General features: G+C 39.7%; 2 protein-coding genes across 6 annotated transcripts; one reads left to right on the forward strand and one right to left on the reverse strand.

Annotated features, from left to right (window-relative positions):
• Positions 1–26,671: 26,671 nt before the first annotated feature.
• LOC124805244 (putative neutral sphingomyelinase) lies at positions 26,672–141,750 on the reverse strand. Its single transcript, XM_047265755.1, has 8 exons — positions 141,436–141,750; positions 123,967–124,140; positions 104,684–104,867; positions 79,661–79,873; positions 75,443–75,571; positions 64,000–64,132; positions 42,036–42,356; positions 26,672–28,673 (listed from the first exon to the last, which is right to left on the reverse strand). Exons 1-8 carry the CDS (start codon positions 141,480–141,482, stop codon positions 28,300–28,302), a joined length of 1,575 nt encoding a protein of 524 aa, XP_047121711.1. The 5' UTR covers positions 141,483–141,750; the 3' UTR covers positions 26,672–28,299.
• Positions 141,747–215,110, forward strand: LOC124805242 (calnexin-like). 5 transcript variants are annotated; one of them, XM_047265752.1, is made up of 11 exons: positions 141,747–141,836; positions 146,357–146,499; positions 167,482–167,644; positions 171,176–171,471; positions 171,564–171,731; positions 176,364–176,623; positions 178,400–178,631; positions 178,763–178,903; positions 188,377–188,502; positions 208,983–209,279; positions 214,188–215,110. In XM_047265752.1, the coding sequence occupies exons 2-11, from the start codon at positions 146,368–146,370 to the stop codon at positions 214,290–214,292; spliced, it is 1,920 nt and encodes a 639-aa protein (XP_047121708.1). In that variant the 5' UTR covers positions 141,747–141,836; positions 146,357–146,367; the 3' UTR covers positions 214,293–215,110. The 5 variants fall into 5 exon arrangements, with proteins under 5 accessions (XP_047121708.1, XP_047121707.1, XP_047121706.1 ...); XM_047265751.1 differs by lacking the exons at positions 141,747–141,836; positions 188,377–188,502 and adding exons at positions 141,863–142,193; positions 187,794–187,919; XM_047265750.1 differs by lacking the exon at positions 141,747–141,836 and adding an exon at positions 141,867–142,193.
• Positions 215,111–288,358: the final 73,248 nt, after the last annotated feature.

A 288,358-nucleotide genomic window follows, 5' to 3' on the forward strand; every position in this document is an offset into this window, starting at 1 on the left:
TTTTCTAAATCCAGAAATTTAATAGTTGCTGGTGACTTAAATGTCAACTTCTTGCCTGGTAGTAACAATAGGATTGACACGGTACATTTAATGAATTCTTACAACTTATGGCTAACTTCCCCACTAGTCACAGAAAATCGCAAAAAATTTTCATTGACAAGAACAGAATCAACAATGCAAGTATAAGGCAAGTCATAAATGGCCTTTCTGATCATGATGGCCAACTGCTCAGGGTTAATAAAATCAGTTTGTACAGCAAAATCTTCCACACCTACCAATCCTTTAGATGTATAAGCATCGAAACTCTTTCTGACTTTAATTACCATCTATCACAAATAGATTGAGACCCAGTTTATAGGAAAAGTGATGTCAATGATATATTTAACATTTTGTTAAATGAATTTATCTCCCTGTTTGAAATATCTTTTCCAAAAAGAACTGTCGGAAAGAACACTGAGGCTTCTTCTGATAAACCATGGATTACATAAGAAATTAAAATTTCTTGCAGGACTAAGAGGGAATTACGTGCCTCATCAATACTGTCAAATGATCCCTTTAAAAGATCGTATTATAAATTGTAGTATAAAGTTTTAAAAGTGGTGATAAACAAATCGAAAAACCTTAAATATTAAATCTGAAATTGATAACTCTACAAACAAAATTAAAACCATTTGGAATGTCATAAAGAGAGAGTCTGACATAAAAAATAAGGAAGATAACACCATAGAGATAAGCCATAATGACAAGGTGATACATAATCCTGAAGCAATTTCTAACTTATTTAACAATCATTTCTTAGCTGCAGCAGATCATGTTAATTGTAACGGTTCATTAGATATGGTCATTAATTTATTACAAAGAGCTGACCACACATATATGACATAATTTGAACAGCTCCAGTCACCGCTAGTGCAGTCATATAATCAAATCCTTAAAAAACAAAAACTCCACAGGTATTGACAACATTTCATCGAAAGTTGTAAAGCACTGTAGTGATTATATATGTCAAGTCCTGTGCCATATCTTTAATGAATCTTTACAGCAAGGTACTGTCCCAGAGTGATTGAAGACTGTTATTGTGAAACCAAATTTTAAGAAGGGTGGAAAAACTAATTTGACCAACTACTATCGAATATCTCTGTTAAATTGCTTCTAAAAAATATTAGAGAAAGCAGAGTACAAAAGAATTGTAGAGCACCTCACCATACACAACTTCCCCAACAAAAATCAATTTTGTTTCTAAATGAATAAATCAACAGAGCAGGCTATTTTCTCTCTCACAAATGAAATTATTGAGTCACTAAATAATAAAATGTCACCTATTGGGATTTTCTGTTACTTGTCAAAGGCCTTTGACTGTGTTGACCACAATATTTTCTTAAAGAAGACCAATTTTTATGGTCTGAATCGTAGTACTGGTAGATGGATTGAATCATTTCTACACAATAGTAAGTAGACTGGGGCAGATTAAAGTGCCACAAGGATCCATTTTGGGGCCTTTATTGTTTCTTATCTTTGTCAATAATCTACCACTCTGTACAAACACTGAGGGCAAATTTACTCTTTTTGCTGATGACACTAGTATTATGCTTGAAAGTCAACTAACAGGTAAATGTATCGCTGTAGTTGATGTCCTACTCTGGTTTAAGTCTAATGAATTAACACAAAACATATTCAATTTCATGCACCACTGCAAGAAAATGAAGCAATCAACTTATACTGTGGCAGTCAAAATATATTATAGTGTGCCAGCTTTAAGTTTCTGGGAATTATAATTGATGACACATTAAACTGGTCCGGGCATATTTTAGATCTTCATAAAAGACCAAGTGTAGCAACTTATGTCCTGCGTATAATTACCCCTGTTGGTGATACGAGTGCTATCAAAGCAGCTTACTTTGGCTATTTTCACTCCGTCATGTCATATGGTATAATTTTTTGGGGTAATCAATCTTTAGCTGAAAAGATCTTTACTCCACAAAAGAGAGCAATTAGAATCATGAGTAGTGTTCATCCAAGATATTCTTGCAGAATTTCTTGTTGTAAATATTTTTGGTCAAACCATATGTTTTTTCCATTTTGTTAATTCTTACATCTATTGCAGATTTTTCTAGTCCATTCTGTTGTATAGTTTCTCCAAGATATTTAAATTTAATTACTCAATCTATTTTACCTATTTGTGTTTCTATGAATTTTGGTGCATTTCGTGTATTTGTCATGAATTTTGTTTTTTCAGCTGAAATTTTGAGACCAGTTCTGTTTGCTAATTTTTCCAGAATGTTTATTTGAGTAACTGCTTCTGTCAGGTTTTCTGAAAGTATTGCGAAATCATCCACAAAAGCCAAGCAGTTTACCTTAATTCCATTTGATTTCCTCCCCAGAGTTATTGGTTCAGTTTTGTGATTTTTTTAGCTCCGAATTCCAGATCCTTACAATTTTTTGTAGAACACAGTTAAACAGTAAAGGTGATAAACTGCCACCTTGTCTAACACCAGTTTTTATTTCAAAAGGCTGAGATAATTCTCCCATAAATTTGACTTTAGATACTGTACCTGTTGGTGTTTCACGAATTATGTTTGCTAGTTTTAATTTAACACCAGATTCTTTAATGACCTTATCTATCGTTTCTCTGTATATACAGTCAAATGCTTTCTTGAAATCTATAAATGACACTAGTATTGGTTTGCTGGTTAACATTCTATGGCGAATTATTGACTTTAAGTTAAAAATTTGTTCTGCATAGGATCTTCCCTTTCGAAAACCACCCTGATATTCTCCTAGTTGTTTGTCTAAAGTATCTACCACTCTGTTGAGGAGAATTTTTGATAATATTTTGTATGCCACTGGCAGAAGTGACACTCCTCTGTAATTACTGACATTTTGTTTGTCTCCCTTTTTATGTAGCGGGTGGATTAATGCTGTTTTCCATTCAACTGGAATATTTTCAGTTTTCCAAATGTTCTCAAAAAGCAGCTGTAGATCCTTTATGATTTTTGGTTCTGACCACTTCAATAATTCTGCTGTAATGGAGTCTTCACCACTTGCTTTATTGTTTTTGAGTGTTTTGATGGCTTCATGAATTTCTAGCTCTGTTGGCGGGAAATCTTCTTCTAGATTTTGAGGTGTCACTGGAAATTCTAATTTATCTGTTGGAACGGGAGAGCTTAACATCTTTTCAAAAAAATTTGCGAAAATTTCACAATTTTCTTTATTATTTCATCCTATTTTGCCATTTTCATCTTTGAAACAAATACTTGGTGCCTGATATCCTTTAAGTATGTGTTTAAAGGTTTGGTTAAAATTTCTAGCATTATTTTTGGTGAAATTTTCTACTTCAATAAGCTGACAATTTTCAAAGTTCCTTTTGATTTTCCGGATTATTTTTGATGTTTCTTTCTTTGTTGTCTGAATTGTTCAAGGTCTTCCTCTTTTTTCAATCATTTCCATTTTTTAGCTCTTTGTATTAGTGCTTCTTCACACTCCTCATTCCACCATGTCTTCTTTTTATTCTTGGCTAATCCTAAAGTATTCTCTGCTGTTTGAGTTATTTTCAAATGGAGTTCACGCCAATCACCTTCTTTACTTGTCTCAGTTTCTTCTCTAAATTTTTCTATATTTTCTTTTGTAATATTAGCTGTAGTGGTGTTGTATCTGATCACTTTCTTGGTCGCCTTTTTTGGTTTAGATGGGAGAAATTTTATTTGAATTTATTTACTTTCTCCAGATTTCTTCTGTTGTCAGCATTTATAGGTGCGTGACAGTTTATGAGGGTGTAACGTTTACTCTTGCACTTCATTGTTAACATGGATATCCTTCCTGAATTCGATCTAAATTCTGTTACACTATCTACGATTTTTTTGTTTACATAAAATGCTGTTCCAAACATCAGTATGTTTTCCATTATTCTCACTGCTGGTTTCCCTTTATAAATTCTATAATGTTGTGTATCAACTACATCCGCATCTAAGAATCGTGTTTCCTGAACTGCTATAATCTGTATATCGTTCTTCTGCAGAAATAATTCTAATTCCTTTTGTTTCCCAGTTTTCAGAAGAGAATTTACATTTAAGGTCCAAATTAGTAGTTCTTCCTGAACTGAAACTTTGAAGGCTTTTCTATATATTTCATCTTTTCTTCATCGCAAATGTTGGGACTCCCCAGAATCCTAGGTCCCATTGCATTACATGATGTAATGGTGGATTCCTCATCAGAGTTGCCACCTGGGGTAGAGCATCCATTGTGCGAACTTTCCATATTGTGACTTGAAGCTGTAATCTGTTATTGTATTTCCTATTTATATTCTAGTCTCTGTTTATATTATGTTAGCTGTAATTCATCTTCGCTGTCTGAGATGATCAGTGTATGAATTTTCTTGTTTCTGTACTAAAAGTTATTTTCAGTTGTTTACTTCATGTTTATTTAATTTTAGTTCACCCTTTAAGCTTATGTCACTAGATAGCTACATTCTTGTCATTTCTACTAATGGTTGTTGTATGTCTATAAAGATGTAAACCTGACTCATTCCACATCCTTGTGATTCATCACTATATGGATTCATGGGATTTGAAATAAATAAATAAAATAAAATAAATTAGACAGGTACAAATAGTTGCAATATTCCTCGATTTCCAAAAAGCATTCAGCTCAATACCACAGCTACACTTACTATCAAAAGTATGATCATATAGGGCATCAAGTGAAATTTGTGCCTGGACTGAGGATTTTTTTGGTAGGGAGGATGGAGTAAGTTATCTTGGATGAAGAACCATCGACACATATAGAAGTAACATTGGGTGTGACACAGGGAAGTGTGTTGGGACATTTGATACTTCCTATATTAATGACCTTGCAGACAATACTAATAGTGACCTTAGACGTTTTGCAGATTATGTAGTTTTCCTGTAACAAAATACTGTCAGAAAGGAGCTGCACAAATATTTAGTCAGATCTCGATAAGATTTCAAAGTGGTGCAAATAATGACAACTTGCTTTAAATGTTCATAAATGTAAAACTATACACTAAACAGAATGGGGAGGGAAAAAAAAACAGATAGTATTCTATGACGATTTTCACTGAGTCACAGTTGGAATCAGTCAAATCATACAAATATCTGAACATACCAATTTGTAGGGATATGTAATGGAATGATAATATTGGCTCAGTCACAGACTGCAGCTCATTTGGAGAATACTACAGAAATGCGCTCAGTCTGCAAAGGACACTGCATATAAAACACTTGTTTGACCGTTTTAGAGTATTGCCCATGTGTGTAGGACCTGTAACAAACAGGACTGGCAGTAGATACTGAACAGATAAAAAGCAGGGCAGCACAAGTGGTCACAAATTCATTTTCAACCCTTGTAAGAGTGTCATAAATGAGCTGAAAGAACTGAACTGGCAGGTGCTTGAAGATAGATGCCTATTGGTTGTATGCAAAGAGTATTAGTGGCACCAAAGTTAGTGTTCAGTCCCTAGCAAATGAGACAGGAACTGAAATTATGGGTAGCAAAGCAGAAGCTGAAACATTTAACTCACTTTTCAAATGTTACTTTACAAAGGGAAACCCAGGAGAACTGCCAAAATTTAATCATCACACCACTGTATAGATGAATGAAATAAGTATTAGCGTTAGTGTTGTTGAGAAACAGCTGAACAAAGTTTCAGGGCCTGATAGAATCCCTGTCAGATTCTGTACTGAATATGTGGTTGTTAGTCCCTTTTCAGCTATAATATACTGTAGATCCCTTGAACAAACCATGTCCAGTTCTTGGAAAACAGCACAGGTCACACCCGTTATCAAGAAAGGTAGCAGAAGTGATCCACAAAACTATTGTCCAACAACCTTGACATCAATTTGTTGTAGAATCTTAGAAATCTGAGCTCAAACATAGTGCAGTATCTTGAACAGAATGGCCTCCTCAATGCCACTCAGCATGCATTCTGAAAACATCGATCATGTGAAACTCTCACTTTTCTCACATGACATGCTGAAAGGTTTCGATCAAGGCAATCAGGCAGATGCAGCATTTCTTGATTTCCAAAAAGCATTTGACTCAGTACCACACCTACACTTACTGCCAAAGTGACTGGATTGAGAATCTTTTGGTGGGAAGGACACAGTACCTTAGCTGGAGAGTCGTTGTCAGATGTAGAAGTAGCTTCAGGTGTGCCCCAGGAAAGTCTGTTGGGACCCTTGCTGTGCATGTTGTATGTTAATAATCTTGCTGGCAATGTTAATAGTAACCTAACGCTTTTTGGAGATAATGTAGTTATCTGTGATGAAGTACTGTTTGGAAAAAAGTGCGTAAATATTCAGCCAGATCTTCATAAGATTTCAACATGGTGCAAAGATTGGCAACTTGCTTTAAATGTTCAGAAATGTAAAATTGTGCACTTCACAAAATGAAAAAAAAAAAAAAATTACTATCCTGTGACTGTGATATCAATGAGTCACTGTTGGAATCGGTCAATTTGTATGAATACCTGGGTGTATGAATACCTCGGTGCAATACTTTGTAGGGATGTGAAATGGAATGATCACATTGTCTCAGACATGGATAATAGAGGTGATGAACTTCGCTTTATTGGTAGAATACTGAGGAAGTGCAATGAGTCTACAAAGGAGATTGATTACAAATCACTCATGTGACTGGTTCTAGAATATTGCTGGATTATGTGGGACCCATACCAAATAGAACTAACAGGGGAACTGAATGTACACAGAGAAGGGCAGGATGAATGGTCACAGATTTATTTAATCTGTGGGAGAGTATCACAGTGATACAAAGGAACTGAAATGGCAGACTCTTGAAGACAGACGTAATCTATCCTCAGGAAGCCTATTAACGAAGTTTCAAGAACCAGCTTTAAACAATGACTATAAATATAGCCCCCTATGTATCAGTCACATAGGGATCATGAGGATAAGATTAGAGTATTTACTGCACACACAGAGACATTCATACACTCATTCTTCCCACATTCCATATGTGAATGGCACAGGAAGAAACCCAGATAACTGGTACAGTGGGACGTACCCTCTGCCATGCACCTGAAGGTGGTTTGTAGAGTATAGATGTAGATGTGGAAGAAGAGATACTTTACATATCAGTCAAGGTTCAGCATATTCCATCTTACACGACAGGCTAAATTTTAAGAAAGGGTGTGTAAGATGGGTACCAAAAGGATTGTCAGTGCAGCATTAGGTGCAAAGGAAGGACATGTTGCATACACATCACAAGGGAGATGGATTTTTACAGCAAATCATTACTGTAGACAAAATGTGGATGCATTATCATAAACTGGAAAGTAATGCTGTGAGCAGGATTGGCAAACACACATAATCACCAGAAGTTGAAGAATTTAAATTATAACCATCAGTTGGTAAGATTATGATTCTGGTACATGGAAGGTGTAGTACCCATTCATTTCACCCCAAGAGGCAAAACTGTAAACAGTGAAAACTATTGCCGTGTGTTATGAACTAAACTGTAACCTACGATCAGATCAAAATGTCACAGGAAACTGTGAACAGGTGTTATCCTGCAGCAAAAGAATGATTGGCCACATTCTGACAAACAGATGGCTGAAACTATAAAAGAGTTAGGATTCAAATTGCTGGAACACCTGCCATACAGTCCAGACCTGGCTCCAAGCAAACTCCATATGTTTTGACCATTCAGGGAAGAACTTAGGTGAAGAAGATTTGCAACTGATGCAGAATTCATTGATGTGGTGCAATATTGGTTCCAGGTACAACCAAAAAACTTTTATCTGACAGAATCAAAAAACTTGTGAAATGTTGGACAAAGTGTGTTGAAGTGCAGGGAGGTTACGTAGAAAAATAATGTATGTTTCAGTTTTATATCATTAGAACAAATATTCCTTTCCTCAAAAGTCCCTTTACTTCTTGACTTCCTCTTGCAGAAATGTGATTTAATAATTTGTTTCCATTTATATATTTTGTGTTCTGGTGACCCATGCTGTGAGTATATACCATATGTGGAATGTGTCAGTTTTATATCACCATCAACAGTGTCACATGCCCTTGCTTCATGAGACACTGCAGAGAGGTTTGGTATTTAAACCAGGATTTTGGCACAAAGTCTGGTGATCAGGACATTTATGCCATCACCTCTCTTCCCCTTGCTGGCCAAATACTGGCAGTGAACATTTTTTCCCCTTCCAGGACTTAAACTGGCTTAACCCCAGGTCGAGTTGCACCATAGCTATATGAGATCACCTAGTTTTTAACCTGTTTCTTCAATTTTGGAGATTGTGAAACTGAATTAACTTTTAATTAACTTTTCATAACTGGGATTCACAGTCATGTAGAATTTTTTGAAAGACATCATGTTCACGCCAGTGACTGTTAAACTTTTTATTTCCACTATTGCAATTTCGGCCTTAGGTAATTATCAAATGCAGATGTTTTGGCTTTAAGCCATGTCAACTTTATACATGCTAACACATTTATATGTCATTGTCATTTGCTGTTATACACATTCGTAACGCTGCTGAGTAGCGCGAGCACATATGTCCATACATCGTAAAACAGCACAGTCTGTACATACACATACTTGTTCCATCATCACTAGTAACTTTTGAACTAAACCACAGCAGCGATGATAAAAAGTAACGGTCCCAGAACTGGACTCTGAGGAATTTCACATGTACTGCTACCACATTCTGATAAAGCTGAGACACCTTCTTGATTATCCAGCACAAATTTCTGGTTTGTGTCAGAAGTGTACCAATGAAGCCACTTCACTTCTGTACCATTTATAACCAGGTACACAGCATTGTGTAAAAGTGTTTGGTGATTGACACAATCAAATGTTTTGTTAGAACATGAAATATTACAACCATCTTCATTGTTTTATCGAGAGAAACCAAAACATTGGCAGAAAATGCAAATATTTCATTTTCTGTTGATAATCCTTTCTGATGATACATATTATAGCCATTAAGATGCTTAACAATCTTGGCATGCCTTAGTTTCCCTAAAACCTTGGAAAAAGTTGTGAATAGTGAGACAGGTTGATAGTGATCAGTATCTGAATCATCTCCCTTCTTATATAGTCATTTTATAGCTGCAGACTCAAACCTTTCAAGAACTCTTCCTTACTTGAGTAACATAGCAAAAATGTAGCAAAGTATTTTACTTATTTGTCTGTTGTAGCATTTTAATAACACATATTTTGTCAACTCCGGTAGAGTTTTTACTTTTCAGAGCCTTGATAATTCTTTCAATTTCACTTACAGTGACTACTGTTACTCCAGATCTGTTTTGCATGCTTGGTACTCTGGCTTGCAAATAATTCGTAGTTCATAGCTTGACTTGGAGTCTCATGATCCTATCTGCTCTCCCTCTCAATACCTTTTTAGGAAAGATTTCTTCAAATAGACTTGGAACTTCATTAATAAATATATTAAATTTGGATTTAACATCTACAGGAGCATATACAGGAGACCAGTCAACAAGCTGTAGTTGCTGATAAAAGTTTTACATGGTGTGTTTGTTTATAATCCTCAAGTTTTTCCAAATACAATTTATTTTTCTCTATACGTTTACTGGGTTTGTGGTGAGGGACTGTCTATCATAGAGAAGCCTATTGTTTTTGGCTTTAATCTTGAGTAAAGCAATCATGGTTTGAAGTGTCCACAAGAAACATTTTGCAATACAAATGTATGCACATAAGATTCAGAATGCACACATAGGAACAATAATAAAGAACATAGACAGAGTCAGTGGCAAAAAACATATAGGCCTATATCAACAGAGCATAGATTCTCATCTACAGCATTCCCACTAGATTCAGTGCCTAAAAAAACTTCATACCATCAGTCCACTTTCCTTAATCATTTTGTAATGTCTTGTTCTTGCAAGTGACTTTGCTTACATATCAGTGAGCAACTTCTTTGTAGGAATTTGTTCCACTATAAACTGAGCTGACAAAAGTCTACCTTTCCTCTTACAAAATGACGTCCAATATCAGTATGTTTTGTTCTTCCGCTATAGCCACTTATTATGGATAAGTTATCATGATAATGTTTACTGAGGACACTTTCAGAGCATGAAGAGATTTCTTTTTTCTAACCTTCCTAGCGAGACTACCTTGTGACATGCTCAAGCCAGACCCATGAATTCAGCTTCAATAGTTGATGAAGCTTCTGTGGGCTGTTTCTTGCTGCTCCCGGAAATTACAGCTCCTTGTGATTTAAACAGGAAACCAGTAACTGACTTGCTGTTCCCTTTGTCTCCTGGACATATATAACAAATTGAAACAGTATTAGTTTGTCCAGACACTCTAGTCACTCTTGAAAAATTCTCCATTAAAGTATAATGGGTGCTGTTTCAAGAACTTGTAGCGCTTCGAGAATTTCCGCATAAATTCTGGAACCACTTGGCCTTCCTCCATTTCGAACACAAAATATTTTAAATAGAAGTGTGAGAGAGACAAATCTGACCTACTGTGCATTGCATGTTTGTGTGTGCAGGTCTAAAAACAGTCACGAGGCGGCCGAAAAGTGGCCGACAAGTACCTGCTGTACAATCCATAGAGTTTCAGTGTATGTGTAGAGAAGAACAAGGAGTGTTTATGTATTATTCTGTGCTTTTAGTGTCTGTGATGATTGTTAAGGACAAATAAAGAGATGAGATTAGACTTTCAAGTAATTCATGTGTTGGACTTGCTAGAAGCAAGACATGTTCATATTTAGGAGTGGTTCTTAAACCATCTCGCTCATGAATGTTAATTTAATGCGTTTCTAAAGCTCAAAATATGATTGAAATAATACAGGAAGATGGAGATATTTACATGTGAAATGCAGCAATTTTATTCTGCATAATCCAGTACATCGTTCATTGGTACAAAAAACATAAAGTATGTGTATTTACTCCACACATTCTATCGTCTAAAGTGTTAGAGTATGGTGACCAGTGAAAAGGACTCAAAAAAATGGGAATTTCGAGAAGAAATCAAAGAAGAAGATATGATGTGTTGCATAGCAACCAGATATAACAATACGAGAACTGTTTCATGTAATTGGATTAAGTCCAAAAATCAAGTGGAAAAATTTGTGTATGCAACAAAAGGGAAGATGTAAGGAAGTAATAACAGTAAAAGAACAGAAAGAAAACCTCAACGTATTAGACTAAGAAGAGATACTATGAGAAACTCAACTAAGAAGATGCTATGGGGGAGTATACAATTCACACACATGTCATGGCGACGCTGACGCGGAAACAACATCCAACGCCACCGGCACCAGTTGCAGTTCACTGGTGCTGACCTGCTACCACAGCTGCCTACCAACACCGACGTCGACACCAAAGTCTAATGACACAAGCTTGGTGTTCATTGGTGCTGACTTGCCGTCACATCTGCTTACCTACGTTGCGAGAATACTACGCCGGGTGCCCGTAAAATAGAACTTTAGTACCTTAGCAAGAACAGATACAAACTGTAGTGTGGCTTCAATTGTTGTAGTTATTATACTCAGAGTTGAATTTTTTTTAATGATTACTAGGTCTAAATCTCATAAGAATATGGATCAGGAACAGCAAACTGGAGAAATGTCAGAACCAGGCATGGCTATGAAAGTTAGCAAACAAGGGCCAGACTGGTCTGAATTAGTAAACCTAAGCAAAGCTCAAAATGCTAAATTACAAGCCCAAAGTGCAGATTCAGCAGCTTTGAGAGAGGCATTAAATGCAGCTTTCAATGCTCAAAGTCTTAAGTTAGATTTAGTGAATACTCATTTAAATCATAAATTGGGTGTTCAGAATGAAACTTTAGGATTGTTAAGTGCTAAGGTAGATTCATAAAGTAAAGACTTTAGTAATTTATGTGAAGGTAGGGGAAATTTTAAGACTGAATTCGAGGTTTTAACTGCTAGAGTAGAAAATCTCAAGACAGATTTGAAAAGTGGACTAACTAGTTCTTTAAGTAGTCACATAAATCAACTGTTCACTGACTTTAATCAAAGATAGAACGATCAGCTTCAGAATTTGACAAAGAAGTTAGAATTTGATATTGAAGATAAATGTAATAATGTGGAATCTGAACTCAGTGGAAGGTTAGGATCATTTGAAAATGTGTGTGATGTTAAGTTTGTTGCTGTAAAACAGAGACTGCATACTTTAAAAGGGTGCGTCGAAAAGAATAGCAAATTAATACCAATAATCCAGTCTCAAATTACAGGTGTCAGTACACGAGTGGATAATTTCGATAAATACTTCAAAGAGAATATATCTAACTCTGATATTATGAATGTATGTAATTTGGTGGAACCATTTGAACAAATTATAGATCGAAAAGTTACCGAGAGTATAACCTCTGGAAACATTTCGACTATTGCTTATTCCAAACTTAATGATACTAGCAAAATCATAGATGACACGTGGAAAGAATTCAAGCTTATCCAAAACAAAGTAGAAAAAAGTGTATCATCATCTAATGTTGTGTTACCTAGTGAAGTGGTGATTGTTTTGCAGTGGGGAGACTTTCATACAAAATTTAATGAGAAGTACTGGTCTGCAGTTGCTCAAGTGAAGTTAATATCAGATCCATGGGATCTACCCCCAGCGACATTAACATTCTGTGTTAATGGGCGGAGTGATTAACTGTTGGATCCCGAGTTGTTTTCGGTGTTTCTGCCAAAGTAGTTTCCTGCACCAAATTCCCTTCAAATATTAAACTATTCTGTAATCTATTCGGGAATTCTTAAACTATCCTGTAATTTTAGTACTGAGAAAACTGGATATGACAACAAAATAAATGATTTAAGAGAATCACGGATAAACAGTGATCTCTAAACGTAATTAACAGAATAGAATATTATATTTGTGGAAAAAGGTAATATCATGTAACTAATTGAACAACCATCATACTGTAGTGTATGGATTTTCTATTTTGTATAGAATATTTTATACATTTTACGAGATATGATGTAGACAGGAGGGTTTGTATTGATTTTGAAAGGGGTGGGTAGCGTAAATAAGAGCATGATTTACATCAACAGATAAATCATGGCTAACACAGAACAAACATCACACCTTTCAAACAACCCTCGCAAACAAGTGTGACTGGTTCTTCACCATTTGCCGTTTCCATAGGGTTGCTAAGATTTTCTTCGGGGACCTCAAGGGTGGAGATAGGAATGTCCATTCTGTGTGAGATGATATAACACCATACCTTCTCCAACTTCTCACTCAAGTACTGGTGAGGTAGGAAGGGGGGTGGGAAGGGTTTTCTGTCTTTGGGGCTATCTTCTTTCTCTTCTTCAATCTTAGCAACCAGTTCTATTTTTTTCCTTTCTTACTTCTCTTTTGAGGACCTAACTATTTTTTCCCTCTTTCCATATTCATATACTTCTATCACAGAAGTCCTTCCTAGTCTTCGTGGTTTCCAATAGCCTACAACTTACTTTCACATAAGAAGACCGAAGAATCAGAACACACAAACACACTTACACATACACAAAAAGAAATATGTATACACAAACAATGAAGTCACAGATTAGAAGGATGCAAAAACCGCCAAGAGTTGTAGGAGAGAAGCTATATGTACATCTAGAAAGATGCACACATTGTTTTTATTATGATGGTTCTACATTGCCTGTTTACATGAAAAGCCATCTTATGTATATATATAAGAACAATGAAGATTACATATTGCATATGTACACAAGTATAGAAAAACTATTATGATCTTACAACAACTATACATAAGCAGGAAGCATGAGTAATGAAGGAGAATGCAAGCCAGATTGGAGTAAATTGTGATGCTTATTTAAGAAATGTCAGTGTAGCGAATACTCGGATAAATTGATGAATAGTAGGATAGTGGGGCTTGAAGAAAACAGGTAGACACAGTATCTACCATGAGTTGAATAATATGTGTAGACATAGTATCTACTAAGATTATAGAAGTTGAAAAGTAGAGGAGGACTCTAGGGTATTAAATGAGGTACTAAGAAGTGAGAGTGAAATGTAAAATAGATTTTTATTTTATGAGAAAATATTTAATTATAGTATACATAAAGATGTATACTAGGGCAATGAATCATGAGGTCTATCCATAAAGGATAAGGGGGGCATACCCGGCATTTGCTAAGGATATAGGGCAGGTGTACCTACATGGAGATAGGACGGCCGGCCTGTGGCCTGATGAATAGGGATGTTTTATAAAGGGGCATACCTACCAGAACAGAAGGAGGAAGTGAACTCATAGGGTCAACCCACATGTAAAGTATAGGCACTGACGTAAATTCTAGAACCACTTGGCCTTCCTCCATCTCGAACACACGATATTTTAAATAGAAGTGTGAGAGAGACAAATCTGACATACTGTGCATTGCATGTTTGTGTGTGCAGGTCTAAAAACAGTCACGAGCAAAATGTGGACGCGGCGGCCGAACAGTGGCCGACAAGTACCTGCTGTATGATCCATAGAGTTTCAGTGTATGTGTAGAGAAGAACAAGGAGTGTTTGTGTATTATTATGTGCTTGTAGTGACTGTGATGATGTTAAGGACAAATGAAAAGATGAGATTAGACTTTCAAGTAATTCATGTGTTGGACTTGCTAGAAGCAAGACATGTTCATAAATTATGTGGTTGTTAAACCAACACTATTGTATACATATTTAATTGAGTCTAATGCAAGACAAATTGATTGACTTGCAAACTTTTGAATATTTCTATGAGAAATTGTTCTTTGTGGAAGCTGAAATATACCAAGACTAACTAAAAGTATTCTGCGAGTATCCACTTATTTCAGAGTAGAGAGAGAGAGAGAGAGAGAGAGAGAGAGAGAGAGAGAGACGGGTAAATTCCCTTAACCAGCTTTATTCTTCAGAGAATAAGTTTTTGGGGATCGACGTGGCTGACTATCCAGAGAAGAAGATCGTCTGTGGGTACCAAGTAAGTCAACTGATGTGAGAACAGTGTGAAGTTGGCAAATCAGCTCCACATCGAGTCTTGTCATGTAAAGATTTAGAAACTGTGCAATTTTCCTTTTGAATAATCCTGGTAGCAGACATTGCACTTCTTGAGTTGACAGCCCCCATTTTCTTTTACACTGATCAGGCATAAAAACACAAACTGGCTGAAAATAATCATTATTCCTAATCAGGTGAATATAGGCTCACAGTGCTCCAGTCTTTTGCTTGAAGTAATGATCCTGACAGATTTTTCCATTACCATTAACACATCCTTGAAACATGAAGATTGTCCCCATAACAGCAGGCCGTACTTAATTTGGCTATGAAACAGTACATAATAAGATATTGGTCAGTTTATACATCCTTCAGTCTCCTCAGAAGGTATATTACATGAGACAGGTTTGAGCACACATACACTGTGTGCTCATTCATTGATAATTTGCTATTAATCATTAAACCCAGTATTTTGACAGCCCCCATATTACCTTGGCATTTTGACACAAATCTTCTCTTTCAGATCACCCTGTAAGAATGCTCACGTAGCGTCGATGCATTCTTGACAACATCTAAGTGTTCTGGATACACAAAAGACATCACCACCCCTGAATTTCATTGTATATCAACACAAATAAACATGTGTTTTTGAGAATTTCCAGAAGCTACCATTGTCTTTGCATAATCTACAACAAATTTGTAGTAAATTGGCATTTGTGATTTAGTTACTGTAACAGATATTCTACCTACAAAATGTGTTACATCTAGTTTTCCTTGTTTGCACCTGAATTACCCCTCTTCTAACTATAATTGTCATAGCTCCCTGGAACAAAAAACAATGCCCAATTATTGGGAAAAAACATAGGAAACAATCATCTACAAGATAGGTAGGCAGAAGTGATCCACAAAACTACCATCCAATATCCTTGACATTGATTTGTTGTAGAATCTTAGAACATATTCTGAGCTCAAACACAATGTGGTATCTTGAACAGAATGACATCCTTCATGCCAGCCAGCATGCATTCTGAAAACATTGATCATGTGAAACCCAACTTGCACTTATCTCACATGACATACTGAAAGCTTTAGCTCAATGCAATCAGGTAAATGCAGTATTTCTTGATTTCTGAAAAGTATTTCACTCAGTACCACACCTACCCTTATTGTCAAAAGCACTGTCATATGGCGAATCAAGCGAAATTTGTGACTGTATGGGGACCTTTTGATAGGGAGGATGCAGCATGTTGTCGTAGCTGTAGAGTCATTGTTCGATGTAGAAGTAACTTCAGGAGTGCCCCAGGGAAATGTGTTGGTACCCTTGCTGTTCATGTTCTGTATTGATTACCTTGCAGACAATACTAATAGCAAACCTCAGACTGTTTTGCAGATGATGCAGTTGTCTATAATGAAGTACTATCTGAAAGAAGCTGCATAAATATTCAGTCGGATCTCAATAGGATTTCAAGGTGATTCTAAGATTGGCAACTTGCTTTAAATGTTCAGAAATGTAAAATGGTGCAGTTCATAAAACGGAAAAAAGTGGTATCTTACGACTATAATATCAGTGAGTCACTGTTGGAACTGGCCAACTCATACAAATACCTGGGTATAATACTTTCTAGATGTACGAAATGGAATTATCACATAGGTTCTGTCGTGGGTAAAGCATGTGGTACACTTTGGTTTATTGGCAGGGTACTGGGGAAGTTCATAAAGGAGATTGCTTATAAATCACTTGTCTGTTTCGAGTATTATTCAAGTATGTGGGGCCCATACCAAAGAGAACTAATATGGGATATGAATGAATACAGAGGAGAGCCGCACACATGGTTGCTGGCTTTTTGACCGTTGGGGGAGTGTTACTGTGATGCTGAAGAAACTGAACTAGCAGACTCTTGAAGAAAGAACTGGCTTCCAATGATGACTCTAGGAATATATGAATGGAATGGGTAGCAACCCTTATAACTGGTCTAGTGGGACGTACCTTCTGCCATGCACCACACAGTAGTTTGCCGAGTATAGATGTAGATGTACTTGTAGATGATGAAGTGATCTGTGTCTAGGCCATATTTAATATTTAAACCATAGCTCAACAAATTATAGCAGATCTCTGGGGCACATATCTCTTCATAGTTTAAATTCTTTGGTTGTGTGGATCCTTGAACTAATAGCTGTGTTTTATTTCTAATAAGAAATTGCCCTTGGAGACTCTTTTTGGTTTTAAAAATCCCTGTGGTGTCTATTGGGTATATATCTGAGGATAAATTGCCTTTTGCCACAGCTGATTTTCACTACATGACAGCAGTTGTTCTCGAATTGCCTGAAGCCAATTGTAGCTTTAAGTTATTATAATCAATCGTAATTTTTGGTTACTGTACGTAAAACTATTTTACTATGTTTTATATGAAAGTAAGACACATCTCTTCTCTGTAAGAGAACTGAATATAAACTAATGTATTGCTGTAGAGATGATCTGCTTAGGGTGCAGTCTTGTTGTAAATTGGCAGGTTAATTTTTTTTTTTTGGAGTGGGTGCTGCCACACTTTTTCGTTTTGGGTTATAGTAACTTTTCAGGGACTTCATATAAAGTGTTTGTAATGCTAACACTGTAACTACTGAGCGTAACTCATAACTGTAGTGTTTTCTGTAATTGACATGTCATGACGTAACTATAGCACTTTGGTGTAATTTGACCCACTGAAGAACAATGAATCATCTTAGAAAAAGAATTCTTCACATTGTAGGGTTTTTAAGTCAATATTAAGTTGATGAAAGAAAAAGAATATATTCTTTAGCCAGTAAACATTTTATCTTTGATGTGTATCGTTGTCAGTGGCCTTTAGGGTTTTACTTGGTAACCACTGGTGTCTCAGCATGCCGGTTCTCTAATATCCATCTTATGTGGTCTATTTAATGATGTTGAGTTGGCCACAGCACAATCGCAGGTGCCATATTTCTAGAGAGACAATACTGAAAAACTTGTACTACCGTATGATAAGTGCCTCAATTTGAATGGCGATTATCTAGAAAAATACCTTAAGAGTGTACCTTTAAAATGTATAAAATAAAATTTAGTTTTTATGTACTGTTAATTTTTATATTTCAAAACGTCATTTTACTATCTGGATATCCCTTTTATATTAGAGGAGAAGGTGTAAATATGAGCATCCTCTTTTGTTTTTGGCTTAAAGGTACTGTAGTGATTCGAGAATTTCTGTGTAAATTCTAGCGCCACTCAGCTTTCTACAGTTTTTGAACACACGATATTCTAGATACGAGTGTGGGATGGTAAAATCCTACCTACTGCACGTCACATGTTTGTGTGTGCAGGTTTAAAATCAATCGTGGGAAGAAAGTAGATGCGGCGGCCGAACGGCACCGACAAGTACCTGTCGAGCAATCCATAGATGTGTTAGTGACTGTGTATGGAAGAACCATGGAATCTATATGCAGTTTTGTGCTTACTGTGTCACTGACTATTGTTATATGAAACAAGAGCAGTTGAAAAAGTGCTCAAATAGACTCTTGACTTGGCCTTGTTAGAGGCAAGACATTCTTTCAATCTCCTTTTCTGAAAGTCATGGTGTCTAAGCAGACTTTCTTTCGAATGTAATTCAATTTGTTCCTAACATATAACATATGACTGTACGAGAGACTTACTGAAGTTACATATTATGCTGAAAGTGATAATTTTTATTGTACTTGAAAGTCAAACACATCGTTGATGACGAAATGTAAAGTTTGTATGGCTACTTATTTCACTAGTAGAAAGAGGCTTGAAAGTTACTGTATCTAGCATTATTCAATGGGGAAGAAGTCAAGAGAGTTTCCAGCAGCCGGATATCCGGTAAAGAAGAGTGGCTGCAAACCCCAAGCAAGTCATCTCGTAAAGAAGTGGAACGTGGTTTGGGGAAATAAATCAGTATAACCCAGACCCATACTCACTCCTTAAGTCGTCAAAATGTTAGAGTAGTTCCTTTGGGAAAAATTTCTGATTTTTGACCTTAACAAACAGCCTCCATGATAGGAGGCAAAATGATAATAAATATCAGTGATTTCTATTCAGAAAAGAAGATTCACAAGAAGCTCGTAAAGAGAGCAGTACTAAAAAAATGGCTAGCAAATAGGGGCCCTCCCCAAAAGAATCACAGAAAATTTTTAATTAAACTGGATAAAATGATACAAAATGGTAGACTAGTCCACAAATAATAACTTACGTAATTAAGTATTTTAAATAAGCACCAGAACAAAAATTATGTACATAAATTGCAATTAATGTAAGTGATCCGTTCAATCCCAGTGTTATCTAAGTGTGTTCACATTTGCACATAACACATTTATCCCACACTTTTCACCACGAAAGATGCAACTTATATCGTTCAAGTCTGCTGTAGTCCTATTGTTGATATCCAGGTCATTACTGTTGTCCACAAGGAGAGGGTCACATTTGATTAATTATAAGTCAGATCATTTCATGGGCTGAATTTTCTTTTCTGAAAGCCTTTGGTCTTTCCAACCCAGCTTCCAAGATGGCATTCAAGGTGGGAAAAACTCAATGTCCTCTTCTCAACAGCATTTCTATTCAAGCAACTTTATCAGCTGATTGTTATATGATGTTTCTAGGGACGAGGGTGGCACTTGCTGCTTTGCATCCCCAATTGGTGGTCCTCTTATTAATGTTGGGGGACCGCAGATGTGTCAAACGGAGAAACTGCATTTGAAGTTTTCATGGAATAATGCAGTGTTTAGGTGGGTGTTCCGTATTTACATCAGCACCACCTAAGTAAAATGGCCACTATGACATGTAACTGGAAGACATGGATGCCTAAAGATGTGTTTCTAAAACTAGCTTATGTTTCTTTTTTACAGATATCAATGCAAAATATCTATGAAGTAACCAAAAGGACATGAAACTAAAATGATTTCGCATGCCTGCCAAAGGCTTGCAGTCCAGAACAACACCAAGTTGCACAGTAACTAACATTGCGTCCACACTACTTGAAAGAAAGGGTCCAGCTGCCCACTGCTATCTTCTGTCAACAAGCACCATTTACAGTAATTTCACCATATTTCATACCTTCTAGGGGAGGGTTCCCATATTTACACCTATTACCATTTTTACATCTTCTCCTCTAGTTTCCAAGATCCTCTCTATGTCAATTTTGTGAAGGTGTGTACTCCCACAGTGTACTCTTTTGAGGTAAATTTAAATTTCATGTGCACAACATATGATCTGAGTTGACGTTTGCACCTCGGCAGATTTGTACATCATGAATTTCTTTGTGTGAATGGTATGTGAAGCAACATGATGGATTTGATACTTATCAGGCAATTGTGTGGGTTACCTCCAGGTCTTTTGCTTTCAAAACTATCTTCTCAGGGATGTCAGCATTATTTTCAAATTCTTTTGTTGACACAATGCAATGAATCTAGCCCCATTACTGTTGGTGAATCTATGTGCTGGGAAATTGCTAACAGTTTTGTGGTAATTCAGAAAAACTACATTCAGTTTCTGGAGACTGTGGCTGACTTAATCTAAGGCATTACCTTTTTCTATTTTCGACACTTTTTTATGACACAGTCATAAACAGTTTTGGGCTTGAAAAGCCATCTTCAGGTGTTACGGCTGGAATTTGATGAACAAATGCCGCCTGTAGCATCTGATGATGATTTTTAAAGTCCGAAACCGGTTTTGTGGAATACTTTTTTTCTGCGAAGTTGTGTTGCAAAATCATCTTGTCTTTGTCAACATGGACAACATATGAACACTTGTTCACTGCCCATAACATCTGAAGCACCCATAGCATCTGAAGGTGGCCTTTGAAGGCAGTTTTGTAGTATATTTTCTCTCTTTCAGGTTATGTGAGGAAATCATTTAGCAGAATTCTTATAGTGATTCTTTACCATACATCATATTAAAAACAATGTAGTGTACAGTAGCTCCATAAACAGTACAGTACAATTTTACACTCCTGGAAATGGAAAAAAGAACACATTGACACCGGTGTGTCAGACCCACCATACTTGCTCCGGACACTGTGAGAGGGCTGTACAAGCAATGATCACACGCACGGCACAGCGGACACACCAGGAACCGCGGTGTTGGCCGTCGAATGGCGCTAGCTGCGCAGCATTTGTGCACCGCCGCCGTCAGTGTCAGCCAGTTTGCCGTGGCATACGGAGCTCCATCGCAGTCTTTAACACTGGTAGCATGCCGCGACAGCGTGGACGTGAACCGTACGTGCAGCTGACGGACTTTGAGCGAGGGCGTATAGTGGGCATGCGGGAGGCCGGGTGGACGTACCGCCGAATTGCTCAACACGTGGGGCGTGAGGTCTCCACAGTACATCGGTGTTGTCGCCAGTGGTCGGCGGAAGGTGCACGTGCCCGTCGACCTGGGACCGGACCGCAGCGACGCACGGATGCACGCCAAGACCGTAGGATCCTACGCAGTGCCGCAGGGGACCGCACCGCCACTTCCCAGCAAATTAGGGACACTGTTGCTCCTGGGGTATCGGCGAGGACCATTCGCAACCGTCTCCATGAAGCTGGGCTACGGTCCCGCACACCGTTAGGCCGTCTTCCGCTCACGCCCCAACATCGTGCAGCCCGCCTCCAGTGGTGTCGCGACAGGCGTGAATGGAGGGACGAATGGAGACGTGTCGTCTTCAGCGATGAGAGTCGCTTCTGCCTTGGTGCCAATGATGGTCGTATGCGTGTTTGGCGCCGTGCAGGTGAGCGCCACAATCAGGACTGCATACGACCGAGGCACACAGGGCCAACACCCGGCATCATGGTGTGGGGAGCGATCTCCTGCACTGGCCGTACACCACTGGTGATCGTCGAGGGGACACTGAATAGTGCACGGTACATCCAAACCGTCATCGAACCCATCGTTCTACCATTCCTAGACCGGCAAGGGAACTTGCTGTTCCAACAGGACAATGCACGTCTGCATGTATCCCGTGCCACCCAACGTGCTCTAGAAGGTGTAAGTCAACTACCCTGGCCAGCAAGATCTCCGGATCTGTCCCCCATTGAGCATGTTTGGGACTGGATGAAGCGTCGTCTCACGCGGTCTGCACGTCCAGCACGAACGCTGGTCCAACTGAGGCGCCAGGTGGAAATGGCATGGCAAGCCGTTCCACAGGACTACATCCAGCATCTCTACGATCGTCTCCATGGGAGAATAGCAGCCTGCATTGCTGCGAAAGGTGGATTTACACTGTACTAGTGCCGACATTGTGCATGCTCTGTTGCCTGTGTCTATGTGCCTGTGGTTCTGTCAGTGTGATCATGTGATGTATCTGACCCCAGGAATGTGTCAATAAAGTTTCCCCTTCCTGGGACAATGAATTCACGGTGTTCTTTTTTCAATTTCCAGGAGTGTATATACATAACATACATACTTCATGAAAAAGATATTGTGTAAAAGTTTTTCTTTTTAAATTGGATTCTAACTTTAGGTTGTATTCTATTTTCTTCTTTTATTGAGTTCTGTGTTGTTGTTGCCTGCCACATATTCCTCTTCTGTGCAAACTTCTTTATCTCAGAGTAGTGTAGTGACTACATCCAACGTACTCAATTATTTGTCAGATGTATTCCAATCTCTATCTTTCTGCACAGCTTTCTCTAATATCTTGGAAGTTATTCCCTGATGTCTTAACTCGTGTCGTGTCATTCTGTCCCTTCTTCTTGTCAGTGTTTTCTGTATGTTCCTTTCTTCACCGATTCTGTGGAGAACCATCTCATTCCTTACCTTACCAGTCTACCTAATTTTCCAACATTATTGTGTACCACGCTTTGATTCTCTTTTGTTCCAGTTTTCCCACACTCCATGATTCACTACCAAACAGAACTGTGTTCCAAAGGTACATTCTCAGAAATTTCTTCCTCATATTAAGATCTTGTTTGATACTAATAGACTTAATTTGGCCATGGACATCCTTTTCGTCTAAGCTATTCTGTTTTTTATGTCATCCTTGCTTTGCCTATCATGACATTTTGCTTACTAGACAGCAGAACTCCATATGGCCCGCCACTTCCTTATCACCAATTCTGATGTTAAGCTTCTCCGTATTCTCACTTCTGCTGCTTCTCATTACTTGCATCTTTCTGCTTTCAACCCATATTTTGTACTAATTAGACTGTTAATCACATTGAAAAGATCTTGTAACTCTTCATCTTCACCGAGGATAGCAATGTCATCATCAAATCTTATCACTAATAGCCTTTCACCTTTAATTTTATTCCCACTCTTCAACCTATCTTTTAGTTTCATTATTGATTCTTCTGTGTACAGACTGAACAGTAGGGATAAAATATTGCATCGCCGTTTTACCCTTTTTAATCTAAGCACTTCATTCTTGGTCTTCAGATCGTATTGCCCCTCTTGGTTCTTGTACATTTGGTCTTTTCATACAGTTTACTCATATTTTTCTCAGCATTTTGCACCATTTTACATTGTCATACACTTTTTCTAAGATGTCAAATCCTATGAACATGTGTTGATGTTTCTTCAGTTTTGCTTCCGTTATCAAGTGCAATGTCAAGACTGCCCCTCTGGTGCTTTTACCTTTCCTAAAGCCAAACAGATCATCATCTAAAAGATCCTCAATTTTCTTTTACATTCTTATATACATTGTTATTGTCAGCAATTTGGATGAGTGAGCTGTTAAACTGATTGCGCGATAGATCTTGCACTTATCTTCAGACTTGTATGAATGATATTTTTCTGAAAGTCTGATAGTATGTTGCCTGTCTCAAAAATTCATTAGTCAAGTTGAATAGAATACATTTCTGAATCATTATTTCTTTTTTAATTAATGCTCTATCAATTGATGAAAACTGCATCAGGATTATCATAAGATGTTATTTGTCTGTATTTCATTTTATCATATGTACTGACTATTGGGGGGGGGGGGGGGGGGTGATGGGAGATTTTTTTTTTTTTTTTTTTTTTTTTTTGGGGGGGGGGGGGGGAGAAAGACAGAAAAAACCACTTTGACATATACACTGCATTTACCCTTGTCCTTTGCTCTGGACACATGCTGCCAGAGTCTTGTTCATAATTTGTATAAACAAGACTCGGGGAGAAATGAATGGGGCGGAGGGGTGTGTTACGTTGCAGAACAGGGTAATAACACTGCAATTACCAATACCAAAACTCATGGTCAACATGATCCACTAGTTGCATATTATACAGGTATGCTGTAGGTGGTGGTGGTTAGTGTTTAACGTCCCGTCGACAACGAGGTCATTAGAGACGGAGCGCAAGCTCGGGTTAGGGAAGGATTGGGAAGGAAATCGGCCGTGCCCTTTCAAAGGAACCATCCCGGCATTTGCCTGAAATGATTTAGGGAAATCACGGAAAACCTAAATCAGGATGGCTGGAGACAGGATTGAACCGTCGTCCTCCCGAATATATGCTGTAGGTACTTGCTAATTTGTTCACTCCTGTGTCCGCTTGAATATGATCTTTGTAGATACTGAGTCATGTAGGTATAATTTTGGGTTCCAATTGATTAATTTTAATACAATTCATTTCCATAGAACACTCCAGAAAAATCAGTTTATCATTGGTTCCTGGAATCTGGTATTATTTGTTTATCTCAAAAACATTCAATGAATAATATTCCATGCCACATGCAGAAACTGAGTGAATGTAAGAAGAATGACACCATAAACAAAAAGTCATTAAAAATATTGTAATGTAGTTGTCTGACAATGTTAATTCATTAACTACCATCGTAAAAATGCAATCCTACCAATATTGTAATTATATCAAAAGTTCTCTTCTGTGTTGTAAAATATTATGTTGTAGCACACTTTTCATGAAATATTACCTTTTAACTGTATTATGTAATTTCTCTAAAAGTGTTTAGTAAAATTTTGAGTGTTAAAACATTATATATGGTTGCATGACAGAGACCATGCAGGCAGTTTTTGGTAGAGTGTTCAGAGCACATGAATTCGTTATTACTTAGTATTTGTACACAGTATACAAATGTTGAAATGTTTTTAGAATTTGCAATGTACAATTAGTGAGAATTGAAGAAGGTCATCGAAATATGGTGTTTATCTGAAGCAATAAACAGAAGGTAAAAAGCAATGTGGATTTTAGTTATTAATGATAAAGAACGTACCCAGGCAGCAATTAATTCAACCCCTCAAAAAGTAAACTTCATTAGAAATCAATTTCAATTCTGCGTTTCTGTTCCAGTCACATCACCCACAAATAACAATTTTTTGCTGCTTGCAAAATCTGAATCTTTGACTTCGAATCAAATGGTACTGTAACAAGCTATATAACATATTTTAGTTTTGTATTTCCTTACGGAGGTGAAGGTATTTCCCCAAAGTGCAAGTCACATACCTAATTGCAAACTGTGAGAAGTAATCTGCAAGAGATTACATATCTGTCCCCATATATTACAGACATATTCATAAAACATAAATAAATTAATGAACAATAAAAACTAGAGTCATGCATAATAAATGCAATCTTTACAGGAATTCTATGAAGTTTATTGGTACGTTTTACATTTTTGGCATATTTATAATACTTTAGCATCACAGCGTATCACAATAAGTTTTGTACATATTGATATATATATATAATTTTTTTCCCACAAAAAATCCCTAAAAACTGCATTTAACCTTAATTGGTACATAATAAAAAAGATCCAGCAATAAACGAAATATGAGACAGTCCTTTTCATGATATTGTCATTATTCCATCCTGGATTTTCCACTGTTTGACACGAGACATTTCTGATCTTATAACATGAAATTACTAAGTTCAATTACCCTTAATACAGATTTACACGCATGTTTCAGCATTTTATGTCTTTACACAACAAAATATTACTTGAGAATACAAAAGCTGGAGCACAGCCATTTCATATGAAATAGCACATAGTTTCATGATGAAGACAACAAAGTAAAATATCTAATATTCAGCTCCTACTACTAAAATCCCTTTCTCTCTCTTACTGCACTTCCACTTAAATTCTCTGAAACATAAGCAAGTTTTTCCACTTTTAGTGAAATGATGGCTCCAAACAAGTTGCATTGCATTGCTTGTGGGTGCCCATGTTTTACAGCAGTCCCCATAATGACATGGTGTTCATGGAAGTTAAGAATTTAAATTCATACAGCATGTGTGTTTAAGCAAATATATCACCACCCATACACTGAGTTATTAATGTTTTTAAAAGTCACTGTAAGGTATGAATAAAATAAATGTAAAATTTCAAATACTTCTTACAACATATTACAGTTGTCTTAACATTGAGCACTTTCCTTTAAATAATTATTTACTGAAAAAGTTCTAAATTATAAGCAGAATCACATGCCAATGAATATACTATTATGGGGCAATTTGGATTAATTTTATCACCATTATTTGCTGTCGTTAAATATACACACAGTCCACATTTTTAAAATGAAAACCAATAGACAGTATTCACTTTAGCTTTATCACAGAATGTGCTTCTACTTGCTGTAGTCACAACACTAGATACAGCCAGGAACATTCATTTGTTGTTGGTTATCTTGTGATTTAAATAAATAAATAAATAAATAATACAAAAACACAGTAAAATAATAATGTATATTACACTACAAACAGCAAATCTAAATTGAGGGCTGTGTTGGTAACTGTTTCATGTTTAGTCCACAGTCATAGTCAGCAACTACTGATTGAAAATTAGTGTACATCTTGGTACTGAGTCACACTATTTATTGCATAGTGTACAATACTGGGTACTACATCATACATTTCCCCTTACGAATTTTATGCTGCAAGTTGCAATAAATGGAAGTAATAACACCCAATGTAGCTACAATTGAGAAACTTATTTTCAATTTTAGACCACTGAGTGAGAACCATATTGCATACATGGATAGGAATGTTAAGTGAATAAGATTCTAAACCTAGGAATTCTTACCCAACAAAGAGACAGGGTAACATAATTTGAGCTACCTATTATCAGTCAGCTGCAAATGACAGGTACCGAAATAATAGTGTTATTCACATCATCACTATAAAAATATGTTAACATTACCTTTTTTTTGTTATAAAAGACAGAGTCTAATGATACATTTTAATAACTGAAAAATTCTTGTACAACAAAAACTATGTTTAACAGGTATTCAACAATTATTTATATTCTGCTGCTCTACAGATATTTTTAATGGACGGCTGCACAGTAACTTCTCATAAACAATACGGTCATGACAGCATCCATATTACTGATATGAATATTCAAAAATCATATTTATCCATCTAATACCATGTACAACATAGTTACGAGAAAACAATTTATGCTTCTGATATTAAGAGGAACACTTTGTAACAAATGTTATGCCTTTTTTATGTTTGCCAAAAGCTATATAGAAAAAAATCTTTGCTACAAATAGTGACAGTCCCAAAACAAACAAAAATTCTACCACCACCTGATAACAGGGATTAAGATAGCTAGTCCCTTTTGTAAAAACTATTAAAGACATCCCGTTAAAACATACAAATGTTAAACTTGACCTACTGATTCATTCTACCCATTTAGCAATGTTCATCACAACTGATGAAGGATGAAAGCAAGCTGTAGTACAACTGTAGGGAAAATGTTAGTAGTTATTTGCGCACCACATGGAATGCTCCAGTTTTATTCTATTTCTAATCAGCAGAATACAGATATGTTCAGCAGTATCGAATAAGAAAAATGCCTGTGAGAGAACTTAACCTCCAGCTAGTTTTGTTCCTCAGAAAAGGGGGGGGGGGGGGGGGGGCTAGTACTTGGACTAAAAATGAAAGCCTGCACACACACACACACACACACACACACACACACACACTGAACAATCTCTTTGATAGCCAAAGTGATGCTTTCTTTCTTGTTCTAAAAGTATTGATAATTAGTGACAAACAGAGGTGGATGGTCTGAGATATAGGTGAGCAGCAGATATCACAACCTTACACATTGTATTTGACGCACAGTCATGTGCACAAAATGGTTCAAATGCAAGACTGGAAAGCATAAACACAGAAGATTTTCTTAACAAAAAGTGTTCACTAATGGAAGAACTACAAATTTGTAGAGAAATATTACACAGCTTGGTCCTCCTAAAAAAGATAATAAATGCTAAGTTAATCACATACACAAACTATAAAAATTAACTACACCACAAACACAAGCTGTTGCAGACTTTTAATCAAGTGGCAGTATGGATTAGCACACACATCTGAATAAACTCTGGAATTCTTACTTTATTCATCAGGATGGCTTCTCGAGACTCATTCTTCTGAGCTGCAGGGGCGAGCAGTTATAACTTCTCTGCAACTGGTAACATACTATGATTTTGAATCTGCCCTAAACCAACACTTATGAAGAAATGAAAAATTTGGAATAAGTACTGACTGCCTATGTTCCCCTTGTGAATTATGCCTTGTCTCTTGCAAAAGTGGCTGTCCTGTATGGTTTTCTACTATATCCATTGATTCTGAGAGCAGTAACTGCCTAGAACCCATATCAGTGTCCTTTTTGCTTTCTGACACCAATAAACATTTGCTTTGTCTACTGCTTCTGTTACTAAGGACATCTGACTGATTAGTCATGCTACTCTCACCCTCATCAACTTCAGATGTAAGTGATTGTCTAGTCTGTTTGCTATTTTGGCATCTCTCTCTATGCTCAGCCCCTGCAGCCTCCATCTGAGCCACAAAGCCTGTAGAAGAACAAATCTATGCATTAGCACTTACTGCACATATGGCAGTCACAAGAAGAGCAAGAGAACTAATGGCATTCTTTATTTTAAATGATTACTTCCATATTTTTAGGTGCATTAACTGCACAAAAATATATCTGCAAACATATGAAATGAGGTGCAGCCTAAGTAATAATGATAAGTTATTATGCAACAATATTTTGTGACAAAATGGTAACAAAACCTTTGCTACATTTAAAGTTACGTTGAAACTAACCAATATTTTTAAGAATTTTTTGTTCCATAGGAGCTTTTATAGTTTTAATAACTTCTTGCTTTGCACTTTCACGATTCAGTTACACATAATTGTCCATTACATTTTCATAATATTCCAATAACCTTAGCAATAGGAAAATTTCCTTTTTTGATTTGTAAGAAGCTTTCAGGTGGTTCCCTAAGTTGCTTTCTGCTCAGTGTTGGCAATTGGTTAGTTGAGTCTTCTATGCTGGTTGGAAGATGACGCAACTGTTTTTAGTTGAAGAACTACTGCTGAATATAATAATTAGTGTTTCAGCTATTCATAACAATTCATGTTGTGATGTCCAATTAACATCAGATCCTGTTAAAATCAGTTTCTACATGATGTGATTCAATGTACTTATGACAGTTACAATGAAACTGAGGAAATGTGCCAATTTAATATGAAATTAATCAACTAATTAACAATATTTCTTAATCAACTAATTAACAATATTTCTTGATAAAGTTTCACAAACTCTGCCTGGCTGAGAGAGGAGGAGGACAGGAGTAACACTTCATTAAAAAACTAGGTTCACCTGGCCTGGGTGATGGTACTTGTCAGGGTGGTGATGAAGACCTCAACAGTAATGAAGGTGGATATGCAGATCAGAGGTATGGCAGAACTGGCAGCCCTGCTTTTGGGGATAATATAAAAGCTCAGTATGTGCTGGACCCTTTAGTGGAAACTGAAATTCAGCACCCAGTGGCTATTCTCCAGGTTAGGGGCGGCTGCGAAAGGTGTCTGTACTAAGGTTAAGGGCAGCCTAAACTGAACTCTGGGGCTTACAATCTCAGTTTTAACTCTGAGGAGTGGGCTATGCTCTCCCTCCCAACTATCTTCAACTTAAGGCATGATAAAAACACATGCAGAATGTACGACTCACACAAAAACACCTGCCTGGAATGCTAAACATCAATACACTTCTGACTGGACAACATTGTAAAAAGCAGAACACCTGTATACGGCACTACAAGAGACCAGATACCTGGATAAGAATCCATTTCATTCAGAAGAGTTTATAAAAGGTAAACCTGTGATAAAAATAAGTCCAACATACTGATCCTGGGGACAGCCTTGTAGTCAATAGGAACAAGACTGAATCGAACATCAATTTCACCTCCCCATCGAGAGGATCTCGCTCTTGTCCATTCGATCTGCAAATAAAGCTTACACTTTTATCAATGCACATGCCCCCATAAATGAAGATAACAAGAGAAACCCTGAAAAGGTAGATGACTTCTGGGAAACTCTCGAGGATGCAACTTCCACAATCTCTCAACATCATGTAAAAATCTTGCTTGGAGATTTCAATGCTCAGCTGGGCAGAGAAAATAAATATGGAACAGTTGTGGGAAACAACCTGAAACATAGAAGAACAATTAGAAGCGCTGAAAGCCTTATTGCTTTTTGCAGATAATTCAACCTGAACCTAATGTCCAAGACTTGGGTCTCTCCCAACACGACACTTGGGGAGTGCCAGATCGACTGAGTCGCTATAACAAACCAAATCATAAGGAAATCCTGAACATCACAGTGAGAAAAAGTGACAATATCAAATCAGACCACTACCTTTCAGAGATCAAAGTAAGATTCCAGCCAAACAGACCCATATCGAGAACAAGCAGGAAGCCCACAATCAGTATAGAGACACTGAAGCAGAATCTAGATAAATACCATGAAAACCTTTCTAATATCGATATAAATGGCTGAGAAGAGATCAGAGAATACTTGATCACAGCACCCGAAAGTTTGGGAAACCCTCCAAGAAAAAGGAAGCCCACGTGATGGAATGTAAAATTTGATGAAGCACTTGAATGAAGAGTAAAATCCTGGAAGAGGTGGAATCCCAACAAAACTGAGAAAAACTGGGAAGAATTCAGGAGTGAAAGGAAAGAAGCAGTCAAGATCATAAAACAGCTGAAAAGAGAGGACATGACACATCTAGGGTGGAAAAACTGGATGAACAGTTTATAAATAACAATATCAAGGTGTTTTTATCGAACCAGAATAGGGGAGCTCCAGGGTATCAACTGCCAAATCTATGCTTTAAATGTACAAATGGTAGTATAGTTACTAGCAACAAAGAAAACTGTGAGCTCTTGGTGAACGATTTTAATGTGTCGGTAAACTGCAAAGAACCTTTGGAGAGACAGGATGCCACGAAACTAATCCATGAGAATCCAGATTCTAAACTGACAAGTCTGGAAGAGATCAAACAGATAATCAAAGAGCTCAAAGATAACAAAGCATTAGGGGAAGATGGCTTGTGGCAGAAATGTCGAAAGTCAGAGAAGAGATCACTTCAGAAAAAATCCATCACCTTATAGAAGAAATATGGAACACGTGACAGACCCCAAATGACTGGAAATATATAGAAAAGGTAATTGAACGGATCCAAATAATTACACCACTTTCAACCACTTATAAGATACTCTCTGAAGCTCTACTGAGCAGAGTTGAAGAATAGGCTGATCACCTCACTGGAATATACCAAGCTAGTTTCCAGAAAGGAAGATCGTGTGCCAAACAGATATTCAACATAAAATGCATTCTGTGCACAAGAGCTATGTGGAACCAGAAAATTGTGGTGATCTTTGTCAACTTTAAAAATGCATGCAACTCGACAGATAGACAAACATTATTTAGTACCCTGGAACAGTCTGGGGGAAAAAAATTAGAGAAGTCTCTGAACAAACACTGATAGGAACCATCTCCAAAGTCAAGTTCTTTGGAGAAATTTTTGAAAATTTCTTATCTGTTTGAAGGCCTAGCAGGGGTCAGAGGAGACGTATTACACCAATCCTCTCTCACATCATACTAGAGAAAATAGTGAAAACTTGGAAAGAGGCTCTGAATTTGAAAGGACTAAGAGGAATATGCCTTGGGAGGGAATAACAGAACCTGGACAGCAAGTGTTTAGCTTTTACCGATGGCCTTGCCCTCTTAGCCAACAACCAAGAAGTTGTTCGAAACATGCTTGAGTCTTCCTGAAATCGCAGAACAAATGGGTCTTAAAATCCCCTACGAAAAGATAGAATATAATCTGGAGGAATGGATCCAATGTAACAGACTGGATACAGAGGCAAACAAAGGAAGAGCCAGGAAACTAGACCTGGCCTACAAGCTAACACAGAACAAGTACAACAAACAGGCATTACCCTACAAGGCCACAATCACACACTATAACTCAGTAGTACAACCTAGTACAACCTGAAGGATTGTATGCTTTGGAGTGTCTTATTTCAGATAAGAAAGGGGAGCTACAAGAACTTGAAAAGAAAAAAAGGAAGATTCTGAGAAAAATACTCGGACCACAGAAGACTACTGGTGGGAATTGGAAAATGAGGAAAAACAAGGAACTCTACATACACTGAAAAGACCACAGACACAATGAGGAAACAGAAGTTGAAGTTTTATGGACAACAACTAAGAATAGATGAAATGCAGACTGACCAAAAGTGCCTTCACCCACATCAGGGGGTTAAGAACCACATGTAAATGGCTAGATGAGGTAAACAGGGATGCTGCGGAACTTGGAATTACGCCGCAGTTAGTGGACAATAGAAGACAGTTCAGAAGCAAAGATAATGGTGTAAAATCATTTCAAGACAAACCACCAAACAAGAGGCCCAAACGGATAATTTCCAAGGAGTAAAGAAAAATAAATAAATAAAAATAAAATAAAGAGGTTCTGTAAGCAGAAGTTCTTTGTAGTCCATAGTTGGCGAAGGTCAGAAATTAAAAAAAAAAGTTAAAGCCTTCTAAAAGGCTGCTACACACAAATTTATGCTCTCAAAGCCTAAGCTGTTCATTCATTTAAGAGCAGCATATTAGGCCTAAGTGATAAGTGACAATTACAGGGCACCAGCGTACTGTCAACGCTAATGAGAGTTTATTTGTTTTGGCTATGAAACTACATTTAGTGAACTGAGTCATCAACAGGCCTGATTTATAATCTAAGAGGAAGGAAACAATCACTCTAAGGAATTTTTATACCACTTTACATTTAGTGTGTTTATACCAAGAGGGAAAAACAAGAGTTTATCAATTTATTCTGTGAACATTTGGTTTTAATGATTTTTAGCCATAATACAAGACATATCCCTCTCCTTAGCATTTTGTATCCTGCTGCAAGAGACAAAATCAAGAGCTGTGGAGACAGTTTTTTTGCATTGTCTAATTTCTAATTCTTCAAAAAGAGAAAAATTTAACACTATCTTGACTAAATAACTAAAACAGTGGGCTATGAAAAGTTAGGTATAAGAATATCCCTTAAACCACAACTATAATCTCAAAAACCCATCGTCACAAAAGGATACAAACACCAGCCACCCTGCACTTTTTGGCAGAACTTTTAAGTTTTTATTTGTAGTTTAAAATATCACATTCTTTGCAAGCACACGCTACAAAGTTATACTGCTGTTGGCATAACTGTTAACACAAGTTGTGTAGATTGCCCACACAGCAAAGCCAGACATACACATTTAGTGACATTTGAAGGACAGTTATGAAGAAGTAAAGAAATATTGCACCTGAAAACTTTTTTTGGTAAACAATTAGTGCAGATGGAAGTAATTAAGGAAGACGACAGTTTAAAGTCCCACTGACAAAAAGGTCATTACAGATGGAGCACTAGCTAGGATAGGACAAAGATAGAGAGGGGCACTGGCTATGAAATTTTTTAAAGAAACCATCCTGGCAATTGCCTTAAGTGATTTAGGGAAACCAGAATACCTAATCTGGATAACCAAGCAGGGATTTGACCTTGCTCATCCAGAATGCAAGCCCAATGTGCTAACAACTGCACCATTCTGTTTATTTATTTAGACAAGTTGATTCATGATTATGAACATGAAACTCATACTAAATGTTCTTGGAATAGAAAAGATTGGAAAATATAGCTACAAACGGAAATGCAGCAATATGAAAAAACAACTTAAGTATAAAACACCATAACAAGTAAGTTCCCAGCTTTTGGAAAAGGATGGCTACTGGTAGTGAACTGTAGATCAGGAAAGGCTAATTCGATGAAAATTTACATTAAATTGAGAAAGGCGTAAGTAACCAACAGACAAGACATTACACAAGAAACTCATTTATCTGGCTCTCATTAACCTGGATTTCCAGTTTATCTGGATTTTTTTTTGCTTCCTTTTCCATTTGTTTTAACACAAAAATGTGCAGCATGCAGCAAGCTTCCAGATACGTTACTAGAGTCTGTGTGAATCTATTCCTTACAACGTTAAAAAGCTGTACCAGTATTGTTCTTCTGTTCCCATGTTTGAGTGTCTGTGTGAGTGAAATGGCTTTGAAGCAAACGAAACTGGTTGTGTTTAAGGACAAAAAGTTGTAAGCAGTACACAGAGCAGACAAGGGGAAACTGCTGAAAAATGTAGTAGCAGAATGTGGTATAGGGATATCAACTGTGTCAGAATGGAAGAAGAACTGAAAAGAAACTCACTATTCTGCTTCAAAAGATGACTCAAGGCAGTTTGCCGAATTGTAGTAAAATAAAGAAAGCCAGAAATGAAACACTGGATGAAGCATTACTTGTTTGGTTCAGTGGGAAAGAGAGACCATGGTGTTCTGATATTGGGTCAAATCCTGCCAGAAAAGGCACTAAACTTAAGCAGCAACCTATCCAATGACGATCCTAACTACACACCCAAACAATATTAGTTGGAAAGCTCATCATGGCATACCCCTGCTTTCGGTGAAAGTTTTTTTATGGAATACAACGGCTGTAGAAAACTTCATCAAAGAATTTTAGGGTGTTATTTCCTCCAAAAACTTAACTACACACCAGATTTAAAATGCGGATGAATCTGGACTTTTTTATCGGATGCTACCTAGTAAGATGTTGGCTTCCACATTAGAGCAGAGATGTAACAATAGAGTTAAAGTTATGGTTTGTAGAAATGCGACCAGAATACACAAATTCCATTGCTGTTGATAGGAAAATCAAAACATCTTCATGCATTGAAACATGGTCATCGGTCCTGTTTGTCAACTGTCTAAAAATCATAAAGATATGCAGGGATGAACAGTGGCATTTTAAAAAACTGGTATAATGATGATTTTGTGCCAAGTGTGAGAAAATACTGGTTATTGGCAATGCACTGTCGCACCAGAGAGTGGAGCAGGTTGTCGATGGTGACATCAGTGTGAAGTTCTTCCCTCTTAACATAATGGTCCTTCTACAACCCAAGGATCAAGGCGTACTGGAGTGCATCAAATGGGTATACAGAAGACTGCTACTGTGTAAATTAATTCAAGAAGGGAAAAAGTTGGTGTGTTTTGTGTATTGAAATTGGTAAATATCAAATATATGAATTTTATGGTTGCATCTTCTTGGGATTAAGTTATTGAACTACTGATTCTGAAGTCACGGAAAACAGTATGGCCTGGTATTCGTGATTCAACAGCTGAAATTTGCGAAGTCTGCAACATTCCTGAATTTCTTTAAATGTTATCACACATTCCTGGTTGTTTGGATGCAAGAAATAGTTGCAAAATGGCAGCGAAGCTGGTTACAGCATGATGACTGATGACAAAAGTTGTATTGCTGCCTTTTGTACTACAGAGAAGGGCAGTGTTGATGAGGTGGACAACAAAAGCACCTTTTCAGGGAAAGAAATAATTCCTCATGGGGATGCAGTGGCATAAATGTTAAAACTAGTAGGTAACCTAGAGTGGACAACAACTCCAGCCGATCTGATGTTAGTGAATGGCTTAAAGGATCATGTTGCTCTCAAACACCACACAAGCTTAGAACACAAGAATTTTACACACTATAGCTGTAAATAAACTAGAGTAGACTACAGTAAATATAGAGTTCAAGTGTCAATGAAGCTCTTCTTGTTAGTGGCAAAATAATGGGTTTGTATATTGTCGTACATATCAGTTTTGCATTCAGTAGAATTTTTCCAGAAATCTTGATATTTGTTAATCCAAATTTCATCTGGTCCCACCTAGTTCAGATAGAATGAGGTTCTTGTATATGCAGAAACTAATAGAAGACTTCTAAAAGAGCAAAAACTTCATGACATGAAAATGATGATTAAAAACAGAAAACAAAGACATGAAGTATAAAGTATAAGAAAACAGACAAAAACATGATGAGAAAGAAATGACAAAAATGAGTTGAAGTAATTTAAAAAACTGACAGGGGAAAGTTTACGATTGTCTTCTCTTCAGCAAATTTATCTATGAAGTCTGGTACAAAGACTGCTATCACTTTACTCCAGAGGAAAGTCTGTAGACACTTTAGAAGTGGTATATTCAATGTTTGGTTCATGATTAATAGATGTTAATGGTAAGCCTAGGTGTCTAGATTACAGGGAGCCTTTGATGGCACTTAATGGCTTAGTATTCTCAGATCATTAAAATAATTTCTGTATTCTACCAACTTATACAACTCAGTTAAAATTTATATTTATGAGTGGCATTTTTGTCTGCCAACAATATCAAGACTGACAGGAAAACAACCTAAGGTTCTTGTTGTGGGACAGGATTCTAGAACATATTTTATGTCTGCTTCCTCAAATTACACAAGGCTAACTATTGCTTTTGCTGATGATTTGGTAATATTCCAAAAGGAAACAGTGCCTCACAGTAATGCAAAATGAGCCAAAAATGAAAAAATTCATTCCGATGAGCAAAAGTCCTCTTACTAACAAGAAAAAGAACAGAACATAAGTCTATACCTTCTTGAACAATACTGAAATGATGCAAGTTGACTTACTAAAATTACTTGGAATAATTGTTAATGATAACTTTAGATTCAACAATCACATACAGCATGTCACAGACCATTGTACAGAATAAATACATGTTATCAAAACAGGTCAGATTTAACAGGGAACTTGGCGCCAAGAGTTTACAAATAATCTACAGGAGTGTTATCAACGATCTTATCATACACATCTCCATTATGGATTAACACTTTAATCAGACAGTCCAACTGCAATAAGTAGAAACGAGTACAATGATTAAGTAATATCAAGATTATCAAAGCCTACAAAATAGTATAAAATTAAACACTATGTATTTAGTCAGGTATAGCACCAACAATAATCAAATTTAAAAAAATTCCAATTGAATACAGTTGGAAAAATTAAAAAGAAAGAAAAGTTGGGATGCCATTCACCATAAAAACTGACTTCATATGGCTCCTATAATTCTTCTTAACAAAAGTATTAACATGCAAAGTACTCACTGACAGTATACTACTGTAGAAGGAATAGGAGCAGGAATTGCAATTCTCACCTACAAAATGTCAGTCTCAATAACAAAATGTAAACAGAGCCATGAATACTCAATGAGACAAAACACTTTATTATTGTAAAGGTTCTTGGCAAGCTTAACACATTAGACAGCTTAAAAAACAGCAGTAATAAGACAGAGTGAAGCAACATTATATTCTTGGAGGAATCCAAACCAACACAACAGTCTATTTGAACAAGCATGAAGTAAGACTTGAATGTTGCAAAAGAATAATTAGTTTATAGACTTTACATGGAATGAAGCTCACACATGCATTTATCTACAGAAATGAATTGGCAGACCAACTGACCAAAGAGGCATGCAGGTCACACAACACAAATTCCATGAAACACAGCTCTGGAAGAATAGGGGGCAACAGAAACAAAAGGAATGATTACAAAATAACATTTTTCAAAAGTGCACGAAAGACATGTTTAAATTACGAATGTCTCACAGCAATGCAATGGGACACAGAAAACTTAATGTTACTATCATTGATTCAGAATAACCAATGATGCAATGGTACTGAAGACAATCAAACTGTGGATGAAAATAGCATAGCACAGCAAATACTTGAAACAACAAACAAAAGAAAAGCTGAAGTTGAAAACTGGCCAGTTAGCAAGAGTGAAGTGGTACAACTGTTTTCAAAAATACATATGTAATTACATAATTCAATGGAATTTCCAAAAGTTTGAATCTGAATAAATCACCAATTGCAGCACAAAATCTGAACTAATTTTAAAGCTTAAGAGAAACAATGAAAGACTCAAAATGTCTGTTCTGTATCTACAACAATGATTCTAATTAATGAACCACCAGTAGTATTCCTTTATAAAATAGAGGTTATTAATGAGATTTAGAAAGATGCAATTTTCAACAGCTCATGATGTCGTCATTAAAAAGTACAGTGAATTATAACTACTAAGAACAGGGACACAAGATCAGCGCATTACATAGAAATTGTGAGAATAGCTCTGTAAATTTAAACAAGAGTTGATGAAACCCAAGAACGCAAATCTTATCACTTGTTCTGTATAGCCAAATGCACTCAAAGTGAATGAATATTCATTTGTAACTACATCAAATACATAGAAAACAAACAAATGTAAAGATACTTACATGACACAGTGAAACTGACAGATCAATGTTTATCATTAACTATCCTAAAGGATGTGATAGAATATGGTCAGCTTTCAGTCATCCTAGCTGATCAGCAATATGTGTATCAATGTCAAAATACCAGACCACGCAATTGTGTTTATTATTGTCAAGAACGGCCCTTGAGCTGCACACTGTATAAAGAAGATATGGTGTAATATGCCACCAACATTGTGGTAATTACTGGTGAATCACTAGCTCAGTCAAGGAGAATATGGAAAGGAGTTGGCAATGCCTTGATTTTCACCTTAACTTACTTAGGTAAATTGGGAAAACCTGAATCAAGGTTAGTGGATGGAGATTTGAACCCTTTGCTATCTAGATATAAGTCTAGTCTTTTAATGCTAAATAACTTCACTTGTTATGGGAACAGTTAACTAATTTAGATGGAATTTTCTACTTTGGAAGAACAGTTCAAAGACCTATAAGATAAAACACTGTTTTCATAGTGACATCAAATAAACACTTAATAACTGACCCAAAAAGTCTTCTCAATATGCAATGTCACTAACAGCTGACAATTATCTTAGCTGAGTCAAGGCATCATTCTGCAGCAGGACAACACCTTGACTCGGCTGATAACCTGAGAAAACGTCATCATCGAGATTCACTGTGAAAGTCTGCATTTCCATATAGACAACTATCTTACTGGGTAAGAGTGATGAGCATCACAAACGAAGACCACAGAATTTTTTTATTTCCCTCAGATGCAATCAACAATTTGCAACAATGACACACACACTTTTCCTGTTACTATGATACTTACTCTCTTTCTAAACCTCAATGCTGAAATGGATTACGTATCTGACTTGTACCAGATATTAATATATATATTGAGTCTGAATTTTTCTCCTTTCAAATACTTAAGACCGTTACCTCACGTAAGTTCATGAAAGCTTGCCCTTCTGTCAAAAACTTCCATTAACATATATGCACATTTAGTTATTCTGTTTCAACATCCATTATACACCTTGAAAAATGTTCATCATCCCTCATTTCGACTCCTGACAATTCTCTCTCTTGTTCATATGGACAGACTCCACAATCAACTTCACAACAGGAAGGTAGAACATGGTTCTCTTTGTATAGGAGACTGAAAGGGCAATCCACATCCTTAAAAAGCATAGAATAATAATAAGAAATGTGTCAATGTAGAAGAACAGGGACACAAGATCAGCGCATTACATAGAAATTGTGAGAATAGCTCTGTAAATTTAAACAAGAGTTGATGAAACCCAAGAACGCAAATCTTATCACTTGTTCTGTATAGCCAAATGCACTCAAAGTGAATGAATATTCATTTGTAACTACATCAAATACATAGAAAACAAACAAATGTAAAGATACTTACATGACACAGTGAAACTGACAGATCAATGTTTATCATTAACTATCCTAAAGGATGTGATAGAATATGGTCAGCTTTCAGTCATCCTAGCTGATCAGCAATATGTGTATCAATGTCAAAATACCAGACCACGCAATTGTGTTTATTATTGTCAAGAACGGCCCTTGAGCTGCACACTGTATAAAGAAGATATGGTGTAATATGCCACCAACATTGTGGTAATTACTGGTGAATCACTAGCTCAGTCAAGGAGAATATGGAAAGGAGTTGGCAATGCCTTGATTTTCACCTTAACTTACTTAGGTAAATTGGGAAAACCTGAATCAAGGTTAGTGGATGGAGATTTGAACCCTTTGCTATCTAGATATAAGTCTAGTCTTTTAATGCTAAATAACTTCACTTGTTATGGGAACAGTTAACTAATTTAGATGGAATTTTCTACTTTGGAAGAACAGTTCAAAGACCTATAAGATAAAACACTGTTTTCATAGTGACATCAAATAAACACTTAATAACTGACCCAAAAAGTCTTCTCAATATGCAATGTCACTAACAGCTGACAATTATCTTAGCTGAGTCAAGGCATCATTCTGCAGCAGGACAACACCTTGACTCGGCTGATAACCTGAGAAAACGTCATCATCGAGATTCACTGTGAAAGTCTGCATTTCCATATAGACAACTATCTTACTGGGTAAGAGTGATGAGCATCACAAACGAAGACCACAGAATTTTTTTATTTCCCTCAGATGCAATCAACAATTTGCAACAATGACACACACACTTTTCCTGTTACTATGATACTTACTCTCTTTCTAAACCTCAATGCTGAAATGGATTACGTATCTGACTTGTACCAGATATTAATATATATATTGAGTCTGAATTTTTCTCCTTTCAAATACTTAAGACCGTTACCTCACGTAAGTTCATGAAAGCTTGCCCTTCTGTCAAAAACTTCCATTAACATATATGCACATTTAGTTATTCTGTTTCAACATCCATTATACACCTTGAAAAATGTTCATCATCCCTCATTTCGACTCCTGACAATTCTCTCTCTTGTTCATATGGACAGACTCCACAATCAACTTCACAACAGGAAGGTAGAACATGGTTCTCTTTGTATAGGAGACTGAAAGGGCAATCCACATCCTTAAAAAGCATAGAATAATAATAAGAAATGTGTCAATGTAGAAGAGAAAAAACTAAAATGTTTACTTAGCTGTTGATCCATTTTCGTCCATAAAAAAATTAATGATAATGACAAAAAGAAAACCTATATGTGCAAGTGTAAAGTTATGTACTTAGCACCTGACAGAAAAGAGATGCTCAACTGAATCATTAATAAATCAAGAAATTTATCTATTCATCTGGTCCCAGCATTGAATGAGTAATATTTTGTTACAAACAAGTTTTGTATCACACATCCACACAACAGCACTTCTGTCTACACAATAGTTTCGGTGGTTTCATCTTATGTGCTAGAGCACTCATTCATCACAAGGCAATTCAACTGTACATGTTTTAAAATTGGCTCCTTGATTCTAAAATTCTCGAACTGCAAAAAATATTTGTTCAAGAAACTGAAAGCAAGCATTAAATTTTTTCTGTCACAGGTAGAAAAACTATTTTACATGTAAGTGAAAAGCGAAAGGTAACAAAAGGGGAATAGTTATTCACCTCATGGCAGAAAGAATGATAAAGATAAGGGTCTGTTTGCAGGTAATTCATCATTTGTTCAGCCATAGAGTGAGAGTGTCTTTTTTCTCAGTATGAAAACCAGATTGTCCAGAATTTACAAGAAGATACTGTTCTGTGTAAACGCAGTGATTATAACCACAATTTTTATGAGCTAAATACTGTTCCAATATTTTTTGGTCTTCTTAAATAAACATTTGCAGACCTAGTTCACCTTTTAAAATAAAAAAAAAGTTTTTAGAATTCAATAGAATTTCATATAAAATGTATAAACAGGGGCCTATCTACTACAGTGTTACAGAAAAAACTACAGCTCTGTACGTTTCAGAAGCATGTAGTTTTAAATTGAGCTTTGGTACACCCAAGAATCGAGAGAAAAGCTAAGATATTTATCTCCCAAAATAGTTTAAATTCACATTTAGATCACTGCTGCTTCCCCACATCAAAATGTGGTCCCAAAATAAATGAGCTTTCTGAGTACGGCAGAGTTCTTAAGTCTGCCAGCACTTGCAGAGAAATTGGCAAGATAATTTGTACTGGCAAGCTATAAATGCGAGTAAATTTGAGCATTTGTATAAATGCTTGCACCCCATCTATAAATCTTTACCTGCCAGACGCAGTTCTGCAGCAGCTAATGTCACTTCCATTGCTAACTTTCCAGCTCGTATTGCATTAACTTCTATTGGGTTCCACAAAGAACACATAAAAAGTGTAAAACAAAACAAAATAGAAGCCACAGCAATAACCACATCGAGTATCTTGTCATAAGCTTCTGGCGCATCAAATACTGTTGCACACACAACTACGACGAAGAACAGCACAGAAAACACCCAGTAAATGCGGCGGGATCTTCGAAGCTGGCGAAGTGCGCTGCCACAAACTGCCACTCCCTCAGTCAGAGCGGGTATTGGATCTGGCTTCGGTTCATCTGGGGGGGGAAAAAATTAAATTTATTTGTAAGCATACTCAGCAAAGAGCTGTAAAGGATGTGTGCTTGCAGCAACACAATTCTATAGGAAACAAATTTAGCTTAAGTCTTCATGTGTGGCTCCCACTTGATTATGAGAAGAGAGGCACAAGAGAGAACAGAGAACTAAGGAAGAAACTTGAGAGAAGATGTGGAAGTACAACAGAGTCACAAGATGTACAATGACAGAGGGAATAGGAAATGCAGGAGACAGTTTGTCAGGAGCAGCATATTGCTTAAATGATCAAGGAGTCTTAGTAAATAGTGTAACAAAAAAATTGTGATTTTACCTTTATATCTAAAATTGCTTAAAATTGTGAAATATTTAAGTATTATGGTCCTAATATTAATCAGATTATAACTTAATACATTAATTGTAACTGGTCATGTGTGTGAGATTTGCATTGGTGTGTGTGTGTGTGTGTGTGTGTGTGTGTGTGTGTGTGTGTGTTGACTATTTTCGACAAAGGCTTTACTGGCTGAAAGCTCACTTTCTGACAGTCTTTTTGTTGTGCCTATCAACAAATAAGCATCTCTATTATATGGTGAGTAGCAACTATACTTTTCATAATATTGTTAATTATAACACAAATACACTTCAATGGAGCTGGAGCAGTTGCCCAAAAGAAAATTATTTAATTCTGTCTTAATATCCACCATGCATTACCCACAACACATTTACTATGCTGTGACAGGGCCTTGAATGCTTGTGTACCCACATAGGTGACTCTTTTCACTTCTACCATGGATTGCTATGGAGATACAAATATCTTGTAACTGGGAAAGGGAAATATATCTAATAGCATGAAAGAATAACAGTCAAGTATTATAAAAATTACTGTACTGTATTAAGGAAAGTTATTAGAAGTCCATAAGTATGAGTATTATGTCTGAGATTAGCAACTCCGATAATAAAATTAAAACAATTTGGAATATTGTTGAAACGGAAACAGAGCAACCAAGAGCACAGAAAGACAGTATTACCATCAAACTGAATGAAAAGTTTATTAACAAAAAGTCAGATGTTAAAAATATTTTTAATAATGATTTTCTATATGCTGTCGAGAAAATAGGATCAAGTCCTCAAACTGGAGACATATCAAAAATGGGGTGCCACAAGATTCTATCTTGGGTCCCTTATTGTTCTTAATATAGACTCACATTCAGAAAAAAACAGAACACCTTGAATGACTAGAGGCAGAATGTTCATATTCAGTGGACATGTACATTAGTATGGTCTGCAGGAATGATTAGGATTTCAGTCACCTTGGTTCATCGTGTGTCCTGTTGCCTAGTAGGCGCATGGTCTGCCATGGGCCCTGATAACATGTTCCATGCATAATGGCATCGACGCATATAAGATGCGAATGGGATCCTGTGGTATAGCCATCCATGCTGCAGCCACCTGATTCCAAAGTTCATCTGTGGTGGTTGGCATTTGGCCACAAACACTGCACCTGTCATTTCACCATATCCCAGACATTTTCGACTGATGATAAGTCTGGTGATCTGTCAGGCCAGGGAAAAAGGCTACCATCATGTGACACCAAGATGACGTGTTCATGCAGCAACATGTGGTTGTGTAAATGTCTGGCTGAAAAATGGCATCTGAGGCTTTGTGCACGAATGGTATGGCTACAGGTTGCAGGATGTCATTCACATAGGTCACACTGATCATAGTGCCCTGGGCATGCACCAACTGTGATTTGTGGTTGTACCCAACAGCACCCCACATCATAAGGCCTTGAGCTGGGACTAAGTCTTGTGCCAGTGCAGTCACTGTGATGCCACTCCCTCCGCCTGCGGTGAATCGAAATGTGGCCATCATTGTCAAACAAACAGAATCTGAATTCTTCTGAAAACACTATCTGATGCCTTTCTTGTCACCAGTGATGACGTTCTATACACCAATGCCGTCTAGCATGTTTTTGCATATTCGTCAAAGGAAGACAGAGAAGGGAACGAAGCACACTGAACCCCCTCCATAATAAATGGCGATGGACTATCACCCCTGAAAGTGTATGATGTGTTCCACTAGAGTCGAGGAGGCCACATATCTGTCCTGCAATGATATTGGATGAGACATTGATCTTCTTGGGGTGTGATCTGGCTGACGTGATCTGACCTATCTCGTCGTGTTCTGTGGCCTTACATGAACCATTCTGCACACACCTGTTGCACTGCTGTAGCGCTCTGTCCCACACAAGCAGCAATTTCCCAAATGGATGCACCACATTCTTTCACGCCAACAATGCCCCCTCTTTCAAACTCACTGATTTGATGGTACAGTTTGCTTATGCATCTGCGAGGCCTCCTGCACGTCTGCTCAGGTCACACTGATCCATTCCCTTCGGTTTATAATGACAAGAAGAGCCGCCAGCACATTTTAACAATAGGTGGTGCTGCACAGCGATTTCGATGTTGACTTTGAATCTTCTGTCCGAGATGGTTCAAATGCTTATCATTTCTGAAAAACATACTAATGTACATGTCCTGTGAATATGAACATCCTATCTCTAGCAGTTCAAGGTGTTCTGTTTTTTCTGAACATGAGTGTTTATTAATGACTTGCCACTCTATAACCACGAAGATGAGAAGCTAGTTCTTTTTTCTGATGATAAAAGTATAGTAATTGCAACCAATAAACAAGAATTAGCAAAGAACATTGTAAACAATGTCTTTCAGAAAATTATTAAGTGGTTCTCTGTAAATGGGCTCTCATTAAATTTTGATAAAACACAGTATATGCAGTTCAGTACAGTATATGGCACAACATTATTAATAAATATAGAGCTTGAACAGAAGTCTGTAGCTAAGGTAGAATATTCCAAATTTTTGGATGAGTGCATTGATGAAAGATTGAATTGGAAGAAACACATTGATGATCTGTTGAAATGTTTGAGTTCAGCTACTTATGCTATTAGGTTATTGCAAATTTTGGCAATAAACATATAAGTAAATTAGCTTATTGTGCCTATTTTCATTCACTACTTTCATATGGCATCATATATGGGGGTAATTCATCATTAAGGACAAAAGTAATCATTGCACAAAAGCATGTAATCAGAATAACAGCTGCAGCCCAGCCAAGATCACCTTGCAGACATTTATTTAAAGAACAAGGGATATTCACAATAGCTTCGTAATATGTATATTTACTTATGAAATTTAGCAATGAAAACAATCCACTTTTGACAATAAAATGTAATTGGATAGACAAAAAAATCTACTCACTTAGTGGTGGCAGAAGAATTCTCATCCATCTGGTACATCTACCCTGACCCGCGGCTCTGGGTGACATTTCCAAAATCTACCCCATTCCCTAGACCTCTCTAATCATTTTCTTTCACCCCTTTTCCTACACCTTCAAGCATTCAGCCTAAAGAAGGAGCCACTGACTGAAAGCTGCCTGATTATAACCTCCTTTTACGTGTGTGCTCTGCTGCCACTTGGCGAGTAGATTTTTTTTATCTATCCAATTACTTTTCAGCTATGAAATTTGTTATTTAACCCATCCCAAGTCAAAAGCAACAGTAATGTGCATAGCTTCAACACTAGGAGAAAAGCTGATATTCACTACTTTGGGTTAAATCTTTACTTTGGCACAGAAAGGGGTGAATTATGCTGCCACAAAAATCTTTGGTCGCTTACCAAATTGCATCAAAAGTCTGACAGATACGTATTCATGAGCTATGGGACAAATATTAATCTAATCTAATATGAAACAACTGTGTCATTGCATCACAGTATTACATTAATTCTTTTCCATATTTCTTGAGAAAAACAGAAATATTGGTAATGATCAAGGGCATTAATGATTTATGTAGTGTGGGCACAAGATTGTTAATTTTAGGAATTTTGAAATATAACATTCTTAATTTTAAATCACCTGTCACAGTTTATTCTACAACACAATATTAATACTAATGAAAATTATGGATGTAACACAGGATCCAAAACTGAATTTTTAAGTTAACATGTATAGGACTTCCGGGCCATCAATTTACTCTAGAAAAATATTGACACATAATTGCACTGCTACCTAAAATAAACTATGCAAAACAGTTTCTCATGAATAGCATAGTTAATGTTTTTTTTTCTTTTTTTTAGTTAGAAACTCTTTCTCAATACTATTCACCACAGCAAATCGATATATACAGCCACCTGAACCTGTGTGATGGAGGTAAAGGTAAACCTACATTCTCAGAGCTGTTCACTAGAGCATGCTGTGTCTCCAACAGTGAATATAACAATGCAGCTTGTGTGCACTGTCCAGTCTGTCAACATGCCTCACAGGGAAATTTCAAGCTTAGACTGTGCTTGCATTGTCACTTTACAGCAGGAAGGGTTACCAGCCAAACAGGTGTAAACCACATCAACATCATTCAAACATTCAACCTCTATCATGAGAGACAAAACATTGAACATCTGTCTTTGCAATAGTCACTTGTGGCCAATTACACTAGCTAATGTCTCCTATCTAAATTTACAGTTCATAGTTATCCTGAGGAGAATGCAACACAACACTGGGTTGCCTTTTTAGAAGTATCTGGGAGTGCTGTACCAATCTAGACAGTGCTGTGGTTGAAGAAGATGGGCAAGGGAACACCTGGAATTGAAACTGAATCAATATTGTTGGGTTTGTTTTATAGTCTAGGGCAGGATTTTCCTGATACGTGATGATTGTCTTCCAATTTCAAGGTCCCAGATGCCAGCGCATGTCTCAAGCATCCCGTCATGATTCAACAGGGTGGTCAGTCATACTTAGGCCTGGAATCATGAACTGATGTTAAGATATCTCACTTCACTATCAAGTTCACTTTAAAGGCTGTGCAATACTGGGACAGGATCATTCATCTTATTTTCCAGTCCTATTGTGAACACTTAAGCAACATTTTTATGTTTTGAAGCTTTAATGTGTGAGCATTTTGCACCACCTTCCTCCAGTAGGCAGGAATCCAATGAACTGAATGGACTCTGTATCTGCAGATGTGAACCTGATTAAGTGTGTTTGGGGTCATCTGAAATAAGCACTGCACTTGGAAGCCTCTTCACGCAGTGGATAATGCATGGGTTGGAGAACCACGGTACTGAATGTTACCCAGCAGTAGACTGGCTTCATGGATGTGCTACAATGGGCACTTTCAGACAGACTAGTTTTTTTTTTTTAGCTATTGCTTCGTATTATTATATAATAAGGTTATCACTTTAGTTTCATTAGACTTATTATTTAATTCGCAGCTTCAACTGGGACAAGCATCACCTCAGCTAGCATGGGTGGTGGGTGGAGACATGGACGAGGTAGTGGAAAATGGTAAACAGTTTTGATGTAGGGTCTGGAAACAGGAGACAGGGCAAAAGCAGGTGGATGGCAAGGTGCACAAGGGAATTAATATGCAGGTACAATCCCCAGCTGTTAAACCCAGAATGTTTGAGGTTATAAGAGTGAGTGGTGCAACAGATTGTGAAGAAGAAGTTGAACTGGCTATTCATCTGGCTGGATGATTGGTTCATAGACATACTTACATAGAATGCACTGTAGTGGCTGCAGCGAAGTTGGCAGACAAGACATGAGTTTTCATAAGTGGCCCATCTCTGAACAGTAAATGACAGCAACAGGTTAGGACAGGAGATGGTGGGCAGTTGTTGGATTTGCACATGAATGCCCCATGACCTCTGCGACAGTAATTTGTGAGTAAAATGGACACATGGGTGGCAAAGAATGTTAAGTATCTTGCATGGGTGTTGGAACACCTCTTTGGAAAACTCACGTGTGAAATACCTATCCTTGTTTCAAGGAATGGAATAATGTAGCCAGTTCTGGGTGCTACTGAGCAATGAATGGAATATCCCTTTGTGGCTCCTCATGAGAATGTGCAAGGAGTCCTGGGAGATAAGGTTTGAGACAGCTGCTTCTGGACATGATTTTTGAAGGAAAATAGGGAGGCTCTTCTGTTTGTTACATAAAATAGTTGCTGTTTCTCTCTAAGCAGGTAATTTGCAGGAGGAGTGGCTAATGGCTTGTTAGAGGACTTGGTACCACAGTAGATAAATCTGCTCCGAACCCTACACAAAAAGGCAAAGTCTTCATGTTAAATTATTTTTTGTCTCATATTGAAATTGTGCACATCACACGTCAACTGCAGCTGATTTTTAGTAGGGGCACTGAATACCACTGAAGAGTAAACTTTATGGGGCTTCTAACATTATGGATATTGCATCGGTAGATTCAGCAAAACTTTCTAGTTTATCTTTACAATCTGGTCAAACTGTTCACACAATATTTTTCAATAGATAACATCTGTAGACACCCTGTAAGTCCTATAGATAACAAATATAATACAGATTTTACAGTTTATCAAAAATTATCTTCAATGTTGGCTTACAATCAAATTTGTAACTACACAATTACCAAGAAAACACAAATTTTGAAACAGAAAAATGCTTATTACTTGTAAACAATCCTCTGTCAACTGACATCACAGAAATAGCCATGTTAATGTCAATAACAAACTAAAAGATGAAAATTACAAATTGTGCAATAATGTCAAATTATTAACTAAATTTATCATTTGGAACATTACGTCTCATCTGATAACTTAGGAGACAGAGACACTGAAATGCTTCCTAGTTTTTGTCAGTTCTATCCCAAACAGAAAATAGCCAAATTTAAAATCAGAAAATTGTGTCATTATTTTGAATTCAAAAACATAGTTGGCTCACAAAACAGTTCACACCAAAATTACTTTATTATTTTTAAATCCTAATAGGCAACATAAAACAGATGTAGCCTATTCACAGAAGAACACAAAACAGCAAAACACCTGTTTGACAATCAAACTGGAAAACATTCCCAAATCATATTAAGTATACTATCGTCAACACGAAATAAAATCATATTCCCATAAATAATTACCAATAGCTACCGTAGGTGTTATTTTCAAACTATAGGTTCCACATTTTTGTAGCTTTTGTAACAGTATTAGCATGTGTAAAAAGCGTACATAGAAAAACGAGAACAACAACTCCAACCTGAACGTGAAGATTTTACGAGGTCTTTGGCATATCAATGCAGACGGCACTTGATTGTCGGGGATGCCCAAAAGTGGATGTATGTCAAAGGGTCACTCTATAAATTGTTGTCATCACTCACATATGTGAACGTTGTAACCAGTTGTGAAAGTGTATCAGAACATGCAATTAAACCATCTGGTGGAAAATGACATCATGGCCAAGACTGAAACTTCCTGGCAGATTAAAACTATGTGCTGGACTGAGACTCGAACTCGGGCCAAGACTATTTATTTAAAAGCAAACGTCAATTTAAAACTACTACCAGAACCTATTTTTACAAGCTTGCACAAGAAGAAGAAGCAGCCTTCGAGACACGTCAGAACTTTAACAACATCAAAAAGCTAAGTACAATTAATTCAGCTATGCCTTCTTCGCTCTGTATAAATTTAAGTACTTTAGGTTGAGAACGAGTACCAAATCTGGTCATACTCAAAAAGGTATAAGGACAGATGGATGAATTGATGTTAGAGGCTGTGTGTGTTAGAAACCCAAGTACCATTCTTACTGTTCACTTTTGCTGAATGAAAACTTTATGAAAGGAGAGGTACACAGCAATCACTCGAAATCCCATTAGTTTTTATTACTCTTGCATATCTAGCTTTTGCTATTAATAGCCATCTTCAGTGCATTTGAGTTACAATCAAACAAACTCATGGCAGTACATGTCACCATACGATCTTACTGGTGTATATATTTATAGCCAAAATCTAGATATGTAAGAGTAATGAAAACTAATGGGAATGTGACTAATATAGTCTATGGTAGCTTTGCACAATAGTTCCTTACGGAATAAAAATTGGTAAACACTTTATGCTTTAGGAGCACTTTCCCAGACGATTATTCCAAAAGACAATAGGGAATGAGAACATGCAAAATAAAACAACTCTCTGACTCCATTCTAACTTCTTTCCCTGCTGAACTCCAGGTAAATTTACACTCAGTATTTTATTTCGTATCTTATTTGGTACCTGCAGGTCATTTTTAGTTGTTTGTAATTGCATAGTACAAGGTGTGTTTTTTAAGTAAGTACCATTAAAAAAAAAAAAGACAAGCTAAGATATCTCAATAATTTTATTTTTACATGAAAGCTGTACGTTAATCTATGCACTGATGCCATTGCAGTCTGATTCTTTCTTGTTTACGTAGTGTACTGAGTGTTTAAGATGCCCTCCGATAATCGTGAGTCCCGCTGACAGTGAATTACGGACTGTTATAAGATTTCTTAGTGCTAAAGGCCTAAAAGCGATCGATATTCATAGTGATATCTGTGCAGTTTACCGAGAAAACTTTGGGTGATGGAATGGTAAGAAAGTGGGTGAAAGCATTTAAAAATGACCACACAAATGTGCATGATGAACAACGGAGTGGGCGTCCTTCGGTCATTAATGAAAGTTTGGTGCAGGAAGTGCACAATAAGGTGAGAGAAAACAGACGCTTTACGATTTCCTCCTTGCGGAATGACTTTCCTAATGTTTCTCGTAGTGTTTTGTATGGCATTGTGACCGAGGACTTGAATTACCAAAAATTGTGCGGAAGTTGCATACTGAAAATGTTGATGGATGTGCACAAAACCAAACGTTTAGACAGTGCATTGACTTTCCTTGAGCGGCACCACAATAACAGTGATGATTTCTTAAGCCAAATTGTTACGGGTGATGAAACATGGGTGGCCTATGTCACACCGGAATCAAAGCAACAGTCCATGGAAGTTGAGCAAGGGCATCGTTTTGCTGCAAGACAATGCCCTTCCGCATGTGGTGAATCAGACCAAAGATCTCATCATATCTTTTCGATGGGAAACTCTAGATAATCCTCCGTACAGCCCCGATCTTGCGCCCAGTGACTACCATCTGTTCCTGCACTTGAAGAAACACCTGGGCAGTCAGCATCTTCAAGACGATGACCAAGTCAAAACAGTGGTGATGCAGTGTTTAACAAGTCAGGCGGCAGACTTCTATGAGAAGGGTATTCAAAAACTGGTACAACATTATGACAAGTGCCTCAATATTGATGGAAATTATGTAGAAAAGTAGCTTAAGGCACAGGCTTTCATGTAGAGATAAAATTATTGAGATATCTTAGCACGTCTTTTTTAAATTTAAAAACGGCACTTACTTAAAAAACACACCTCGTATTAGTTTGACTAATCAAATGCCATTCTCAATGTGTACACCCCCCCCCCCCCCCCCCCCCCCCCGGATCAAAATATTTTTAACAGTGAGATGGTGTTCTTCTACAGAAATGGAAAGGTCATTCAATTTTGTGTATAAAAGTTGTAGTACATTTATCCATTAGGGGTGATACGTCAAGTGATGTTGGACAAATAAGACAGCAAATGGTTTTCACACACTTTGGCTCTACTAGCATCTATTTAGATTACAATACATACAGTACTTATACACTGCATAACCTTAGCTCATGTTCATATTAAAAAAAAATTCAATTTAGTAAATATGGGTTGACTCTTACATCAAAAATAAGAGCAACCAGCCACTTTTTACAATACTATTTATTTATTTAAATAGCGCCAATATTGGTTTTTTGTTGTTGTGGTCTTCAGTCCTGAGACTGGTTTGATGCAGCTCTCCATACTACTCTATCCTGTGCAAGCTTCTTCATCTCCCAGTACTTACTGCAACCTACATCCTTCTGAATCTGCTTAGTGTATTCATCTCTTGGTCTCCCTCTACGATTTTTACCCTCCACACTGCCCTCCAATGCTAAATTTGTGATCCCTTGATACCTCAGAACATGTCCTACCAACCGGTCCCCTCTTCTTGTCAAGTTGTGCCACAAAATCCTCTTCTCCCCAATTCTATTCAATATCTCCTCATTAGTTATGTGATCTATCCACCTAATCTTCAGCATTCTTCTGTAGCACCACATTTCGAAAGCTTCTATTTTCTTCTTGTCCAAACTATTTATCGTCCATGTTTCACATCCATACATGGCTACACTCCATACAAATACTTTCAGAAACGACTTCCTGACACTTAAATCTATGCTCGATGTTAACAAATTTCTCTTCTTCAGAAATGCTTTCCTTGCCATTGCCAGTCTACATTTTATATCCTCTCTATTTCGACCATCATCAGTTATCTTGCTCCCCAAACAGCAAAACTCCTTTACTACTTTAAGTGTCTCATTTCCTAACCTAATTCCCTCAGCATCACCCGACTTAATTCAACTACATTCCATTAGCCTCGTTTTGCTTTTGTTGATGTTCATCTTATATCCTCCTTTCAAGACACTGTCCATTCCGTTCAACTGCTCTTCCACGTCCTTTGCTGTCTCTGGCACAATTACAATGTCATCGGTGAACCTCAAAGTTTTTATTTCTTCTCCATGGACTTTAATACCTACTCCAAACTTTTCTTTTGTTTCCTTTACTGCTTGCTCAATATACAGATTGAATAACATCAGGGAGAGCCTACAACCCTGTCTCACTCCATTCCTAACCACTGCTTCCCTTTCATGTCCCTCGACTCTTATGACTGCCATCTGGTTTCTGTACAAATTGTAAATAGCCTTTTGTTCCCTGTATTTTACCCCTGCCACCTTCAGAATTTGAAAGAGAGTATTCCAGACAATATTGTCAAAAGCTTTCTGTAAGTCTACAAATGCTAGAAACGTAGGTTTGCCTTTCCTTAATCTTTCTTCTTTCTTCTAAGATAAGTTGTGGACACTATTCTTATGGAAGATGCAGATGTCCCAGAATTCATGAGTGATGAAGCCCATTTTCATCTGGATGGTTATATTAAGGTGTAGAACTGTCAGTACTGGGCATTGCAGAACCGACATGAACTACACTAAAAACCTCTCCACAGCTCAAAAGTACAGAAGTCGTGAGGTATCTCCAAGATAGGGATTGTTGAATCTCACTTTTTGAAGAGGGAGGAAACAAAGTTACTGTGAAATCAGCACGTTACATCAAAATGTTAAACAACTTCCTTCGTCCAGAACTTGAAAGGCATTGAATAAAATGAGAGGAATGTGATTCCAACAGGATGGTGCCACAGATCACATGGGGAGACCACCCATGGAAGTGGTTCAACAGATGTTCCCAGGACACGTCATCTGATTATATGGTGATGTTCCTTGGCCCCCATGATTACCAGATCTATTGATCTGTGACGTCTTTTTGTGAAGCTACTTGAAATCAAGAATGTACGTGAACAATTGATGACCTCAGGATTTTCATTCATCAGGAAATTGAAGCTCTACCAAATGAAATGTTGGAGAGAGCTACACATTAACTTTCAGGGGAGGATCCAAATTTGTGTCTGGCAAGGACGTCATCTCGACAATGTTACTTTTAAAAACCTATTAAGGTATGTATGTTTCAAAAATTCAGTAAAAGTACTATTACTGAATGCAAGATTAAAAAAAAAAAAAAAAAAGAATAGCACCGAAAAACATGCATTTCCTCTGCTCCATTCTTTCTATCTTTCAAATTAACAGCTTAAGTTCACAAAATCAAGACTAGCAATAAGAAAGTCTATATAATGACTCATTTCAATAACTTACAAGTAACCAAAAACAGTTTGGTTCCTAATAAAGGACAATAACACAAGTTTTGTATAGTGCCTGACTTCGACAATAGTTCCATGCAGTAGTGAAATCTGCATAATCAAGTAAGGAAGCACTGCACACTATTTCCTTTCATGATACAGGGCTACAACACTCACTTGTACACATATATTTACATGTTTGCCATAAGCTTAGTATTAGTTTAAAAATAAAAAATATTTAACTTATCCTACATCCTTCAAGACCACTTCACTTAAGGTCTGTGGAAGGAATTTTGGAATATAAGTTCTTTCATAAATATGTACTGCATATTTTTGTTTTACGACATGCTCCGCATCCTCGAGGTTCTCTTCACTATGGCTACATGGAACAAATAGTGTATCTACCACATTTAATCAATTATAAGATGACTTTTTCCCAAATTAATCATTTGAATAATAATGAGTTGTCTTACATTCACAGACTGAACTATTGCTGTTGACGTCAATATTTGTATAGTATGTAATTGATTAATATAGGAGTTGTCTCATAGTTACAGATGACGTTTTGGCAACTGAGGTCACCTGCATATTTATTTTGGAAAATTTGGGAGTGTGTGTGTGTGTGTGTGGGGGGGGGGGGGGGGGGGGGGCGGGGGGGGGGGGTCAGAGACACCAGCTTGGTTGATAAATAGGACAAATGTGCAGAGGCATGAAGGGACTGGTGAGCGAGCAGCAAATTTTGTCGTGCTGCCACTCATGGCAATGTGCACTATGTACATTGGGTTTTTGTGAACACCTACAGGGTGTATACGTGGACAAGGAAAAAAAAAAAAATATCCCAGATTTTCCAGTTAAAAATACACTTTCTCCCGAGTGAAAACACTTTTTCCATGTTAAGTGACAGTATATTTTCCCTGCAAAACTTAGCAATCCTTTGAATGGTTATGGGTTTATCCACGGGAGTTGAATTTCCCGGCACTTTAGAGAACGAAACTCAGGGAGAAAGACACGTTTTGGAAACATCTATGATGTGCAGCAACATGTATGCTGCATATTTTCGTATTACAAAAGTATACACTGGAATTCCATCAACACTGCATGTTACTGTCCGAATCATTGAAGTCTAGATTGCGATGTGCGTTTGTAAGCCAGTCATAGCTCGTGTCACGTGATCTCGCCAGACGATGACAGCGGATATTCAGAGCATAGGACACGTGATGTAGTCAGGCAACAGCAACATCACTGTTAAGTAGCACGAACAAACAAACAGGGCAAGGTAATAGTTTAAATTAATATACATAGTGTTGCTACAAGAAAAGCAAAGCGTTCACATATAATATTTGTCTTTAAGGTTAATAAGCTACAAGAGAAGCTAAACTTTCACATATAATGTTGATCTTTTTTGCGCGTGTTACACTTTAAGATACATCACACAAATGTGCCAGTAAAATTTTTTATAATGACATAAATGTCAAATCTTCAGGGTTCGATATTCTTCTAAATGACTCATCATCAAAGAGTTTATTTTTAAATAAGAGTCAAATGCTCTGTAATTTAAGAAATTCATGGTACATTTTCGCACATAGTTCAGCTTATGTAAAAGGATGTTTACTTTGAAAGTAACACTTTTCAAACCGCCATTCACAATATTTTCCCACGATGTGTTAGAAATATGTTCTTTTCAGCAGTTGCCAGAGAGCACAGATAACAGGTGACACCGCGCTTGCGCAGCTGCCACTACATAGGAAGCCCATATGTATGTATGTGTAAAACATTGAAAGATCATACATTATGTCATAAAAGAAACAAGACATCAGAGGATACTCCAAGAGCATCGTAATTTCGTGAACCATACTAAAATGTGCACATTTAAAGTGCATACTTAAATTGCACATTCGTATGTCCAGATTCCCAATGAAGCAGACCTCGGCCTGATATTAAGCTTTTCAGTGTGGGTTTCGGCATGTAAATTTTCTTGCAGCACCAGTACTGTATTATATAATGTTTGGTTCTTTATTATGGCACAGTGCCATACGTGCTAGAAGATGAAAACGTGCACTTTAAATGCAGCAAACAGTTAAAACTAGCCAGTACTGTGAAATTACACATTTCATTTCAAATACATTGACTGCCTCTGCCAAAAAGGTTAATAAAAGTCAAATTTCTTTAGCAAACAGACAAAAATAAAATAAAATCTGAAACTAATAACATATTTTAGTCTTCTGTAATTATGTGAATGTATTTTAATGCACTTTATAGCGCCTGGTCACAGATACCCATTTCGTTTTCATTTGACATGAGAGTAAACAAAGGGGAAACAGCAAAACCACTAAAATGTAAACATGGGTCATGTGGAGATTAACCACTATAACTCAGACTGCTCTGCGCATCAGCCCCGGATCTACGATATTTGCTAACCGGGTAGATACTTAAAAATTTGTTCATCTTGTAACGCACATCTTCCTGTAAAGTCTGAAGCATAAAACATATATGTTTGAGGAAATGTAAGACACATTGTTTGGTCTTACGTGTGCCAAAGGGCAGTGCCACGCCTCTTCAGACAGCATTCTTCTATCGCACGTCACTGTATTTCACTCTGTGGTATTGAAACATGTATATTTTGTAATGGATGCCATCAAACTATATTCAGGACAGTAGAAATTGAAATGTACCATAGTGCCTCTCCTGCTCCTAGTCAACCGGTTTGACATCCTGCCCCTCTTTTTTTTTTTCTCTCTAATCTTGCTACAGATTTATATGGCGTGCTTTCCTTTCTGCGAAAGAATCTATTCCCTCATCAAAGTTCGACAAACGTTTCGCTACATGAAAAATCGAAATGTTGTTATCTAATACTGGAAAAGCTGTTGATACAAATAATACCCAAGACTGGTTTGGTTTCTTGATCTGATTACATCTATTTTGTCACTGTCTGTTTGATAAAACAAAATAGGCCTTTCTAATATTGCAGCAATTTTGTAGCACACACCAAATAAACGAGACTGTTTTGGCACAAATGATCATTTTTATAACACAACAGAATATAATTCACTAACAAGGGAACCTCCCCATCGCAGCCCCCTCAGATATGGTTATAAGTTGGCACAGTGGATAGGCCTTGAAGAAGTTGTGTGGAACTATGAAAAAATAAGCAAAATACACAAACTGAGTAGTCCATGTGCAAGATATACAACATCAAGGTTAATCTGAGGTCAGGAGCGCCGTGGTCCTGTGGTTAGCGTGAGCAGATGCGGAACGAGAGGTCCTTGGTTCAAGTCTTCCCTCGAGTAGAAAATTTAATTTTTTATTTTCAGTTTATGTGACAAACTCTCATGTTATCATCACTTTTTTGGGAGTGATTATCACATCCACAAGAAAACCTAAATCGGGGAAGGCAGAAGAATCTTTCTACCCATTCGCCAAGTGTACAAGTTAGGTGGGTCGACAACATATTCCTGTCATGTGACGCACATGCTGTCACCTGTGTCGTATAGAATATATCAGACGTGTCATTTGCGATCAAATGTTTTCGGTTCCCATTGGAGAGGCACGTCCTTTCATCTACTAATCGCACGGTTTTGCGGTGCGGTCACAAAACACAAACACTAAACTTATCACAATGAACAGAGACGTCAATGAACGAACGGACAGATCATAACTTTGCAAAAATAAAGAAAGTAAACTTTTCACTCGAGGGAAGATTTAAACCAAGGACCTCTCCTTCCACAGCTGCTCACGCTAACCACGGGACCACGGCGTTCCTAAACTGACACTCTCCTTGCTATTGCCTATCTTGCGCATGGACTACTCAGTTTGTATATTTTGCTTATTTTTTCATAGTTCCACACAACTTCTTCCTGTTTTCTCGATTGATCTGTGTTCAGTTTTTCAAGGCTTATCCACTGTGCCAACTTATAACTAAATCTGAGGGGGGTGCGATGGGGAGGTTCCCTTGTAAGTACCAATATCAAATACCTATTAGGCCTACTGCAAGCAAAAAGCTTTATGTTAGGAAATAGTTATATAATAATAATAGCTTTATTCAACATCGAATGGCACACTGCACATGTACAAAGAAACAGTAATGATTAAAGTTATTTGTACAATACACAAGACACATTCTTCTGAATACATCATTAATTTACAACAATATTACAATAAGATGTTTACTGATTTCTATTCACATAATTTCACAAAGCATTTGTTGTTCTTCATATAAGTATGGTACTCTTCTAATGAGTAGAAAGGTTGTTTTACTAAAAATTTCTTAAGTTGATGTTTCAGTTTAATTGTAGGAAGAGCCATGACTGCACTAGGCAGTGCATTAGCTAATTTTATACCTGCATACTGAGGCCCCCTTTCGTAAAGTGTTGTTCTGTGACTGCCAGTGTAAAATCTTTCTTTATTTCTAGTATTGTACTGGTGGAAATCTGAATAAGTGTTTGGGTGCAGTCTTTTCGCAAGCAATATGGCTTTTAGAATGTATGTGTTTACAACAGTTAACACCTCTGTTTTTGGAAACAAGTTGCGACAAGATTCCCTATATTTTGCTCCACAGATTATTCTCACACCCCTTTTTTGAAGAATGAGTAGCTTATCTAGATTAGCTTTGGTTGTTGCCCCCCAAATTTCAATACCGTAGTTCAAGTGAGAGGAGAAAAGAGCATGGTATGTAGTCTTTAGGACTACGGTGTCTCTACAGAACTTGCTAATAGTACTGATTGCAAATACATTTTTTGACAACTTAGTTGCTAGGGAGTCAATATGTGTGTCCCATTTCAGGTTGCTTTGGATTGTTATGTCAAGGAATTTTACACTAGACTCTTTCTTTACCAATTCGTTGCCCATGTATAATTTAATTTCATTATTCAAACTACTTTTGTTAAACTCCATCAAACATGTTTTACTGGTGCTTACATGTAAGTGGCTTTCATTAAAAAACTGAACAATTTCTTTTGTCACATTATTGCACTCTGCCTCTAGTTCATTACATGATTCCTTTTTACATACAATGGACGTGGCATCGGCATACAGAACAATTTTGGAATTTATAGTACAGTATTTAATATCATTTACATAGATCAAGAACAGAAGGGGGCCCAACACCGAGCCCTGGGGCACACCATATTTTATGCACGTGATCTCTGATTTGTAGACACCACTTTCCGTTTTAAGTAGAACAAACTGTTTTCTATTGTTTATATAACACTTTATTAGGTCATAAGCAGTGCCTCTAATGCCCATTTTCCATAGCTTGTCTAATAGGATGTCAACGTTCACACAAGCAAAGGCTTTCTCCAGGTCTAGGTATACACCTGCCACATGTTCCTTGCTTTCGATACCCCTTATCACCTCTTCAATTAGTTGAGCAGCTGCAGTGCTAGTTGATTTACCTTTTAGGAATCCATTTTGATTTTCGAACATCAGGTTGTGTTTGTTAAGAAAGTTTATAATCCTGTTGAATATAACTTTCTCAACTATTTTGGAAAGGACAGGAAGGATTGAGACTGGTCTGTAGTTTTCTATTTTGTTGTTGTCACCTTTATTAAAAATGGGTGTTACCTGTGCTATTTTGAGTCTGTCTGCAAAGGTGCCTGATTCTATTATATTGTTGACTGCTGCAGACAGAGGTACAGAGACATTTTGGCTACAGGCTTTTAAAACATTAGTATCTAAGCCATCACGCCCAACTGAATTAGAGGGTTTTAGAAAGCTAATGATGCCCATTATTTCTGCACAGTTTGTGGGGGCTAGATATATACTATGGTCACATGTATTACCTTTAAAACTGTAGTGCATGTTTTTATGTTCGTCATTTCTGGCTTCCCCTACGGAAGAAAAATATTCATTAAAAATATTTGCAATTTCCAGTTGGTCTTTTATGAGCATACCATTGTGGTTAATAGTAAAGTCCATACGGGATTTGTCATTGCAGGTTCTAAAACTGTTTATGACTGCCCAGATGCCAGCAGTTACGTTGTGTGAGTTTTGAAGCTTATTTGCAACATAGTTGCTCCTGGTCTGTGAGAGTAAGTCCTTATAGTGTGCTTGATCTATTTTGAAGGCTTCCTTTACCTCAGGAATCTCTCTATTATTCAGCATTGCACTGTGGAGTAGTTTTAATTTTTCCCTCGCTTCAGTGACATTACTACTTACCCAAATATTTTTGTTTATATTTTTTGTTTGTTTCACATTTCATTCACACGCACCAGTTTCTCAAGCATGAGGTCGAAATGTAGTTGGTTGGTTGGTTGTTTTGGGGAAGGAGACCAGACAGTGAGGTCATCGAAATGTAGTATTACAAAATTTTTATACACTCCTGGAAATGGAAAAAAGAACACAGTGACACTGGTGTATCAGACCCACCATACTTGCTCCGGACACTGCGAGAGGGCTGTACAAGCAATGATCACACGCACGGCACAGCGGACACACCAGGAACCGCGGTGTTGGCCGTCGAATGGCGCTAGCTGCGCAGCATTTGTGCACCGCCGCCGTCAGTGTCAGCCAGTTTGCCGTGGCATACGGACCTCCATCGCAGTCTTTAACACTGGTAGCATGCCGCGACAGCGTGGACGTGAACCGTATGTGCAGTTGACGGACTTTGAGCGAGGGCGTATAGTGGGCATGCGGGAGGCCGGGTGGACGTATCGCCGAATTGCTCAACACGTGGGGCGTTAGGTCTCCACAGTACATCGATGTTGTCGCCAGTGGTCGGCGGAAGGTGCACGTGCCCCTTGACCTGGGACCGGACCGCAGCGACGCACGGATGCACGCCAAGACCGTAGGATCCTACGCAGTGCCGTAGGGGACCGCACCGCCACTTCCCAGCAAATTAGGGACACTGTTGCTCCTGGGGTATCGGCGAGGACCATTCGCAACCGTCTCCATGAAGCTGGGCTACGGTCCCGCACACCGTTAGGCCGTCTTCCGCTCACGCCCCAACATCGTGCAGCCCGCCTCCAGTGGTGTCGCGACAGGCGTGAATGGAGGGACGAATGGAGACGTGTCGTCTTCAGCGATGAGAGTCGCTTCTGCCTTGGTGCCAATGATGGTCGTATGCGTGTTTGGCGCCGTGCAGGTGAGCGCCACAATCAGGACTGCATACGACCGAGGCACACAGGGCCAACACCCAGCATCATGGTGTGGGGAGCGATCTCCTACACTGGCCGTACACCACTGGTGATCGTCGAGGGGACACTGAATAGTGCACGGTACATCCAAACCGTCATCGAACCCATCGTTCTACCATTCCTAGACCGGCAAGGGAACTTGCTGTTCCAACAGGACAATGCACGTCCGCATGTATCCCGTGCCACCCAACGTGCTCTAGAAGGTGTAAGTCAACTACCCTGGCCAGCAAGATCTCCGGATCTGTCCCCCATTGAGCATGTTTGGGACTGGATGAAGCGTCGTCTCACGCGGTCTGCACGTCCAGCACGAACGCTGGTCCAACTGAGGCGCCAGGTGGAAATGGCATGGCAAGTCGTTCCACAGGACTACATCCAGCATCTCTACGATCGTCTCCATGGGAGAATAGCAGCCTGCATTGCTGCGAAAGGTGGATATACACTGTACTAGTGCCGACATTGTGCATGCTCTCTTGCCCGTGTCTATGTGCCTGTGGTTCTGTCAGTGTGATCATGTGATGTATCTGACCCCAGGAATGTGTCAATAAAGTTTCCCCTTCCTGGGACAATGAATTCACGGTGTTCTTATTTCAATTTCCAGGAGTGTATAAATTTGGAATAGTCTTATTCTTCCATAATTTGTGTGATGTCCCCGTTTCTTCTCCTTTCTCATTCTAACAAACGACCTTGTCATCACCAATTCTGTAGCTATTTCTGCCATTGTCAAAATTTGTTCGCCGATTAACTCCACTAACCCTGCCAGGATCACAGGTTTAGTTATCCTGTGATTATTCTCTGGTTAGGCGTTGTTACATGTTCGTACGACGCATTTTCCGCGTTACTTCCGGTACAGAACTTAGGCGGCTGCTAGCCGGGGACTGTACAACTGGTCCTTACTAGTATAGCGATCTGGCCAAAAATTTTCTGTCAAAATTTCATTTTCTTGTATGCACTGAGAAGATAATACGTAATCTTTCCCACCTGTTATTCCTGTTAGTCGTTTATTTTCATTCTGGTAGTCTGAATCTATGGATTTCGCTAGTAACTAACAACGCCGATCATTCGCAAACCCACTCAACCACATAATCAGACGGCGATTGGCATTCATCCGTTCGGCTTTACTCCGCTCAGCTCATATGGCCCCGTCTCCTTTTGTCTGTGGAAAGATTATTTCTAGATGCGACGAGGATTCTCCTAACAGGGGCACCACATACACTATGCACGCATTCAAAAATGAACTTATGATTCATTCAGAAATCAACTTAAAATGTGTTTAAAAATGTTCAAAAACCAACAGTGATGCATTTCAAAATCATATGAATAATCGATAGACCAACGTGCGCTGGATGCTAAGCGCTTTGTGGAACAAGCTTTTTTTCCCCTCAAGAATATGAATTTGGCGCCCCCTTTTCCCGATAGCATCTAGCTGCAGCCAACAGCCACATTCCTGTAGCCAGAAGTGGGAGAATCTACTGCTCAAACGCGGCTCAACTGCGCGTGCGCATGAGCCCGCTCATAACTGCTAACATGAATCTAATGTAAACGGTTGTGACTTCACGCTCATCGGAGGCAATTTGTTGTTATGAAGCATTGCATAGTCTTTCTAAAGCATTTGACACATTTTGCTGTTGGCAGACACTTGCATGAGCACTGTGTGTCGTCGTATATGGCACATTTCCTTTGCAAATTTACGTTATTTTCGTTTTTTTCTCTCGTTTATGTTTTATTGTTGAAGTGTTATTCTGCAGTAGCAGGATACAGTAATATCCTTGTTAGAGTATAAGGTTCTTACCACTCAAAATTACAAAAATTTAACAGAAAACTAAAACACTGAAAAAGTCCTGAAATTCTAAAAAATTCCCAGGATTTTCCCGGTTTTCGCCCGGATGAAAAAATTCCCGGGTTTTTCCCGGATCTCCCAGTTGCCTTGGGTCGTATACACCCTAATCTACAACATGTAAACAATGGTTTGTCTGAATCCATTTGTAGTCAGGATTGGACTGACTTTAAAATTGGACAAATACTCAACAATAGTATGTATTTCTGCAGGAGACAGCAGAAGTCTAGATAGGGACCAGTGACATTCTTATGTGTGTCACGCAGTAATGTTGTCAACACTTACCATGAGGTATTATGGAAATGAAAGTGTGTGATGGGAATGAAAGTGTGTATGTCAGCTGCTGGTAATAAGCAACCAATGAGAGAAGAGTGGACAGATGTTTGGAAGCACAAGATGAAGGAATATTGTTACTTTCTCACATCAATATAGGTGTGAAATCCATTACGCACTAGGAAAAAAACAGTGTTTTCAGATCCCACTGTAACAACCACCTCAGAAGCTGCAACATATTCAGAATAAATAGACAAATATTTGTGACAACCAAGATTATAATTTTCACTGATACCCATTTCATTTAGATAGAGGTAAGCTGTGCTATTAGATCCCACCCTAACCTCCACCTTGGAAATTACAACATATTCTGAAATTATCATCCCACTGGCTATGTGAAACTGATGCCTTGCCAACCTGTGGGCAGTAGAGAAACACTGCCGTGACTGGCATTGGCCCTGAGTCTAGACTTTAGCCAAAAATAGTGATACCATAGACAACTGTCTTAGATAGTAAGCAAAACACGAAATGACAGTAAAAATTAATGGACACCATTTCTTTTCATTTAATTAATTTCTCCTCACATTATCAAAATGTAGACACACAATAAATGGCCTAAGTTTAGAACAGGTACAATATTAACTTCTTTTACTTTATATCACTAAAACAGATTAGTTGTAATACATTAAAAATAAAATTCTTTCAAAGCACTTCTTAAAAAACAGGGAGAGGGCATCGTCTTATACTCGGGTAAATACAGTACTGTAATCTAATGCACTTGCCAATTTGTGGTTGAGCTTCAGGAGACATGACAGATAGCTCCAGTGTCGCTAGGACTGCATCATGATCAGAGTAACTGAAACTGTGTTGTGGAACACGATCTGGTAGTGGATGCTTGTACTGAACACGCTCAACCTGCAAGAAAAGAAATACTAAGTAAGTAAACAAGTTATATCATCTCATAAGATCTGTAATGGTCATGAAAGTTGTTTGTCTAGCAATTGCTTTTTCTTTGATATACTGTGTGGTCACTTCATTTTATTGCATCAAATCTCTTATGGTTAAAACAAGGGGGGAGGGAGAATCTGCTCAGGATGTAATAACACATCTCAATGGCCAAATAAATAAATGCTGAAGAAATTTTGCTTCCTACGTGACGGCAAACAAGCAAAAACAAATGGAGTTACAAATACTACTGTTTAGAATATGAGGTTCTTTGAACTGAGAAATGTCAGAAGAAACTGTTCTGTTTGTGGAATTTCATTTTCACAGGCAGTTTTTCTCTTGCCCAGTCCTCTTGTACCTTCTATAGCCACTTTGTTAGTTGATTCATATTCTATCTTGATTTGATAGCAGTTTAAGTTTGGAGATTCTTTTCTTTATAGACTGTAGAATCAAGTCCCTTTAAAAGAGGTGTCAGTTAAGTGTCTTACTAATGGTCACTGTGAAATCATGCACTGCTGCTCACTATTTTCATTCAACCCTGACATATTTCATACTCTGATGTCTATTTTTAGGTGACTTTGTTTCCATTAACACAGCTGTGTTGCATGAATAGTTTCTACTAAAGCAATAACTGCATGTCCTAAAGAAGTCCAGTGATTTTGCCCTTTCAGCCCAATAAATTATCTTTTATGTATAATTTTTTAAAATATTTTTGTTTGCTATAAAAGTACCGAAGAGCTTAGGAATGCCTCTTGGTCCTAGCTTTTTTATAAGAAAAACTTCGATATTCATCTCCTGATGGTAGAGAGGCGGGTAATACTTGCTCAGCAAGTGGATGGCATATAATATACAGGGATTGAGTAACTCCTCTCCTGAGAACAGGAGGTACCCTTCTACCAATGGCCAAAGGTCTCAGAGTACAGATGAGCGGGTACAAAGTAGTGCACACTTTTGTCCTTGGCAGAGGAAACTGCTGCAAAAGGCACATGAGGTATCCAGCAGAACTGGATGGTTAAATTATACAGATGTAAGATTATCATTCAGGTCTCCAGACAAGGACAAATGCAAAAAAAAAAAAAAAAAAAAAAAAAAAAGTACAATTTCCAAACAATGGGAATGGCTACATGGAATGTTACTTCTCTTCTGCAGTGTAGCAAAATAGAAAAATCTGAAATTAGAAATGAAATGAATGAGTACTGATGTAGTAGGAGTTCCAGAAATTTAATGATCAAATACTGATGATTTCTACATAGATACAGTCATACACAGTGGAATAGCAAAAGACAAGCCTAGGACTGTAGGAATCAGAAATATTCTCAATAGACAAGTGAGACCTAGATTAATTAGAGATTAATTCTTGTTAGAGTTGAGATAAGACCATGTGACACAATTCAGTAAAATTATATGCCAGCAACTAGACACGAATAAGAAGAAATTATGAATTATAAGAGATTATTGGAAGAATCAATGGAAATGAAAACCTTATTTTACTGGGTGACATAAATGCTATGGTTGGAAAGAGGGAGGAAAGAGAGGTAGTCAGAAAATTTGGAAAGGAGTCATGGAATAAAAGTGGAAACAGTCTCATGATATTTTGCCAAAGACATAAACTTTCCATTACAAAAAATCTTTCCTAACCATTACCCAAAAAGAAGTTTTAGGTGGAAAACAAATAGAAATGGTAACACATACCAGATCACGTCACAACTGTTAAACAAAGATATAGAAAATAGGTACAGATAATGTGATGTGGGTAGTGACGACATGCTAATAATGATAAAAAGCATCCTAAAATTCAAGAAAATCATGAAGAGTGACAGATATAAATGGGATTTCACAAAATGTAAAAGCAAAACACTGAAATTGTATGAAAAGTCAACAGACAAGAAAACAAATGCAGGAGACAGTAATGACATCCAAGAAAGTTGGAGAGGTCAATCAAAACTGGTATCTTAGAAGAGACAAGTGAAATAGCACACAAGGGAAACAAAGACAGATAAAAAGGTTGGATTACCACTGATCTTTTCAATATGACAGAACAAAGTAGGACACTAGAGATCTCAAACAATGAGGAAGACCAACAGAAGTACAGAAGCTTGAAAAATTATATCAACAGAGGGGCAAGACAACCAAGAGAAAAATATGTTGAGCGCATCTTCTTGGCAGCAGAAGATGATATGCAAAAGGGAAATGCAGATAGGGTACATGAACTTTTAAAATCTTTATTTTCAGACAGAAGCAATGGAGGTGGAACAGTTATGGATGCAAATGGCATTATATTGGACAACATTACAAGAAAATGGAAACAGTAAGGCCCTCACAGACTAAAATGAAACCGCACAGTGAAGAAAATCTTTCTGAAGGGATTATTAAAAAAGGAAAAGAAGAAGAAGATGCAGACAGCATTGGTAGATGTATCTTAAAAGCAGAATTTGAACTACTTTTGAAAAAGCTGAATACAGGGCATCTTACAGGGTGCCTAAAAACTTTTGTGTCAAATTGGAACACGTGATAGTGGGTCCAAAACCGATTATATTTTGATAGGGAACCAATGGTCAGAAATGCATATTTATTGTTATGGGCATACACAGCGTACACTGCATAACAGTGTAGCTCATAATAATTGTTCAATGTGACAACTGCCGGTCTCAACGCATGCATGGCAATGGGGCATGAAGTTCTGCCACACTCTCACTACGATCTCTGGTATCTGTTGTACCAGGCGACAAGCAGCTCGGACACTAGTAGCAGGTCTTCATCTGTTTCTATAGGTGTTTCATATGCCAATGTCTTGACATAAGCCCCGAAATCCTGAGGTGTGAGATCCGACAACCATGCTCGCCATGGGACAGGACTCCCCCACACAATCCAACAATAAGGGCACGTGTTGTTCAGGTGCTCGTGGAGATTAATATCAAAGTGGGCTGGTACACAATTGTGTTTAAGCCACATCCTTCTGTGGACAACATAGCGGACATTCTCCATGAACTGAAGCAGCACATCTAGCAGGAACAACAGGTAATGTGGACCAGACAAATGGAGAGGCAGCAAATAATTTCCTATTAGTTGAACTTGGACAATGCCTGTTGCTGGTGGTCACCAATGTGGGTGGCATGGGGATTGTCCTCACCCCAGAAATAGCTGTTGTGGCCATTGAAAACACTGTCATGGGTGAATGAGGCCTCATCTGTGAACATTGCAAACTGTGCGAAGTTCAGCACTACAGTACTGTGCTGGATAATCCACTGACAAAAAGTGAATGTGAGGCTCAAAATCCATTGGTCCCAGTGCTTGCAAACGTTCTTTATGATAGGGGTGTAACACCTATGCACCAGTACTCCCCATGCTATATCCTTCAAAGTGTGTGTTTCATGGGCAAGTTGATGGCTACTTATTGCTGGGTGGTTGACCATATGATCCAACGCCATCTCCTCAAAGTATGGTGCTCACACGTCTTTGGTGGGAACCTTGCCCAGTTCTCTGTGGCATGAATGACTGTATCTCTCATAAGTTGGCATCCACAGAGATAAACTTCTTCCAATTAGGAAGACATCTGAAACTTCCTGGCAGATTAAAACTGTGTGCCAGATCGAGACTCGAACTCGGGACCTTTGCCTTTCGCGGGCAAGTGCTCTACCAACTGAGCTACCAAAGCGCGACTCACACCCCGTTCTCACAGCTTTACTTCTGCCAGTACCTCGTCTCCTACCTTCCAAACTTTACAGAAGCTCTCCTGAAGTTCGCAGGAGAGCTTAATTTATTGACAAATAGCTAACATGGACTCAGAAAATACCACTCTTTATTCTCACAAAGTAATGAGTTGCTATCAACAGGGGGTGTCAAATTGATTCCATATTTTTAGATTTTCCAAAGGCTTTTGACACCATTCCTCACCAGCAACTTCTAATCAAATTGCATGCCTATGGAGTATCGTCACAGTTGTGTGGCTGAATTTGTGATTTAGTGTCAGAAAGGTCACCATTTATAGTACCTGGTGGATTATCAAGTGAAACAGATGTAATATCTGGCATTCCCCAAGAAAGTGTTATAGGACCTATGCCGTTCATGATCTACATAAACTAACCCAGAGATAAATTCTGCCGAAATTTTTACAAAGGTACAGACGGTGTTTAGAAAGAATAGATTGCATGCAACCGGTGGTGGAGTGTTCGTCGCTGTTAGTAGTAGTTTATCCTGTAGTGAAGTAGAAGTGGATAGTTCCTGTGAATTATTATGGGTGGAGGTTACACTCAACAACCGAACTAGGTTAATAATTGGCTCCTTTTACCGACCTCCCGACTCAGCAGCATTAGTGGCAGAACAACTGAGAGAAAATTTGGAATACATTTCACATAAATTTTCTCAGCATGTTATAGTCTTAGGTGGAGTTTTCAATTTACCAGATATAGACTGGGACACTCAGATGTTTAGGACGGGTGGTAGGGACAGAGCATCGAGTGACATTATACTGAGTGCACTATCCGAAAATTACCTCGAGCAATTAAACAGAGAACCGACTCGTGGAGATAACATCTTGGACCTACTGATAACAAACAGACCCGAACTTTTCGACTCTGTATGTACAGAACAGGGAATCAGTGATCATAAGGCCGTTGCAGCATCCCTGAATATGGAAGTTAATAGGAATATAAAAAAAGGGAGGAAGGTTTATCTGTTTAGCAAGAGTAATAGAAGGCAGATTTCAGACTACCTAACAGATCAAAACGAAAATTTCTGTTCCGACACTGACAATGTTGAGTGTTTATGGAAAAAGTTCAAGGCAATCGTAAAATGCGTTTTAGACAGGTACGTGCCGAGTAAAACTGTGAGGGATGGGAAAAACCCACCGTGGTACAACAACAAAGTTAGGAAACTATTGTGAAAGCAAAGAGAGCTCCACTCCAAGTTTAAACGCAGCCAAAACCTCTCAGACAAACAGAAGCTAAACGATGTCAAAGTTAGCGTAAGGAGGGCTATGCGTGAAGCGTTCAGTGAATTCGAAAGTAAAATTCTATGTACCGACTTGACAGAAAATCCTAGGAAGTTCTGGTCTTACGTTAAATCAGTAAGTGGCTCGAAACAGCATATCCAGACACTACGGGATGATGATGGCACTGAAACAGAGGATGACACGCGTAAAGCTGAAATACTAAACACCTTTTTCCAAAGCTGTTTCACAGAGGAAGACCGTACTGCAGTTCCTTCTCTAAATCCTCGCACAAACGAAAAAATGGCTGACATCGAAATAAGTGTCCAAGGAATAGAAAAGCAACTGGAATCACTCAATAGAGGAAAGTCCACTGGACCTGACGGGATACCAATTCGATTCTACACAGAGTACGCGAAAGAACTTGCCCCCCTTCTAACAGCCGTGTACCGCAAGTCTCTAGAGGAACGGAGGGTTCCAAATGATTGGAAAAGAGCACAGATAGTCCCAGTCTTCAAGAAGGGTCGTCGAGCCGATGCGCAAAACTATAGACCTATATCTCTGACGTCGATCTGTTGTAGAATTTTAGAACATGTTTTTTGCTCGAGTATCATGTCGTTTTTGGAAACCCAGAATCTACTATGTAGGAATCAACATGGATTCCGGAAACAGCGATCGTGTGAGACCCAACTCGCTTTATTTGTTCATGAGACCCAGAAAATATTAGATACAGGCTCCCAGGTAGATGCTATTTTTCTTGACTTCCGGAAGGCGTTCGATACAGTTCCGCACTGTCGCCTGATAAACAAAGTAAGAGCCTATGGAATATCAGATCAGCTGTGTGGCTGGATTGAAGAGTTTTTAGCAAACAGAACACAGCATGTTGTTATCAATGGAGAGACGTCTACAGACGTTAAAGTAACCTCTGGCGTGCCACAGGGGAGTGTTATGGGACCATTGCTTTTCACAATATATATAAATGACCTACTAGATAGTGTCGGAAGTTCCATGCGGCTTTTCGCGGATGATGCTGTAGTAGTATACAGAGAAGTTGCAGCATTAGAAAATTGTAGCGAAATGCAGGAAGATCTGCAGCGGATAGGCACTTGGTGCAGGGAGTGGCAACTGACCCTTAACATAGACAAATGTAATGTATTGTGAATACATAGAAAGAAGGATCCTTTATTGTATGATTATATGATAGCGGAACAAACACTGGTAGCAGTTACTTCTGTAAAATATCTGGGAGTATGCGTGCGGAACGACTTGAAGTGGAATGATCATATAAAATTAATTGTTGGTAAGGCGGGTACCAGGTTGAGATTCATTGGGAGAGTGCTTAGAAAATGTAGTCCATCAACAAAGGAGGTGGCTTACAAAACACTCGTTCGACCTATACTTGAGTATTGCTCATCAGTGTGGGATCCGTACCAGACCGGTCTGAGGGAGGAGATAGAGAAGATCCAAAGAAGAGCGGCGCGTTTCGTCACAGGGTTATTTGGTAACCATGATAGCGTTACGGAGCTGTTTAATAAACTCAAGTGGCAGACTCTGCAAGAGAGGCGCTCTGCATCGCGGTGTAGCTTGCTCGCCAGATTTCGAGAGGGTGCGTTTCTGGATGAGGTATCGAATATATTGCTTCCCCCTACTTATACCTCCCGAGGAGATCACGAATGTAAAATTAGAGAGATTAGAGCGCGCACGGAGGCTTTCAGACAGTCGTTCTTCCCGCGAACCATACGCGACTGGAACAGGAAAGGGAGGTAATGACAGTGGCACGTAAAGTGCCCTCCGCCACACACCGTTGGGTGGCTTGCAGAGTATAAATGTAGATGTAGATGTATTTAGGAGAAAATTTGAGCAGCCATCTTAGATTCTTTGTCGATGATGCTGTGATTTACCATTTTGTAAAATCATCAGATGAACAAAACCAATGAATTAGACAAGACATCTTTATGGTGTGAAAAGTGGCATTTGACTCTTAAGTAATGAAAAGTATGAAGTTATCATCATGAATACTAAAAGGAATTACATGATAAATCACACAAATCTAAAGGCTCTAAATTCAACTAAATAGTTGGGGATTACAATTATGAATAACTTAAACTGGAACAACCACACAATAATGTTGTGGGGAAAGCAAATAAAAGGCTGAAATTTATTGGCAGAACACTTAGAAAATGCAACAGGTCTTCTCAAGAAACTGCTTACACTATACTTGTCTGACCGCTTCTGGTGTACTGCTGTGCCATGTGGGATCCACATCAGACAAGAGTGAGGGAGGACATCGAAAAAGTTCAAAGATGAACACCTCATTTTGTATTATCATCAAATAGGGTAGAAATTGCCACAGATGTGATATGCAAAGTGAGGTGCCAATCATTAAAATAAAGACTTTTTTGTTGCGGCAGGATTTCCACATGAAATTTCAGTCACCCGCCTGAATGCAAAAATATTTTGTTGGTGCCCACCCACACTGGGAGAAACAATCATCATAATAAAATAAGTAGCCATTCGCCTTCCAAAATATTAAAAATACTCCATATGCCCAGCTCTAGCCTCTCCACCCCCCCCCCCACCCCCCCAATCCGACTCCACCCTACAAACTACTGTATGGACACCCTTGGTGACATGTACTTAAAACCGAAGAGAACAGATTTGTAAAAACATAATCTGGAGTACAAATTTTCTTTTACTGCATTAAGCTAAAAATCACTTTGAGCCTCTGAGGATGCCAAGGCAGCAATCTGTTCCATCCCTGGCTGCATATTCAGAGTCTCACATCTCCAGATATGTGACACAGACTGGCTTGGTAACATGGGGCTGACTTGCTGAACAGTTACTCCAAGATGAGGTGGGCTGCCCTGCTAAATCTAATCACTGAGGCATTGCTAAGATTTTCAGAGCCTGTCATGGCCAATGTAGACACTGCTATATACAGATTAGTGGTTCACCAGCCTTTGTTTACGGATTCTGGTATGACAGGCTCCAGTTGATGTCCGAATGCCCTTGTGGGGACAGCATTTGACATCTTGAGGTAGGAAGTACCTGTTGATCGGCCGATGGAGACACTGCTATAAACAGATTGGTGGTTCACCAGCCTTTGTGTACGGATTCCGGTCTGACAGGCTCCAGTTGACATCCGAATGCCCTTGTGGGGACAGCATTTGACATCTTGAGGTAGGAAGTACCTGCTGATCCTTAAACTAGAGTACATGGTACCTGTCTTCCCCCAATGTCTTCTGCTGAGGCATTTCAAAATGTCTCTTTGTTTATGGGACTTTCAGCCAGGTTACTTTTGTTTCAAACAGTAGGTCCAAAATGTGCATGTTGCCTTTAAAACTGAAAATATTGCTGTCCGTTATGAACTCTTACTGGTTAAAAGTCTGACAAGCACAGTTACCCAACTGATTCAACTATTCTTGTCCGGTGAGAACCTAAAACTATTTTTACTGGCCCTGATTTCCATTCTCCTCATGAGGAGCTATAGTTGTGTTGATGTCGCTGTAAGATCAAAGGAAGATCCACAAACAAAGGTCAATAGATGGGTCTCTTGAGTACACAGGAGAGGCCATTGATAGTCATTGCAAACAGTGTGTTGCTGAGTACACTGCCCTGGGGGACCCCATTCTCTTGAACACAGCAGCTTGCCAAGATATCATCAATGCAATACTGAAAGCAGCTGTAGTCAAGCAGGGATTGGATAAGAAGTGGCAGATGTCCATATATTCCCTATCCATGAAGTTGGTGAAGGACGTTGCACCTCCAAGTGGTGTCATATACTTCTGAAGGTTAAAAAACACACCGACCAAATGGTTTCAGCACAAAGACTCCCGTATCACCGTCTTCTGTACTACTAAATTGTCAAATGTGGAATGGTAGCATCTGAACCTGTGCTCGAAACAGCACATGTGACCCCAGGATTTGAGGAGTCATATGAGACAGAGATTGACCATGCACTCCAGAGTCTTACCCACACAGCTTGTAAGAGCTACGACACTCCAGTAATTGTTAGGATTGGCATGATCCATGCCTGGTTTCCGTAACATAATTAATATTCCCTCCTCCAAATCAAATCTGATTCAAAAAAGACAGGAGATTTCTTAAGTTCCCGGGCACATGTGATGGAGCATAGCATAATGAATTTGATCTAATTCCGGAGCAGTGTTTCTGGCCGTGGACAGAGATGATTCCAATTCCCAAATGGCGTATGGAAGGATATAGACCTTATAACTACAAAAGAAGATTGTGTGCCTCTTCTCCACAGTCCTATGGAACACCTAGAATGCAAGAGTTTGTCTGGATGATGCAGTGATGGAAAAAAGCATTCAGGTAAAACCTAAGCCACTTCTTTAGGCGCATCCAACAAGACTATTTCTCAACAAGGCCTTAAGACATGTACCACCCTTGTGTAAAATCCGCATTGTAGATTTCCAAACTCATGCATCGGAAATGGAGCGATTAATGGAAGTCGTGAATTCCTTCCCGGAGTTCCTTTTCCATTCTTTTATCACTCACTTTGCTTGAGCTCTCACAGACTGAATATTTTCTACAGTTGGATGTGTTTGAATTTCTGCAAAGCTGTGTAGCTGGCTCTGATAGCCAAGCAACATTCATTGAACCAAGGAACAAGCTGTCTGAGGTGGTTGCTAGACTGGGGAATGGAATTTGCAGCAGCACAGTGGATGATACAGGTGACATGGTCCATCATCTCCTGGAAACACTCCTGTTGTTCAAAGGCATATCAAACCAATTTGCCCTTTGAAGCATCCATCTTAGCAGTCTCCTGTCAATCACTGTCTTAGTCAGCAGGTGGATACACGCCGAAAAGTGGTCACTGGAATGCGAACATGTGGTGACTTGCCACTGAACTGAGTCTACAAGGGATGGGGAGCAAAAACAAAAGCCAATGGCTGAAGCTGTAAAAAAGTATGTCATCCGACCAGAGTTCAAAAGGTAGATACTCTCTAAATGGGCAAGATGCTCAACAGCAGGTGCCCCAGAAGTTGCCGGTTAGAGACTGTTTTACCTCAACAATCATTCATCCCATCACAATGTAGTATACCTTGAGACTGAGGAGTTTTTATACGGAGGTGCGTACCCTCACAGCCCAGGCTGTGCAGCCAAAGCCCCCATTCTCAGAAATGGACAACTTTTCACCGCCACTCCTAACGATTGTCCTTGAAATATGCTCATTGTTTATGGCAGAAAAGGTCTGGAAGATCTAGCCAGTCACCAGCTCGAAAAACCCAGCACTACCATATTCATACTCAATCACTACTGGTGGAGCTCCATGGGGGTGGGGGGTGGGGGTGGAAACGGCCCATCCTTCCCTAAGTTGTGGGACCTTGAGGCGTAGTTCTCAGCATCATCGAGACATGCAAACCCTTTCACCCAACAATGATAGGGTCTATGACAAGATGGAGTACTTGGGAGGATGACAGAGAAGCGGAATTTATGAAACACTATTGGTCTACCATTTTAAGATTCTACATCATTAAATGTAAGCATTATATCAGAAATTCTGTACATTTCATTCAATGGCTGCAAGAACTAAATCTTTGTTATTAGAACCTTATGGTGAAATCTGATGTGGTCGCCCTCTTCACCAGGATGCTGATTTCTGATAACTTCAAACTGATCAGGGAGGACTTTAGTGCCACAATAGCCAATAAATGCATCAGTTATGGTGAAATTATTCATGGAGGATTTCAAAGATGTTCTTTTGAGAGCAGTTACTATCTTCATATATAGTTAAAGGCTACCCGGCCATTCACCATCTGTGTGAATGCCCGAACTTTTATGGGAATCGTCACCTTAGTGTGCGCAAGTGAGTGGATGGGCAAATATCTATTAGGTACATTATGTATGTAGATTGTGGACAGTTGGGAATGTGGGTCTCACGAGAAGCGTGCAAGGGATAAGTCCCTGCAGTCGCGCTATTCATCTGTGGCCTCGGTGGCTCAGATGGATAGAGCATCTGCCACGTAAGCAGGAGATCCCGGGTTCAAGTTCTGGTCGGGGCACACATTTTCAGCTGTCCCCATCGAGGTATATCAACAACACCTGTCAGCAGCTGAGGATTTCAATTAATTATTATTTAACTTGTCACACATATGTACCACCATAAAGGTATTGTACATTAGGTCTAACCAAATGAGGTACTATGTTTATTAAGTCACTTGGTCTCAGATTTAGGAGGGCAGGGGGGAGGGGCAGGGGGGGGGGGGGTGCAGGTTCATGCTGTTTCCAGTTGCCCTGATTTAGGTTTAACCTTGGTTTTCCAAATTCAATTGGGGCAAATGCGAGGAAAGATACAGAAAACTGGAAACAACACATATCAAGATACAAACCTTCACTCTTGATGACGTCCGAAACATTATGTAATCTATTCTTTTACCCTCAGGTTGCTCCCTTGCTACTTTTTTACCAGTATAGCTGTTGGCTGCTGTTTCATTTGTACCAAAATTTTTGTGGGTCTCCTGCACAGACAGAAAGAAAACTGTGACAGTAGAAAATCTTGCACTGTGCAAAAACATTACATGTAAAAACAAAATTCTTGTACATTAAAACAAATCAGATGAATTTAGTTCATTAGCTAATCTATTAGAGATTCTTTAACATTATTATTTATACCTTTAATATCTCATGAGCTGACGACTGCTCTGAACACTACTGTGCTTTACTAGACATGACCCCTTGCAAGTGGTATGCCCTTGCCTTCCTCCAACCTTTGAAGTTGCCTATCCAGCCACAAGAGTGTTAACTTACCTCCATCATATCTATACTACTTTGTAGCTTGGAATTACGCTCTATTTTTACGGGCTGCAAGGTCTCTAGCTTTGAATTCTCAGATTAGATTAGATTAGATTAGATTAATACTAGTTCCATGGATCATGAATACGATATTTCGTAATGATGTGGAACGAGTCGAATTTTCCAATACATGACATAATTAGGTTAATTTAACAACATACTTAAGTTAATATAACAACTTTTTTTTTGTGTTTTTTTTTATTTTTATTTTTTTAATATTTTTTTTCTTAATTTATATCTAAAAATTCCTCTATGGAGTAGGAGGAGTTGTCATTCAGAAATTCTTTTAATTTCTTCTTAAATACTTGTTGGTTATCTGTCAGACTTTTGATACTATTTGGTAAGTGACCAAAGACTTTAGTGCCAGTATAATTCACCCCTTTCTGTGCCAAAGTTAGATTTAATCTTGAATAGTGAAGATCGTCCTTTCGCCTAGTATTGTAGTTATGCACACTGCTATTACTTTTGAATTGGGTTTGGTTGTTAATAACAAATTTCATAAGAGAGTATATATACTGAGAAGCTACTGTGAATATCCCTAGATCCTTAAATAAATGTCTGCAGGATGATCTTGGGTGGACTCCAGCTATTATTCTGATTACACGCTTCTGTGCAATAAATACTTTATTCCTCAGTGATGAATTACCCCAAAATATGATGCCATATGAAAGCAATGAGTGAAAATAGGCGTAGTAAGCTAATTTACTAAGATGTTTATCACCAAAATTTGCAATGACCCTTATTGCATAAGTAGCTGAACTCAAACGTTTCAGCAGATCATCAATGTGTTTCTTCCAATTTAATCTCTCATCAATGGACATACCTAAAAATTTGGAATATTCTACCTTAGCTATATGCTTCTGATTAAGGTCTATATTTATTAATGGCGTCATACCATTCACTGTACGGAACTGTATGTACTGTGTCTTATCAAAATTCAGTGAGAGTCCGTTTACAAGGAACCACTTAGTAATTTTCTGAAAGACAGTATTGACAATTTCATCAGTTAATTCTTGTTTCTCAGGTGTGATTACTATACTTGTATCATCAGCAAAGAGAACTAACTTTGCCTCTTCATGAATATAGAATGGCAAGTCATTAATATATAATAAGAACAACAAAGGACCCAAGACTGACCCTTGTGGAACCCCATTCTTGATAGTTCCCCAGTTTGAGGAATGTGCTGATCTTTGCATGTTACGAGAACTACTTATTTCAACTTTCTGCACTCTTCCAGTTAGGTACGAATTAAACCATTTGTGCACTGTCCCACTCATGCCACAATACTTGAGCTTGTCTAGCAGAATTTCATGATTTACACAATCAAAAGCCTTTGAGAGATCACAAAAAATCCCAATGGGAGGTGTTCGGTTATTCAGATCATTCAAAATTTGACTGGTGAAAGCATATATGGCATTTATCTTTTCAGGGAGGTATGAAACAGCGAGTTCATAGCTCACCTGTTACATCTAAAATGGATCTTATTGCTAATATTGCTGCAGTAGCACTTTAATTCATACCAAAGACTAAATGTGAAATGGTGTCCAATAATGGCACAGTGCCTGCTAGAATCCTACAATATTAGTGCAGAATTTAACAATTTCAACACTCATTTAAAAATATGGCAATTTCTCTGGGTTCAGGGAAAACTGACAGTCAGCAAACGATGCTATTTACATAAAAAGAACTCTTCTAAAAACAAATATATAACAACTGTATTGCTAACACCACTAAATCACAGGATAACATCTTAAGGACTGTCCCTCTTCAATTATCTTCATACTTATAGAATTTTAAGTTCTGTATCTTAACGACCACAAAGTATTTGAAATCTCTCATGTAGTTTTGTTTTCAATAGCTAATGCATAGCGAAAAAGTCTATTAAGTTCCATATTTATTAACAAACAAAGGTGTTAAATGATAAATACTGAATCATAATTCTTAAAATAAAATCGACATCTTTTTATTACTATCTGGATGGAAATGTCAGTCTTCAAGACAAATTAGCATTTGGTGCCAAAATGTGAAATGACAAATAAAAATAAAATATTTTTCATTTTTAGAGATTGAATTGTATAGGTGTATCCACACAAAGACTTTTTACTGTTCAACTTTCCACATGCACTTAAATTTCCAACAGTGCAACTACGTATGCACATTTGTGCATGTGTAATTTCCTCAAAACGGAGGCCATGCGTAACAGCTCATTGCTTCCCGGCATCAGTGGATACCTCTCTTGTTCAGCAGGTGACAGGCAGTTGAGGCCTTTATGTGCTTCATCTTGTAAGGTGTTGAGGTTATGCTTTGCGGTAATTATGTGCAATAATGTCTGTTGACCCCAATGGAAGCATGCTGAAGTTATGTAGATGATTATAGGCATAGAGAAGTCATACGGATTGCCACTTCTAAAGATTACTTGAATAAAAAATTGGGGTGTGACGTCCCAAACATCAAGTATTACATAAAAAGTCTCTGTTTACATCTCTCTAAAAAATGAGCATTTTTCCATGCGGGGAAACAGAGAAAAAGCAAGTTATAAATTTATGAAAACAGCATATGAAATCTGTGGACAAATATTAATGTTATCGCAACTTAGTAGCACAACAACTGAGGAGAAGAAAAGAAAATATGAGCCAGCTGAAGCTCCTCAACAAATTAGCAGAAATTGAAATGAAGGACAGTGATGAAGTAAACAATAAGAAATTGAAAAACACAATCTTCATTCTTGTATATTCTGGGGTCTATGACATTACCAAACTTGTTGAGTACAAGGATACTAATCTACATACAATCACTTTTGACTGAAGTTGTTTAAACAACATTTTATACAATAAAATACAAACAATGTGTTGAAAGCCAATTAACCTTCACAGAATGACTAAAAGTATTTCTTAGTTTCAGGAGTAATCACTGAAATGCTTTGATTTGAGATGAAAATAGCTCAAACTGGTATCCGGTTGCCAGTGCGTTAAAAGTTATTGCCTTATCATTGCAATTCCCTAAGCACAAAATCTTGAATCTCACTGTGACTTTCTTCTGAAATCTGCATACAAAATGTCACTGTCACATTGTATTCCATGTACCTCTGCTATTTAGATACTGTTTTACCGACAGCCGTCCCATGTTCTCTTTTTCTTTCACCTTTTGTCACCACAAATGAAACACAAATTGCTTAACAAAGAAATGGATGCATAGCAGATTGTTTGAACAATAAGGCAACACATGGACCCAAGAACACACATGCTTATGTGCATTCTTCCTACTAATTTTTGTGCATGTACTTTTATTCGTGTGTGTCAGCAATTGCACGCGATGAAAGAGGCATCATGTGGGTATTTCTTACAACCAACTTTCTTTTCATTTAACAATAACACATTTCACATGTCTGCATTAAATTTTAATTTATTTTCGTACGACTAGTAATTGAAAAGATATTACTTGTATTAAAAATTATATTTTAATATTAGTCAGTAATAATATGGGAGTTAAACACAAATGCAACTTGCAAGATCTTAACTAGCAAACATACAATTAATAGATTTTTACATTATGCACTCAGTTACCAAAGATTATGTTAATAATATTTCTTTTTTAATAATTGAGTCAAATTGCTTTAGAAAATTTATTTCTGAGGGTGAGCTGCAGTGCCTATTAGTACGAAGAAAACAGATGAGGGACAGTCCATAAGTTCCCCTTTTCAGACATTTTCATATGAAATTATAGAAGTATTCACCAAACTCTCATAAGATACTTACCATTGGATGAGCCACACAGCAACTGTCTTCTAATTCTGCATATAAGCAAATAATTCTTTGGGCAAGGTCACCAGGCAGTGCATTAAGGTCACCACCCAAGATAGCCACATCGGAGCCTGCTGCTGTTAGCCGTACAAACTGTGCTGCATCCAGTGCTTGAAGTACACGGTGTGCCAAGTACTCATCATTTGATGGATTGTACTCCGCATGCAGCTAGAAAAAAATAAAGTTCGTTATTTCTCAAGAGCTTATACTTACAAATTAGTAGTTTTGTGCTTCTATTGCATGGTTTATCATGTGACAGACAGTACTTGGGAATCTGTAATTGATTAGAGAGAAGATATTATGAACCATTGGCTTTCAAGACACCATTTACAAATACTGAACTGACAACCAGAAAACATCAGTTGTAAAAACATATAAAATTTCTAATTAATTTGTTTTACATTATTGCTTCCTCAAAGCAAAAACAATGAGGTCAGAATTTAAAGTCACTTTTATATCCTCTTCACACAATACGATGCATAAAGATGCAACCAGTCTGGAGTCAAATCCCACAGTTGGGATGTGATACAATCCATATTCTGTCAGAGCCATGTTAATATTACAATCCAAGTATCTTTGATTTTATTTCTATCTTTCTAATAAAATGATACTGATAACAGCATTTATGAAGCACTCAATTTGTTTCCTGAAAAGGTCTCGGAATTAGATCTGGGTGGCAGTGTAGAAATTACTGTAACATTTCAATGAGTGTCATATGCAACATCCCCCCTGCAGCAATGATCCATGATCCATGGACTTTGCCAAGTTGGGGATTGGCTTGAGTGCCTCAGTGATACATATACTGTTGGTGAAAACACAATGGAGTGGTATCTGTGAAGAGGCCAAACATGTTCAAAGCAAGACGAAACTACAACCAAATTTTTCCTGAGGCTCTTCTATATTGTTAAATAGTGATGGCATCCTCTCGGATAAACTATTCTGAGAGTAAACTTGTACCACATTTGGATCTGTGGACGCAGATTACTCAGGAGGACGTTGTAAAAAAAAAAAAAAAAACAAAAAAAAAAAAAAAAACACTCGCATTTTATGGGTTGGACTACGGAGTGTTAGACGTCTTGCTTGGATAGGGAGGGAGGTTACAGAATTTAAAAAGTGAAATTGAAATGGGTAGGTTGAAGTGTACACAGTGGGAATTAGTGAAGGGCAGTGGCAGGAAAAACGGGACTTCTGGTCAAATGAGTATAGGGGTTATAAATATGAAATGAAATAGGCGTAATCCAGGAGTAGGTCTAATAATTAATAAGAAAATAGGAATGCAAATAAATTATGGTGAACAGCATTATCATAGCCAAGACAGACACAAATCCAACATAATCCACTACAGAAGTACAAGTTTATATGTCAACTAGCTCCATGCATTATGAGGAGAATGAAAGAATGTATACTAAGACAAGAGAAATAATTCAAACAGTCAAGGGAGATGAAAATTTAATTGTGACTGGATACTGGAATTCGATATCAAGAACAGGTAGTGAAGGAAAAATAGCAGGAGAATACGAATTGGGAGAAAGCGATGAAAGAGGAATCTGCCTGGTAGATCTTTGCATAGAGCATAATTTAATCATTTCTGATGCACAGTTTAAGAATCACATAAGACGGTTGTATTGTGGAAGAGACCTGGAGACACAGAAGGTTTCAGACTGATTATATAATGGCACAGCCAAGAGATTCAAAACCAGATTTTAAAGCATAAGGGTAGTTTCACACTTGTCTGGCTGTCATGTTAATGGCACCAGATGCATCGCTTCTGGGTAGACACTATTCACATCAACACAGGTGCCATGTAAACAGTGCGGAAGTTTGTGCTGACGGTACCAGACAGTCCATAGCGAAAGCAATACGTCTGACATTCCTAAAGTTTGACTTAGAACTAAACATATGGTTCACAATAAATTACCAGGATGGGGTGATCTTTATAATAGCCCGAAGAACAGAAGAAATAGGAGGTGAAGTTTCACCCTATCAACATGAGAAGATACAACACTGGGGATCTTTATACTTTCTTAGAATTAGAGAGATGACAGTTATAAATTTTTCTGTTATTTAAGGCTGAGTATGTAAACTTTTGATGATCTGCATGTAAGAATAAAGGTTACATTCCAAAGCCGTAACTTATTGTTCAAAGAATGTATAAAACTATACAAATGTTGGCAGTGACAATAAAGGAAAATGAATCATTTTGAATTTTATTGTAATTTCTATTCCTGTTTCCAAGGACTTTCACTTAGTATACAGTATTATTTGGAAGTTATTTAAGACCCAAAGACATATATGTTAAAGTATAATATTGCAATAGGCAAAAATGGCACCAGATGCATCGCTGCTGAGTAGACACCATTCACATCAACACAGGTGCCATGTAAACGGTGGGGTAGGGACCTGTTATGGTGTTGTAATAGGAGGAGAGGTGTACTCCTACGTGGCACGTCCCGTGTGGCAGATGGGGTGGGGGGTCCTCACCAGCTTGCTGGCGGACTTGAGCGCAATAAAATAGCTCCCACGGACCAAACACACATCCCATCAATCTCATTTTTTACCATCCATAATTCACCCATCACCTTTCCAGATCATATCTGAAATTGTAAACCCTGACCTTGGTCAGACACTTGATCATTGATCAGACTATCAAACAAATATGAGGAATCTTCTATTGAAAGAATCCACCGGTTTGGACAGTCACGACTAGATTATCCATGCGAAGACACCATTCGCATACGGTGGGGTGACACACAAGGGACAAAGGTGAGTCGGAGCGCCTAGTGATGCACTGAATGAACAAACAAACATGCAACATATTCCACATAAGAAGGGGCTAAATTTAACAAACCACAAAGATTTTCGTATTTTGCCACTGTAAATATTAATTCTTTAAGGAAAGTTGGTAAATTGAAACATTTAATAAATGTCTTAGATCAACAGAACATAGTTATCACAACGCTTCAAGAGTTATGCAATACTGACTAGGACCCGATCGAATCAGGAAGATATCGACTTTATACGGGACAACCAGGAGAAAGGGTAATAGAAAGTGTTCCCCAATTTGGCGTAGGTTTCTTAGTACATAATAGAATATTAGATTCCATTGAGGATTTTTCATCCAATCCCTCAAGAATGGCATTGTTAACAATTAAGGTGGAAAACAAGAGATGTACACTGATAAATATTCATGCTCCAACTAACGTTAAAAATAGAACTGACATGGATGGAACGGAAAAATTCTGGGATGAACTTTATCAACTAGTAAGGACCATACCGGATACTAACATTAAAATTCTGCTTGGAGACTGTAATGTGAAGATCGTACAAGAGAAGAAATTTCGAGGTGCCGTGGGGCGATGGCCAGCGCATAAACTTACAAACAAGAACACGGAACGGTTTATTGAATTTTGTACTACAAACGGATTGGTTTTGAAGACAACAAGGTTTAAGAGACGACCACGTAAGTTAATGACATGGAAATGCCCTAACGTCAAGCTAGGAAAGTTCCAGATAGATCATGTGGCCATGGATCAGAAATTCCATAAGGAAATATGTAATGTTAAAGTGCTGCGTGGCGTTGGTGTTGATTCAGACCACTACATGACGAAAATTAAAATCAAATGAACACCTAATAGAAAACCTCAAAAGTTAGATATTATTAATAATCAGATATATTATGAGAGATCAAGAATACCTTTAAGTGACAATCTAGAAGCCACTGTCAATCGATTAAAAGTCTTGGCTGAAGAAGTACCTCCTTGCACGGAAACGCAAGATACATGCTTGGGGGAATGAGGAATGTAATGTAGCGTTTCAACAAAGAAATTAGAAGGGACGAAAGGCAATTTCATAAGAATTCGCTAAAATCTATCGAGGATGCTTTCAATTGCCACAAGACAAGAGATTACTATCAGACATTCAAACAGTACCAGTCGAAATACATTCCACCTACTCTTGTGATGAAGGATACAAACAGAAAGATAGCACACAACAATTATGACACTTCAATGATATTGGATAAATATTTAAAACAGTTACTAAATAGTGTGGAACCTTGTGAAGTACCGGGCGAGTTGTGGCGCCCTGGAAATATTCTAAGTTCAGAGTTGGCATGGCCGCACGGGCCACTCGGCAAGCCGGGGCTAGTCAGTGACCGCGTGGTGCCGTACCTTAGCCGGAGCAAGAGGGGTAGCCCCAACGAGTAGCCCAGGCCGACCACGTGGCTGAGAATTCCAGGGAATTCCATGTTAATGCTGTGTCGTGGAACGGGCTTTGTGTCGATGAAGGAGATTTGTATGCCGCGGAGTCCCAAAGATGGCGGACTTTGTGAAATCATAATGGCAGACATTACATAGGTCATGTAGAAATTAATAATAGCCAGAGGAATCGTGATACCTTAAAAATAAACATGTACATTACCAGTATTTGCATGACGATTCTGATGGTGTAACCAGATTTTCAATATCTTTGTTAGTTCAAAGTTTAGTATCTGACAGTAAATTATACAAGTAACACTCAGCAACAAATTTCCAAAATCTAAACGGTTCATCCGATTTTGTTGATCAACGTGTCTTTAGAAAGCTATTAGTGTAAACCTAAATTGGTATGAATTACAGGCGTGTAACTTGGATAGTATGTGAGTTATTGGAGATCAAAGTGGCCGATTACTATTAATCGCATCAGGCCATAAGTACTCCACAGTGACATGAAAAATGGTAGCAGCATGCTTATAAATATATTTATTCATCTATGTCTTTGCTTATATCCGATATATACTATTCATGAAGAAATTGGTCAAATATTTACTGTGTTTTGAAAGCACAGAGACCTTAGGCTACTGACTTACTTCTGTTCTATTCCTGTGATATATGTTTATTTCATTTGTTTATGTATTTAATAATGTGTGTTAGAGTATGTTTATGGTGCAGCCGTAGGAATATTTATTTAATTTCAAGTTATTTAAATGTAAACCCATTATTTCAAATGTGTTTCACTATGTTTGTGAGTGTGCGTTGGCTTGAAGACATGGTGGGAGCGCTCTAGCCAATCACAGCACTCGTGAATGGGGAGACAGAATGAAGTGGGAGAACAGTATGGGAGAGGACGCGGGAGAGTCCTGGACAGTAAGGCGCGATGGACGCACGGTTGCAGGAAAGACTTGGAGAGGAGCAGTTTGCGTGTGGTCATGGGAGATAGAAATATTTCATAGTGCCGACCTGTGCACTTGTGAGATTTCCGTGGCTTCTGCAGTGAAGACGTTGTATGTGTTTAGAAGAGAATATCTCGCGAGCTATGTTGTTGTTCATAACTAATTACGTGACGTAGGAATCTATTCTTTCCCTGTTATTCAACTTATATTTTATTTAATTGCTGGACCATCGACACCAATAAGTGTTTTACAGTAATAAAAGGAATTCTTAAAGGTACTTCTGCTACCGTACTCATCATTTAGAGTCATTAAAATAGTACCTGCAGAATTTATTTAATTGCAATTTTTCATTTATAAATGTCTATATTACGTTCAAAATTCACAATTGCCAAGTGATAGGAACCTTTGACCATTTGATTCATGTGTATACTCATATTGCATACTGTAGACTCACCAGTATTTGGCTTGTAATGTGGCCACTACGTATCCCAGCCCCAAGACAACAAAACCAGCCAAAACTTTTAATATTTCAACTTTGAGCCAGTGGGTACATAGTTGAGGGCCACCACCACATCATTTCATTCTTATTTGAAAGCCCGCAACCTGAACATCATTTGGAATTTGACCCCTATCCAAGAAACAAAATGCTTTTAGAAAGAGTTGTACCATTGTATCCAGATGAAGTACAAGCAGTGATTAACTCACTTCAGAGTTATAAAGCAGCAGGTGATAACCAACTGGTGGCAGAACTTTGGAAATATGCAAATGTACAAACTATTTGGAACTTACACAAACACCTTACTGACATTTGGAATACTGAGATGTTACCAGAGGAATGGAATGTTGCAATAATCCATCCACTACACAAAAAGGGAGATAGATCGGATCCAAATAATTATAGGGGTATATCCCTGCTGGATATTACTTACAAAATTGTTTCCAAGGTTCTGTATTTCAGAATTCATGAGCAGCTTGATGGTGAACTAGGCGAATATCAAGGAGGCTTCGTGCAGGACGAAGCTGTCCTGATCAAATAATTAGTCTCAAATGTATAATGAAACATCAAAAGGTCAGGAACAAGAAGCTAGTGATAATCTTTGTCGATTTTAAAAAAGCCTACGATAGTATCCATTATGAACCTCTAGTGTCAATTCTTAAAGAATTTGGTTTACATCAGAAACTTGTCAACCTTGTTGCAGTCATCCTTCGAAATACCAAAGCTAGAGTAAGGTTCAGAATTGAATTCTCTGAATGTTTTGAGATTCATACTGGCCTTCGACAAGGCGATGGATTGTCTCCATTATGGTTCAATTGTGTCCAGGAGAAAATCATGCGTGAATGGAACAAGATATGCCCACCATCTGTTACGATTGGAAGAAAGAGTCGACTTAATTGCCTTGCATTTGCAGATGATTTGGCCCTGTTAGCAAACAATACTGATGAAGCAAAGATTTTGATAGAATAACTAGAACAATTAGCGGCAAAAGTTGGACTGCACATTTCGTCTGAGAAAACAGAAATAATGCCCAGCTTCCCAGTTGACACATCCCATATCATACTCCATAATGATCAAAAAATTAAAGTAGTAAAAAAGTTTAAATATTTTTGTGAGATTATTACCCAGAATGCTAATGAAAGAGCATTAATACAGAATAGAACATTAAAACTACAGTGAGCACAGAGAACCACATGGCCAACCTAGAAAAAACGATCTCTCTCAATAAATGCTAAATTTTGCCATTACTCCTCTGTTGTTAAACCAGAAGCAACATATGCAAATGAAACACTATTCAAACTAAATACTCAAGCAACAACTGACAAACGGCAGAAAGTTGATAGAAGAATACTCCAAACAATTATCAGTAAAAAACATCAAGTTAATGGGCAATGGAGACTTTTTCCCAATTCAGTATTATATTAAGAAAGTGAATCCAGTATTGATACAATGCGGAAAAAAAGGATTGCATTTTTTGGCCACATATCTCATCTACCAAATACTAGAATCCTGAAGCAAATTTTAACTACTTCTGGAACAGTAAAACCAAAAACGTCTGGTTTAAAGAAGTACAAAGTGATCTGGATGAATCAAACAACACCACACACCAAATTCAACACAGAGAAGAGGAACTACCTCTGAAGAACAAATACACACGGCTGACGGTCAAACCATCAGAACGGAAGAAGTATGTCATATCTGCAGAAGAACGAGCAACCAGAAATTTTGGAAAACAAAGAACTTGCTAAGATCTAAGCTTAATCATTGCAGACTATGTTGTATTATGTTTGATTTTAGTGCTCCAATGTGGGCATAAACTATGTAAATAAATAAATAGACAAAAATCTTAATGAATATTAATTTTATGAAAAAAATTAAATATTTAAAGTAGTAATTGAATTAATTAAGTGATGAGGGATATTCCATGTAAAGTAGGCCACACTTTTGATTTTTAAAAGTTTAAAATTTGGTTCTTTTTATATGTTGTTTGAAAATGCTGGACTTTTTACTGTGTGTCAACAATGGTTTGTGGCCCATTATTGCTTTTCTTCCATTATTTGTAGCCATTTTTATAAGACTATGTTTTTTGTGTGATGGGAGAGTGAATTGTCGGAGATTTTGGACCTTCATTTCAACTAACTGGCGGGCAAGAATTAGTATATAATTATTTATATTACAGTTACATACCTTAATGTATTGCATAAAGAGTGTAAACTGAAGTAGGTAAATTATAGGTCAGGGTAAATAATATAATACAACAGCATCAACTTTCATGTAACATGAGTCACTTTCATGTAATTAAGTTTTTATACCAAGAGAGATATTAGAGATAACCTTACCTTGTTCAGTAATTTACTTCTTTGTGGGAATATGTAACTGACATCACTACCAAAAATTTCTCAACTTCAGCCAAAATTGTAAAAACAAAATTAAATGTTTAGTGTGAGTCACATAATCTGAGTCACAGTTATATATACATATTTTTTTTTAACGTTAAAGAAGAGAATGCCCTTAACAGCAGCACAAAAAAAAAGAAAGTTAAAGAGTGAAGGAAAATATGAAGAATTTAAGAATCATCTGGAAGAAGCTAGAAAAAGCCTGCAGAAGCAGAAACAAAAGTTCCTACAATTGAGTCAACATATGCATCAACTGTTATTGGAAGAAAGAAGAGCTAAAATTAGGGAGAGAACTTGAAAACATAGGCAATGTAAGGTGGAAGATCAGCAACAAAGTAAAGCTGGCTTGTCACCATACAAGTCACACAGGGCACTGGGTAAACCCATGGCTCGAGCCAACTGTTCCTTGCCGTCTTCACCATGACGTAAACTCGCAGTTGTTTGTAAGTTATTCAGGGACTTGTGTGGAAACTCATTATGTGGAAAATTTGAAAAACCCAATCATGGCAGCAGTCCAAAAGTCGCCAATCCAGGCAGGAGGGATACAATAGTAATTACAGAAAATAATGAGAGAAAGACAGTTCATATTCGTCACTTAGTCATGTCCATTATGGAAACATAAGAGGTATTCAAACACTGACACCCCGAAGTTCAGACTGGGAAACCTATCTAAGTTTGCAGAAGTATGGCCACGACACGTTCAATTAAGCAGCAAACTACCTCATAACATGTTTGTGTAAATAATATGACAATTTCATAAATGCTATTAGCCGTCTTCATAAGAAATGTGATAATATTCCAGCTTACTGCCACACATTTGTATCAACCCTCATATGCCAGCCACGCAGTGAGTTTTGTTTGCGCAATGCGTATAGCACATGTCTACGTGATAGAAGTTTTAAAAAAGCCTATAAAATTGACAAGCTGGAAATTGTGAATTTATCATGGTATGTTTGGAAGATGGAAGAAAACTGCTCTAAAATTATTGAAGTCCTAGAACAAGGCTCTACAGCTGATATAGTGAACTTCCTCAGTTTTTTCTTCACTGTAATACAAAGAGAGCTCATTGTGCATCTTATTATCAGCAAAAGGAAATGGTTCTGAGCCAACATTCTAAGGAGTTTGCATTGCTGCATATTGATTTTTCTGAGAAAGACACCTGTGTTTTATCAAGATGAGGCGCAAAGTGCACACTGGACACAATCACAAGTTAGTATTGTCACTGTAGCATTCACTTTCTCACCACCCAAATGTTTTGTTTCAGACAACTTAGCCCATTCCTAGGATACTGTGACTGTGTACATTAGCAAGGCGCTGTCAATTGTACCTGAAAATGTGAAGATAATTTCAATCTGGTCAGATGGACCTGCTTCACAATTTAAAAACAAGTATATTACTGCTACTGTACCTCAATTTCATTCATTCCACAATGTGGAAATCTATTGGAACTTGTAGATGATGCACAAACTTCAGCTCAGGCAGTGCAAGTGCCACAAATATGCAGGTTTTTCACATGCCTACTGATGTAATTCAAGGAATCAATGTGAAACGTAACCTGGCTCAAATATTTTCTTCAGCATCAGTACCAAACATAAAAAGCACTCACTGCTTTCACTACAAGAAAGCAGCACTACAAACATATCTGCTGTCTCCAAAGAATTTCCCTGCTTCAGATCATCATACTGAAGAAACTAAAGAAATTGTGAAAACTGGACACTGGTAAGAAGTAGAATATGACAGTAAATTCAATGCTGGATAAGTAAGCACAATTTTTGTAAATTCTTACTCAATCAGTGCGATGGTGTGTACTGGTCACTATTGGAAATGGCCTGGAAAATGTGATGAAATTCTGTACACACAGTACAAAATTATAAAGAAAATCAATCCGCTTGATGTCATCAACACAAGAGGATATTTTCAGTTCTCTGACTTTTAATTGAATTTACAGTTTGTTTTTCCAGATGTCATGTTCTAGTAATTTTTCAAGACGTTTAAAAAGTGAAATGTTAATGTTAAGTTTATCTTATTTGGTACATAACATGATATCTTCATTTCTCTGTTTGCAGGAAACAGTTTTTACAACAATAAGTAGCACGTAACAGGAGTCACGTAACATTGAGTCGCGCTTTTTTTCAATATATTACAATATTTTACATGGTATAAATATTTTCAGAAATCTCTAACAGTGTCATTTAAATGCCAACCTAACATGCATTTTCTGTGATAAAAACCAGATCCATACTCCTAACAGTTTGAGGAGCACTTTTGACCTAAAATGTACATTAGGAATAGGGTGTCCCAAATTTCTAACATGGCTCACAATATAAATTGCATTCTTGTTCTTTAATTTTAATGCTCTTCCCTGCTTAAATATCAATTCAAGATCTTTGCCTGGATAACACAATATATAATGATGATTTACAAATGAAAATATGGTTTTATAGATTGATAAAAGTCAACATAATACAACATTGATTTCAAAGTGTAACTTGAGTCACCATGGAACATCCCATGAGATTTCAGATTGGTTTGAGACAGCAGGGGATGTGTAAAATATCTCTGCGCAGTCTTGACAGTGGGACTGTAGGATGTGCTAGGCAATGCAGCCACAGTTGCATTTACTAACTTCTTTGAGTTTTTTTTAATTTCAGAAATGAACGGTAACACTCTCAGCTGGAATTTCACTACCTCAATGTCATCAAAACTGTCTACAGATGGAAACGTCCCATTGAAAAATGACATAGGCCAGTCTGGGTTTGCTTCCAGACACCAGTAGGTTCAAGTTCACCTGAGTCTGGTTTGCTTCCTTTTGCTTTAAATAATGTTAGTTTCTAAAATGTTTCAATGTCCATTATAACAAAAACAAATAACAAAAAGTATAATTTCACATGAGAGAACACAAAAGCATTGGAGACTACAATAAAAATGCTAAATACTGCCAGATGTGAACACCAACAATTCCCTGGAGCCCTTATTTCACTGATCATCTTGGTCTGCCATCACCAGCAGTCGGCTGTGACCTTAGGGGTGCCAGCTTCCCACAGCAGCAGGTTGGCAGTCCTTTGCCATTTACCTGGCGCTGGGAAAGTATGAAACATCTTGTACAATAGTGTAGTGGCATCATTTCCATGGCAACTGTACAAGTGTGAAATGACACTTAAGACATTTGCAGGGGCAGAGGTGGACTCTGACCACAATTTACTGGTTATGAAATGCAGATTAAAAATCAAGAAATTGCAAAGAGTATGGAAACAAATGAGATGGGACCTCAATAAGAATGGGGGGGGGGGGGGGGGGCAGACATCACTGAGAGTTTCAGACGGAGCATTAGGTGACAATGGTCTGAAACAGGGAAAGATTAGATTAGTACTTGTTCTGTAGATCATGAATACGACACTTCGTAATGATGTGGAACATGTCAGGTTAATAAAAGGTGTCTATACAAGATATTACATTACACAAAATATTACATGACACTTAACTTTTTTGTGGGGAGGGGGAAACTACCCACTTACTATATCCAAAAATTCGTCTACTGAGTAGGAGTTGCCATTCAGAAATTCTTTTAATTTCCTTTTAAATGCTATATGGCTATCTGTCGGACTTTGATGCTATTAGGTAAGTGACCAAAGACTTTTGTGGCAGCATAATTTACCCCCTTCTGAGCCAAAGTTAGATTTAAACTTGAGTAGTGAAGTTCATCCTTTCTCCTAGTGATGCAGCCATGTACACTGCTATTACTTTTGAATTCGTTCAGATTGTTAATAGCAAATTTCATTTTGTGAGGCTACAGTGAAGATCCTTAGCTCTTCAAATAAGTGTCTGCAGGATGATCTTGCTTGAGCTCCAGCAGTTATTCTGATTACAAGCTTTTGTGCAATGAACACTCTTTTACTCAATGATGAGTTACCCCAGAATATGATGCCATATGAAAGCAGAGAATGAAAATAGGTGTGGTAAGCTAATTTACTGAGATGTATAGGTACATACAGCAAAACATGAATGGGTACCTTTGAGAGATGAAACAGTGAAGTCAGCAGGTGGTCAAATAGGTATAAAGACAAGGCTTAGTAGGAATCCTCTGATATCATAGGAGATACAGAAATTAACCAATGAAAGGAGAAGATGTAAAAGCACAGCAAATGAAGCAGGTGAAAGAGTATACAGATGTGTAAAAAACTAGACAGGCAGAAACAACAAAATTTCTAAGTAGGAATGACTAGAGGACAAATAGAAGGCTGTGGATGCATGTATCAGTAGGGGAAAGATAGACACAATCTGTAGCAATGGTTAAAGAGACATTTGAAAAAAGGAGAAATAACTTATGAATATCAAGAGCTCAGATGGCAAACCATAACTAAACACAGAAGGTAAAGCTGAAAGGTGGAACGGACATATAAAGGAGCTGTACCGAGGAAATTAATTTGAAAACAATATTATAGAAAGGAAAGAGGAAATAGATGAAGATGAGATGATAAGATATGACACTGAGAGAAGAATGTGACAGAGAACTGGCAGATCAAATTTTTAATGAAACTCTTGGAGTACACAACATTCCCTTCAAATTATTTTGATCCTTGGGATAGCCAGACATGACAAAACTATTCCACTTGGTCTGAAATACATATGAGATAGACAAAATACCCTTAGACTTCACAAAGAATGTAATAATTCCAGTTCCAAAGAAAGCACGTGTTAATCAGTGAGAGTATTACTGAACTATCAATTTAAAACTTCATGGCTGAAAAATACCAAATATAAGGCCCTAATACTTATCTTAGATGATAGGTTAAAGAAAGGCAAAATCTACAGTTAGCCTTAGAGAAGCCTTTTCACAATGTTGACTCTGAAATTCTGAAGGTAGCAGAAATAAAATACAAGCAGTGAAAGGTTGTATATAACTTATACAGAAACCAAACTACAATTGTAAGAGTTGAAGAACATGAAAGGGAAGCAGTGCCTCAGTATGGAGAGAAGCACAGTTGTAGCCTAAACCTGATGTTATTCAATCTGTACATTGACCAAGCACTAAAGCAAATGAAGGAGAAATTTGGGAAAGGGATGAAAGTTCAGGGAGAAGAAAGAAAAACTTTGAAGACTGCCAATCTCATTGAACTTCTGCCAGAGATAGCAGAGAAGCTGGAAAAGCAATTGAATGGAATAGATACTGTCTTAGAAAGAGGTTGTAAAATGAGCATCAACAAAAGAAAACAAAGTAATGGAATGCAGTCAAATTAAATCTGTTGGTGCTGCGGGGATTCGATTAAGAAATGGGAAACTAAAAGTAGAAGCTGAGTTTCACTATTTGGACAGCAAAATAACTGTTGATGTTAGGACATAAAATGCAAGCTGGGTACAGCAAGTAAAGCATTTCTGAAAATGAGGAATGTGTTAAGATTGAATATTGAATTGAGCACTGAAAAGTCTTTCCTGAAGGTATATGTCTGCAGCATAGCCTTGTATGGAAGTGAAACATTGATAATGTGCAGTTCAGAGAAGAAGCTTCTGAACTATGGTGGTTTCATCAAATCACTCTTCGGACTGAAGACCAAGACCACACCACCACCACCAACACCACAACCACCACCACCACAACAACATGTCGGAGAGGAGACTTGTTGGTCAGAGTTTCCTGTGATGCAACACTGCAACAAGCGTGGAGGAGAGGCTGTGTGATGTGTGGTGAGGGGCTGGCACCTTGACCAACTTGCCGTGGTCAGCGCCAGGATGCGCGGCACGCTGCAGGCAGCGATCATGACACTGATGTCACCACTGGCCTGGACACATAGTATGTAGCGTGATGTAGCTCTGCAGCTGCAGAGCAGACGTCCCACTGCTATGTTTACCTGACACAGGTCAAGCTGGGAATGCCGTACTCACAGCTGGTTAAAGAACATTCTGCCCACAAACTATGTATCATTTGGCTCTGCCCACCCCCCACCCCCACCACCCACTTGCTCATACACCATTAAAATTGCGAGACCGTACACTTCAGGTACAGTCGGAAACATATTGCTTTCTCTCACATATGTCTGCACAATGACAACAAGAAATACTGAGGTATTAGATCTCAAATAGTGGTAGAGAGGATATAAAATGTAGACTGGCAATGGCAAGGAAAGCGTTTCTGAAGAAGAGAAATTTGTTAACATCGAGTATAGATTTAAATGTCAGGAAGTCGTTTCTGAAAGTATTTGTATGGAGTGTAGCCATGTATGGAAGTGAAACGTGGACTATAAATAGTTTGGACAAGAAGAAAATAGAAGCTTTCGAAATGTGGTGCTACAGAAGAATGCTGAAGATTAGATGGGTAGATCACACAACTAATGAGGAGGTATTGAATAGGACTGGGGAGGAGAGAAGTTTGTTGCACAACTTGACTAGAAGAAGGGATCGGTCGGTAGGACATGTTCTGAGGCGTCAAGGGATCACCAATTTAGTATTGGAGGGCAGCGTGGAGGGTAAAAAGGAGACCAAGAGATGAATATACTAAGCAGATTCAGAAGGATGTAGGCTGCAGTACGTACTGGGAGATGAAGAAGCTTGCACGGGATAGAGTAGCATGGAGAGCTGCATCAAACTATTCTCAGGACTGAAGACCACAACAACAACAACAACAACAACATTCTTCCCACACATTTTTTTGTGAGTGGAACAGCAAAGGGGAGAAATAACAGTGATAGCAGATGCACTCTCAGCCACACAGTGTGTACACTCCTGGAAGAGACAACCAATGTGTTTGTTCTTCCAACATGTGTCTTGCGAAAAGATCATGAAGATAAAATTAGAGAGATTATACCCAACATGGAGGCTTACCGGCAGTCATCATTCTTTCCACGAATTATTCATGACTGGAACAGGGAGAGGGGCAGGTAACACTGGCAGACAAAGTTCCCTCCGCCACACAGCGTGAGGTGACTTGTAGAGTACAGATGTAGATGTAGATGCAGATGCAGGTATAGAAGAATGCTGGAGATTAGATTGTATACCTAATAAGGAGGTACTGAATTGAATTTAGAAGGAAAAAAATAGTTATTGAACAACGTATAAGGAGAGCAAGTTATTAACACTGTACATGGATGTAGATTACAGTAGCTATTTGCAAATGAAGAGGCTTGCACAGGACAGAGCAGCGTGGAGAGCTGCATCAATCCACTCTTCAGACTGAAGACAATAACAACAACAACAAATACAATATCTTTGCCAAATGTTACAATGAATATACCAGATGATGATAGGCATGAAAATAATGTCAAAACATCTTGGAATTCCGTAATGACACTCAGATAGAAATATGAGATGTTTGTATCATCAATATAATCTGGCAAAGACTGCATTCACACTCAATTCTGTACCTACCAAAACTGAACACTTTTACTGCTTTTGGTGAAGCTATTATTTATGGAATAGTCACAAGAATCACAAGCCTCAGCAAATGGTCACATTTCAGAAACTGACAGTAAATAGCGGTATCTAACCTGATCAATTGTGGAATGAATTAAATGCACTGAAATGAAATGGATGGAGTGATAGAGATGAAATGAGTGAAGATGCAATGACATACGATATCAGTATGATATATTCAGATATTCTGAATCTCCAAATAGAGACTGTGTGTGTCAACTGAAAATCTGTACCAGACCAGGATTCGAACCCTTATTTCTTGTTTATCGCAAGCAACCCCTGTAACCATTAGGCAATGTGAGAATGTCTTCGGGGTTGCTCAAACTTTAATTGTCACTGATGTTTCCACTTATGATTTCCAAACACTGCTACAAGTGGTTCTCCCATGAGGTTTGTGGAAACAGCATCACAGGCACAGCATATGCATCTAAACTTTCTGTAGCACAACACTGTATTTACCAAATATCGCACCCTCTCACTTCCACCTTCCCTCAAATAAATTTGTGAGGTTAGATTAGGTGGACAATACATCCATAATAAGAAGATTCTGCAGGGTATAGAACTACATTCAGTGAAGAGGCTATAGCAGCTGTATAAGAGGCTTTGCACACATTTATATTTGTAATTCAAAGATGGAATCTACTCTCTGGAAATATGTTGGGCCAAGTGCACTAACCTAAAAGAAGACCATGTCTACAAATGGAATGCATTTTTACTCGAAACACATTGGAGCCTGCTAGGCTGACAATCTAGACAGAATCAGGAACTTGAGCATTCACTTTTGTTTACATTTTTAAAAACTTTTTTTTTATTTGTACTTCACACTCCACAAATTATATCAGCTTGTTAAAAAGCCTTAAAAAAGTCATAAAACAAGGAGGAGAAGTCCTCCAGAATTACACTCACTCTCTCGCAACCTCACTCACAGTCACCTGCACAATCAAACAATCTAACACCATTCAATATTATGTAAAAGTGGTCAGATGTTCTAAAACAGGTAACTAAAACACAACAGTGTACAAAAAGATAGATTGCTACTTACCGTAAAGAACACACACTGAGTTGTGCACAGGCACAATTAAAAGACACTTACATAAAGCTTTCGGCCACAACCTTCATCAGCAAAATACAAACACACACCAAGCATACACGCAAGCAAGTACACCTCACGCACACTTGGCCACCCACTCCGGCAGATCAGGCTCAGGAGTAGCAATCTATCTTTTTCTACAGTGTTGATATTCCTACCTGGAGTTTTCTATTGTTTAACTAAAACACAAGTAAGACAAGAGAAAAGCTAATATCACTACACAGGGAAACATGACTGACTGATCACTTACAAAAGCATGGATGAGCCAGCAACCCTGATGACACATTAAAAAGTTCTACCTAGAATTTTAACGAATAAGTCGGACATTTCAGAAAACATTAAATGTCATACTTTATTCACCTGATTGTCTATTAAAATATCCAATGGCAATTTTGCTGCTGTCCTCTCTGAATATAAAACACAGTCTACTAAAATGTGGTGCAGTGTGATCTGTACACTACAAGCTCCACACATTGGAGGGCCCTCTCACTGAAGCAAGAAACCATGCATTATATGGCTGTGTCCTGTGCGAAGATGAGTGAGAAGGACCTCATCCCATCTGTGTGGCTGGTAGGATGTATGGCCAGTTTCTTGATGGTAGTAAATGCAGCTTATTGTCTGTCATTCCAGCCACTCTCCTTCCCAGTCACGCATGACTCTGTACCTCCACAATGAGGTGATGGCACATAGGGGGATGGCACACTGAACCATCCAAATACTGTCACACACACTTCCCTTAATACATGTGTGCCATGGCACACAGCACAAAGACAACTTTTTTCCCAGATTTTGTGGAGGGTGGGTGTCCTGGATGTTCTGGACTATTCTATCTGCTGGGTACAAGTGTAGTAAAGAGGTAAGGGCACTCAGGGAGTCAGAAAAGACAAGGAATTCAGGAATCACAACACATCTCTTCTGCTCCAGAGCACTCGAGATCATGTATAATTCAGCATCAATCACGGTGTATTCTTGAGACAATCTAATAAGACACAATCAAGGAAAACAATTGAGCAACAAATGGGTTCTCCGTGTTTAGATCCATCTGTGAATACAGCAATGTAGTTGTAGTACTCTTTTAAAATGTTGTAAAACATGATATGTAAAACAGATGCAGGAGTGCAGCCTTTCCTGTACTGCACAAAATCTAAAATTACAAATTACTCTGGGCCTCTGAAGTACACAACGTTGGCAGCTGGTGAAAACAATGGATTTGGACACATAGTTCCCCCACACCATGTGATTCCAGCACATGGTTCATGCATTTCAAATGGCCTTGTTGCTCATGGACAGTCCAAGAAAATGTGTTCCATATCTGGAAGAGCAACAGCATGGTATAACGGTGATTTGGTAGCAGCTTGGATCTCGATGCATAATGAGCAACCACCACCAAATGGTGAGTAGTGGTTCTTCAGACTCAGCACAGCAATTGGGCATGGGGCTAGTCCTGTAAGCAGATATGGCCAGCCTGTTCCACACATGCTAGATAGTGTTCATGATCTTCAGAGGAAAAAGGTCTTGCTGCTCAGTACTGTGTGTACCTGTTGTCTAGCCACAATCACATGAAAGTCCTATAAAACTGGAACAGGTGCACCCCATCCACAGCCAAAGATCTGTGGATAAGGTACTTTAAGATGTTTAGTGCTTTCTGCATCTCAGCCCACAGACCATTCAGATGTGCTGACCACAACAGTTTGGAATAAAAAATGAAGCCCAGAATCCTCATCAAGTCTTTAAAAAATAAATAGACTGATATCCCTCATTTGTAGGCAAGTAAATTACAAATATACGAGAAAGATTAAATTCAACACACTTGAACTGTCTGCAAAAAGTTGAAGCCTGTCTTTGGAACCCACTCCTCAAACCAATTCACTTTAAGTTGTAACTGATGAGTCATTGCAGCAGAGTTACAGGAGTAACAATAAACTGCAAAACAGTCCACAAATAAGAAACACTGCACAGGACTCCTTACTGTAGACATGATATCATTAATTGCTACGGCACAGAGGATGACACTTAAAACATTTCCATTGGGAGTCATTCTTCTGCTCAAAACTATCTGACAACATTCCACCAACTTGGTACCTAAAAAAGCTTTTCAATAAGAAAGGGTGAATGAATATAGGGAGAGGCCACGAATGCCCTATATGTGAAGCTGACTAAGAATATTACACCTCCAAGTAGTGTTGTATAGCCTACAGTTCAATGCTGTTTCGTAGAAAAGCCTGCTGCACAGTCACCTCTAGCTGGAGCAGATTGTCGACAATGGGTCAGTCTCTCTCAAATCCCTACAGAGAACAGCTACAGAGCTGCCTGGTCTCTAATATCCACACCAGATGATGACCGACTATTCACTCCAAAGTCTTTTCTACACAACTTGTTAAGGCAATGCTCCAGTTAAGTACTAGGACATAAAGTTCATTTCCTTGTTTGAGGAGATGTATCCAAATTGGCCCCCTCCATGGGCGAGGAAACTGCCCTGTAAAATAAAAACTTTCTAAGAGGATTTCCTTCAACAGTGTGTGCAAGTTTTTCAGCATGCTGCATCAGATTTCGTCACGACCAGTCGCAGTATCATAGGCCTCAAAGTGGTGAATCCAGCTCCCACATGAAGAAAGTGCAGTTGTTAGACTCAAAATTGTTGAATCTGACGTCCTATTCTCCCCTCCCCATTGTCACATGGTAGCAGCGGAACACTGAATCCTAGCTGACAGAGGCAGTAGTCACTGCAAAATGTTCAGGCATTGTGTGGGCAATGTCTCCGTGTGTCGTTTGGAGTCACCCCTGTTTCAGCACTGCTACTATAGGCAACTGATTACATCAACCAGAAATTCTCTTGATGGCTTCCCATCAAAGTGAGTGATTGATAAGAGCCCAGGAATGCATGCCACAAAGTTTCCTTGCTTTTCTTCATTATGCATCACACTTTGGGTTGCCTTACTTGAAAGGTGACCCGAGTTGCTGAGCATCAGTTCAACAAAGTACAGGCTGTCATCGAAGATGACGAGATGATTTTAACATGGATAAGTTGGTGGCAAGGTGGATCACACGTGTCCTGGCATCCAAACACACCCAGCTGGCTTAACAGTGCCCTGCCAGCTCTGTTGATCATCCATCAATGTGACTTCCTTCCAAGTATTCACCACCTGGTACCTGGAAAGTGTTCACAGGAATGACGGCCATTAGTACCCTCCACTGAGGAGAATCTGCTAGGGCTGTGGAGCAAAAGAAAGGTCTATGGCTGACGATGACCCAGAAGCAACATTGAAATGAGTGGGAGTGCCTGTGTTGAGGTAGCACAGTTCCTGAGACATTGTGAGGCTCTCTCAAACTCAGCCCCTGGGGCGTATACAGTCGGAGCCCCATAACACTTCGGAGAAGTGGTCAGGAGAGTTGGTCTGTAAGATCTCTGAGAGTCTACATCCACATCTACATCCATACTCCGCAAACCACCCGACGGTGTGTGGCAGAAGGTACCTTGAGTACCTCTATTGGTTCTCCCTTCTATTCCAGTCTCGTATTGTTCGTGGAAAGAAAGATTGTCGGTATGCCTCTATGTGGGCACTAATCTCTCTGATTTTATCCTCTCTCCACAGCAAATACAGAAGACACTGAAAATGAAACCGAAAGAGGCCACAAAGAAAGCAGAAGCAGGTGAAGAAACCTTTAAATCGATGGCCTTCCTGCCATATGTGTGTAACCTCTCATCAAAAATAGGACAGATTCTCAGCAGACACAGAGTTAAAGTGATTTTTCGTCCTCCACCCAAGACAGCTCGTGGGCTCTGTCAAAGATGATTTGCTGCTCCAAAAATCTGGAGTTTACAAAATTCCATGCGCATGTGGCCTTTCTTACATGGGACAAACAACTCGTACTGTCCAAGAAACATGTACAGAACACTGGAGATACACACGACTTTTACAACCTAACAAGTCGGCAGTGGCAGAGCATTGTATTGACACTGGTCACAGTATGTTGTATGACAACGTCGAAATTCTGCCAACTACATCATCTTTTTGGGACTCGATAGTGAAGGAGGCAATTGAGATTCATTTGATGTTGAATTTAATTAATAGAGGTAGTGGTTTCAACCTTGATAAATTATGGAATCTGGCACTTGGTGTGATAAAATCACAAAGACGTCGTCACAGTGCAGCTCACAATGATATACTGATATGCCAACACAGATTGAATGCGGAGTCGTAGATGTAACTCGCGCATTGTACACGTCTCTGCTGCCGACCAACGTTTCTGGCACATTTGCATTTGTGGCCGCATGCGCAGTTGCACGGTACACGAGTATAAAGGGATGAAGCGAGCACTGGAGCGGCAGTCTTGCGGCTCAATCTGAAGATGGCGGAACGTTATACAGCCGAAATATTAGAAGAAGAAGAAGAAGGAGAATTTTTGTGACTGCACACCCAAAACTTAATGGAACAGGAACCACTTTGTTTCTCAGGTCTTGGCAATGGATGGGGTGGTGCAGTTTATAGGCCTTTCATGTGATTGTGGCTAGTCAACGGGTGCACACTGTACTGAGCAGCAGGACCTTTTCCCTCTGGAGATCATTGAGACTATCTACCATGAGTGGAACAGGCTGGCCATGTGTGCTTACAGGACCAGCCCCATACCCAATTGCTGTGCTGCAACGGAGGATCCTGCAACAGATGGAGGTTTAGTCTGGGTGCTAGATGGTTGTCCCAGGCAGACTTTGTATTCCATTGTCATTGAGAACCGTCAGATAGAATTAGACTTACATGATCTAATGGCTTATAACCTGTATTCTTCTGATATTGATGCTCCCCTTTTAGGCTTGGTTGGCAGATGATACTTCAGACCAACATTAACAGCAATGGCAACGTCAATACCATTCTAACTGTTTACTGGAGTCCGACTGCTGAGGTGCTGGAAGCTCTACAATGTCTGCAAATGTAGTCTTTTCTGATGTACTAACATCACCATTGCAACTGCAGTTGCAAACACACTATTAACCTCTGTTTGTGTAGAGGCATTGGCTTTCTGAACAGCCTTTTTGAGATCTCAAGCAAATAAAGTAGTGAAAGTGGGAGCACGCATTGCTTTATACATCTTTTTTGACATGCCATGTGAAATACATTTAGCTGCTTTGAGCCCCTGTACCTGCTTTTCTTCAAGGTAGACAGTACAGTCTCTACTCGTGAGAGGGTGACCTACAGAGCAATTAACACACTTTAGAGAGAAAGAGCAAACAAATCCTCTGTGGGTGGTCATACCAACACTTGCCGAAAGTGGCTTCTCTCCATTACACACTAGAGTGGTGTGCCCAAAGTGTTGGCATTTAAAATGATACACTGAGTTGTGTATATAAGGCCTCACAGTTAAGTGGAGAAAACACACCTTGATGTGCTCCGGAAGTGTTGTGCTACTGAATGTAAGAATATGATCCTGATTTACCCAGCTCACCATCTACCGTTTTCATCACATTTTGCACATCAATCAGACCCTCCTGAGCCACTCATCCTTCAGCTCTTCTTTGGGAATATCAACCATACCTCTGCAAAACACAACACCTTTGCCATAGTTCAAAATATTGTGTAGTTCTGTTTTTATGACATACTTCCCAAGGTGCTTAGCTATATGGAGATTTGTTGCTTGTTGGGATCTAGGAGTTTCAACTATTCCTCAATCACTTTACGGATTTTTCAGGTGCCAGTAATGCCCTCTAATCTCTTTTGTACAAAGAAAAGTAAAACTTTCTCAGAGTTTCCCTCTTTTCTTGTGTAGCAGGTTCCCCAGAGGTTGCCAACTAATAACTGTTCCACCTCCACAGTGCATCTTGGGTTTGAGTTATTTATATTTTACCATCCTTGCAGACTACATAGTTAAGCCAAGATACCCATTCCCTGTGACACACAAAGTTCCACTACCGAGCTGCATGGTGGTCATTGATGTGTACTACCCAGAGTTTATAGAGCACTGGTGGCACTCACCCATCTCCTGCTCATGAAACCTGGGTTTGTCAAGCCTGTATCCAACACATTAATGGTGAGCTCCATGAGGTGCTTGCAATTTAGAATGACTCGGGAAGCACATATGGCCTTATTGAAAATATCACAGATGTGGCAAGTAAAATGGTACAATAGTACAATTTTTTTCCATGTACTTGGAAACACAAAGGCCTATCTTACATGGCCCCCAGAAACAACTTGTCTCTTTTCACATTCCCTTCCTCTAGTTCTTCCTAGAATGACAAATGCATCTAATTGAAACTTGTGCATTTGGTTCTTCATGAAGATTTTCATCTTTTCTATCTGTGTCATGGACTTTACTTACCATCCCTTGTAAATAATCATTGTTTCCAGAAAATTTACAACTACATCAGATAGACAACACAGTTCTGAGCCACACCTACTGAGTTCTTCAATTAAACGAGTGATGTTTATAATCTATATTATCATATATTTACTTATTATACGCTTTTATACAGGTACAAAGACAGTAAGGACACATATAAATATGGCATTGATGCAGAGGGAAACAAATTACAACAATACCGATAGCATAGAGGCAGTTCGTCTAACGCTGGCATGCATGTCACACAAGAATATCAATTAAAGGACTTCAGCAATCTCTAGCCAAGACGGTGCAATTAGGACAATTGAAATATTACCTTTCACAAAATAACAACGTAAAAGATGAATTTAAATGAATACTACATATGTTTGAATTCAAGAACACAACGACATACGTCCTTGGGATTCAAGACAGGAACATATCTAGTATGTCTGTCAGTCCATGTGTAGAAAAAAGGGCATTTTATTGTCAAACTGAAATTTTTCAGCTAACTCTTATAATTTTATACAAAAGTGTAAACAAACAGAAAACTATGTTGTATTATAGAATTCATAAAGTAACACAATTCTTATGTCACACTCAACATTGGATCAGTAACACACTAATAAAAAACCTCCCCATGAAAGAATTATCCAAATAGGATGGAAATCAATAGAGATGTACATGTACAGACAAACAAATGATTACAGTGCCAGAAAAAAACTGGATAATGTTTTCAAGAGAAAGAGCTTCACAAACTGAGCAAGACAATAATATGTCGGTCCACATCTGGCCATTATGCAAGCAATTATTTGCCTTGGCACTTATTGACAGAGTTGTTCAGAGTCCTCCTGAGGGATATCATGCCAAATTCTGTCCAACTTGTGCGTCAAATTGTCAAAATCCCTAACTGGTTCAGGGCCCTGCCCAGAATGTTCCAAATGTTCTCAGGTGGTAGAGAGCTGGTGACTTGCTGATCATGGTAGGGTCTGGCAAACACGAACACAACAGTGGAAACTCTCATCATGTGTAGGCAGACATTATCTTGCTGAAATATAAGTCCACGATGGTTGGCCATGAATGGCAACAAAACAGAGCATAGAATATATAGAATATCATCGACGTACTGCTGTGCCGTAGGGGTGCAGTGGATGACAACTAAAGGGGTCCTACTATGAAATGAAATAGCGTCCCTGAGCATCACTCCTGGCTGTTGGGCCATATGGTGGCCAACAGTAAGGTCGGTGTCCTACCACTGTCTGGGCCATCTCCAGACACGTCTTCATTGGTCATCGGGGCTAAATTTGAAGGGGGACTCATCACTGAAGACAATTCTACTCCAGTCAATGAGATTCCAGGCCTAAAATGTGTCTGTAGATTGTCCACACAACAGTGGGATACCAAACTGACTGTTGCCCGCCATACGGCCCGGCAACCAGGAGTGATAGTCTGGGTGGCGTTTCTTTTCATAGCAAGATCCCTTTGGTTGTCATCTGCGGCACCCTTATAGCACGAAAGTGCACTGACAATACTCTACACACCATTTTGCTGCCCTGCATGACAAGCCATCCTGCGCTTACATTTCAGCAAGATAATGCATGCCTACACACAGCGAGTCTCTACTGCTTGCCCTCACACTTGCCAAACCCTTCTTTGGCCAGCAAGGTTGCGGAATCTCACCCCAACTGAGAACGTCTGGAGCACTCTGTGCAGGGTCCTCCAATGATCTAACATGCCAATAGAACAGAATTTGGAACAGTATCCCTCAGGAGGACATTCAACAACTCTCCCAAATCAGTTCCAAGCTTAAGAACTGCTTGCATAAGGACTAGAGGTGGGTCACTGCATTACTGTCTTCCTCAATTTGTAAAGCTCTTCTCTTGGGGTGGGAAATCCAATTTTTCTGATACACTGAACAGCCAAATATTGCAGCAATGGACCTCTTTAATGTAAAGCTTTAGTATTCTGCAGAAAGTAATATGTAAGCCTCATCAAACAAGTACATTCATTCTGAACTGGACTGTGTGCATCTTCATCATCATACTGCACAGAACACAAAACTTAAATTGAAGTTCTTTTACTCATATTCTCACTGGCCAAAACCAAGAAGTTTTAGCAAGGAAAGTGAACTTACATGAGCAGTATACACATTCACATAAACATCTTCCAGTTGGATACGGCATACACCAATACCTTTACCACCAAACCAGTCTCCATGCTGTAATTTGTGCATATATCCATTCATAGGCCACTGGTGGAAAAAAACGTCTTCTATTGGAAATCGTGAAAGAACACATAGACCGGAGCCCAGCACACCACTGCATAAAAAAAGAAGAAATAAAATCATATACAAATGAAATTAGGAATAAATAATAATCATTTGTTACGGTATAATGATAATTTTTACTTATGGAGCGTCTGACAGCAACTGAATAAAACACAATTTTAGTGCCATACGTGTTTCGCCTTTATTTTCTGCAAGGCATCATCAGGGGCAGGTTGCATGAACAATTTCTTACATTTTACTCTCGTGTTGCATTTTTTTGTGTTGTTCTTCTTCTTATGAATGCCAATTTGCAGTTTTTTCCCCACATTCCACAGCACTATGAACTGAATGCTTGTTTCAATGCAATGTTTTGGTTTGCATTGAAACAAGTGTTCAGTTCATAGTGCTGTGGAATGTGGGGAAAAAACTGCAAATTGGCATTCATAAGATGAAGAAAAACACCAAAAATGCAACAGGAGCGTAATATGTAAGAAATTGTCCACGCAACCTGCCACTGATGATGCCTTGCAGAAAATAAAGGCGAAACGCGTATGCCACTAAAATTGTGTTTTATTCAGTTGCTGTCAGACGGTCCATAAGTAAAAATTATCAATATACCGTAATATTACACACAACTGAGGAAGACAGGACTAAAAAAGTTGAAGATGTCAATAATCAATTGATTAATATTGCATTACACAATACTGTACGTACTGCAAAATGAAGACTATTTGTACAGCATTATGGCAACTGGCAATCACTGAAAGAAGCACCATTAAACTATACAGATGGCAAACAAAAAATGTTGATATGAACCTTAATTTCATAAGGGTAGAAAGTACTAGTAGAGCAGAAAACTTACAGAAAGTCACAGATGTTCCCCACCACTACTAAAGCTAGTGACCCACTGCCCTTGCTTACTTTATTTATTTCAAGCATACCATGCCCAGCTGTTTACATTTGGTCAGTTGAATGATTATTTGCTCATATTATTATGTTTATTAATTAGAAAACTATCTTTTATAGTACCAGCCCAATATGAAACCGGTAATATTTTTCTTATAAATGTTTCAAGTACAGTTTAATACACGTGTGTTCACACAAATGTCACCTTACACCCTAGAAGACAGGGGCTGGTGGACATTCATGGGAGAGATAATTTGTAGGTGTCATCAACACTCTAAAATAACTTCCATCAAAAAATACCATAAAATAGATTTAATTAGCTTCCTGCTGCCTCACTGACTGTAATTGATCCCTCAGTAATAAATACACATTTCAGAATGTTGTCAATAAAACTGTGATATTTTGTTTCAACTAAGATAGCATTTCACAGGTGATTGGAAGTCCTTTAGCAATATGGAGCTTATTCTTCAAAAGCAAATATGCAACCAGTCCATCTCCAGGATGGTATGCAAAACAAAAATAATAATAGGAAGGTTGTTCACAAGAGGAAGAACAACAAGGGAGAGGAAGGGGAAGGGGAAGGGGTAGGGGAAGGGGAAGGGGAAGGGGAAGGGGAGGGGGAAGGGGAGGGGGAGATGGAGGTGGAAAAGGAAGAGGAGGAGGAAAAGACAACTTTTGTATTGATGGCAACTTCACCTTACATAGTGAAAGCCATACATTCACAGTGTACTGATTTTCAATGAACAAATGTAAGTGAGAATTGCCCATGGCTTTTAAGAGTCATGGGCAATGGTCACTTACATTTATACATTAAAAGTCAGTGCAATGTGAATGTATGGTTTAGTAACTCAGTGGGTAAGTACCAGACTACAAATCCAAAGGCCACGGCTAGTGTCCCAAATTTTCCTAGGATTTTTTTGTCATGTATCAGATTTTTCACCTCTGGCAATTACTTTCTCTAGTAAAGTATCCAAACCAATATTTGTGTTGATGACAGCTTCACCTTACATAATGAAATGCAGTTTGCACAAGAAACGTGTATGCTGACACAACCATTTTTTAAAACTGTCAATGCACTTTCATACGTCACATTTTCTCTATGAGCACAACGACCAGCAAATGAGCAGCCAGAATATTGCTTTGAATGCACATTTACTGGAGCTCTGTCAAAGATTTATCAATCAACAGGCTCATCCCTTTTTTGTGTGTAACTAACTCCAAGAGCACATCACTTTTACAGTTATCTTTTAACAAAAGGAAGCTTTCTTACTGTGTGCACTGAAATTAACTGTATACCTTGTTGGAACTCAACATGGGATTTTGTCTTTGGGTTGCAATGCTGTCTTTAAAATGAAAGCCACTAATTACTGCTCTGGAATTAAATGCATATAATTAATCATGTTATGCCAAAACACTCAAACAGAGTAAAAAAAATTGCTCTTACCAGGTCAGAGTCCTTCATGTTACAGCAACTTTAAATCTTGATCTCTGTTCCATAACTGAAGAATTGTTTCAACGCTCTGCCATTTACAAAAATAAGGTTTCTCTGCATATATTAAAACCCCATGTTTGTAAAAGGCAGAGCATCAAAACTGCTGGTGTCATTAGGCCACACATATCATTACACACAGAGAAGCAGGAGAAATTTTCAGAATTGACCAAAGGCATAATAATTGAATAATATAATATTACTTTTGAACATGTGACTAAGGGATATTACCAGCAGCAGCCATACTATAACATCACTTCATACAAAGCATGCAGCTCAGAGTGTACCCAATGGTCTGCCAGTAGTGATGATGGTGGTGGTGACAATTATGATAATAATAATTCTTCTTCTTCTTCTTTGGTTTGAGTCAGCTATGGACTATATTACTACAGCTGTGTCATTCTTTGAGCTGTAGCTTGCATGCAGTACTTTTTCATTTGTTTTTTGTGAGCCTCCTTTCTTTATTCAGCATATATCTTGCCAGTTTTGAACTTTGAATTTTATTGTAAGTACTGGTGTGTTTCAGTTTTCTTCTTGAATAGGTCGCGGTCTTGGATGTCTTCATATGAGAGCCTGACTTCTTGAAGATCCTGCTGAAACTCAGTGAAACATGTGCTAGTATACCTCCCTCTCCCCTTTTTCAGAAAATAAGTAAAAGTCTCCATTGTTTTTTATATTATCCTTTTCCCTATGGCGTCATCTTTGTATGCATATGAGACAGACAGCGAACACATTCTCCTCCTCCGCTCTGTATCAACCTTTTCCTCCCTCTGTTTGTTCACCTCATCCTAGCCCCCTCCATCTGTCTGTCTTCACCTACCCAACCACTCTCTATCTTTATCTCCACCTTCCCCTCTTTTTTGTCCATTTCCTCCCCCTCACCATGAGCATATCTTCCTCCTTCTCCCTGTGACCGTATCTTCTTTTTTCTCTCTCTCTTTCCATCTGTCTCTCCCTCTTCCTTACCCACCTGCCTTCTAACAGTGTACACCTTCCACTTGCCACAAGCATCTCCATCTTCTCCCTGTCTCTGTCTACTTCCTCCTTCCCCTTGCTCTGTCCATAGCTCCTCTATCCATCTCAACCTGTCCCCGGCCATGTTTACTGACACTGCGATACAGTTCAATAAAGCAGGCAATACTACTCCCACAACACGCTTGTCATGTAGGCCAGGCTACACATCAAAGGCTTGAAAATAATTTATTTGCACCTGGCGTACAGCCTGCCAAGCAAAGAAATCTCCCCCCCCCCCCCCCCCCCCCACACACATACTGGAGCTAGGAGGTTATAAACTCCACAGTGCTGATATTCATGAGATGTGTTGTTTCTGTGACTCATGAGAAAATGTCTGTTCACTAGCTGGTTGCATTTTTTTTGTGTGAAAAGTACTGTCATATTTGAATCACTAATAACTACAAATACCTAATGTTTCACCAGTAACGCATCGTGTCCTGCTCCATAAAGTCACAATGGAGTCAGATAGCATCAGGTGTCAACATCGTTCAGAGTTAGGTCCTATATACTCTTTTCATTGTATGTCCTATTGCAAATACCCTATGTAACCTGATGACTTCCGGTTGTCATTAACCCATCCAAAACCCATGTGGTACTGGTTGGTCGTTCTAGGCTCATCAGCCTGAAATATTGGGAATCTCTAGCATCTTTAACTGCAAATACGACACATATCAACTTCTCCCCCTAAGCAAACAACCTAGAAATAATGATAGATGAAAATCTAAATTGGACTGAGCATGTACTACAATGCGCAACAAGGCACCATCATCTCTCAATGCCCTACAAAAATATAACAAGCTCTTCCTTCTCAACCTCAAAAAGAAACTTATACAGACACTTATACCACCAATTATTGATTTACAGTGATGTTATCCTGGAAGGTTACGTATCCCTGTGTTCGTTATATCTGTGATGTTCGAGTCTTTGATCATTATTTCACCATAATATGCACAGCTATCCAGGCTGCGTGCAGACAAGTGCACATACTTCCACATTCTCTGTCTTCTATGCTGTCTTATCAACATACCCTGTCCCTCATCTCTCTTCTTGGCCTTAATGCTCTTGTCTGAACAACGTACCAGAAAAACCCATTCCCATTAGGGCAAAATCCTTTCTGTGCAACTCCGTCTTTCAGCCACCTTCTCAACGTCCCCACAATGGATAGATAACATATATACATGTTTGCCACACAGTGCTTGTTTTGCCAGTGATGCCATTGTACCATGTACTTGATTGTTACAAATTACCTTTGTCTTAATTTATAAATTGGTCTTGTGTGACAACTCATTTAGCAAAGAAATTGATTGAGATATTACTGTGAAGTGTTAGTAGAGGGCATCCCGGAGCCAATGTGAGGCAATGAAAATATTCACCACAATATAATAGAAAATAGGTATTACATTGAAAATTTTAAAAATAATGAAATAACTCATCTCATATGACTCATAAATACATTTGGAATTATAGAAACCAAAAGTTTGCAATGAAAGAAGTTCAAAAAGCATAAAAAGTCCAGTGTCAAGTGAATGTGAAGCTCTGGCAGCATCGATTAGAAAATGAAAAAGGGCACAAAACGATTATTTAGCTGGCCAACTGAACATTCAGTGACCAATGACACTGCAAACTTGTGATTCATCTGTTCTGTAAATGTTGTACTACATTGTAAACATTGTATTAAAGAGATTGAAAATTAATTACATATTAATATGAAACACATGTTATGATTATGTTCCAATGCTTTCACAAAAAATCTACAATGTGTCCCCAAAATTTTCACCCAATGACTGATACCTTTTCCACATGTGATGCAGTTCATTGTAATACCATTTTCTAAACTCCCCTTTCTAATTGGAACTGAGATCTTCCTTAAGATCTCTGTTGCCTTGGTTTCTAACTTTCTGGCGTGATCTTCCTATTCATCATGAAACATTCAATCAGTACTGTGCTTCTAGTTGAATGACTGCACAACTTACATTGCTGCTGTTATTTTTGTAGTTGTTCTTATTGATGATGATTATTAGAATGTGGCACCAGCATTATAATCTTCTCACACACTCTTTGTAAATATAATCTGCTTCTATCAAAACACGGCAGCACTTAAGTATTTCAGAAAATGTTCTACAATGACATGTATGTCAGGCAATTAACTACTCTCCACAGACCACTTTGGCTGCGGGCCAAGGTGAACTTTTCATGGCAGATATGTTGTATAATTCTTTGATGGTAAAAAATATCTATTTTTGCCCTTGTCCTTCAACATCTGAGTTACCTGACCCTCCTTTCTAACTTCCTCTGAACACTGCCTCTTTTTTCCACAAGGAAAGAACTAATAGTTCAAAACGTAGGAGTATACCATCAAAATAAATCAATATTAATTGGCATAAAGGCTGCCACACAAAATAATCTCCCCTCCTATTGGAGCTAGGAGGTTATAAACTCTACAGTGCTGATATTCATGAGGTGTGTTGTTTCTGTAACTCGTGAGAAAATGTCTACTCGCTCGCTGGTTGCATTTTTTTGTGCGAAAAAGTACTGCCACATGTGAATCACTAATAACTACAATGTTTCACCAGCAACACATTGTGTCCTGCACCATAAAGTCACAAAGGAGTCAGATAGCATCAGGTGTTCCCCATAGTTCAATATGACCAATAAAAAATCTACTCACCAAGCGGTGGCAGGAGAAACAAATATAGAAGTTAAGAAAATGTGCAAGCTTTGGGAACCAGTAGCTCCTACTTCTGCCAGAAGAATTGAAGGGGAAGAAGAGAGATGAAGGAAAAGGACTGTCAAGGTGTAGGAAACTGGGAGGGTTATGGAAAAGTCACCCAGAACCCCGGGTCTTTTCTTTTCATCACATCTGGTAAGTCTCCCCTGAATCGAGGTTTTGGGCGACTTTTCTGTAACTCTCCCCTTTTTCTAAACCTCTCTAATACTTTCCCTTCACTCCTATTCCTTCCATTTCAACACTCTGGCCAGATGTAGTTTTATATGTGTTTCCTCCTGCCACCACTTGGTGAGTAGATTTTTAATCTATCCACATGTAGAATTTTTTGTTTTGTAAGGTGATTATTGGCAGTACTGGAACGTTGCCTCATGAAGTACTGGTTACCCATTCTGCCTCTTTGCAATTTTATAGAAATATCTTGTCACTTTTTAATGTATTCGTATGGGAGGCATACTGGACAATTAGTACTGGTGGAACACAAAGCCAAGTGAAAGATCGAAAACAGAAAGCAGACACTGAAAGGTTACATGTTTCTTAGATCATTTGAATAATTCTTTTATCGAAATGACATGTAACAAGTTAGTTTACAGGATAGGTATACATAATTAGTGTTAACACTAATTAACACATTAATTTTTAGTCCAGATTATGCAACTAAACTTTAGGACTACTTTTTAAATATTTCAGGCTACTAGTATTTAAACAGAAATTTGTCCATGGAATATAAGGAGTTGTCCAGGAGAAATGATTTTAGGTTCAATTTAAAACTTGCTTTTCTACCTGTCAGTCATTTTATGTTATCAGGCAAACGAACACCAAGTTTTGCTGCTGCACGGTGCAAGTCTTTCTGAGCCAATTACAGCTTTAATAATGGGTAATAAAAGTCACTTTTTCCTACAGTGTTGTAGCTATGGACATTACCATTCTTCTCAAATTGTCATGGATTATTTGTGATAATATCATTAGTGAATATGCATATTGTAATGATGCAGCTAAAATGCTTAACTCCTTGATGAGATACCTACACGATGACTGCTGGTGAACCCCATATATCATAGTTCTATAAAATTTCAGGAGAACTGCCAGATGTCTGTAACTTGCTGGTACAATATTTCAGTGCAGAGTCTTCAGGCCATCTTCACATAAATATTGATGAGCTATACACTGGGCTCCCCTATTTAAGATTTCACTAGCACATGCGTGGTGTCCTAGTTGCCATTGCGCATGCATTGCTTGAGCATATATGCTTTTGCTGTAAGTCCGTGTGCCACTCTGCGCATCTTTCATGGGGAAATCTCGCCTCTTTTATATCAAAATGATCGTCTTCGCACAGTAAGATAGCAGGATGACACCAATTAGGCAGAGCACAAAGTTTTTCTATAATCGGGTTCCACACAGAATTTAATCGGGAACCACTATCTCGATTCATAAAGGATTCAGTCAGTCGTATTTACACTGATTCATTGATGACAGCTCCAAAAGTTTGACCTATGGGCCACAATTTTTGTTTCATTATATTTCATCGAATGACCAGTGGGAATACAGTGTTTAGTGATAGCAGACTTATTTGCTTGGAGAAGGCACGTATGTCGCTGATGCTCTATAATGCAATCCTGCACAGTGTGTCGTTTACCCTACATAAAATTTGCCGCATTTACACAGACTCCTGTAAACACCTGCTTTGCACAACTGTAAGTTGTCTTTAACAGATCCTGAAAGTGTTGATATTTTGGAAGGAGGTCAGAAGACTATTTTAACTTTATGTCTTCTTAATATTCCACCTATTTCAGCTGAAACATTTCCAATATATGGCAGACAAGCCACCTTCTGAAGGCATTATCCTCTTCCTTGTTCTGTTGTTTGTACATCTGTAGCACTCTGTATTTGTTGAGACGAATATCCATTGTTCAGGAACACAGTTTGCAGGTATTCCTGTTCTGTTTGCAGACAATTGGCATCTAGGATGGCATGGGCTCGGTGGGTCAAGGTGCAGGATGGTGGCAACCAGTGCATTGTAAATGAAGGTCAGTGTGAGCAGCCTTTCGAAGTACTGAATGCTCAACTGTATTGTCACTCTTAATTCGCACCAAGGTGTCAAAAGATGGAAAGCAACCATCTTTCTCCATCTACATGGGAAATTTAATTTTTTCGCATATGGAGTTTAGATGTTGAAGAACTCTTGGAGAATGTACAAATCATAAGGCCAAATTATAAAAGTGTCGTCACCCTATCACCAAAATACTGTTGGTTTTAAAATAGCTGTCTCCTATCATGACCAATCTTTTTATGGAAGTCTCTGAGGAACGAGCACTCGTGATTATAAAAAAACTTGCAAAAGAGCATGCACTCAAGCAATGCTTGTGCAATGTCAACTAGGACACACCACGCATGTGCTGGCAGGATCTTACATAGGGGAGCTCAGTGTACTGCTTGTCAGTATTCAGCTGAAGATGGCCAGAAGACTCTGTGCTGAAATACAGTACCAGCAAGTTACAGACATCCAGCAGTTCTCTCAATGTTTTATAGAACAATCTGCATGTCAGGAAAGTTTTAACTTTCACACCTGATATCATTCTTACTGCTCACTTTTTGCAATCAATACATTCTTTTTAAGTGATGAGTTACCTCATAAAATTATTCCACAAGACATTACTGGGTGAATAGGTTTGTTTGTTTTCTAGACTACCAATTATATGAAGAGCAACAGTAATTGAACTTAACTGTTCAAGGAGTTCTGTAATATGTTTCTCTCAGTTTACATGCTATATCAATTCTTGGTATGGCTCCATCTGTTGAAAAGAACTGAATGAAATATATTTTCTCAAAATTTGGGAAGAGCCCATTTCAGATAATCTTTGAAAAACATGGTTAACAATCTCTTCTGTTGCTTTCTAGTCATTGGGTTTTATTATAACACTTGTATCAGCTGCAGAAAGCATAAATACTGATTGTTAAACCTTAAATGGAAGGCATTCACACAAAGGTATAAGGAACAGGAGTGAACCAAAAATCTGACCCTGAGAGATTCCCTTTGTGATTCTTCTCCAGTCACTACAATTTTCAACCCTTCCAGCATAGTTTGAATCATTCAGCACAATTTTTAGCGTTTTGTTTGTTATGTATGATTCAAACCAGTAATATTTTCATTCGTATAAAACTTAAGTTTTTCTACGAGAGTAACATAATCCACACAATCAACTGCCTTGGAAAGATCACAAAAAGTACCAACTGGCAAAATTTTATTATTTAAAGGAAGTACAAAAGGAGGTGTGAATATCAAATGCCAATTTTTATTTTTTTATGGAAAGTTGTTGTTTGGAGGTTTCTCTTTAATTTGATGTAGGTTTTATTGGTTTTGATCATTTCCAGATTATTTTGAAATAATTTATTGCTCAAGTAATTTATACAGGTTCAGTTAGCACAAAATATTTTGGGAAATGTTTGCTCTGGAAGGCAGTGATTTATGTTCATTTATAGTAAACATCCTGCTGCATAGGCTGGCTATATTGGCTGCTGTGGTATCACTTTCTGTTTTTGATATAACGCATAGTCATCCAAGTTTTGTAAGGTTCATTACACCATTTGTTGTGTATATTTGGACCTGTTGCTCATTGTGTTGTGTTTCTCTCTTTAATATAGCTCCACCAAAGGGAATATTTAAGAAGACGAGAAATAAGAGAAATTGACACTACAGAATACATCTTGTTGGAAGGTCACTCCCAGAAAATGAGATTAGGGCAAGCAACACTCAATAAAGTTCTTCACCACCAAGTGCTTCCCAGAAGAAGCTTGTGAACAGTAATAAAGTGTACAGTGAAACCAGTGCCAGTGATATCAGTTTAATATTAGGTTTAAGTAGTGCTTGATTTCTAAGAACAGTTTCCAGAACTGTCGTCTTCCAAGGTTTGTTTTGAAATTTAGACTTTTTAAAATAATATTTTAACACTTTTCTCATCATTTTAAAATTGTGGATGCAACATTTGTTTTACATCACTTCAACTGCAGTGAAAGCTCTATTGTATTACATCTCAAAACCTGTGGTTCTGATTTTTTTTATGCCAGAGGTACCACAACAGTGTACCAGTGCATACTGTCACAAATGAAGCACTGGATTTAAGTTGACTAAAAACAATGTTTAAACAAACTGCATGTTGTAATTAATCAAACTCTATGTTGTAATTTGTGCGATGGGAGAGAGAATAATTTCTGAAAATGTTTTCAAATGAAATAGTTTATTTCTTAGTTTGGAAGCCTCTTGTTGAAGTTGTGAGAGTAAGAAAGAATTTTAGACACCTCAAAAATGTCAAAATAATAACCTTTTTGAGACAAACATTAGCTATTTCTATGGGTTGGAGATTCACCAGTAAGGCCCTAGGGCTGGAAAAACTTTGTGGGCTTTTCTGAATTTCTCATACCCCCTGACAATGTTTCAAGATACACAGATGCTTTAGGGGAAAAAACTAAAAGTAACTGCAAAAGAATCAATGAAATCTGAAACAGTGGAAGCAGTTGAAGAAATTGATGGTAATGTTGACATTTGCATAGCATTTGACAAATCATGGTAAAAAAAAAAGGTGCCATAAATCTAAAAACTCTTGTACATTTGCTGTAAGTATTGATACAGAGAAGGTGCTTGATGTTGAAATATTGTCAAAATATTGCTATGGATGCACAGAAGTGGGTACCAATAATGAAAAGAAACAACTGCATGAACATAACTGTTGTAAATATGAGGAGGAATGGAAAGTGTATGAGCAGTAACGATCTTTCAGCACTCTCAAGAACAACATGGGGCCTGCTATGTTAAATTCACTGGTGATGGCAATTCAAATTCTTTCATATTAGTAATTGACAGCCAGCTCTATGATGACCAAACACCACAAAAGTTAGAATGTGTCTGTCATTTTCAGAAATGAAAGAGTACTCGTCTGTGTAAAATCAGACAGAACTTTTCTAGCAAAAAGATGGCGAGACTATTAGAGAATGTTTGACTGACGAAACAATAAATCAACTAATTGAATACTATAGCCAAACCATTAGAAAGAACACAAACAACCTGGAAGAAATGAGAAAAGTTGTATGGTCAATGTTTTTCCACAAGACATCTAGTGATGAGAAGCCAGTACACAATTTGTCTTTAAATGACTGGTGTAAATACTGCAAAGCTGAGGTAGCAGGAACCAAATGTATCCATAGGAACACCATCCCTGAAGGTGTTGGAGCAGTAATAAAGCCAGTATACAGAGATCTGGCACATTCACATCTTCCGAAGAAATGCCTCACAGAAAAAACTAAAAATGTAAATGAGCCTTTAGACAATGTTTATGGACCAGGGTGCCCAATAACATACATGTGGGCTTGAAAACAAAGAAAAACATACATGTGGGCTCGGAAACACAGAAGGTTGGGGGCAACGATGCTGTGATCACCTTCAATGATGGAAATGCAGGCAGAATAAAAGGTTCTGAAGCAATTTGGAATTAAGTCTGGCTCCCTAATATAGAAGCAACCCTACAAGAACTGGATGGACAGCGAGTCTTCAAGGCAGAAATTATGCTTGAAAATACAACAGAAGCATCCAGGTCCCTCAGATGGAGGAAGAGACTGCCTCTGGTTGATCCTCCAGATGATGAAGATTACAAGGCTAGAGTGTTTTAGGCTCTCTCTTCATTCAATAGTCAGCTTTCCTTTACTTCAATTTTCAAGTGTGATTTCTGAGAAACTACTTTTCTTGCAAATGTTTCCCATGATCTCAATACCTGCTTAAGCTGAATCTGCGATCTTTTTACTTATTGTTGACAGTGATCTAACATTTATGTGGATCTGCAATGGTAGAGATCACACCCATGGTCTGATCAAAAAAAAAAAAAAAAATATTTTCTAAAAAATTACATACATTTTTAAGACCTTCACTCAAAAATTCATATCTTATTTCCTAACAAAATTATATACTTGATAGTAGATCAGTGAATGTATAAGATTGAGTCTATATCTTGACAAAGTTTTGTTTTGTTACCTTGCATACTTCCAGGGAAAACTGGATATAAATATGTTAAATTTAACTTTCTCTTGATCAGGCACTAATATTCACCTTAAGGCTTGTAATATTTTGTGGATGAATGTACAAACAGAATTCTCAGTTAAGCAAACCTCCTGGAATCCAAACTGTGAAATGCTTAGTAATTTGTTTCGACTTAAATGTGATACTACTCGTGAGCATATTACAACTATGAATATTTTGGAAAATTAAGTCAGTAAAGAAATTAGACGAGAATTATTTAAGCCTCCTTGTCACCATTCTTAGGGACAGGTTTAACAATGACATATTTTAATCTGTCTACAAAAATTCCCCTTGTCAGTGATACATTACATATATCACAAAGGATGTTACTTATTATGTTATAACAACTTCTCAGAATTCTGTTTAAAATTCCATCAATACCACCCAAGTTTGCTTTCTTTCTTTTTTTTACAATTCTATTAATTCAAGGAAGAATATTTTTTCTACTTCTAGTTCCTTATAGTTTTGTGGAACAACATTTTTAATATATTCTCTTGCTTCTTCAACTGAACTAATCCTATTTTTGCTGCTGCTTTTAGAAAGTGATTGTTAAAAGTACTCACAACTCCTGAATCATGAGTAGCAACATTGTCATTTAGTTTAACTGTTACGTTGTCTTGTAAACTGACTGGGTGTCCTGTCTCCCGTTTAGCAACATCCCACAAGGTTTAAATTTTATCATCTGAATTATTAATTTCTGTCAAACTGTGAATACTTCTGGACATTTCTTCCTTAAAATATTACAGTATTTTTTGTAGTATGCAAGTTATGTTGGACCATGACTTGTTCTGGCCTTTATATAATTTACCTCTTCCTCTTACATGAAATTTTAGTTCCTTTAGTTATTCATGGCTTATTTAAATTTTAATCGATTTTTTGATTACTTTTTAGGAAAGCTACTTTCAAATACTGACACAAATTTACTATGGAATAAATTGAATTGGACATAAGCAACTCTTTCGCTATATACCTCACCCCATACCTTACTCTTAAAACACTGTGTCGTGTTCTCATTAACAAGTCTCACTGATTTGTATGAACCTGCCTTGGGGGCGTATATTGTACATTTCCATTAATTGTGCGTCACAATCAGATAGTCCATTAACAACTGGGTGCACATTAATCGTGTCAGCCAGAGCATTGTCTATAAAAATGTTCTCAATCAGGTTCTTACTGTCTTGCTCCACATGAGTTGGAAAATCAACTACTGAAATCAGTTTGAAACACATAATAATGATTCCAGTTCATTTTCCCTTTCTGTATGTTTTATGAAATCTACAGTGAAATTTCCATAAACTACTTTTCTTGTCTGAGAGGTAGCTCAATAATGCATCTAGATTTCTCACAATTAGCTTAAAGTTTCCTAGGGGTCTGTAGATCATTACAATTGCCGGAGAAGCATTCTGCAATAACAACTCACAAGCACATGCTTCTAGTTTTTGATCTACAAAAAAATTGTTTCAATATTTTCAACTTTATAGCCCGACTTATAAATAGCAAATTCTCTTTTTCCATGTTAATTCTACAAAACAATTATGCTGGCATTTATCTTCACCATTCATACCGTTGCTTGGTGTTCAGAGGGGCACAGAACATCTATCACTTCAGAACTATCCACAGTTTCTGGAGATAAAAGAAGTGCATCTCTCTTGTTATTCAGCTCCCTATGTTTTGATGAAAGAAATTAATTCACTTTTCTGGAAACTGTTACATATATTTTTCTTTCAAGGCTGTCTGTCCATAACCTGACTCTAATCTAATGATGTGCCCCTCAGACGCCAATAATCATGTGGATTTTTGCCTTGTACCCCCCCCCCCCTCCACCCCACCCCCCCAACCCCCACACTTTCTGCAGGATGCTCGTTAATCTGTCCTCCCCCATTCCAATCAGTTGCACACTGAGATCTTTGTACCCCCATCTTCAAAAGGCAGCAGCAGGTGCAGCACAGATATGAGACTTTGTTTCGTCAGAAGCAATCCAGTAAGTTGCTAGCCAGGCTGCTTCCTGCTCCTCCTACTTTAAATACCTGATTATCTTCATCAAAATCTCTACACAAATTCCCTATGTTTTCTGTCAGCTGGCTATGACTGGCACTAGGTTCCCCAATGCTTATGCCCATTGACAACTCAATGCCCCAACTATATGACGACTTGTTACTTCTACTCCTTCCATTATTAAAAATTGAGCAAAAACCAATAGGAATAGATGGATAAATCCTAAGACTCAAGTACACTGTGCTATGAAGAGACAACTGTACCAGATTCATAGTGTAAGCTCTGGACCTCACAACTGAAGTCATATTAGAGCTAAACAAGAGAATTTGTCTTGTTGGTATATTCTGTGAGCTCGCCAATGCCTTTAATTGTGCAAACTAGAAAACTCTACTAAAATGTTATGAGATTAGTAGCACCCCTCTTGTACAGGTGGTGTGTTGCTTACAAAAGATAAAATACAGTCACACTGAGAGACTGTCTCATAAAAACAAAATAACAAAACTAAACTCAGAATGGAAAGAAACTACCTGTTGGATCCCTCAAGGATCAGAATTGGGTCCGCTCATCTGCAACCTGCTCAAATGACCTTCAAATGACTTTACAGAATGGCTAAATAACTATATAATATCTAGAGGTTGAAAATACCAGTTTAGCTGTAAATTTCCTTTATTATCACAACTGGTTTAGGGCTCTCAGGCGTCACAGCTGTGCTCTGGCCCCAGAGCGCCAAGGTGGACATGTACTAGGCGCGGTGTGCTACCTATGGGTGCAGAACAGGGAGCCCCCTGTTCTGCGCTTATAGGCAGCACACCGTGCGCCCCCCCCCCCCCCCCCCGCCCCCCGTTTTTTGCTCATAGGTAGCATACCACGTCTAGAACAAGTCCGCCACAGGGCTCGGGGGGCCACGGCACAGCTGCGACACCTGAGTATTTGCTTATGAGAGCCCGAAACCGGTCATGATAATAAAGGAAAATTACAACTGGAGTGGTATTTTCAACCTCTAGTATAATGCTCAGTTGCAGATGTTCTTCCAACAGGATTGTTTGAACATAATATCTGCTGCCGACACAGGGATTCAAAGTCAACTGTACCGGATTCATCTCAGAATACAGCAAACACTTCAAGGGGGTAGTCCTCTTTGCAAATACTGGTATATTTATTTTATTTTATTTTATTTTATTATTATTAAAATGTTCTCTTGGATGTCTATTTTACTGCAGTGTCACCCCAAGTTTGCCAGGAACTCTGTTATTGAGTTACATGATGATTTGTGGAAAGTGTCTCCAAAAACAATTCACTGCAGGAAACAAATAGTTGGCATGTAATTTCAATCACATCCTAACAGGCATTATGAAATTATGAAACTGTTCAAAGCTGAAATTGGATCAGCCTGTTACGGATGAAAAGCGTCTCGGGCAAGCAGAGCACGGACAACAGAAGCTGCCAAAGAGGCCTGCAGGACCACCATGGCCACGAGGAAGATGGAGGAGGATCTGCTTTTGGAACTGGAAGGATAGCTGTATGGTCCAGGGATCATTGACTAGCGGCATGTTTAACTTAACTACAAAAAATGTAACCCAAAACTTTAACTGCATTTTCTTGAAACCATATTTTTCAAATTGGCAGGAAACATAACTGGAGAACTGCACACACGATTCTGATCAGCATTTGATGCTGGAACTCTAAATTGCTTTCTCTATCAAGTAATATAGTCATTTTGCAATATCTTCAAATTTTTGGTACACACTTCTGTCTCAATTTTGTGGGCGAAGAAAACTACATTTATTTCAACACATCCCCATTTTCTTAAAACTTGATATTTTTGGATTATCCAAGGTATGCTGACAGAGAATATATTCAAAATGACTTGCACAAAATTACTATGTTACAGGTCCTATAGGAGTACTTTGGGAATCCCTGCTGGTGATCAAAGTTCTGGCCGCAAGGGGTCCTACCGCCTGGTGCAACGGTTACAGGGAACGTCCAATGTGGACATAAAAAAATCATTTCTTAAAGGCAAAAGTGTAAAGAATAAAACCATATCATCAGCTTTAGCATTACGTTTTAGTTTACTTGACAAAAAAATTATCATTGAAATTACCTACTTTTCATGGGTCCAAAGAGGACTACCCCCCACCCCCAAGTCATTGCTTCAGCTTAAGTCTTTGTCTCACAAAGACACAAATTATGCAATTTCAAAAAAGCAAAAATGACCTTTTGAAATGAATGTGCATACACTACACTGACCACTGGTGTATAAAATTACAAAATTACTTGGGGTCCAGCTGTATAAGTAGAAATGGAATCACCACACCAGTAAACTAGGCAAGAAGCTTAGTGCAGCATCTTCTGTACTTAGAAGTATTATTATGTTGACCTAAAGACAAATAAGTTGTCTTATTTGAGATATTTTTATTCCTTGTTGTCTTATGGAATTCATTTCATGGAAGTGCACCTAAAATAAATAAAGAATTTATTCAGAAGAATCGTACAGCAAGAACAGTGTAAAATATATAACTACAAATTTTACAAGGGCATCTTCATGGAACAGCAAATTTTTATGCTCACTTCCCAATACGTTAATTCCTTAATAGTATTTGCAACTCATAGTAAAAAATTAGTTTATCCTGAACTGTGATATGCACACTCACAATACAAGATTCGAAACTAATTTTCATGTTTACTTTGCCAACAGGTCTAACATTCAGAGTGGAGTTAAATACCGGGGCACAAAGTGCTCCTACAAAATCTCATCTAACGTACAGCACAGAATAGGGAAACACTCCAACTCAAAAGAAAATTGAAAACAAACTACATTAGCCACATCAACAAATTAACTGATCTAGACTCGAGGATTGAAAATTCCTGTTAACTACATGGCAAGTATCAATGTTTATTGTAAAACTGTACCTATTGTAAACAGATCTTTGTTGTTACAGATTTGGCTAATTATTTACTTTCTGATGTATTCAAGCAAATAATTACATACCAACAGGATATAAACAGCAGCTATATAATTTAATATAATTGAGGAAGCAGCAGCATTTTTCCCTTAAAAATAACATTTCACTGCTATTTTGTATTACATTTCACTGCGAAAAGCACAGAAAGTACTAAACAGGATAGTGATAGTTTGTTGTTAACACGCTGTCAGATTGAATTTTACGAACTGGTAGTCTTTTGCTAATGTATACACTTATACATTCCACATCCCTCATGTTTCTCCTTCTTGATGGGATCTATGGAACACAATGAATGAAAGAATGAATTAATGAAAAATATTTGAAATGATAACAACAAGTTCTTTCTTAAGTGACTCTTCGCTCTACTAAATTTAAAATATTTGTGAATTTGGTGTGCGGAAAATGTGAGAGAGTAACACATTGATAGAATTTGCTAAATAGAATGGACCTAACACTTTGGAGGCCAGCCATGTAGAAGAATATTAGGTGTATGAAACCAGCCATTTATGTTTTACTTAAAGTGTTACTAGCACATATGTAATTGGTGTATAATACACACTAAAAATTCTAAGTTTTCATACTGACTTTAGTTCTTTGATAGATTACAAATTTTAAAATAACAATGATAACATGTATAGTGCAACATGAGTTACTTGAGTAACTTCTTTCTATCGAGCTTCCAAAATTTCTTCCTCACTCAACAAATGTGACTTATTTGTGGCAGAATTACAGCAAACTGTGAGACCTAACGACTACGCACACGAAATTACGACAACATGATCATACTGGCTCAGCCACTCACGACAGCAACTGTTACGTTCACTAACTTTTCTTTCAAAATAATTCTAGAAATTGGCAACAGAAGGCAGCACCAGTCAAGGGGCAGGTCATGACACATCAGTACATTATTCTCATGTGAAATGAGTCCAATTTTCAAGCGATAGGTGGCTCGTACATCGAGACAATTGCGGTCCGACCTATGCTCGGGAACGGTCCTTTTAAAACAAAATTGCAACCCAAGCTATGCTCGAGCTTGGTCTTCAAATAATTAAGGAAATATTGCCCAAAATTGCTCTGTGGCCACAGTAGATAACAAAATAAAAGGGGGAGAATTTTTATCGTGGCCTACAGTGCCACCCTTTCATTACTTCCTCCAAGTTCCCGTATTTCATGTTCCTGCTTGCCCCATTTATTTTATATCCTTACTTAATGTCTTCTCTTCTCAATTTTGATATAACTTAGTTTTGTGAGATATGGATGCCATTTGAAAATTCCATTTCTGATTCATGCTATAAATATTACTATTTGTGTATTTCCCTTTCCACTTTTCTGGATGGTTTATCCAACCACTTACTACATTTTTGAGTAACAAGGTATTTTGAAACTTACTTTGCTTTTCCTTGGCCTGGGACAGTGGAAATTTTAGTTCAAAACCTCTAAATCTTGAACACAATGAAAATCTAAGAATTCATGTAATACCTATTTATAACACAAAAGAACGTAATAATCAGTGATATATTGGTGAATAAAATTACTGTACACACATTACACTGATTGCTAAGGAGTAAATACTGATGGAAAGCTGTTACAGTAAATCAACATCCTATTTGTAGATCAGTAATAACACAAATACATCAAAAACAATTATCTCTAAACAATAGAGATTCGTTATTAGTTACATTAACATACTTAAAAAACATTAACTACAGACAAAATTTGATCTAAAGAGAAATACACAATTAATGAAAAATAAAACAAGTAATCTGAGATTAATTTTTTACAATTTTTTGACTCTGTTCAGAGTCTGGGTTTGCTTGCTTTAAAATTAAACAACAATGAAAACTACAAATAGATAAAAACTACTGGCAGAAATATGAAGAAACAAAAGTGTTTTATTACTTCATTATGCAACAAATATTTCAAATGAAAGTAATTAAGCCTTTTGCAAATGATGATTTTTGAAGTATTAAAAATAGGATGGAAGATGCTACATACCTGTGGAAGTAATGTGAATATGGTAAGGAGTCAACAGTTTTTTCCTTAATAAAGTGGTAATCATATTCTGACCATAGTTCCTGTAGGCACACAAAGTCATAGTCACATGTTGCCAAGTGATCTGCCAGGGCAGTAATTCTTTCATGCCGATTCTTGGATACCAGTGGTATTCCCCTACAGACAACATTAAAGATACGATTAATACATTTCAGAAATAAAATGTGTAACTACAAAACTCACAATCATCAGGGATAACTTTTTTCATTGCAGTTGTAAAAGATGCAAATGACAACATTTATTCTAGATCACTACAACCACTGGTTTGCTCGATTAATTATAGTTCAACATGCCTGGGTTAAATATCGTTCTACCATGGATCTTAGTCATTAAACTGTTAAGCTTTGTCAAAAAATCTACCATAAATTCACTTTGTTCCTATGTAAAGACACAAATTAAATCCACACCAAAGTTTCATCCTAAACACATTGTCACTTGTACAGGTGTTTTTGACATTAACAGTACAGCTACAATGGAAGTGATCACTAGTGGCAACTGCGGTGTAGCCTTAACATATGATAGACAGATGCCACCTTATGGTTACATAATACACATGCAGGTGGGTAACACATTTGCTACCATATTATATGCTGAGAATGAAGCATTTTGGCATTTAAATCTATGACAATTAGTGACAAACAGAAAGTACAACTGGTTGGATATAAAAAATATTAAAAAGTGAGATAAATTATTTTTATGCTCCATAGCACAAAATGAATCTCTTCCATCACTGTGGATGCCTTATAATGCAATAGTATGCCCAGAGAAAATGCTGCTCCATGTGGCACATGAAATATACCACAACAAACAGTGTGAACATCCATTTTCTCTTTTTCATTGACTGAGCCACCCTCTGTTTTCTCACGTCTAGCCACCTCTTCTTCAGTCAAATATCCACTACTTCTGTTTCTTCCAGATGGCCTCTGACTCACTTGTTGCCTTATAGAGCAGTACCAGGCCTAAATAGAGGGAGCACACTAGTTGGAAACTCAAACTTACTCACCAGTAAACTGGATTCGCTAACCAACTCAGCCCTCTACATAAACAAATGTAATAATGAAATGATTATATGGCATTACAGCCCAGGAGAGCCCATCTGGGGATGTTCTGCCATCTGGTGCAAGTCTTTCTATTTGACGCCACTTCACCAATTTGCGCATCTTGATGATGAAGGTGAGATGAGATGATCACACCTACACAACACCCAGGCCTCGAGCAAAGATCTCTGACCCAGATGGGAATCGAACACAGAACCTTCCGACTCTGAGGCAGTGACACTACCAATTAGTCCAGAAGTTACGGGCACACAGATGCATAAAAAGGAAGAATGTTCTTTACTTTTTGATTACTCCATTGGTATCGATCACTGGAAATTCAGAAACATAAAATATCTTGGAACAAGACACGAATAAGCATGGTTTTAGAAAACATTGCTCTTATGAAACTCAGCTTGCCCTTTTACACGATATACTGCCAGCTGTGGAAGAAGGGCAACAGAATCTGTGTGTATTGTTGCAAAGTGTTATGAAAATTGTGGTTGGGAAAGCAAATGATCAACTTTGGTTTATTGGGAGAATTCTAGTAAAGTGTGATTCATCGGTACAGGAGAATGCACATAGGGTGCTAGTGCGACCTATTCTTGAGTATGGCTCAAGTGTTGGGGTTCGCATCAGGCTGGATTAAAGAAAGACATCAAAGCTGTTCAGAGGTGCGCTGCTAGTTTTGTTACTGGTAGGTTCGAACAACACCCAAGTGTTACGGAGATGTTTGGGAACTCAAATGGGAATCCATGGGTGGGGGGAGGGGGGGGGGGGGGAGGCAATGTTCTCTTCGAGAAACACTATTCAGAAAATTTAGAGAACTGGCATTTGAAACTGATTGCAGAACAATTCTGTTGCCTCCAACATATATTGTGTATAAAGACCATGACAGAAATTAGTGCTGATATGGAGGCATATAGGCAGTGTTTTCCCTCATTCCATTTGCAAGTGGAAATGACCAGTAGTGGTATGGGGTACCCTCTGCCACATGCCATAAGGTGAAATGGGAAGTTTCGATGTAGATGTAAAACAAGTGACTGAGGCAATTTAACACACAAAAAGCATTAACAACTAGTTGTAGGAGAAGTGGATGCCTGATTAAGAGTTACTGGAATAATCCTAAAGGAGTAATTTATCCCTGGTGGAGATACCTCACAAAACTCTCATCCAACCAATTCTACAACACTGATTATCAGTCTGGGCCCATTACCTGATAGGATTAAGAAAGAAGGTGGAGAAGATTCAAAGAATGGCTCCTTGTTTTGTCAGATGTTCATTTAGCTACTCTCAGAGTGTCCAAGAGATGCTTACCCAGTTTCACTGACAGATGTTATAAGAGAGGTAGTGTGCATTATCAAAATTATCAATAATGCATATCCCAAGAGAGCAATTAGTGGTGAAGCTAGAGAAATTCAATATTATATAAGCTTCTAACTAGTCATTCTTCCTGAATTCAGTTCTGAAATGGAATGGAAGAGGAGAACGGAGGGGCAGGGAGGGGGGGGGGGGGGGGGGAGATAGCAGTAATATGTGATGCACTCACACTATGCAGTCAAGTGACACTCATGTTACAAACCTAAGTGCATACACAACACTCTCACATGTACTGGGAGTAGTGTGATTACTTCTGTTACAGTACAGTGCTGCAGGTATGGGTTTTGGAAGAAACTTGTTCCATTAGCAAATAAATTCCGTCATGTACATTACTAACAGTTTAAATGCGACTAGGAAGGTGTGAAGACTAAATAAATACAGAAGAACAGACAGTAAGTTTCCTTTTGATTTAATTACTCATGTTGTTGTATATGTTTGTGTACCAGATTAGCTACCATGGTCTGTCCAAAGAGTTTTACTTTCCCCAACACCTCACTCCAGCCTGAGACAGGCACTGTTCCAGAGCACTGTTTTAAACTGCCAAGAAGTTTCAAAACAGCACACACTCCACTTCAGAGAGAAAAAATTATACTGCAAACAATCCCCTAGACTGCAGCTAAGACATTTCTCTCCGCAACATTCTTTCATTCAGGAGTGATAGTTCAGCAAGAAATGCAGGAGTAAAATTGTGAGAGAGGGTCATGAATCATGCTTGGATAGCTCAGTCAGTAACTGCACTGCCCACAAAAGACAGAGTTCTCGGTTAATGTCCAGGTCCAGCACACAGTTTTAATCTGCCGGGTAGTGTCAAGACACATTTTCTCTGTAAAAATCATGGCTACAAGCTCGTCATTTACATAACTGTTTGGTTAAATATTAATCTACTATAAAGTTTGATAAGTCACCCAACCAAATACAGATACTACCTATTAAGAAATTCATTTGTGGAGTACAATGAATTATTGTTGTGGCCTTCGGTCCAAAGCCTAGTTTGATGTAGCTTGCCATGCTGTTCTATACTGTGCAAGCCTCATCATCTCCGCGTAACTACTGTAACCTACATCCTTCTTAATCTGCTAACTACATTCATGTCTCATCTCCCTCTACACTTTGTACTGCACACACTCCCCCCCCCCTTTTCCCAGTACTAAACTGGTGATCACTTGATGCCTCAGAACATGTCCTACCAACCGATCCCTTCTTCTAATCAAGTTGTGCAAGAAATTCCTCTTCTCCCCAATTCTTTTCTGTACCTCCTCACTAGTAATGTGTTCTACCCAGCTATTCATCAGTGTTCTCCTGTAGTACCACATTTCAAAAGCTTCTATTCTCTTCTTGTCCACACTGTTTATCAACCATGTTTCACTTCCACACCTGGCTACACTCCTTACGAATACTTTCAGGAAAGACTTCCTGAAAGATTAATCTATATTCACTGTTAACAAAACTCTCTTCTTTCGGAAATGCTTTTCTTGCCACTGCCAGTCTACATTTTTTATCCTCTCTCTTCAATCATCATTAGTTATTTTACTGCCCAAATAGCAAAACTCATCTACTACTTCCACTGTCTCAGTTCCTGATCTAATTCCCTCAGCACCACTTGATTTAATTTGACCACATTCCATTATCCTCATTTAGCTTTGTTGATGTTCATCTTATATCCTCCTTTCAATATACTGTCTATTCCATTATTGAACTGCTCTCATAAATCCCTTGCTGTCTCTGACAGAATTACAATGTCATCAGCAAACCTCAAAGTTCTTATTTATGCCACCTAGACTTTAACCCTACTCTTTTTTTTCCCCCTCAATGTACAGGCTGAATAACGTCAGTGATAGGTGACAGCTCCCTTCTCAACCACTGCTTCCCTTTCATGCCCCTCGACTCTTATAAATGCCGTCTGGTTCCTAAACAAGTTGTAAATAGCCTTTCACTTCCTGTATTTCACCTCTATTACCTTCAGAATTTCAAAGACAGTATTCCAGCCAACACTGTCAAAAGCTTTCTCTAAGTCTACAAACACTACAAAAGCAGGTTTACTTTTCCTTTACCTATCTTCTATGAGAAGTTGTAGGGTCAATATTGTCTCTCAAGTTCCTACATTTCTCCAAAATCGAAACTGTTCTTCCCAGAGGTCAGCTTCTACCAGTTTTTCCATTTTTCTGTAAAGAATTCATGTTAGGATTTTGCAACCATAACTTATTAAAATGATAGTTTGGTAATATTCACACCTGTCAGCACCTGTTTTCTTTGGAATTGGAATTATTATATTCTTCTTGAAGTTTAACAGTTTTCACCTTGCACACCAGATGGAAGAGTTCTGTCATGGCTGGTTCTCACAAGGCTACCAATAGTTCTGATGGGATGTTGCCTACTCCCAGGGCCTTGTATCGACTTAGGTCTTGCAGTACTCTCTTCTGTTTCCATAATACTGCCTGCAAGTTCATCTCCCTTGAATAGACCCTCTATATACTTCTTCCGCCTTTCTGCTTTCTTTCTTAGCTTAGTACTTGTTTTCCATCTGAGCTCTTGATGTTCATACAGCTGCTTCTCTTTTCTCCGAAGGTCTCTTTAATTTCCCCTAGTGATATTTGATTCTAAATCCTTGCACTTGTTCAATAGCCATGCCTGCTTAGCTGTTTAGCATTTCCTGTCAATCTCATTTTTTAGTGTTTGAATCCCATTTCGCCAGCTTCATTTACTGTATATGTATATTTTCTCCTTTCATCAATTAAATTCAATACCTCCTGTGTTCTCCAAGGATTTCTACTTGGTCTTGTCTTTTTACCTACTTGATCCTCTGCTGCTTTCACTATTTCATCTCTCAAAGCTATCCATTCTTCTTCTATTGTATTTATTTCCTCTGTTCTTGTGAATCGTTCCCTAATGCTCTTTCTGAAACACTCTACAACCTCTGGTTCTTTCAGTTTATCCAAGTCTCATCTTCTTAAATTCCTACCTTTTTGCACTTTCTTCAAGTTTTAAACCACAGTTCATAACCAATAAATTGTGGTCAAAAACCACGTCTGGATGTGTCTTACAATTTAAAACCTGGTCTCTATATCTCTGTCTTACTATTACATAACCAATCTGAAACCTTTCGGTATCCTAGAAGTGTCCTCCACATGTACAACCTACTTTCATGATTTTTAAATCAGATGTTAGCGATAATTAAACAGTGCTCTGTGCAAAATTCTACCAGGCAGCTTCCTCTTGCATTCCTTTCCCCCAGTCCACATTCACCTAATTTTTTCTTATCTTCCTTTTCCTACTATCAAATTCTGGCCATCCCTCACCCATCTTATCGTACATTTCTTCAATCTCTACATCATATGCGGGCCTGGTTGGCATATAAACTTGTACTACTGTGGTTCGGTGTGGGCTTTGTGTCTACCTTGGCTACAACAGTGTGTTCACAATGCTGTTCAAGTAGCTTACCCGCATTCCTATTTTCTTATTCATTATCAAACCTACTCCTGCATTTTCCATATTTGATTTTGTATTTATAACTCTGTAGTCACTTGACCAGAAGTTCTGTTCCACCTGCTACCGAACTTCAGTAATTCCCACAATATCTATCTGCAACCTATCTATTTGCCCTTAGAAATTAAGGGATCTCAAGTTCCATGCTCCAGTCCATAATAGCCAATTTTGTTCTTCCAATAACAACATCCTTCTGACCAGTCCTCGCCTGGAGATCACAGTGAGGGACTCATTTACCTACAGAATATTTTACCCAAGATGGTGCCATCATCATTTAACCATATAGTAGAGTTGCATGCCCTCGGGAAAAATTACCGCCGTAGTTTAACCTTGCTTTCAGTTGTTCACAGTATCAGCACAGTATGCTCTTTTTGGTTGCTGTTACAAGGCCAGGTCAGTGAATCATCCAGACTGTTGACTCCGGACAACTACTGGAAAGGCTGCTGCCCCTCTTCAGGAACCATACACTTATCAACTAGAAATTATTTCCATTTCTTTTAAAGCTTTCATTATCTACCAGTACCTTTAACTCACAAGGGTTTTGATCAAATTATATGTTTGGCTGCATATTTTGTTCATTTCTATCCAAGAGCAATGTTAAGCTGTGGATAATAAGGCTATTTTCATTCCTGGTGTTAGACACTATCTGATCAAACGTATTCGAACACCTATTAGTGGACATTAATATTGGGCATGTCCACATTTTGCCATTATGATAGTTTAAACTCTGCAACGGGCAACTTTCAATGAGGTGTCCAAATGTCTGTGGAGCACATTCTTCCTCAAGAGCTGAAACGCGAGATGGTAGTCATGGAGGACACTGGTGTTTGGAGCAAATTTGACATTCTGATTCATCCCAATGTTCCATTGTGTTCAGGTCAGGACTCTGGGCAGGCTAGTCCATTTCACGAATGTTATTGTCCCCAAACCATTGCCTCACAGATGCTGTTTTATAACAGGGAGTATTTTCATGCTGTCCTTCCTTCCACCAACAGCTTCTCTAAGCTATCAAGATGGGAGTTAATCTCATAACATATTCTCAACTCCTGTAATCATCCTGACTTAAATCTCAGGTAACCCACTGACCCTGCACCCCCTATCCAACAGCTTCCCCCTCCTCTGTTCTGTCACACCCTCCCAATTCACGTTCCCAGGTCGATTCCAGTGTGTGACACTCCCCACCGGCTCCTACTAGTGTGCTTTTCATGACTAGCCCATATACCTGCCACCCCTCCTCCTGCATTCCTAGGTAGCAAACCGACTGTTTCCCTACAAGCCACTAGCCACCCACCCTCAGTACCTCTCTACCCCCAATGAAAGCAGTCCACCTGCTGAGAAACGGTCGGCACTACTAGTCCAGCCGGCACCATATTGGGGCAGAGGTGTGTGTGTGTGTGTGTGTGTGTGTGTGTGTGTGTGTGTGTGTTACTCTAGCTCTAGGGGTCTCCTTTAATACAAAAATATTTACATTCTACAAGAATTTTCCTACAAAACAAATTATTATTTCTTTCCTTTTGCCAGATAGGTGACACCATGGACCAGAATCACCCCACACTGCAGCAACTGAGCTATATGCCTTGACAGGGCTTTGAGTATGTATCATCATGCCTGGAAATTAGGGTCATTCCATCTCAGACGCTTCCAACCATTTCTGAAGTGGTATTCTACCACCCACCCAATCTTCACAACATCCCGGTCCCTCCCCAAGTCACTCCAATCCCCAACCTCTTGACATAGGGGTTCTATCTCAGACCCAGGTGCAAGACCTGCCAAATACAAGATCCCAGCACATCCTATGCTGAGTTGTCACAGGGTTACCTTATTACATCAGAAGCAGAGCCCCATGTAAAAGCAGCCATGTAATATACCACCTGCATTGAAATCACTGCACAGCATTTTACATGGGCACGTCCAATCTGCTGTCCACCAGAATGAATGACCACTGCCTAATTGTGGCCAAGAACAAAGTTGGCCTGCCAGTGACACAAAAGACTACTGAGGAAAAGAAGCTTAAGTTCAAGGGCTGTTTGACAACTCATATCATATGGATTGTTCCCCTTCCACACCCACTTTTCTGAACTATGCAGATCAGAGATGTCCATGTTACACATCCTTTGCTCCCATAATCCTCCTGGCCTCTACCTCCACCGACCCATAGCCTCTACCCAACAGTTTCACCCTCTGTCTTATCACCCCATAACAATCCACATCATCTTCATCGTGCATCATACCTCAGTGGCTCTGGTACCTGTGTGTCACATGCCTAGCCTGTACACCAGCCACCATCCTATCCTGCATGCCTCCCGCCTCCCTCTGAGCTGCTAGCTATCTGTCCTCAACCCTCCTCCTGCTTAAAGCCTTTTGCTTCCTCTACTGATCCCAACCTACAAAAGCCCCACCATCAGTCCTCTTGCTGAACAGCAACCTTGGCGTTATGTGTCCAGCTAGTACAATGTACACTATGTGATCAAAAGTATCTGGACACCTGGCTAAAAATGACTTACAAGTTCATGGTGCCCTCCATCTGTAATGTTGGAATTCAATATCATGTTGGCCCACCCTTAGCTTTGATGACAGCTTCAACTCTCACAGGCATACGCCCAATCAGGTGCTGGAAGGTTTCTTGGGGAATGGCAGTCCATTCTTCACGGAGTGCTGCACTGAGGAGAAGTATCGGTGTCGGTCAGTGAGGTCTAGCACAAAGTCGGTGTTCTGAAACTTCCTAAACGTGTTCTATAGGATTCACATCAGGACGCTGTGCAAGCCAGTTCATTACAGGGATGTTATTGTCATGTAACCACTCTGCCACAGGCCGTGCCTTTTGAATATGTGCTCAATCGTGTTGAAAGATGCAATCGCCATCCCCGAATTGCTCTTCAACAGTGGGAAGCAAGAAGGTGCTTAAAACATCAATGTAAGCCCATGCTGTGATAGTGCCATACGAAACAACAAGGATGCAAGGCCCCTCCATTAAAAACAAGACCACACCATAACAGCACCACCTCCAAATTTTACTGTTGCACTACACACATTGGCAGGTGATGTTCACTGGGCATTTGCCATACCCACACCCTGCCATTGGATTGCCGCATTGTGTACCATGATTTGTCACTCCAGACAAAGTTTTTCCACTGTTCAATCAACCCATGTTTACACTCCTTACACCAATCGAAGCGTCATTTAGCATTCACCAGCGTGATGTGTGGCTTATGAGCAGCCGCGCGACCAAGAAATCCAAGTTTTCTTACCTCCCGCCTAACTACTACAGTATTTGCAGCGGATCCTGATGCAGTTTGGAATTCCAGTGTGATGGTCTGGATACATGTGCACTATTACACATTATGACCCTCTTCAACTGTAAGCTGTCCCTGTCAGTCAACAGACAAGGTTGGCCTGTACGCCTTTGTGCTGTTCATGCCCCTTCACATTTCCACTTCACTATCCCATTGGAAACAGTGGACCTAGGGATGTTTAGGAGTGTGTAAATTTCGTGTACAGATGTATGATGCAAGTGACACCCAATCACCTGACCATGTTCAAAGTCCATGAGTTCCGCGGAGCACCCCATTCTGCTCTCTCATGATGTATAATGACTACTGAGGACTACTGAGGTCACTAATATGGCGTACCTGGCAGTAGGTGGCAGCACAATGCACCTAATATGAAAAACATATGTTTTTTGGGGGTGTCCAGATACTTTTGATCACATATTGTAGGTGCACAATTGCGTATAAAATTCATTCTGAACCCTAGAAATGGATGCACAGTTTACATCAAAATGATATTTACTTCTTGTATTATAGTTACGAATTTTTCAGTTTATCCTACATTTACTTTCATTATTAGCATGACATATCATTAGGGAGGAAATTTCAGTTAAATTATCACAATATAAGCCTTAAACATAATTTTCATGAAAACTTTGATCCTTATGTAGGGTTAATAATGGAGTTATGTATCACAGTGGTAAGATATTCAACAAAATAGATATTATATTCAACAAACTCCCATTTAACACTAAGCAAATACATGGGAATCACAAGAAGTTCAAAGTAAACTTAAAAACCTGTCTCACTGGTCACCCTTTCCACAAATTATCTGAATATCCAGACTCAGGGACTGAAAAGTTACGTTAGTTACAGGGTAATTTGAGTACTGGTTGTAAAGTGTCATGAGAAGTGGTAATTTAGTGTAAACAAGGCTAACCATTTACTGTTGTAAGTAAATATTTTCTTCGAACATTATAATCAAGTAATCAGTAACAGATACACTGCAGCCGTATGGTATAACTGAGACGGCAACAACATTTTTCTGAGTAGCACATTTTAATTTATTTGATTAAATATAGCTAACATAAACAGCATTAAATAGTAAAGTGGTAGCTTATTGTACAGTACACACATTAAGTTTCTACGATTTTCTTGTCTTTTGTTAATGTATGTGTTGACAGATTCCACATCCCTGAGGGTTCTCCTTCTCAATGGGATCTATGGAATGAATTGAATGAATGAATGGTCAATAAAATAAATGAGGAGTATGAGGGAAACAGTTCCTCATTGTACATCTATACTCTGCAAACCATCGTGAGGTGCATGGCAGAGGGTACATCCGATTGTACAAGTTATTAGGGTTTCTTTCTGTTCCATTCTCATAATGAGCACAGGAAGAAAGATTGTTTGAATGCCTCTGTGCGTAAGTAATTATTCTACTCTTACTCTTACAATCCCTATGTGAAATTTTTTTAATAGACTTTCTCAGGATACTAGACGTTTATCTTCTAGAGTCTTCCATTTCAGTTCCTTCAGTAACTATGTGATATTCTCCCATGGATTAAATAAACCTGTGACCATTCATGCTGCCCTTCTCTGTAAACATTCAATATCCCCTGTTAGCCCTACTTGGCACTGGTTCCACACACTTCAGCAATATTCTAGGGTAGGTTTCATGAGTAAATTGTAAGCAATCTCCTGTGTAGATTGATTGCACTTGCCCAGAATTCTACCAATAAATGAAAGGCTTCCACCTGCTTTACCCACAACTGAGCCTATGTGATCATTACACCAGATAGTTGTACGAGTTGGCCAATTCCAGCAGTGACTCACTGATATTACAGTCATAGGATACTATGTCTCTTCATTTTGTGAAGTGCACAATTTTAAATTCCTAAACATTTAAAGCAAGCTGCCAATCTCTGCACCACTCTGAAATCTCATTACGTCCAACTGAGTATTTATGCAGCTTCTTTCAGATAATACTTCATTATAGATAAATGCACCATCTGCAAAAAGCCTGATGTTACTATTAACATTGTCTGCAAGGTTATTAATACACAATGTGAACAGCAATGATCCCAACACATTTCCCTTGGGTACGCCCAAGTTACTTCTATATCTGACAATGACTCTCCATCAAAGACAACAAGCTGTGTCCTCCCTACCAGAAAGTCCTCAGCCCAGTCACAAATTTCACTTGATACCACATATGATCAAACTTTTGACAATAAGTGCAGATGTGATACTGAGTCAAATGCTTTTCAGAAATCAAGAAATACTGCATCTACCCTATTTCCTTGAGCCAAAGCTTTCAGTGTATTATGTGAGAAAAGTGCAAATTGGGTTTCACATGATCAATATTTTTTGAATCCATGCTGGTTGGCACAGTTTTTAGGAAATAATCTGACTCTTAGCTACAATAAAACACCATATGTTCAGTTGCATGTATGCAATAATTTTAGAAATGACATTATGATCCTTTATAACAGTGGTGTGGTTGATTAGGTGGAAGACATCACATTTTTGCGATTGAAGATAGGCGAAAAACACTGACGTAAGGTTCAAATTATGATATCCTGTAGAAGCTATGTAAAACTACCACTATAATTAGAATTTTTTTCTATACCAGTGAATACGAGTTGGTTAAGCTTGCTTACCAAACATATTTTCATTCCTTGAAAACAAATGGAACCAAGTTTCAGGGCAAATTCATTCAGACAACAATGGTATTTTCAGTACAAGACATACCATTTTTTAAACCATATTTTAGGTATTATTTATTAACCTATATGCTCTTTCCTGACACTGCAGTACACTTAGAATACAGAGGGACATTCAATACTAGTGACTGGCTTGGATAAGTGATATGGGAAATGTGCACCAAATAGTGTAAACAACATGACAAAAATAACATCACATCAGAGATTTTTTTTTTAATGGGGTAAGTTACAATAAGTCATACTTCAGTCCGTCACCACAACCACGTATTCTGCCTTCACATCCATTGGCTTTGCCAACTCACAACCAAACTGCCACTTTCCAGCCTAAGCTAGATTCTTGGGCTAAGCTACTGCTTAGTCTGCCTTCTTAAAAAAACAAAAAACAAAAAAAAAAAAAAAAAAACAATAGTATCTTATCTTATCTTAGACACACACACACACACACACACACACACACACACACACACACACACAAAGAAGAGATTATGTTACAGCAGCTTTTAAGATTACTTCGCTTGTTGAACCAGAAAGCTAATATAAATATTCCTTTTGATCATAGATTTATTGTAATTGACTATGTACATGAGCACACTTGTAATGGAACCAAAAGACATTTTTTTTGCCGATGGGTTACTTGATTGTGTGGGAATTAAGGAACCGAACAATGAGATCATTAGTCCCTCATTTGCAAAAAAAACAGTCCACTGACTGTGATGCTGCTAATCAGAAGTAAAAGCAGTCTAAGTGTGTTACTATGCTGTATGGAAAATAGTAGGACACAGATATCCATAGCTTTGATAATACTAAGAATTAAAAGCATTTTCTGGTACTGTTACAGTATAAGCATACTCAAAATCAGACCAGAGTGCAGATCTGAGGTAGATGAAGGAATATGTCTTCGCCTATGGCATGAATTACTGCTTAGCATCCATTTTCAATAGGTATCCAAAATAATTAATGATGATTTGCAACAAACTATACAATTCCAAGAATAACTCTACTACTAATCTTTAGAAGATTATAAAAGGTGAAATAAACTGGGGTTGTTACTTAAAAGAATGAAATTTATGGTATAATGTTTTTGTTATGATGGTAAAAGATTGCTATTTGATCTAGTCATCTTTCCTTTCGTTCTTCTCAAGCAGATCATTCAAGATATATCCTCAGCTGGGAAATAAAAACACCTCTTGCCAATAAGTTTCCCATATCTTTAATTTGAAACTAATATGTTATACAGTCACATTATTATTATTACTGCTGTTCATGTTCCTCATAGTGTTGCAGACTTCCTGTGTGAGAAATACAGAAAATAAACAAGAAAACCTGGAAATAAGGTCTAAACTTGGAAGGAATAAGTGGAACACACCTTGGGAAGAAAGAAAACAACTCAAAATCAGGTGTTGACTTTTGCTGATGACTTTACTCTTCTAGTCAGAGACTGGAAGGATGTTCAAAGATTGCTGGAGATCTTGCATGAAATCACTGGAAAATGCTTCTCAAAGTCTCATATGAAAATTCAGAATATATGCAACAAAGACACCAAGGGGAAAAATAATTGGTGGTGAAGAAGTTGGGAAGATTAAAAGGGCAGACAAATTCAAATACTTAGGAAAACAGATGCAAAATAAGAGCCACAAAAATAGGCCTTGCTTACAAATTAACATAGAATAGGTACAACAACAGAGTGATAGGTCTATATTACAAGGCCAAAATCATGCACCATAAATCAGTTATAAAACTAGGATTCTATACTTCAGAGTGTCTCAGTTTGAATAAAAAAAAGGCACATGGAAGAACCTGAAAGAGGGAAAGGAGAATCCTCAGACCAAATTTAGAAGGAGAAAAAAGTCTTCAACAACAATATGTCTTAATTAAGACTGATAGTTTTGATCTGTTCCCGGTACTATATAAACACGCATCCTGCATGATGCATAGTAATGAATGGCAACTTTATGTCACCAAGATTCAATTATACTATGGTCATGGGTTTCATAAAGGAGTCCAACTTCAGATATGTGCAACCTGTCAATAAGCATGGGCTGTTAACAAGTATCATTACTGTTTGTGTTTATTAAAAGAATAGTTGACCATGCACTGGATAGATATAAACCCAGAAGAACAGTTCACAACAGGAGAGAACCTCCATGGTACACAGTCGCTGTAAAGAAACTTCTAAAAAAAAAGATATCACTGCATAATATGCATAAAACAAAGCATAGGGCTATAGACAGACAGATGCTGAATGAAACACATTTGGCTGTCATGAGAGCCATGCCTGATGCTTTCAAGGACTACCATAGCAAAATATTGTCAAACGACATTTCACAAAATCCAAAGAAATTCTGGTTGTATGTAAAGGCAGTTAGTAGCACCAAAGTTAGTGCCCAGACAGGAACTGAAATTGAGGGTAGCAAAATAAAAGCTGAAATGCTTAACTCCATGTTCAAATGTTCGTTTACAAAGGAAAAACTAGAAGAATTTCCCCAATTTAATCCTTGTACCACTGAAAAGATGAATGAAATAAATATTAGTGGCAGTGGTGTTGAGAAACAGCTAAAATCATTAAAATTGAACAAAGCTCCAAACCCTGATGGAAACTCTCACATTCTATACTTAATTTGTGGCCAAGTTAGCCCCTCTTCCAACTACCATCTATTGTACATCCCTGGAACAAAAAACTGAACCCAGTTGTTGGAAAAAAGAGCACAAGTCACACCTGTCTACAAGTTTAGTAGAAGTGATCCAAAAAAAACTACTATCCAACACCCTTGACATCAATTTGTTATGGGGTCTTAGAACACATTCTGAGCTCAAACATAAAGAGGTATCTTGAACAGAATGACCTCCTCAGTGCCACCCACCATGGATTTCGAAAATATTGATTACGTGTGGTCGAACTTTTTCACATGACATACTGAAAGCTTTGGAGCAAGGCAACCAGGAACATGCAGTGTTTCCTGACTTCTCGAAAGCATTTGATGCCATACCACACCTACGCTTTAGCCAAAAGTGCTATTATATGGACTATCAAGTGAAATTTGTGACTAGAATGAGGACTTTTTGGTAGGGAGGACACAGCATGATATCTGGGATGGAGAGTTATCGTCAGATGTTGAAGTAACTTTCGTTGTGCCCCAGGGAAGTGTGTTGCTGTTCATGTTGTGTATTAATGACCTTGCATGCAAAGTTAATAGTAAAATCAGGCTTTTTGCAGATGATGCCGTTATCTACAATGGAGTACACTCTAAAAGGTGCTGTATAAATATTCAGTCAGATCTTGATAAGATTTCAACATGGTGCAGAGACTGACAGCTTGGTATAAATGTTCAGAAATGTAAAATTTTACACTTCATTAAATGAAAAATTTTAGTATCCTATGACTATAATATCAATGAGTCACTGTTGGAATCAGTCAATTCATTCAAATACCTGGATGTAGCACATTATAGGGATACGAAATGGAATGATTACATAGGCTCAGTCGTTGGTAAAGCAGGTGGTAGACTTCAGTTTATTCGTAGAATACTGGGGAAGTTAGTCTACAAAAGAGACTGCTTACAAGTCACTCTTGCGACCAGTTCTACAATACTGCTCAAGTGGTGGGACCGGTACAAGTCAACTGATCAATGGATACAACCAGTCAGCTTTGACTAATGACGTCATAGTTTATTCTTAGATATTAATGCCTTTATTTTCGAGTAATAGATAGTACATCGCTTATATTCCGTTGTGAGGCATCATCATTGTAAATTGAAATAAATGCATGTGTTTTTAAAAGACATGGCTAAACATTGATACGATTTTTGTTGTTTGTATTAATGTAAATCATTTGTTCATTCCAATTCATTTGGCACCTATTTTCATTCTTAGCAAGTTTGAGATATTCTGAAGAACTGGTTTTCATTCTGGACAGTTCTGTAGGTACGGGTTTATCTGTCTTCACTGCAGTACGGGATATAAATTTAACACTTGTCGCTTTTTTCACCTTTATTGGTAATAGTATTACTACGATATTTTTCAGTTGACACTAGTATTATAAATGGCAAAATGAGTACATACGAAAAATTTGTATCCCATACTTCAGCTGATCTATTAGGTCAACTGAAGAAAAGGATACTAGTGCTAGTAAAGAAGAAAAAAGTGACATATGTAACATTGGAATGTTTCGCCTCATTTGATCTACGAAAATAGTATCCTGTTCTTCAGTTGACCTATATACGTATGTCTCTATTTTTTGCCTTCGCTAGAGAAGGCAAAAAGACCAACATACATAATATTTGTATCTCGTACTTCAGGTGAATTATACAGGTCAACTGAAGAATAGGGTGTTAGCAAAGGCAAAAGGCTCCAAATATTTAAAATTTGCATCCCATACTTAAGTGGACATATACAGGCCAACTTAAGAATAGGATACTACTGCTAGAGAAGATGGAAAAACCAATATACGTAACATTGACATCATCTACCGTATCCTTTTCTTCAGTTGAGCTGTATAATTCAACTGAAGAGCAGGATGCTAGTGCTACCGAAGCTGGAAAAAAGCGACATGCGAAAAACTTGTATCCTGTTCTTCAGCTGACCTACATAGTTTAACTGAAGTACAGGATACAAGTTTTTCACCTTCGCTAGCACTAGTATCCTATTCTTCAGATGCTTCTCACCATACAATGGAAATGCTGAGTCACACAAAGGCACAACACAAAAACTGTCAAAGTCAGCTTTCGACCAACAAGGCCTTTGTCAAAAATAGACAACACACACAAAACACACGATCACAGTCTCTGGCAGCTTGAGCCCAGCTCTGCATCTCCACTATATTGTGACGGGGGATATTGAACATATACAGGGAAGGGAAGCAAGAATGGTCACAGGTTTGTTTAATCCGTGGCAGAGTGACTCAGGGATACTGAAGGAACTGGCAGACTCCTGAAGACAGACGTAAATTATCCTAAGAAAGTCCTTTGTAAAGTTTCAAGAACTGGCTTTAAATTATATACTACAAACTCCTACGTATCACTCACGCAGGAATCGTGAGGATAAGATTAGAATAATGGCTGAACGCACAGATGCGTTCAAACAATCATTCTTTCCGCGCTACATACGTGAATGGAACCAGAAGAAACCCTAATAACTGGTACCATGGGTCGTACCCTCTGTCATGTACCTCAGGTGGATTGCAGAGAGTAGATGTAGACAGCACAAATAAACGGCCAAGTGTGTTGAATGCGCACACGACAAAACCTTTATTACAGCAATGTGTTTCACACTCCGCTAAACGTAAAGTGAAATTCTTAAGATGTGCTGTAGACATCAGTTCTGTTCCCACTGCTCGTTTATTGATACTAACATTTTTTTAGATTCTTGAATAATAATACTACTAATATTGAAAAATTTGCGGTCTGTAATGTAGTTGACACTGAATGACATTAACGCTGAAGTTATGTCTGAAGGTTCTCCACCTACGTTTCGATCCTTGTCATAACCTATACTTATGTAGCTATCAGTGTTATGTAAGTTACATACCAGCAATTCATAGTAAATACTTTTAGCAATCTTGTTTCTCCTTGCATAACGAATGTTTTCCGAATTCAGTTACAGCAAATATAGGCCACGCTTGCGTCCTTTAACTGATACATGGAACACAAGTCTAAAAAAGTATCCTGCTGTACGTGTGCCGACGTACTTCGCCACTACTTCGCTATTAGCAGAATGTTTCAATGTTTATCACGTTACATAATACGTAACACCCAATTATTGATTAGTATACTTAAACTTATTTACGTCACTATATTCATCTGTCGCTACTATCAAAACAATATGATCCTTCCCTATTATTGTCATTCTATTACATTATTGTCTCTGGAGTAGAGCCGTCGTATAGATCGCAGGAGATGTTGATTTGTTTATCAGGTGTCGGCTGATTTGTAAGTTGTGGAATAGTGTAATATAATTGCAGTTAATGTAATTAAATGTCATAGGAACAAGTTCTTTTATATAATTATTTATAAAAAAGAAACCACATAAGTCTCGAAGGAAGGAACCTTACATTACGTGGCAGTGTAGCAGTTAAACAACTGTTTGTTGCTGATTGGCTTGGTTCACACCGGTCTTGTGTGGCGTGTAGGGTGCTATAAGCAGGAAATGGTAATAGTTGTTTACGTGATTCCAATTTAGCCACCGCGACATAAACGGATGTTAAATTTGAGACACAGTTTGGATGCATTTGCAGAGATATATGCTCATAATCTTGGCGTGAGGAAGATTATACGGTTAAACGTTAGGTAATGGGATTAAAACTATCACATGATTGAGTGTGTGTGTGTGTTTGTGGACAAAATATAGTTTTACAAAATACATATATCATTTCTTAAGAATTACCCACATTTAACCAAACAATAAATTTTAGCTTTAGTTTTGTTAGAGGATATTTTTTCTGTTTGCAGTAAATCAAAGTTATTACGTAAGGAATGCTGTTGACTGGTTTCGACGGAAAATTCACATGCGTGTGTACTTCTTCAAAAGTGAGCTTGCTTACACCTTGTTATGTTCGTGAATCACTTGTCTGACAACAAAGACATCGAACATGCTCGTTGCCGAGAGTCTGTAAAGCGCAAGTTGAAGTCCGTGTAATCGTCATAGCTCTTGTCTTCTTACCGAATCGGATATACTAAAAATTTCTTTCTTGTTTCCGTCGATGGCGTACCCATAGGTTAGCTAGTTGCAGTCCTGTAAATATTAGCCAATTCTTGCCACATCATTGCAGATATAGGCGTAAATGCGTGGTCAAAACCTGACCAAACGTGCAGTAGGGCAATCACACACTGCAGTTTTCCTCAGTTGGTTGGCAGGCACTGGTAAGAATGTTTCTCAGTACAACACAGTTTGAGTTAAATGTTAGTCTTCTCTAAACAGTGTAGCTCATTTAGCCAGACCTTAATAAGAATTGTTCTACAAAGATTTGTAACTTTCATCAGTGATTCACAAATGAAACTTTTTGGCACTTTACAAAAGCAAAAAAAAAAAAAAAAAAAAAAAAATGTATTCGAGTGCTACAATACGAGTTAGTTACAATTGGAATCAGTGAGCTTGTACAAAGGCCTACATGTAACAATTTGCAGTGTTGTAAAATGGAATTACCATCTAGGCTCAATCACATGTGAAACAGTTGGGAGACTTCAGTTCATTGGTAAGATACTGGTGAAATTTTTACACAGGAGAGTGCTTAGAAAACATTTGGACGTCCTATCCATAATATTGTTTTAAGTGTTTGGGGACCCATTCCAGATGGATGCAGTAGTTGATACTTAAAATAAATGAAGTAGTGACAGAAGGCCCCTGAATGATTACAGATCTGTTTTAATCACAGTAGTGTGTCACTGCAATGCTGAAAAAATTCAGTTGGTAGGTGCTAGAAAATGCCATCTATTTTATGAAAATGTACGTACTTACAATGTTTCGAGGAACAATATTGAGATATCAAGAAACATATGATAACCTTCCCCCCCCACCCCACCCCCCTTTATGTACCACTTCCATAGCAGACAAGATTTCGCTGATTGCATCTTGTGTAGACATTTTTAAGCACTAGCTCTTCCCACACTCCATATTGCTACACAAAGGGGAGTACTCCGTCCTTTGTAGTCTGCAGTAGTGTAGATGTACTTGGAAAAACAGTGAGTACATTGCTGATACCATCTTATTTATGCAGTTATAATGTTCTTCCATCTTCTGGACAGCAAATATTTTGTGTAATTGAGGATTTCACAACATACAAAATTTTCATCCATGTATGGTACCCACCGATATAAACAAGTTGAAGTTCAAACATTATTCCATTTAAAATGTTCACTATTGAAACTCTTCATTGCTACAGATTCCTCAATATCGCAATTCCTTTAACTGCACCTTATCACTAATGACACATAAGAAACATACCAGCAGCATGCAGTCTGGTAAGTGTTTACAAAAAAAGTTTTATTGAAACATTCAGAATGTTTGAACACACAGTGTTGAAATACTATGCACAGATGTATATAACATATATAGGCCTTTGTTTCTACTACATTTTAGAAATGTTGACAAGTGAGATAGTTTGTTGCAGTTCTCAAGGCTGAATTTTACTGTTCCATGGAACTAAATTTGGTAGGTTGTTAGTGCTTGTATTATATATGGTAAATGAAAACCCTGATCAGTTTTTAGCCAAAGATTTCATCTGTATTCTTGATATACTATTGTATGTGCTGTACAGATAACACTAGTCTAATGACCATGGCTTACACTGAATACATTTATTAGTGTCAATATTTTTACATTAAGTACAGTAGGGCATAAGCTCTTAAAGCCATACAGAAGTAAACAAATGTTGAAAATATTTATCACAAATTAATTGTTTGGTCTACTGTGTTAGTTGTGATTGGACAGAACTGGTATCTTTAGTGCAAGACTTTATTGGGTGAGGATGGGGAAGGAAATTGATAATTTTCTTTACAAAAGTGACATCACCATCATTCACATTAAATGGAGTAGGAAAACACAAAAACCCTAACACAGGCTGGTTAGACAGTGATTTGCCTTCTAATTCTAAATGAGAGTGCAGTGTCATAATCACTCAGTAATTTGTGTTTAAAGTCACTGGTCCGCTGTGCGTGGTCTATTAGATTAACACATCCATCCATTTCAATATGGTAGGCTATTCAAAACTTATTTTTTATTGCTTTGTGTAATTATTACTCATTTTGTGTAAAATAAGTAAAATTCAGATTTCGAAAATTTTCATTGTGATTTGAAAGATACGTAATTACAATTGTAGTTTACTTGTGGGAAAACTTTTGGGTTGTGCAGTTTTGAAGAGTCCTTGTACCATTCAATTCTTTTGTCCAGTAAAACAGCTGTAGGGGCTACAGTTTTCCATTGAGCGAAATGGCTCTGTGACTAGACACTGGACTTGGGAGGAGCAGTGCTCAAATTCTTGTTCGGTCATCCAGAATTAGATTTTTCTATAATTTTTGTCTTAATCACTGGAACAGATGCCTGACTGGTTCCTATGAAAGGGACATTGCTGATAGCTTTCCCATACTAGATTGTGCACTGTCAGTAATGACACCAGTGTTGTCAGAACATTAGATCCTAATGTTCCACAAATGTTGTTCTTCTTCAATGACTTGTTTCTCATCTTAGTATAACAACTGCTCTTCTGAAGCATGCTGATTTGGCAATTCAGTTTTATCCTAACTTTTATTTGCTATGTGAGAGATGCACGTCATCCATCTGTAGCACTTTCAAAATGGAAAAAATATCTTACATACTCTATACTAATTAGATTTTAATAACTGCCAGCCCTGGTTTGTCAGTGACTTAATCTAGCAGATTTAAGCTCACGTGGCAGAATGTAGTTGAAGGTTTTGTGAGATATGTATCAGTATAGGCTGGAGCTCTATACACTGATATTTTCATTTCTGTGGAAATCTTAACATTTATCCTTGGACTGAGATCCGTACTGCTAAAGTGTCCAAAAACCCTGTCAACCTCACACCCTTCCCTCCATTCTTTCCTCCAATCTCCCTTAAGTGTACTTCTGTCAACATACTCTTTCTACCCACCATTGGTGTCATCCTCTTCTTGTCAGTTAACCCATTGACTTACCATTGTTTTCCCCCATAGTTGACCCTATATTTTCTATGTAAATTTACAAAAACCAGCATAGTTTATCATACACGCTTTTCTCAAAATTATGTAATTCTTTTGATAGGAATTCTGTGTACGTCTATCCTTACTATTTACTGAAGTGATGAACGAAGCTAATACTGTTTTAAAGTTTTTGTTGATGTGGTATACCTGAAAAAATATGGGCATATGCAACACCACTAGACATTTCTCACTCTCACACTGTGTATGAATTTTCTTGTTTCTTGCTGTGCACACTACACTATTTCTGGTATGTGTTTTCTTGATAGGATTGGGAGGGATAAACCTAACAAAACTGAAAACAATTGTTTATAACTCGCAAAAATTTGAAAGACATTGAGAGTGCATGTATCACTAAACAGGCTGCTTTCTCAGCTTTCCTGAGGTATATAATATGTCATGCCATCTATTAACAGAGAAGAAACACTACTAAGACCGTTTCATAGCAGGCGATGTAATAACAGACTTGAAACCTGTGGCCAGTTGTGAGCAGGCTGTATAAGCCAGTGGGTTAATAAGACAATCACCAATAAGGCGTTAATAATATTTCTGTAATATTCACTCACATTTTCACTGTTTTTTATATTTGACTTATACGTACAGTATTCATTGATTGTGACTGAAATGATAATTTTTCTGCTGTAGTTTTCATAGTAAAATTTTTGACAAGTAGGCCTCCATTTCTTATGTGCAAGTTGCTTATGGTAATTTTTATATTTTAGTAAGTTTATTATTACTTACGTTAGTCATTTGTTTTCAGATAAGTAAACCATGAGGCTTAAACTGTATCACTCTTCTTACATCTACATTTGCGCACTTGTTTTTGTGTGCCTGTGGACACAGTGCAGATTTGAAGACATAGATGATGACGATGCTGTGGTGACCACAGAAGAAATAGTACCGGTAAGTCAGTGGTTTTTTCATATAAACTTAAAATAGTTTATATTAAATTATATTAGTCGTATTCTACAAATGGCAGGAGATTGGTCTTTGGAATATGGGAAAAGTTAAAGGTGTACATTTAAGTGCAGCCATAATCTGTGGATCTGATGATGAGTTTATGTGAAAATATGGTTGAGTGCAAATAAAGTTCTTTAATTCAACCCGGAACTCTACCACATATTATAAGTGATATTTAACATTTGGTGATTGTTGGATACATGTATACCCATGTGTCTGACTCATTCCTGTAATTAGCTAACCCCTTGAAGTCTTTTTAGATGTTGCTTTTTCTGGAATTGACACTGGATATAGTTCTTATATCATGCTTCTATATTCTGAAAATACTGTGTCTGCAAGTTAATTCCCCTCATAAATATCAAAGACAATCCTTTGTCTGGCTGCAATCTTGCTTATACAACAGGAAAACAGAGTTGTCTTCATGGAGGTAGGTGTAATAATAAACTCAGATGGGGGAAATGTAAAATGCAGCATCTCCCAGGGCACGATCCTTTCACCACTGATTTTCTTGCTCTACATAAATGATCAACCAATTACAATGAAGAATAGAGTGAAAATAGTGATATTTGCTGATACAAATATTCTGGTCAAAACACTCAACTCCACAATGCAGGATACTGTTCAGTCAATCACTAACCAAGTATTCAAATGGTTCACAGCAAATAGCCTAACCCATATCTTGAAAACTAGTTTCAGATAGGGAAGCTAAGATGATGGAACAATTGATTTGTGTACCCAGTGACAACAGTGATTTGGTTTCAGTCATGGGAGAAACAAATATTGCATTGTAACATAGTAACAGGTAAATGTGCTTTCTCCCATGACTGAAACCAAATCACTGTTGTCACTGTGTACACAAATCAATTGTTCCATCATCTTAGCTTCCCTATTCATTGACAAAAAGAAGGGACCGATTAGTAGGACATGTTCTGAGGCATCAAGGGATCACAAATTTTGCATTGGAGGGTAAAAATCATAGAGGGAGACCAAGAGATGAATACACTAAGCAGATTCAGAAGGATATGGGTTGCAGTGTGTAGTGGGAGATGATGAAGCTTGCACAGGATAGGGTAGCATGGAGAGCTGCATCAAACCAGTCTCAGGACTGAAGACGACAACAACAACAACAACAACAATAGGTACATGGATAGGTTAAAGTTAGATCTAGTGGGAATTAGTGAAGTTTGGTGGCAGAAGAACCAGTTATAAATACAAAATCAAATAATGGTAATGCAGGCGTAGGTTTAATAATGAATAAAAAAAATAGGGACGAGGATAAGCTACTATGAATAGCATGGTGAACGCATTATTGTAGCCAAGATAGACACGAAGCCCATGCATACCACAGTAGTACAAGTTTGTATGCCAACTGCAGTGGAACTCTGCTTTTACACTTTTCACGGGACTTCAAAAAATTGGTGTAAAATGCAGGAAAATGTAGAATGTGGGAGATAATGTTTTAAACTGTAAAAGTTACATATTGCACTTTATGTATGAAATATGTATATATCAGGCATCGAAAGAGTTGTCAGGGACATGTTTATTATCTAATGAAGGTTTGTTATCTAATAAAAACTGCTGATGTAACTGGAGATGATAACTGTATGGGATATAGGAATGTTTGACTCAATTTCTTATGTCATAATCAATCTTGAAAGCCTGCAGCTATCATTCATTATTTAAATAATGAATTACTGCAGTAGTTACTTATTTTTTATTCTTAACATGACACGTTTCGAGAATTTTTTCTCTTTGTCAAGTACAAAAATGTAAATAAGTATTTTGTGTGGTGTTTGAATATGTGGTGTTCTGCGTGTCTTGCACTGTAGTCATTTTTTTTTTGTTGAGGTTATCAGGTACTGTGCCTCGCAAACTATCACTCACAAAAAATACATACGTAAATACTGCACTTGACAACGAGAATAAGTTTTCGAAACACGTTTTGCTCAACGTGAATGAAATGTGTAACTGGTGCAGTGTTTAAACTTAAAACATTTGAGCAATGCAAAGCGAATGATGGTATGGGAACGTGATGTGTGTAGAGGTATACTGAACAAACTGCCCCACAAATAACTGCACATAAATATATATTTCCACAGTAGTGGTACATATGTACATAGCAAGAGCCATAAATGCAGACTCCTAGAATTACATGGCAGTTCGAATGAACCAATCTCAGTCAAAGATCATGTTGTTCATGGTTGATATGGACGCCCCCCCCCCCCCCCCCCCCCCCCCTCACTGGCAAGACTGGGACCTCCACCTCTACGGGGGCAAGGTGCAGAGGCGGAGCGATAGTAGGTAGGTCCATGTCGGAAGCCAGTGAGGGCGGACGATGCAGTGGCTGGCCTGTGAGCAGGCGGGCGGAACGGCAGATGGCGGGGTGAGGGTGTGGCAAGCCCAGATGCTAAATGAGCCATCCGGCAAGATGAAGACGCGGATTGTCATTGGGTCCCACTCACGAGGGAGGGTGAGGCTATGCGCAACACTTGACGATTAGCTGGTCATTGGGTGGCGAGGTCGCTGTGTCTGTGACTAGAATGAGAATCCGGTCGTCGAGAGTTACAATTGAAATGTCATCCACGTGGTGTGGGGGTACATTGTAGAGCAGGGTGACTGGCAGAGGGGTGTCTCCGTAGTCGGTGAGGTAGCAGCAAAACCCGCACATGGGGTGGTGGTTGATGTATCCGAGAAACCTGTGAATGGCGACAGGGTGGCATCGGGTGAAAAAATCGGCGTGGTGGCCCAAGGAGAAACATTGTCGCACTCCATGACAGGAGAGAGACTGGTGGGAGAGTCGTTAGAAGAATCTGACTGAGCCAGCAGGGGGCATCGGGGTCCATGAATGTTGGTTTTAGTCTGTGTAATGAAACAGTTACAGCTTATGAAATCCGGGGGGGGGGGGGGGGGGGAATCTTCTGGTACCTGAGGCTGAATAAGTTCCCCTGGTAGGACAAGGTTCACCCTGAAAGCAAATTCTGAGATAGTTCCCTGTAAGTCTGGCTTGAAAGTTGAGCGGAGGCAGAGGAGCACCCATGGAAGGGCATCGGACCAGAGGCAGTCATGGCACCTGAGGGCCGTTTTCAGAGTGTGGTGCCACCGTTCTACCAGCCCGTTGCTCTGTGGGTGGAATATTTTTTCCAAACGATACTCTCGGAGATGAGCCATGTAGTGGTGCAGACGCCAGGGTGAGCAAGGTTATGCAGCAAAAGTTCGTTAATTTGCTGCCAGGCCGTGCACGACTTAATAGGGTTGAGGTGTCTAACCTTGTGCCTAATAGGAGGGCCGGCAGTGATAACTATCTTGTGCATCATTCCGTCAGTGACGGAAGAAACTGAGAACTACACATGAGACTGATCATTGCCCTGACGCGAAGTTTTTGGACGAGTAGGGTGCGACAAGGTGTAGCTGTAAGCATGAGTGGGAAAGGGCAGCACGAAAGTCACATGCCTAGTACGTGAGCGCGGTGTGCACTTGTGTGGAGAGGGAGGCTGCGTGCGCAGTGCGGAGTGGGCTAGAACACCTGGTGAGTATCTGCTGTCAACCTTGCACTTGATAACTGCTGCAGGTGAGAGTGGCATTGGCTTAGCACATGGAACACCGATGGCCACCGAGTCACGTGGCTGGCGTGTGAGAGAGTAGGAATGTTTATCAACACACGGGGCGACTGGTTGCGCGGTGTGCATGGTCACATTGCATGTGCAACTGGCAGTAGAAGCACTGTTTGAAACACAAGGCACTAAACGTGGCGAGCGTGTCGGGGGTGTGCAGTCTACTGGACGCGAATCGTAGCAAGGGAGTAATGTGTTAGGACTAACCTGATGAGTGTCCAAGCTGGTGTCAGCCGGAGAAGCTCGAATAGGTGGCGGAACTGTGGACCGCAGTTTTAGCAGCGAGTTACAAGCCACAACGAGCTTGTTGTATGTGTGTACGATGTGTTGTTTCAGCTCGTTGTCATCCCGGCGGAGTTGTGCTGCCGAGTCGTTTTCTTACAGTAGATTAGTTACACAGGTCACAATGTAGCACTCCCGTACTACCTCACATGTCGCGAGAGAAGCATACCTGGGAACATAAGTGCGGGAGCACTGTATCTGAGTGTTAGTGGGATGGTGTAGCACTGAGCCCTGAACTACATTTGGAGAGAGTTTGTAATGGGATAAAAAATCCATACCGAGAATTGGTTCATCAATGTCGGCAATGTAGTAAGTCCACAGAGAACAAGGTAGGTGCACCGTAACTTTGACAGAGTCTGAGGTTTGTAATGTTGATGCGTTGACAGCTTGTAGAAGTGACCTCATTGGTGAAAAAACGGGGGTTGGGGGGAGTCATCGATGTAGGTATGATAGACATGTCAGCACCAGTGTCGACTATGAAAGTGAAAGTGAGCTGTGACAAAATATCAGTCATGTACAAACAACCGCTCAGCAGGACGGACGAGTGGACGGAGTGGAATGTGTGAGGACTCCTGTGAAGTTCCTCGCAAGACTCTGCGTCTTTTAGGTCCTGTGGTCAGCGTTTGGGTGCTGGCAAGGTAAGCAGCACTTCTTAGCATCCTTTGCGAAAACTTTGTGGTACCAGCGGTATGGATGAGCCGGATGTGGTGGTGGTGGTATTGGTGGTGGTGGTGGTGGTGGTGGTGGTGACTGCGGCAGCAGAGGAGGCTCGTCCTCGTTGATTTGTTCTGGCATGTATACTGGCACACATGGTGCATGGGCGATCCTGGAGTGCTCGGACAGAGGAGAGAGCGAGCAGATGCTGCCAGGCGATATAGAAGGCGCGGAGGCGGAGCGAGCCCTGCCTCTGCCAGCAGACGGCCGGTAAGGGGGAGCAGTTGTGGTGAGCTGGCTGGCATTGTCATAGCAACGTATACAGTTTGTCTGCGATGTGGAGATGAGAGCCGATTTACTTGAAGGAGTGTGGTAGCAGGTAGTTCTGTAGGTCATTAGGCTGCTTGGCAGACAACACTGCCCACAGAGTGACATCCAGCATGGTATGCTCACTCACAAGTAACTGAAGGTGGGCCAGAGTTGTGATGAGGTTCGGGCCCCAGGTATTCCTCGTACAAGATCTTGATGATTAATTCTTGTGGTGAGCAGGCGCGTCGTTTAATGATCATCTTCTTCGCGAATTCTTATTTCGGTGGAGGCGGTGGTGAGAGGAGTAGATTGCAAGTTAAGTCTGAATGATCATGGAGGTGCGTGACGAGACACAGGACTTAAGAGTTGTTGTCGAACACGTGATGCAACTCAAAAAGATGCCCGACAAGCGCAGACCATGACCCTGGGTTGTCCTCATATAAAGGTGGCAGCTTCAGCAGATGACTTGGAGGTGGGGGCGAAGGCGGCTTTGGTATCTCTGGGAAAACTATCTGGTCTGTGATGGGTGAGGGTATACAGCAGGCTGGCGAGGTGGGTGTGTTTCTGGCAAAAATGTCTGTAGCAACTGCGGGTTGCATTGTCCTTGATGTGTCGCGAAAACACGACGCAGCTGACATGGTCAGTTCCGTGGGAACGGGTGATTGCTTGATAGGCACTGGGGTCAAGTAAACAGGGCCGTAGGCTACAGGCACTGATTTGAATTAACCCACCTCGGAAATAACCTGGAAGGCCGGTGCGGCAGTCACAGGCGGGGCTGTGGGAGAGGCGAGTGGGTGAGCAGCTGGAACTGGGGCCCCCTGCGATTGTGGTGGGGGGAGGGGATGGGGTTGGTAACTCATATGACAAAAGTTTGAGTTCTCCGAGCACATTGAAGACACGCCCTGTGAGGTCGGACTATAAATGACCAGTGGAACTTGTGGAAAGTCACTTTGGTTTGGTAAGACGCCATTGGAAGGCGAAACACCGAATGATGCACTCAAACCGAAGTGGTCAAAAACTTGCGCACTGAAATGTCCTTGATTAGTTTGCAAATGAGGCAAAACCGGACCAGGTTGCAGTTGATAGTGGTTGGGTACGTTTTGCAGTAATGGCGGCGTTGCACATTGCACCACAGTACTGGCATTGCGGTCCGTTGAGTGTCAAAGTATGTATGCAAATGTAGATTGCTTTGAGCATTATACGATTGATCAATAAGTACGCAGTTCTGAATATTGTTCACTTCAAACTTCACAAGTTGGCGAGCACAGTCCGGCAACACGAAACCTGAGTCCATTGTTTGTGTTAGTGGTGTAGCACTCGACCATTGTAGAGTGACAAAGTTTGAGGTTAACGTGGCTGGAGATAGCGAATCACTGTGAACTAATGTAGAACTGGTCGTTGGCGAAGAAATGAAGAGGTCTGGCGATCGTTGTTGAGCTCCCAAATCTTCGAACGAAGCGTTGGATGAGGCGGCCACGGCCACGTGCACTTAACCTGTTGATGCTACAACACCCAGTGCGGTAGTCACAGAAGACGTGCAGACTTCGAGGTCACCAGTATGGGAACGTGATGTGTGTAGACGTATACTGAACAGACTGTCCCACAAATATCTGCACATAAATATATATTTCCACAGTAGTCGTACACATTTACACAGCAAGAGACATAAATGCAGACTCCTAGAATTACATGGTGGCTCAAATGAACTGACCTCGTGTTAGTCAAAGATCATGTAGTTTATGATCAATATGACCTATCGATGCCACAACAGTGTCAACTAGCGCTCCTAGTGGCCATATGCTGAAACACGCTAAATATGGTTCGACGAAGGTGTCACAATGATCACATCAATGACAAAAATGCATTTGTGCAGTGGAGACAGTTTGAAAATGGTTGTGGTAGGTCATGATATCTTCATTTGAATTAACCTAGTTACACCCATCAGACACCATGCAAAGTAGAGCTTGGCAGTGGCAGGAGATACGGCACAAATTGTTCAAACTTTTACAGGTTTACCAGTTCGAATCTGCTGGGTAGAGGGCCCTGGTGTCAAGAAACTTAATCACGTAATATTTGTAAACACTACTGGATGGCCAATATCATGCCAGCGTCATTTTTTCGTAATGCGTAAATTGCAGGAAAATTATAAATATGTTGACGCAAAATCAGGTGCAAATTAACATTGTGGGCATAGGAAATTTGACAGGACCAATAAAAAATGTCATAAATGGCGGAAAACGTTAATTCAGGGAAAGTATAAGCGGGGCTATACTGTAGCTCCACAGATGAAGAGCTTGAGGAAGTGTATGATGTGATAAAAGAAATTATTCAGATAGTCAAGGGAGATGAAAATTCAATAGTCAGGGGGTCTGGAATTCGACTTTAGGAAAAAGGAAGAGAAAGAAAAGTAGTAGGTGAATATGGACTGGAGATAAGGAATGAAAGGGGAAGCCGCCTGGTAGAATTTTGCACAGAGTATAACTTAATCATCGCTGACACTTGGTTTAAGAATCATGAAAGAAGGATGTATACATGGAAGAGGCCTGGAGACACTGGAAGGTTTCAGATAGATTATATAATGGTAAGACAGAGATTGAGGGACAAGATTTTAAATTGTAAGACATTTCCAGGGGCAGATGTGGACTCTGATCACAATTTATTGGTTATGAACTGTAGATTAAAACCGAAGAAACTGCAAAGAGGTAGGAATTTATGGAGATGGGACCTGGATAAACTGAAAGAACTAGAGGTTGTAGAAGGCAGCAGAGGATCAAGTAGGTAAAAAAATGATGGCTAGTAGAAATCCTTGGGTAACAGAAAAGATATTGAATTTATTTGATGAAAGGAGAAATTATAAAGCTGCGGTAAATGAAACTGATGAAAAAGAATACAAACGTCTCAAAAATGAGATTGACAGGAAGTGCAAAATAGCTAAGCAGGGATGGCTAGAGGACAAATGTAAGGATGTAGAGGTATATAGCACTAGGGGAAGACCTTAGTCAAAACAAGACCCTGGGAGTAGACAACCTTCCATTGGAACTACTGATAGCGTTGGGAGAGCAAGCTGTGACAAAACTCTTCCATCTGATGAGTAAGATGTAAGAGACAGGCAAAATACCCTTAGACTTCAAGAAGAATATAATAATTCAAATCCCAAAGAAAGCAAGTGTTGACAGGTATGAAAATTCCCAAACTATCAGTTTAATAAGTCACGGTTGCAAAATACTAACACAAATTCTTTATAGAAGAATGGAAAAGCGGTAGAAGCTGACCCACAGGGAAGATCAATTTGGATTCCATAGAAATGTTGGAACACGCAAGGCAATACTGACCCTACAACTTATCTTAGAAGATAGGTTAAGGAAAAGCAAACCTGCTTTTGTAGCATTTGTAGACTTAGGGAAAGCTTTTGAAAGTGTTTGGCTGGAATACTCTCCTCAAAATTCTGAAGGAGGCAGGGGTAAAATACAGGGAGTGAAAGGCTATTTACAATTTGTACAGAAACTAGATGGCAGTTATAAGAGTTGAGGGGCATGAAAGGGAAGGAGTTGTTGAGAAGGGAGTGAGACAGGGTTGTAGCATATCCCTGATTTTATTCAGTCTGTATATTAAGCACACAGTAAAGGAAACAAAAGGAAAATTTTAAGTAGGGATTAAAATCCATGGAGAAGAAATAAAAACTTAGGTTTGCCAACGACATTGCTGTTAGACAGCAAAGGACCTGGAAGGGCAGCTGAACGGCATGGACAGTGTCTCTAAAGGAGGATATAAGATAAACATCAACAAAAGCAAAACGAGGATAATGGAGATGTAGTCGAAATCAATCCGGTGATGCTGAGGGTATTAGGTTAGGAAATGAAACACTTAAAGCAGTAAATGGGATTTGCTATTTGGGGTGCAAAATAACTGATGATGATCGAAGTAGAGCGGATATAAAATGTAGACTGCCTATGGTAAGAAAAGCATTTCTGAAGAAGAAGAGAAATTTGTTAATATCAAGTATAGATTAAAGTGTCAAGAGTCTTTCCTGAAAGTATTTTTATGGAGTGTGGCCATGTGTGGAAGTGAAACATGCACAATAAACAGTTTAGACAAGAAGAAAATAGAAGGTTTCGAAATATGGTGCTACAGAAGAATACTGAAGGTTAGATGAATAGATCACGTACCTGATGAGGAGGTACTGAACAGAATTTTGGGAGAAGAGGAATCTGTAGCACAACTTGACTAGACGAAGGGATCAGTTGGTAGGACATGTTCTGAGACATGAAGGGATTACAAGTGTAGTATTGGAGTGAAGCTGGAGGGTAAAAATCATAGAGGGAGACCAAGAGATGAATGCGCTAAGCAGAATCAGAAGGATGTAGGTTGCATTAGTTATTCGGAGATGAAGGGACTTGCACAGGATAGAGTAGCATGGAGAGCTCCATCAAACCAGTCTCTGGACTGAAGATCACAACAACAACAACAACAACAACAACAGCCTTTAGCATGCTATGTATTATAGTACGATGCAATTGAATTCTCCCAGAAAAACCCAGATACTTACAAAAAATTGTAAATAATATAACAGCTGATTTTTATCATTATCATATTTTTGCAGATGTGGCATGAGTATGCAACTTAATGAAAGATTGTTTAATTTTATGCTATATTCATTTTGCTTCCTTTTATTTACAAGACACATGATTGCGTGTCACTGCTGATGCTTTGTCAGAGTGTATACGACCCGGGACAACCGGGAGATCCGGGAAAAACCCGGAAATTTTTTCATTCGGGAGAAATCCGGGAAAAATCTGGGAATTTTTTAGAATTCCGGGAATCTTTTGTTGTTTTAGTTTTCAGTTAAATTTTTGTAATTTTGACTGGTGAGAACCGTTACTCTGACAAAGGATATTACTGTATCCCACTACTGCAGAATAATACTGCAGCATTAAAACATGAATGAGAGAGAAAAACGAAAATAAAATTTAAATTGTAAAGGGAATGCGCCATATAAAATAACACAGTGCTCGTACAAGCGTCTGCCACCAGCAAAATGTGACAAAGGCTTTCGGAAGACTATACAATGCTTCGTAACAACAAATTGCCTTAGATGAGCGTGATGTCACAACTGTTTACATTAGACTCATTTAATCAGTTACGAGCGGGCTCATGCACACGCGCAGTTGAGTCGCTTATGAGTAGTACCTTCTCCCGCCACTGGGTACAGAAATGTGTCTGTTTTCTGTGTAAGCAGCAACCAGCCACATGGTACCCGGAAAAATTTTACTGCCGTGCCCAAGCTGCCAGATTCACACATTTCCAGCAGGCCCAGATCAAGTGGGGAGTGAGTGCAAACAGGGGTATCTGAACCAGGCGGCAATTTCGGGGGGAGGGGGCAAATTCATATTCTTCAGAAAAAAACCTTGTTTCACAAAGCACCTAGCATCCAGCGCATGTCGGTCTATCGATTATTCATATGATTTTGAAACGCACCCCTGCTGGTTTTTGAACACATTCTAAGTTGATTTCTGAATGAATTATGAGTTGATTTTTTAATGCGTGCATAGTGTACGTGATGTCTCTGCCAGGGGAATCCTCGTCTCGTCTAGAAATAAACTTTCCGGCAGACAAAACGGGACGGGGCTATATTAGCTGAGCGGAATAAAGCCGAACTGGTGAATGCCAAGCGCTGCTTGTTTATGTGGTTGATTTGGTTTCGTGACTGTTCAGCATTGTTATAAGTACTAGCGAAATCCATAGATTCAGACTACCAGAGTGGAAATAAACGACTAACAGGTAAGAAAGATTACGTATTATCTTCTCAGTGTATCCAAGAAGTGAAATTTTGACAGAATTCTTTTGGCCCGATCACTACATGAGACAGGACCAGTTGTAGTCCCCAGCTAGCAGCTGGGAGTAGTGTGGAAAATGCATTGTACGAACATGTAATAACGCCTAACCAGAGAATAATCGCTGGATAACTAAACCGGTGATTGTGGCAGGGTTAGTGAAGTTAACTGGAAAATGAGTTTTGACAGTGGTAGGAATAGTTGCAGAATTAGTGATGACAAGACTGTTTGTTAGAACGCGGAAGGAGAAGAAACAGGGACATCACACAAATTATGGAAGAATATGACGATTCCAAATTTATACAAAAATTTCGTTCTACTACTTTTCAGTCTCGTGCGTGAGAAACTGGAGCATATGAATGAAATGTGAAACTATTACCTAACGTAAAGCGTTTTCCTTGTAGTAGGCCAAATAGGTATTTCGTATTGGTACTATGTGAATTATATTCTGATGTATTATAAAAATTACCATTATTGCTAAAACAGTCTCGCTTATTTGGTGTGTGTTACAATTGTTGAAATATTAGAAAGGCCTATTTTGTTTTCTCCAGCACACAGTGACAAAATGGACGTAATCAGATCGAGAAACCACACCAGTCTTGGGTACTACTTGTATCAACAGCTTTTTCAGTAGTAGACAGCGAAATTTCTATTTTTCATGGAGCAAAACGTTTGACGAATTTTGATAAGGTAATAGTCCTTTCGCAGAAAGGAAAGCATGCCATGTAAAGCTGTAGCAAGATTAGAGAGAAAAATCGCTAGGACCTAAGGATTGAAGAAATGTGTACTGTCTTGCCTGTCTATTGTTTTTACTGGTTTTAGGTGTCCTACATTTAATTTTATGTCACACAGAAGAGCTAGTTATTAGCTAATAGAGAGTCCAGTTTTTCTGAAGAGTTCTTGTTCTCCTGGTTACAAATAATCGACATTTTAATTTCCACTGTCCTGAAATAGTTTGATGGCATCCATTACAAAATATACACGTTTGAGTTCCTCAGAGCGAAATACAGTGACGTGCGGTATAACAATGTTGTTTGAAGATGCGTGGCATCTCACTGCACACTTAAGACCAAATAACGTGTCTTACATTTCCTCAAAGATATATCTTTTATGTATCAGACTCTTCAGAAAGATGTGTGCTACAAAATGAACTTTTTTTTTCTGTTTTGTTCTGATGCACAGAGCAGTCTGAGTTATAGTTGGGGGGGGGGGGGTGGGGGGGAGGGGGGAGAGTAGTCTCCACGTGACCTATTTTTACATTTAGTGATTTTTCTGTTTCCTCTTCGTTTACTGCTCTCACGTCAAATGAGAACAAGACAGATTTCTGTGGCTGGGAGCTATCAAGTGGTATTAAAATACATTCACATAATTACAGAAGGGTAAACTATGTTACTAGTTCCAGATTTTATTTTATTTCCACCTTTCTGACAGTCCAGCATTAATCGCCTTGGAGAACAATGAACTTATTTTTGTCTGTTTGATAAATAAATTTGGCCTTTATTAAGCTTTCCTGCTGAGGCAGTTAATGTATTCAACACTATTGGCTAGTATCAACTGTCGCTGCATTTCAGGTGCACATTTTCATCTTCTAGCACGTATGGCTTTATGTCATAATAAAGAACCAAACATGGGATAATACAGTATTGGTACTCCAAGAAAATTTACATCCCGAAAACCACACTGAAAAGCTTCATATATGGTCGAGGCCTACATCATTGAGAATCTGGACATACGAGTGTGCACTGTAAGGCGAACTATGCATTTTAGTATGGTTCACAAAATTCTGACGCTCTTGGAGTATTCTCTGGTGTCTTGTTTCTTTTATGATATAATGTAAAATCTTTTAATGTTTTACACGTACGGACATACGGGCTTCCTACATCACCATAGCTGCCCAAGCGCGGTGACGCCTCTTATCTGGCGCTCCCTGACAACTGCTGAAATGAATCTATTTCTAACAGGTCATGGGAAAATATTGCAAATTGTTGTTTGGAAAGCGTTATTTTCAAAGTAAATTTCCTGTTACGCAAGATGAACTGTATGAGAGAATGTACGATGGATTTCTTAAATCACAGTGTGTTTGGTCTCTTTTAAAAATCAACTCTTTGATGTCGAGCCATTTAGAAGAATTTAGAGCCCAGAAGATCAGAGATTTATGTCAATATTAAAACTTTTGCTGGCGTATTTGTATGATGTATCTTATAGTGTAACATGCGCTTAACAGATCAACATTATAAGTGAAAGCTTAGCTTCTCTTGTAGCTTATTAATCTTAGAGACAAATATTATATGCGAGAGCTTTGCTTTTCTTGTAGTAACACTATGTATATTAATTTAAACCATTAACTTTTCCTGTTGGTGGAATTCGAATTTATACTTCCATAATACGAAAATATGCAGCGTACATGTTGGTGCACATCAAAGATATTTCCAAAACGTGTTTTTTCCCCCTGAGTATTGTTTTCTAAAGTGCCGGGCAATTCTACGCTGCTGTATAAAACCATATCCTATAAGGATAAGTTTTACAGTTCCGAGGGAAAGTATACTGTCACTTAACATGGCAAAAACGTATTTTCACGGGAGAAAATTTATTGTAACGGGGAGGTTCGGGAATTTTTTCTCCTTGTCCGCGTATACACCCTGTTTGTAAATGAAAGAAGTGAAATGTGTGTGGTTTAGAAACAAAGTCTTTTATTTAGTTGTCTAGCTGAACCACATCTCCAAGAACATATTAATAATAATCCTTTTCACTAATTGTGCAGTGATTTTCTTATGGATGACCAGGAGCCTTCAGTACTGTTTATATGTGCATCCATTGGTCCCTGAATGTCACTATGTGGTTCTGTTATATACTTAAATCCTTAGTCATTCAAACACTTAACACGGTTTGAAACAATCAGAAATTACTGTAGTTCGCAAGTGGATATATTGTTTTATGACACTCCAGAAGCACCTTCTAAGTACACCTAGGAACAACTTTTACACTTGTGGGTTCCTTTTTCTATTCATCCAAATACGCAACTTGCCTTCATTTAATCACATCTTGCAAATTTTCTTCTGGTAAACATTGCTTTGTCGATTTCAGCATCATCTTGGCACAAAGTTTTTTGCTTTGTTTCAGACACATTTCCACACAAACTTCTCTACAAAAGCTTTTTCAGTCACATACGCAGCTCGTATGTAGTAAAGTTCCCAACACAATTTAACACTTTGATGCCTTAAATTTTATAAGACTTAATTTGCTTCCCACAAACCAAAAGTTTTTCCTAATGCTGTTGCTGACTTGTTGATCTCCCTTTCTGCAGCTCCAATGCACACCATCAGTACCTTTCTTACAAGCAATAAGGCTCATAGCTCAACCATCAGCTGTTACTATCCCTTTTAATACAAATATCGCACTAGACTACTCCGGGACTTCTCTATTGAATGGGTATGTAAAATTCCGCTTTGAAAATCATTTTATTTGTAATGGGGAAACAAACTGACGCTTTCCTTCAACACTGGGCATTGTGTGTAAAGATGTTACGAGCGCTGTCTGTTTGGGCAGACTCCAGGTAGACAATGCAAAAATGAAGTTGCAGATATTTGCTGAAACACCAGAGAAAAAGTGCCAGACATACATACAAAAAGGACTATCCATACAATGCAAGTAATTCATACCAGTCAGTCACCATCACCAATATTCTGCATTTCAGACCAATTCATTTATAATATGTCACTAGAAAAAGAGTTACATACTTTAAAGATAGAAAGCCAAGATGCTGCAACAGCAGAAAATGGAGAGAGGACCATCCAGAGAATGCAAGTAATTGGTGTGTGTCGGTCACAACAAGCAAATATTGTATTTTCTACAATTCAGTTGTCACCCCTGCAAATATTTATTACATTAGATGTATTCATTGTACAAAAATCATAAGTGCTGCAAAAATTATCTAGAGAAATACCTCGATAAAACAAACACACACACACACACACACACACACACACACAACTGGAAAAATGCTAATTTTGGAGCACAAGAAAGGCAAATATAAAGATGACTTTGACACAAAAGTGGGGAATCATTTGCCACAATCCTCATTTAATGTACCTCACCAAAAATATTCGTGATATTTTAACACGGAACTTTCTAAACCCTTACCCAGTCTCTCTTTGTAGTTAAGCCTTCATACTAAGCACCTTCCTGTCACTGCCACTGTCTATATGTCTCTCTTTCCCACTGTCTCCTCCCCCCCCCCCCCCCCCCCCCCCTCCCCCCATTGATTTACAGTATATCCCACTGCCATTGTCTCCTCTATCACTTACATTGTCTCTTTTTGTCTTTTTTTCTCATTGCTACTGTCTCCATCATACCGTGGCTGCTGAAAAATTCTGTAGGGTTGAACTTATTTTTTTCCCCTGTGCTCAGGTGTGTCAAATTTTGGTCCAAAATGTGCCCTCTCCTATACCTATTTATTAAATTTTGTTGGTCAGGGAGGGGCTGGACTCCTCCCCTTTGACCCTATTTATGGTTTCCACCCATCTGCATTTATCATTTCCACTGCCTCCTCTTTTGCTCTCAATACTTCTATCTCCATTCATCTCTCTTCCTCATTTAATACCACTCTCTTTCACTGACTGTCAATGTATCTTCTCTCTCTTTGGCTCCTACTGCTATTGTCTTCATCCACCTCTCTTTTTCTTCCACTGCTACTTTCTCTCTTCCACCATCACTGTCTCCTCTCTCTTCCACCATCACTGTCTCCTCTCTCTTCCACCATCACTGTCTCCTCTCTCTTCCACAATCACTGTCTCCTCTCTCTTCCACAATCACTGTCTCCTCTCTCTTCCACAATCACTGTCTCTCCGTTACTGTATTTCAGCACTAAAAGACCAAATAAGTTTGCTTGCCAACATTTTTGGTGAGAAATCCAGAACGAGAATTGAGGCATCTGGTCCCCCACTTTTCCGTCAGAGCCTTTTAAAGAGTAACATATTTGCCTTTTCGTGCTCTGACAGGGGCAGTTTTCCACTGGTTCCCTTCTTTTCCATGCTATGGCAGGGAAGCTGCTTACAGAAAATTAATTATATAGGTAAGTAAAGTTTTGGAAGTTTATTTATAGACTTTACATATTTATATAATTTGACATTTATAAACAGCAGATAAGTACACATAATATAAGGTTAACACACAATCATTTGCTTTACATTTTTCTGGATTCATTGCTTGTCAATACCAATTCATCGAAAATGCCCATCTCATGATGTGTTTCTTAAAAGAATAAAAATGTTTGAAATATTTTACTGCATTTGCAGTCTTTCCATTTTTTACATAATTTTTGACAGCCATTTTAAGTTGTTTGCAGGTATGTTAAGACCCATTTTATTCTATTTTTCGTCAGTGCAGTACCACTTTAGTCATACTTGTGCATGAAGTGTCTGTTCTACAGGGGCAGCGAACTATAAAGTTTCATGGATGAAAAAATGCCAACTAAAACTAGTTTGATGACATCAGAACCCTTGCAATTACCATAGAACCCTTGCTATGTGTTCACCACATCAGTTAAAACTACATTTGCTCCTAAGACTGGCTATTATGTGCATAATTTTGGATCTCTGGATCTCGGTAACAGAAAATGATACAGAAAAAAGTTTCAAAGTTCCATGGGACTATCATCTTAAGAACATACGATAAAAATTTCGATGATCTCCCATGAATAGAAATCATAGAAATGGCCATCCCCACAATTGGTACTTCTCGTGCAAAAAACAACCCACCCACGCACCGCCCGGGTTTTCTCAGGAACTGGCCATGAGCAAGTGGTGCTTTTGTAAAGCACCTAAGGTCCACCCTAGGCCACACCTAATGCTAAAGAACCAACCAATTTGTTCAACTTTCCTGGGCTGGAGGAAGTGTGTAATGTTTAAATATTACCCTGTACTATAGGATAGCTGCTTTATGCCTGTTCTTACCATAGCAGTACAAATAGTCACTAGGCCAAAAGCTATCAAAGACACTTGACCCCGTAGCTCTGTGATCGACAGAACTCAATATATGACCCCCTTAAAAATAGCATTTTCTGTCTAACAGCTCGCCATGGGCTGCTGCATAGTATGCTCCAATTGGCTGCCACCAAACTGATAAGAAAATGCACTGCCAGCATCTGCGCTATACCACAGACAAGGTCAGTGCCAGGATGGCCCATAGTAAAGTTTGACTCCGAATGGACAATCAGTTAAGAGAGAATGAGCAAATTGAACAGTTTTTCAAGAAACTAAGCTCATCATACTTTGTAGTGAGAGCCATTTCACACTTTGTTAATGGAGAAATAATGCTGTTATCGTGTTTTACATATATATGTTTTATAATCTCCTTTCGTTTAATATTTTGGGGAAATACAGCAGAGTTGAGAAAGTTTTCAAATGTGAAAAACAAGCATTGAGATTAATATATGGGATCTCTAACAGTACATCGTCCAGGGAGTCTCTTCAAGTGTTTCATGATTTCTTCTTCCTTTGATTATATCACACAAAGTGTTAACTGGGTATACCAATTAAACAGTTGTATTTGCAGCACAAGAAATAAACTCACAGTTTTTGGATGAACACAATAACTAACTTCTGAAGAACAAAAATGACAACTTTCTTGACTGAGTGAACGCTCAAATAATGTGAGTTCTAAAAAGTAACAATGTAGAACGAATCGCTTTAAAGTCTATGGGAGAGAATTTTGTAATACTGACACTGAGTCTAACACTTCCCAAATTAGGAGATATAACAAAACAGAATACCAAGTCCTCTCCGCTTGGCAGCACCCTATTTGGCTGCTCCCACTTCAAGGTAATGGCTAGAAATAGGAGTTGATTGCAGTAGCACACCTTCCAGGAGAGGTCTCCCCAGTGCAGCTGGCTGCACTGGAATGGCTACCATCGTAGCAAGGTCCTAAATAGTCGTCTTGCAGAGTAACACTTCTGTTTGATTGGCACAAACTTAGTTTCACCAGAAATGGGAAATGATTTGGCCTGCGCAAGCTGTTCAGGGCTATGTGCGCGCCTTGTAGCTGCTGCTGGCCCGGTTACTAGTGTTGCCCCCTTTTGATCTGCCAGTAAGCTGGCTGGTTTGAATTTCTACCTTGTGTGAACTGGAGTACTGTTGCTGTGATGTGTGTTGCGCAGATTGCAGTTGGCACCTGTTACATTTGTCGCCGCACCATTTCAGATATTTGCTATTACTGGTCAGTGTGTGTACTGACTGATGATGTTTGTAGCCAGCAACAGGGAATTCTTTCTGACAAATTGCAACATCAGATAGGTAGAAAAATTCCACCAAGGCCCTGCAACTTTCACAAAAGAACATGATGGAGGTACCTACTTTGGTATAAAAGTGTGCTGTAAGCTTCCCATTAGTATAAAAAAAAGGAGATTAATAATGGACGGGTATTCCAAAGGAAACTAAAACCATTTCCCATAGATCACATATTTTATGAAACACCTGAATTCTGAGTTGTAAGGAACCTAATTATTAAAAGAAACACATGATACTTTTAGTTATGATATGAAGGTAAAAGCATTGCATTTTAATTTCAATTATGATGTAAATTTATTTATTTATTATTTATCTGTTAGTAGCACCAGTGTGCACAATTAATTATACTCCGTTGTTAGCATTCATTTAAACTTACACTAGTAAACCACAGGTTGTAATATTATAAGCAACCAAAAGCTCTTAGAAAGTGGGTAAAACACTCTCTCTCTCTCTCTCTCTCTCTCTCTCTCTCTCTCTCTCTCTCTGTGTGTGTGTGTGTGTGTGTGTGTGTGTGTGTGTGTGTGTGTGTGTGTGTGTGTGTGTGTGTGTGACAGACAGAGAGATAGAGAGACTGAAATTATTGTGAACAGAATTAGACAGGGCCAGGAGAGACTCAAGAACACACGGAAACTGGTAGACTGGCCCAGGGCCATTAACAGCAGTCACCGAGAGTGCACAGGATGACAAAATTAAAGGGAAGATGGACAGTGGGAAAGAGACAACAGACTAAAAAGTGTGAAAGATTATCGAAGAGTAAAACTTAAAGCATAGTAAATCCTGAGACCTAGAACAAAGATGTATTGTGACAGCAGTACAAGAGCACAGAGAAATTATGGCTAAAGACTGAGCCGCTGTGCTGCTAGCTTTGAAGGGCAACTGCAAGCACTGATAGGCCAACAAGTTGGGCGTGGCCCTGTGGCCAATGATGCCAGCGGTTGTAGATGTAGCAGTGCTGTCTAACAAGTTCCATGCCCTCCAGAGAGCTTTCAAAATCACTGGATCCCTCCTGTCTGAAATGAGCACATAGAGCTGGAAGTGTCCTGGGTGATGCTTTGGAAGGTGAATATGTGGCACCATTTTCTGAGAGGAACTGGACTTGACTGGCAACGTGCTGAGGTGCTGCACCCTGGATGACATCAGCTGAGGATCCAGCAAGATCTCGTTTTCCATGCCTGCATCCACAGGAATCAGTGTTTGTGGTCTGAGGCGCAAGTTATACCCCATGCGGTTGAGAGGCAGGCAAAGATGAGCTTTTGAGGGCCGACTGAGCCACCGACACTGGTGCAGTCAGTAGGTGAGGACAGAGTTGGTTGTTAAGATGGTGCTCCAAATTCCATACCGCATCAACTATTGCGAGGCACTGTCCACAAGTGGTGGTAACCAGCGTAACTGGCATCCATACGTCTTCTGCTCCCTATGAGCATCCTCTCACTGCTGTGGCCAGTGGATAGGGCCCTACATGGCAGGTCCAGGTTCCTGAAGCTATGGGGGCAACGGTATGGAGTAGAGTATGTGGTTGCTACCCATTGAGGAGGTGCTCTTCTGGGCTACGGTCGTGGACAGGATTGCCCCTGTATGTGCTAAAGAATATTGTGAGCACAGCTATGGTGTCAGAGGTTCCCACTGCTTTTAACATTTGTTATTTAAACGTCTGCGGAAAATTGATTGAAGGCCATCATGAATTTTTGCGCCCTTTGTCTGACACGATGGTGGGGAAGGTATTTCAGCATTTTGGTGTAGCCGGAAGCTCAAAAAAAATTTCAGCATCAGTAAGAATTTGTAGGCATAATAACTTAACTAAACTGAGTAGCAGAGGAATGCTGTTGGGATTGAAACAAGAGTGAGAGTTATGTATAGTTTAATGAGTAGCAGAGATGGAGACTGGGAATTTAGTAGGACTGAAGAACATGTTGGAAGGCAAGTTCCTATGTGGATAACTCAGAGAATGCTGGTGTTGGAGGTGTTGGATAGGATCCAGGCAGGATGTGTTGGCAAACATTGACAGTGGATTGAGTGACATGTTTTACAACTGGATTGTCATACTAGTGCTTGGCTACACTCAGACGAACAAAGGGGGTTTGATGGACTAGTTTTCCAAACAATCTACTGGTAATTAATTTCTGTTGTTGGCAGTTCTTTTAATCTCCTTTTAGCATTATGCATTCTGCACTAATCAATACCACAGACACTCCTTCTCAAATATCCCACTGAACAAGGTGGCACAGTGGTTCAGCCAGTAGATTTGCTGTCAGGAGGAGAGACAGTCCAAATCCCTGTCCAGCCATCCAGTACTGGTTAGCCACAGTAGCCAACTTCCCTCCCCGGCCCAAGATCCTGTTTCTTTGCCAATGACATTGCCATCAGTGGGCTGTTAAATTGAAGTCTTCAGTTTTTTAAATAGCAGTACTATGAAAAGGAAAGTTGCTACTCACCATATAGTGGGGGTGGTGAGTCACGGACAGGCAGAACAAGACTGTCACAACATAAGCTTTCGGCCATCAAGGCCTTTGTCGAAAATACACACACACACACACACACACACACACACACACACACACACACACACACTTGGCTTCAGTTGCCAAAAGGTGCAGTCGTTTGTGTGTGTGTGTGTGTGTGGGGGGGGGGGGGGGGTCTATTTTCAACAAAGGCCTTGATGACCGAAAGCTTATATTGTGACAGTCTTTTTGCGTTCTGCCTATCTGCAACTCAGCATCTCCACTATATGGTGAGTAGCAACTTTTCATAATATTGTTACGCTCCATCCTGGATATTCCAATGTTTCATTTTTCAAATAGTGTTATAGAATTCTCTGTTTGATCAGTAGAATTTATTAGGGTGTTTCTTTTTGCCCTGGTGAACCAAAGGAAGAAGCTAGATCAGTACAGTTTGCTGGGTTTGTTTTCTTAGATATCGTAATTGCGTTTTGATTGATTTGTGCTTACTATGTTGCAGGAAGAGGCAGTTGTAAACGAAGAAATAAATTATGAGAGTCCTAGACCATCTGGAAATGTTTATTTTGCTGAGCATTTTGATGATGTGAATCGATTCAAACAGAGATGGGTTAGTTCTGAAGCAAAGAAAGAAGGCATTGACGAGAACATAGCAAAGTATGATGGTAAGAAATGTACATCCAATGCAATATGAAAATAAAAACGAATTGCAACAATATTCATATTTAGAATAAGTAGCAATCTGTATTTTTCCTACGTTTTTGTTATTCCTACCTGGAGTTTCTATTATTTGATTTTTGTTAATAATTACCGTATTTACTCGAATCTAAGCCACACTTTTTTTTCCGGTTTCTGTAATCCAAAAAACTGCCTGCAGCTTAGAATCGAGTGCAAAGTAAGCGGAAGTTCTGAAAAATGTTGGTAGGTGCCGTCGAATATATGTAGCGCTACACAGGGATGCTTTGCAGGCACAAAGATAAATACTGGCACTAAAACCTTTGCCTCAGAAAAATAAATTAAAAGAGAAGGTAGAAAAACATTATGCTGGGTATTCTTTCATGTTTGCTGCTATCTCATTTAAATCCTGTCTGCTTAATAAACTATGAAACTAGAGTGAGGCAACAGCAAACGCGGAAGAATATACATATCATGTCATGTTTATACTCGTATTATTCTTATGCTGAATAAATACTAACAAAGAGATAGAGGGGCTGGCCAGTACTTACCTCAGCTCAGTACAGCCGATAGATACACATAAAACAGAACTGAAAATTTACATTCCTAGCTTTCGGAACTTTTTTCCTTCATCAGGGAGGAGAGAGGGGAAAAAAGGGAAGAAGGGAAAGTGGATTCAGTTACTCACAACCCAGGTTATGAAGCAACAGGGAAAGGTAAACAGGGAGGGTAGCAAGGATGGAGGCATGGTTGTCAGAGGGAAGCCAAAGATATTCTACTGTAAGTACTGTGCCAGCTTCAAACCAAAGAGGATGCATACAGAAGTAAAGAGGTATATAGTATAAAGATAAACACAACTATGTAGGATGAAAAGATGCGTGAATGGCTAAAGAGGAAAGGGAAAGAGGAGAAGACTGAAGAGTGAATGGGAGTGAGGTGGTTTAACGTAAGTTCAGTCCAGGGGGATGGCGGGATGAAAGGATGTGTTGGAGTGCAAGTTCCCATCTCCGCAGTTCAGAGGGACTGGTGTTGGGTGGGAGAAGCCAAATGGCACATACGGTGTAGCAGGTTCCTAGGTCCCTAGAATTATGCTGGAGGGCATGCTCCGCTACTGGGTATTGGGCATCTCCTAGGCGGACAGTTCGTCTGTGTCCGTTCATGCGCTCAGCCAGTTTGGTTGTTGTCATGCCGATGTAAAAGGCTGTGCAGTGCAGGCATGTCAGTTGATAAATGACATGTGTGGTTTCACACGTAGCCCTGCCTTGAATTGTGTATGTTTTACCAGTAGCGGGGCTGGAGTAGGTGGTTGTGGGGGGATGCATGGGGCAGGTTTTGCAGCGGGGTCGGTTACAGGGGTAGGAACCGCTGGGTAGAGAAGGTAGTCTGGGAATATTGTAGGGTTTAACAAGGATGTTACGGAGGTTAGGGGGGCGACGAAAGGCAACTCTGGGTGGTGTGGGGAGAATTTTGTCAAGGGATGATCTCATTTCAGGGGTTGACTTGAGAAAGTCATATCCCTGGCGGAGTAATTTGTTGATGTTTTCGAGGTCAGGATAATATTGGGTGACAAGGGGGATGCTTCTGTGTGGTCTGGGGGTAGGAACATTGTTGTTGGACGGGGAGGAATGTATTGCTCGGGATATATGTTTGTGGACAAGGTCTGCAGGATAGTTGCGGGAGAGGAAAGCACTGGTCAGGTTATTGGTGTAGTTGTTGAGGGATTCGTCACTGGAGCAGATACGTTTGCCACGAATACCTAGGCTGTAGGGAAGGGAGCGTTTGATGTGGAAAGGATGGCAGCTATCAAAGTGAAGGTACTGTTGTTTGTTTGTGAGTTTGATATGGACAGAGGTGTGGATGTGAGCTTCAACAAGATGAAGGTCAACATCCAGGAAGGTGGCTTGGGTTTTGGAGAAGGACCAGGTGAAATTCAGATTCGAAAAGGAGTTGAGGTTATGGAGGAAATTAAGGAGTGTTTCTTCACCATGAGTCCAGACCACAAAGATGTCATCTATAAACCTATACCAGGCCAGGGGAAGCAGCTGTTGGGTCTTCAGGAAAGCCTCCTCCATGCGGCCCATGAAGAGGTTGGCATAGGAGGGAGCCATCCTGGTTCCCATGGCCGTTCCCCTGATTTGTTTGTAGGTCTGGCCTTCAAAAGTGAAGTAATTATGGGTGAGGATGAAGTTGGTAAGTGCGATAAGGAACGAGGTTTTTGGAAGATCTTCGGGTGGGCGTTGGGAGAGGTAGTGCTCAAGGGCAGAGAGACCATGGGTATGTGGGATGTTTGTGTAAAGGGATGTAGCATCTATGGTCACAAGAAAGGTTTCAGGTGGGAGAGGAGTGGGAATGGATTTGAGGCGTTCTAGGAAGTGGTTTGTGTCTTTGATGCTGAATAGTGATACAGTCAGAAATGAAGCACGGCAACTGACTAAATTTTTAAATCTAAAATGTCTCTAATTTCTGTGCAGAATGTAATGTACTAAAGAGGCGTCTGCAAAGATTTTCAAACAGAGAAAAATGTTCCCTAAACTCTCGTTCAGAACATCTTCTATCACACGCAGTCTATTGCTTTTGTTTCGCGTATGAGAACATTCCTCTCTTTTTTTTTTATTGTAAGCGGCAGTAGCGCGCACAAAAGCGAGCCATGCCGCGAGCGGCTACAGGTCGTAAACACTCATTATCAGAATGCGACAAACAATGCATGACACAGTACAATAATGGATTTTCAGATTAGAGTGACGTAAACACCTATAACAAAGAGTACGGCACTTATCAGATCAAAGCAAAGTAAGCAATCGATTCAAACCAGATGAAGCACTTGAAAAAGGAAGGGTTCCCATATAAATACGGACGGAGCGCCTGACACATAGCAGTGGCTACTTGGTAAATCTTAACTGTTAAGCTTACTACTCGAACCAAACTACTGTAGCTGTATCTTCATCCTTTCGACCTAAATTGTCTCTCATGCTACAATGGACCAACTTTGCTTCGATTTGGAGGTGCTGTCTAAAACTTTTCTCTACCCTTGAATTTTGAGTCTCAAATTTCAGGTGCGGCTTAGATTCGGGACCCCCCTTTTTTTTTCCGTGATTTCGAGTCTCATTTTTCAGGTGCGGCTTAGATTCGAGTAAATACGGTAATGTTTTCAAGTGAACTATACATGCCTTTGACCTAAATTGTAGATGATTCCCACCATGTCTTTTTCATTTTCAAAATTTTTGGATTATATTTTTTCCAGTATATTAGGACATGTTTTTAGAAAACCGATCTGAAAATTGTCATTATAGACAAAAACTGGTAGTCTGATGACATAAAAATTTGTCACCATAGATGTGAAGTAAAGGAGATTTATTCTATTTTTGGGTCACTGTTCAATTTGCGACCATGTTGCAGCTTTTGATATTTTGTTTTGCCTATACATCTTTTGGAGTTTTGTTGGAAGAATTTGTAAATCTAGAATTGACTGCGAAGACATTTATAACATTTTTGTTTTGCTTTTTAAATTTCTGTATCACTAGGTAGGTGGGAAGTCGAACCTCCTGTAAAAGATGGTTTGAAAGGAGACTTGGGATTGGTACTGAAAAGTAAAGCAAAGCACGCAGCAATTTCAGCGCGGCTGGATAAGCCATTTAGCTTTGTAGATAAGCCACTCATTGTTCAGTACGAAGTAGTCCTGCAGGAAGGACAAGAATGCGGTGGTGCGTATCTCAAGCTGCTTTCAGCAGGAAAGGCCACTGCCGATTTGCGCCAATTCCACGATAAAACGCCGTACACCATTATGTTTGGGCCAGACAAGTGTGGTAATGATCATAAGGTGTGTGTCTACGCATATTGTCTCATTTGTTATTGTACTGTTATTTCTGTGTTAAATATTTTATGAGGCCTAACATTGTGTTTCTCATGCAGTTACACTTTATCTTCCGACACAAAAATCCAGTTAATGGAACTTTATCAGAAAAGCATTGCAAGAAACCTAAAGAACGCCTGGAAGAGCCTTTCAAAGACAAACAGCCCCATCTCTACACCCTAGTGGTACGGCCTGACAATTCGTTTACCATTAGCTTAGACAACAAGGTAAGTTGTATCATTTTATAATTTGTGAGACTGAAGAATATATAACAGCAACTAAAGTTAATTTCTTATTGATTTTGCTTGCTAGTCACATTTAATTCCCATGAACTCACATACTCAGCTACATACCATTATTACGACCACATCTGCAGCATGTAACTTATCACTAGAAACAGGAAAAAAATGCTTTATTGTATGACCAGGTATGCTCCTAATTTGTCCACCAATTTGTGTGTGGATTTGCCCCCACCCCCAGTAATAGTATTATTTTTTGATGGCTTACTTTTAAAGTCTCATGTGAACTTTTTATTTTTATCTTATTTCACTGTTTTACAGTGTTATGATGAAAATGAAAATACATACCTCTCAGTTACTTTGTATTTATTGATGTTAACCATCACATTTATTTACATTATTGAAAAAGAGCAACATTTACATTAAATCTATTAAATATAATCAGTTAAAGACAAAAAACACTACAATGATACACTTGAAAGTTTTTCATTAAAAAGCATTGTGATAACTTCAAACTTCACTTTCGATACGTTATGCTGCCGATTTGTCACCACATCTTCAAGCACAGACTGCAAACCACTGTGAAGTGGATGGCAAAAGGTACTTCACGTGTGCCGCTTATTAGGGCTTTTTCTCATTCCATTTGTGTATGGAGTATGAGAAGAATGACCTGATCTTATCTGTAGGTACTTAGGGGATTGATACATAGTCATAGAATATTCATAGATTCATCACTTAAAGTTGGTTGTTGAAACATTTCAAGTAGTCTTTCATGGTTTAATTGGCCCAAGTATCACCTGATAGTTCAGTTTGATACAGTACGGAATTGTTTGCAGTTACCCTGTATACGAATATAGAAGACAATCTGTCTTTAGTAAAACAATGTATACGAACATAGAAGACAATCTGTCTTTAGTAAAACAATGTAAATTTGGTTATGTTCACGTTTTCTGCTAATGAGAAATGTTGCTCTTTGACTATATAATGAGAATAATCATTGCTCCTGAGGCCTCCCATTCCAGGTATACGAAAGATGCTGTATCATGTTGTTGTTATTATAATCCGTCATCTGAGTAGGCGCGCTCTCGATTTACGATTTTGCAAAGCTAAAGTGCCATATTTGGTTGTTTTTGTGTTTGTACTGTTGCATTATGATGCACTACTTTAAAGATCTCTCAAAAACATTCAGTGTTTGTTAGAAGCAGGGTATTTTCAAATGACGTCACTTTTGTAGCATTGGTTTATAACGCTGGAAGTGATGTGTTACATTGAGGTTACACATGATCCTCATGGATTGTAATGACAAGGAAAGTCAAGATCCAGTTTCAGTATTTAATAACTATCAGTTACTAATGTTATTAAACTGGTAGCATCCGATTTACATTTTTCACAGGAGCAAGGAAAATGTCAACTTCCTTGAAATTTGATTATATACACCAGTTTGCATGATGTCGTTAAAAACTGCTGATTTCGTGTTGGCGTTTACATGAAACTTTGTTGTTCTTGTATGTCCTGTATGTGCTTTGGCTGTGTTAAGCTTATAAGAAGACTGACTGCTGTTCATAGGCCTACAAATTTCACTTACAACTGTCGTGAGTAGCTTATGTTGTTCGAATTAGTGAATATTTTGTTAAAATCCTGTAACTATATTTTGCTCTGTTAGTATGTCTTGTGGGGTATTATAGGAAGTATTCATAAATTTAAAATTAGCTGTAAAGAAATTTTTCATCGACAGTATATTACCGAGCATCTGGGAAATGAATCACTTGTCGAATATGATTTGAAGTAGGACTTAAAATTGGTATTGAAAACTAAAGCAAGCTATTCAACAAATGCATGATAACTGAATAAGCTGTTTAGTTTTGTAGATAAGCCAATAGAGGCAATATTTACAAAATACAGAAGTTTGTCAGTTGCCTTTATGTCATAGTACTGTGGTAAATAACAGTTTTAGAAACTATGAAGTTTCAGAGTGCCATGGTGCATGAAGACCAACTGGCATGCACCTGTGGAATAACTCAGCATCCATATGAACCAGGTACCCTCCAGGCTCATCCATAATGGAAGGTGTCTGTAACGGCAATAAGAATGTTACATCCGTAGAAAAGACTCAAATTTACTGAACGTTACTGAGGAAGAACTGTTGGTGACTTATATTAGAAAGACTTCTGCAGGAGTCATACTGTTTTGCCTCATAAGACTTACAAATGGGTTGTGCCTGTTCAAGAACAAAACATATCACTGTGGCGCAGTGGTTAAGATCCTGGACCCACATTTTGGAAAAGTTCTATCGCTTTCCCCAATCTATTCACCTTAAGTTTTGTGTAGTTGCCCTATGTTACATTAAGTAAGCTCTGGAAAGTTTCTGATCTAACTTGATAGTACATTAAACCGTAAAACTAACCATCATCTGTCTTCCTTCCTGCCTTCCTTTCTTCAGAGAATGAAAACTGCAGTGAAATATTCGGAGAATATTTTCATAGCACTCGCTTGGGTTATTGAGTTACGCGTAAGACACTTACTTAGGAATCCATTCTTGGAAATCACGTTAATCTGCACATCATTGTTGTCTTCTCTGCTGAAGATTAATTTTTCATAAATATAATGTGCTCTGACACACAGCTAGGGTGATCAGCATATAAGAAGGCAATAGCATCATTGAAACACCTGTCTCTAGCGACCCCTTTTGGTTGCATATGACAGTTTAGTTGATTTTCTTGTTAGTTTAGGTATGGTGTGGATATTTGTCCATTGTAGTGTTCATAATGGATGCCATAATATAAACACAGGAAGAATTACATTAGGAAGTGTTACTGACAGTTTTCTGAGTATATAAATTTTTCTAGTGAGTTTCAGAAACTGAAGTAGTGTCTCCATGCAGAGCCCCAGCACTTCCAGTTACCAGTGGAAAGTACAGCTGGAGTGTGTTGTTGAAATCCAATAATGTGGAAAGGATAGATTGTTACTCATCACTTAGAGGAGACATTGAGTGGCAGACAGGCAGAATGAAGAGGAATGCTAGAAAGCTAAAAATATTTCAGGTTTTGGACAGAGTCCTTCTTCTGCAGTAGAGAACCACACACACATGGCCACTTATGTCACCAGATCCAAAGGATTGACTACAACTGCATCTGACATGAGCAGCAATTTAGCTGGGCTAGCTATTATGGGTAAGGGGTGGGGATGGGGTGGAATAGCAGGGTAGGGTTGGGGAAAGAATGTAGTGCTGCCAGGGCCAGATAGGGCTGCTAGGTGCAGCATCAGGTGACTGTGCTGGGGGAGGACAGGGGTGAGAATAGAGAAGGCAATAGGACTATGTAGAATGTAGGTGCATAGGCACGAGAGAAGGTGTGTTTGTAGTGTTGTAGTGGGAGTAGGGAAAGAGATAGGCATAGATGGAGGGCAGTAAATAGCTATGGTTGAGACCACAGGAGCTACAGGATTGAAGAGTGTTGTAGGGAGAGTTCCCATCTGTGAAATTCAGGAAAACTGGTGTTGATGGAAAAAATTCAGATAGAACATTTTGTGAAGCAGTCAGCAAAGTGAAACACAGTCTGTTGGATGGAGTGTTGAGCAACTAGGTGGTTCAGCTCTCTCTTGGCCCCAGTTTGATGCTGGTCATTCATGTGAGCAGACAACTTGTTACTTGTCATGCCGGCATAGAAGGTGGTATTGTGGTCCCAGTGAAGTTGGTAGGTCAAATGGTGCTTTTGTACTCCATCGTATAGTGTGTTATTTGACAGAGACAGAGCACACTGGTGACAGTGCAATATACTCCCATTCCCTGCTCCTCCCCCCCCCCTCCTCTCTCTCTCTCTCTCTCTCTCTCTCTCTCTCTCTCTCTCTCTCTCTGTGTGTGTGTGTGTGTGTGTGTGTGTGTGTGTGTGTGTGTGTGTCCTCCCCACAACCTCAACACCTCCTCCCTCCCTCCACTCAGACACCATCACACAGCTGCAATTCTTCATATAACTGAAAGTGTGTATGTTCAAAATTTCATACTAATTCCTGAAGGTGGCACAGTGGTTGACTGGTTTTCTGTCCTGTCCTTGTCCCATCTTACTGGGAATGAAAATTGTCTCTCACCATATAGCGGTAATGCTGAATTGCAGATAGCCACAACAAAGAGACTTTCACAGTTAAAGCTTTAGGCCATTGGCCTTCATCAATGAAAACAAACACACACACACACGCACTCACACTCACACTCACTCAGGCTGTGTGTGTGTGTGTGTGTGTGTGTGTGTGTGTGTGTGTGTGTGTGTGTGTGTTGTTGGTGGTGTTGAAGACCAATGGCTGAAAGCTGTAACTGTGAAAGTCTTTTTGTTGTACCTATCTGCAACTCAGCGTCTTCGCTATATGGTGAGTGGCAACTTTCCTTCTTATAATATTGTTAAGTTTCATCCTGGATTTTCCATTGTTTGATTTGTTTCATCACTTGGAAATTCTTTCATTAATTAGCCTTCCTTGAACTGAATTAGCATCACCTCGAGCCTCGCTGACTTCAAAGTGATTTTTTCTTAAACGGTTGTCAAGCACTAATGTACAATTTACTCGTAGTATGGTTCGATGTGAATACTCACCAAATGTTCATGTCATGAATTTGTTCTTGCTTTTCAACAGGTGATTAATGAAGGAAGTTTATTAGAGGACTTCACTCCTCCTGTTAATCCCCCAAATGAGATTGATGATCCAAATGACAAAAAACCTGACGACTGGGATGAGAAAGAGAAGATACCAGACCCAGATGCTCGAAAACCTGATGACTGGGATGAGAATGCACCTGCTATGATTGTTGATAGCAGTGCAACAAAACCAGAAGGGTGGCTAGAAGATGAACCAGAGATGATACCTGACCCAAATGCTGAGAAACCTGATGATTGGTAAATAATTTAGTGCACTTGTTGTTGTGTTCCCTTTAATGCTAGTGGTAAAATAATTTCTTTGCAATCAGTAACTCTGCTTTTACCTCTAACAGTGCTTTGCAATGCCAACCTTCACTTTGGTTTTGATTCTGTGTTAAACAGTAGATTTCCCACGTGGTAGACAAGTCAGTTCAGTGCAAGGCAGAGCCATACCACCTCTAGTAGTATTATGCCTATTAAATCAGTGTGATGTTGAAACTAGCATTTGATTTGAAGGTTATTGGACTTAATTTTTGTGTATTAATGTTATAAGTTTTGTAAAATTAAAGCAGTCTCTACTCTGATCCCTTTCCTTCTATTTTCATGCTTAATTCAGCTTTTAGCTTTTGGTACCTTCCACTTTACTAATTGCCAGTGATTATTTGCTTTGCACTCTAGATGTTCCTTTGAGGAAATTTAACTTTAATACATTAGTGAAATTTTTACTTTTCACAGCTTGATCTCCAGCACAAATTAATAATTTCTCCATCACACAAATATGGTTTCTTTTTTGTCTTATCATTATTATTGTATACAGCATAGTACTGGAATAAAAAAAGCCACAACTGCCATTATATGCACTTCTATCATATAGTTAGTTGACAGTGTAGGACAAAAGGGCTAGGCTTTTGGTAATCATATCCAGTATAAGACAGTTGCACTTGTACCATGTAGGACCACTAGTTGGTCTCTTCCCAGTAAACATCTTGTGGCAACTTCTGTATCTTGATTTTCTAATGATTATCAATTACCACAGTTGTTCATATATTTTAAAAAATACTAACAATGGAAACTCCAGGTTTGAATATCAACAACATTAGTAAAATTGTAGATTGCTCTTCACTGTAAAATGGACACGTTGAATTGCAGACAGGCACAATGAATAGACTATTACACATGTAGCTTTGACCAAAGCCTTCTTCAGAAAATAAAAGATGCACACACATTAATACAAGCAAGCATTCTTCACACCTGCATGATCACCATCTCTGGCAGCTAAGACCAGACTACAGCTGTCACATTGAATGAAAGTAACAATGTGGAGGAAGGGGGAGGGTTAGGAGGATACGGATGGGGGGAGAGAAGAGTGCTGTCTGGCAGAAAGTGCAGGGACTACATGGAGGCATGACAGGCTTGCTAGGCACAGCTTCAAGAGGCAGGCAGGAAGGGGTGGGGGGAGGGAAAGTAGGGGGAGTGGAAACGGATAAGAGCAGTAAAGGGGGAAGACAGATCGGTGTGTTGACAGAGATCCCAAAATAGCAGTGAATTCTTATGGTATTGCATTCTTAATTGTTAAACAGTCCTGTGGTGAAGTACATGATCTTAATAATCACCAGTGAAAAAAATTCACCCATAATCAAATGAGGTGGCAATATGGGACAGTAAATGTCACTGCATTTGTAGGCCAGATGGATAGGAAACGTTAATAATACCTGCAAGTTGAATGATTTTAATCTTAAATTGAGAGTATAATTGTATCTTCTTTCCCATAAACAAAATAACTTTTTTGACATTGCCTGACGTATTTAATTCCTTGTCATTCAAAATGAGGGTAATTGATCTTGATGTGTGTGAGCTATGTCTACTATAACTTTTTATAATGTGTTTCCAATTTAATTCTGTTCAATGTTAATTATAGAATATGTAAAGCAATCCATTATACTACTGCAGTAGAGAGATCAAATTATATTATTGGATTATGGAGTTAAATCCTTGAATTGTGGAGTTGTATTTACCATACCTCCTTTTTCCTAGGGACACAGACATGGATGGAGATTGGGAGGCTCCATTAATTCCTAATCCTGTATGTGAGAAAGCTCCAGGTTGTGGGCCATGGAAACCACCTATGGTAGCTAATCCTGCATACAAAGGGAAATGGAGAGCACCTCTTATTGATAATCCAAATTATAAGGGCAAATGGAAACCTCGCCGCATTCCAAATCCTGACTTCTTTGAGGACAAGTCACCTTTCAAAATGACAACAGTCGTAAGATTTTGCTTCTTCCTTATTACAGCATGAAGTTGGTTTAGTTATGAAGTAGCTAACACTTGTTTTATATTGTTGGATAATATTTCATGTTATTGAATATAAATGCTTTCACATATCCTTTTTTACAGTCAGCTGTGGGGTTTGAACTTTGGTCAATGTCAAACATGATTTTGTTTGATAATATCATTGTAACTGATGATCCTGCTGTTGCTGAGAGGTGGGCAGCTGAAACCTTTATACTGAAACGCAGAAAAATTGATAAGGATTCTGTAAGTTTATGATGAGTCTGTATGAAGTTGTTATTCTCTCTCTCTCTCTCTCTCTCTCTCTCTCTCTCTCTCTCTCTCTTTTAGTTTAACAGAATGGAATCATTTTTTCAACAGAGCGTTACTAAAAAGTTTTTTCTTATGGCAATTTTTAGTTTGTTTTATTCATATAATATTTTGCAAAACTGTATTACAATAGTGAACTTTGTACCCTGGAAAACTGGAGGCTTTAAGACTAAGAAAGCAGTCAATCGATGGACATTGTTAACAGCCCAGCATATTCATTTACATTTTTTCATGATCTAGATGGTGTGCCCTATGGTTACCAAGCTCCCACACCATGTCAGTACTTGGGAGCTCTTGAATTGCCAACGGATTGTAATCTTGCATTAATGTCAGTTAATTGATAACACATTTGCAGTGTCATAGAGAATGGTATTATTTTAGGTTTCTCTGTTTTTGCAAGCACGACATTCTCCGCATCCATTCATGTTCTATATATTTATTTATATGTACAATAAAACTCCCTTTTTACACTTTCCAGTGGACTGACCCAAAAAAGTGTAAAATGCAGGAAAGTTTAAAATACGGGAAAGTATAGGAAACCCAACAAGCTCTAGATTTCGTGCTTATTGTTCTCTGGTTACGAAGAGTGCCAACTTTGGTCCTTTAACCAATATTGTGTTAAATTTTATTTACCGTGATTTAATAATGATTATCAATAATGAGTTTCGCATTTAGAACACGAATATCGTTTTAATGTGGTTTTGCTAAAGACTTTTGCTTCCATGTTTTAATTATGGTCGGAATGAAGAAGAAAATGCATGTTTATTTGTGTTAGCACTCAGTTCTTGTCTTCGTGATAATCACAAAGGCAGTGGCAGAGTGCTGGGTTTCCCTCTTCGTTCTGATTATTCCCAGAAGTGTAAATAAAACATGGAAATAAAAGTCTATTATGAAACCACATTAGTGTGTTATTCATGTTCTAATGTGAGACTTATAATCGATAATCATTATAAAACTACGGTAACTAAAACTTCTAACACAATGCTGGTTAAACCACTAAAATTGGCAGTCTTTGTAAACCGAAAACAATAGGGAAGAAGTCTACAGCTTGTTGCCGACAAGCAGGTAACTTGGTTTAGGGACATCCTGGATTGAAAGAGGACAGAAATTATCATGTTACAGAGCATATTTAGGATGAATGTTTTCGTCAGGTCATATAAACTGAAGACCGCTCACCTAGTACTAATTAATGTGTTTTATTTAGAGGTGACAATGATTTGTGGAAGCCCATTACAGGCACAGCTGTATTTAAAGGAGGTGTTTATTTGTATAGATGACTGTGAAATTAAATTAAAGCTGTTGTAATACAACACAATGAGTAGAAGGGAAGTTGCTACTAGAGTCACTGTCATCACATTGTGATTATCATGAAGACAGTGATTCAGCACATACTCCCACCCTTCCAAACGCTCTGACCGAGCACTTGGTTAGCACACTGGACTTGCATTCAAGATGATGGTGGTTAAACCTGCATCGGCCATCCTGATTTAGGGTTTCTGTGATTTCCCTAAAACGTTTCAGGCAAATGCCAGCTTGTTTCCTTTGAAAGCGCATTGTCAGATTCCTTCCCCATCCTTCCCTAATCCAAAGTGACCGATGACCTCACTGGTTGTCCGCTGCCCCGAACCAATCAAGCAACCATCCAAACACTGGGAACCTATTATACAGGCGGCCATGACTCAACATTCCGACAATGAAAATTTTGCTTACCGCACTATCCTTATGTTGCCTAACCAATAACTTTGTATGTAGTCTGCTTTTTGTGCCTCGTTCCAAAGCTGAATTTGAGCAGAAATATGATCTATGTTTAAAAATCAATTTTACAGGTTGCGATAACATCAAAGAAAATTCAAAGTGCGGAAAATGTTGTAATTTGAAATCATTATGGACAGGAAAGCATTGTATTGAGAGAACAGAACTCATGTTGGGATTTACGAAAATGAATGTAAAAAAGCAGCAAAAATGCAAGAACGTAAAAATGGGGTTTTAGCGTTTATCACCACCAGTCCATACAACTAATTAAGTTCTCGTGACCCACAAATTGTGCACCCCTTGTGGTTAGGGATGGCAAAGGAAGTAACACTTTTGAATGAATGAACAGTGACAGATAACAGTGTTTCAGTTGGCAAAACTTGTGTGTGTCTCAGACTTCTTTCTTCTTTTCTCCTCACATACATTCCTGTAGTTAAGCCCCTAAGTTAACCTAGGTGCTGCATGATAACTGAGTACTGTTCTGAAGTGTGTGTAGAAGTTGGCTTTCTGAGGTCTGACAATAATCACATATTCCGACAATGGAAAATCCAGGTAGGGATGTCAACAATGTAAGAAAAGATAGATTGCTACTTACTGTAAAGCAGACATGTCAAGTTGCAGACAGGCACAATTAAGACACACATGGCTTTCAGCCTTTGTCAGTAAAACCACACACACACACACACACACACACACACACACACACACGACCGCCAACTCCAGCATCTTGGGCCGAAATGCATCACATGCGATGCAAGCAGCAATGGGGCTGGGGAAGAGGAAGGGAAAGGGATAGTGTACAGATGGGGAGAGAGACAAATGCTGTCTGGTGGAGTGTGCAGGGACTAGACCGGCAACAGGCTCACTATATGGAGGTTTTGGGGCAGGGAGGTGGGGAAAGAAGGAACAAAAACAGAGAGAAGTGGGGAAAGATGGGGGGAATGCGTTGGCAGAGGACTGCAAATAAACAGAGGGTGGGAAACGAGAATGGGGAGGAGATGATAGAACAGAGGGGATGGAAACTGTTGGGTGCATTGTGTGGGGACAGTATGTTTCCGCAGTTTGAGGCCGGGATATTTATGGGAGTGGAGAATTTGTTGTAAGGATAACTCCCATCAGTGCAGTTCAGAAAAGCTGGTGGTGGACGGAAGGATCTAGATTGCTCGGGTAGTAAAGCAGCAATTGAAATCAAGTGTGTTGTGTTCAGCTGCATGTTGTGCCACAGTGTGGTTTACTTTTCTTTTGGCCAAAGGTGGACAGCTGGTTGGTAGTCATACCAATATAAAAACCTGTGCAATGATTGCAGCAGAGCTGGTAAATGACATGGCTGCTTTCAAAGGTGGCTTGGATCCTGATGGAGTAGGATAAACCTGTGACAGAACTGGAGTAGGAAGTGCAGGGTTGGTGAATTGGGCAGGTTTTGCACCTGGGTCTTCCACAAGGGTACAATCCTTGTGGCAAGGGGTTGGGATTGGGAGTGGCATAGGAATGGACTAGGATGTTGCCGAGGTTGGATGGGCGACAGAATACCACTTTAGGAGGCGTGGGACGTATCTCAGGTAGGATGTCCCTCATTCCAGGACATGATTATAGGTAATCAAAGCCCTGGCAAAGGTCAAGATTATAGGTAATCAAAGACCTGGAAAAGGGCATGATTATAGATAAACAAAGTTCTGGCAAAGGATGTGGTTCAGTTGTTCCAGTCCAGGGGTGGCACTAGGTGACCAAGGGGACACTCCTCTTTGTGTCTGATTTCTGGGGATGGTGGGAGGGAAATGGTACGGGAGATCTGTTTGGGGACTAGGTCCAAGGGATAGTGCCTGTCTGTGAAGGCCTTGGTGAGACCCTCAGCATAGTGGGCAAGGGAGTTTCTGTCACTGCAGGTACACTGTCCCTGTTACACTATGTGAGAAGAATTTTTTGGTGTGAAAGGGATGAATCTGTCAAAGTGCAGGTATTGTTGGTGGGTAGTGGGTTTAATGTGGTCAGAGGTGTGGGTGGAACCATCAGAGAAGAGGAGGTCAACATCTACAAAGATGGCATGCTGGGTTGAGGACAATGTGAAGCAGATGGGAGAGAAGGTGTGAAGATGTTGAGGAGTGGAGATAGGGTGTCTTGGCCCTGGGTCCAGATCATTAAGATATCATAAATGAAACTGAAGTAGACGAGGGGTTTGATGCTTTGGGAGGCTAGGAAGGTCTCTTCTATATGGCCCATAAAAAGGTTGACATAGGAGGATGCCATGCGGGTGCCCATGGCTGTGCTGCAGATTTGTTTATATACCTTCCCTTCACATGAGAAGTAGTTGTGGGTTAGGATAAAATTAGTAATATGTAAGAGTAATCACATGGTGGGTTTGGAGTCTGAAGGACATTGGGAAAGACGTTGTTCAATAGTGGTTAGACCATGGGCATCAGGGATGGTGTATAGGGAGGTGGCGTCAACAGTGTATTAACAATCACCAATTTACTGGTGAAGTCTGTAGCTAAAAGCTATATTTAGGTGTCGCTTAATCGTGCCTGTCTGCAACTTGACTTGTCTTCCTTAAGGTAAGTAGCAATCTCTCTTCTTACATTGTTGATAATCACATATTGATGCTTTGGACAGTACCAACAGCCACTGAATAGTTTCAAACCAAGGAAGATAAAAGAACTGATATTGCCACTGTTGCAATTCATCAGTGAAATGAATTAGATGTGTCCACTATTAAAGTCATGAAGGACACTTCGCTCTGAAATTCCAGCAATGAAGTACTATGCAACAGAACCCAACATGTCCTCGACAGCATGTGTTCGTCAGAGACGAGGGTACCATCGGGAGTGCCCCAGGGCAATGTGATAGGACCGCTGGTATTTTCTAAATACATAAATGAACTGGCGGACAAGGTAAGCAGCAGTATGTGTCTGTCTGATGATGATGATGATGTTGTGGTGTATGAGGAGGTGTCATCATTGAGTGACTGTAGAGGCACACAATGTGACTTAGAAAAAATTTCTAGCTCTAAATGTAAGTTAATCTAGACGAGTAGGGAAAACAAACCTATGATATTCAAATACAGAAGTAGTAGTGGTTGGCTTCTCACAGCCACATTAACTAAATATCTGGGCATAACGCTGCAAAGTAAAATGAGATGGAATGAGCATGAAAGAACATGTGAGGGTTGTAGTAGGGAAGGTTAGTGGTAGACTTCGGTTTATTGGGAGAATTTTAGGAAAGTGTTGATCATCTGTAAAGGAGACTGCCTATAGGGCAGTTTTGCGACCTGTTGTTGAATATTGATTGAATTTTCTCATGCTGCTAAATAAGTAGGAGCAATCTGTTTTACTTGGTAAAAACTTTCTAAAGCCGTAATCACATAAATATTTCCTTATTTACAACCATTCATGTTCAGCAGACTGTGCTGCCATCTTCAGGTCATCAGAAATTTTTGTTATAAAATGTATTCACACTACATTTCTCTAGGGCAACACAGCAAATTTGGAGTGGCCAAACACCAGCAAGCCTGTAACAAGGGGAAAAAATTACCTGTGTACTTGCCAAGGAGCCAGATTTGCTAAAACACAAGCTCAGAGAAGCCACTAAAATTCTAAAGCAACCAACATCACAAAAAGAAGGGATGGGCTCGGGCTGGCCCCACCCTGGCTGCCAGCCCTCAGAGTTTATAGGCTGTATCAATAACACGAGACCCGATTGCTCTCGTTGATTAACTTGCTGCATGGCCTGTGTCCAGCAGGAAGAAAACATAAGCACACACCTCATTTGCCAATGACCACCAATTATGACACACAATGCAAGAACCAGTAGTTAACAGCAGATCCCCACTCCCTCCACTATGGTAACCTATTACAATAAAGTTCCCACTCCTTCCACATTAAAAGACCAATTATAACAATCTTTTAAAATTGTGGTGCAATTTCATATTCAGTGAGCAGTAATGATAAAATATAAATGACCCTGCACAGCTAAAACACACCAGTTTCTTTAAACAACTTAACTCTATCCATCCCGATGTAAAATTTATGATGGACTATAAAACGGAGGCCCAACTACCTTCCCTCGGGTTTAGTTGAGGTAAAAGCCGACTGATGTGTTGGCTACAACATCTGTAGAAAAACTACACACACAAGTCTGTATGTCTATGCCTCAAGGCATCATCATCTGTTACAAAGAAATTGTATAATTCCTAGAACTTAACAGTCAGGTAGGCAAAGTGTGTCTCATCTAAGAATGACGAAATTTCGCGGAAAGTGTACCCATATCAACAAATTGAGCAAGCATTGTGGCTGTAACTTGAATAACATAACATAGTGATTGACAGACTACAGTGACATTGGATAGTGTTGTTGGAGTGGAGCCAACCACACTTCACAGCAGTCTGTAGGTGCCTACAAAACAGGCAACACATCGAGAGAATATAGCTATCGTGAAAGAACTGTGATTGGCTGGCAGCTGGCCCCTGTGACTGGACTCTCTAAAACTTCAGTCACAGAGTTATCTTAATTGAAGTACAAAATCATAAATTCCTTGCAGAACGGATTGGAAAAAAAAAGACTGAAAAAAAACTGAGGATAACCCATCAGCCTACTGCATGCCACATCTGGGGAAAAATGGTAAATTTTACAGAAAAGCAGCATTCCGTGGACATGGTGTCCAATGAAGTAAGTCTCTGATTTCAAACTTAAATATATTGAAAACTAAGATCGATAGTAGAGTATAAAAGAAGGTATGTTTATTGGGAAAACTAAAAATTTGGTTTCAGAATAGTTCAAAATCTCCTAACGGACACTGTTGCAAGCTATGTAGCTCGGAAAATATCAGCATGCATAGTTAAAATCGTCCTCTGCAAGCAGTGTTTCTAAATGTTCACCACTTGCAGTTGGGGGTGAGGCAAAGGAACAATGAAATTTGTCATCATTTCCTGTAGTGTGTCAATGGAAATGGATTCAGAAGCCACACAGGTTACCGATTCAAGCTCATCCACTGTGCTGGAATGGTTCTGGTAGACGTTGTTTTTCAGTGTTCTTCACAAAAAGTAGCACAAGACATCAGATCAGATGAATATGCTGGCCAATCCATTCTTGTGCCAGCAAATTTGACATAATCCAATGCAGAAACTCTATTCCCGAAGTGTTCATCAAGAAAGCAAAACACTTGTTCAGTGCGATGTGTTTTGGCACATGCATGAATGAACCGCTAGGTGCTTGGATGATGCGGGGCAGCAAATTGTTCCAAAATTGCAATATAATATACACTGGTGATTGTGATTATTTCTGGCATGGAAAAAGGGCCAATAATGCCTCTGTTGCATACTGTAGCCCAACCAGTAACTTTGGGAGAATATAGTGGTTTTGTGTCACACAAATGGTGATTTTAGAAACCCCAAAATCACCACACCAATTTTGTTTACTCAAGGCTCCACTCAGATGGAAGTGTGCTTAAAGTCTGCTCTCTGTGGTACATCTTATATACAGGCTTTTGAATGGAAACTGTGTAGGCTCTTTCTCAAGATTTTCTACATGCCAGAATGCTTCAAACCAGTCTCTACTGGAATTCTTCATACAGATTTTCTTAGATTTTGTTGAATAATTTCAGAAACAGTGGCAATATTTTCATGAGTAACTGCGGTTTGGCTGGGCTAACGTTCCCCACTAGATCATAGCCAGGCTGCCTGTTTCTTGGAATTTGGTGAAGAGCTTGCAAATAGTTTTGACATCGGGTCCTTAAGAAACATTATACGGTGTTTAAAAAGCGTGCCTTGTTACAGTAGGTCCATTCTATCACCTGTGGTGTGCCAGTACCAGAAAAACACATTGTTCGGTGGAATACATTATTTCAACCTCTTCATTCAGTGCCCTAACCTTCTTTCACGTTTCAGCAGTGGAACTGATTGCTCTGAGGTACACTATGTATAAGCATTACATATTGTGATTATACCATCATCTGTTTGCAGCTTCTTGAACTATTTCAAAATTACTGTGTAATTACTGTATAAAATTCTTACAGCTTTCACAATAAACATACTGTTTGTTGCACTCGTTTATCAATCTTAGTTTTTGAGATATTTAATTTTGAAATCGGACACTCCTTGGCTAGACACCCTGTATTTCACTCCCACCAAGAAGTAATCATAAAGGCTAAGATAGCTGCTGAAAACATGGTATATGCATCATTTTATGCCAATCATATCATGTCATGTCATTTGTGAGTCAGAACAGAAAAGTTGAAGGAAGATGCAAGAAATTTCAGACAGAACAGTGCAGGAGAGGTGGAAGGAAGATTAGTTATACACAAGTCTCAAACAGACAAGCAAATCCCTTCTTCTCGGAGTAACATCACAAAAGACATAAAAGACCAGTCTCATGGTGTAGGCACACAGTTTCTGAAAAACAAAATCAGCTGAAATAATGTTATAAAGAGCAGTAGAGGTTTCAGTTTCAGCAATGTGTAGGATCAGGCATTCAGTTTATTAAACCCTCATTGGCATCTTATCTGTCAAAGCTGAAGAACACAGGAGATACATATTTCATCCAACATTGCGAAACAAATGAGTGACAAAGGGCATAGTGGGATGGTAGGGTAAAAATGCTTTAAACAGAGGCATGATACCAACAGTAATTCAGTCTGGCTCTACTCCAAGTAGCGAATACACGTGAGACCACAGCCCGGAGGCACTCAAAGAAGACAGATTGATCAGTTGTTGAAGTACTGTGTGCAAAATGGAACTGTCAACTCTGCTAGGAATCCATAAGATGCCATAAAAACAGCATACAGTGTTTCTTGTAAGATTACATATACAATCAAATGCCGTTATAGTGATATGATAATACAATCATAATTCATATTGGTTGAAAAGTAGTTCTATGAAATTATTGAGAAATTTTCAGTTGACAAGATGTCAGTCCAAATTTGAAATTTCACATATTACATGTAGTAATCATTTGCAATTTTTACAGAATATGGACTGTGCATCTTATGGTGACATTTTAGGTATTACTTTTAGCTGTTGAAATTTGCAGTGACTAATGTGCTCACTGAATAAATAAAGACATCTCTGCCCTCTCTTTGTATTGAACAGGAAACTTTGTGGGAATCTGCAATGCGTGCAATGAACTACAAGCCTGGTTGGTGGGCACTCTACTTTCTTTATTGCATTGTACCTATTGCAATATATGTGTGGTACCTCTGCAGACGTGTTTCAGAGGTAATACAAGATAACTGGGTTTGGAACAGGTCTCTTCCATACTGTATTGTAGAAACAGATACAGCATAGTGTAGGGCTACTTCTTTGTAGACGAGTGTGAAACAGTTGAAGCAGTATCACTTAAAAACACAAGGAGTAACCACTCTTAATTTCTATTACTAAAGAAGTAAAATCCTTTATAGGCACGCACATACTGTACTACATGCAATTATTAGTGGATGCATTGTGCTAGAATAGGAGACTGTTGAATTTTTATTGGCCTTATGACTTAATTTTATAAATGCAAAGTGCAGTAGCATTAACATGTAGTAAATATGCATCTGTGGCATTTTTGTAAAGTTGTTACACTTGGATAACCTCCGGCATTGGTCTTTAATTGTAAAGCTGCTGCTGTTGTGATTATGCAGCGTGCTTTGTAGTGCTAGACATCCTGTAGTTACTCCTGATTTGCCCACAGGAATCACTCTTCATGCGGCTAGTGAAATACACCAATGAACAGCCATGGCTATGGGCTGTGTATGTAGTAGTGATTGGACTTCCCATAGTTCTGGTGATTGTGTTTTGTTGCGGCTCCTCAAGCAAGGTTGGTATCATATTTTCTTGCTGAGTTGTAGGTTTGTAGATTTTGCAGCAGATAACTAATAACTGTGTGTCTTAGTTTTTATTGAAGTGATTACTAGCATCTTATCTGCATATGTAATGAGCTATAAATGGCAAGTATAATTATCATTTAGTTCTTACTAATTCTGATTATGATGTAAGGAAATCATATGTATTTTGTATTTCCAGAATTTGTAGTATTCAAGCAATCGTAATAATACTGGTGTAGTAGAATGAATGTATTTCTCATATTTCATCTATCATAATTGAAATTTATATAGGCCTATTTCTGTTTTCAATTACTGTATTTACTCGAATCTAAGCCGCACTCGAATCTAAGTCGCACCTAAGAAATGAAACTCGATATCAAGGAAAAAAATTTTCCCGAATCTAAGCCGCACCTGAAATTTGAGACTTGAAATTCAAGGGGAGAGAAAAGTCTTAGGCCGCACCACCAAATCGAAACAAAGTTGGTCCATTGTAATATGAAACACAATTTAGGTAGAATGAATAACGATACAGCTACAGTTGTTTGGTTCGAGTCGTAAGCTTAGCAGTTAGCTTTACCAGGTAGCCATTGCTATGCGTCAGGTGCTCCGTCTGTATTTATACGGGTACCCTTCCTTTTTCGCGTGCTTCGTCTGGTTTGAATTGATTGCTTATTTTTCTTTCATCTGATAAGTGATGTTCTTTTTGTTATAGGTGTTTACGTCACTCTAAGCTAAAAATGCATTACTGTACTGTGTCATGCATTGTTTGTCGCATTCTGATAATGAGTGTTTACGACCTGTCGCCGCTCGCGGCATGGCTTGCTCTTGTACACGCTACTGCCGCTTTTTTTTTTTTTTAAGGAATCATCTTATTGGCGAAACAATGCCAAGAGACTGCTATTTGCTGTTACTTACAATACTGCTTTCTTTGATAATGATCAACAAGAACCAAATAATAGACTGCTTATGATAGATGATGTTCTGAACGAGAGTTTAGCGGAAATTTTTCTCCATTTGAAAATCTTTGCAGACGCCTCTTTAGTACATTAAATTCTGCACAGAACTTAAGAGTCATCTTAGATTTAAAAATCTAGTCAATTGTCGTGCTTCATTTCTGACTGTATCACTATTAGGCATAAGAATAATACGAATATAAACATGACATGATATGTATATTCTTCCGCCTTTGCTGTTGTCTCACTCTAGTTTTGTAGTTTATTAGGCAGACAGGATTTAAATGAGATAGTAGCAAATACGAAAGAATACATGCCAAAATGTTTATATTCGTATTATTCTTATGGTAAAGAGAATACTGCATGTGATTCACAATTCATAATAGTTCCTATTAGCAACCATCTCTTCTCACAGGTAGGAAAAAAATTCAGAAATCAGAATGTAGAGTTGGCCATATTGGCAAACATCCCAAATAGTCTTGCCAGTCAGATTTTCGTAGTACATTGAAATGCTGCTGCATTCGAAGATGAACAAAACGGAATTTGTATTTACTTCGTTAGATAATGTATGAAAATGCAGTGGTCGAAACTCGTGGCGGAGAAAAAAAGGTCGTCTTCCAACTTTTTTTTTTATTTACTGACGCAGAGGTTTTGGCGCCAGTATTTATCTTTGTGCCTGCAAAGCATGCCTGCGTAGCGCTACATATATTCGACAGCAGAAGTTAGTTGTGGCGGCACCTACCAACATTTTTCAGAACTTCCGCTTACTTTGCACTCGATTCTAAGACGCAGGCGGTTTTTTGGATTACAAAAACCGGAAAAAAAGTGCGGCTTAGATTCGAGTAAATACGGTATAAAAGGACTTTGTACATCAAATATTGTTTCTGCATCCTGCATTTAAATTTTCATATGTTTCTTTAAACTTAAAATTTTGATAGCTCTTTGTATGTTTATAAATAAAGAGTAAAAAGGAGAAGCTGACAGGCATACTGTACATTATAACAATGTACGCGTCAGTCTGTGCAATGGTAACAAGTATTTTCCACAGAGATGAGCACAGGCAACACTCATGGGTGTGTGTGTGTGTATATATGTGTGAATGTATGAATGAGTGTGCAAATGTTCTTGAACCATCAAACTGCAAAATTTCAAAATCAATCAGTGCTCCTCATACTTCATCAAGATTGTCAAAATGAGATGCCAGGTAGTGTGGAAATTCATTTTGATATCTCTGCTCTCCTGTTGTTAATTCTGTGGCTCCTTGAATCCACGTTTTGAAAATAGTTAGTCGGAGTAACATTATTCCATGCTTTATCAGCTGATGGTCATCACTGCAAAAATTGTTATGGTGAACCTCTGTGACCACCTTTAATTTTATCCAACACTATTATCACAACTTTTTTCCAGTACAAAGTTTTAAAATTCTGGTCAACCAGTTCAAACTGGTGTGTAAAAGAAAAAATGAAGTTTCACATAAATTATCTGTGAAATTGCCAAGTGGCAACAGAATTCTTCCGTCTATATTTTCATGTGTCTCTCTTAAGATCAGTAGTCACCCCATTGAACAACTCTGTTGACATCCACCCCTTTTCTTGGAGTAATAAAATATACACAAAGAACTGATTCTTTTGAAATATCTGGGGTTAGCATCTTTCACTATCAAAAGAGATATTAGTTTCTGAAACACAGCCACATTTGGTCATCTTCATCTACCATATGGTACATTTTTGGATTTCAATTATTTATTTATTTTTTATTTATTTATTATTATTATTATTGGTGTTTTGCCCTAAAAGAGCGCATTTGGACTAAACTACATGGCCAGTTCCTTTTGCTGCTTTCCTTGCTGCCCAAACTTTCTTCATTCGCTCGCTGTGTTTCTGTTTCCGATCCTCTGTCCATGCTTCTTGTCGGCTTTGTGTCTTCGGCTTCATCTTGATTGCCTTTTTGGTTGCCCATATTTCCTCCATCTTCTGGCTGTGATCTTGCTTGCGTTCTTCGGTCCATTTTATGCCTTGTCACATTGTATCTCATGTAGTTTACTTTTCTTAATGATGTTTCTGAATTTTATTCTGTCGTTTATTGTGTCTGCTGTTATGTTGAGTTGGTTCAGGTCGTTTTCTACCTCTGCCACCCATTTGTTGTTTCTAGTGGTTACCCAGTCAAAGATCTGTTTGGTCAGCCTGTGTGATGGCATTCTGCATAGGTGTCCATAGAATTGTAGTCTGCGTTTTCTAATCTTTTCTGTGATTGTCTCCGTATGTTTGTACAGTTCTTCTGTAGGTTTGTTGATCCATATTCCATTGTTGTTAGTTGCGCCAAATATTTTCCTAAGTATTTTCCGCTCTACTTTTTCTAATTGTCTGATACGTGTATGCCCTAGGATTAGTGTGGTCTCTGCTGCATATAGTGCCTCGGGGAGCACCACCGTGTCGTAATGGCGTAATTTGGCTTTTTGTGAGATAGACTTCTTGTTGTAATGATTCCACACTACTTTGTATGCCTTGTCCTTTCTTCGCTTGAGTCTCTGTTATGTCCACTCATTTGTAGTGTTTCACCGAGGTATTTGAAGTTTGCCATTTTGTAAATCGTGCCATACTTTGTGTTCAGAGATGAGAGTTTCTTTGTGCTCATAAACTGTGTCTTTTCGTAAGAGATCTGTAATCCAGTTTTGGAAGCGATTTCGTGCAGTTTTTCAATAGTGTCTTTTGTTTCCTTTATACCTTCCGTGACAATCGCCAAATCGTCTGCAAAAGCCAGGCATTTAATCTGTAGGTTTCCTAAGGTTATCCCCTGTTGTGATGTTTCCCATTCTTTTATGACCTTATCTAACACCAGATTGAAAAGGAGAGGTGAGAGGCCATCGCCTTGTCGGACACCTGTGCGAATTTCAAAGGGCTCTAATAGTTCCCCACAGAACTTTACTTTGGAGGTCGTGTCGGTTAAAGTTTGCTCTATGATAGCCCATGTTCTGTTGTCTACTTTGTATTCTGCTAGAATTTTGAAGAGAGTTTTCCGGTCGATATTTATTTATTTATTGCACCCTTCTTTTCTTCAGTGAGAGAGAAACAAGTGTACGTCTTTGAAGTCGTAAAAAGTGTTTATACTCCATATTATGTATTGGTGAGTTAACAAAGGAGTGTCACGAACAGTTGACTGAGGAAATAGTTCTAGTTACTGATTGTTAGATAACCACTGACTTCTGTCCATCATGATAACCACTTCAATTTATGGAATTTACCTGAACACACAATTTTGTAGATTTGTTGACTTGACAACTGGTTGAATTTGTGTAGGTTCGAATTTGCAAAAGCCGACTGTCCACATAAGAAAATTGATATAAAATAATTTTGTTCCCTATTGCAGCCCAAGCTCAAACTGTGATGTGCCTACCTTGTAACATGTCATGAAAGCATAACAGTGAATAGTACAGACGAGAAGAGAACAGAAGTTCAGATAACTAATGAAGTAGTACTGAATCAAACTGGGGGGGGGGGGGGGGGGGGAGAATGTGGTACAGCTTGACTGAAATAAGGGATCAGTTGAAACGATTCACACTGAGGCATCAGAGAATAGTGAATTTATCAATGGAGGAAAGTATTGGAGTAAAAATTGTAGAGAAAGATTTGGGCTAGACTACAGTCATCACTTTCAGGTGAAGTGTTTCAGTTTGGCTTGGGCTGCGTGGTGGTTTGTTATACTTCACCTCATGCACCATACACTTAAATAAGTTGCCACCTGAACACTCCTTTTATATAAATGAATGTTGCTTACTGAATATTCGGTCACTGTCAAGTATTTGGATTCCAGATACTCTGTGTTTTGAATCTGTTTGCCTTCTTCCTCCAACTTGGCGCAGATTTTGCCTCCTTACAGGCTGTGGACAAAGCTGCCAAAAATTAACTTCTCGTTCTCATTCACTCCACCATGTAAATAAGAAGTGAGATTCAATTCTTTGTCTTCTGTTACCACAAAAGTCACAACTCAAAGCGTGATAAACGAGGGCAGCTACCAAATCATATACTGCCTCTGTACTACATACATAATATATCATAGTCAACATGATACTTAACAATTACAATACATTTATTATCTTTGACATTTAACATTCTTTGATTTCATGGAGCTCTTTCATCTGTACCACCTGCTCCATGGAACTCCCATCTCCACCGCAGCAGGTAGGGTCATCTGACTGCTATCCACTTACAGCCACAGGGTTGTTAGCTCTGGTATCAGCACATATGATTTAAAACACCTCCCAGCTATGGGGTGCTTACCACTTATCAACTATTGTCGTGAACATCTTTCCTCTGACATATGCTTTTAAGGAAGTGATACCTCTCATTCAAGGAACAGGATGTATCACTATACAGGTAGATGTAGGTTGCAGTAGTTGTAGAGACAGGATAGGCTGCCTGGAACTGCACACCTAACTGATCTTCAGATGACAACAGCAGCAGCAGCAGCAGCATTTGGGAGTAAATTATTGAGTGTTTGGAACACAAGTGCTTCAAATTTTTATTTCTTTATAAGATAAAATCTTGTGTTCCAATGCACTTAACCAAATTTTCCTGTCATTCATGCATGATGAGTCACTTAATCTGATATTTTCTGAAAAACAATGAGATATTGATAGAATAATTTTTACATAATTTGTACAGTTAGCTCAGTGTAAAGTTCCATAGGACAGTTAACATGCAATTTTTACATAAGTATTCCCTTCTATTTTTATTACATGGCAGAAAGTGAAAGTGCTGCCAAAACTATATTTGTCCAGATATCGTAGTAATACTTGTTATGAAAATGTCACTGCTTCGAAACAGATAATCTAATCCAGTGGTCATCAAACTGCAGCCCCAGTCAAGTATTTGTACGACCTGTGGTACTTCTGTATGAAGTAGAGTTGCTGGAGAGCAGCAACTGTTCTTCTGTACATAAAGAAACGAAAGACATACTGAAGGAGTCAGTCCTTTGCTACACTTAATCCGTTTATTGTTCAGAAAGATGTCAATGTGATTGCAGTCCTGTGAAATCCTGCCCTCGCTTACGTGATGGGACTTCGCTTCTGGAGACTAATTGCGATTTTTCAAGCCCAACAACTACTTACAGCTTCGCTCCTCTATGGCTGTCCTGTTCATGTCAAAGCCCATCATATGCTGAACTCTGTGTGTGGTGTTATTTATACTTGGCTCCTTGATAGTCTGACTGAGGGAGCAATCCAAAATTATGTGATATGATCATGGTGTCACTGTGGTCTGTTGGGTAATGAAAAAGGTTATTGCAAGCTTAGTACCTACACACACTCTTTTTATCACATTTGATCGAGTAGTGCCTTCATTGAAGACTAAGGCAGGCTATGAAGTCACCATGGTTAAACTGCACGTTCCAAACTGTATGCATTACTACCAGTGTCGATGTTATAATCACACTCACGTGTCCTGTCAGAACACGGCCAAATGTGATACATGTGGTAGAGATGTTCATGAGGGGTGATGCCCGCCTCCTCCTCCCCACTTGTATAAATTGTAATGGTGATCATGCAACCTCATCCTGTGAGTGACCCATGTATCTTGATGAGCGGGCCATCCAGGAGATCCAGGTGAAGGAAAAGTGCGCTACCCTAGTTTACACGCCGACATTGGGTTGCGCCACTCGTTGCGTGGAATGAGTAGCACGCAAATGGTTTCATATTTGACTGTAGACACGGCAAAACCAGTATATACTTCAGTTTCGTTGTTTTGTGGGTTCCTGAGTCGTGTCTGAAATGAAAGTTTTGGCAGCTGAATGTCGCACAAGTTGTGATGGAGTTAAAACTTGTTGCGTGGAATCGCTACATAAGAAAAAAAATAAGAAACATGTTTAGATTCGTGACTGGATGAAGGAAAGATGCCAGCTCGGTTGCTCAGCATCCTTGCTGAAATAATTTGTAATGGAAGACCCAAGAAGCTCCTTTAATTATCTTTGAATGTCACCAGAACTGCATTTCCTCTAAATAGTTATTTATGCGATAAGGAATAAAGATATTGTAATGCATGAAGCACTGTCGCCAGAACTGAAATTACGTATCACATTGCATTTATTACAATTGAGAACACTTGGCATACTAAAAGATGCGGTTTTAGTTGGTGATGACGCTTTTTCATTAACACCAATAATTATTAACAATAATAATTATTAACAGCAGTAATTATTTGCAGCAGGCCGCATTAAGAAGAGAATGGTTTGCAAACTACTCTCTTGACAGATCTGTACAGAGGCAATATTTCAAAATTCAAACATATGTGAATGGGGTGCACTGTGTGACATTTTAAATAGATGAATATTGAATAAAGAATGTAGCTTCTTGATTTGAGTAGCCTTCCTTCCTGTCAACAATATTCTTGTATATGTGCTTCTAATTCAATAAATTTTGCCCTGCAGCTCAGATATTGTCAAACTATCTATGTTCTGATCGCACGTGAAGGTCTCTGGAGCAGCAATATGTTTGTTATTTTTGTAATCAGCATCACTGAAATCCCACACTCACCTATGCAAAGCATAGATATCCAAAAAGCAAACATTATTCTCCATTCCCCACTTCATATTTCAGTTTGTCTACGCTGTACAAACACACATAACATCAAAACTCTTGCAACTAGTGTTGCCAATGTTGGAACACATCGAAACTGTTCAGTTTCACCAGTGAGTTGCACAGACATGCAGTGTGCATGCACAGTGGCTGGTAGCGCAGTTGCCTGCAATCTGGTGTCGTTATGTAAACTAGGCTTTAGTGTTAGATCCCTGGTCAGTTGTAGGATTTTAATCTGTCATTTATCACTTCGTTCACATCAGGCAGTGTTTATTAATGTGCAAAATCCGAAGTTGTACTGTGGTTCAGGTCCACATAAAACTGTATGTCCCTTGATAAGAGTGGACTAGTGAGTTTGAAGGTCGTTGGAAGGCAACAGCAAACCATAACAAGGACTATGCCTAGTAAAGCACTGTGGTGTTGAAACCGATCTTCTGATTGATAACAGCTTTACTTTGCTAAAATGATACCCTTTTACACTGTGAAGCACAGCGTTATCTCACAGTGTTTATGACTGGTTGATAGGGAACTAAAAAATTCACATTTGCGATAGATGCGAATGATATCTCAAAATGCGAAAATGAGAATTTACCTAATACCTGGTGCTTCATAGCAGTGTGTTTCCAAACGAACTGTTGCATCAAAAATAATTGCAAAATAAAGAGTGCACCAATGCATGAATGCAGACATATCAGTGTGGTCATAATTTGTGCTCTGGTGCCATGGTAGCTGCATCCATTGAATGGCCTATATTAAGATACATGCTACGTATAACTACGTAGGACTCAGCTGTGGGACCTATACCTTGATCATGACAATAAAGTGACTGACCACTAGACATGGAAAAGGGCAATCTTCACGGTTCGTCGTTACCCATTCGCTAAAATAGCCGCAACAGCAGCAGCTGTGCATTTCAGTTCTGTAGTCCATCCATCGTTTCCTGTTGATTTGCAGTAATGAGATTGCCTTGCAGGTTCTTAATACTCTTATCACTTTGCTGCTCAGTTTCAACATAGCTGCATAAATTCTTTTGTGTATTGTAAACAGAATTAGCAAAAAGAAACAAAGCTGGTGATGAAAACTAATAACTACAATTATATAAGTGTCCGTAATTGTCGTCCATACAGTGACAAGACAATGGTGAACAAGCAGGCAATGTGATCAAGCTTGTTCTCTAGTTGGATGTTCAGGGTGTATACGACCCGGGACAACCGGGAGATCCAAGAATTTTTTCATCTGTGACAAAACCTGGAAAAACTCGGGATTTTTTTAGAATTCTGGGAATTTTCCATTGTTTTAGTTTTCAGTTAAATTTTTGTAACATTGACTGGTAAGAACCAATACTCTTAACAAAGGATATTACTGTATTTCACTACTGCAGAATAATACTGCAGCAATAAAACTTGAAAGAGAGGAAAAAACGAAAATAAAACAAAGTTGCCAAGGATATGCGCCATATACAGCAACAAAACACAGTGCTCACACAAGCGTCTGCCAACAGCTAAATTTGTCAATGGCTTTAGGAAGACTATGCAATGCTTCATAACAGCAAATTGCCTCCGATGAGCGTGACGGCACAAGTGCTTAGAGTAGATTCATTTGAGCAGTTGCGAGCGAGCTCACGCACATGCGCAGTTGAGTCGTGTATGAGTAGTACCTTCTCCCTCTTTTTTGCCAGAATGCTACACTGGTAAGGGCCAGTTGTACAGTCCCCAGCTAGCAGCCGCTAGATTTCTATTGTGGGAGCAGTGCGGAAAACGCGTTGTACGAACACATAATAACGCCTAACCGGAGAAAAAACACGGGATAACTAAAATGGTAAGTGTGGCAGGTTTAGTCTAGTTAATAAGTTGTAACCCTGGCAGGAATAGTCACAGAATTAGTGATGACAAGATTGTTAGAATGAGGAAGGAGAAGAAACGGGGACATCACACAAATTACGGAAGAATATGACGACTCCAAATTTATATAAAAATTTCGTACGACTGCTTCAGAAGCTAGAGCGTATGAATGAAACTTTTTGCTTGTAGTAGGCCTAATAGGCATTTGATATTGGTACTTCGTGATTATATTCTGTCGTGTTATAAAAAATGACCCTTTGTGCCAAAACAGTGTCGTTTATTCGGTGTGTGTTACAATTGCTGCAATATTAGGCAGACCTATTTCGTGACAAAATACACATAATCAGATCAAGAAACCACACCAGTCTTGGGTTCTATTCATATTAGTATCATTTTCAGTATTAGACAACATTTGGTTTTTTCGTGTAGCAAAATGTTTGACGAACTTTGATGAGTTAATAGATTCTTACCCAAAAGGAAAGCACGCCATGTAAAGCTGTACTAAGGTTAGTGAGAAAAACAATGCAAGGACTTGAGAATTGAAGAAACGTGTACCGTCTTGTTTGTCTATTGTCTTTACTGGTTTTATGTATTCTATATTTAATTTTATGTCACACAAAACATAAAGTTATTAGCTAACAGGCAATAAAGAGTGCAAATTTTCTGAAGAGTTACTGTTCTCCCAGTTACAAATAATCCCATCCAGTATTTATTGTGAATTTTTTTAAAAACAGGGGCAGGTTTTCAAACCGGCCGATTAGGAGCAGGAGAGGCACCACAGGAAATTTTAATTTCCACTGTCTGAATATAGTTCGATGCCACCCATTACAAAATGTTACATGTTTGAGTTCCACAGAACGAAATACATTGACGTATGATAGAATGCTGTGTGAAGAGGCATGGGACTGCACTTTGGCACATTTAAGACCGAACAATATGTCTTACATTTCCTCAAATACACATATTTTATGTATCAGACTCTTCAGAAACATGTGTGCTACAAAATGGACATTTTTTGAAAAGTCGATTTTTAAAATTTTTGGTGTCCTACCTCTAAAATGCTCGATGGGGGAGGGGGGGGGGGCGGCTTTATCTAGTATTGCCCCGGATCGGAAATATCGTAGATCCGGTGCAAATCTGCAGAGCAGTCTTAAGTTGTAATGGGGAAGCGGTTAGTCTCACGTGACCCGTGTTTACGTTTGGTGATTTTGCTGTTTCCTTTTCGTTTATTGCTCTTAAGTCAAATGAAAACAAAACTGATTTTTGTGACAGGGAGCCATCAAGTGAATTACATAATTACAGAAGGCTAAAATATGTTATTAGTTTCAGATTTTATTTTATTTCCCCTTTCTGACAGTCAAGCATTAAATCACATTGCAGAACAATGAAGTTACTTCTGTCGATTTACTAAAGAAATTTGGTTTTTATTAATCTTTTCCGCTGAACCAGCCAATTTATTTGAAATCGAGTGTTTAATTCCATACTATTGGCTAGTTTCAACTGTTCGCTGCATTTCAGGTGCATTTTTTCATCTTCTAGAATGCATGGCATTATGCCATAATAAAGAACCAAACATGAGATAATACAGTACTGGTACTCCAAGAATCTGGACATACGAATGTGCACTTTAAGGCGAATTATCCATTTCAGTTTGGTTCACGAAATACCCGTGCTCTTAGAGTATCCTCTAATCTCTTGTTTCTTTTATGACATTATGTAAGATGCTTGTTATCAGGCGCTTTCTGGCAATTGCTGAAACGAACCTATTTCTAACAGGTCGCTGGAAAATATTGCGAATGGTGGTTTGGAAAGCGTTACTTTCAAAGTAAATTTCCTTTTACGCAAGATGAACCGTGTGTCAGAATGTAAGATGAATTTCATAAATCCCAGAGCTTTTGACTCTTAATTTAAAAATCAACTCTTTGAGTACGATGATTTAGAATAATTTCGAGCCCAGAAGATCTAGCAATTATGTAGTTCTTAAACATTTTACTGGCACATTTGTGTCGTGTATCTTAAAGTGTAACACGCGTAAAAAGGGGCAACATTATATGTGAAAACTTTTCTTTTCTTGTAGCAGCACTACGTATATTAATTTAAACCATTAACTTTCCCTATTTGTGTGTTCGTGTTACCTAAAAGTGATGTTGCATTTGGCCGACTACATCACGTGTTCTATGTTCTGAATATCTACTGTCATCAGCTGGCGAGATCACGTGATGTGAGCTATGACTGGCTTACAAAAGCGCATCGCAATCACGATTTCAGTGCTTTGGAAAGTAACATGCGGTGTTTGGTGGAATTCGAATTTATACTTTCGTAATATGAAAATATGCAGTGTACATGTTGCTGCACGTCAGATATCTTCCCAAAACGTGTTTTGTTCCCTGAGTTTCGTTTTCTAAAGTGCTGGGAAATTCTACGCCCGTGTATAAAACCATAACCATTCAAAAGACCGATAAGTTTTACAGTTCCAAGGAAAAGTATACTCTCACTTAACACGGAAAATTTTTTTTTTTTTCACCCAGGAGGAAATGTACTTTTAATTGGGAAACATCCGGGAATTTTTTTTTTCCTCGTCCACATATACACCCTGATGTTGCTAAGGTAGCAATCATGTAAACAACTAGCTGCCTGTCACTTTATTATTCTGATCTGGATATAGCATTTTATAGCAAAGTAATGCATATTTTTATATGCTAGTATGAGTAAAAACAGCAGTTTTTAGATTGGGACTAGAATGTTTTGAACAGTGGTTGCAAAAGGTACTGATCGACATTGGGCCTGAAGTACTTCATTGATGATGTGCAAACCGTGGCAATAAATTGACGGTAGCTGTTACCAACTACATTTTGCCTTGAGTTGTGCATAGCTTCTGCGATCCCTAAGACCGAGAGTCTGTTCTGCTGTCAGAAACATAGAACATGGTTGTAGACCAGCGAGAGAGGTGTGAGGTTTGTTCTCCCACACCGCTTCTCTCCCCTCAGACGGTCAAAGTTCTCGATTGTGTATTCACGCGGCTGAGTGCCACGTTATATTGTCCACACTCTCAGGAAACAAAACCAGTCAGTGTGAGGCCAAGGAAAAAATGCAGCTTCTCAACAGAAACATTTAATTGTTCAAACGTTGTATATACTCAAAAGAAGAAGAAAAAAACGGTTTTTAAAAAAGCTATTTAAAGTTTTTGTAAAAGCTAATATTCCATAGAAATCATACATTCTTTTTTATTACTTAATCTCTGGTCACTATTTTGCAGCCATTTTTGGCTTCAGGTGCATTAGTATGACAGTTTTTTAAATTTGTAAGTCTAATAAGTTTTTTAAAAATGTTAATTTCATCCAAAATAGATACCAATTTTGCCAAAAATTGATGCTAAATTTTCAGATCCCTATTAGAGATCAGAAATGAGCTCCATGTACTTACTTGCTTTAAACTCATTAGCAATTCCTCTGAGGTCATCTCCATATACACTGTCTCCATGTGCCCGTAGACTCAACTTGTCTGTCCCTGCCGCAGCCCACTTGTCACGTGAGTCTGTTGTCAGGTACAATTGGATTTGATTCACTCAGATAGGAGAGCAAGTACAAAAGTTCACAAGTATAACATCAGATTCGTGGCATTTGTACTACATACATAACTGTTTTGAAAGAAATTTCCACCATTTAACTCTAAATTACTAGTGATTTATTTCATACAGTAATGATTTTGGCGTTATAACTATTCTCAAGTGGAAGTTGAAGTATCACAAAATGTCTGATCTACCTACCATATTTACTCGAATCCAAGCCGCACTTTTTTCCGGTTTTTGTAATCCAAAAAACTGCCTGCGGCTTAGAATTGAGTGCAAAGTAAGCAGAAGTTCTAAAAAATGCCATCGAATACATGTAGCGCTACACAGGCATGCTTTGCAGGCACAAAGATAAATACTGACGCCAAAACCTCTGCGTCAGTAAATAAATTAAAAGAAAAGGTAGAAGAATGTAAACATGCCGTGTATTCTTTCGTATTTGCTGCTATCTTATTTAAATCCTGTCTGCCTAATAAACTACGAAAGTAGAGTGTGACAACAGTAAACACGGAAGAATATACATAACATGTTTATATTTGTATTATTCTTATGCTGATTAGTGATATAGTCAGAAATAAAGCACGGCAACTGACTAGATTTTTAAATCTAAGATGACTCTAATCTCTGTACAGAATGTAATGTACTAAAGAGACGTCTGCAAAAATTTTCAAACAGAGAAAAATTTTCACTAATCTCTCCTTCAGAACATCTTCTATCATACACAGTCTATTATTTTGTTCTTGTTGATCATTATCAAAGAAAGCAACAGTGTAAGTAACAACAAATAGCAGTCTCTTGCCATTGTTTCTCTTTTTTTAAAAAAAAAAAAAAAAAAAAAAAAAAAAGCTGCGGTAGCATGCACAAAAGCAAGCCATGCCACGAGCAGCAACAGGTTGTAAACACTCATTATCAGAATGCGACAAACAATGCATGACACATAACAATAATGCATGTGCAGCTTAGAGTGACGTAAACACCTATAACAAAGAGAGCAGCACTAATCAGATCAAAGCAAAATAAGCAATCGATTCAAACCAGACGAAGGCCTTAAAAAAGGAAGGGTACTCGTATAAATACGGATGGAGCACCTGACGCACAGCAATGGCTACTTGGAAAAGCTTAACTGTTAAGCTTACGACTCGAACCAAACTACTTTAGCTGTATCTTCATCCATTTGACCTAAATTGTGTCCCATGTTACAATGGACCAACTTTGTTTCGATTTGGAAGTGTGGTCTAAAACTTTTCTATCCCCTTGAATTTCGAGGCTAAAATTTCAGGTGCGGCTTAGATTCAGGAATGTTTTCCCCCCTGATTTCGAGTCTAATTTTTCAGGTGTGGCTTAGATTCGATTGCAGCTTAGATTCAAGTAAATACGATAAATGACAGATGCAAGTTACATACCAATAGAACTGATCAGTTAGGGGTGAATATTGTTCTGTTTATACATCCATTTATCTAGATAAAACATTTTAGAAAACTGCTGTAAATTTATTTTAACATCAAATATCTATTCAGAGAAAATCTTTTAAGGCTTACTTTGATGTTTACACATTTTCTGTAATGAAAATACCAGAAAACCTGGTATGGGGAAGAAGTGCAACCTCTAAATGGTTGTTAATTATTAAAATAAATTACAGAAATGAATGATAAGATACACAACTAACTGTTAGCTCATAAATGCAAGTTGCCATGACCAAATTAATACAGAAATAGTGTGGTTTTTTTGTTGCAGGGGTATAACAGTGATGTTACTCTCTGCACAGTGAAAACTGCACACACGTTTCCTTGTGGTAGAGGTGGAATAAACAAGAATACAATGATTTTGTTTTAATTGGCTGTAATTTGTATGTTTTCTGTCTGAAGTATGGACTATAGTGTGAAAATTATTCCAGATTTCACTCCTCCTTAAATGGAAAACATTTGCTGTTATGTATTTTGTATCGATTAATTTTCGTCTTATGCCCGTCACAGTCTTGCAAAACACACCTTCATTAAAGGCCATAAGATCTTGACAATCAGTCTTTCAGCTTGTCACTGCTGCTTCATAGCAGCAACGTCATAATCATCTTCCCTACTAACAGTAAGTCACGACTAGCCTTACAGCCCTGCGTGCTTCACTGAGAGAGAATGAGTCGATGATCATGAAGTGACTGCAGTGCCACAGTTCTCAGGCTCATAAATTCGCAGAACTACAGGGGGAAGGGAGGAAGGAAGATAGATAATGCTAATCTATAGTTAGTGGTAATGTAGCAATGGCGCCTTGATTTGGGAAGTGTGCAGGCGGAACGTTAGACTCGGAATTGATTCGTTTCTGATCTTTAGTCCCTAGTTCAGTAGTAAGGACAAAAGTATACAATGCCATAGAAAATGAATATAGCAATTAAAAGTGGTTACAACTATTTAATGCATAGCAACATATTGATAAGTACGTCAGAGAATGTAAAATAAATTTAAAAATTTTGATCGTTATACAAGTTTATTGAATTAGAGGCCATTAGTTAGGCGCTGATACGTACGTGCAACATTCTATGCTATAAGTGAAAGTGTAGGATCCCTTGCAGAAGGCATTCCGTAAAGGGTTCGTCAGTGATACCATCAAGCACCTCCAGATGCCAACAAAGTTTGCAGAAGGTGCCAGGCGGACATGTGTATCAGCACAAAAAACATAGTCTATAGATAACATAATCTTTAGAATCAAACACACAAAGCCAATAGGGATACACAAAAGCGACAAATAAGTTTTGTGTGTTCTCAAAAGAAAGCTGAAAATAAAATTGTGTTGTTGTTGTTGTTGTTGTTGTGGTCTTCAGTCCTGAGACTGGTTTGATGCAGCTCTCCATGCTACTCTACCCTGTGCAAGCTTCATCATCTCCCAGTACTTATTGCAACCTACATCCTTCTGAATCTGCTTAGTGTATTCATCTCTTGTGTAGCGACCCTTTTTTTCTATCCCGGGTATCGTATCTTGCATGAAAGTAGGAATGTTAATTTATCTATACATTGACTGGTATTGAGGGGTTTTGTTTTATCCCGGCTAGTTCTTAAATTAACCCCAGTGAGTCACTACACGTATTTTCTTCCCAGTTCTGAAGGAAAAAACCATAAGTAACTTAATACTAGTGTTTTCAATAGATTCTCGTTCACTTGTTTCAGTTACTAGTCTGCAGTTTATTCTTGGTGAAAATCACGTAACCTAATTATTTATGAACCTAAATCAAAGTAAAGTTCAAATTAACAAGTTATTTTATTTAACAATAGTTACTAATAAATAAATTCATTCACACAATCTCATTCAAAGGGGTTATTTGAATAAGTATCTAATCTGGAATCCTGTCAATATCAGAGATACTAAGCAATGTTCTGTCACTTTCGATAAAAAGCTTGGTTCCGTTTAACATCCATAAACTGTCATGAACTATGATTACTAGTTGTGTGAAGTAAAGCTTTTCCACTATCACAATACAAAGTCCGACTCTGTCCAAAAATCTTTAATTCCGTAAAATATTTAAATCTTCACACGAAGTGACGTTAAAGTCAGAGAGATTATTGATCACCTCCCCGTTCCTCTAATACGACAAAAGTTCTAATTCTGATCTGAAATTAATGTTTCCCAAAAAACAATCTCGTCGCGATTTATTCTTGCGCCCTGGTTGAATAAAGCTCCTATTGTTGCTTCCTAAAGCTGTACGTCCTAATTGACTTCGAAAGACTAGAGGCTGGAGTATCATAATTGCATTGTAGGTCTATTTATACTTTAGTAAACGCTATCTTTGGTGTTCAAGACCTACGTTCTGTGACTATAATATTGATTTTCTCATATATAAGAATAACTAATAATTTAACCATTTCTATCGTTTTTTCCCCCTCCATGCATCCAAAATTTATGATTAAAATTCTTTTCTTTTTCTATTATTTTTCTACTATAGATTTCCCTCTATTTGTTTCTTATTTCTATTTCGTAAATTACTACTTGTGGAGGCGCTTGGGACATTTTCTGAATTTATATTTTGAGGGCATGGGAGCTATTTTGGTTTATTAACGCTGAGAGGCGTTGTGGGTGTTACACTTGGTCTCCCTCTACGATTTTTACCCTCCACGCTGCCCTCCGAAGCTAAATTTGTGATCCCTTGATGCCTCAGAACATGTCCTACCAATTGGTCCCTTCTTCTTGTCAAGTTGTGCCACAAACTCCTCCCCAATTCTATTCAATACCTCCTCATTACTTATGTGATCTACCCATCTAATCTTCAGTATTATTCTGTAGCACCACATTTCAAAAGCTCCTATTCTCTTCTTGTCCAAACTATTTACCATCCATGTTTCACTTCCATACATGGCTACACTCCATACAAATACTTTCAGAAACGACTTCCTGACACTTAAATCTATACTTGATGTTAACAAATTTCTCTTCTTCAGAAATGCTTTCCTTGCCATTGCCAGTCTTCATTTTATATCCTCTCTACTTCGACCATCATCAGTTACTTTGCTCCCCAAATAGCAAAACTCCTTTACTACTTTAAGTGTCTCATTTACTAATCTAATTCCCTCAGCATCACCCGACATAATTAAACTACATTCCATTATCCTCATTTTGCTTTTGTTGACGTTCATCTAATATCCTCCTTTCAAGACACTGTCCATCCTGTTCAACTGCTCTTCCAGGTCCTTTGCTGCCTCTGACAGAATTACAATGTCATTGGCGAACCTCAAAGTTTTCATTTCTTCTCCATGGATTTTAATACCTACTCCGAATTTTTCTTTTGTTTCCTTTACTGCTTGCTCAATATACAGATTGAATAACACTGGGGATAGGCTACAACCCTGTCTCACTCCCTTCCCAACCACTGCTTCCCTTTCATGCCGCTTGACTCTTGTAACTGCCATCTGGTTTCTGTACAAATTGTAAATAGCCTTTCGCTTCATGTATTTTACCCCTGCCACCTTTAGAATTTGAAAGAGAGTATTCCAGTCAACATTGTCAAAAGCTTTCTCTAAGTCTACAAATGCTAGAAACATAGGTTTGCCTTTCCTTAATCTTTCTTCTAAGATAAATCGTAAGGTCAGTATTGCCTCACGTTTTCCAATATTTCTACGGAATCCAAACTGATCTTCCCCTAGGTCGGCTTTTGCCAGATTTTCCATTCGTCTGTAATGAATTCGCATTCGTATTTTGCAGCTGTGACTTATTAAACTGACAGTTCGGTAATTTTCACATCTGTCAACACATGCTTTCTTTGGGATTGGAATTATTATATTCTTCTTGAAGTCTGAGGGTATTTCACCTGTCTCATACATCTTGCTCATCAGATGGTAGAGTTTTGTCAGGACTGGCTCTCCCAAGGCTATCAGTAGTTCTAATGGAATGTTGTCTACTCCCGGGGCCTTGTTTCGACTCAGGTCTTTCAGTGCTCTGTCAAACTCTTCATGCGGTATCATATCTCCCATTTCATCTACATCCTCTTCCATTTCCATAATACTGTCCTCAAGTACATCGCCCTTATATAGACCCTCTATATACTCGTTCCACCTTTCTGCTTTCCCTTCTTTGCTTAGAACGGGGTTTCCATCTGAGCTCTTGATATTCATACAAGTGGCTCTCCTTTCTCCAAAGGTCTCTTTAATGTTCCTGTAGGGTCTTACCCCTAGCGAGATAAGCCTCTACATCCTTACATTTGTCCTCTAGCCATCCCTGCTTAGCCATTTTGCACTTCCTGTCGATCTCATTTTTGAGACGTTTGTATTCCTTTTTGCCTGCTTCATTTACTGCATTTTTATATTTTCTCCTTTCATCAGTGAAATTCAATATTTCTTCTGTTACCCAAGGATTTCTACTAGGCCTCATCTTTTTACCTACTTGATCCTCTGCTGCCTTCACTACTTCATCCCTCAGAGCTACCCATTCTTCTTCTACTGTATTTCTTTCCCCATTCCTGTCAATTGATCCCTTATGCTCTCCCTAAAACTCTACAACCTCTGGTTTAGTCAGCTTATCCAGGTCCCATCTCCTTAAATTCCCACCTTTTTGCAGTTTCTTCAGTTTTCATTTACAGATTGTGGTCACAGTCCACAGCTGCCGCTGGAAATGTCTTACAATTTAAAACCTGGTTCCTAAATCTCTGCCTTACCATTATATAATCTATCTGATATCTTCTAGTATCTCCAGGGTTCTTCCATGTATACAACCTTCTTTTATGATTCTTAAACCAAGTGTTAGCTATGATTAAGATATGCTCTGTACAAAATTCTACCAGATGGATTCCTGTTTCATTTCTTACCCCCAATCCATATTCACCTACTATTTTTCCTTCTCTCCCTTTTCCTACTCTCGAATTCCAGTCACCCATGACTATTAAATTTTGTCTCCCTTCACTACCTGAATAATTTCTTTTATCTTATCATACATTTCATCAATTTCTTCATCATCTGCAGAGCTAGTTGGCATATAAACTTGTACTACTGTAGTAGGCATGGGCTTAGTACATAATATAAATTTTACAGGAGGTGAACAGATCATTCTTTCTCGACAAGACAATGCTGTGTTCTGCTCTTGGCTATCTAGATCTCCGTACCTGACAACTATTGATTTCTTTTTTGTCAGATTAAGTGAAAGACATTATGCATGTGCCTCTTTTCTGAAAAATAATTCCAGACCTAAAAAAAGGCACATTTTTAATGAGCTCGTGTCAGTGACACCGCATATACTTGATAATGTATGACATAAAATGGATTTTTGCTTATGTTGTCCAAGTGAACAGGAGGAGGCATATAGATAGTTGTAAACACACCCTTTTACAAATTCTCTGTAATTCTTATTGATGTACTGCTTTACATTAAATACTTGCAGCTATTTGTAATTGGTCTACTCACTTTGAATTGTATATAAAATTCAAAGCTCCTCTCAGCAGTTATAGAGGTTATAGAGCTAACAGGAGACCAGGTGCTCCTGAAGCAAAAAACTGATATAAGTTTATGATTGTAATTGTTTGTTATGTCATGCTTAGTGTGCCCCGTAAGTTTTTGATAATTTTTGTTCTGCATTTGTGTTGGTGCAGTTCCCACAAACAACGTAGGCATGTAGGGGTGAAGGTAATCTTTATTCTTTTAAAAACTATATTTGCTGCATTAAATGCATATATGGGCTGTATGTTATAAGTTATTGGCATGTGCCCATGTATAAAATGAACTTATGAATTAGCTGACTCACAAATGGTTTCCATGTTTCCTAATTTTTCTTCTTCCTCTTTTTAGCTCTCTGGAGGAGGTATTAGTTCCAGCCTCCAATTTATTTCTGCATTCCAGTTCTAATTTTTGAGACAGTGTCATTTGCCATTTTGTTTTACTGTTACTGTGCTGCTCTTGCTCAGCAATAAAATGTGTGCATTAAATCACCCTACTAATGTATGCTCTTCTGGGCTGACCAGTAAATTTATAGTTACATTACAGATTTCATTGTGAAAGGTTCATTTCCAGTTGTTACAGTGTGCATGTTGGCAACACTTGTTTGCTATTTAATTGTGCCTTACCATGGTAACTTCCAGGAACGTGATGAACATAGGCGTACTGCTGAAGCAAAGAAGACAGATGCTATATCTCCTGATGATAACATAGAAGAAATACAGGAACTGAAACCAAGAAACAATGTTCCAACTTCGAAGAGTGATCTGGAGGTTCCAGAAGAGGAAGAGGAAGAAGAAGAAGAAGAAAAAACAGCAGCAGCAGCAGATGCTGCAGCAGAATCAGAAGTGGCAACTTCTGGAGTTCAGGATGAAGGGGAGAAAACTAAAGGATCCGAAGACTCTAAACCTGAGTATACATCAGTTTCGGAACCTGAAGTGGTAAGTGTTAATAGTTGCTCCTTATAACTATTCCAGATGTTCATGCATCATGCCACCATTACTAAGACTTTTAACCTTGATGTGCCTGTTTTTATTTACGATGTTGAACACTAAAACTGGTAAGATCTTTTACTTTTATTATATTCTACGCTTCATACTGCAGAAAATTGAAATCTTAGCCACCAGCCAAATAAAATTAAGTTTAGAAACTTAGGTGCAGTGTTTTTAACTGTTATCTCACCAACACATATGGGGGAGCAGGGGAGGGGGGGGGGGTGAAAAATGTGGAAACCCCTAAAACAACACGTTACCATGTCTGTTGTGTTTAGGCAAACTGTGGGCTTTCAAAACAACTTCCAGTCTTCTTTGAATGGAATGGATAAATACAGGTTTTGCATGGTTTTCGAGGGAATCGTACACCATTCTTTCTGCATAATAGTAGCAAGTTCAGATAATGATGATTGAGATATATAGACTGGATGTGTGTGGATTCATTGCAGGGGGGTACAGACAGACGGTCTTGTGAAGTACTTTTGATCACAGTTTTCTGAGAACTGTCTGTAGCAGCTAGTTTGGCAGCTAACATGCAATGCAAGTATCTTGGACATTGTAGTTACAAGCAGGCCGGACCTTATCAATGGTATCAGTGTAGAGACAGGGATAAGTGATCATGATGTCATCGACTTGTTGTTGTTGTTGTTGTTGTTGTGGTCTTCACTCCTGAGACTGATTTGATGCAGCTCTCCATGCTACTCTAGGTCATAGGACCATAATTATGAAATTTACTAAATCAGTCAAGAGGTCAAGGAGAGTTACCAATTATAAGTAAACACCAACCACAGTTATAAGTCTCTAATATTGGTCTGAAATGAATTAATAAATAAACCCCTAGAAAGAGCAGATAAACAGTTGGTAGCATCTCACATTGACAATGAACTGCAATCATTTAGTTTCCAAATGATGGCCATAGAGGGCTTGTGGGCAAAATTTAAACAGATTGTAAATCATGCTGTGGAAAACAATGTGCCTTGTAAGTGGATTAAGGACAGAAAAGACCCACCACGGTTTAGTAAAAATGCTGAGGAAGCAGAGGCTGTTGGACTCTCAGTTCAAAAGAGGATGCAAAAATTACGACAGGCAAAGATTAGTGGAGATTTGTACATCTGTGAAAAAATTTGTGCGTGAAGGGTTCAACAACTATCACCGTCATACCTTAGCTAAAGATCTGGCGGAGAACCTGAAAACAATCTGGTCCTATGTAAAATCACTAAGCAGGTTTAAGGCTCCAATTCAGTCACTTGTTGACCAGTCTGGTTTGGCACTAAAAGATAGCAAAAGGAAGGCTGAAGTTTTAAATTCCAGGTTTAAGAAATCGTTCACGCAGGAGCGTTGCTATCACACAATAATAAGCATCCCTGGCTCAGAGAAATAACTGAAGGACTTGAAAGCAAATAAGTCACCAGGTCCGGATGGAATCACTGTTCAGTTACAGAGAGTACTCTACATCATAGGCCCCTTACTTAGCTTGCATTTATCACAAATCTCTCAGCCGACACAAAATGCCAAGTGACTGGAAAAAAGGGGAGGTGACTCCTGTATATAAGAGGGGTAAAAGAATGCACCCACATAATTACAGATCAATATCCTTAACATTGGTTTGGTGCAGAATTCTAGAGCTTATTCTGAGTTTGAATATAATAAATTTCCTAGAGACCGAAAAGTTTATGTACACAAATTAGCATGGCTTTAAAAAGCATCACTCGTGCGAAACCTAGCGTGCTCTTTTCTCACATGATATGGTGCAAGCTTTGGATGAAGAGCAACAGGCTGTCTAACAGTTTCGGCAACAAGAGAAGTGATGAAAATCTGGATTGCGAACTTCACACTTCTCTCACTGTAGTTGACTTACTTGAAACGTTTGGCCGATCCTCTTCTGGATATGCGTCTGCGTCAATCTCCCTAACTTGTTCACCGAAGAAATAATGAGAAGACGATAAGCGGGGCAGTTGAATGATGCCGCCAAGTGTTTACTGCAAGAGCAAACACTATGTGAGAGGACACGGAGTAATTAAATTTCTTTGTGGTGTTAGTAAATGTGATTGTTGGAGGAGGGAAAAAAAAGAAAAAAAAAAACAAAGAAACAAACTTTTGACTATAGACGTTTAACTTTTAACTTACTTCATGTCTTAGCTCTGAACAAAGCAAGACACATGGGATGTCTATAAATTACTTGGTTGTTACAACCAGGCAATTGTGATTATATTTAACTGTATCTAATGGGTATTGGTCTAATTGACTTGCCAGAGTTTGTATGCTTATATGAAACTTGTGGAAAGAAAAATACACCTGAGCTGAACTGAAAGTATGAGAGTACAGAGTTATTTCAAGTGAGAGAGAGTTTTCCTCTAGGAACCAAAAAATTACTCTCTCTATCACTTGAAATAACTCTGTGCTCTCATACTTTCATTTCAGCTCAGGTGTATTTTTCTTAACACAGCAAAGAATAGCATTTAATTACCCTGTGTCCTCTCACATAGCATTTGCTCTTGCAGTAAACACTTGGCGGCCCCGCTTATTGTCTTCTCATTAGAAAATTCCAACCTGCGCACAGATACCGGCTTTGCAGTAGATACATTTCCTCTCTCTTACTTTTAAAATATCGGGTGTTCGAGATGATGGAAGGCCGAGTGTCTCTAGAATTTACACCAAAATTCTCGAGTCACTACGGCTGATCCCATATTTCTAGATTTCTGAAAAGTATTAGACATGGTACTCCACTGCAGACTGTTAATAAAGGTATGTGCATATGGAATAGGCTCCCAGATATGTGACTGCCTTGAAGACTTCTTAAGTAATAGAACCCAGTATGTTGTCCTCGATGGCAAGTGTTCATCGGGTAACATCAGGAGTCCTCCAGGGAAGTGTGATAAGAGCGTTGCTATTATCTGTATACATAAATGATCTGGCAGGCAGGGTGGGCAGCAGTCTGCAGTTTTTCACTGACGATGCTGTGGTGTACAGGAAGGTGTCGCAGATAAATGGCTCTTAAGTTGATATAAGATGACCTAGACAAAATTTCTAGTTCAGTGATGAATGGCAGCCAGAAAAAAATGCAAGTTAATACAGATGAGTGGGAAAAACAAACCTGTAATGTTTGGGTACAGCATTAGTAGTGTCCTGCTTGACCCAGTCATGTCATTAAATATCTGAGTGTAATGTTGCGAAGCAATATGAAATGTAATGAGCGTGTTAGGATTGTGACAGGGATGGTGAACGGTTGACTTTGGTTTAATGGGAGAATTTTAGGAAATTGTGGCTCACCTGTAGAGGAGACCACATATAGGAAGCTAATGTGACCTATTCTTAAGTACTGCTGTGTTCGGGATCCGCACCTGGTTGGATTGAAAGAAGACATCAAAGCAATTCAGAGACAAGCCACTATATTTGTTACCGGTAGGTTTGATCAGCATGCAAGTGTTACTGCTATGCTTCGAGAGCTCAATTGGGAATCCCTGGAGGGAAGAAGAGACACATTTCAAAGATCATTACTGAGAAAGTTTAGAGAACTGACATTTGAAGCTGACTGCAGAATGATCTTACTGCTGCCAACATACATTTCGTGTATAGACCACAAAGATAAGATAGGAGAAGTTAGGGCTGGTACAGAGGCATATAGACAGTCTTTCTTCTCTTGCTCTACCTGCGAGTGGAATGGGAAAAGAAAGGACTAGTTGTGGTACAGGGTACCTCTGTCATGCACTGTACAGTGGCTTGCTGAGTATGTATGTAGAATGTAGAGGTGAATAGCGATCGCGCATCCTTCTCTCCAAAGGAGACCACACACGCCCGTTAATATTGAGATCTGGTGATGGTCAGGGCAGGGCTCTCAAAACCAGTTCTGGACAAAGGTAACCATGTGAACAGGGGCTCTGTTGTGTTAGAACACAGCATCACCACTGGGAACAAACACTGTACCAGTGAATTGGCCTGGTTGGCTAAAATGGTCTCTCAGTGCTTGGCAGTAGTGAGACCTTGCAGAGTAACCATGGGGCCCTTTGAATACCATGATATGGCTGCCCAAGTCATCACTGAACTTGCACTGTGTTTCACTCTTTGGACATAAAATTTACCCAGAAATTATAAACCGTGTAGTACAAGACTCATCCAACCAAATGACTTTCTTCCATTGCTCAGTAGTCCCTGTTTTATGGCTTTGGCACCACGTTTTCCTGTTGTGGGAAATTACATCACTGCTGAGTAATTTTGGAATTTTAGCTTGCCCTGCAGTTTCTACTTATGCAGCTTCTTCTGCATTGTTTGTGAGCAGACAAAGTTTGAGACTGTGACATTCAGTTCTACAGTGACTTTTGCACCTGTCTTCATCTTACTTTTTGTCGCAATCATCTTCAGTGGCCATCTGCTATGGCTACTCAACACATACTTTTCGTCCGTGTTGTGACTTAGCGGATGATGTTTTTCAGCTTTTCCTGTATGCGGCATAAATATTAGATTGGAACACCCATCACTTTGGCTATCTTGTTTATGGAAGCACCCACAACATAAGCACCACAGTTTGCCTACATTCAAATTAAATTAACTGGCATAATGTACTTGCAGCTACACAGAGCACTATTCTGACCATGATTGACACTTGCAACAGAGTTATGGCATTGCACAGGTGCCATTCTTTGTCAAGTACAACAGCCTAATCGGCAGGCTCGGTGGCCATCTGCATTTATGTTCAAGCATGCATTTCTCATGAGGTTTCCATATTATTCTCCAACCTCTGTAAGGCTAAACAAAAACATAACAGCTTTTAAAATCATTCATAGCATAATGTATTAAACTTCAGTGAAACTGAATATAAAGTTGCTGATTGTTACACTGACAATATTCTTTCCCAATCAGGAAATAATTGAAGAAGAGGAAGAAGAAAATAAAGGTGCTGATGGGGAAACAGCTGCAGGAGATGCACCTCGGTCTCCAAAGAAAAGACGCCCCCGGAAGGAATAAATTGTCCTAAAGCAATGCAGCTGATCTTTGCATTACCTCAAAGTGCAGCTTCAGTTTACTGTGCTTTGTGACTGAAAGAGAAACTCTGAACATAGAGTGCTAATTTTGATTGTGTTTGTTTTACATTGTTGAAAATATTGTGCAGATGTTTATAGTTTTATGTATTACTGTATGTGTTCATGACTGTCAGTGTGAATCAAATATGGGTAACAAACTCAGTTATTTTTAAAAAAAAATGCAGTTGAAATATTTTCGTTACACTGCTTCAGTTCTGGTCATTTTAACTGTTTCATTTATGTTTTTTATTTATATATAATTATTATTGTTTTCTTAAAGTTTAGTATGGATGTGTCACAGAGAATATGGTTGAAGTAACAAGTGTGTACCAAAGTTTTTGTAGTGTTTGCATAATCTTGCTATCAATGCCTTATAATGCTGGAAATCATTGCCAGGATAAACATTCATTTCATTCCATGCCATTTATTTCTACATAATGATATGTAAAGAAATTTAAAGCTGTTAGATATTTTAGTTTGGAAGATGCTGAAGAGTATTAAATTGTCATTTAGTAACCTCATTCTTCCAATATGTTATACTTTTATCCATGTTCCATGTATATTATTTCAAAAGTATTTATTGTAGAAATTTGAGGTTCTAATATAGAATGATCATTTTGTAAGGAGATAATGAATAATTGGACGTGAGCTTGTTAGAAATATTTATGCATTTTCACAATAAATTGAAATATAATCTGTTTTATTGTATGTTCTCACTTAAGAACAAGTGAAGTACTTAGAAATAAACAGTGTTACACAATATTTTTTGTTTGATTTAAGAGGAAATTTCACAGATGATAAAACACTGAAGCGCCAAAGAAACTGGTATAGGCATGCATATTCAAATACAGATACACGTAAACAGGCAAAATACGGCACTGTGGTCAGCAACACCTACATAAGACGACAAGTGTCTGGCGCAGTTGTTAAATTGATTACTGCTACTACAAAGGCAGTGAGTTTGAACGTGGTGTTATATGCTTAATGTTTTCTCTGATTTCAATTTTAACCTGGAATCATAAATGTTTTTTATGTATTTTCAATTAGTGGTAGTTAGGAGTTCGCATGATGCAACGGTGTTGTTTCATCTCGTCACATGGCCTTTGCTGTGATTGGTTGACAGAAGCAAATCGAACAACCCCCATGTTGATTTAAGTGTTTGCAAAACTAACTTGCTTTATTTGTCGGTTTTCGTATTTATACCTGTTTATTATGAAAATATGCAATTTTAAGTGATGCACCAAAGAAAACATGTCTCCAATACGTGTTATTTTTAATACAATTTGTTGTGGTGAAGTGTCAGGAAATTTGACGTCAATGGCTGCATTTGTTACATTACAAGTATATAATTTCTTTAAAATTGCATACATACTCTTGCCTTGTTGTGGATGTTTTTGTTCTCGGTTGATTTTAAGACTGGAATTGGGCTCCAAGTTCCTTCACTTTCATCCTAAGCTTATGTTCCACATTTTTCCTAATAAATTGCAAACGGAGTTCGTATTGTGCTGTTTTCAGATTCTCAGTATGCTATAGTTATTCACAAAAAAGTAAAATTAACACGAATCCAATTACAATACTCACGAAAAGGAACTTACTAGTAACTCACCTTACCTTGTGTACGCTTTCAGCAAGCAAGGAAATTCTTAGCAAATAAAGGCAATGGAACATGTTTTGAGTGATTATTTCCTCTAGTCATTCATCAAACTTTCATAGATGGTGCCATTTATATTACTGTAATTTAGTACTTTCTGGCAAAACATTCACAAACTTAGCATGTCTTTCCTACAGCAGATAGAATTGCCAATGCCAGAAACAAAAAAAACTATCTTCAACACTGTCAAAACATTAATAGTAGAAGTCGATTAGTAATGGATCAAAGGATATAGAGATATAAAGAGACAGGAATTTTATAGCTGTTAATTCCTTTTCGTTGCAAGCAGTGAAATGTGAAAATCATGGTGGTTGGTAGGGCAACCATAAGCTGAACGAACAGAGCCTTTGAAAGCCCCGCAAGAGCAGTACGTTGTAGAACTTACACCCGCAGATCTCTGCTATTTGGAGCAAACCAGCATTTCAAAGCAAATCCTGAAAGTAACTACTACCTGTTTGAAAAATATCACTTGATATATCAAGAGTCTCAGAAATTTTAACTGTCGTTGCGTACATACATGTAAGAAATTTTGAAATGCATCCTGATAAACTTTGTGATCTTCGAGAGTGGTTTGAAAAGTTCTCAGAATGGAATAGAAAAAAAGTACTTGCATCTCTGAAACGTTTTTATTTTTCAATGTAGTCTCGTTGTAGATTAATGCATGTGGTCCAAAGATGTTCTTATGCCTTGATGCCAATTGAAAGTGAGTTTCCTCTAGGCTTGCAAAATAGTTGTCAACTCCAGCTATCAGTTCTTCGTTTGTAGTGAATCTTTGTCCACCAATAAAAATTTTCAGTTTTGGTAAGAGATGGAAATCTGATGGAGCCATATCAGGTGAATAAGGTGGGTGTGGCAACAATTAATACCTTAGTTCGTGTAATTTTGCCATTGCGTTGCCACATCTTTTGTTGCAATTTGTCCAGGAGGCTATCATAGTATTCTCTAGTAATTGTTTGCCCAGTGGGGAGATAATCTACAAACAGAATCCCCTTTGCATCCCAGAATACTGATGCCGTGACTTTGCCTGCCAAGGGAATTTTCTTTGCTTTCTTTGGTGGCGGAGAATCGGCACGTTTCCACTGCTCTGACTGTTGTTTTGTCTCTGGGGTATAGTAGTGCACCCAAGTTTCATCTGTGGTCACAAACTAGCACAAAAAATCTTGTTCATTTCTTCTAAAACAGGCCAAACATTGTTCTGGTATGTCCGTTCTCAAGTGTTTTTGATCCAGCAGATAATTTTTTCATTTCTAATTCTTCAGTTTAAAATGTGATACACCTTTTCACGACATCTAGCAAGCATGAGCACTTTCAATCAGCGATCCTCTCTGAAAATTTTGTGCACTTTTGCAATGATTTCTGAGGTAGTGATACATCTTGGCCAACCACTGCCAGAATCATCATCTAAGCTCTCCCGACCCATTTTAAATTCATTTGTCCACTTGGCAACAGTTGAATATGAAGGAGCAGAGTCCCCCAGTGAATTCTGGAAATCAGCATGAATATCCTTTGCTTTCATACCTTTCTTTACGAAGTACTTAATTACTGCTCAGATCTCTTTTATTTATTTTTCCCCCATCTTTGCAAATCACTGTGCAGGAACAACAACAGAGCCACGTCACCTTGACAGCTCTTTCAAGAGCACAGACGTGGAACGTGTTTATAGGTAACAGTCCAATGAATATCACGTGAACAACTTGTTGCGCTAGTGCTGACCTCTCGTGGTGATTGTGAGAATTTCTCAAACCACTCTCATTATTGAGAAATATATTGTGAAATCAAACAATGGGAAATCCAGGATGGAATAATGATAGTATTGTGAAAAGGCTGGATTGCTACTCGCTATATAATAATGGACATGCTGAGATGCAGATAGGCACAACAAAGCTTTTGGCCAAAGAGATCTTCATCGGAATTAACTCTCAGAGACAGCATATGGTACTGCACTCCTGCTGGTAGTTCATCAGCTCTCCCATCAGTAGTGGTTGGTGTGACACGGCATGAAGTTTGTCTGTGGAGTTCAGCTCTGCGGCACTCCATGGCTGGCTGGTACTGTGCTGGTTGATCTGAGACAAGACTTAGTAAAACAACATGGTCATGGAATGGAATACCATCGACACAGACTCCATCGTTCCCATTGCCCTGAACCATTCTCCCTTACTTGGAGCTATGGCTTCGGTATTTAAAGAGCTCTCTATAGTTCTGCAACGTGCAGTTTACTAACGATGACTGCATGTGGCCTCGTTATTCTGCTACCATTGCTTTAATTCTCTCTTAGCAGCTAGTTAAACTGGTCTATGAGTGTTTTCCCTAGTCATGTCTATTGATTCTTCCAGCAACCTGCAGCACAAACAAGCTTGTTTGTTATTTTGCTTAGTCGATGTCCTTTCCTGTTCTCCTGCTGTGTGTGCTCTCTCTCACTCAGTTACTGCAGAGTTGCAGATTGTGCTACCCATCTGTCTTGTATCACCGTGCTTCCTGGTCCACCGCTAATCGTGGCTTAACCAGCCTATCATACATCAGGGTAGTTGAACTCCATTAAAAATTTTATAGCAGAACCCATATTACTCTGTGCTGTAACACATCCCTCCCCTTAGTTAAAATTCATCCCAAATTTTCAGCTTCACCTGTTCTTAGTTATATTCTTAAACATTAATTTACATTTCTCCCTGTGCTAAGTTACATTGGAATACTGAATCCTAGTTCATTCCGTTATGCTTATCTAATTAAAGGGTTGTGTTTTCTGCTTCTGTCTTATGTCTCGGTTGTATCCATTTTTCTGGCATTTGGTAGTTTGCTATTTCACTTGAGTGTACCATCTTATGTCTCGGACAGAAGTAGATTCGACAAATAAATATTGGAACCCAGATTACACTCATGGTTGGCAAACTGTAATAATTGTCTTCCTCCTATGCTTTTCAAGGTGCTGTTTCACATGCTGCAATATTTGGTGTACTGAGATTTGTTGGTTTTTGAAATTTATCAAGTTGTCTGCCGACTGTAATAAAGTTGAATCCAACAAGTTGTTGATAAAAGTTAAGTTTTGGCGAGATACAATGTGTGGGGGTTTCTCTGGCCAATACAACATTGGTCTGGACACGTTAATTAGTGTTGTACCACTAATGGTAGCTGGGAGATGAAACTGTCTTCCTGCTATCTTGCAACTAGTTTCATTTATTAGCTATCCGTTACCTTGTAAATCTAATTGCATAATTTCTGTAGGTTTTCCATTTTCATAACAAGTAATGTTTACTGTTACTGATGTACACATAGAATAAAGCCAGTGGTCTCAGATTCTTGGGAATTCCATTTGCGGCACCAAAACTTGTTTCTCACACTCTGCCGCTTCTAGTTTCCCTAAAAACAATTGTATTTCACTTGACTTTTAGTTGGTTTGTATCGTTCTTGCTGGACAAATAATAATTCTTTCCTGAACGCAATCGTTGAAATTCGTTATGGGCATGAAAACATGAGCATCTCTTTTCTTAGAAACTAATAATATTTCTCATGTTTGTAACTGCACCCATTTCTGAATTGTACTCCAGTTTATTGGATATAGATGTAGCACGTAACATTGGTATTGTGTATTCATTCCTACTACCTCGAATTTAATTCTAACATGTATCTTAGCATGATCAGTGGTTACTCCTATGGCAGATATACGATAAATTAAAGCTATATTCCTATTTGTCATTGGTACGATATGCTGCAACCCCTCAGGGAAGTCTCTTTGTGCTTATTTAACACTACGAGAATTTGCTGTGGACTTACTAATGCTGAACTCAATTGCCCACGAGTAGCATGGTGTATTGCCTCAGATAATGTCTCTGCCTCTACTTGTGCGTCATCTAATGTGTTCACTGGAGTGTGTAGTGATATGGCTACTAGCATTTTATCATCTAAACTACTCAATTGAGTTTGAATCTTCTCTGAATCACTATTCAAAACACTTCTCGTTCCACCTGCATACTGCTCTAATTCAGCTCTTAAGTTTATTACTGTTCTAGTCGCATTGAGTACTCCTTGCTCCATATTCCCTATTTGTGTTGTGTGCCATTCCACTTTTGTTCTCATATCCTGTAATTCCTGTACACTCTTAATCTTACTGTGGATGTTCTCAATATCCTCATTATCTGCTGTCCCAAATACAGTTTTTAGTACCTTTCCTTCCGCATCTAACCAACCTCACTTCCTTCGTATTGATGCTCGCAGTACAATTTTGGTTACCTCTCGCAACTGAGTCCTCTATCCACCTCTTTCTGTAATGCTACAAACCTGTCTTGTAGTCTTCTTACTTCATTTCTCACTTCCCAAACATTAAATGCAAATTCAGTTATCCAATTGTGACTTGTTAGTAGGACATCTGCTTTTCTAACAAACAGGGTAGCATTGTGCAGTGGTTAATTCTGCATTATATCTGCTTTGCAGCAGTATAGCAGAGCTACGCACAGAGGAATTTTTCTGGCCAGCATCTCGGCACATAACCTGGGATAAAGGTAAATGTTGTATTCTCCAACAGTTTATTGAACGTAACTTCTTCTACAATACAATAGCTGGCTGTACAAAAGATGTAAACGTCCGTCGCTCTAGCCGGAGTTGTGGTTCCTCTCGGTTGGCTGCTACTTCGATCGGCGGTGCAGTACAGCGGCTTCGGTAATATCTTCTTGGAGACTCTGCTATAGCGGTTGCCATTAGCAGCAGACAGACTGGTCTGCCTTCAACCGGCCGGGCCTATATAGTGAGCTGTAGCCAATAGAAACCCGGCGTACGAATCCATGGCTGGATATGTCACAGCGACCTCTGCAAGGAAAGGTTCCTATTAATCGACTGGAATCTTCGGCGTGTTTACCTGTAGTCTTCGCCTATTTGGCTGTTGGTTTGTTTCCCTCATAGCGTGGCTGTTATGTGCTGCTGCCTGCCATTTAGGGGAACCCAATGGCAGACAGTACACACCTCCCTTCCCAGGGGGGAGAGGAGGGCGACATCGTCCTGCTCGGCCTTGGCGGCCTCGTGGATGAGGCGGTGAAAACTTGCCCCCGCAGAGTAGGGCGCGGCGTGGCGGGCCAGACGGGCGGTGCTGCATCGCGGAAGAGGCGGGGAAGCCGGCCGCGATGGCGCCAGGGGCATAGGTTCATTGATGTCCGCGGGATGCTGCCCAGAAGGTGGACAATGCGGGTGTCGCTGGCTAGGCTGTGACTTTGGCGGCAGCGGTGCCAAGGGCATGGGGGCATAGTCAACGTTGGCGGATGGCGCAGCCGGTCGGGTCAGCGGAGGAGCCGGTGGAGCCTGCAGCCGCTGTGGAGACGACGGTTGTTGCAGCTGGATGGAGTCTGGCACCGCTGCACGCCGACCGTGGGTGGAAGGGAGCACATCTGGGTGGCCGGAAGAAGGCGGCGGAGCGGCTTGCCGGAAAGGAGAGGCGGTCGAAAAAACCTGATACTGGTGCCGGAGTTGGCTGCGGTGCCGGCGGACCACTTTGTCGGCGATGCGGACGTCAAAGAGCTGACAGCCTCATGGTCAGACGATCACCCCCTGAATCCATCTGGCTCTCGGGCCAAAACCTTGCACCCAGATAAGGGACCCCGAAACAAAGGGAGCCTGTGCAGTCGGAACCCGTTGTTTGGGTCCGGGCCGGAGGAGGTGCAAAAGGGTACGAGGTTGCCGGCCATGCAAAAGTTCCGCCGGACTACGGGAGCCGATGGACGTTGACCGATAGGAACTGAGGAACAATGTCAGCGACTCGTCCAAAGTGTGGGTGGAGGCATATTTTGTCATTTGGGCCTTAAATGTCCAGACGAGGCATTCGGCCGCGCCGTCCGATTGTGGGTGAATGGGCGGAGTGAAGACATGTTGGATGCTGTTGGCAGAACAAAACGTCGCGAATTCCTGGCTCCGGAAATGAGGGCCGTTATCGGTAACAATTGTTAGCGGCAACCCTTCCAAGGAAAAAACTTTCTGGAGAGCAGTGAGGGCCATTTCCGAAGTGGTGCTGGTACAACGGATAACGAACGGAAAACGCGAAAAGGCATCGGTGACGAGAAGCCATTGGTAGCCGAGGGAGGGGCCGGCGAAGTCCAAATGAATGCAATCCCAGGGACCCTCTGGCTTAGGCCAAGAGAGGAAGGTTTGAGGGTGCCGGGACAGCTGTTGGGTGCACGTGGAGCAATTCTGAACCATGTGAGTGATGTCTCTGGTAAGCCCGAACCAAAAGACGTGATGCCGGGCCAACGCCTTGGTGCGAGCGATTCCCCAATGCCCTCGATTTAAGAGACGCAAGACTTCGGTCCGTAGATGATGGGGAACGACCACACGCGGAGTGGACGTAGGGTCTACCCACAATAGGACACCATCCACCGCCAACAGCTGATGGCGGATAGAAAAAAAGAACCGAAGGTGCTGCTGGTCGCGGGTGGGGTCACAGCTGAGCCACCCACGCTGAACATAGGAGTAGACACCGTGCAACAATGGGTCACGCGTAGTCGCAATTGCCACCGTGGAGGCCGTGATGGGAAACCTGCGCAGGGTGTCGTGGATCGCCTCATCAACTTGGAACACGAGGATGTCCGAAGAGTCAAACACAGGGTCAGAACCAAGAGGAAGGCGGGAAAGAGCATCTGCGTTGTCGTGCTGAGAGGTGGACTTAAAATGCAAGGTGTAACGGAATCGCGAGAGGAACAGGGCCCATCGTTGAAGCCTCTCAGACGTTTTCGGAGGAAACCGGGCCTCGCGGGGAAAACAGGGAGAGGAGGGGCTTGTGGTCAGTGACGATATGAAAGGCCCGTCCATATAAAAAAGGCATGAGTTTGGAACAGGTGAATACGATAGCCAATGCCTCCTTTTCGATCTGAGAGTACTTCAGCTGGGTGGCAGTTAGGGCCTTGGATAGAAAAGCCACCGGACGTCCTGTCCCATCTGGAAGCTTGTGGTAGAGGACAGCCCCGACCCCGTAATCAGAGGTGTCCGTGGCCAGGAGCAATGGCAGAGACGGATCATACGGCACCATCCAGGAGGCCGATTATAACTGGCGTTTGAGGGTGGAAAAGGCCATCTCACAAGCTGGGCACCAACTGAAGGGGACATTTTTGCAGCATAAGTGATATAAGGGGGCCGCCACCTGAGTGGCTGACGGAAGGAACTTCCGGTAATACGATATTTTTCCAAGGAAAGATTTCAGCTGATGGATGTCCTGTGGGGGAGGCAGGCGGTGTATGGCGTCCACATAGGAAAATGATGGAGAGATGCCTTTATGTGAAATAATATGTCCTAAATAGGAGATGGAAGGTTGACAGAAGGAACACTTCTCCTTATTGCATTTTAGCCCAGCCTGGCGGAGGCGAAGAAACAGCTGACGCAAGTTGGTAAGATGGGCTGCAGCAGTAGGGCCCGTAATGACAATGTCGTCAAGGTAATTAATGCAACTGGGAATGTCCTGCAGAAGTCGTTCCAAGAAGTGTTGGAAAATGGCCGGGACGCTAGCCAGGCCAAACATGAGGCGTGTGACTTGCAATAGGCCGGCAGGCGTATTCAGAACGGTGAGGGCTTGAGAAGCTTCATCCAAAGGAACCTGGAGGTACGCCTCAGTGAGATCAATTTTGGTAAAGTAATGACCACCAGCCAATTTACGGAAGAGATCATCAGGCCGAGGAAGCGGAAAGTCGTCCACCTGGAGCTGGGGGTTGAGGGTCGCCGTAAAGCCCCCACAGAGACGGAGACGCCCACCTAGCTTCTGGACGATGACGAGAGGCGAGGCCCAGGGGCTGAACTGAACAGGCCGTAGCACCCCTTCCTGTTGCAGACGGTCCAATTCGCTGCGCAGTGGCTGCTGGAGAGCGCCGGGGACCTGCCTCGCCCAGAAGTATCGAGGGCGGGCTGACGGCCGGAGGTGGAGTGTTGCTGCAAACCCCTTGGTGCATCCGATGCCGGGGGAGAAGAGATCCTGGAATTCGATGCAGAGAGAGTCAACTTCGGGAAACAGCACCTGTGGAGAAACCAGATGTACATGATCGTCGATTGTGAACCCGAACATTTGGAAAGCATCAACCCAAACAAATTGGTACCATCGGAACTGTTGACTACCAGAAAAGAAATCGTACGACTGACAGATTTGTAAGAAACCACCGTCGTGAACTGCCCCAACAAAGCGATTTCCTGTCTGTTGTACGTAAGGAGGCGTTGAGGAGCCGGTTGAAGGCTTGGTGCTCCTAAAACGATGTAGGTAGTATAATTGAGCAGGGATATTGCATCCCCTGTATCAACCTGCATTCGAACTGGCTTACCCAATATGGTGACATCAATATACAGTTTGGGGGACGCCGAAGACACAACTTGGTTGATGTCTATGGACTCCTCGGTGTCGGAGCGTCTGGAGATCGGCGCCGTGGTAGAGCGACAGACTGATGCAAGGTGCCCGTGTCGACCGCAACGGCGACACGTCGCCCAGTGGTCAGGACAATCCTCACGTTCATGCTGGGAGTAACATCCCGGACAAGATGGAAGGTGCAGGGGTTCCCTGTGGCGGCGTTGCTGGCCCATCGGCGGCTGCTGGTTGTCTTTCTGGAATGACCGTCTTTTTTTCTTTTCCGTACGCCAAGATGATGCCGAGGTGTCGCGTTGGGAAGTGCGGCGTGAAGGTCTCTTCTCGGATGGCTGCGACGTCGGCCCACGTTTCCAATCTGTGGTCAACTGCAGTGGAAACTTCAAACTTGAATGCAAGGTCTATGATTTGATCTAGCGACGGGTCCTCCAACTTTAAGACGTTGTGGCGGAAAGCCGCGTCTGGGACTGCTTGGTTCAGGTTATCCCGGACCATGTCATCTGCGTAAGATTCCCGGGACATGCGGGTGACAAAGTTGCACTTCCGAGCGAGACCTTGGAGTTCAGCAGCCCATTGTCGGTACATCTGATTGGGTTTCTTTTGACTCTGGTGAAATTCCACTCTTGCTGCCATGACGTGATATCTGCAGCTGTAGTAGGAGGTGAGACACTTACACATGGCGGTGAAGGTAAGACTGTCAGGATCACGTGGCTGGAGTTTTGTCAGGAGCACGTACATATGGGAGACATTCCAAGAAAGAAAATAGGCTCTCTGATCATTTTCCTGGGATACCTGATGAATCCGGAAATGTTGACAAATCCTCCTTTCGTATGTTTCCCAATCTTCAGCGTCTTCATCGAATGCTGGCGGTGTCGATGGACGGTGAAGACTTTGAATTTCGGCAATCAGTTGCTGCTGCACTGATAGATTCTTCTGTTGTAGTTGTGCTTGTTGTTGTTGTGGTTCCATCTTCTTTGGGTTGTCAAATCCTTATTCGTCGCCACTCTTGTATTCTCCATCAGTTTATTGAAAGTAACTTCTTCTACAATACAATAGCTGGCTGTACAATAGATGTAGACGTCCATCGATCTAGCCGGAGATGTGGTTCCTCTCAGTCGGCTGGTACTTCGATCGGCGGTGCTACAGCGGCTTCGGTGATATCTTCTCGGAGACTCTGCTAGAGCGGTTCCATTAGCAGCGGACGAAGACTGGTCTGCCTTCAACCAGCCGGGCCTATATAGTGAGCTGGAGCCAATAGAAACCTGGCGTACGAATCCGTGGTCGGATATGTCGCGGCAACCTCTGCAAGGAAAGGTTCCTATTAATCGACTGGAATCTTTGGCGTGTTTACCTGATGTCTTCGCCTGTTTGGCTGTTGGTTTGTTTCTGTCATAGCGTGGCTGTTATTTGGTGCTGCCTGCCATTTAGGGGAACCCGATGGCAGACAGTACAGTAAACATCATCACTCCCCTCTCTCCTTCAAAGAACTAACTAAAGACAAAACAGTATAATAGAAGAAAAAATGATACTAACGTAATAACAACAATCATGATACATGGATTGCACTGGAGAATCCTACTTTACTTACTCCTAGATCTTTGCTTCTTTTGTCCTGATCTTTTGGGATTGGTTGAAGAGGTTTGTGGAAATGCATCAACTACGCCCTCAAATGGTTTGATTTGACTGACAGGGTCTATCAGAGTCCTTGTTTGTAATTGCAATTTTATGTTGATTGGTGAAGTCATTTCAACAGCTTGGTACAGTCTTTGATATTGGTCAAAAATTTCTTAGTTTTGCCTGTCGGAATATAAGGATTAGTTAACAGCACTCATTGTCCTATTCTGTACTGTGGTAGTTTACTTGCTCTTTTCCCAATACGCTGTTGTTTTTCTTACACTTTTGTATTGGTGCCTTTCACCATTTTCCAAATTTCTCTTAACTTTTTTGCAAATTCTTCCATTGGTTCACCTTGTGGACCTGGCTTATGTTGGAGCAGGTGATAGCATTTTCCTACCATATACAACTTCGGATGGCGAGAGACACATTCCAGTATGAACTTTTGCGTTGTAGGCACAGATGACTAGGTTCAGACGGACATCTAAATTAAATGCTGAGTCAATGTAGTCGCCCAACATCTTAGATAACGTACGGTGAACTTGTTCACTTCACCTGTTTGCTTGAGGATGAAATGGAGCGATACATATCTTCTTAATTTGTAATAACCGACATAGTTGTTTCAGTAGTTCATATACAAAATTTTTTCCCTAGTCTGTAACAATAATTTCAGGTATACTGTACTTCAGTAGCCAATTGTTCACCATTGCTTGTGCTACTGCACCAGCCTTCTGATCAGGAATAGCCACCATAAAGAAATAACGTGAAAAATGGTCAAAAATTGTTCCTAGCAGATGTTTTGTTAAAAAGTCCCAGAATGTCTAATCCTAAAAAAAGAAAATGGTCTATCTGCTTCAGGTAGTCATCGTAACTCAATCTTTTGATGGCTTAAATCAGATCGTTGCACAATGGAACACATTTTTTTTACTTATTGTGCTACATCATCTATCTGTTGTATGTTTACCTCCATGACCTGATAAAACATGGTCATGAGCCTGACGTAACACTTCCTGTCTCAGCACTGCAGGAACGACAACACATGGTCTGCACTTTGTAGTTCTGCATAGCAAGCCTTCTTGTATTTCAAACTATAGCTGTGTGTGAAACAATGTGCACTCTCTGTAAGCTAGTTGTGCATTTATCCAGTCTGCCCAATCAAAACCCAAAAACCCATTACTTTTAAAGCTGCAACCTTTGTGTTTAAAGCGTCAGCTTTTTTTTTTTTTTTTTTTTTTGAAGCTCCTGATTTATGAATCACTTCATAATCGAATTCATTTAATTTCGGTGATGGATCCTTTAACCCTAATAACTATCTGAGAGAAGCATGGCCCGTAACGACTTTGAATTTCCAGCCATACAAATAACAATGAAAGTATGAAATTCCATATACGAGGGTTGGAACTTAAACAGTGGCAACTATTTATTCACAACCGATACAAAAGAGTTACATGTTTGCGCGTGTTACTGTCCTTCAAAGTAGTCACCAGCATTGTGTAGAACTCGTTACCAGTGATGTGGAAGGCATAGTATACTGTTAGCAGAGCCTGTTCTGTTGATGGTGCAAATAGAGCAGTCTAAAGTTATGGTGATTCTCGTGTACGACTGTGATGGTGTTATCCTAATACATTACGTTCCTCCACGGCAGACCGTCAATGCACAGTACTACTGTTTGTTTTTGGAGCATCACCTGCGACCAGCTTTGCCAAAGAAGCGGAAACACTTTCTGCGCAACCCACCCATCATTTTGCACAACAATGCGTGGGCGCATACAGCACAAGCTGTGGCTGCTCTGCTCGGTCAATGGGACTGGGAAGTACTATACCATCCACCATACTCCGCGGACGTAAGTCCTTGTGACTTTACCGAGCGAGGTGGCGCAGTGGTTAGACACTGGACTCGCATTCGGGTGGACGACGGTTCAATCCCGCGTCTGGCCATCCTGATTTAGGTTTTCCGTGATTTCCCTCAAAATCGCTCCAGGCAAATGCCGGGATGGTTCCTTTCAAAGGGCACGGCCGACTTCCTTCCCCGTCGTTCCCTAATCCGATGAGACCGATGACCTCGCTGTCTGGTCTCCTTCCCCGAAAAACAACCAACAACCTTGTGACTTTGATTTGATTCCGAGTATGAAGGAACAACTTCGTGGCATTCACTTCAGAACTGTTCCAGAGATTCAACAGGCAGTAGACCGCTCCATTCGCACCATCAACAGAACGGGCTCTGCTAACGGTATACTACGCCTTCCACATCGTGGGCAACAGGTTCTACACAACGCTGGTGACTACTTTGAAGGACATTAACAGGTACAAACATGTAACTCTTTTGTATTGGTTGTGAATAAATAGTTGCCACTATTTAAGTTCCAGCTCTCGTTTGACAGCTAGCATTTCCTTCTCTGTTTTGGAATAATTTGTTTCTGCTTTATTTAACTGCCTGGAGGCATACACTGCTGAATGTTCATTTCCATCTATGTTTTGATGTAATACACAACCCAACACGATATTAGATGTCTGACATGCGAAATTGAATTCAGTTTCAAAATCAGGAAACATTAACACAGGATCTGACACTAGAATTTTCTTATGTTCCTCGAAAACCTCTTGACATTTTGGTGACGGAACCCAACTCCTTTCTTAAGAAACCTGGTTAATGGTCGTGTGACTTCAGCAAAACCCTTTACAAATCTACAGTAATAATTACATAAACCAAGATAAGATTGCAATTGCTTAGTAGTCTTTGGCACTGGAAAATTGCTTATGGCTGATGTAAGTCTAGGATCTGTTTTGACTTCATCTCTTGTAGTAATATGACTTGGGTACGTTACTTGTGCTTGCACGAAACGACATTTCTCTACACTTAAATTAAGACGTGCTGCTTGTAACCTACTTAACACTTCATTTAAACTTTTAATGTGTTCTTCCATTGTTTTTTAATCTACTATTACATCATCCAGATAGACCAAACAAATTTTGGGTTCTTCTTGGTGGTAACTGCTTCGAAAGTTTATCATTGAAAAATACCTACAATTTCCTAGGTTGTCTAATGTATCCGAAATGTTAGGAATTGGATATGCATCCGTTGTAGTTCATGCATTTACAAACTGATTTTTTGGACCAAGCACTATCACTGTTATGTGATACCTCCACGCAGGCTACTCATGGTTGTAGATGCTTTGCAATCCTATATGGCTTCTTATACACAGGCAAATTATTCCCTGTTCATATACAATGTTGTGTGATCAGTGTTGCTGGTAGTGGACCATTCGAACCAAATAAATTTATATGCTACATCAGTAAAGCTACCATGCCTTCCCATTCTCCACCCCTCAAGTGAGTAACCTTGTTCCATAGTACATCTGCATTATCGGATTGATGGACGCCATGATCACCATGTGATCCGTTGATATCCTCTTCGTCGAGCACCTCTAAGCTCATAACAAGTAAACCTTTCAGGAGTTCCACATCATCTGCCCCGAAATTATCCATGCTTACTGGAACCATCAGTTCCCCATAAACATCTTACATGTGCGCAAGACGATTCCCTATATAGCAATGCATTTCATCCAAATTCTTGTTGTTCTGCAGTGGCTCAACCCCACACAATCTTTCCCGTGGAAACTAACTTCTCTTTACCAGCAGGTACTTTGTCATGCGTAACTGTCCTTAATGCATTTGCACGCAGCTCATTTGTTAACACTTTAGCTATCGATCCACCTTGCGACATTCTAATATTTACAGTTGTCGTACTCATTGGAAACAAGTTTCTGCCAAGTTCGACTGTGCACTACGAAAGATTAATTTTAGCATGATGACTGTTCAGGAAGTCAAGTCCAAGAATCACAGAGTAACCTTGTACCACAGACGGCAATACTTCCATTTGCTCACAGAGTTCCGTATTTCCAATATGAAGAAGAGTCATGTTGTCCTTAATGACACCACATTGTCACTTACTCCATGTGAATTATACCTTGGAGTCGCCAATCTTCTCCTACGTGCAAGGTCTAGATTAACCACAGAAATGTTTGCACCTGTATTGATCAAAAACTTATACTTCTTACTATTTATAATGCCCATCAAATCACAATCTGTCTCTGCCTTAAATTCTGCAGTATTTTGATTTACTGGGAATGCTTTCCTATGGACGAAACATTCCTGGTGCGGTTTAACGCGTCCTGTCATTTGTTTCCGCCATTCTGCTTTCTAGTCCTACATTCCTTCGCTTTATGGCCAAAATGCCCACACCTGTAGCATTGTAACTGGTTGCATTGTGCTCTGACATGTCCCTTGTTCCCACAACGATAGCAAGTTTTCTCTGTAACAAACGATCGTTTCTCTGTGCATCCTCACATCGCACTATCTACTTCCTGCAAACATGGCAATATGCAATGCTGCAGCTAAATCATCCAGATCTCCCATACTAACTCATCATGAAAATTCCACAAGAATACCCCTCAAAAACACATCTAAAGCCCTGTTCTCAGATTCCCGCAGGATAACACGATCAACGTCTGGATTTCCTGTTAATTCATGTGTCTAAGTGTAAACCTTAAATATTTGGTCCAAAAAATTTTCTACTGTTTCATTTGCTTTCTGAGTTAAGCCATTCAATTGTTCTCTAAAAAACCTAGCACTATTGTGTTTATGGTACCTCTGCCGCAAACCCTCAGCTAATTGCTTAAATGAGGTTGCTTTACGAAGTGTTGCATAATACACGACGTACGTCTTTGCTTCACCCACAAGGTGTAAATTAGCCATCCATATCATAACCTCATCCGACCATTCTGGCTGTAGGCGAGACATCACTAATAAATACCATGACATCCTCAGTTGTCTTCCCAAAGAAAAGTGTAATCAAGTGAGCTACAGAAGAATCTATTGCAAAGTGACACTGCCCTATTGAATATTTTGTTTCACCCGAACATGGCTGTGAATTTTGTGCAGCTCGCAAAGCCTCTAATTGTGCCATTAATTACTTATACTGCACTCTCTGCTGTGCATTCTCTTCTAGCAAATGTGATACTTGATCTGTTAATTCGGTTATTGCCTCACTGATAGAAACAGACCTTGTGTCTGGCATTCTTGTGCAATTTACTACTATCTTCCAAACCTCAATACATAACAGATATGTGTGACACTAAACCAGAACAGACAACAAAACTTAATATTATATTACGTGAATAACAGTCCAACCGACCCTTTAACCAACCTAGATCAAACCCCTTGCACACCTTAATGCTAACATGTCACATGACCCATTCACTGACACAACAACTCATATGGGTTAAACCAGCTTGACACATGCTAATGAACACAACTTACTAACACTATTACATAGAATTATTATTTCCTCCATCCCATACCCACATATTACTAAAATAATGATGACAACATATACCTTCTACAAACACAAACCCGTGACATAGCTACCAGAACAGGAAAAATGTTTTCATGATGCTCACCACATTACAGTTGCTGTTGCGAAGTCTGGTTTCTCGCTACAGTGACCTACTCCAAGTGTTGAGGTGGAGGACCTCCGATACCCAACCTGCAGATGAAAATAGCGGAGTCGAGACTTTTGAGGGCAATTTACAGAGGGGCTGAGCAGATGACGCCTCTGCATGATGTCAGGAATTGCCTGAAAGCACTCGTGGCAATAAGAAAACGTGGTTAATCAGTGAATCATTCATTTTGACAACTTTTACAAAGGGTGGTGCACTGTCGACCGTAGTTGGCTTCTGCCCTGGTCACGAACAGATTCTCTGTGTCGGACGCTACGCCAGTCCTTGCAACTGCATCCTAGCGAAACGTTCCTCTTGCATTGATATGGATGCTTAGCCCAGCCTGGTACAGAATGGTGGCTGCTACCAGCTGAGGGAATGTACTCGATCCCACTCCATGCCTCTTCTTCCCGGGACCACACCATCCGCGGTGCAGTGTAGGTGGCAGGCGTTGTACCCAGTACTGCTGGCCTGGTAGGCCCCGCACCTGGAGACACTTAGGTGTACTGGACGGTGGCCCGCCAGGAACCCTGGTCGTTATCTTCCATCCCACACCGGAGAATGCAGCACTGGTACTGCACTGCTGCTGGTAGTTCTTCAGCTCTCTCATCTGTAGTGGTTGGTGTGACACAGCATGAAGTTCGTCAATGGAGTTCAGCTCTGTGGCACTCCACGACTAGCTGGTACTGTGCTGGTTGATCTCATGGTCATGGAAGGAAATATCATTGACACGGACTCCATCATTCCCATTGACCTGAACCGTTCTCCCCTACTTGGAGCTGGAGTTCCAGTATTTAAAGAGCTCTCCACAGTTCTGTGATGTGCAGTTTACTAGCAACAACTGCATGTGGCCTCGTTATTTTGCTACCCTTGCTTTAATTCTCTCTTAGCAGCTAGTTAAATTGGGATGTGAATGTTTTCCCTAGCCGTGTCTATTGCTTCTTGCTGCATCCCGCCGCAGAAACGAACATGCATGTTATTTTGCTTAGTCGCTGTCTCCTGTTTTCCTGCTGTGTGTGCTCTCTATCTCTCTCTCAGCTACTGTAGAGTTACAGAGTAGTGCGCTGCCCCTCTGTCTTGCATCAGCATGCTTCCTGGTGCGCCGCTAATTGTGGCATAACCAGCCTATCTTATGTCAAGATGGTTGAACTCTGTTGAAAATTTTGTAACTTGGAACGTGTATTACTCTGTGCCAAAACAGTATGTCTAATTCTGAAGAAGTGCTTTTTTGCCAAAAGTCTACTTGTTTGAAAGGCTTTCTGTTGTTCATATGGTTAATAGCAATCTATCCTTTTCATAATTTTGTCGCAATATATTGTAATGTATACTTTGGGCTGCTCCTCTTCAGAGCCTTTAAATATGAGCCGCACCTGTTTTTTTTCTTTTTTTTTACCATTTCAGTCTTTATTATGTGTTATTGATAACTGTGAAGTAGTGATCATTTTATATTTTACTGAAGATCTCTGTTACAGATGGTATTCAACAGGGTAAGATGTATAAAGTTGAAAGTACTTTAGTACTAGACTTTTATAAGCACAATGCAATTGCATGCATTTAACAGCGCTTATGTGTGTGTAATGAATTGAGTGAAATTATGTCTGTAAACAGTACTTCAAATTTTGTGTCAGGTTAAGTACTGCTCTTTGCAATTATAGATGCTAAGGGCATTTTTATACAAGGAAATGCTCAAGATTGTAAGTTACTGGCCAAATTAATTTTTAAAACCAGTGTAAATTCATCCCATTCCAGACAACCAATTGAGTTTTTTTCCTGAAGAAATGGTATCATCCAAACTAACAATTTCAGTAAGATTATAGAGGATGTCAGTGTGGTAGATATTTTGTCTTATACAAACAGATACATAATATCAAGAATAAAGTTTTGTATATGAAGGATCTCAGTATTTCACTTGCACCACATGTGTTGATTCCAGAGACGTTTTGTCTGTTAAAAAACTGAAGTATAGTCCAGACTATCAGGATTGTCATAAGACTGCAAACAAAAACTGCAGTCGAGTCTGCAGCCCGTGGTCTCGCGGTTGCATTCTCATTTCCCGAGCACGGGGTCCCGGGTTCGATTCCCGGTGGGATCAGGGATTTTCACCTACCTGAAGATGACTGGGTGTTTGTGTTGTCCTCATAATTTCATCATCATTCATGAAAGTGGCTAGATTGGACTGGGCACAGGTTGGAAATTTGTATGGGCACTGATAACCACACAGTTGAGTGCCCCACAAACCAAACATCATCAAAAACTGCAGTCGAAACAATGTGCTCATAAAGGTGAAATCATACAAATAAAGTAACTGCTTATAATTTTGTCGGCTACTAAAATGATAAAAACTATTACCAGCTGACTAAGTTGAAGGGAGCAAGACACTGACTGACTCTTAACGAATCTAGTAGCAGAAAGTATGGGGTGGGGGCTGGACTGGTCAGCAGTTGTCTCATAAATTATAAGTTTTCTCGGATGCATTTTTCATTTAGGCTTTTGACTGTGTCAATCATAACATTCTGTTATAGAAATTAAGTTTGTATGGGATCCATGATATGCATCCAGGGGAACGATAGCAAATGATTTTTTTGTTACATTTATTGGCTGGTTTTGCACAGACTAGTTTTATAGTTTGAAAAACACAGTTCATCCAGTTCAGATAACTTGCGAGAATGCAGCCGGGTGATGACAACTGCCAGTATTTCGAGAGAGAGAGAGAGAGAGGGGGAGAGAGAGAGAGAGAGAGAGAGAGAGAGAGAGAGGTACTCTGTAAACACTAATGCCACCACACAACCAAAGACACCAGTTATCGATAGTGAAAATTACTAAGCAATGGGTGAGTTAGGATTAACTTCGTTCCTCTGTTTTTTTGAGAAGGGGGAGAGCAAGATTCAAACAGAATTTAAGCAAAAACCTTGGTTTCTCTTTACAAGATTACTTGTTAATATAATTTCAACTGCTTCCTTAATGATACTATCCCAACACCCATAACTGCTTGCCAGAATCTCAGTATGGGATGACTGGTACCAGGACCATGTTCTGCAATAGCCAATTTGCTTGGCTGCTTAAGCATCTGTGACACTTATGCTTAGAACACCAATCCTCCATATCCTGGTAGTCTGATCAGTATATGACATGCCACAACTGCAAGGAATTCAATAGAAAACCTGCATACACAAAACAGGATCATCCTTAATGTAATCTAATCTGAAATGGAGCTCAGAAAACACATTTCACGTAATATTTCTGCAAGATATGACCAGACTTATTGAACTGCTCCCCGCATAAGGCAAAAAGGCCGTAGACCTAGGTGCCAACTTGGTATTATCATCACTCATCCAGTGCAAAGGTTGGTTGATAGTGCAACACATGTCTGATGTGGCTTTCACTATATCCATACTGACAAAAGGTGATCTCAAGATGGGTTAACTCAGTTGACGAACTTGAAATGACTTGGACTCTGTGCCCAAGGTATGAAGTTTCCTTTCGCACTGAGCTAGATAGTGACAACTATCAGCCTTTACAAACAAGTCAATGTGTTTAGACTTTCTATAAACAGCATGTCCCAATATACCATCAACCTTCCTCCTGACCAACACATCAAGGAAGGGAAGGGAGCCATTCTTTTCCACCTCCATGGTGAAGCAAATATACGGATGGATTTAATTCAGGTGTTCCGAAAAGTTGTTTAAATTGTCACCTGCCGACTCCAAGGCACATTCCTCGAAGTCTTCCATAAATTTGCAACAATAGGTGACAACAAGCTCCAGTCGCAACTCCATCTGTCTGCTCATAGCACTAGACATTGAATAAAAAGTAAGTAGAAGTCAACACATCTTGAAATGGGTTTGTTAACTCAGCACTAAATCTAGCCTCACTTAACCGTAACAAGTGAGATGGAGAAACAAAAATGAAGAGAGAGGCCATATCAAAATTAACTAGAATATCAGTCATTCAAATGCATTCAGTCTAATTGACTTAAGAAATCCACCGAGTTGTTTATGTGAGGCTCACACCTACCAACTGGTGGACTCAACAGAGTAGTAAGGTGTTTTGTTACGCAATATGCCAGAGCACCAACATTACAATCAGACAAAGAGGAACCCCATCGTTGTGTATCTTTGGAAGGCCATATAACCGAGGGGGACCAGCACAATAAGTATTAAGACTCTCGATAGTCTCCTGTGACAAAGAACTTTTCTGCAGAATATGTTAGTCTTTCTCTCAACACTTCTTGTGAGTCAGCATTGATCCTGCAATACATTGAATCAGATAATAAACACTGCTATCTCTTGAATATAATTCTGCTTGTCCAAAACAATTTTAGCATTGGTCCTGTCCGTGGGTAAAATAACAATATCTGGATCGATTCTAAGTGAACATAAAGCAGCTCTCTCTGCTGCTATTATCTTACTCTTTGGTGGATGTAAACCAGTCAACACATGACATGCCACACTGCTAGTCTCCTCTGCAACCTCAGGAGGTAGTTTAAAAAGAGCCTGTTCAACAGAATTAATATTTCAACCACTGGCAAACACTTGGGGCATCAGTGCAAAATTAAATATTTCCCTAACACAGATAAAGCAGTCATCAAAAACTTCCTCCATAAGATTTATCACAGAATGTTGGGATACAGAATGAGACTCTGAGCTGCAGAAACATTCAAACTTCGCCAAAGGCCTGGCAGTTACTGAATAAAATTTCCAATCAGACTGTTGCCATGCAGCATTGTCCAGCCAATTCCAAAAAAAAGCTGAAATTCTTGAAGCAGTCATTAAATGAACTCGAAACAATTCCTCTGCAAACTTAGGTTTCAAATTAACTTGCAAAGTGCTTACTTGCTATGGTTTAGCCTTCAAAATGACAGGGTGGTCGCCTATCAAAACCTCAATGGGTGTCGAGATGTTGCACGACTGTATTCTCATAAGTTATTTGAGCAGTGTAAACGCCTAGGGAAACTTAAGTCTCACAACTTGTCCAGTTTTGCATAATTAAAAAATCCCACCTACTATTAATGTAGTTTGACAACAAAAAATGATAAACGGTCTATAGAGTTCCAATTCTTGGCCGTGCATATCGATGAAAACCTAAATTATAATAACCATATACAGGGTTAGCCATAGAACCCTCCACGGTTTCAGATGATGAGTGTGTGAAAACTATAAGACAAACAGATAATGTGCACATGATAATGGGTAGAGGAGCTCTCCAAATTTTTAACTCGCATTGCTGATGCTGAATACAGACACTGTTTGTCATGTGGCAAATGTCAATAAAATAGTAAAACTCTTGCCATACACATCCAAACATATTGTGGCTGATATCAGAACCACACGGGGATTATCATTCCTCGCTACTCGTCCAAATTAGGTGGCAGGTGGAGGCAGGAATACACAATCTTTGACATCACGTGCAGTTAAGTCAGGTAACCTCAAGAGCCACTGAAATGAAGACACGTGATGGGAAATAAATCCAGTCCGATGCTGAGGCAGTTTGGCATTCAGATAATCACAAACATCTGAAAGAAAGTGTAGTGCTGCACTGTCGTATTACTCCTGATGAAAGAGTCCCAGACATGCTCCATCTTCTCTGCTGATGGTCTTGGCTGGTCTGTTTTCTTCTCACTACGTAAGCAGCCAGTCTCATGGAATGTGTTGTACCACCCATGGATTGCTTCATCTGTTGGAGTTTTTATGTGACATATGGTATCAAATTGTCACTGAACCATCACAACAGATTCAAGTTTAGCGAATAAAGGAGACAAACGACTCCATTATCCACTGTGCTCTGCAGCACCTGCGCCTTAGTGGTGCGCTCTGCAATTATTCCATGGCGCATATCATGAATCAAACTTAAACAAGATACCCTATCCACTGATATCTGTCATTTTTCTGTATGTCTTGTGCTTGTACAGTTGTCGTCAGGAACTCTGCATGTAGTTCTGAATACCCCTGTAGCAGACCTGCTGAAACATTTAGACTCTGCTATTTTTTCTGTAAGAATAACTGCTGTTTTTGAGGACTTGGGAATTAGTAAGATAACATTTTATTTTGCTGATTGTATACGGGATAATATTGTGAAGTACATCCTCAATATGTTAAAAGTAGTCTTTGCACAAAAGAAAGCAATTAGATTTACATTTGGAGTTCTGATGTACATTTGCAGGCACCTGTTTAAACACATGGCAATATAAACCACAGTTTCACAGTACATTTATTCTCTCTCAATATTTGTTGTCAACACACTATTAAAATTTCTGTGCTCAACCACCAAGACAAGGTATCAGTTCACATTTTGGTTGTGGTGGCTGTAAGAGTGGCTTGGAGGGGACGTTTTTGTCCTAGAGTATTCATCAATACATTTCTCATCACCATTCAAAATTTGCGAACAATACTCAGTTAATCAACAGAAAATAACCAACTCATCACAATAAAATTAAAAGAAATATGTTTAAACACAGAAATACAAAGGTACATTAAATCATAATGTTAAAAAGAATATCGATGTCTAAAACTACCAACTGAAGAATTATGATGTGCTTAGAAGGATGTTATATTAGCCTTTAAAAGACTAGGAATAACATTTCTTCCCTCAAAGAATTTTTTGATTCTTACCATGTCATATTAAATTCGAGACATTGTCAGTTAAACCATTTAAAATACTCTCCAACCATGTAACTAACAAGTCTCTGTCAAAATGTGGTGCATTTTTTATGTTGGTGCTATGGGGGCCGCACATTGAAGAAAGATTGGATTTTAATGTCATTAGAGAGAAAGCACAGTGTCAGAACAGAGAAGGATTGGGAAAGTTGGACAGAGGTTAGAACTCCTCTAGTACCCAAAGTGAGTTATATGCTAACCATTCTCTCGCCTCACTTGCCCTATAGTAGTGAATCTTCTTGATAAAAGAGGAGACCATGAGTTAAACAGCGAGGCTCTACAGAAAGGCAACATAAAATTACATTTCATCTGAGTGACTGGACGGAGATGTGCCGAAATTGAATGGTTGGTTTGACTAAGCAAAGCCACTCTCCATCCTCTCTGTTAATGTACTTTTCAACAATAATATTACATAAGTGATAGAGTAGCACTTTCCATCACAATGAGAGTCTTGCAAGCCTGTTCAACTGCAGGTCTACCATTTTGTTACGTTGAATTTTAACTTGCCCCAGTAGCCTACTTTAATGAGAAGGAATGGATAAGCTTCTTTGCACATTTGAGCCCCATGTCGTGCTCATGACTCGACAAAAAATCAAAGCTCACAATGAAAGTAACTAATATAGATTGCATAACAAACATTGTCATTTTCCCTTTTCAAACTGAAATTAATTTCATTTTTTTATTTTTTAGTTTTTTGATGTTCAATGTAACTTTATTGCATATTTATCAATTGTAAACGTCCTTGATGGTCCCATTTGCTTTCTCTGCAAGGAGTTTTCTTATTTCCTCAGTGACTAAAATGTTTCTGTCATCAGCAAAGAGAATTTTTTCTGCATGGCTGATACTACTGAGAAAGTCATTGATGTTTACATAGAGCAGTACTGGTCCTAATATAATACCATAGCTTTAGTTATGCCTCTTATTCCTAATGATTCTAGCTCAATTAGTAGAATATCAAAAGCCTTAGAAAAGATCTCAGAATATGCTTATGACACACTCCTGCGTGTTACCCTTTTGGAACCCAAAATGTGGTTGACTTAGAGGGTTGTACTTATTCAGGTAATTTATTCATCTTTTAGGAGAGATAGTATTAGTATATTCTAAATTACCCACACAAAATAACTGCTCAGTTATTTAACAGGTAACATTTATGTTTATTCATGTAAGACAAACCAGAAATGACACTCAACAAGTGTTGCCACGACAACTGTGGCAAAGATACTTTTGAAATAAATGGTTGTAGCTTTGTCATAAATTGCATTGAGAAGTATATTTTTCAATTTCTTGATGGTGACTAGTTTTAAGTATGACAAATATAGGCGATAACCCGTGCACAGAATCTGCTCCTGCAGTAGCCAAATCAGTATATGGCTTACTTAACAACAACAAAATACACCACATAGGATGGACATTAGAGAACCTGCAGCATGCTGCAAGTTCCTAAAGATATTTTTATATAGTCAGCAGTGAGTTAGCTCACTCACTGTGGAAAAATGGATTAATGATCTCTCCACATCAGCTCCCACCCCCATTTTTGTCTCTATTTTTATTTATTTAATTGAGTGTCCCCATCATACAGGAGAACTTGTATTTGATTTGACTGCCTGTTCTCATGAAACAACTGATGCTAACAAGGGTTTCTCCTATTCTGCTATTGTCTCTTTGGCATCCACTTCTGGTGCCAAGGGTTCAGTGAAACTGGCTGCAGAAATGTCGGCCTCCATGTTGTGGGCTGAGTAAGGAATGCACCCTCATTGGTATACATGGGTTTTTTAGCCACTCTATTGAGAGTGTCTTTTGTTTGTTGTCTTTTTCAATTTTGAAATTATGACTTCCTCTTGCAATTACCTTGTAGTGTCCAGAGTACTGCAAAATGAGTAGTGGGTTCACTGCATCATCCGTGACCCACACATGGAGCATTTTTTCCTGATCTTTGTGCATGAACACCCTCCAGTCTCCAATGGTTGACAGGGTTGATAGGCTTTGTGTTCCTCATTCTGATGCTGAGTTGTTGTGTGAACTGCATACATAGCTCAGGCACAGCCAGCTGTGCAAATGCTGGCATGATTAAATCCCCTGGAACCCACAGCTGCTTGCCATAGACCAATTAAGTTGGAGAGTACTATATGTTCTTCTTCATGGATTTATTAATCTGAGCAAGAATAGGGCCAATGCTATGGATCACAATGATGAGCTACACATTAGGGTAGTAAAGTGTGCAACAAATGATTACCATTCCATTGCTGGCAAGATGGTGGCTTATAGTGTGGCGAAGGTTGCAGCCGCGCAGCTGTATTATTTTCATTGAAAAGTTGGTTTTCAAATTGCCTCCTACAATCTGTAATTATGAATTGTGGGATACCAAACCTGGGGAACCATGAGGGCACTAGTGCCCTCACGACCAATGCAGCACGTATGTCTTGTATTATGATGACTTCTTGTCACTTGGTAAAATGATCAATGATTGTGAGCAAATAATGTTGGCCCAAAGAGTATGGTAGCAGCCCTATAGTGTCCACATGTATGTGTCAAAACCTGTTAACAGTATCAGCAAGTGAGAAGTAGGTGGGAAGACACGCTTGCTAATCTTATTTATTTACTGCTTCTTTCAGACCTATTCTTTCTCTCTATACAATAGGTTGTGTTTCAACAGTTTTCTGAAGTTGTTGATTATAAAGTTATGTCCGAGTATAAGAGCAAGAATGGTAATATTAATAATAATAGTATAATATAAATAATGATAATATTGATAATAGTAAACATGAAGTAATAGTTGAGGAGAAAGAAAAAGAAAATACGTATTTATATATACTTGAACGTACTATGTATTGATATATTGGCGCATTTATTATATAAATGTAAATATGCTCCAGAATGGCATCAGAGCACATTACCATTCCATTTCCTTTTAGTTTTTATAGTAACAATAATAATGATAATTATTATTATTTGAGTGTGTTTTTGAAAACATCAGGATTGTTACACATTATGTATATCTCATCTCTGTTGCTCTGTTGCCAAGGTGGATCTAGAAGCTGCGCCGACATGGGGCTGATGTGGCATTGTGTGTCCTGCTTTGTGTGTTGCTGTAATCTTGGTTGAACACAGACATTTTGCGATGCGGCACTCGCATTCACACCTTTCACAACACTAGAAGGTTTGCCAGAAGATACTAGATGCACTCATTAGCACTTTGTTGTTCACATTGACTCTCTTAAGTTGATGTTGTGAGAACGGGACAGGTTCTGTGATTGCTGTACCCTGCAGTTCTGACTGGAAAATCCGTGGTCTTTTTTTTTTTTTTTTTTTGTTTTTTCTTTTTTTGTTCGGTTTTTGTTTTTTCTTTTTGTTTGTTTGTTTTTTCTTTTTTCTTTTTTTTTTGTTTGTTTTTTTGTTTTTTGTTTTTTGTTTTTTTCAGGCCAGGAAATAGTGTTGGCAACATTGTCTATCACAGTCCACCATCCATTGTGTCTTATGAGTTCACTTAGTGGTTGTTAGATGTGTACAAATATGGCCCGTGTTCCATTATGTAATGTACTGTGCCCTGACTGGGGTTTACATGGCCAAGCGCTAGGCATTTTCGAATGCACAGGAATAGTTGGTAGACAGTTGTGGATCGTGATCCTGTGATGAGCGGTAACTATTGATCCAGCTCGATTCCAGTTTCAGGTGTTGTGTTGATGAATCCATTATTCATGATGATACATTCACAAAGTTACTCTTTGTTTTTCATTTTTGAGGTCACCACTATGGGACATTGTATATGATATATTATCAACATAAAATAACTACTCAGTTACTTGTCAAATAACGTTTAATTGTAATCACATAAGACAAACCTGAAACAAGAGTAAAACTGTGACCGTGCTGACTGCGGCAAAGATACTTTTATATAGTCAGTGATGCGTTTTCTCACTCATTGTGGTGAAGTGAATTAGTGATGTCACCAAGCTGTCTTTCATAACTGATTCTGTTTTTCTGAGAATAACAACAGCAAGGAAATGGGAGAGCAGTTTTTTATGTCTTCTTCAGTACCTTGCTTTATCAGAGGCTTGTCTCTTGCCATTTTAAATACTTTGGAAATTTCTCTGGTGCAGATGACTCTTTTATCATGCTTGTTAAGGGAGTTTGTACATTCTGAATGCATGGTTTCAGAAATATATTGACATTTCATCCATGCCTACCGAATTTTTAATTTTTAGATTTTGTGCAGTTTTACTTACTTCACACACTGTGGTTGGTAATAACACAATTTTATTTAGTGGATAATTATTGCAGATGTTATGTTTCTTTTTAGAAATTTTTGTTGTAATTTCCCTGCAGTACTTGAAAAATTCTCATTCACGTACTTTGCATTCAAGTACAATGTGGTTGATAAAGGTCAAGATATAAATGGATAACAAACTTAAATTTCGTGGATGCATAATAAGTTGCACTTACTTCTACTTCTTCATTTGTGTATTCAGTTCTACCAATTCCTACAATGGAAACCACGACTAATATGTCTGTAATAGACTGGCAGTTGCAAAATTTTTATCTTTACTAACATTTTTTTTCTGTTCTACAGTTTTGAAGCAATTATCTTTCTTACCCTGTTTGCAGACGTTTTCACATCTCTTTCCATTCATACAATGTATTTTGGTTTGCTTTAACAATTCATTCCAAATAATCTGTTAATTCCTTTTTTTGTCTCACTGTTGCTTTCTATTCCTGTAACTGGTTTTCCTTTATTATCTGCACATCACTTGAGACATAACTTTCTATGGAACTCTAGAGTATGTTGAACATGTTGCTGTGCTGACTATGTACCATGTGTTATCACTGACTTACAGTATTCCTACTTTGCTTCTTAAGCTATTGCATGTGATGAAATTTAAACTTCACTCATTGCAGTGCTATTTCCATTTCCACTGTAAGGTATCTGGCTTTGTCTGTGATCTTAACTATTTGCACTTTGCTAAAATATCCATCCAGCTTACTAACTTTCATTCTAACTTAGTTTTCCAGAAACATAATCTTCTGTTAATCTGTGAGACCAGTTAGCAAGTCTGCATTAAATATTATGTCAGAACAATCAATAACTTGACAAGTCAGAAGTCTCTGATCAGAGTACGGAATAACAAAATCAGTACATAAATGCCTGAGACAACCATCTTTAAGAAACCTGGTAGTCTGCATGCTGACTCCCATTGCAGTCGTACACAGTTATGTGTGGTTGGAAGCACAAACAGCAGTGCCAGTTTGAGTAGAATGTCACATGATCTTCTGCAGCTCTGTAATCTTTGTCATACAATCTTAAAGGAATGGTTTGATAAAAGAATTTCTTTTTTGCATCTTGTAGCATCAGACTCATAAATTCTTAGCAGCTCCTATTTTTCACTGCAATCTATTCTAACTTCAACAAATTCAGCTGACATACAAGTTTTTAGGGTATGGTGCCACGTCATATTATAAAAAACTATTAATGGTGAAAACCAAGTTTCAGCCACTTTTACAGTGCCCTCCTTCTGGGTTTACTGGAGTATTTTTGCTGTCCAGAGGCACTTACAGTTCATCCTGCCTGCTCTCTGAGCATGACATTACGTCGTTAAAAAAACGGATAAAATGGTCACTTGAGGTAAAGGTGTGGGTCACTTTACTGTGATAGATTATTATCGTGGAGGGATTGGGGATCTTGGGGATGTGGTGTTGTCTATTGCTTCTTGCAGTGTGTGCTATGACGTAGTCATCGGTGAACGCAGTGTGGACTCCTTGGTTCCTGCTGCTGGATGTAGGCAATGGGGTGGCAGTAACTTGCTGGTAATATTTGCATATCACGTGCTTTGTGTGGCCTGTTAGGCATCATTGACTGGCACTCTGGGTGGGGCAAGCTTGATTCCATCCTGTCTATTCATTTTGTTAGGGTGTTTTAATGTTTCAATAGGCTCTCTGATCTTGCATTTTGACAACCCTGGCTGCTTAGAAATTACACAGGTTTCTTTAAATTTTATTTCCTTGTTGCAATCGTTCTGGCATTTGCCCTCTGCAGATTTGTTGTGCTGCCCATGTTGAGTGTACCCCTCATATCCTGTTTGTACGTTGCTATTGGCCCGCCTGTTTTGCCAATGTATACATCTCCAGACTCCCATTCCACATCGTACACACCTGCAATGTGTAGAGCATTTACCTTGTACTTGGTAGAGCCTAACAAGTCCTGGATCTTGCAGCTGCTGTAGAAGACAAGTTGGATACCAACCCTGCTGGCATTCAGCACACATGTTGTTTACTGCCTTATGAGCTAAGGAGTTATTCTGCCAGCATCACTTAGGTACTGCATATAGATTGTCATAGAATGGATGAATGAGTTCTTCTGCTCTGGGTGGTGGTTGGATTGTGTGTGTAAGTACCTATCCATGTGTGCCACCCATTGTTCTAAATGCTGCCACATCTAGGAATAAAATAGTGCCATTCTACACTACGTTGAGCATGAACTGGATCATTCCCTGCACTTTGTTCTGATATCTCGAAACTTGTATAGTTCCATCTCACCTTGGAGCCATATAGTGAATGTTTCATCCATGTATCTGAACTAGTAAGGTGGACATAAAGAAATGGAACAAGTGCTGTTGTTTGAAAGCCTGCCATCAACATATTGGCTGCTGATAGGGATAGGGGAGATTGCATTGTTATGCCACCAGTCTGCTCATCATAGACAAGGGTGGTTTCAAAAATAACCACCATTGTAGCGTGGCACTAGTATCTGTGTACAGAGATCCTCTATTGTCATATCTCTGATTCAGTAAGCATCCAACTGTGATATTATCAACCTGACTCTTTCACATATTGCTTGAAATAACCTCAAAACATTAGCACTGCAATAAAAAATCCCATGAACTGTGAAGCGCAAACAGTAATAAGATTCCTTTTGGTACAAAATTCATTGTCAGTTGACATTCATTGTCAATTGTGTAGTTAATATGATCCAATGTTATGAGTGAAGATGATGTGTGGCAATGGGTCCGATTTTTTAAAAGTTGTAGAACAAACATTCATGAGAAAGAGAGGAGTGGTAAGCCTTCTGACTTTGAAGAATTTAATTTGCGGTGTTTTTGATCATCCCCCATACAGTGCAGACTTGGTGCCACATGGTTTTCATCTCTTTGCTCGCATGAAGAAGTGGCTTGCGTCACAGCACTTCGACGATGATGGTGATGGTGATGGTGAACTTCAAAATGCCGTGAAAAATGGCTACATGCCCAGGATGCACAATTTTATGAAGAAGGAATGTGTAAATTAGTGAAATGCTATGACGGATGCTTAAATTTAAATACCGTAGTGACTATGTTGAAAAATAGCAAAAAGCTCTAGTTTCAAAATGTATTTAAAAAAATCTATGCAAGTTTCTTATTTTCAGCCAAATGGAGGTTACTTTCTGAACTTCCTTTGTATTCTCCTTCCCATCTGAAGTGCATTGATGACAAATATAAGTGAACCAGGTCAGACATGTCTGGCACGAGGTGCTCTTGTAGCATGCAAACAGTTTTGTCTACTAGTGTGTTTGTAAATAATAACTTAATGTTGAATCTGAACCTGGTGTACTTGGGGTTAAATTGTTCATCTCTTTGTGTGTTCTATAAAGTGTGTCAAGCTCTTCATATTAGAGTCCCTTTTGCCATTAGAGGTCTTATTTTCAGGCTAGATGCTCTGCGAGATTTAAGAATGCAAGATGATCCCATTCATGATTGGCCTTAAAGGATAGTCATCTTTGTGTATTTTTAGCACTCCATAAATTATAGGTGAAACTGGGTCTCTGGGGATAATTCCCTTAGCTGCAAGCATCAATTCTTTATTCCTTGATCAAGGTCTGCATCTTTCAAACTATGTTGACTGTGGGGTCCGCCCTCAGTTCATTGTAAATGGAATCGTCTAATAACTCTTTCATCTTGATCTCTTACTGTATGGTGTCCAAGATGACTCTAGTATTGCTTTTTGCTGCTTGTAATATCATAATATCAGTGTTCTTCTTTAGTTCTGTGATAGTTACCCTTTCCTTATGGCTATGATTGTGCTTCAGTGGCTTGGCACATAGTAAATTCAAAAAGTTTCCTACCTAATTTTCTCATCTTCTTTTGTCGTGAATGTGTGTCAGAATTTTACTATGTGCCAAGCCACTGAAGCACCATCTCCGTCTTGAGGAAAGTGCAGGTATCACCAAATTAAAGAAGAACAATGATTTTGTGATATTACAGGCATAAATATGCAGTGCTACTGTCATCTTGGACACCATCCAGTATGAGGACAAGATGAAAGAAGTGTTGGATGATCCCATCTACCATTAACTAAGAGCAACCCCCCCCCCCCCCCCCCCCCAGACAACATAGTTTGAAAGGCACAGACCTTAATCAAGGACTCAAGAATTAAATCTGACAGCCAAAGGACTCATCCCTAGAACCCCAGTATCACCTGGAATTTATGGAGTGCTAAAAATAGACAAAGAACACCATTCTTTAAGGCTGGCACAAATAGGATCAACCTACCTAAGTAAATTTGGTAAAGTATCTAGCCTGCAAATTAATGCTAGTGGCAAATCAGACTTTTATGTGGAGGACTCGACACACTTTGTAGGATGCATAGAGAGAGAATCAAATTTACCCATAGTCACCTTTGTGTAAAGTCACTATTTAGAAACATGCCAGTAGGTGAAACTGTTCACAAACTACAGGGGCATGACTTGGCAGATGTATGCGAGCTTGTTCAGCTATGTTTGTTATCAGCATACTTTGAATGACAAGGAAAGTACTATAAACAGACTGTCGGCATACCAATGGGTTCTGCCCTATCCAAGAGGCCTTTGAAGCAAGGGCACTTTCTTCCATATCGGTTTCACAAATACTTGAACAAAGTGCATGGGAGGATCCAGTTCATGCTCAAAGTAGAGAAGAATGGTGTTATACCATTCCTAGATGCATAAGTCTATAAGATAATGGATTACACACAAGGACACAGAATACAGCAGAGGCCTACACATATGAATGGGTATTTACATGTGCAATCCAACCTACATCAAGCACAGAAGAACTTAGTCATCCATTCTCTGACAATCCATGCACAGTGCCTAAGTGATGCTCACAGAAAAACACCTTAGCTCAAAAGGCTATGAACAATATGTGTGGCAAATGGTTACAGCCCTAAATTGATCCACACTACCACTGAAATGACCAAAAGGATTCAAAATAGGCAGGACATTGGCAAATTGTAGCCAGCAGTTTGGCACCCAGCCTGTATTCTACAGCAGCTGCAAGATCCAGGATATGATAGGCTCCACCAAGGACAAGGTAGATGCTCTACACACAAGAGGCATGTACGAGGTGGAGCGTGACTGTGATGAAGTGTACTTTGACAAAATAGGCAGGCAAATAGCACTGGGAATACAGGAGCATGAGTGCTACATTCAATATGGGCAGCAAAAAAAAAAAAAATCTTCAGTGTGTGAACATCAGAAAGATTGCAGCTAGGAAATAAAATTTAATGAAACCTGTGTACTTGCGAAGCAGCTGATGGCAAAACACAAGATCAGAGAAGTCACTGAAATATTAAAATATTCTAATAAAATGAATAGAGAACACGGACTCAGGCTTGTGCTATCTTGCCGGCCGGAGTGGCCGAGCGGTTCTAGGCGCTAGTCTGGAACCACGCTGCCGCAAGTTCGAATCCTGCTTCGGGCATGGATGTGTGTGATGTCCTTAGGTTAGTTAGGTTTAAGTAGTTCTAAGTTCTAGGGGACTGATGACCTCAGCAGTTAAGTCCCGTAGTGCTCAGAGCCATTTGAACCATTTTTTTGCGCTGTCCTGGCTGGCAGCCATCAGAGCCCAGCAGGCCACACCAACAATATGAGACCGGATGCTACCAGAAAGTAAATGCAGCCACATGGCCTATGTTGAGCTGGATGAAAATGTGATCCACCATGTCAGCAAGGTAAACAGACACCAATCTGAGATTCATTGAAAGAACCCAAGGAAACATAATCCAACCATGAAAGAAGTGGCTGAAAATCTCTTTGACCATGTCTTGTGCGCTGTACATCAGTCTGGGTCCCTTACCAAGTTAGATTAATAGAAGAGATAGATAAGCACATTTTTGCAGTGAGATTGTGTAGCCATCATAATGGAGATGCTCAACAACTCCAGTGGTAAATGCATTGTGCATCACAGGGAGATTTACTGTTGGACTCCCAAAAGTGTATGTTCCAAGAAGTATGAGGCAATTTAATGTCTTGTGAAATGACCACAATACGAAAACTGAAGAAGAAGGTTTACCTCCAATCATTCTTACCATCCACCATTCATGAATGGAACTGGGAAAGGGGGAGAAGATTATGGTGCCAGAAGGACCCTTCTACACTCCATACTGTCAGCACAAAAGAAAAGACTGTATTGCATCTACTCCTGACCCACTTGGTTGTCTCCGCAGTGTGGGAGTGTATGAAGTGTTGCGTTATGTGTGTGTGTGTGTGGCAAAGTGTGCACAGGTGGATCAATAGGGACTATAAATGACTGAACAAAGTGTGAAATAAGTGGTGATGGAGTATCAGAAGTGTTGTGTAAATTTGCACTGTGTACTATAACTCGTGTTATGTAAGACGGCACTTCCCTGCATAGAGGTGGAGTAGTGAAAGGATGAGAATTGCATGTGCGCAGCAGCAGAGAACGGGCAAACAAAGTCCACATTGCCGAACTGCATTGCTGTGGACAACAATCAGGTTCATTTGCCTACAGTGCATTGTATTATATGTTCAGATGTATGAGGGGAATAGTAAATATTAAAACCAATTTTGATCAGTCGTCATGAGAGAAATATTAATTCATGTCTTGATGACATTGCATCCACTGCTCCACAGATTTATTCTGCATGAAGTTGGGAGGCGAGAACAGCTGACACAGCTTTGTGAAAGTGTGAAGTACAATTTTTTCAAAATAATGATTGTCTAATGACAAGTTCATTGAAACTGCTTGCAATAATTACGATTTATTGTGATTTGAACTGCATTATAAATAAAGATTTAATACACAACAAAATTAACTTCAAGCACAAATCAAAATCACTATATTTGCTTGGCAACTGCTTCTACTCAATAGGATTTTCAAAAATTTGCTTAAGGTGTGTGGTTGATGTGTCTGGCTGTAGTTAAGTGTAATCACTGTTAATAAAAAAGAATTAGTGGTAGAAAAGACTAATGAGAAGACTATCATAAAAATCTTCAATAAGTTGTCATATTTTTTGCTGTTAAAGGGCATTATGAGTGTAAACTAACTCATTCGACATTACAGTCAGGGATTTCATTTATAATCTATTGAAGAAGCAAACAATTGACTATCATCTGTGACTAAATCCAGGGAACGATGACTGATAACATCAAAACCACCGACATCTGTCATTTTAGGGCCTTATCCAGTTCGTGCCTTGAAATGACTGGGGTTTACATGTGGAACTATTGGAATTTTGATGAATTTATCCAGCTGCATTCGTGCATGTTATTAGAGCTTACAACATGGTGGGAGAAGCTTAAGTTCTCCTTGGGCAATATGTTGAACATTATAGTCTGCATAATTCAAAGGATAAAAGTTGTAATCAAAAAGGATAGGAAATTCTCATTAATATGTACCCGACTGTTATGTTGACAAACACATTTTTTAAACCACAAGTCTTTAAAACTAAGAAATATTATTATTTGTTCCAAAGTCTACATCACAATACCACCATCACTTCTATTTGAATATGTTTCTGAACAATCTGATTGTAAATTTACAATGATAGGTTCAAGGCTTATAACCATCATCACTTTCTTGTAAAATTATTCTTGCTGAAGCTTTTCAGTATGCTGCACAGACTGTGCTCATGCTACAGGTGGGATGTCGCCTATTGCCTCATGCACAAGCAATTCAGTGAATGTTATGTTGAACTTTTTTTTTCCTCCCACATAGCCTTATCCTTTGCCGAAATTAATTCAATAGGGCTAAACTGACAATGACATGTTGGTAAACACAAAACTGTGTGATCCCATTCATGTGCAAGGAAGTCAAGTTTGTACGTTCTGTCACGTGACTTAATTAACAAATTGCTGGAGATCGGCACAAGTCAGATTTATACTAAGCATAATATTTTTATTTTTAAGCCAGGAAAAAACATCCACTTTTCTGGTGTTTATACTTGGTGTTTGCTCTGTAACAGTTGAATTATAACTGGCAATGACTGACTTCAAAGCAAGGTATGACAAGAATTGTGAATCACATCACGAAACTGAAAGCGTTCATTTCCGAATGGTAGTCACTGCTGTTTCTTACACATAAATACAAGTTTACTCTCAGAAACAAAACCAGAAGAAGAGTCAGCATGCAGAATAATTATCCGAGAACCTGTTCCTATGAAAACTTTAAAACCGCCAATACCATCACTCATTTCCCAGCAGATCTTCTTGGAATGATTCTAATTGACTCGTGTTTCATGAAGGTAATACATTGTTGAACTACCTCCTTCTCTTGTATTGTGAATCTTTATATGAGATGTAGCTTGTGCTGCACCTCTCACTTCTTTGAACTAAAAACTCTCTTCTTAACATATCAGGAACCAACATCTTTTAAAATTCTTTACATTGATGAAGCGCTTACATTGAAGCTAATTTTCTCCTGCATAACTGTAACACATTTCTGTGATGTTGGACATTCATCATTCACATGGAGCACTTTAAAACATCATTGTTAAAACCATCCATTTGCATTACAGGTTCCTTGCAATTTCGATGCTTTCCAGGAAACATGAAACCAACTTTTTCTACTGTTCCTATAGCTCTGACACTTTCATTTTCAATTCTCTTTACAGTTCTTTTGCCGACACCACATGTTCTGGAGTCCATTCTTGTGTCTTCAAATGTCAACAGCAAGAGACCTGCTTTCAAATTCACATTTGAAAAAGTTATAGATGCAGTAAATAATCCCCCTCGCCTGCATGCGAAGCACTTCACAATTATTTCCGCCAACTGGCTTTTTTTCTTTCTTTCTTTTTTTCTTTTCTTCTTTTTTTAATCGCTCTTAAACATTTACAGATACACATTCATACCTACACTGCTAAAAGAAAAAAAAATACATAAAAACTGACAGTTGAGTGAATAATTCAGTTATCGTGAAGTACGGCAACAGTGCAGCATGTAGGAGCGAGATTCTTGCTGTCTAGCTGTAACTCCCTGCTAGCCACTCGGAAAGAGAATGAATATTGTTGGCTGTCATTGGCTAGTGGAGGGGGATGTGCAGAATGACTGAAAACTGGGCCACTTTCCAACATGATGCGGACTTTAGCTAAAGGATGTAACGTTTAGACAGGGCAAGCGCAGGAAGCCTTTGGAACCCCTAAAATAAAATTTAATCTCAGCAGGGAGCTATATCGTAACTATATGCTATACTTTAGGAGAAATATCGTCTGCTACCAAGGACCCACCACAGCAGCACAGTAAATATTATTATTTAGCTTCTAACTTCTTTTACCATATTCCTCTTCCCACCCTGTCAGTTGCCACAACTTAAATAATTGCAGTCTCAGTTGCCACAACTTAAATAATGGCAGCCTGATAAACATGACCCCACAATATTGTCCTTTTTAGCAGGATGGAATCACCTCTTGTATAGGAAGTGACAATATCTTTCAACAGTATTTAGCCTTCCAAAGAACTCCTTAAAAAGTCATTAGCAATGAGACCAAAACTTGGATTCAAAGAGAAGTAGAAAGGGAAAATGATGGGCTTAACGATGTAGAAAATTTTAATTTATTGTTAAAGGCAGTAAAAGTTTTTAAGCATGTATAATACTGATATTCCTGCATACAGTTTCTATCTCTACCATTTCGCCTATTGACCAAAGCCCACTTTGAAATTTACCTTTCAGGGCTCATGCCACTGCCCAACCATGATCACCCTGCACACTGACACAGCTTCTACATGGTAACCTCCTAATGTTTCCTCAGTCTCAACACTGTCTCACCATCTTTTCTAGATCCCTCTATGATGACACCAGCCTCCTATGGATGAAAGAACAGCTGCCCCACAGTCTCTAAGAGGATCTTAATGTGACAATCCTCCCTGCAGTCATATCAACTTGATGAAATGCTGTGATTACCTGGTATAAAGTGTCTAACAACTGTCTGATGTTTCCACGTAAGTGATCTGCTGCAGGAAACCCATCCCAGAAGTCCAGCATGAGTCCAAATGCTTACTCAACCCTTTACCTGCGGTTTATGCCCATAAATGTGAGCCATTTCCTCTTCACAGATATTAACACATTACAATCAGAGTCTCTATTGCTCACTTTTGATGCCACTTTGTTATACTCCAACATTCCCCGCATCTATGGCCTTGTCATTGAACCATATATGTCCCAATTCCCTACCATTACAAACCTACTAACATATTTCATAATCACAAGCTACTGGTTGTCTGAGGATAAGATATACTAACAAATATGGGGCCAGCCATGGGAACTTTCATCACACCTTCTTATACATATCTGTTTATGAGCAAGATTCTTTGTCTCGCACCTTCCCTCAACATGTGCCACCCATTGCATCTGGTCCTTTTTGTTCTCTTCCTGGACTTCCATCTCTATGATAGGCTCGCAAAATCCTACATTCATACTGCATGCAACAACAAAACAAGTCTTCTTTTCATGCTGCTCCCACCCCTAGCCACTTTCATGGCTTCGTTATGGAGTCCCTGGATAAAAAGTTCTTGGTTAACTTGCTACGTTGAATCTGGATAAAATCTCAAACTTTGAATGAATGCAGGGGCTAAGTCTGACTGTTGTGAAGTTGCCGAGACCCCCTACTTTTATGCACAGAGGACATCATTTGACTGGATAGATTACATAATAGAGATGGTGTATGCTGGGATGGCACCCTCTGCGTCCACAGATTCCATTTGTGCTCACTGTGCAGCATTGAATGCAGTATGACCACTTGTAATAGGTAGTAAATTACGTGAAGTCATTCTCAGTGATCTTTCATTATCAGGTGCATGCTTCCATGTATTTTTAAAGGTGTAGAAAGTGCATCTATTGAAATCATTATCATATAGTCTAATTTACGCTACTCACAGTGCCTCATTAGTTTGGAGTGTAAACCAGAATTCTTGTATGTTCAAATATAATCTTGTGTTTATTTATTTGAATGTGCTTGATCACTGCTGATTTTTCAGATTCCCTGTTTAAGGTGATGCTAATGTTCAACACAGCAATTGGCAGTAGTTTATAGACTGTCCCATGTAACTGGTGCAACTCTTGCAAGGAATACTATAATTTTTTTTATATTCTAAGGCTGAGATTATCTTTAACAGGTCACAACATTCCTTTAAGTTTTCTGTGTGGCTGAAAGATCAGTCTGATTCCTTGCCTGTTTATGACTCTTAACTATCTTCCTTGTTGTAGCACTGCAGAATGGAAGCCACATTATTGGTTGGGCCTCCTGGAGTGGTGGAATGTCATTGCATCTTGGTTTCCTTGACACACCTGACCTGATGTCATGGACTGACTACCCACCCCCTCTGAATACCATCATCAGATGATTAATTTTGAAATTAAAATGATAATTGTCTGAATAGTCCTGGCTCTGTGAAACAGGGTGTTCAGCATAGCTCTCTTCTGACCTGGATGATGGACGCTTCTCTCATTGAAATATGGGTCTGTAAGGCTGTTTGGCTTTCATGTTTGCTCCAATTGCTGCACCCTAGGCAACCACACACCCCTCGGCCATGGCCAAAAAAAATGTAGCTCTCTGTGCACTAAAGGAGAAGACAAGTTTATAACCTGTGTTACTGTGTTCACATTCTAGTGCACAAGGTGCATTCAAAAATAAATTGTACTTTTGCTGTATCAGCTTTATTGCTTATTGCACAATGGTTTAAGCACTATCCCCTTGAAAATAGTCTCCTCTACTGGCAATACACAGTTCTCGTTATTTCTTCCAGTTTTGAAATGTCTCCTGGATCACATTTTATGGGATGGCACGCAAGTTTCTTGTCACATTGCCCTGTGTCTCCTGTATGGTTTGTAAATGATGACCTTTCAATGTGTTTTTCAGTTTAGAAAAAAAGAAAAAGTCTGCTGGAGCTAGGTCCGGAGAATACGGTGGATGGGGCGTAACAGGAATGTGGTGTTTTGCTAGAAAGCTGCAGACAAGGAGTGATGCGTGAGCTGGTGCATTGTCATGATGCAACATCCAACTCTGGTTTTCCCACAATTCAGGCCTATTCCTGTGCACAGCATCCCTCATGTGGACTAGGATTCTCTGGTAGACTTCCTTGTTTACTATCTGACCACGTGGCACAAATTCATGATGGATAATGCTTTTGCAGTCAAAAAACACAACCAACATCATCTTGATCTTTGACTGACTCATGAGTGCTATTTTTGGATGAGGTGACCCTTTGGCCACCAACCGAGACGACTGCATCTTCATTTCAGCATCACAGCCATACACCCATGTCTCATCACCTTTTCTGATGTTTTTAAAAAAATTTTCATTGTCATTAACAGTAGAAAGCAGTTCCTCACACATTTCAACATGGGTCTGTTTCTGATCTTCAGTCAGCAAATGCGGTAGGAATTTTGCACTAACTCGAAGCACCTCAAGTTTTACACTCAAAATTTAATGGAATGATCCTATGCTAATGCCCACCTCCTCAGCAACTTTCCGAACAGTTAAACAACAATTTTTGTGAATAACAGCACAAACGCAATCCACGTAGCCATCATCTGTTGATGTGGAATGACATCCAGGCTTGGAATTGTCACAGACCAAAGTTCTGCTGAAAATATTTAAACCACTTGTAGCACTGTGTGAGCCCTCATACAGTCTTCCCAATATGCTTGGCTAGTGGATACCACACTTGGGGTGAGAAAGAACATTGGGAGTAACCAACATCCTAAGATTAATTATTCTTTAAATGTCTTCACAATCTTGATAAATGCAAAAGCTGCTTTCAAAGTAGTATACACAACTCAAAAGGTTCCTTGACTCTGCTAGCATTTTTAAGTGCTTCTTCCTTGTACAGTTCCATGTATAATTTAACACATATAAGCACTGTTTGAGTATCATATAAAACATACTACTAATTCTGCTAAAAATCAGTTGTGCTATCTAAGGAGAGAGATACTACTGGCTGCAACGGCTGAGTCACTGCCACTGACAAAAGTTGGTTCCCTTCCATAAGTTTAAAGTTCAGCATAACCCGCAAGGCCTTAAAATGAAAATCACAAGAAAACAACAGTTTGAACTTTTACTTAAAATCAAGCACCCAAAATCTTTGAAAAACATCCTCTAAACAGATAAGCCATTTTCCATACAGGGAGGAGTTGAGCAAAGAAGGTGCTCAACTCGCTGGGTGTGAGCTATCGACCTCGCAGCACGATTAAGGTTCCATGTGGCTGCAATGTGCCTCGAGTTCCATCAGCACAATAAGCAACCTGGTCAGTCGTACCACTTGTGGGAGATGGCATTGCTAGGGTTGAGTTGTTGATGTGATTTCACTTGTACAAACCCGGATTGCAAAACTTGACATGCAGATTTTCTGATTTGAGATGATGTTATCCAACTGGTTCCTGATCTGGAAGGTTGAACGGCAGCCCTCAAACTGGACAACCCTTCCTTGGACAATATTTTGAAAATTGAGATCACACAAGTTGCAAATGAATACCTCACGCCTTGACCCCAGGTAGAAGTAGTCCTGCCACCACCTTGGGGACAGAATTCTTATCACTGTGCATACTGTATCCACTGTGGAAAAAATGGGTATCTCCACTCTGTCATCAGTTGCCGGTACAGTCAGATCCCATCTCCTGCATGCTTCACAGGATAGAGATTGAACTTCAGGGACTTGTGATCCTTCCATCACTAAGCTACTTATCAATCTTACAATTTCAAACCATGCCGTGTGCCTTGAGGTGGACACTGGAGCTACCATTTCTTTGATTAACTTCCAAACGTGTGTTCTTCTTGGTTCCATTGACTTGACCCCATGCTCCCATATGTTGGTCACCTCTGATGAAAATACAATTCCTCTCTGGGATCAGTTCTTGGTCAACAATACATAGAAACAGATCATATGGCTAGTAACTCTGTTGTTGTCAATCATCAATCAGTGGACAATATATTTGCTCATGATGTGGATTCTCTGTGACTAATGAGGTTCAGTTTATTTCTGACATGGTCACCTTCCAGGAGCTCGACCATCTCTGTACCACCTTTGTGCCTCTACGTTAATCTGACTTAGGGTGCGCCATGGGTTTCCACATCCACATCCACATCTCCTTACATCCCTGTTACTGCCGAGTGCAGCGTCTACCTGTCTCTTTACAGGCAGCCATTAAGCAAGAACTTGGTCTTTTCCACAAATCTGAGGCAAAACTACCACTTGGGCCCAGCCCTGGTAGTGGTCAAGAAACCAAATAGATCTCTCTGGCTATGTGATGATTTTAAATCGACAATAAATGCCCAGGTACAAGTGGAAACCTACCTCAAGCCAGGTCCAGAGGACCTCCTCTTGAAACTTGTTGGAGGTGAACATTTTTCTAAGACCTTGTTGACACAGATCTCCCCAGATGAGGAATGGCAATGCATTATGATTATTGACACGTCATTGGCTAATGTAGTTACAGGCATAGGCATTTGGGATCTCTTCCACTCTGGCAGTTTTCGAGAGGTAACTGGGAGGGTAGTCATGTACTAACTATCTTGATGACTTAATTGTTTTGGGCACTATGCATCGGGATCAACTGCACAACCTTCAGACCCTGTTGACTATGTTACATGATGCACGGCGCAAGTGCTGTTAACAGAAATGCCAGTTTTTTTTTAAAGGAATAGGTGGAATACCTTGGCCGCTAGCTCAACAACGACGGGATCCAACCCGCTGACTGTAACATTTCTACTATTGACTCTCTATCCCGCCCCAAAACTTACAGGAGCTGCAGACTTCTTGGGAAAGGTGAATTATTATTCTAAAAGTTCCTTCCACAAGTGGCCCACATTATGCATGAACTCAACCATTTACAAAAGAAGAACATTCCGTACATCTACATCTACATGGATACTCTGCAAATCACATTTAAGTGCCTGACAGATGGTTCATCGAACCACCTTCACAATTCTCTATATTCCAATCTCGTATACGCGCGGAAAGAATGAACGCCTATATCTCTCCGTACGAGCTCTGATTTCCCTCATTTTATCGTGGTGATCGTTCCTCCCTATGTAGGTCGGTGTCACAAAATATTTTCGCATTCGGAGGAGAAAGTTGGTGATTGGAACTTCGTGAGAAGATTCCGTCGCAACGAAAAACGCCTTTCTTTTAATGATGTCCAGCCCAAATCCTATATCATTTCTGTGACACTCTCTCCCATATTTTGCGATAATACAAAACGTGCTGCCTTTCTTTGAGCTTTTTCGATGTACTCCGTCAGTCCTATCTGTTAAGGATCCCACACTGTGGTGCAATATTCTAAAAGAGGACGGACAAGCGTAGTGTAGTCAGTCTCCTTAGTAGGTCTGTTAACGTTTTCTAAGTGTCCTGCCAATAAAACGCAGTCTTTGGTTAGCCTTCCCCACAACGTTTTCTGTGTGTTCCTTCCAATTTAAGTTGTTCGTAATTGTAATATCTAGGTATGTAGTTGAATTTACGGCTTTTAGATTAAACTGATTTATCGTGTAACCGAAGTTTAACGAGTTCCTTTTAGCACTCATGCGGATGACCTCACACTTTTCGTTATTTGGGGTCAACTGCCACTTTTCGCACGATTCAGATACCTTTTCTAAATCGTTTTGCAGTTCATTTTGATCTTCTGATGACTTCATTAGTAGATAAACGACAGCGTCATCTGCAAACAACCGAAGACGGCTGCTCAGATTGTCTCCCAAATCGTTTATATAGATAAGGAACAGCAAAGGGCCTATAACACTACATTGGGGAACGATAGAAATCACTTCTGTTTTACTCGATGACTTTCCGTCAATTACTACGAACTGTGGCCTCTCTGACAGGAAATCACAAATCGAGTCACATAACTGAGACGATATTCCATAAACACGATATTTCACTACGAGCCGCTTGTGTGATACAGTGTCAATTCTGGATATCCAGAAATATGGAATCGATCTGAAATCCCTTGTCAATAGCACTCAACACTTCACGTGAATAAAGAGCTCGTTGTGTTTCACAGGAACGATTTTTTCTAAACTCATGTTGACTGTGTGTCAATAGACCGTTTCCTTCGAGGTAATTCATAATGTTCGAACACAATATATGTTCCAAAATCCTGCTGCATATCGACGTTAACGATATGGGCCTGTAATTTAGTGGATTATTCCTACTACCTTTCTTGAATATTGGTGTGACCTGTGCAACTTACCAGTCTTTTGGTATTGATCTTTCGCCGAGCGAACGGTTGTATATGATTGTAAAGTATGGAGCTAATGCATCAGCATACACCGAAAGGAACCTAATTGGTATACAGTCTGGACCAGAAGACTTGCTTTTATTAAGTGATTTAAGTTGCTTCACTACTCCGAAGATATTTACTTCTACGTTACTCATGCTGGCAGCTGTTCTTGGTTCGAATTCTGGAGTATTTACTTCGTCTTCTTTTGAGAAGGCATTTCGGAAGACTGTGTTCAGTAACTATACTTTGGCAGCGCTGTCTTCGATAGTATCTCCATTGCTATCGCTTAGAGAAGGCATTGATTGTTCCTTGCCGCTAACATACTTCACATATGACCAGAATCTCTGGATTTTCTGTCAGGTTTCGAGACGTTTCGTTGTGGAAACTGTTATAAGCATATCCAATTGAAATCCGCGCTAAATTTCGAGCTTCTGTAAAAGATCGCCAATCTTGGGGATTTTGCGTCTGTTTAAATTTGGCATGTTTGTTTCGTTGTTTCTGCAATAGTGTTCTAACCCGTTTTGTGTACCAAGGAGGATCAGCTCCGTCTTTTGTTAATTTATTTGGTATAAATCTCTCAACTGCTGCCGATACTATTTCTTTGAATTTAAGCCACATCTGGTCTACACTTATATTATTAGTTTGAACTGAGTGGAGATTGTCTCTCAGGAAGGCGCCAAGTGAATTTTTATCTGATTTTTTTGAATAGGTATATTTTTCGCTTATTTTTCGAGGATTTGGGGATTACAATATTCAATCTCGCTACGACAACTCTGTGTTCACTAAGCCCTCAATCGGTTTTGATTATCTGTTGCTAAGAGGTCAAGTGTGTTTTCACAACCGTTTGCTATTCGCGTGGGCTCATGAACTAACTGCTCAAAATAATTTTCAGAGAATGCGTTTAGCACAATTTCGGATGTTATTTTATGCGTACCTCCGGAATTAAACATGTATTTTCGCCAACATATCGAGGGTAAATTAAAGTCACCACCAACTATTATCATATGAGTCGGGTACGTGTTTGAAATCAAACTCCAGTTTTCTTTGAACCTTTTAGCAACTGTATCATCTGAATTGGGAGGTCGGTAAAAGAATCCAATTATTATTTTATTCCGGTTGCCAACAATGACCTCTGCCCATAGTTACAGGTTGACGTTTCCTGTGAGCAAGCTTTCACTTAGTTGAAGTGTCTGTTGTGCTCGGCATCCTGTCTTATGCACGTTACATCGTCGTGTGCACTGATTTTGGGCACTGATGCTTCTCACTATTGCACTGGTGCAGTATTTGCACATAGGAATGAAGACAGTACTGAGCAACTGACTGCCTATACATCAAAGATGCTATCACCCACTCAAAAAACTAATCACAGGTTGAAAAGAAAGCTATGGTGATTATCTTTGCCATTAAGAAATTCCATGGCTACCTATTTGGGACCAAGTTGATCCACATTATGGATCACAAGCCACTAGTGGATCTCTTTGTGTCCTGCTCTCAACTTCCAAAGTGGACTGCAGAGTGACTCTGGTGTTGAGTGCTCTTCCTCGGCCCCTACATTTATGACATTAAATACAAGCCCACAGCACAACACGCAAATGCAAATGCCCTTTCTCGTCTGCCCACAGGCTCAACCCAACATTTGACCAACAGGAAATCTTCTGTTTCCACATCACTGAGGAATCATGGCACAACTTAGATGAGTTTTCCATTGCAGCTACTCAGACAGCTACAGACTTACGCAGCGCCCCTATCTTGTGGTGTATCATGTACTGTGTGCTTCACGGCCGACGCAGCACTACGTGCCTACTCTTTTTCCGATATCCGCCTAGCGCTCCAGGCTTCAGCTCATCTCTCCCACCATTTGTCAATTGTCTCCAACGATCTCCTGCTTGACCTGGAGCTTGTCATCATCCCACCTACCCAGTGCCCCAGGTTCAGCAAGTACTCCACTGTGGGCCTTGGGGTGTGACTACATCTGCACCTACTCTACATTTACATCTATACTCTGCAAAACACCTTGAAGTGCATGACAGAGGGTACATTGCATTGTAGCAGTTATTAGGGTTTCTTCCTGTTCCATTCACATGTGGTGCATAGGAAGAACGATTGTTTGAATGCCTTAGTGCATGCAGTAACTATTCTAATCTTATCCTCACGATGCCTGTATGAGCAATACGTAGGAGGTTTTAGTATGTTCCTAGAGTCATCATTTAAAAATGGTTGTTGAAATTTTGGTAATAGACTTTCTCCAGATAGTTTATGAATATCTTCAAGAGTCTGCCACTTCAGGTCCTTCAGTATCTCTGTGACACTCTCCCATGGATCAAGCAAACCTATGACCATTCAAGCTGCTCTTCTCTGTATAGTTCACTATCCCCTGTTAGTCCTATCTGGCACGTGTCCCACACACTTCAGCAATATTCTAGAACTGGTTGCATGAGTGATTTGTAAGCAACCTCCTTTGTAGACTGACTGCACTTCCCCAATATTCTACCAATAAACTGAAGTCTAACGCCTGCTTTACTCATGGATGAACGTATGAGATCATTCCATTTCATATGCCTACAAAGTGTTACACCCAAGTATTTGTATGAGTTGGCAGATTCCAACAGTGTCTCATTGATATTATAGTCGTAGGATACTACGTTTCTCTGTTTTGTGAAATGCAAAGTTTTACATTTATGAACATTTAGAGCAAATTGCCAATCTCTGTACCACACTGAAATATTATCAAGATGTTAATGTATATTTCAGGGCATGATTTTAGGAAGTCATGGCCTTGTTGAAGTAACTGATTGATGCATTCCTACCAGGATAATACTGACTGACCAGTGGTGTGCTCCTAAGTTGTGTTTTGAAGGGTTCAACGGTACCTGGCTTTAATTTACGTTAATATCTACCATATCAGCATTTCTTCGCAGTAAATAATCCTTACTTCACTCCTTTTCAGTTTTCTACATCTTTCATTTTCTCACCTGTCTAATTTCTGTCGTCCCCCTCCCACCTCTGTTCTGTACAATGCACTTAGCTTTTCACTCTTATTAACTCGTACACGATGTTTTAGCAATAATTCTGTCTTGCATATTGTCGCAGAAGAAGCTGAGTAGCACAGTCACTGTGGTGTAGTGGTTATTATACTAAACTGTTGCACAAAGGGTCGTGAGTTCAAAGCTCATCTGAACTGTAAAATTTTGATTTCTATATTCTATTCGAGTACATTCTAGAAATATCCACAAATGTCAAGAATCATTGTACTGGAATGTTCTGTAACTGTACATATACCGTATGTGTTCTGGCTGGAGGCAGTTCATTCCGTGCTCTTGTATGTGCAAGTGCTGAATAAACCTTCGTTAAGTGAAGTTAGTGTTCGTCATCATCTAATTACACCTTCTTCTACGTGACATTATTCTGGTGGAGCTTCTGGGTATTGGGACTTGTGATAGCGCACATATCGACGACACAGTGGCTCCCATCAGGCCACGACAGAGCCGCCGTTTACGTGGCGAGAAACCCGAGTTCCAGCCATATTCAACAGATTGCAATCTACCGGAGACAGAAGAAGAAGAGGACGTTACGACGACAGCAACTGTGTGCCACCACGTGAGACATCCTTCCGGGTTCTCTGGTGACGATAGCCAAGATCCAAACAAGTGGCTGAAGGTGTATGAGTATATAGCCAAATTTAACAAATGGGATGACACCGTTTGTTTGGCTAACGTATTTTTCGACTTGGAGGGCACTGCCAAGCAATGGTATGAGAACAATGAGGAGAAGTTCACAAACTGGGAAGTATTCCAGGCGGAACTGCGCAAGTATTTCGCGACACACAACGACAGAAGTGCAAGGCTGAAGATAAATTGAAGTACAGGGCACAGCGTTCAGGAGAAACTACAGTGTCTTACATTCAAGACGTCTTGGAGCTGTGTAAAATAGTAGATCCTAGAATGAAGGTGGAGGATAAGGTTGCACATCTCATGAACGGTGTTGCTGAGGACATGTATCACGCCCTACTCGTGAAGGGGGTTTCGACAGCAGACGACTTCATAAAATGGTGCCAGTATATCGAGACAATGCATCAAAAAAGAATTACACGCTAGAAGTTTGAACGGCTTCCAAACGTCGTATCGATGTCTGTGATGGAGGAAGGAACTGACTTCACAAGTGTTCTTCGTCAGATAGTGAGGCACTTGGATTGCACGGCCAGCAAAAAACCGAGACACTTCAAGAGGTCATAAAGGAGGAAGTAGAACAGACATTGAACCCAGTCTCTCGTCCGTCATTTCCCTTTAAAACGGTGAAAAAGTCGAGACCCAGGCGAAGTTGTGTTCCTACAATGCCGCATGGGGAACCTGTTTGGGCACCAAGGAAGACTGACGTGTGGAGAACCCAGGATAACCAAACAGTACGTTTCCACTGCGGACGACCGGGACATGTGGTGCGCTATTGTCGAGAAGGGCGGCGGATATTTGATGACGCCCGCGCCAGAAGACAGCTGACCGATCTTAGCCGACGCCAACTCCGCGACGTCCAAGATGAACAAGAAGATGTGGGTGTAGGATGACGTAGGTCACCATTGCTGCAAGCTAACCGCTGGAGAGGACGCTCCCCAACATGCCGATCAAGGTCTCCATCGCCAGCCGATCACCTAGCCGCCGCAACCTGGAAAACTAAAGGGTGCGACCTTCCTTGGAGGTGAGACCGCCGAAGAGAAAAATCCTCCGCCGTCGATCACTACAAAAACGATAGGAAACTACGTCGATATCCTCATGGATGGCCGACCAGCCCAAGCTCTTGTGGACTCTGAAACATCATATTCAGTCATTTCAGAGAAGTACCGTCGCTAGTTGCAGAAAACCGTATTCGTCAACAACAAAACATCTCAACTGAAGGTGGCTAATGGGAAATACGTAAAACCTACAGGAAGATGTGTCATTCGCGTGGGTATAAGTAGCCGTACACAGGCCTTAGAATTCATCGTCTAACAAGAGTGTAGTCATGACGTCATTCTCTGAAGGGACTTTTTGAAAGCTTCTCAGGCAATTACAGATTGTGGTCGCACAAAGATTATGCTAGATGAGATGAGATACTGTGGACAGGAAGATGCGCATCCGAGTGTGTGGAGACTAAGTTTGCTGGATGAAGTGATCATTCCTGCAGTCAGCACTAGAAAAGTAACTTTCATGTGTCATGCCATGCGTCAACCCATGGATCTTGTAGTGGAATGTAAGAGAAGCATACCACTGAAGATTAACTTGGTCATCCCAGCCTCTGTCGTTTCGTTTAAGAACGGATTCGGTGAATTGTGGATAGTTAATTGTCGCTGAGAACCACAGATCATTCCAAGACGCATGTGCGTAGCAAATGCTGAGCCGTTAATTGCCAAACATCTGAGCGTCATAGAAACCTCCCATGCCGAGTCTGTGGGCGAAATTGGCGCTACCACTATTAGACAAGATCTTCTAGCTCGACTATCACCAGATATCACTAAGGAACAACAGAAGAAGCTACTTGCCATTCTTCAAGAGTTCTCTGAATGCTTCAATCCACACCACTGGTTCTTGTCAGGAAGAAGGATGACAATTGGCGATTTTGTGTTGATTGCAGGAGGCTTAATAAGATAACTAAAAAGGACGTTTACCCCCTTCCACGAACTGACGATACACTAGATTGTCTGAAGGGGACTAAGTTTTTCTCAACCATTGGCATGTACTCGGGATACAGGCAAATCGAAGTAGATGAGGCTGATCGTGAGAAAACTGCATTCATCACCACTGAAGGCCTGTATGAGTTGAAGGTAATGCCGTTTGGTTTGTGTAATGCACCAGCAACTTTTGAACGGATGATGGATAATCTTCTAAGTCATATGTCTTTGTGTTTTAGATGACATTATAGTGTTCTCAGAGGCATTTGGTGAACACGTAAAAAGACTGAGGGTCGTTCCTAAGTGTCTCAAACAAGGCGGACTGTAACTTAATCCAAGAAAGTGTCTTTTCGGAGCAAAAGAAATCAAAATACTTGGGCACCTTGTGTCAAACAAAGGTGTGCTGCCAGACCCAGAAAAGGTGAGATCTATAACGGAATTTCCCGTTCCTAAAACTATTAGAGATGTGAGAAGCTTCCTCGGATTATGTTCTTATTACCACCGTTTTATCAAAGACTTTTGTATCAAAGCCATGCCACTCCAAGAGTTGTTAAAAGCCGATGCTAAATTTATCCGGGGTGGTGCTCAACAAGATTCTTTCGATGTGCTGCGAAAAGCACTGACAACTGACTCTGTACTTGGTCTTTATGATGAGAGAGCACCTACAGAACTACATACATATGCCAATGGGTATGGGATCGGTGCTGTTCTTGTGCAAATTTCGGATGGAAAAGAGAAGGTTATAGCCTATGCTTCTAGGCCACTTACAAAAGCCGAGAGAAGCTACTCAACTACAGAAAGAGAATGTCTTGCTGTGATCTGGGTCATGTGCAAATTTCGACAGTATCTCTATGGAAGGCCATCCACAGTTGTTACAGACCATCATTCACTTTGATGGTTGACAGGTCTTAAGGATGTGGACACTACATCTTCAAGAGTATGACATTACCATAGTGTACAAAAGTGGAAGAAAGCACCAAGATGCCGACTGTCTCTCAAGAAACCCTGAGCAAGACCATCAAGACTTTGATGAAGATAGTGACTGACTCGCTGCACTCCAGGATCTCTGTGCCGATCAGAAGAAGGACGCCAAGATATCTCAGATAATGCTTGCCTTAAATCGATGAGAGGATGTGAAAGAACAATTTAAGATAGTTAATGGATTACTTTGCAGGAAAAACTTTGATCCGTTTGGAAAGAGGTGGCTACCAGCGATTCCTAAACACATGCGCTTAGATGTTCTACAGAAATTTCATGACACACTTGAGGCCGGACATTTAGGATTTATTAAAACATACGATAGGATCTGCAAGAGATTTTTCTGGCCAGGTTTATTTAGGAGTGTCCGTCACTACGTAACGCACTGTCGAGAGTGCCAGAGGAGAAAGGCAGTTCCTCAGGAACCACCTGGCCGACTCATACCAATTCTACCAGCCGAAACGCCTTTCCAGCGTGTGGGATTGACCTCCTCGGACGATTTCCAACGTCTGCTAGTGGCAATAGATGGATTATTGTTTGCACTGATTATCTGACACGCTATACCATTACAGAAGCCGTGAAAACAGCCGAAGCATTCGAGGTAGCCAAATTCATCGTGGAAGACATTGTATTAAAACACGGTGCCCAAAAGTCGGTAATTACGGATCGAGGGAAATTTCTTCAATCGAATCTTGTGACAGAGATAAACCATCGATGCAACATTACTCATCACATGACGACTGCCTACCATCTGCAAACTAACGGGCTTACTGAACGCCTTAATAAGACCTTGGCCGACATGCTATGAATGTTCGTCAGTGTTGAGCAGAGCAACTGGGATGAGGTGCTACATTTCGTGACGTTTGCCCACAGCACCGCCAAACAAGACACCACAGGATTTACGCCATTTTTCCTGCTGCGTGGGCGTGAGGCGACTACGACGATGGGCACTGTGTTTCCGTTACATCCTGATGACGTGGACGACGACTACAACGGCCAGGTGTTAACCAGAGCTGAGGAAGCTCTGCAGTTAGCTCGACTCCGCACGCTGCAGGCTCAAGAAAACGATCGCCGAAGGAAAGACGCGAGCCACCGCCCTGTTGTCTACCAGCCTGGCGACCTCATCTGGATCTTCACTCCTGTTCGGAAGGTTGATCTCTCTGATCAGCTCCTCAGGCGCTACTTTGGACCTTATAAGGTTGTAAAACAGTTGTCTGATGTTACTTATGAAGTTGAAGATTTCGACCCCGACACAAGACGACGAAAGATCAGAGATACGGTCCGCGTCCTTCGAATGAAGCCCTATAAGAATCCTCCAACCCAGGGTAAATTCGAAGCTCCAGCGATAGGCAACAAGCGGAAAGGTGACGAAGAGCGTAGCGGCAAAGGAAGTTCTGAGAAGATCACCGCCAGGGCGGACATCAGACATCGGGAGTCGGAATATGCAGGACCGATGACTCGTTCCCGGACTAGAGGACATAACACCGAGACGCTGTTCTCTTAAGAAGGGAGCAATGTCGCTGTAGAAGCTGCGTAGCACAGTCGCCGTGGTGTAGTGGTTATGATACTAGAATGTTGCATGGAGGGTTGTCAGTTTAAAAATCACCTGAACTCTAAAATTTTAATTTCTGTATTTGGTTCGAATACATTCTAGAAGTATCCACAAATGTCAAGAATCATTGTACTGGAATGTTCTGTAACTGTGTATATACCGTATGTGTTCTGGCCGGAGGCAGTTCGCTCTGCGCTCTTGTATGTGCAAGTGCCGAATACACCTACCTCAAGTGAAGTTAGTGTTGGTTGGTTGGTTTTGGGGAAGGAGACCAGACAGCGAGGTCATCGGTCTCATCGGATTAGGGAAGGACGGGGAAGGAAGTCGGCCGTGCCCTTTGAAAGGAACCCTCTCGGCATTTGCCTGGAGCGATTTAGGGAAATCACGGAAAACCTAAATCAGGATGGCCGGACGCGGGATTGAACCGTCGTCCTCCCGAATCCGAGTCCAGTGTCTAACCACTGCGCCACCTCGCTCGGTGAAGTTAGTGTTCGTCATTCATGTAATTACACCTTATTCTACGTGACAATATTACCCTGTCTTCTACCTTGAAGCTCTCAGGTTTTCAAAACTCATCTGGCGCAGCCGCCAACAATCAGTCTTTCCTTCTCATCCTGTCCGGTGTTTCTCCCCTCACCTGCGGTTCTGGGTGACTTTTCCAAAATCTACCCCTTTTCCTAGGCTCCTCCAGTCCTTTTTCTTCACACCTCTTCCTTCGCCTTCAGTTATTCTTCCTGAAGAAGGAGCCTTTGGCTCTGAGAGCTTGCCCAGTTATAACCCTCTTTTATGTGCGTGTTCTGTTGCAGCTTGGTGAGTAGATTTTTTTTATCTATCCAGTTACAGTATATTGTCAAAAATTGACTGTTTTCGTTGTTATATTAGCCTATGTGGCCATCATTCCTTCTTATGTGCCGTAACCCTCTTGTCAATCCTTCTTGTCGTTTGTCTTGTTCAAACTGTCGTGTTTTCTACCTTCTGCGCTAGTAGTTTCGTTTATTTATCTGTATTACCACTACTTTAATTGCAAAGCTAAGTGGATTACATTTTCTCGGATGACTTCCTCTTCCTGTTTACCCAGTTTTTTTAAAATTTTGTCTCTTTTCATGACTTCTGCTATCGATTTATTTTATTTTCCAGTCATTTTTTCGTATCATATAGACCACTTTTTGGCGCAAAATTCTCGCACACTCATTACCTTTTGTTAACCGTTGTCTGTTCTCACGATATTCCTATGAATTTTTCTGGTTTTATCCTAATTTTCCCTTGATGTTCTTCCGTTTTCCTGTCTTTTATCCACCCTCTGCTTATCTTTTTTGCCACTACTACGATTTCTAACACACCAAACCATCCTCTCTTGCCATGATGAACCCCATCACATACTACATCCGTTCTTTTCGAAAACATGCTTTTGCATTATAAAAACTAAGGGAAACATTTGTTTCTTGAAACCTACTTGTCCTTGGAGCTGCCCCAGAAAGCATAACATTGAAAGACCCTGTTTGTGAATGTAATCTCCCTCTACACCAGCCTCTTTTACAGTTTCAAATACAGTAATCTCTTGCCCTTACCTGCCTAATCTGTGGCCATATGCCTCATCAGCCAATTTCCACTCCACCAGACTTCTCTCCTTCCACAAAATCCTGCAGTTATCTGCCCCTCATGTTTCCTTGGATGGTATCATCCGCCAAGCCAACTTAAGACCGCAATAACATGCCAGACTTCACCTCAAAAAGCTATCCCACCTTCTCATAAACTACCTTCATGTTCCTCTGCAGTTCCCTAAACAGCCACACCATCAACCTCCACTCCTCTCCTACAAACCGAGCTTGGCCAACCTGCTTAACATCCCACAGCCTTCACTACTGCTTCTCAACAGTACAGCGTCCTCAACCTCTCGTCTAAACCACTCTGTCCTCCTGAAGTATCTGTATTATCCAAGGGTCTCACTTTCAGCCCTAAACCTGCACTGAATCATGCTGCTTTAGTGATTGACCTGCTTTCATTCACACATAATGTCAACTGGAAATATCACTTTGCATCCCAATCCCAAAACCTTTCCAACAGCAAACCTGACATTGAACCCTGCCCTGAACAGTTCCGACCTCAGTCCCAACTTGATCCACCACCACTATGTCAAAATCATCCCTTCCAAGCCTTCCAAGAATTCCTGACATCCAACATTCCTTCAAAACCCTTCCTCAGGTCCCTACAATATGACTCTAACCCGTTCTCTGCAAAACTCCAGGCTGTACATTCCCTAAAAGCTAATGACTCCATCATTTTCCTCCCAGCAGACAAAGGATCTACCACTGTGGTACTTGATCAAACGGAGTTTGTTAGTGAAGGTCTGTACAGCTATTTGATACCTCTACATACAGCATCTGCCATCAAGATCCCATCCCTATGATTCAAACTGACCTGCATTCTCTCCTTAAAACCTCAGGCCCTTCACAAGAACCAACGTCGCAATCCATAGAACGTCTCACCCTACCTAATCCATGCACCCTACCTTTTACCTTCTTCCTAAGATTCACAAACGCAGTCATCCTGGCTGTCCCATAGTTACTGGCTTCAAAGCACCCACTGAATGTTTATGTGCCATAGTTGACCAGCACCTGCAGCCCACAGTACAAAGACTTCCCTCCTATATCAAAGATACCAACCACTTCGTAGGCCAACTGTGGTGGCCGAGCAGTTTGAGGCGCTACAGTTTGGAACCACGCGACCACTACGGTTGCAGGTCGAATCCTGCCTTGGGCATGGATGTGTGTGATGTCCTTAGGTTAGTTAGATTTAAGTAGTTCTAAGTTCTAGGGGACTGATGACCTCAGAAGTTAAGTCTCCTAGTGCTCAGAGCCATTTAATTTGAACCATTTTGAACCAACCACTTCCTAGATCGTCTGAAATCTGTGCCCATCCCACTCCCACCACACACCTTTCTTGTTATCATTGATTCCACATCCCTCTATGCCAACATCCCCCATGTACATGGTCTTTCTGGTGGTGAACATTTCCTCAGTCAGCGCCCATCTGATTCCAGACCTATGATATCCTTCCTACATCTACATCTACATCTACATTGATACTCCGCAAGCCACCCAACGGTGTGTGGCGGAGGGCACTTTACGTGCCACTGTCATTACCTCCCTTTCCTGTTCCAGTCGCGTATGGTTCGCGGGAAGAACGACTGTCTGAAAGCCTCCGTGCGCGCTCTAATCTCTCTAATTTTACATTCGTGATCTCCTCGGGAAGTATAAGTAGGGGGAAGCAATATATTCGATACCTCATCCAGAAACGCACCCTCTCGAAACCTGGCGAGCAAGCTACACCGCGATGCAGAGCGCCTCTCTTGCAGAGTCTGCCACTTGAGTTTATTAAACATCTCCGTAACGCTATCACGGTTACCAAACAACCCAGTGACGAAACGCGCCGCTCTTCTTTGGATCTTCTCTATCTCCTCCGTCAACCCGACCTGGTACGGATCCCACACTGATGAGCAATACTCAAGTATAGGTCGAACGAGTGTTTTGTAAGCCACCTCCTTTGTTGATGGACTACATTTTCTAAGCACTCTCCCAATGAATCTCAACCTGGTACCCGCCTTACCAACAATTAATTTTATATGATCATTCCACTTCAAATCGTTCCGTACGCATACTCCCAGATATTTTACAGAAGTAACTGCTACCAGTGTTTGTTCCGCTATCATATAATCATACAATAAAGGATCCTTCTTTCTATGTATTCGCAATACATTACATTTGTCTATGTTAAGGGTCAGTTGCCACTCCCTGCACCAAGTGCCTATCCGCTGCAGATCTTCCTGTATTTCGCTACAATTTTCTAATGCAGCAACTTCTCTGTATACTACAGCATCATCCGCGAAAAGCCGCATGGAACTTCCGACACTATCTACTAAGTCATTTATATATATTGTGAAAAGCAATGGTCCCATAACACTCCCCTGTGGCACGCCAGAGGTTACTTTAACGTCTGTAGACGTCTCTCCATTGATAACAACCTGCTGTGTTCTGTTTGCTAAAAACTCTTCAATCCAGCCACACAGCTGGTCTGATATTCCGTAGGCTCTTACTTTGTTTATCAGGCGACAGTGCGGAACTGTATCGAACGCCTTCCGGAAGTCAAGAAAAATAGCATCTACCTGGGAGCCTGTATCTAATATTTTCTGGGTCTCATGAACAAATAAGGCGAGTTGGGTCTCACACGATCGCTGTTTCCGGAATCCATGTTGATTCCTACATAGTAGATTCTGGGTTTCCAGAAATGACATGATACGCGAGCAAAAAACATGTTCTAAAATTCTACAAGAGATCGACGTAAGAGATATAGGTCTATAGTTTTGCGCATCTGCTCGACGACCCTTCTTGAAGACTGGGACTATCTGTGCTCTTTTCCAATCATTTGGAACCCTCCGTTCCTCTAGAGACTTGCGGTACACGGCTGTTAGAAGGGGGGCAAGTTCTTTCGCGTACTCTGTGTAGAATCGAATTGGTATCCCGTCAGGTCCAGTGGACTTTCCTCTATTGAGTGATTCCAGTTGCTTTTCTATTCCTTGGACACTTATTTCGATGTCAGCCATTTTTTCGTTTGTGCGAGGATTTAGAGAAGGAACTGCAGTGCGGTCTTCCTCTGTGAAACAGCTTTGGAAAAAGGTGTTTAGTATTTCAGCTTTACGCGTGTCATCCTCTGTTTCAATGCCATCATCATCCCGTAGTGTCTGGATATGCTGTTTCGAGCCACTTACTGATTTAACGTAAGACCAGAACTTCCTAGGATTTTCTGTCAAGTCGGTACATAGAATTTTACTTTCGAATTCAATGAACGCTTCACGCATAGCCCTCCTTACGCTAACTTTGACATCGTTTAGCTTCTGTTTGTCTGAGAGGTTTTGGCTGCGTTTAAACTTGGAGTGGAGCTCTCTTTGCTTTCGCAGTAGTTTCCTAACTTTGTTGTTGTACCACGGTGGGTTTTTCCCGTCCCTTACAGTTTTACTCGGCACGTACCTGTCTAAAACGCATTTTAAGATTGTCTTAAACTTTTTCCATAAACACTCAACATTGTCAGTGTCGGAACAGAAATTTTCGTTTTGATCTGTTAGGTAGTCTGAAATCTGCCTTCTATTACTCTTGCTAAACAGATAAACCTTCCTCCCTTTTTTTATATTCCTATTAACTTCCATATTCAGGGATGCTGCAACGGCCTTATGATCACTGATTCCCTGTTCTGTACCTACAGATTCGAAAAGTTCGGGTCTGTTTGTTATCAGTAGGTCCAATATGTTATCTCCACGAGTCGGTTCTCTGTTTAATTGCTCGAGGTAATTTTCGGATAGTGCACTCAGTATAATGTCACTCGATGCTCTGTCCCTACCACCCGTCCTAAACATCTGAGTGTCCCAGTCTATATCTGGTAAATTGAAATCTCCACCTAAGACTATAACATGCTGAGAAAATTTATGTGAAATGTATTCCAAATTTTCTCTCAGTTTTCTGCCACTAATGCTGCTGAGTCGGGAGGTCGGTAAAAGGAGCCAATTATTAACCTAGTTCGGTTGTTTAGTGTAACCTCCACCCATAATAATTCACAGGAACTATCCACTTCTACTTCACTACAGGATAAACTACTACTAACAGCGATGAACACTCCACCACCGGTTGCATGCAATCGATCCTTTCTAAACACCGTCTGTACCTTTGTAAAAATTTCGGGAGAATTTATCTCTGGCTTAAGCCAGCTTTCTGTACCTATAACGATTTCAGCTTCGGTGCTTTCTGTCAGCACTTGAAGTTCCGGTACTTTACCAACGCAGCTTCGACAGTTGACAATTACAATACCGATTGCTGCTTGGTCCCCGCATGTCCTGACTTTGCCCCGCACCCGTTGAGGCTGTTGCCCTTCCTGTACTTGCCCAAGGCCATCTAACCTAAAAAACCGCCCAGCCCACGCCACACAACCCCTGCTACCCGTGTAGCCGCTTGTTGCGTGTAGTGGACTCCTGCCCTATCCAGCGGAACCCGAAACCCCACCACCCTATGGCGCAAGTCGAGGAATCTGTCTGGAGCCCACACGGTCGCAGAGTGGAGGGTCTGAATCAGAGGCTGAGACGTCAGCCTCTGATTCAGACCCTCCACTCGGCTCTGTACCAAAGGTCCGCAGTCAGTCCTGTCGACGATGCTGCAGATGGTGAGCTCTGCTTTCATCCCGCTAGCGAGACTGGCAGTCTTCACCAAATCAGATAGCCGCCGGAAGCCAGAGAGGATTTCCTCCGATCCATAGCGACACACATCATTGGTGCCGACATGAGCGACCACCTGCAGATGGGTGCACCCTGTACCCTTCATGGCATCCGGAAGGACCCTTTCCACATCTGGAATGACTCCCCCCGGTATGCACACGGAGTGGACATTGGTTTTCTTCCCCTCTCTTGCTGCCATTTCCCTAAGGGGCCCCATTACGCGCCTGACGTTGGAGCTCCCAACTACCAGTAAGCCCACCCTCTGCGACTGCCCGGATCTTGCAGACTGAGGGGCAACCTCTGGAACAGGACAAGCAGCCATGTCAGGCCGAAGATCAGTATCAGCCTGAGACAGAGCCTGAAACCGGTTCGTCAGACAAACTGGAGAGGCTTTCCGTTCAGCCCTCCGGAATGTCTTTCGCCCCCTGCCACACCTTGAAACGACCTCCCACTCTACCACAGGTGAGGGATCAGCCTCAATGCGGGCAGTATCCCGGGCAACCACAGTCGTAGTCCGATCAGGGGATGCGTGGGACGAGCTGGCCGTCCCCGACAAACCCCCATCCCGACCCCCACAGTGATGCCCATTGGCAACAGCCTCAAGCTGTGTGACCGAAGCCAACACTGCCTGAAGCTGGGAGCGAAGGGATGCCAACTCAGCCTGCATCCGAATACAGCAGTTGCAGTCCCTATCCATGCTAAAACTGTAGTGCAAAGAACGTCTGAACTAATCTACAGAGAGCGCAAACAAATCGACAAAATTTAAACGGTTATTAAAATACAAGATTGCCTAGTAAATGCAGTAATGCTGCTACTTACGCACTGCTGACACTGCTCGGCGGCGGAAGGAGACTAAGCGAAATTACACTATTCAGGTACTAAAACACGATGCTACACTCTCAAATACTATAATACGCCCGAAATTTATGAATTAAACAATGCAAGAACCAAAAACACGCAAAGAAATTAAGAATTAAACTATGTAACAAATGAGTGAGCTAGGAGTATACGACTTGCTGCTCAGCTGCTTATCCAACGGCGGCAGGGAGCACACTGACTGCGACCAACCGACACTGTCCGTTCAAAACAAAACAGTAGACAAACGACTACGCGAATTTACACTATTCAGGTACTAAAACGCGATGCTACAACTCTCAAATACTATAATACGCCCGAAATTTATGAATTAAACAATGCAAGTACCAAAAACACGCAAAGAAATTAAGAATTAAACTATGTAACAAATGAGTGAGCTAGGAGTATACGACTTGCTGCTGCAGCTGCTTATCCAACGGCGGCAGGGAGCACACTGACTGCGACCAACCGACACTGGCCGTTCAAAACAAAACAGTAGACAAACGACTACGCGAATTTACACTATTCAGGTACTAAAACGCGATTCTACAACTCTCAAATACTATAATACGCCCGAAATTTATGAATTAAACAATGCAAGTTCCAAAAACACGCAAAGAAATTAAGAATTAAACTATGTAACAAATGAGTGAGCTAGGAGTATACGACTTGCTGCTGCAGCTGCTTATCCAACGGCGGCAGGGAGCACACTGACTGCGACCAACCGACACTGGCCGTTCAAAACAAAACAGTAGACAAACGACTACGCGAATTTACACTATTCAGGTACCAGGGTTGGACGTGATGGCCTGAAAAATGTGCTTTTGAATCAGGCTGATGGGGTAATTACGTCCAGTGAATCCTGAGGTGAGAATGGTGGTGTATTGCTGTCAATAGTCTGCATCCAAACAAATACATTTGTCTTCCTAAGTTGAGAGTTGTAGAATCGCGTTTTAGTACCTGAATAGTGTAAATTCGCGTAGTCGTTTGTCTACTGTTTTGTTTTGAACGGCCAGTGTCGGTTGGTCGCAGTCAGTGTGCTCCCTGCCGCCGTTGGATAAGCAGCTGCAGCAGCAAGTCGTATACTCCTAGCTCACTTCATACATACCAACAACTACTTCACCGTCGAAGGGCAGACATAGAAACAGATCAGGGGTATGGCCATGGGAACCAGGATTGTCCCTTCCTTTGCCAACCATCTCATGGGTCGCTTGGAGGGGGCTTTCCTGGGATCCATAAGTCTTCAGCCCCTGCTTTGGTTTAGATACATTGATGACATCTTTACCCTATGGACTCATGGTGAGGCTGATACAGCCTTGGCATTAAAGACAAATGTATTTGTTTGGATGCAGACTATTGACAGCAATACACCACCATTCTCACCTCAGGATTCACTGGACGTAATTACCCCATCAGCCTGATTCAAAAGCACATTTTTCAGGCCATCACGTCCAACCCTGGTACTGCCGATCCCTCCAAAAGACAATTTCGGAGCATACAATTGGTCACTCAGTATTATCCTGGTCTGGTAGGTATTAATCAGCTACTTCGACAAGGCCATGACTTCCTAAAATCATGCCCTGAAATGAGATCCATTGTGTCTGAGAATTTGCCCATCACACGTAGGATAGCTTTCCATTGCCCTCCCAATCTCTGCAATATTCTTGTCAGACCCTATGTTCCTTCTGCACAAATCTTCCTATCCTATAGCTGCTGCACCTGTGACCATCCCTGCTGTCATACTTGCCCTATGCATTCTTGTGCTACCACCTATACCAGCCCCGTAACTGGTAAAACACATACTATCAAAGGGAGAGCTACCTGTGAAACAACACACGTCGTGTACCTGCTACAATATAAACACTATTCGGCCTTTTACGTTGGCATGACTAACACCAGATTATCAGTTAGGATGAATGGGCATAGGCAGAGGATGTATACTGGGGTTTCACACAATATCCTGTTGCAGAGCGTGCTCTACAACATGACAAATGGTACCTTGGTGCCTGTTTCACCATGTGCGCCATCTGGCTTCCTTCCCAGACATCAGTTCTCAGAACTCTGCTGGTGGGAACTAGCACTACAACATGTCAGTTCTCGCCACGCACCCGGCCTTAATTTACGTTAATTTCGTCTCAGCATTTCTTCACAGGAACTACTCCTTTCACCACTCCATTTTAGTTTTCTACATCTTTCATTTTCTTACATGTCTATTTTTTTCCGTCCCCCTCCCACCTCTGTTATGTGCAATGCACTTAGCTTTTCACTCTTATTTACTCAAACATGATGTTTTAGCATTAATCTCTGTCTTGCATTTTACCCTTTCTTTTACCATTAAGCTCTCAGGTTTACAAATCTCGTCCGGTGCAGTCCCCAACAATGTCTTTCCTTGTCATCCCTTCCAGTAAGTCTCCCCTGAGTCGCAGTTCTGGGTGACCTTCCCAGAATCTACACCTTTTCCCAAACCTCTCCAGTTCTTTTCCTTCACCCTTCTTCCTTGCCCTTCAACCCTACTGCCTGAAAACGGAGCCACTCACTTCAAAAGCTTGCCTAATTATAACTTTCTTTTATATGTGTGTTCTGACGCCACTTGGTGAGTAGACTTTTTATCCATCCAATTACATTATATTTTCAAAAACTGGTTGTTTTCTTTTGAATATTTATGCAGCTTCTTTCAGATATTACTTCTTTATAGATAACTGCATCATCTGCAAAAAGCTTGATTTTACTATTAATGCTGCCTGCAGGGTCATTTATATACAATGTGAACAGCAAGGGTCCCAGTACACTTCCTGGGGCACACCCAAAGTTACTTCTACATCTGATGATGAATCTCCATCCAAGATAACATGCTGTGACCTCCCTACCAGAAAGTCCTCAATCGAGTCACAAATTTCACTTGATACACCATATGATCGTACTTTTGACAATAAGCGTACATGTGGTACTGAATCAAATGCTTTTCGGAAATCAGGAAATAGTGCATCTACCTGGTTGCCTTAATCCAAGCTTTCAGTATGTCATGCGAGAAAAGTGCGAGTTGGCTTTCATATGATCTATGTTTTCGAAATCCATGTTGGTTGGCACAGAGGAGGTCATTCTGTTCAAGATACCTCATTATGTTTGAGCTCAGTATATGTTCTAAAATTCAACAGCAAATCGATATCAAAGATACTGGACGGTAGTTTTGCGGGTCACTTCTACTACCCTTCTTGTAGATGGGTGTTACCTGTACCTTTTCGTAAGAAATGGATATGCTTTTGGTTCGAGGAACCTACGGTAGATTATAGTTAGAAGAGGGGGCTAACTCAGCCGAAAATTCAGTATGGAATCTGACAGGGAGTTCATTTCGCCCTGGAGCTATATAACGATCTCAGTTGTTTCTCAACACCACTGACACTAATAATTATTTCATTCATCTTTCGAGAGGTACGAGGATTAAATTGAGGCAATTCTCCTGAGTTGTCCTTTGTAAAGGAACATTTGAAAATGGAGTTAAACATTAAAGCTTTTGCTTTTCTGCCCTTAATATCTGTTCCTGTATCATTTGCTAGGGACTGGACACTAACTTTGGTGCTACTAACAGCCTTTACATATGACCAGAATTTCCTTGGGTTCTGTGAAAGATCACTTGACAAAATTTTGCTATGGTTGTCATTGAAGGCATCATGCATTGCTCTCTTGACAGCCAAACACGTTTCTTTGGCGTCTCCTTATCTATAGCTCAACACTTCGATTCATACCTATTATGCAGTAATCCCCGTTTCTTTAGAAGTTTCTTTAAAGTGACTGTACACTATGGAGGTTGTCTCTCATTATGAATTGGTCTACTAGGTACATATCTATCCAGTGCATGATCAACTATTCTTTTAAACTCGAGCCAGAGTTCCTCTGCATGCTGAACGTTTCAAGTTCCTCATTGAGATATGACACTGTTGATTTTTTTATCTAGTTTACGGACACACATATCTTTCTGCTTGTTTTAGTTGTCCTTTGTACTTTGGTAACCATTGTTGCCACAACTTCATAGTCACTGATACCAGTTTCGATGTGTACATCATCAAACAGGTCAGGTCTATTTGTTGCCATTACATTCACTATATTTCCATCATGAGTTAGGTTCCTCACTATCTGTTCTAGTTATCAGAGAGGGATTTAGCAAAGGACGTCTTATCATACCCACCAATAACAAAAAAGTAATTTTCCTAATTAATTCTTGGATGATTAAAATCTCACTGATGATTACAATATGATTGGGGAACTTACGTACAAGCGAACAGTTTTTCTCTAAAGTTTTCAGTTACATATGTAGATGAGTCTGTTGGGTGAGAGAAGGATCCAGTTATCATTTTGTACCCACCACTGATACTAAGTATTGCCCAAATAATTTCACATGCACTTTCAATTTCTATCTCGATGGATTTGAGCTTGTTGTCTACTGCGACAAATACATCACCTCCATTTCCCATTTGCCTATCCTTTCGATATACAATTACATTTTCCGCAGAAATCTCCCGGATATCAGTTTTAGGTTTCAACCAGCTGCCGTCGATAAACGTTCCTGCAAGGCGATATGCCTACTGGCCAGGACTGAACGAGAATGTGGAAGCCACGGTCGGCAGCTCTTCTGTTTGTGTCTGGCACCGGGCTGCTCTACCTCAGTCTTTCGCCCCCTGGACACCCCTGTCACTCCTGGGACTGCACTCATCTTGAATTTGGTAGCCCTTCCTGGGATCTACGCGACACAGTCATGGATACTCCTCCTAACTAGACAAATGTGGTCTGCATGGCGTCCACCATCGCTGACGCCACTCTCACTGCTCTTGTTCCTGAGACTGCAGGCATGAAGTGGAGATCTGAAGGTAGCCTCTGCTCTCTCAGCTGTCATCACACATGCTTTCACTGCCCAAGCGGCCCAACCACCCGTCTTATCGTTCCTTTTTTGAAGACTCTCACACCGCTCGCGGTTTGTCGAACTTCGTTGTACGTTCATTAATACGATCTTCATTTATACAGACGGCTCTAAGACCAATGACGGTGTCGGGTGTTCTTTTATTGTCAGGGCACACAGTTTCAAATACGGGCTCCATGGCCATTGTTCGGTCTTCACAGCTGAGCTATTTGCCCTCTATCAGGCTGTTCTTTACATCCGCCGCCACCGACGTTCTGCTTATGTCATCTGCTCTGATTCCGTGAGCGCCATCCAGAGTCTAAGTGATCCGTATCTGGTTCACCCTTTCGGATCCAACGCTCTCTTCAGCAGCTTGCAGACGACAGTTCTCCGGTTACCTTTATGTGGATTCCTGGCCATGTCGGTATCCCTGGGAACGAAGCTGCAGATGCCGTGGCCAAGGCTACGGTCGTCCAGCCTCTGACAACTTCTTGTTGTGTGCCTTCATCTGATTTTAGCAGGGTCATTTGTCAGCGCATTTTATCGCTGTGGCATGCCGATTGGTCTACACTTACTGAGAACAAGCTTCAGGCCTTGAAACCTCTCCCCACGGCTTGGACGACCTCTTCACGCCCTTCTTGGCGGGAGGAGGTCGTTTTGGCCCGGTTATGGGTTGGACACTGCCGGTTCAGCCTCCGCCATCTGCTGACGGCTGCGCCGGCGCCTTTCAGCCCATGTGGGCAAGTGCTGACGGTACGCCACATTTTAACGTCCTGTCTGAATTTTAATATACTGTGCATTGATCTTGGCCTGCCATGTACTCTCGATGAAATTTTAGCGGATGACCCAGGAGCAGCTCTCGCGTTCTTCGTTTTATCCACTTGACAAACCTGTCTAAGGACATTTGATTATGCTGTTTTCTTTTAATCCCTTGCCTGTTAATGTGCCTTTTATAGTGTTGTCCTTTTTAGTTGCTATTGTAACATTGTGCCTCGCAGTGCATTCATAATTTAGTCTGGGCGCTAATGACCACTGTAGTTGTGCGCCCTAAAACAAAAAAAAAACAAAAACAAAAAAAAAAACACCACAGTAGGTAGCCCAGTTCTCCAATTTTTTCCTCTCTGCTTACAGGTTTCTATGCTGGGTCTCGACCCATGCCACCTGTTCTCCTTCCCCAGCACTTTTCAGTGCGCTCCCAGCCCTACATGCTCATTTCAGGGGGCAAGGATCCGTTATCCCAGCCCGACGAGTTTGAAGGTCCGCCAACGGTATGGAAATCGATGACGGGCACTAGGCAGCGCTGCCAATACTGCCTTGAATGCCACCACAAGACACACCCACCATGCCAGCCTATTGGCACCTACAACGTCCCTTTAAAGCTGGCACTACACATGGTTGTCTTGGTTCTAAATATGCTACATCTTAGTTTTTGATGTTAAATTGATCTCTGGACTTATTATTCTGTTGTGCCATCTTCATTGCCTGTCTTTCTTTCATGTTGTCCACCAGTTACTTTCTGGCGGCTTGCAGTCAACAGTCACAGCCAGCTGGCCAGCCTTGATTGGTTCTTGAGTCATTACTAGTTTTGTCTGATCCTTACCACTGTACTCACACCGTCACTGGCACTATCTGGCACTGGCGACACACCACCACTCCTGCAATCTCACATGCCTCCACACATTCACACTATGGCCGCCCCCTCATGTGCCGGCCCACCTTCATGATTATCACTTGTACACTATCTAGCATACATCAACACCCGATGACTACTCTGCTGCAGATGACAACACGCCTGGAAGACATGTCCATTTAGTCTGCCTTATGACTTTGTCGAGTCAGGATGATTCTGAAGTGAGTGCTCTTTTTATCAGTAAAATTGTGCCATATTGTATCTGTGTTGTGTGATTATTCATCGTCATCAGTGCCTATACACTGTAGCGCTACACTTCACTTAATTATCGTTCTGTTTAATTATAATGAAGTCAATTTTGTGCTGTTATCGCAATGAAGACTGTTATATGTGGTCTGTAAACGTTTTATGATTCTCAAGGTTTTCATTTTATCCAGTAGAAAGTTGGATTACATATCCATCCAATGTACTGATTTTTACTTCCTATGAAAATGGTCACTATAACCGTAAACGTTAGAAAATAAATGCTACTAAATTTGTACAGCTGATGGCAAACATGCAATTCTTCCAAATCCTGACACCTGTATCAAGTCACTCATTAAACATTTTATATGGAAAAACACATTTCAGTATGAGAGATTGTACTATATGTGAAATAAAGTTCAAGTTTACTACTCAATGTTTCAACACAGAGTGACAATCACACTGCATAATTCTATGGAAATAGGAAATTTGCTACATTTCCGATTTAAATGGTGTAGTAGAAGGTAATTATGAATTCTTATGAGCCACTGAATCATATTGTAATCTCTTTCACTCTAGATGGATTTTCTGCAGACTTTTCTTGAACAATAAAAAAAAAAAAAAAAAAAAACTGGAACGCGATACTGTTGACAATGATATCTCGTTTTTCTTTTCAAACAAAGAGGACAAAAGGCATATGTTTTTTCGTTTTTCAAACAATTCTTTGTGTGTTTTAGGCTTGTACCTCCAAAACAGCAGCGGTTTCTCCGAGACTCTTCTGCATCACCTGCAGTCCAGCCAACTGCAAAGACGATATCGCATTGTCTTGTTCTTAACGATAGCTGGCAGCTGTCGTTTTCTCCATGGAAAAAACTCTTATTGCGGAGGAAGTAAGGTTTTCCATCGTCATCAGCTGCCGTATTTTCATCACTTTCAGTTTCATTCTCCGAATTATCGTCATGATCACTAAATACCTCGAAATCGGGTCATTATCGCCGTTGTCAGACTTGACCAGAGAATTCATTGAGTCGTTCCATATCTGTCTCACGTAACACACGTTGCATAGAAAATCCTGCTTTCCCCTCCATCAAGAAACGATAATGTTCAACAGAAAATCGCACGCAAACGCTGTGGCATATGTTGTAAACTTAAGGTCTCCACCTTGATGAAAACCTCGCTGTCGCTGAAAAAGACCAATGCAGGTGACCTGGTTGGAGCGATGCAGGGGTTCTAGGGCAGCACACAGCACAGTGAAGGTGTCGCAGAATTGTGAACAGTAAAATATATTACTCAACTTTGGTAACGCTGATTACAGCAATTGCTGACTACAGGTTTAGTTTAGCTTATCTTTCCTGTGTTGATTACAATTCCATGAACACAAACTAAATTTGGTAGAAAACTAATCTTCGGTCTTGATGTACTATTCGAAGAACATTTCCAAACTAACAGCAATCAGTTAAATCTCTAGGCAGGTGGTCTCCGTCCATACCGAGGGCGGTTCAGAAAGTAACCTCCGATTGGTCACAGTGCGGGTTGTGGGGGGAGTAGCGACGCCATCTGTGCGTTCACGCACTCAACAGGTCAGTCGGCATCAAGCCGTGGTCGAGTGAACGTCGTACCTGCGCTAGTTTAGTTTTTGTGGCAGTTTGAAATGTGTGCTGCAATAGAAAACCCCGCCAAATGTGAAGTGCGGGCTGTCATAAGGTTTTTTACAGCCAAAGGATATCCTGCAGCAGCTATTCATCGTGAGCTTTGTGCCGTGTACAGACCAAGAGTTATGACTGAAAGAGTTGTCCGTGAATGGGTACATTTATTTAAAAGTGGACGAGAAAACGTTCATGATAAAGAGAGGAGTGGTAGACCATCATTGGTGACTGACGAACTCGTTCAGACAGTTGATGCAAAAGTTCGTGAAAATCGACGTTTCTCGATGTCGGAGTTGTCTACTGGTTTTCCACAGATTTCTAAGACTCTCTTGTACGAGATAGTGACAGCAAGATTGGGTTACCGTAAGTTCTGTGCACGATGGGTGCCCAAAATTCTTACCGACCACCACAAAACTCAAAGAATGGCCTCTGCATTAGACTTTCTGTCACGTTATGAGGACGAAGGAGAACCATTGTTAAACAGAATCGTGACCGGCGACGAAACCTGGATTAAGTACGTGAACCCTGAGACAAAAGAACAATCAAAGATGTGGGCACATTCAAATTCGCCTACCAAACCAAGAAAAGCCTCGCAAGATTTTTCTGCCAGAAAACTGATGGCAACGGTGTTTTGGGATGCCAAAGGGGTGTTGTTGGTTGAATTCATGGAACGTGGTACGACCATTAATCAAGACGTGTACTGTGAAACAAAAAAAAAGTTACGACGGGCTACACAGAACAAACGCCGTGGTATGCTGACTTCCGGTATCGTTTTTTTGCACGATAACGCCCGTCCTCACTCTGCTCGCAGAACAACGGCCCTTCTCGAGTCCTTCAAGTGGGACGTTATCAACCATCCACCTTACAGCCCAGACCTGGCGCCAAGTGATTATCACCTCTTCATGCATTTGAAGAAATGGCTCGGGTCACAGCGGTTTGATGACGACGAAGAGCTCAAAGATGCGGTCACAGGCTGGCTCCAGGCACAAGCGGGTGATTTTTATGCAGAAGGAATTTCAAAGCTTGTGAAGAGATACGATAAGTGCCTCAATCGCTATGGAGACTATGTAGAAAAATAGTGCAAAGATGTAGTTGTAAGATGTATATATTAAAATATTTTTATTTAACTTGGTGTATTTTTTTAAATCAACCGGAGGTTATTTCTGAATGGCCCTCGTATATTCACTGTTCTGTTTCTACAGAAGCCTAGCTGCAATCTGCCTATTGGCCACTGTTCTATCTCACTCGAAGACTTAAAGACACGACGAACGTTCTGAGGAACTCCTTAGCAAGACTCGGACTTGCAATTGACAACTTCTGTTCGTGCGTGGTTACTTACGCGCGCGCCTCTCGTCCTAGTGGCGCTGCCGCTCGAAGGCGCATGATTCTCAGGGGCAGCGTGACTGCTCTGCGTGGAGCGACGTTCCTGCAACGAACGGACGTCCGAGGTACTTCTGGTACCAACCGTCGCAAACTCTTCTTTTGTGGCATCCCATTACGCCACAATATGTCTGTGAGACCTCTGAAGACCCAGAAATATAAAACAAAGCGCCACAACAATGGATACGTTCTGGCAAGTGGATGCATACAATAGAAAGGAACACTGAAAAGTCTATTTTGCTTCGCAGAGGTGTGTATCATGAGACAAAAGATCGTAGCACTCTGAGACATGGTCAAAAGTGCTTAAGGGTTAATCTTAACTCTTAAATTATTCAGTCTACATATTATAATTTAAAACAAAAAATTGGGAAATGCCATAGTAATTTTGTATACATTTACCTCCATACACTACTGGCCATTAAAATTGCTACACCAAGAAGAAATGCAGATGACAAATGGGTATTCATTGGACAAATATATTATACTAGAACTGACATGTGATTAAATTTTCACGCAATTTGGGTGTACAGATCATGAGAAATCAGTACCCAGAACAACCACCTCTGGCCGTAATAACGGCCTTGATACGCCTGGGCATTGAGTCATACAGAGCTTGGATGGTGTGTACAGGTACAGCTGCCCATGCAGCTTCAACACGATACCACAGTGAGTGGCGTATTGTGACGAGCCAGTTGCTCGGCCACCATTGACGCCACGTTTTCAGTTGGTGAGAGAACTGGAGAATGTGCTGGCTAGGGCAGCAGTCGAACATTTTCTGTATCCAGAAAGGCCTGTACTGGACCTGCAACATGCGGTCGTGCATTATCCTGCTGAAATGTAGGGTTTCGCAGGGATCGAATGAAGGGTAGATCCACGGGTCGTAACACATCTGAAATGTAGCGTCCATTGTTCAAAGTGCCGTCAATGCGAACAAGAGGTGACCGAGACGTGTAACCAATGGCACCCCATACCATCACGCCGGGTGATACGACAGTATGGTGATAAATACACGCTTCCAATGTGCGTTCACCGCGATGTCGCCAAACACGGAAGCGACCATCATGACGCTGTAAACAGAACCTGGATTCATCCGAAAAAAATGACGTTTTGCCATTCGTGCACCCAGGTTCGTCGTTGAGCACACCATCGCAGGCGCTCCTGTCTGTGATGCAGCGTCAAGGGTAACCACAACCATGGTCTCCGAGCTGATAGTCCATACGGCTGCAAACGTCGTCGAACCGTTCGTGCAGTTGGTTGTTGTCTTGCAAACGTCCCCATCTGTTGATTCAGGGATCGAGACGTGGCTGCACGATCCGTTACAGCCATGCGGATAAGAAGCCTGTCATCTCGACTGCTAGTGATACGAGGCCGTTGGGATCCAGCACGGTGTTCCGTATTACCCTCCCGAACCCACCGATCCCATATTCTGCTAACAGTCATTGGATCTCGACCGCGCTACGGTCGCAGGTTCGAATCCTGCCTCGGGCATGGATGTGTGTGATGTCCTTAGGTTATTTAGGTTTAAGTAGTTCTAAGTTCTAGAGGACTGATGACCACAGATGTTAAGTCCCATAGTGCTCAGGGCCATTTGAACCATTTTTTTTTTTTTTACCTCGACCAACGCGAGCAGCAAAATCGCGATACGATAAACCGCAATCGCGATAGGCTACAATCCGACCTTTATCAAAGTCGGAAACGTGATGGTACGCATTTCTACTCCTTACACGAGGCATCACAACAACGTTTCACCAGGCAACGCCGGTCTACTGCTGTTTGTGTATGAGAAATCGGTTGGAAACTTTCCTCGTGTCAGCACGTTGTAGGTGTCGCCACCGGCGCGAACCTTGTGTGAATGCTCTGAAAAGCTAATCATTTGCATATCACAGCATCTTCTTCCTGTCGGTTAAATTTCGCGTCTGTAGGACATAATCTTCGTGGTGTAGCAGTTTTAATGACCAGTAGTGTATTTCTACTTATCATGTTACCTTCATTCATACGACTTGTTTTCATGTTGGAGGGAAGACACAAATGTTTACGTTTTGGGATTAATCTTAAAGTTATTTAAATATTCTTTACGTCAAATAACTACTGCATATCGTGTACTGAGTTCCTAATCTCTCATTTACAGCATTTCAGAAAATATTAATCTTTTCCGTATTGCTACTGCCATTTGTATTTGCAATTGTTGGTGAATACTCTTTCCCCAGGCGTTTGATTTGAATATGAAAATCTCTGGTAACTTTGTTAAACTTTAACAATGAACGTCAGAAGAGAGCTTTTCATATGACAAGCTTCTGTTTCACGTTTTTTAACATAAGAACTTTAGTTTCTGTCACAGCTGCCTTAGACACAGAATTTCTTAGCATCGTTCCCTGCTCATTAGATTCGTGTTTGTGCGTCATTCACTTTTCCTGGGATACGCAATGTATCACATTTATCTGAGCTGTTAGCAGTGACGTTGCTTTCCGCTTTCTGGCCTCACACGTTAGGCCTAATTTTTTGAGTCTCCGGAGGAAACTATGCACTGAATGCCACACTCAAATTATTTAACTGTTCTTTCATATCCTTCGAACTGTCGTTAAGATGAACAATTATAGCAAAACTCGAAAAGTTTTGTCTTCCGCTCGTTGTCGGGAAATTTCGTTCAGAGTATCTGCTTGTATAATACTGTCGTTTGTTAACTTGCAGATACGTGAGTTCTGTTGAATACATTTGGCCGTAACTTATCGGGTCTCACGATGCTTCTGCGTGGCGCATGGAAACGATCAGTCCTACTGTTTCCACGTTGGACTGACTTCTTGACATATAGGGTATCGTTAAAAGTGTTGTTTTCTTTTCTGCGACATCCTGCATTGAAATGTTCACTATCATAGGGATACCATGAATACTGGTATGTCCATTGATACTACACTGAAGAACCAAAGAAATTGGTATACCAATGCGTATTCAAATACAGAAATATGTAAAAAGGCTGAATACGACGCTGCGGTCGGCAACGCCCACATAAGACAAGTGTCTGGCTCAGTTGTTAGATTGGCTACTGCTGCTACAATCGCAGGTTATTAAGATTTAAGTCAGTGTGAACGTGGTGTTATAGTCGGCGCACGAGCGATGGGACACAGCAGCTCCGTGGTAGCGGTAGCGATGAAGTGGGGATTCTCCCGTACGACCATTTAAAGAGTATACCCTGAATTTCTGGAATCCGGTAAAACATCAAATCTCGGACATTCGTGCAACCAGAAAAAGATCCTGTAAGAACGGGGCTAACGACGACTAAAGAGAATCGTTCAACGTGACAGAAGTGCAACCCTTCCGCAAATTGCTGCAGATTTCAATGCTGGGCCATGAACAAGTGTCAGTGTGCGAACCATTCAACGAAACATCATCGATATGGGCTTCCGGAACCGAAGGCCCACTTGTGTACCCTAGATGATTGCATGACACAAAGATTTACGCCTCGCCTGAGCCCATCAACACCGACATTGGACTGTTGATGACTGGAAACATGTTTCCTGGTCGGACGAGTCTCGTTTCAAATTGTGTCGAGAGGATGGGCGTATGCGAGTATGGAGACAGCCTCATGAATCCATGGACCCTGTATGTCAGCAGGGGACTGTTCAAGATGGTGGAGGCTCTGTAACGGTGTGGGGCGTGTGCAGTTGGAGTGATATGGGACCCCTGATACGCCTAGATACGACTCTGACAGACGTATGTAAGCATCCTGTCTGATCATCTGCATCCATTAATGTCCATTGTGTATTCCGACGGACTTGGACAATTCCAGCAGGGCAACGCGACACTGCACACGTCCAGAATTGCTACAGAGTGGCTCCAGGACACATTCTTGAGTTTCAACACTTTTCGCTGGCCACCAAAATCCCTGGACATGAAAATTATTGAGCTTATATGGGATGGCCTCCGACGTGCCGTTCAGAAGAGATCTCCACCCTCTCGTATTCTTACGGATTTATGGACAGCCCTGCAAGATTAATGGCGTCAGTTCCCTCCAGCACTACTTCAGACATTAGTAGAGTCCATGCCACGTCGTGTTGCGGCATTTCTGCCTGCTCACATGGGCTCTACACGATGTTAGGCAGGTGTACCAGTTTCTTTGGTCCTTCAGTGTATTATCTTTCCGCTTTCATCTCATTCACATAGTTTAGTGTACAGGTTGGGTATACAAGAACGTATCAGTTTCATTTATATATTATAAAAACTTAATTTAGACTATTTATAATAAATCAGCATCAAATTGAAGGTAACCTAACCTAATTTTTCTTACAAATGTTCATCTTTAGTTATGCAGCACACATCTAACTTAAAATCCAATTATTCCAACGCTTCAGTTACCAAGTACAGAGTAACGGAATTGATAGCCTCTCCATTTCTGTGTCACAGCCCTGGCAGATCATTGCCCCATAGACAAAAATCACTTGGCGTGAGGTCAGGTGAATACGGAGACCAGCGGAAAAGAGCACTGCCTAATTGACCATTGCGATCAATCCATCGGCCAAGGTCTTCAAGTTCCAACCACTCTTGTACAAAGAGATGCCAATGGGAAGGGGTTCCATTCACTGCCAAGTGAAGTTTCCAGATTCACCTTCTGATTGGGGAAGAAGCCATTCTTTCAGCCTATCCAGATAAACCATCCGTGTTATGGTAGTTTCTGTGGGGAAAACTGGTCTGTACAGTTGAAGTCGAGACAAAATGTAGAAACCTTCTTTTTTGGGAGGGGAGAGCGGGGGGGGGGGGGGAGGAATCTCCA

The sequence above is a fragment of the Schistocerca piceifrons genome, chromosome 7, assembly GCF_021461385.2.
Source record: "Schistocerca piceifrons isolate TAMUIC-IGC-003096 chromosome 7, iqSchPice1.1, whole genome shotgun sequence".
Classification (NCBI taxonomy): Eukaryota; Metazoa; Arthropoda; class Insecta; order Orthoptera; family Acrididae; genus Schistocerca; species Schistocerca piceifrons.

Coding starts and splice junctions, on each gene's coding strand:
- LOC124805244 (XM_047265755.1), bottom strand. CDS start 141,482: ATGCAAGGAGAAACAAGATTGCTAAAAGTATTTACTATGAATTGCTG. Junction 124,141..141,435: donor GTATTTACTATGAATTGCTG/GTATGTAACTTA, acceptor TGTTGTCTGTAG/GGGAATACCACTGGTATCCA. Junction 42,357..63,999: donor TGAAGCTCAACCACAAATTG/GCAAGTGCATTA, acceptor TTCCCCCCCCAG/ATGAACCGAAGCCAGATCCA.
- LOC124805242 (XM_047265752.1), top strand. CDS start 146,368: ATGAGGCTTAAACTGTATCACTCTTCTTACATCTACATTTGCGCACTT. Junction 176,624..178,399: donor GCTGAGAAACCTGATGATTG/GTAAATAATTTA, acceptor CCTTTTTCCTAG/GGACACAGACATGGATGGAG. Junction 178,904..188,376: donor GAAAAATTGATAAGGATTCT/GTAAGTTTATGA, acceptor ATTTGCCCACAG/GAATCACTCTTCATGCGGCT.